Here is a 288,358-nt window from a genome sequence, read left to right as displayed (position 1 = left end):
TTAAGATCTGTTCTTTATTATCAGCGCTAAAATCCTTTTTTTAATGTGAAGATCAAAGGAGAACACAATGCCCTATTAAGTAAGAAAATTACTTTTTAATTTTATGACATAAATGATAATGTTTTTAAAACAATTCCCAAACATTGCTAATCTGTAAGACAGCTAATGTTTTTAAGAGGCAAATATTAAGTGGATTCTTCCCTGTCATCCACAGGCGGGGATTTAATGGAAGGAGAAAGGCCAGTGGCCTACTCATGTTCAGACTACTAACTCAGTGGAACCAGGACACTGTTTCCATCCAGTCTCTCAGCCACTCTCTCTTTCTGGGATAAACCCCCATCATCTCTGACCTGGACCACCTCTGTGACCTTTTCACTGCCATGGGCCATATATTTATATATTCACATCTTGCCCTCTTCAATCTCCATTCTGGACTTTATCTAAGATCTTCTCCAAAGATGACAATAGTTTCTTAGTTAAAACTTCAAAATGACTTCCAATGCCACAAATATGTGACATATAGGCCAGATCCTACTTGGTTTCCTTTAAGTGTGCCTTAAAACATGCCATTATATTATTTTATATTATATTGTATTTATTATGTTATTTTATATTGATTTATAATTTATATTTATTACATATTATATAGAATATCTCAGTATTATATAATAATATATATTATCATGCATATTAGCACATACAGAGATAGTAACAGAGTCCTTTATTTTAAACTAAACATGAGTTTGTCCCAAATCTCCAACCTTAATTTCTTCGTTCTCTATACCTTCACTTGTTCATCTAAACCTGCCACTTGAACAGTGAAAAACCCGGCTCCCCTATCCATCTTCCATACTGAACGGTTCAATCACAGTAAGCTTGGATCAACAACATCAAATAACTGGCTCACCCTTTATCAGCTGCAGTGCAGTGCTGTGCTAATGTGTAGTTCTTTTTGCCTTTAGACCACTGACTTCCACTCACTTGCAGTGTTACTTAACTCATCCCTTTTCCCCTTCATTTTTGTAGTGAGGCTGTTTTATGTACTGTAGTGGAGCTAGATTCCCCACTCCATCCTAGGTTCCTCTCTTTCCTCAAGGGACTCCTCGGAGATTTGCAGTGAACTGTGATTTACGGTCGCATCTTCCCAGTGTCCACCCAGTAAGCAAACCTCAGCACAGCTGTCCACATCTATCTTGCATTCTAGAACTGAGCGCCATGATCAGCGGCAATAAGGAAAGTCCTGGACGGTCAGTGTGTTTCACCGCTTGTTGTGGAGCTAGGAATGACACCTAAGTTCTTTCTTTACATGGTAGTACTAAAATACATATTTATTTTTAATAGTTATTGTTATCTCTTAAACACTAAGATACTTAAGGAAAAGATTATATGTCAGTTTTGCTCATGCTACTGTAGTCAAGCATTGAACACAGGACCTGTCCCCTCAAAAGTATTTTATGAACGTCTGTTAAAATGAGTAGACAAATGAATAAAGGCCAGACAGAAATCCAGTGATTCTTTCCATCGCACGTGTACTCCTCCTCTCCTCTGCCTCACCCTCCTTTTCTGTTTGCAGGCTTTTCTTCAGTCCTGAATGGTTGTTTCCTAGTGACCTTTCAGGCATACATATACCCACTCTCTTAGTAATTGTTTGATACCTTTTAAAGGAAAGGAATGACGTGTCCTTTCTTGATATCCTATTTTTCATTGTCATTGCTATACATTTTCCATGCAAAAACTAATTATTGAGCTGGGTAGGAACATGTATATTGGCTCCATAATAAATTTGTATGAAAATATACGCACAAGATATTCATTACTGGTCAATGCGCCGAGAATGACTGACTGTGAGTGCTCAGCCCTAGATGGGTTAGTGACATCAGTCTCCCCGAATCAAGGCTTTTGGAAGCCTTGTGGGACAGAAGGCGGGAAGGATGTAAGATTCAGAGCATTGCGTTGAGGGCTGTGAAATTCAGACTCCTGGACATCACAAGGACAGTGCACACACAATTCGTAGCAGTTGTGGTTACAGTCAAAGTTACAGCACGGATGGGGAGGAGCCCAACCCAGCTATCAAGCTATTGTCAGCTGACAGCTGCTAAGGAAGGAACAGTCAGTTTTACTTGGGGATGTATTTGCTGGTAGGTTTTCCATGCCCCAGTGGATATTCTACAATTATTTGCATATGGGCAGCATTAACTGGACTCACAGGACTTATAATTATAACAAAAAGAAGACATGCAGTTTGGAGGGGTTTCACAGGTCTGGGAGAAGATGATGGAGGCAGTGTGGGAGGTGGACAAAAGCAAAAAATATTGTATGCGTATATGAAATTTTCAAAGAATAAATAAATATTATCTAAGTTTTAACTAATTAATTTTTAAAGGAAACACTAAAAGCTAAAACATATACTTCTAAAATTATCAACTTTTTAGACATTCACAATATTCATAAATGAAAGAACCACTTTATTTTTGCTGAAGTGGTGTACCTTACTAACATAAAGTTGTTACAAACATATGTGTGTGTGTTTAAATATATGTGTGTGTGTCTATATATTTTAAGTAGTGAGAATATTTTTCTACACAAAATTTTTGCAGCCATAGTAGAAAGTGCATTCTACATAAATAATATTTTATGTAACTTATCTTAGGTTTTCATTTAGTATTCATTATTCAGTAGGATCATTAAAGTATATCAAACAAGATCTTAAAATATTTATTTTAATTATATGCTGCTTTATTATGTAAAGTGATTAATATTTTCTATATCCTATATAGGTAACACATTTATCAATATAAACTTATTTATATAGATAAAGATAAAATAAAATTATAGCAAAAGTAAAATTATAATAAGCAGCTATACAATAGTTCCCAGGACAGCTTAGGAATTGAAACATTTTTCTTCCATAAAATCTAGAGAAAACTTTACCTTGTCAAAGCTTTGATAGAGTATTGAATATCTATATATGACATTTTAGAGTTGCAGCACTAAAGGCAGCTCATTGCATGCCCACAAACCCATTTAGAAAAGGCAGCTATGTTTACTGTATCCTCTATTCATATCTATTTATAGTAGCTATCCATTAAATTGAATGTTATACTTAATAATGTTATTAAAAAGTAGCCATCATGATAGCGTGAGTTATTGGCTTATAATTTATATAAAGCAGCTTGTTGGTTACTTCTGATGCTACAGCATCTTAAATGAGAACTGACCATTTGGGGAATCTATCACACAAGATGCATTCATAATTGGTTTTCTAGTAGTTGTTGAAGCATGTGTTAAGGCATTGCTCAAAATAAAAAACAAAGCTACATTTCTTCCCACCAAAATGAGAACTTGTTTGGTACAAGCTTTTCTAATTAAAAAATAAACAGAATTCATATTTTCTGTTCTTTTAATGAAGACCCTAAAGCCCGAAGTTCCAACAAAATGTATTTAAAACATATAAAATAGGCGAGATGTAGAATTTTGTAAAACTATTCTAGCAAATTTATTGTAAACTTATTCCTGGTTCAAGTATCACTTCTTTCTTAGTGTACTGCAGCAAACTATATGATTCTAAGGGCAAAAATAACAGAAATAATTAATAGCAACTTGAAGGGCACTGGGAAAGTATTTTTGGCATCTGAGGAAATAAATGACTCCAGTAATGGCTAGGAAATTTTCGCAATAAATTGATTTTCAATTTTGGCTCTCGCCTAATGTGAAGATTGACCTAATAGAAGAGGTTAGCTCATAGATCATTAAAGCTGGCTTTTGCTGCCAAACCACTTCCAGATGCTTGGCTTATCACTCAGAAAATATTCAAATAATTAAATTAGTTCCACTCCTCTCTGCTTATCACCAGAATAAAATCCATTTTATTCAAGAATTCCAACCTATATATATTGGTGCTGAGACTTCTGTGGTAAGTATGTATATTTATCCAGCATTTCATTGTATTAGTCAGTGTTCTCTAGAATATCAGAACGTGTAAAGTGAATCTCACTCTGTAAACAGAAAGAATATTTGTTAGAATGACTTACAGGCTGCAGTCCTGCTAATACAACAGTAGTTGGCAGCTAAGGAAGAACCCAGGAATCCAGTAGCTGCTCAGTCCACAAAGCTGGATGCCTCAGCTGGTCTTCAGTATGTGCTGGAATCCCAAAGATGTAGGATGTAATGCCAGTGGATGGAATCACTAGTGAGGCAAGAGAAAGCAGGCAAAGAGCAAAAGCTTCCAGAAGCATGTGTGGTCCAGACTAAAGGTGTTTCTTCCCTCCTCAAGATCTCTACTAAAGACATGCATGAGTCTTCTACCTCAGTGACCCAGATTACAAGTGTGTCTACTTACTGCAAAATAAGCAAATATCCTTCACAAGTGTGACCTCCATTTTTGGATTTTAGTTCATTCCAGTTGTAACCAAGTTGACAATCAAGAATAGTCATCACATGTGCTAACTAAATGGAAAAAGTCTCATGGCCTCAGTAAGTGCTGATATAACTCCCACCTCTCTGTATCTCTATCTCTTTCTGTTATTTGGTTTATTGTATGTGTGTTGGTGTTGTGTGTGCATGTGTCTGTGCATTGCATGCACTTGCAGTGCCCATGGAAATCAAAAAAAGGGTGTCAAACCCCCCTGAGATTGGAGTTAAGAAATGTTGTAAACTGTGATATGGATGCTGGGAACTGAACTCAGATACTCTGGAAGAACAACCAATGATCATCACTACTAAGCCACCTCTAAGTAGTGACTTTTGTTGATGTCAGACTAGCCTTTAACTTGTAGCATTTCTTCTGTCTGTTCCAGATTCACAGTTTTTGAGCTTGTAGTAATGAACCAACATGCCTGGGTGTCTTTCTTTAATAATTAGCAAAGAAACTGTACTGGGTCTGCTGGAAGATGGACAATGATGCTACAGGTCCCAGATACATATGGAAGGGCATGGACCCTGATGGGTTCCAGGAGTGGGTAGAGATTTATATGAAAACAGGCTTAGAAGATAAAGCACATGAACAAAAAATTAACATTATTGACCATGTGCTTTGAGACCTTCATCCTCCACAAAACTATAGATGCTGCATAGTGCCAAGACTAAGGAATGATGGGCTCTTTAATTTTTTAAACAATTAAAATATAATTTTGACATCAATAAAAGAAGCCTTACAGGACAGTTCAGTGAATATTGCAATACCAACACATATGATCCTACCAGAATTTGAAGAACTCCAATAGCAGACATCAAATCAAGTAAAATAATTGAGTAAAGAAGAAATCAAGACACTGATATAGAAATGATGGAATTTTTGAAAAGGACCATAAATAAAAACAGCAATGCCCAGAACCTTAGTGCAGAGGGGTGACCAACAGTTTAAAGACATTTTACCTTTGGCCACTGAAGAGAACAAGAACAAAGAAAACCTAGTCTTTATTTAGATGTTGCCTCTTATGAGAAAATGAAACTACAAGTGGATGGGCAGGAAGATGCTGAGATCCCAGATTTATTTACTCCTGGTAATTCTTGGGTACCACTGGCATGCTGGGTGAATTCTGCTGAAGGATTTCTTGAGAAAGCTCTTTGAGACAACAGTCGTAAGTACATTGTTCTGGTCCAACATGGAACAAGATGATGTTAAAGGCATGTGATATGCATTTGGGAAGAAAACTCTTAGTGAAGGAGAGACTTGGGTTCTCTCCTGTTGTCAAGGACGAAGCTGGGGACACAGCAGAGGAGGTGTGCTCATGACCCTCATAACCTGAGACAGGAGTGTGAGGGCTTTCTGCCTATGAAATACACGATAAAAAGAAAAGAAAAGAGAAGAGAAGAGCCCGGAAAGTTTTCTTCTCACAGTGGGAAGAGAGACAGAATATGGATCATTGTGATGGACACAGGCTTATATTGTGCACAGTGGACTTTTCTTTCCATTTCAAAGTTATAGCTTCTAGATTTGCATAATACTGGGCCCAAGCTATATAAACACCCTAATGTTTATTGGTCTAAACCATATGATTGATAAAAAAAAAAAGTCTGTCATAGTCATAGAGATATCAGCAGCACTAGGAACAACTGAGAATTTAGTTTTCTCTCCATTGATCACACTGCTTTTAGAACATGACAATGTAATTTCTGTTCTGTAGCTGGTCTTTGCTACCTTGTGGGTTTTTTCCCTACTTTTATCTCCCTGGCTTCATCCCCTATCACTAGATAGGACATAAAAAAGGAGAGTGAAGAGAGGAGAGAGAGATTCTTGATCTAATTTCTTATTTCTTTGCTTGTAGCTAGTCTTTGCTTCTTTGTGGGTTCTTCTTTTCCCCACCCTTTATCCCTCTGGTTTCACCCGTTGTCCCTAGATAGGAGAGAAAGAAGGATAGAGGGATGGAGGGAGAGGTAGGTAGGTAGGTAGGGAGGGAGGGAGAGAGAGAGAGAGAGAGAGAGAGAGAGAGAGAGAGAGATACTTTGTGGAAGGAATGTGCCCTTGCCTTAGACTGGGCCCAAGATGAAAGCAGTCTTGGGTGGCTTGACCCCATTGAGTCCCCACTGGTACCTCACTGATATAAACATTTGCGATAGACTGAGAGGAGCCATTTGGGCCAAGGATTTAGGACAAGGACCAAGGACTCTAGCCAGGCTATTGTATTGCAAAATGACCATCAATGGGAGGTTCTGGCCCAGTGGTGTGACGGGTTGGAGAGGAGATGAGCAAGCACCAGACAGAAGGCTGTAAGTTCGGGCCACAAGCAGTGCTGCTTTCTTCTGTCAGGTAGAGGATCTATGAGATTCCCAGAGAGTTACCCCCAAGGGATTCGCCCTGTGGAACTGATACCCAGAAGCCCAGGAGGTTTCATTCTTGTTCTCCTTTATCTCTTTTCCCTCCTGTTTAGGATAGTTTGGTTGTAAGGAAGATACCTTTGTTTAATAAATTCATAATAAAGTTTAATTGTTAAGGAACCAGAGCCAACAAGTGGTGCTCAACGTGGGGCACGATGGCTTCTGTAATTTCTAATAGTATGAGGGCAGATTCAAATTTCAAAGATATAGAAATGCTGTTTCTGTATATCAGCAAAATTGCAACTGCCATTGCAAAACTCTTTCTGCTTTACGCTTAGAGGGAAATTTCTGTTTTTTCTTTATCCTTTTATTGTATTTCATTCTTAGAGGGATTAGAATAAAGGCTAATTAGATAGGAAAACCAAACGATTCAATAAGTTCTATCCTTTTGGAAAGAATTATAGACCTGACTGAACAGATGGGTAAAGTGCAGAAAAACATGAAGGGCTAGAAAGGTAGAAAGTACCTTTTTCAAAAAAACAAAAAGAAAAGAAAAAAAGGATGAAGAAAGACAGAAACTAGAAGAATAGGAAAGCAGACAAACAAAAAGGTCTTTGTAGAAAAATTTCTCATGGACGAACCCTCCAGAGAAAATTGACCAATTATTAATAGGGAATGTGCTTGAAGTCTCAATTTTTCAAAAAAAAAAAAAAAAGAACATCATGTTAATGGTAAGAGTTTGCAGAAAAGATTCCTATCATTTGACAACAAGCCAGAGAAATAATTAATAGGTGTCCTACATGTCCCTTGTATAATAAAATCCAATTACCTGCTTGAATTAAGCCTAGAGGTACTAAAAGGAATGAAATCTCACAGATGGATGTGTTTCATTTTGCAGAATTTGGAAGGCTGAGGTATGTGCATCATACCATTGATATATGTTCAGGTTTTTTATAGTCAATTGCCTTAAGTTCTGAAAGGGCTGGTTGTATAATTACTCATTTATTGGAAATAATGGCAATTATGGGAATACCTGCACAAATTAAGACTGACAATGTGCCTGTATATGTGTTCCTTAAGAAGAAAAAATTCTTTATATATTATAATAGAAAGCACGTTCCTGGTATACCTCACAATCCCACAGGGCAAAAAACTGTAGAAAAAACTAATTGTACCTTAAAAGAAATACTTATTAAACAAAAGGGAAGGGTAAAGACCCCCAGGGACTGATTAAATAATGCTGTGCTGACTTTAAATTTTCTTAATGTGGTGATGAAGGGACAACAGCAGCTGAGAGACATTGGGTTATAGAAAAAAATTGAGAAACTAGGACAACCAATATTCTATAAAGATCTATCATCGATGGATTGGAAACCTGCAATAGTTTTGAGATGGGGACGTGGTCATGTTTATGTTTCTACAGGGTGTGAAAAAAATATAGTTGCCAACAAAACTTGTAAAGATTAGATCTGTCCAGGAAAGATCTCTTAGCACCTAAAATATGAATGAGTCCATATAGCAAGGGAATCTTTATGGATCCCTGATCCTTATAACATTCTTTCATACAGCTTGGAGATCTAATACCCTCTTCTTGCCTGCCGGTGTATGTGCATGCAGAGCACTGTATAATTTGTACACCTTGTATGTCCCATATATATGTACAAACATTCCTAACCTAATAATTTCAAAAGTTTGCTTATTTTCAGAGCAAAAAAAAAAAAAACAGGATAATAGTAAAGACAAAGCAGGCAGCTTGGGTGATTCAACCTCAAAGACTGCCTCTGCCACAGGGAGCAGGGTGTCTCAGCTACTGTTTCCTCAAGAAATTGCATGCATATCAACATTAAAAGTGCTAGCCCAAAGGATTGATCCCAAAAAGACTGGACAGAAACAGATACAGCTAGCTTTTCTAGTGCTTGGCCAATATCCCGATTTTTTAAAAGGGTACCAAAAAGATGTTTTTACCCCCAAACAGCAAAAAGTAATTTTGAGGACACAATTCCTCCATTCCCAGTAGGTGGGGTATGTGCTTTTGGTGGGTTACCAAAGTTTATTTTTGTTTAAGGGGGTCAGCTATAAGTTAATAAAAATTTCATTTAGGAACTTCTTTCTTCTATCCTTTCTTTCTTATCTTTCTACCCCATCTAACATTAGGGGAAAGGGGGAAAGGAGGATATAGATTTATAAAATAAAAGGTAAATTATTGAATCTACTAGCCTCAAATATTTTACATTGGTATTGTAGATTGATGGAAATGTAAGTCTACTTTATTCAACTTTTGCTTTATGTATATTGTATGTTGATAAAAATTTAAATTGCATATTGTAGGTTAGTAGAAACTTAAGATCATTTTGTTCATTTACTTAATGAATTATTCATGTGCAACTCATTTGAAAAGGTGATGTCTTATGAAAGCTAACTGTTATAACCTGTTCAGGGTGATCAGAGATAAAAGTTGATAGTTACCTATAAATCTTACTAGATACTAAATTACTTAATTACAGAATAAACCATATTTACTTTCTTGTATATGTTTTCAAAGGACTTGATTGATAATTGTAAGAATACAGAGAGATGGTCTTCAAACACTTCAGAGATCCACAGAATATGGCATTTAATAATAAAGACCTTTTCTGACAGAGAGACACATTCACTCCTGCCAGCATGTCTACTTCAGTGAAGATGAGGGCATCAAGAGACAGGGGTAGCAGAATAGCCACTGGACTGAGGAACTGCTCTTATCTCTACTGCTAATAGACTGACTGTCTACTATGATCAAGGTTGATACTGAGAAATTGGCTGTCCAGCTATGCAGAGACTAGGTGGGCCAGTTTGTCAGGATTCCTGCTTCACAGAGCAGTCTGTTGGCTATTTGGGGCCGGTAAGCTGAAGACCAGATGGCTCAACAATGGAGAGGAACCTGTGACTGTCCAGGCGGTTAGCTCTCTCTGTCCTGTCTATATGTATGGAAGTTGTTTGCCTGTACTTCCTTCACATTAGATGGTATTTCCCTCTTGGATCTCTGATGAGATTGAAGAGTAGATAGCTTTAGTTTAAGAATTAAAAACACATTTATAGATTGATAGTTGTAATTTCTAATGAAGAGACTTTAAAAAACTTTAGACAATAGGAAAGGACTCACTTTGAGAGCATAGTGGAATATTTTCTCCAAGATTATCAAATACAAAAGGACTTGGTTATGTACCTGATGCTTGATGATTCTGTATATATGTATGTTTATGTATATAGTTCTTTTTTTGCCTATTTTTATTTATTTATTTTTTAATAGAAAAGGGGGGATTGTGGAAGTAATGTGACCTTGCCTTAGACCAGGCCCAAGGTGAAGGCAGTCTTGGGTGACTTGACCCCATTGACACCCCATTGACATCCCACTGAGATAAACATTTGTGACAGACTGAGAGGAGCCATATGGGATTAAAGACAAGGTCAGAGACTGTAGCCAGACTATGTATTGCAAAATGAGCATCGATGGGAGGAAGGAACTGGAGGAGAGATGGGTGGTTTCGTTCCAATGGTGGGGGGTGGGGGGTGGAGAGGAGGTAAGCAAGCAGAGCACGAACAGAGGGCTATAATTTCGGGCCAGGAGCAGTGCTGCTTTCTTCTGTCGGATAGAGAATCTGCAAGATTCCCAGAGAATTACACACCAAGGGATTCACCCCCACAGAACTGATACCCAGAAGGTTTTGTTCTTATCCTCCTGTTTAGGATAGTCAGGTTGTAAGGAAGATACCCTTGTATCTTCATAATAAAGTTTAATTGTTAAAGAACCAGAGCCAACAGTTCTTTGTGACTGTGAGACTTCCTATGACCTCCCCAGCTCTGAGTAATGACATGGAATCATTATTAGGCACTACAGCTGGTCAGATTCTCAGTTATTCTAGCCTGACTATACGGGCCTGGTCTACGTCCCACCACAATCATTCTGGCACCTGTTTCTTACTCAGTGTCTGGCTGGTGACTCCTCTTATCCTCACCTCAGACTCACTCTCTCTCTCTTCCCCAGATTCTGCCTTAACTCTCCAGCATAGCTATTAGCCAGTCAGCTCTTTATTCCACCAATCAGAAAGTGAAGGAGAATAATATTTACAAAATACTAAAACAGGAGATGCTTCATAAAAATCACAGTGCCAAAGGCTGGCCTGTACTCAACTCTCTGGATACAGAAATCAGCATTTGAATACACAATGCAAAAAAAAATCATTGCAGCAATCCTTGAATCTAATGTCTTGTTTCTTCTTTGAGCACTACTACAACTACTAACAAACTGCAACCTATCCCCCTGAATGACCATCAGCAACCAAACCCCCTCTTGGGGCCCTAGCATTTATATATACCCTCTGAAAAGTTCCCAGATTTCCAAACAACACACAAAGGCAGAAACTGTTTGCAACTGGCCAGTCCATGCCTCTGCTAAATCAGAAGCAAATCCTAGCTGCTGCAGACAGTCTGAAGCAGCCCCATACTCCCACACCTGGCATTAAAAAAAAAAACAAAAAACAAAAAACATTATTCTTAAAATACTTCTGTGTTTTTAAGGACACTAAAATTCCAGACTTCTCACCATGCTGCTCTTTTTCAGAATCATGAAAATCGGGGTAGAGAGGGCAAAAGAAGCTCGGAGACTCTGCGGGTGGCGGGATGCGTTTGGAAGTTAGAACTCTTGCAAGCACTTCATGGTTTGTTGTTGTTGTGGTGGTTGTTGTTTCTTGTTGGGTTTGTTGTTGTTGTGTATTTTTGACACATCATTTTCCACTTTCTCTTTCTCCCTCCACTCCTGCTATGTACCCCTCCCTCTTGCTCTCTCTCAAAATCATGGTCTCTGGCCTCCTTGTTGTTACATAGATAGATAGATAGATAGATAGATTGATATAGATAGATAGATAGATAGATAGATAGATAGATAGATATAGATGATAGATAAATAGATTGGTATAGATAGATAGATAGATAGATAGATGATAGATAGATAGATAGATAGATAGATAGATAGATAGATAGATATAGATGATAGATAAATAGATTGATATAGATAGATAGATAGATAGATAGATATAGATGATAGATAAATAGATTGATGTAGATAGATAGATAGATATAAATGATAGATAAATAGATTGGTATAGATAGATAGATAAATAGATAGATATAGATGATAGATAAATAGATTGGTATAGATAGATAGATAGATGATAGATAGATAGATATAGATGATAGATAAATAGATTGGTATAGATAGATAGATATAGATAATAGATAAATAGATTGATATAGATAGATAGATAGATAGATAGATATAGATGATAGATAAATAGATTGGTATAGATAGATAGATGATAGATAGATAGATAGATGATAGATAGATAGATAGATAGATAGATAGATGATAGATAATAGATTATTCCTAAAGTTGCAGACACAGCCTGGTCAGTCCATATGTTACTTGTATGAATATGACTTCATGGCTGACCACTGGTATTGAAAAACCAATTGGGGACTCTTCCCTAGTGAGGACTATTTCTCCTGTTCTCAGCATTCCTTAGTTGCTTATAGTTCTCTGTCTTAAACTGGGAGTTCCATGAGATTTCCCCACTCCATGTTAGCATGTCTATTGGTATCACCCTTGTGTAAGTCTTTTTTGTAGGCAGCCAAGTTGGTGAGACTTCATGAATGTCACTTCCTGAACATTTCCAGGAGATGCAACACATGCATCCTCTTGCTATGACTTTTACAAGATTTCCTCTTCCATGAATCTTTGCATCCATAGGTAAGTGTTACTCTTTCCTCTCAACAGGGAAACTCTTCTTTGCAACAAATAGAGACTGTTTCAGAAAGCGACAAGCAATCAAAACAGGCGAGCAAGTGATCATGTAGTAATCAGCCCCAAATGTCCATCTATTAGCACTTGTTTCATATTTACATGCTATAAAAGGACACACGTATTAAATGGCATGCTGGCTTTACTTGTCAATATTTCACAACTGAGAATCATCTGATTAGAGTCTTAATAGGGAATTCTCCAAACCAGGTTGGCTTATGGGCATATATCTGTGGAGGATTATCTTGGTTGTTAATCAATGTAGAATGACTCATCCTACTGTGGGCTGCCTTGGGCCTTGAAGTGCAGCCCTATTCTCTCCCCTTCTCAGGGGAGAGACTGGCCGTAAGCTGCTTTATTGGCATATCAGGAGACAATTGGGCAGTGTTTATACAACACTGAGACAGGAGATTCCGAGAACAAGGATTGTAACCAGATATTGGTGGGTACAGAAATCAGCATTTGAGTTATATAATAACCTTATGCCAGCAAAAAGAGGAAAGGAAAGGAGACGAGAGGAGGGGAAAAGAGAAGAGGGGGCAAGAAGAAGAGAGGAGGGGAGTGGGAAAGAAGAAGAGAGGAGGAATCTTAAGTTTAAAATGCAAGTAACATTTGTTCGTAAGTGAGAATTTGTTATTAATCACTATGTCCAGCCAAGCTTTTAACAATAGATTGTAAGTGATAGTTTCTTTGTTTTCTAGGGAAATAAAATAAATTCAATCTTTCGATCAAGAAGTGTAAATCAATAGCCTTACAAATTTTATCTAGATTTTCAAGCCAATATTGTTAGTGCACTATTTATCAAAGACTTGAGGTTTAATTTGTGGCATTGCTTCACTTTTTAATGAAATGTCACAAATAATAAAATATACTTGTTAGAAATATATGTACATACATATAAAATGTTATATATAAACATGATTTATGTATCACAGAGTAGTTTTACTTAAATAGTTATTTATTTATTTATTTATTTGTTTATTTATTTATGCACATATGCACCTACTTTCTATTTCTTTAATGATTTGGTTATTTTAAAGAATTTCATGTAAAGTTATTTGGAGAAACATTTGAAAAAATAATTGCTTCCTGAGTCATGCTTTGTGAAGAAAAAAAAATTTTAATTTTTAAAGTTTTTCTACAGAAATTTCATGTGTATATACAATGTATCTTGGAAATATCCACCCCTTACTCTCCATAGGACTACACATCACATCTCATTTCCAACTTCATGCCCTCCTGTTTTCTTTGTTTGAATTTTTATATTTTTGAGAATGCCAAACATAAGTACTACAGTTATATAATTTCCAAGCCTCTCTCTCCCTCCCTACCAACTTTCCCTGTGACCTCCACGCCACCAAATCCTTTTTACACTCATGACCATTGTCTCTCCTAGTGTTGCTAAAATATACTCAACAGCACTAACCTGGAGATTAGAATTCAAATTGCAGGCTCCAGTGAGTATATCATGCTTTCATAACACTGTGAAATCAAAGAACAAAACCAACCACAAAATCAGAAAGAAAACCTGCCAACACCCACCCACCGCAACCAATCAAACAGAAGGCAAGCCATTGTATCTTCAGTAGGAGACCATTTGTACACAGTTCCCAGCAAACCAAGAACTGAGTTTTTTGAAAGAGAAATTGGAAAATGAGCTCAGGATTGAGAAGAATGAATGTTTTCTGCAGCCAAAGAGCCTATTACCTTACCTTGCCTCACAATTCATAAATTATAGCTTTTTCTTTCCCTGAGAGGCCTTCTTTAGACCTACATTCTCTATGCTCTAGTCTTGATTTTACTTATATCTTGCTTATCTACCTCCCACTTCTAACTCTATGGGTCTCCTATATCCAACTTCTTTCTTTAGAACATATTGTTTCCTGAGATTATGATTATTATGTACATCTTTAATATTCAAATCAGAATATAAATAATTCTAAAGAGTAGGGTGCCAGAGATGGGGAAAGAAACAATGCCTGTCACATCTATGCAATAATAAAGACTAAAGAAATTTCAAAAGTGGTTTTAACTAAGATTACACAGGCACAGCATGATGGTCTTGGTGTCCATGTCCATCAAAAGGGCTCAGACATTAATAAATAGGTTCTGCTAGAGCTGACTTTAGTCCGCAAAAACCTAGAAGAGTCTTTCTAAGTATATTTAACTGGCTATGTAGGCTTGAATTGTCTTTTCATGAGTAAGTGTATGTCTTCATGAATGGGTAACTAACTTTCTTAGACTTGTCTTATATACCACAGCAGAGTGGCTGCATATTCTAGATACTAATGTATACAAATATTTCCTTCTCTTTATGTTTTAATACTGGACATAGCACTGTAACACTTTGTAAACATAGCATACCCCAGGAGAAATCTTGATCTGATATTATTATCCTGAAATTTTCTCCCATTTCAATTAATGGTGCCATGGTTCATTCATCACTGGTTGACTAGGGACCAGCAACAATCCCTTCTTATATGCTTCAACTCATCCCTAATGAGTCAGCAAGTCCTGTCAGTTCTTACTTCATGGATTTCTTAAATCTATTTTACAATTCCTCCATTGCTTCTCAAATTAGAACAAGGCATCATCCCTTCTAAAAAAACAACAACAACAACAATAACCCAAGTTAAGGGCAGGACCACAGAGGGAGAGGTCTTTAGGTCAATAGGAACCCAATGCTCTTGAAAAGAACAATCAATAATTATGATGTATACAGGCCAGCCAAACTTAAAAACATATCAAATATGCTCCTAAATTACATTACCAAGCACAATAGAAATGTCATGGTGAATGACAAAGGGCTCAGTTATTTTTTAATTAGATCTCTTATAGCAAGCCCTACTCCTTAAAAACTTGGAAGGGACTTCTTTGATAGAACTTGCTAGGTTCAGTTGCCTCCTCATTGGTCACTTTGTTCCCTTCTTGCTTCTCTGGATCCCACATGTGTAGGCGTTACCTTTTCTGAACCTAATATATTTGGGATTCTTTAAAGCTTATACCTCCCTTCCAACCCACCTACCCTAGACAGGAGACAAAAGAGGTTAATGGGAACAGGAAAAGTAGACCTTGTTGAATTCAGTTCCTGGGAATGATTTCCCTGACATAGTCAGCAGGATTTCAGCAGACCATCAATTCCACCAAAGTTGCTTCTGGAACATGGAAGAGCAGCCAGAACCCAGATCAGCCTCCAAAGCCTGAATCCTCAAAGCCTTCACTGGAGAGTTCTCTTGAAGTGGAGGGATGACAAGACCCAAATATATATATTCTCTTAGAGTCTGTACTGAAATATGTTTCAGCCGGCAAAAGCCAAGCCCCACCACGAGGTGGTTCAACCTGTTCTCTCATAAGTCTGTTTCCCATCCCATACTTGAGATCAAAACATGTTTACATCCACTTCACAGATGTAGTCAAATGGATCTCCTAAAGTTTAAATCAGATCAGATCTATGAGCATATACAGGGAGAGGAGGTCCCCCTCAGTCACAGTCATAGGGGAAGGGAGTAGGGGGGAAGCAGGAGGGAGGGAGATATAGGAGGATACAAGGGATGGGATAACAATTTAGATTTAATATGAATAAATTAATACAATATTTTAAGTAAATAAATCAGACCAGATAATTCCCTTGCTAAAATCTTTCCAGTATCTTCCCAATAATAATGTACAATCCTTGTCATGCCACACAATAAGTCCTCTGCCACTTGCCCTTTGATCTTCTATCTCAACACCCACATCAGACTTAGATCTCTCCAGTCACAGTGACTTTCTTTAATAAGGCTCATCAGTATATCAGGACCTTTATGCTCCATTCAGGTCTATACTCAAGTGTCCCCTTTAGAAACTAATCTATGACCATGTGTCATCAAAATTATTTCTCTTCTTGTCCCCATCAATAATATCTAACCTTTTAACTTGCTTTGTGTTTTTCACAGGATTTAATTTCACTTAGAATCATTTGTTTATGTGTTCAACTGTCTTCTCATTTCCCTCAAGAGATTATAAACTAACAGCCTCATTCATTACTGTACCTCCAATAACTAGAAAAATGCATTATATACCAACTAGTCAAAAATTAATGTTGAATAGGAGAAGAAATGAAGGTTTTTTATTTTGTATATCCAACTGGTATAAAAAAAAAAGCATCACTTACTTAATGTTACAGCATTTTGCCTTTACTTTTACCTTAGCCTCTGGGGTTCTTTTTATTATCCAAATGAGTTGATGGCAGATACAAAAGAATGACATTCCAGGGAGATTCTTGGTGCCAAAAAAACTGGTTGAAGATCTATCCAGAAACTCTTCATTTCTCTAGACCAGTGTTACCAGCTACAAGATTTCAAATCATTACACACAAATAAAAGTTGAAACATCCCCAAAGCCAAATTAAAGGTGAAAGCTAGCTCTCTTACACTTTGACAATGTATCTATTTTTATATTTAGTTCTTTCAGTCAGTGAAGTAGTGAGGAATTACGTGTTGCAACAGGAAACAAGGTTTTGTAAGATTAAAGCCTTAGCCATGTCAATACCCAAAGGCCACAGGAACAGTACTCGGACAAAGTGGAGCTCATTCATTTGCTCTGAAGAGGGAGTTGATACACCACAGAGACCCATCGGGTTTCTCAGTGAGGTCTCAGAGAATCTGATCTCCCTTTTTTTTTTTTTTTTTTTTTTTTTTTTTTTTTTTTTGGTTCAAGCAGGGATGGGAGCTTGTGCTGGGAATGCCCAAGTTGGCAGGGCGCTATTCTGAATTGGAAGCTATCCACAGGTAGAAGTAGTTTTATGAAGTTGTCTTAGTAAATTATATCTATTATTTGGAATGTATGAAACAAGGATATATATGGGATGGACAGCAAACGCAGAGTATTTGGTCATTTTGTTCAGACATGTAGCCTGGTTTTGTCATGAATGTCCTGAGGAGCGAGTGGCTTTTCTAACATATTCCTGTTCCTCATCACCTCAGAGTTCACATACTTGAGCCCAAGTCATTCTTCAACCACAGTGATGACAAAATGAATGTCTGTGTGCCAAACCTGATATAAAACAGGTTTTATCTGTATCTCCCCGTATCTTTCCAAGATTAAATTAGTTGTTAGCCTCTAAAGTTGGGGATTTTTATGTAAGATAAATGCACGCTGGCTTGTCTGGAAAAACACATACCCTTCATAACGCTCACTCTGATTGCCTCCCTGGCAACACTTTGGGGCTGAGGAAGAAGTTGGCATGTGGCTTGTTTCCCTCGCGCATATGGGCTTGGCAGATGTCTCAGGTTCACTTCCTTCCCTTCAGTGCTTACTCTGCCACCATTCACAGTTGTTTCAATAACTTCTGGGAATCCATCTAGGTCTGCGTGTCCAAATTTCATAACTTTCCTTCAAAATGATCCTTGCTCTTACTTTATTTCATTTTCATAGTTCTATATTGCCGTAGTAGTTTCAACCAATAAAGACATCAATGTCAGCCTTCTCTGACAATAGCTAATAACCTCTAGTCATCATTTTTGTCTCCTACTGGGACTTTCACTTACTTCATATAGACCTCATTTCTTCCCCACTCCCTTTCCAACACTTCCTTTTATTATCACTGCTGCCAACCACAGTAGCTTGTGTGGATCATCTAACTTGTCTTTGAGATTAACTATCTACCTTGAGTTTTCATGCCAGAATAAATGAATGTTGCCAGATAAACCATAAAACTAGAGGAAATTATATATATATATATACATACATATTTACAAAAACCTATATCAGCATTATTAGAGCAGTCACTTTTCCTATTTTACTCTGAATCATCCTCATCTCCTCCTTCATACACTTGTCTCAGCTGTATCACCTCAAATCCTTTAGAAGACAGTTATAGGATGAAAGAAAATTTATTGTTTGGGATAGCAAGCTGTTTGGGATTACTGTTTAAGCTGGGGACACCTGGTGTAGTGATACATAGTGAGAACCTAATAAATATTGTTGTTCAGGGTAACTATTTTTTCTACCACAAGATCCACAAGCCTACTTGTACACATATCGATTCTTTTCTACCTTCTCTCCTAGTCAGTAAAAGAAGCCCCGTTCACGTCTGTGTATTCTGCAATTTTAGTCTTCTACCTTATTTTTAAATACTTGCTAACAGTTTAATTGAATTTGAAAAGCAATCTAGGTTATCACAAGATACTGAAACACAACATTTGTCCAAGAGTACTCATGAATATCCCTCACATAGAATATTTTATTATGATGATTATAATCACAGATAACAATTATTTGAGTGCCCTCCTTTGCTAAGCACTCATTGTACCCAAGGGCCCATTGTGTAGCAACCCATTTAATCTTCTCAACAGCATGAGATAGGCACTATGTTTCTACCTCTATTTAGTTGATATATAGCAAGTGTAGCTACCCACATTCTCACGGCCTAAAGATAGTAGAACAATACTCTTAATCGCTACACTCTTCTACCTCTTTTAGAAAGTAAAAATGAAAAGGAGAAAGCATTGATACAAACAGTCATATTAATGTATAGGATAGTACAAAGATAGAAAAATGAAAGTAAGGGGGTAAAAGAATAAAAACATTAATGCTTTTGTCTCAAAATTCTGGCATGCCTTCATCTTTATTTCTTTCCTGGTCTAAAATATTAGTATTCTTCACCCAGGCTATTATACTAGCATTCCCACTGCCCTCTGTTGTTCGCATAAATTAGGAAATCAGATGATGTGCAATTTCTCTGACTCTTTACCCCAAGGACCCATAGCAGTCCTTTGAGTTGTGTTGATACTCAGTATATACACACTGAATGAATAAGTGAAATAAATATTGTGTAGAGAATGTACCACAAAGGCCAGTGACTAGAAGATGACTTTCTAAATTAAGGTAGAATACTTATTAATATACTTTAGAATCTCAATGATGTCACAAAGATGGACATTACTTGAGAGTAAAGGCCTGAAAGACAGTCTTCCAAGCAAATGGACACAAGAAGCAAGCTGGAGTAGCCATTATATCTAATAAAATAGACTTTCAATGAAAATTAGTCAAAAGAGATGAGGAAGGAAACTTCAAACTCATCAAAGGAAAACTCTCATGATGGCATCACAATTCTGAACATCTATGTCCCAAATACAAGGGCACCCACATTTGTAAAAGAAACATTAATAAAGCTTAAACCACAAATTGATCCCCATATATTACTAGTGGGAAACTTAAACACCCCCTCCCACAAAATGATAGGGCAAAGAAACAGAAGCTAAACGGAGAAATAATGACACTAACAGATGTCCTGAATCACATGGACCTAACAGAGATCTACAGAAGTTTTTACCCAAACACAAAGATGATACCTTCTTCTCAGCACCTCATGGAATCGTCTACAAAATTGACCATGAGGTAGATCTGAAAGCAAGCCTCAACAGATATAAGAAGATTGAAATAATACTTTATATCCTATCAGACCACCATGGAACAAAGCGGGACCTTAACAACAACAGAAATAACAAAAAAACCTACACATACTTGGAAACTGAATGACTCTCTTCTCAACAATAACTGGGTCAGAGAAGAAATAAACAAATTAGGGACTTGCTAAAATTCAATGAAAATGAAGGTACAACATATCCAAATTTATGGGATACAAGGAAAGCAGTGACAAGAGGAAAGTTCATAGCACTAAGTACCTTCATAAATAGATTGGAAACATCTCATACAAACAACTTAAGAATACATCTGGAATCCATAGGAAAAAAAGCAGACACACCAAAGAGGAGTAGTTAGCTGGAAATAATCAAGAATGAAATCAATAAATTAGCAACAAAGAGAACAATTCAAAGAATCAATGAAACCAAGAGCTGGAACTTTGAGAAAATCAACAAGATAGACAAACCCTTAATCAAACTCACTAAAAGGCAGAGTGACACTAGCCAAATCAACAAGATCAGAAGTTAAAAAGGAGACATAATGACAGACACCAAGGAAATCCTAAGATTTATTAGGTCTTACTTCAAAAGCCTATATGCCACAAAGTGTGAAACTCTAAATGAAATGGACAATTTTCTGTATAGATTCCACTTACCATAATTGAAGCAAGATAAATTAAAATAGTCCTATATATTCTAAGGAAATAGAAGCAGTCACCAAAACTCATCCTCCCCAAAACAATGGGCAGATGGTTTCAGCACAGAATTCTATCAGATCTTTAAAGAAGAGTTAATACCAATTCTCCAAATTATTCCATAAAAATGAAATGAAAAACACATTACCAAATTCATTCTATGAGGCCACAGACACCTTGACACCAAAACCACACAAAGACACAACAAAGAGAATTTCAGACCAAGTTGTCTTATGAAGATGGATGCAAAAATATTCAATAAAATACTCGCAAACCAAATCCAAGAACACATCAAAGATATATTCACCATGATCAAGTAGGCTTCATCTCTGGTATGCAGAGATGGTTCAATATGTAGAAATCCATCGTAATCCACAATATAAACAAACTGAAAGATAAAAAACATACATGATTGAGGAGATCCAAGCAGTGTGGACAGTGTTTGGAAGCTCCAGTAAACAATTCAGGGAACTGCACAGATTTCTGAGCCAGGAACACCGAGGTCCCCACACCACGGCAGCAGGAGTGCTCCACAGTTCAGAGGGACCAGGGTGCGGAGGTCCTGTGTGCCCCTGCACACGGAAGGAGCACAGATTTTCTCGGATCAGAGCAGCAGCGGCAGAGGCAGCAGCAGCAGCAGCAGCACCAGTGGCACCAGCAGCAGCAATGGCGGTGGCTGACATTTACAGCTCACAGCCTTCCAGTGGAGGCGATTGGTGTGGTGGCCAGTGGGAGTTGCTGCAGGAGGGGACTCTGGGCAGGATTTGGGTCACGTGGTGCCTTGAGACCCAAACTGGACTCGGTGGACAGTTCAGCCCCAGAGTCCCAGGTTCAGCTCAGTGCACAGTGCCATGCTGTGACACAGGCTGGCAGAGCACTCACTTCCACCAAAGGCACTAGCTCAGCACAGCCGCAGTTCTCCTGCTGTAACGCATGCTGGGCGGAGTGCTCAGTTCCACCATAGGTGCTACCTGAGCTCAGCAGTTCTGCTGCTGTGACGCAGGGTGGGCTGAGCTCTCTGTTCCACGGGAGCACTAGCTCAGCACAGCCGCAGTTCTGCTGCTGTGACGCAGGCTGGGCAGAGCGTTCACTTCCACAGGAAGCGCTAGCTCAGAGCACCCACATTTCTGCTGCTGTGACGCAGGCTGGGCGGAGCTCTCAGTTCCATGGGAGGTGTGATCTCAGCGCAGCTGCAGTTCCCCTGCTGTGACGCAGGCTGGGCAGAGTGCTCATTTCCCCCGGAGGTGCTACCTCCACTCAGCAAGCAGTTCTGCCCTAGACACTAGCTCAGCTCAGCGGGCAGATCTGGGGAGCTGATGCGGGCTGAGGGCAGCACGCAAATTCATCCCAGAGACTCTAGCTAAGCTTTGCGCACAGGTTCGGCGGCCATAAGACTCTGACTGGACTCTCCACGCAGTTTAGGCCCAGAGTCCCGGGCTGAACTCAGTGCACAATTCCACCCAGGAAACTTGGGTGGAGCTCGGTGTGCAGTTTGGGGCCAGAGTCCCTAACTGTGCTTGGCAGACAATTGGGCCCAGAGACTCTAGCTGAGCCTTTGGCATAGTTCTGGCTCTAAGACTATGGTTAGACACAGTGCACATTTTGAATCCAGAAGTCCTGGCTGAGCTTGGTGGACATTTCGGGTCCTGAGTCAATAACTGACCACAGCATGCACTTTGGGCCAAAAGCCTCTAGCTGAGCTTGGTGCACAATTCCAGCCCAAAAATTCTGGCTGGACCCTGTGTGCATTTTGGGCCCAGAATCCCTAACTGAGCTCAGCAGACGGTTCAGGCCCTGAGACTTTAGCTGAGCTCAGCGCATGGTTCAGGCCCAGTGTCCCTGGTTAGACGTGGCAGGGGACCAAGAAGGCTGTGGATACCATGGCCTGACCCAACGCTCATTCAGAGACCCAGAACAATTGCAGGACCCACAGTACAGGGGAGTTGAGGATCACTGGCTGTGAGAGTCCAAAACGACAATCCACACCAGTGAAGCATCAGAGCGTCCAGCCTACAGAAATCATGAGAAAACAAGTGAATCTATCATCAGACTCCCACCATGCAACTCTGGAAGCTAGCCAACAAAAACAGAGACGGCAAAATGTCTAAAGGACAGCGTAAAAGCATACGCAAAAAAACCTAAAACAATATGGCATCTCCAGTTTCCAGCTATCCCAAAGAAAACAACCCAGAGAATGCAAATACAACGGAAATACAAGAAAATGACCTCAAATCCTTAGTAATGAGGATGATAATGGAGGAAACGAATAAAATTCATAATCAAATGCAGGAAGATGCAGCCAAACAGGGGAGACACATAAAAGAAGCACATAGACTGGAGCTGGAAATATTTACGGAAAATGCAAACAACCAGATGAAAGAAATAAATAAAATGGTTCAATCTCTGAAGACCTATAAAGAGGCAATGGAGGAAACTCAGGAATATAAAAACAATCAGATGAAAGAAATAAAAAAAATCAGTTCAAGATCTGAAGATGAAAATGAATTCAATGATAAACACACAGACAGAAGAAAAATGAAAATGTGAGACCTCAGAGAAGAAGTCAAGCAACACAGAGGTGAGCTTTTCTAACAGAATCCAAGAGAAGGAAGAATGAATCTCAGGTCTAGAAGATACATCACAGATCTTAAAGCAACCATGAAAGAAAATGCCAAATCTGGAAAACTCCTGACACAAAACATCCAAGAAATTAAGGACACCATGAAAAGCAGAAATCTGAGGATAATAGGCATTGAAGAAAGAAAAGATATCAGACTCCAAGGCCCAGAAATTCTTCTCAGCAAAATCATAGAAGAATATTTCCTCAATCTAAAGAAAGAGTTGCCTATAAACATACAAAAGGCATACAGAACACCAAATAGAATTCACCAGAAAAGAAAAACTGCCCATCACATAATAATCAAAACACAAAACATACAGAACAAAGAAAAAATATTAAAAACTGCAAGGGAAAAGGGCCAAATAACATTTAATGGCAAACCTATCAGAATTACACCCGACTTCTCAGCAGAGACCATCAAAGCCAGAAGGGCCTGGACAGAGATCCTGCAAACCCTGAGAGACCACAGATGCCAGGCCAGACTACTTTACCCAGCAAAACTATCAATAACCATTGATGGAGAAAACAAAATATTCCATGAAAAAACCAAATTTAAACAGTACCTATACACAAATCCAGCTTTACAGAAGGTACTAAAAGGAAAACTCCATTCCAAAGGGTCAAGCTACAATCAAAACTATTCAAGAAATAGATAACTATACCATGGCAAAAACACAAATACACAAACGCTCGACTGGAAACAACATCAAAATTAAGACTCTTAACAGTTACTGGTCATTAATATCTCTCAACATCAATGGTCTCAATTCTCCAATAAAAAGACACAGATTAACTGAATGTGTGCATAAATAAGATCCAACATTCTTCTGCATTCAAGAAACACATCTCACGGATAACGATAGGATTACCTCAGGGTAAAAGGTTGGAAAAAATATTCCAAGCAAATGGTCACAAGAAGCAAGCAGGCATAGCCATTTTAATATCGAACAAAATAGACTTTCAACCCAAAGTTATGAAAAGGATGCAGAAGGACACTTCTTACTCATCAAAGGTAAAGTCAACCAAGATGACATCACAATTCTGAACATCTATGCTCCCAATACAAGGGCACCCACATTTGTAAAAGATCTGCTAAAAAAAAGCCACCCACACAATAATAGTGGGAGACTTCAACACCCCACTCTCACTGAAGGATAAGTCTTTGAAACAGAAACTAAGCCGAGAAATAACATCATTAACCAATGCCATGGGTCAAATGGATCTAACAGATATCTATAGAACCTTTCACCCAAACAAGAAAGAATATACTTTCTTCTCTGCACCCCATGGAACCTTCTCTAAAATTGATCACATCGTAGTTCACAAAGAAAGCCTCAACAGATACAAGAGGATTGAAATAATACCTTGTATCCTATCAGATCACCATGCTCTTAGGCTGCAATTCAACAACAACAGAAATAACAAAAAGCCTACACATATGTGGAAACTAAACAACTCTCTGCTAAATGACACCTGGGTCAGGGAAGAAATAAAGAAAGAAATCAAGGAGTTTCTGAAAGTCAATGAAAATGAAGGAACAACATACCCAAATTTGTGGGATACATTGAAAGCAGTGCTAAGAGGAAAATTCATAGCACTAAGTGCCTTTGAAAAGAAATTGGAAGCATCACACATAAACATCTTAATGACACAACTGGAAGCCCTAGAAAAAAAGAAGCAGAAACACCCAAAAGGAATAGATGTTTGGAAATAATCAAACTCAGGGCTGAAATTAACAAATTAGAAGCTAAGAAAACAGTCCAAAGAATCAACAACACCAAGAGCTGGTTCTTTGTGAAAATCAACAAGATAGACAGACCGTAACCCAAACTAACTAAAAGGCAGAGAGACAGTATTGAAATCAACAAAATCAGAAATGAAAAGGGAGACATAACAACAGACACTGAAGAAATACAAAGAATCATAAGATCCTACTTTGAAGGCATATATGCCACAAAATTTGAAAATCTAAGGGAAATGGACGATTTTCTTGATCAATTTCACTTGCCAAAGTTAAGGTGAAGAACAGATAAACAAGCTAAATAGTCCCATTTCCCCTAAGGAAATTGAAGTAATCATTGATAGTCTCCCAACCAAAAAAAGCCCAGGGCCAGATGGCTTCAGTGCAGAATGCTACCAGACCTTCAAGGGCGAGCTAATACTGATACTCTTCAAGCTACTCCAAAAGATAGAAAGGGATGGAACATTACCAAACTCATTCTATGAGGCCATAGTCTCATTGATACCTAAACCTCACAAAGACTCAACAAAGAAAGAGAATTTCAGACCAATTTCTCTGATGAACATCGATGCAAAAATACTAAATAAAATACTTGCAAAACGAATACAAGAGCACATCAGAGATATCATTCATCATGACCAAGTAGGCTTCATTCCAGGCATGCAGGGATGGTTTAATATATGGAAATCCATCAATGTAATCCACCACATAAACAAAATGAAAATAAAAAACCACATGATCATCTCTTTGGATGCAGAGAAAGCATTTGATAAAATCCAACACCCATTCATGTTTAAAGTTTTAGAGAGATCGGGAATACAAGGCACTTTCCTCAACATAGTAAAGGCTATATATAGGAAGCCAATAGCCAAAATCAAAGTAAATGGTGAGATACTCAAGGAAATTCCTCTAAAATCAGGAACAAGGCAATGCTGCCCACTCTCTCCAGAGCTCTTCAATATAGTACTCGAAGTTCTAGCCAGAGCAATAAGACAACATAAGGAGATCAAGGGTATTCAAATGGGAAAGGAGGAAGTCAAATTACCCTATTTGCAGATGATATGATAGTCTACATAAGTGACCCTCAAAATCCCACCAGAGAACTCCTACAGCTGATAAACACCTTCAGCAAATTGGCTGGATACAAAATTAACTCAAAAAAGTCTATAGCCTTCCTATACACAAATGATAAGCTTACAGAGGAAGAAATTAGGAAAACTACACCCTTCACATTAGCCACAAGCAATATAAAGTACTTAGGAGTTACTCTTACTAGGCAAGTGAAGGACCTGTTTGAAAAAAATTTCAAAACCCTAAAGAAAGAGATTGAAGATGACATGAGAAGATGGAAGGATCTACCTTGCTCATGGATAGGGAGAATTAACATAATAAAAATGGCCATCCTACCAAAAGCAATCTACAGATTCAATGCAATCCCTATCAAAATACCTACACAATTTTTTAAAGACATTGAAAGTTCAATTCTGAACTTCATATGGAAAAACAAAAAACCCAGAATAGCTAAAACAATCTTGTACAATAAAAGGTGCTCTGGAGGAGTCTCCATACCTGATCTCAAACTGTACTATAAAGCAATAGTAATTAAAACAGCATGGTACTGGCACAGCAACAGGCTGGTTGATCAGTGGAATCGAATCGAAGACCCAGATATGAATCCACACACATATGGTCATTTGATTTTTGACAAAGAAGCCAAATCCATTCGATGGAAAAGGGATAGCATCTTCAACAAATGGTGCTGGTCTAACTGGATGTCTATGTGTAAAAAAATGCAACTGGACCCATATTTGTCACCTTGTACAAAACTCAAATCCAAGTGGATTAAAGACCTCAACATAAAACCAGAGACACTAAATCACTTAGAAGAAAAAATGGGAAAGAGCCTGGAACATATTGGCACAGGAGACAACTTCCTGAACAGAACACCAACAGCCCAGGCATTAATGTCAACAATTAATAAATGGGACCTCATGAGGCTGAGAAGCTTCTGTAAGGCAGGTGACACGGTAAAGAGAACAAAGCGACAGTCTACAGACTGGGAAAAGATCTTCACCAACCCCACATCTGACAAAGGTCTAATATCCAAAATATATAAAGAACTCAAGAAATTAAATACCACCAAACCAAATAACCCCATCGAGAAATGGGGCTTGGAACTAAACAGAGAATTCTCAACAGAGGAATATCAAATGGCTGAGAAACACTTAAAGAAATGCTCAACCTCCTTAATCATCAGGGAAATGCAAATCAAAACAACGCTGAGATTCCATCTTACACCCATCAGGATGGCTAAGATCAAAAATTCAAGCGACACCACATGCTGGCGAGGATGTGGGGAGAGAGGAACACTCCTTCATTGCTGGTGGGATTGCAAACTAGTACAACCACTTTGGAAATCTATCTGGTGCTATCTCAGAAAAATGGGAATAGGGCTTCCTCAAGACCCAGCTATTCCACTCCTTGGAATATACCCAGAAGATGCTCCAGCACACAGCAAGAAAATTTGCTCAACCATGTTCATAGCAGCCTTATTCATAATAGCCAGAACATGGAAACAGCCTAAGTGTCCCTCAATAGAAGAATGGATAAAGAAACTGTGGTACATATACCCTATGGAATACTATTCAGCTATTAAAAACAAGGAATTCCCAAAATTTGTGGATAAATGGATTGAGCTAGAAATGATCATAATGAGTGAGTTAACCCAGAAGTAGAAAGACTCAAATGGTATATACTCACTTATATCTGCATATTAGCCCAATGGGCATGTCCCACGAAAGCCTTCACTTACCAGGAAACTGCGACAGAGGAGAGGACATTCTAGTGGGACTCTAGATGAGAGAAGCATGGGAGAAAGGCAAAGTAGAAGGACCCAGAGGGTCCTAGAAACCTATAAGTAGAACATTATGATAGGCAGATTTGGGCACAGGGGTCTCGCTCAAACTAAGGCACCAGCCAAGGACAATACAGGCGGTAAACCTTAAGCCCCTACCCAGATCTAGCCAATGGACAGAACACCCTCCACAGTAGAGTGGAGAGTGGGATAGTACTTTCTCACATACTCTGGTGCCTCACCTTTGACCATGCCCCCTGGACGGGGAGACCTTGTGGCAATCAGAGGAAGGACAGCAGGTTACCAAGAAGAGACTTGATACCCTATGATCATATAGAGGGGGAGGTAATCCCCCTCAGGAACAGTCATAGGGGAGGGGAATAAGGGGAAATTGAGAGGGAGGGAAGAATGGGAGGATACAAGGGATGGGATAACCATTGAGATATAACAAGAATAAATTAATAAAGGAGGGGAAAAAAAGAACTCAAGAAATTAAACACCACCAAACCAAATAACCCAATTGAGAAATGGGGCTTGGAACTAAACAGAGAATTCTCAACAGAGGAATACCAAATGGCTGAGAAACACTTAAAGAAATGCTGAACCTCCTTAGTCATCAGGAAAATGCAAATCAAAACAACTCTGAGATTCCATCTTACACCCATCAGAATAGCTAAGATCAAAAATTCAATTGACATCACATGTTGGTGAGGATGTGGGGAGAGAGGAACACTTTTTAATTGCTGATGGGAATGCAAACTAGTACAGCCACTTTGGAAATCTATCTGGTGCTATCTCAGAAAACTGGGAATAGGGCTTCCTCAAGACCCAGCTATTCCACTCCTTGGAATATACCCAGAAGATGCTCCAGCACACAACAAGAACATTTGCTCAACCATGTTTATAGCAGCCTTATTCATAATAGCCAGAACATGGAAACAGCCTAAGTGTCCCTCAGTAGAAGAATGGATAAAGAAACTGTGGTACATATACACTATGGAATATTACTCAGCTATTAAAAACAAGGAATTCCCAAAATTTGTGGATAAATGGATTGAGCTAGAAATGATCATAATGAGTGAGTTAACCCAGAAGTAGAAAGACTCAAATGGTATATACTCACTTATATCTGCATATTAGCCCAAGGGGCAAGTCTCATGAAAGCCTTCACTTACCAGGAAACTGAGACAGAGGGGAGGACATTCTACTGGGACTCTAGATGAGAGAAGCATGGGAGAATAGCAAAGTAGAAGGACCCAGACGGTCCTAGAAACCTATAAGTAGAACATTATGATAGACAGATTTGGGCCCAGGGGTCCCACTCAAACTAAGGCACCAGCCAAGGACAATACAGGCGGTAAACTTTAAACCCCTACCCAGATCTAGCCAATGGGCAGAACATTCTCCACAGTTGAGTGGAGAGTAGGATATGACTTTCTCCAAAAAGAGACTTGATACCCTATGAGCATATACAGGGGGAAGAAATCCCCCTCAGGAATAGTCATAGAGGAGGGGAATAAGGGGAAATGGGAGGGAGGGAAGAATGGGAGGATACAAGGGATGGGATAACCATTGAGATGTAACAAGAATAAATTAATAATAAAAAAAGAATGAAAGAAAAAAAACATACATGATCATCTCCTTAGATGCCAAAAAAACATTTAACAAAATCTAACACCCATTCATGTTTAAAGTGTTGGAGAGATCTGGGATACAAGGCACATACCTAAACATTTAAAAAAAAAAAGCTATATAAAGCAAGCCTATAGCCAACATCAAATTAAGTGGCGAGAATCTCAAATAAATTCCACTAAAATCAGGGACTAGATAAGGCTGCCCACTCTCTCCATATCTCTTCAATGTAGTACTTGAAGTTCTAACTTCAGCAATAAGGCAACAAAAGGCGATCCACATTCAGAATGGGGAAGTCAAAGTATCGCTATTTGCAGATGACATGATAGAGTATATAAATGACCCGCAAAATTCCACCAGAGAATTCCTACAGCTGATAAACACCTTCGGCAAAGTGGCCAGATACAAGATTAATTTTTTTAAAAAAAAGTATCCCTCCTATATATAAATGACAAATGGGCTGAGGAAGAAATTAGGGAAAGTACACAATTCAGAATAGCCACAAATAATATAAAGTATCTTGGTGGTACACTAACCAAGAAAGTGAAAGACTTGTATGAAAAACACTTCAAGTCTCTAAAGAAAGAAATTGAAGAAGAGATCAGAAGATGGAAAGATATTCTATGCTCATGGATCAGGAGACTCAACCTAGTCAAAATGGACATCTTAACCAAAAGCAATCCACAGATTCCATCCAATCCCTATCAAAATACCTACACAATTATTTATAGACCTTGAAAGATCAATTCTCAACTTATATAGAAAAACAAAAAACCCAGATTAGCTAAAACAATCCTGTAAAATATAAGAACTTCTGGAAGAATCTCCATCCTTGATCTCAAGCTGTACTGTAGATCAAGAATAATGAAAACTGCATGGCACTGGCATAGAAATAGTCTGGTTGATCAATGTAATCTAATTGAAGACCCAGAAATAAACCCACACACAGATGAACATTTGATTTTTGGCAAAGAAATCAAATCCATAAAATGATAAAATGATAGCATCTTCAGTAAGTGGTGCTGGTCTAACTGGATGTCCACATGGAGAGAAATGCAAATAGATCCATATTAATCACCCTGCACAAAACTAAGGTCCAAGTAGATTAAAGACATCAACATAAAACCAGGCACAGTAAATGTGTTAGAAGAAAAAGTGGGGAAGAGCCTTGAACTCATTAGTGTAAGAGACAACTTCCTAAACAGAATACCAATTGCTCAGGCTCTGAGATCATCAAGTAATAAATGGAACTTCATGAAATGAAAAGCTTCTGTAAGGCAAAGGACACTGTCAACCGAACAAAATGGCATCCCACAGACTGAGATTAGATCTTCACCAACCCTACATCTGACTAAGGGCTAATATCTAAAATATATAAAGAACTCAAGAAATTAAACACCAAATCAAATATTCCAATTAAAAATAGGGTACAGAGCTAAACAGAGAAATCTCATTAGAAGAATCTCAAATGAGAAACACTTAAAGAAATGTCTAATGTCCTTAGTCATCCTTGAAATGCAAATCAAAATGAATCTGAGATTCCATCTTATCCTTCCTGAATGGCTAAGATTAAAAATTCAAGTGACATCACATACTGGCAAGGATGTGGAGAAAGGGGCACTTACTTCCATTGCTGGTGGGAGTGCAAACTTGTACAACCACTTTGGAAATCAACCTGGTGCTTTTTCCAAAAATTGGAAGCAATGCTACCACAAGTCCCACCCATATCGCTCGTGGGTATATACCCTAAAGATGCTCCACCATACAACAAGGACATTTTGTCAACTACATTTATAGCAATTTTACTCACAATAGCCAGAATCTGGAAACAACATAGATGTCCCTCAACTGAAGAATGGATAAAGAAACTGTGGTACATTTACATAATGGAGTACTACTCAGCTATTAAAAGCAAGATATCTTGAAATTTGCAGGCAAATGAATAGAACTAGAAAATATCCTAAGTGAGGTCACCCAGACCCAGAAAGACACAACTGGGATATACTCACCTACACGTGAATATTAGCTCAGCATAGATGTTCTCTGAGAGACTCTACCCAATGGGGGACCTCGACAGATGCCTGGACTTGTTGCTGTACTCGAGGTGGAGGGCTGAGAGTGATATGGAAGAATGGGGGAATGGAACAACCCAGTGGGTTCAGGAGCCCCATAAGAAGCCCATCACTGCTAGCTGATCTAGACAGGGGGTATGCAGGGAGAGTGCAGGGCTGCACAAACTTTTGCAGGGACAGTGCATGCAAGAAACCTAGACCCTCTGTTCAGATATAGATCATTCTCCATGTTGTGAGGAGAGTGGTATTGCCTCTGACATGAACTTTAGTGCCCCCAATTTGATCGCTTTCTCTTGGTAGGGAGGCCTGGTGGCACACAGAAGAAGGGGGAGCAGGCTATCTGGATGAGATCTGATAATCTGGTCATATGGTGGGGGAGGAGGTCGCCTCCTGTCAGAGGTCTAGGGGAGGGGAATAGGGCAGAAGAGGGAGGGAGGGTGGAAACAGGAAGATGCAAGGGAGTGGATAACAATCCGGATGTAATCTGAATAAGTTATAATACATTTTTAAAAAATGTTTAAAGTGTATAAAAACGTACACCATTTTGTATGCTTATATATTAATTTTAAAAGGGAAAAATAATTCCTATGCCCCTCAACAAACATCCTATGCCACCTCACCTTCTCTTGTTCATCGAGTGTCAATAAACACTAACCAAACTTCCTCATACACACTAGAGGACATGGGCAGTTTTTAGTGTTTCCTGCTAGTTTGCCCTTCATGCTAACTGCCATATTTACTCCTCCCAATCTTCTAATGAAACATTAACAAGAAGACCACAGAATAATGTACACTTTTATTCTGTCTATATTTATCACTTGGAATTATTATATAAAAAATAAATATTCTTCCTCATTATTCATTATTAAGATGTACATATTCATACCAGCATAAAGTCATGGAATTTATTGTATTCACTGTATACTAATCTTGTAACTATCATAATTTTTGTTGTTCAGATTGTTTTTTTTTTAGTTATTGAGACCCCTTCGGACTGGTTCAGTGCTTTTACAGTGTAACGCTCTCCTGTTTATTTTATTTACTTTAGTGTTTTATCATTGACTGATTGATTCATTGATTGATTCATTGATTGATTGCACGGTACTGAGCCCAATGCCTTACAATTGTTAAGGTAACATTCCATCACACTACTGAAATATGCTCCCAATTCACATATCTGTCCATAACTTTGTAATGATTTTTTTTTTACTTTCTGGCACTAAAAGCTACTCCATGTTCATCTTGTAGTTTGCATGTTTTAATGCTAGAGTTAACCAACTCTTCAGACTGCCCAAGTTCATTTGATCTTTGTGCATTATTCTTTATCCACTCTGTGGGTTATAATATGCTTCTTCAGATACTTCAATTACTTTGGTGAAATGTAAAGAACTTAAAACCTCATTATTTCATGTATTTCCAACCTTACTCCCTAGGACTATTTGTCCATTGAGTATATATGTGCATATATATTATATATTATATATATATTCTATCTATTTATCATACATCTGTGAATGTAGATATATACAGAAGACATCAATGTGGATATCAACCCAAATAGATATGATTGAATATAAAACCTATAGTACAGTATTATAACATTTTTTCTTTTTTCCTTTTATTGAAAATAGATTTTTTCTCACATAATAAATCATAATTATGGTTTCCACCCACTTTATTCCTTTCAGTTTCTCCCCACCTCCCTTCTTTTACAGGTCTACCCATTTCTGTTTCTTCTTAGAAAACAAACAGGTTTCTAAGGAATAAAAAAAATAAAATAAGTGTAATAAGATAAGGCAAGTCTAACACACTGGAATAGGACAAAAGCAAACAAACAAACAGAAGGAAATGAGCCCAAGGGGGAGGGTATTAAGAAACAGATAACCTGCAGAGGCCCAACCACTCACACACTGTGGATCCCCTAAAAACACTAAACTGGAAGTCATAAGGACCTGTTGGGTGAAAAAAGAGAAAGATATAAATAAAATAAAAATAAAACATAATTTTAAAGGAAAAGGAACAGCCCTGGCAGGACATTTTGAGACAAAGAACCTCCAAGTTGCTGTTGACTTTGTTTTCTTTTGGCCGTCTACTGCTGGCCACGCAGCCTGCCATTAAGAGGAGTTTGTTTCTCCAGTGAAACTCCCTTGGAAGAAACTAGGTTTTCAATTGCAAGTAAGTATCAGTTGAAGATGGGGTCTGGATTAAGGATGGGGCAAGTGTCCACTTCTTTCAGATCTGTGGTCTCATCTGGCACAGCCCTGTGCACAGTTTCAGTCCCTGTGAGTTCAGATGAGCTTGGATGGTGTTCATTTAGAGGCCCTTGCTTCCTTGGCCTTCTCCACCTCCTCTGGCCCTTACACTCTTTCTGCCTCCTCTTCTGCAGGGTTCCCTAAGCCCTGAGGGAAGAGATTTAATAAAGACATCCTATTTAGAGCTGAGCATTTCAAGGTCTCTCACTCTCTGCATAATGTCTGACTGTGAGTCTCTGTATTTGTTCCAATCTGTTTCTCTGGTGATGGCTGAACCAAGCATTGATCTGGTTCCCTGGCCAGAGTTAGCATCATAACTTTTGTTTTCAAATATCATATGTCATTGAGGAAATTAAGATTTATAAGAATACAAATAGATTTACAAGAATATATGTCTGATATAAGTAGATATACAGATATACTTATATATTATGTGTATCATATATAATATATATGAATATGCTAGTATATAAGTATGTTATATATAATATATTGATATATAATATACACTATGATGTATTATATATAATGTACTTGTGTTATATATAAATACATATAAACATATATGCATAAGTATATATAAATATACATATATAAGTGTATATATGTATCAGTTTATTATTCATGATGTCTTCCATTCCTTGTTATATTGCTTGAATTGCCATCTGGAAAGATTTCATTTACCTGAAGAACTTTCTATAGTATAATTTAGTATAGTGTTATGTACTATACTCTAAATTCAGTGATAACTACTTCTTTTGGTTTTAAATTGAATGTGTCTATATTTTAATCTTCATTATTAAGGTTACACAAGATATTATTTGTTCCTTGTAACTAATATAACATGTTTTCTGTTTATAAAAGTGTCACCTTTTCTGGTTACCACCAAGATTAATTTTTATATTTGGTACTTACTACTTTAACCCTGACGTAGTTTAATTTTATACGCCAGATTCGTAGTGGTTATGGTTGAGATTTTTATTCTCATACCTTTGATCCTTCTTCTGGGACCTCACTTACACTTGTATTGAACTTCCTGTTTGTTCCAATAGTATTTTTTCAGGCTGTATTAATGTATCTATAAAATACGAAGTGCTGCTATATGCTATAGCTTAGATAAGCCTTGAAAAATTTAGTAAGTAAGAGAAACCAATAGATCTATTTATTTGAAATGCTTTCGTGGTCGATGGTGAATAGCAGTAGGGAATATAGTTATGACTAGGAGTACAAGTGTCCTTGAGGGATGATGAAATATGATGGGGTGAGATAGTGTTGCCTGTACAATGCTGTGATTTGAGTATTTGTTTCTCAGAATGCATGTATGCCAATCCTTATTCTCACAAGAATATATAAATGGCATTGAGAGGTAGTAGTAGCTCTGAGAAGTAGTTAGTTCATCCCACAGTCCATGCGCAGGAGCTCTTAGGCGGTGGTCATCAGTATGGTGCTCTCAAATCTTCTGTCCTTTCCATATATAATCGCCTGGAAAAAAAAAAGATGCAGGAAATAAACTCTTGGCTTCCCAGTCTCCAAAGCTGTGAGCTAGGTAAATTTCTATTCTTTTGAATGAATAGTATGTGATATTCATATTTAGCAACAGAAGATGGACAAAAATACACAACCTCTTGAGTACTTAAAAGCTATTGAAGCTTTAAAATGGCAAAACACGTGCTTTGTGAATTATATATCTATTTTGGAAATGATAAGGAATTTTGCATAGGAAAATATTGGAACCAAGAAGAGCAGAAATAAACATCCGCAGAAGTGGAAAAGAGTAGGAGATAATGGTGTTACAGAAAGTAAGACAAAAATATGTTCGTGGAGTGCTGTGCTAAAGTACCAGGCATCATGGTGAGCAGAGGCTGAAAACTAACTACTGAGTTGAGGACTAGGATATAACTGATATCTTACTAAGCGGTCCTTTGGCAGGTTGCTAAGAGAAACCAGGGAGCAATGTAGGAGGAGATTAATGGAAAGTAAGAAAGCAATTATTATTTACTTCTTCTGGAAGTTTTACTGGGTAAAAAAGAGCAGACAAGCAGAACATAAATGGAGTATTAGGCTTCATTGAAAACTAATTTTGTTGGCCTTAATTGCTTTTATGTATTATCTAACCAATACGACTACAAAAATGACAATGACTATAATTGAGATAATTTAGGTTTTTTTAAAAAGAATATGTAATTTTCCCTAGCATCATGCAATCCCTTATCTATCATTACTTAGTATCAATTTGAAATTTGTAGTGCTTTCCTTATAATTAATGGGCTTTAGCAATAGTTCCTAAATTATATTTGATTTCCTACTGACATTTTGTATTGCTTTATATTAACTTAATATTTTGATAACATGGCAATGCCATGGAAATCACTTCTCAAGTGTAAAGCATTAGATAATGCACCACATGGAGGAAATATGTGATTTCTCCTTTTCTTTCCCTTTAAAATACCTATTCATTATTACCAATTTGTAATGAAAATGAAAGAAGCAATTTCAAAGATAAGTGTCTATAGGACATAGCTATTGGTTATTTAATGCCCAAGTTAGACTTGCCATTTTCAATAAGAACTTTTATCATTTTTTTTATATTTTTAAGTCTAATTATTTGCTTTTCTAATAAAGCTTTAATATTCTTGGGAACACTAACTCTTGTCAAATAATATAAACTTATATTTCCATACACAACTCATTCAAAGAGAAGATTATTTTTAAATCTTTCAGATACTCGATTGTTTTCCTAATGACAAATATAAAATCTTGACACATGTGAAACAAATGTAAACAAAGGTCTGAGGCATCTAAGACAAGTGTAAATAACCCTTCAAAATCTTACATGTAAATTACAGAGAGAGAGAGAGAGAGAGAGAGAGAGAGAGAGAGAGAGAGAGAGAGTATTAGTCACAGTGGGTACTCATTTTCATGCAATCGTGAGTGAAGATCAAAGGATCTTACAATTTTGAGACTAAGAATTGTGCACTCGTAGGATGTTTAAGAAGTTATAGTACAACAGCATGAATCAAAATAATCTCGTGTTCTAAGGACTAACCTTTAAACTCGGTGGGCACATCTAGAACTTGGACAGTGTGTGACAGATGTAGGACACTTTCCACCATGCCAGATGTCCCTTCTGTCTCTTAGAAAGACTCCATCTCTGTTTATTCAAACGCTTTTGAGATAAGTATTGCAATAATCTTTTATCCATGATGACAATCCCTGCCACCCGTAAGCTCTTTAGTATGATCCTGACATGTAGAACCAGGAAGTAGAGTCTCTGTACCTTGCATTGAGGAACGTCTATGGCTATTTCAATTATAGTAGGATATAGAAGAAGAGCACTTGACTTCAAAACTGACCCATAAGGGGTTGCGCATCTGCCAGATCCACAGATACAGTTGAGGTTGGAGAACTGTAGCAGTATGGAAGAATTCGGTGATTCAAGACATAAGCTAGGATCAGTGTTCTACACAGAACCCAGGCCATGTGGGGAAGCCATTTTCAGACACTACGGTCTGGACCACAGCCTTTGATCAAACCAACTGAGGAGCCAGATACGTACCTCCAGATGCTGTTAAGAGTCCAACCGCTTAGTTCCCCCTCGCCTTTGTGTCCTTCCTGGTGAGGTCCCAGACACTGAAGGTGAAACAAGTTATCTCTCCTACGAACTTGTCGGGGGCCATGTTTCTGTGCTGAGCGGAAGCCATGCCTTCTGCTGACCTTTGAGGTGCCGACCCCTGCTAGGAGAATCCTTTGTGTTGTTTAAGATGCTGGAGAAACTTTGCTGCACCTCGCTATTTGGATTACTGAGACACAAAGGATTTTGGGTGGAGAGTTTTTCCGGGCAATGATTTCTTTTCAGCCTGCCTCAGGGACTTGTAACAAGAGACTTACTGACTCATGTATACATAAACTGTACTCCCGAACACACTTCCTTTCCTTGCTGCCCAAGACACCGCTCTGCCGGGGTCGGTGAAGGATCCCAAGATGGCTGGGCGTAAACTCGCTCTAAAAACCATTGACTGGGTAGCTTTTGGGGAGATCATACCCTGAAACCAAAAGGCAATTGCAAACTCCCTAAAGTCCTGGAGCGAGACCCTCCACACCAGGTTGGGTAATCTGTCTGACCACCACCAGCGACCGACTGGGCTTACTACAAGGCCAATGTGGCCAAGGCGGGCTTGGTGGATGATTGTGGAAAGAAGTGTACCCTGAAGATCCCGGTGCCTGAGGATAAGTACACGGCCCTGGTGAACCATGAGGAAAAGGAGGATGTGAAGGACTGTGCTGAGTTCGTGTCTGGATCCCAGGCCAGGATCCAGGAATATGAGAAGCAGCTGGAGAAAATGAAGAACATAATTCCCTTTGACTAGATGGCCATTGATGACTTGAATGAAGTGCTCCCAGAAACCAAGCTAGACAAGAAGAAGTACCCATACTGGCCCCACCAGCCCATCGAGAACCTGTGAGGCAGGCCAGGAGGGAGCCCCGGCCGCATTGAAATAAAATATTTACATAGTGAAAAAAATAAAATTAACTGTACTCCCTTGCATTAAACAGAAGCCTTGATCGGACATTCCGTCTTGGCTCTCGTCTTCACGTGTCTCTGCCCTGTCTCTCCATTCTCACCCCCTCTTTCAGGTGTACCCTGGTTTGACATGTTCCACAGGCCGGGTCACAAAGTGACTGAAAAAATCCTCAGACTTTATGAGAGTAATACAGCAGTCATTGTTTTGAGCCACCAAGTGTTAAGGGGTATATTATATGTCAATAGAAACCGGACAAACCAAAGAACAGAGTCACAGAAATCTGTGGAGTGTAATGTTTACCAGTGCTGAGTTGCTCGTCGCACCTGTGCAGATCAGCAGCAACAATAGCCTGTCCTTGTACGTTAGATGTAGCTCTCCAGGCGATGACTTAACTATGAGGTGCCCCACAAGGATTCAGACTGAATTCTGCATGTGCCACATATGCTGTATTTCTGGTCAGGTTGTACCAACATGTGATTTTTTTTTCTTTTCCTTTCAGTTTTCTTCTTAGTGCTGTTGAGTTTGAATCCAGGGCTGTGTGCATGCGCCCCACCACTGAGCTACAGCCCTAGCCCTACATTTGCTTTTGAAAATCAGTCAACATATCCTTCCCCACTTGAGCTGCTGCTACTTCAGAGGCAGCAGTTGAGCTCATCGCTGAAATCTTTTGGAACTACCAGAATTGACCTGACCTTACTATCGACCCTCGGAGACAGCAACAGCTGCTGATCTTGAAGGTCCCCTTTTTAACTTTGATCATCACTGTGAGGCCAGCAAGTACTTGAGCTCTGAGCTACAAGGTAACTCCAACTTGACTCCATTTTTTTTTTTTTTTTGCAGCCTTTCAGGATAATGACTACAGTTTCTTCTGGGAGACAATATCCCTCAACTTAGGTCAGACCATCTCTGGTTGCACTTATACTTCCTATTGTAACTGTTCCCCTGTTGAAAATCCTCTTACTTGAAATATCTATTGTACATTGTATTCTAAACTATCTACACCTATTAGAGTGATAATGACTATAATTTTGACATAAACCAAGCAATAGAGCTACCAGGAGCCTGAGATTTTTTTTTCATTCCACAGAGTTTAATCAAACATCTACAAATATAAAAGCATTTACTTGGGTCTAGAAATAAAAGGTACATACTCCACAGTACTTTTCTTTGGGCAATAAAGAACTATACAAATACAACTATAAAAATACAACTGCTTGCAATGCAGTGTATCACTTGGCAACCCACTGATCAACACCAAGAGGTGTCTTGCATTGGATTTATCTTACTAACTTTAATTGCTTTGGGCATGTTTACTCTTCTTTTTAAGTTTGGCTTTTAAAATGAAAACACATGCATTGTGACTCACACACTTTTATCCTTATTAAAAGATGTAAATAACTCTGACTTATAGACTCCAAATTATTAGCCAGAGTAAGGAAGGGTTAGTAAACATCATTTCTTCATTTAAACATCTTTGTTATCATTTGAAAATGTATATGCCAGATATTTTTAATAAAATGATTGAAGAGTAAGAGAAAATTTTGGAGGCAGTTATGATAAATGTAAAAACAATTTTATAAAAGCATTGAATGATTTAGGTCTCTGGGTATTTTCTCTGCTTTCTGTATTTGTGTCATCTTTTCTCTCTTTATTGGTCATTGGTGCCACTAACTGATAGCAAGTGAAACAGAATTTTATGTGAATGACACTAAATTTGATTGATAGAATTGAGGCCCCATTGATATTGTGCTCCTTGCCAGCAATATGAGGATTGATAATCAGTCAGAATGAAAATTAGATATGACTTGGTTACATATAATATTCTGCTCAGAAATGTGGTAAACAAAACCCTAAAGTAGGATACTCCTAGGTGCCCTTTTCAGAGATATGATACATCATACTGTCTCAATACATTGACGGATTCTCAAAAGAATAATGGTGTGTATTTGGAAATAAAATGCACTTCAATGAAAACATATGTGCCAAAAATAAATTGTGAGCATATTCCAGGAGACAAGGGAGGGTTTTAAATATGAACATGAGGAAGGTTATATAAAATAATTTTTAAAAATGGTACTTGGCTACAAAGATTCATAGCAAAGGTGGCACCAGTGTAAGGCTGAACAGGCAGCTGCTGGGTAGACATCTTTGCAGATGTATGAGTGCGTGCATGTGTGCCTGCATGTGTGCATGCATGCCTGAGTGCGTGTGCGTGCGTGCGTGTGTGCGTGCGTGCGTGCGTGCGTGCGTGCGTGCGTGCGTGCGCGTGTGTGTGTGTGTGTGTGTGTGTGTGTTAAGGTTGTGATAGCTTTTGAACAACAAAGGTGTTCCTCTAGGAGAGTCTTTTCTGGTAGTTGCTGTTAGACAATCATTAGCAAAAAATCATTCTTTACAACCTCCTGGCCTTTATATTTTTGCTGGTGTTAATACAAAGGACTCCATTTTTATTCTGGAAAATTACATGGTTAATAAATATTAACAAAAAAGAATGCTTAGATTCTTTCTGCCCTCCTTGTAGTTATTGCTTTTTTGTGTCCACTTTCAATAAAATAAGGCATAAAAACATTTTATCAGCATAAGACTTCTTTTCAGGTTGGTTTTTGGTTTTTTGGGGGGTTTTTTGTTTTTTGGTTTTTTTTTTTTTTGAGACAGTTTCTCTGTGTAGCCTTGGCTGTCTGTGGGTCACTTTGTAGACCAGGCTGGCCTCAAACCCACAGCAATCCATCTGCCTCTGCCTCCCTGAGCCCTGGAATTAGAGGCATGCACCACCACACATGGCAGCATGAGACTTTTTAAGAACACATATGACTCCTTTCTATTTATTGCTTAACTGTCCTCAAGTATTGGCACATGTTCTCCTTCAGAAAGCTTTCTCCAGTCTTCTCTGAGCCCTCTAAGCTTTGACATTGACATCCATTGTCAGCAGGCTTAAAGTACATTGTTGGAACAGGATCCCTCTAAGTTCTTTTAGAGAAAAGCCCATCATCTTTAATGTTTGGTCACGTTGCTTCATCCTTCACTCTTGTTGCCTGGTTACACTACCACCTTCACCCTGACGCTCCTGCTTGGTAGCTTTCCATCGAGTACTGACTCTCCCTCCCCAACCCTAGTCTTCTCTAGGCTATAAATCACTATTTGCCTCTGCTGTATTGAGAAGTGATCCCAGTCATATACTGGGGTCTATTTTCCTCTATTGCTATAGTTCCTGGATATGATTTCTTTTAAATTGTTTTTTCTTACATTTTTTTATTATTTAAAACAAATTTTATATCCATATGTATTTTGGCCATATTTTTCCCCTCCCCGGGTCCTTCCAGATGGTCTCCCATCCCTACACATGGGATGGGAGTTTTTTTTTAATCTATCTTTAAGTTTTTTCCTCAAAAAAAAATCCTCCAAAACAATACAGCAACAAAATACCCAAAACCAAGAAAATAAAAGAAAAGCACACCCCCAAAACAAACAAAAAACCTGATAAACTATAACCAATAAAAACACCAAAAAAAAATTGTAGAGTCCATTATATGTCAATTAACTACTCTTGAACTTGAGGTTTGTCTGGAGTGGTTGGTAGACTTGGCTGTCTACTAGAGAAAAGTGATTATTTTTCCCTCCCAGCAGGTATAAGTGACAGATCAGTTGTTAACCTTTACTCTACTGATGTGGTTTTCATTCACTTGTTCATTCGTCCACTCATTCATTCATTCATTATTTGCTTTCTTAAATATAGCAAATAGGATATAATAAGAAAAAAAAAACCTATCACATTAAAGTTGAACAAGACAAAGCAACAGAAGGAAGGAAAAGAGCCCAAGACAAGGCACAAGAATCAGAGACCCACTCGTCCACACTCTCAGAAATCCCACAAAAACACGAGGCTGGAAGTCATGATGCATACACGGAGGACCTGGCACAGACCCGTGCACACCCCGAGCCTGCTGCTTCAACCTCGGTGAGTCCACATGAGCTTTGATCATGGTGACATAGAGGACCTTGTTTTCTTGGTGCCCTCCGTCCCTTCTGGATTTTCCACTCTTTTCGCCACCTCTTCCTAGGGGTTCCGTGAGCTCTGAAGGGAGGGGTCTGATAAAAATGTCCCATTTAGGTCTGAGTGTTCCAAGGTCTCTTGCTCCCTGCGTAATTATTGTCTGGCTGTGGATCTCTATTTTTTTTTTCTTCCCATGCGCTGCTGGAGGAAGCTTCTCTGATGATAGCTGAACAGAGAGCATTGGTCTGTGTATACAACAGAATATCCTCAGGAGTCATTTTATTACTACATCTTTTTTTCCTTTTTAGACCAGTCTTATTTGATTTTATCCTAGGTGTCTGGGTTTTCTAGTGTCTGGTTCTTGGTCACCCAAATAGTGCCGGATATGGGTTCTACCTCGTGGAGTGGACCTTAAGTTTTATTAGTTATTGATTTACCATGCTTCCACAAGCTTTGTGCCACCGTTGCCTTTTCCTATCTTGCAGGTGGCAAGCCATTGCAGATAGTGGTTATGTGGCTGGCTTGGTGTTTATGTTTTTCTTTCTTTCTTTCTTTCTTTCTTTCTTTCTTTTTTTTTTTTTTTTTTTTTTGAGAGCAAGAAGAGTATGTTTCTGTACCACATACATTGAACCATAGGGATGAAGGCTGTATGTAGGTGCCAGTTTGCCATCTCCATCTTTATTGAGTTAAGTAGGAGTTGTCTTCAGCAATGGAGCCTTGCTTTCAGTTTGTGGAGAACAGCCTATAGTCCTGGCAACAGCCTCAGTTGTTTGGGGATTCGTATGGGGCCTCTTTGGCCAGCAATTCAATTAGATGCAACCTAATGAAGCTTTGTTTGGTGACACCAAAGGTAATACCCACACATAAGCAAATATATACCATTTTTGCATTTCTGGATCTGGGATACCACATTCAGGATTTTTTTTTTTTTTTTTAGTTCAACCATTTGCCTGAAAATTTCATGATGGTATCTTTTTTTTTTAATGGCTGAGCATACCTCCATTGTGTAAATGTATCACATTTCTTTACTCATTCTTCTGTTGAGGGACATCTAGGTTGTTTCTAATTTCTGGCTATTATGAATATAGCAGCAATGAACATTGAGCAGCTGTCTCTGTGATAGAAGGAAGCATCCTTTTGACTATATGCCCAAGAGGGCACTACCCCCAGCAAAGCATGAGTGTTTCCATTACTCCACATCCTCACCAGTACAAGCTGTCTGAAGTGGAAGCTTCTGCTTTCTTTGAAGACTCAGTTATGCCACGTGGTGTTTTGCAGAGAGCTGTCTTGTGAGAGGGCACTGTGTTTTTCTAGAAGAGAGGACTTGTGATGCTTTGCTGGAAGCAGACATGTGAGAGAGAGAGTGTGAGGGTGGGAATGAGTATAAAAAGAACCACAGACAGTGGGATGAGCTTCCGGGTCAGAGTGCCTGTGCTTCCCGGGGAGTGCTTCCTAGAGTCAGAGGCTGGGACAAAGCAAGGAGTAGGGGAAAGAGTGTGGATGGGGACATCAGTGTGTTCCACTGGAGGTGGGCGCAGGAGGGGAAGGGAGGCTGCAGCATGTGTTCTGCTGCTGAGCCGAGGGTGAGGCTGGGGGGTTAATTTGGAAGAGCAGAGGGCGGGGTGAAGGTCTGCAATTAGCCTACATGCTTCCCTGCCCGGTGGTCATCGTTGTTGGGTTCTCAGGGTGTGCCTGCTGGGGTTTGGGCTGGGATAATGCAACACATAGGGAGAGGGGATTAGGAGGATAATATCCATGTGGTCTACTGGAGAAAGGGGCTGGCGCATGAGATCTCCTGGGGATAAGACTAGGGGATCAGACTTAGACAGGGAGACGCGGTGAGGGTCTGCAGGTAGCCTACCTGTTTCCCTGACTGGAATGTTCTGTGTGTTAGCAGGGAGTTCCTGTTGGCGTTGGAACGTGGGGGACATTACAAGGTATGATCTGAGTGGTACACTGGAGATGTGGGCGGGGAGGGGGGAGGGGGAAGGGGGGCCCGGGGTGGTGGGCAGGGGCCGGGGTGGTGGGAGGGCCGAGGAGGGAGGAGAAGAGATCTCAGTAGTTCCTGAGTTCTCTGCTGCAGATTTAGGAATGAGACCGGGAGATTGGGTTTGGAGGACCAGAGAAAGAGGTGAGTATCTGGTGTGTTAGCCTGCCTGTTTCCCTGACTGGGAGTGGCCTTGTGGGGTTTCCCGGGAATGCCCACTGCGGTTGGGGGTTGTGACAAGGCGATGAGTGGGGAGTGGAGGTTAGGAGGGGAAGATCTGTAGGATCCCTTGGAGATGAGGGCATAGGAGGCTACAGCAGGCGTTCTGTTGCCGAGCTGGGGATGAGACTGGGGGTTCTGATTCGGAGCAGCAGCAGCAGCAGCAGCAGCAGCAGCAGCAGCAGCAGCAGCAGCAGCAGCAGCAGCAGCAGTGAAAGTCTGCAATTAGCTTACCTGCCTCCCTTGCCAGAGTGCTTGGTAGGTTCTCAGCGAGGGCCTGCTGGAGTTGGAATAAAGCAACGAGTAGGGTGTGGGAGGTTAGAAGAAGATCTGTGGGACCCACTAGAGATGAAGTGGGGTGTGCGAGGTTAGGAGATCAGTGAGACTCACTGGAGATGAAGTCGGGGGAGGTTGTCACAGTGCAGAGGCTGCAGGGTTTGAGACTGTCTGATTGGACTTAGAGGGATTGGTAGGGTCATCTGGTGTTACCCTAGCTGTTTTTCTGACCAGATTCAATGTAAATGCTTTTCAATATCTGCCATAGATGTTATACCACCCTAAGTATGAGTTTTAGCAATCTTGTAAAGTAACACACATGCATCCATACCAGGTGGTGTTAACTCCGCTAAGTGGTTGCATTGTACAGGGACTGACCAGGAAACAAAGTCACCTGAGCATTTAAAACAGATTTGGCATCAGAAAAACTTCATCCAGGGTCTATTCTGGCCCAAACTCTGTTTTCTCAGAAAAGCTTTATAGCATCATAGCTGGCCTTTCAGCTTCTAAATCCCACAGAACAATTTTAAAGACGACTATCATCCTTCTAAGAAATAAATAGGCAAATAGTCTTAAGTCACAAAGATAATGGTCCAACGCACAGTTACACTAAGAACCTGGCTGCAGACCATGAGCCTTTCTATTAAACAAAACAAAAAATTTTATTCCATCTTTTTACATAAATCATTATTGTTCTGCTTAATGGGGCTGCTATAAACTCAATAACCTGAAGGATTTGCAAACACTTTAATGAAAAATACACTGGCATTTTAGAGGAAAGTAATTTGGCCCAGAGAGAGCTAGTTAGGATACAGGAGAGATTTATCCTAGGTAATCAACCATGAGCTCTGTTACCTGGGCGATATAACACATTAGCAAAGATGAGTTTATGTGATAAGTTGCTGCAAGCCAAATGCGGAGCCTGAAGATAAGGAGCAGGGCTCAGGAGAAGTATCCGTTTTACAGGATGCTAAGAGGAGAGGAGGGAGATGAGCTGCACTGGGAGGCAGAGTCCACCTTGAGAACAACGGATTGCTGGGGAGAGGGCAGGTTTTCCTTGGTTTGCTGTTGGAAGCCTGCTAACATCACTAACTTGTACAAGTGTAAGGCATGGTTGAGTAATGACCAAAATTCTCCTTCTTGGGCGCTTGAAAAGCAGGTGGTCACATATTCTGATATCTATAATAAAGCCTGTGTACTTGATCATTACACTTATTTTCTGCCAAGAGCCGCCCTGTTGAGGGGGCTCACTAGGCATGTGGGCTGTCTAGGAGGTGATCTGGTGTTTGCAAGGTCTTATACCATGATGTACCCCAAAACTGCTTCCAGCCTCTAACATGCTGTCAGGAGCCATTGATTTGGGAAAGTCCAGGAGGCATGAGAGATCTCTGGAGGTGATCCGATATTTGCAAGGTCTGTATCGTGATGTGCCCCAGAATTGCTTCCAACCTCTGACTACCCTGTCAATTGTGCACTGCTGCATCTCTCTGAAATCTGGCATTAGAGCTGGGCATGGTGGCGCATGCCTTTAATCCCAGCACCCAGGGAGGCAGAGGCAGGTGAATCACTGTGAGTCTAAGTGTAGCTTAGTCTACAAAGTGAGTCCAGGATAGCCAAGATTACACAGAGAAACCCTGTCTCGAAAAACCAAAAATAAATACATCTGGCATTGGTGTGAATTGTTATTTTCTGGGTACTGACCAGCTCTGATTGAGCAAACTTCCTAGAGGTTCTTATTGAAGATGTACTTTTTGTTATCCAGATGAATTAATCCCTGATTATGGAATTCCTGATTTGGCTCACATAGTTTTAAAAGTTAAAGTTAGTTTTTGGCTGCAATAAATACCTTTGTGGACCTCCAGATGCCTCACTAGGATAGCCTACCAGCAGATTTGTGGCTTCAGATAAGCCTCCACCGCAGATGGCACCATGAATCCTGGTATTTGACCATAAATATAGCCAACTTTGTTTAAACTCCATGTGAACCTATGTGGAATGAAGTTACCTAGAGATGTCTGAATTTACTCTGTTTCTTAGAATGAAAGACAGATAAAATTATTGTCCTGAGCTCATAACGAACTAAGAGATAGCTGGATAATGTATAGTCAGGTCCATCCTAACTGATAAGTTGTATACTCTTGTAAGTTTCTGACCCTATTAACCTTAGACCCTGCCAACCTTCGTCATTTTGAACTCACCATGAACTTATGTAATGGATACATAGATAAGAAATGTTTAGATTTAAAACATGTAACCTGTTGTATTTTAGAATTCATCTGTTTTGTGATTAGTGGTACTGTTTTGACTATGAGGTCATTCCCTGTTCTCAGAAGTATAAGTATGGTCTTCTACAATAAACTTGAGAGAGAAAGGAGAGAGCGGGAGAACAGAGAAGAAAAAATGAAGCAGCTCAACTTCAGTTGAAGTTAAGATGCCTGACTTCATCCACCTTTTCTCCTGATCCTCTTCTCTTGAATGTATGTGTGTGAGTGGTTTATTTTTTATCTCTCTTACTTATTTCTCTGTAGATTCACAAATAAGTTAGCCTTCTACAGCTAATAAGCCTACATTTACACCAACTTATTGGAGATCTCCGTAAAGAGGCCTATCTACAGATCAAAGAGCCTCCTTTTACGACCCCGTGCAGTTTCCCTTTTACAGCCTCAGCCATAGAAAAAAAGGTGGTCAGTTTTCCTCAGCTGCAGTACAGCCAGTCCCTAGAGAAGAAACCTTGGGCTCCTTTTCCCTTTCCTTCCCTTTTCTTCTTTCAATTCTGATCGGTTGCCTGAGCCATCAGCTCTGGCCACCCAAGAGATAAAGTGAACAAGAAGGGCACCCACAATCCTACCCCAGAGAGGATTTACCCTGGACCCTCACCAGAGCACTAGCCGGGCATTAACAATTTTCCTTGGAGTAAAGTGAGAGTTTGATTTATGAGTGTGTGTGTGTGTGTGTGTGTGTGTGTGTGTGTGTGTGTGTGTGTTAGCATTGGGATTTTTGTTGCTTGCTTATTGTATTGTGGAAACAAGCTAGGGTCAGATTTCTTCTACAAGCTTTGCCTGGCCTCCTAACATCAAGCAACAGAGGAATTCCCAATCCACCGCTGAGCTGCTGGATAGCTATGTTCCTTTTACCAAAATAATTGGAAAGAGACCGATTCACAGACTGAGATCACCTGAAGACCAAAACTGGGATTTTTTTTTAAAAAACTAGCATATTATAAATTATTAGTGTGGGATACTGTAATCTGCGACAAGTCAAATTTTCAGTAAATGGAGAAAATCTTGGAGGCCGCAGGATAGGGTGAAGGTGATGTGCTAAGGAAAAGAACCCAGAGAGGATGTGTGCCCATGGTATAGAGCTCTGGTTTAGTTTGTGAAGTCCCACATAGTTCCTGGTCCATAAAGCTCAGACCCTTCCAACAAGTGCTTCCATTAGAACCAAAGTCCTTGCTTGACATAGCTGCTGCAGGCATGATACCAGTGATTCCAATGCATATAAGATTTCTTTAAAACCATCTCTTTATTCAGGAAACTCTCACCTCCCTGCCCCATTCAGACTTCTCCATTGCTTTCAAAGATAGTGGCTAATTCCTGGGAAGTTTATGTTCTTCCTCCAGTCTGAGTAAGAGGACCCAGCTTCTTGTATGTAAATTACCTGTACCCAAACATGAGTTGGAAACACCACAATCTCTTATGTGAACCTCCTCATAAAATTCACCCATTCCACAAATTGTACAATGATTCCGTGGCACCTGTGAAATAGCCACACAACATATCTCATGTCTTTTTGTTTTCTACATTCATTTTATTACTTACTTGTATTTGTGTATACACACTCACTCACGTTTCTGTATGTGCTCACATATGGGCGTGCCAAGGCACACCTATATAGATCAGATGATAACTTGTAGGAGTTGTTTTTCTCCTTCTGCTGTGTGGGTACCAAGGTTGAACTCAGGTCATCAGGGTTAGCCCTGAGTACCTTTACCCACTGAGCCACCTCGCCAGCCTTTTAAATACCACATTCTATTCTGTACCCTACCTCTTCCTCCCTCATATATATGTTTGTATCTGTGTTACTTGATGGTTGGAAATGCATTTCCCCCACTGGACTGGGGGCTCACTAGTCTACTTGCAGAGCTGCCTGCTGAGACCCTTCATATCACTTCACTTCCTGTCTCTAGTGTTTCTTGTTCTTTCTCTTGGTTCCTTCTTTCATTTACTTGACAAAGTCTTACTTAGTAAAGAATGTATTCACCATTCTGAGAGCTTACACGCAGGGAATACATCTAATCTAAACTTACAGTAAACTGATGATTTGAAGGATAAAAACTTCTACATTGGAAATGACAGAATTTTCATTTTACTATTCCATTATTTTTCTCTGTCAGTATAACTGGGTGGGGAGTTGGGTGAATCTGTTTTTTCTTTGAGGTACATAGGATGATTTTGTGGTGTCATTGTGAAAGTTCATGGCACTAACCGGATATGAGTTTTTCTGTGAAAATTGTGTTCTTTTAGCCTGAAGACTCTTTTTTGTTTTGCTAATATTCACAATTGTCATTACCAATCACCATCCAATTTTGTTTAAAATAAATGTCATAGTACCACTGATAATATTCTCTGATATTTGGAATCTTGATTTCTTTTCTGATTAGACCATTGTATAGGGAGGAAAACCAGATCCTGTTTAAACTAGGAAATGTAGTGAGGAATCCAGTATCTGTTCATTAGTGCAGCACACCCTACTGTGAGCCAACAGAGAGCCATCTGTGAAGCTACAAATTTGCCCGAACTCTTACATGAGAAAGACTTTTCTCAGAAATGCTAACATCTCTACCAAGAACCTTTAGTGGGTTTCAGAGAATTGGTTCTGGTTTTTCACTTAAGCAGAAAAGGCCACAGATGCTCTGCCTTGAAGAATGATGTCTTGTTGTGAACTCAAGCAGAAAGAGGCTCAGCAAAGACCCACAGGTACATTTGGTCATACAGAGGCATATAGAGGTGTTTAAGTAGTACTTCTGAGTGTGGCTCACTCATGTTGCCAGGTGGTTGAATCTGGATCCAGGGTTACCATAGAGCGCCATCTTGGTGAGCTGCTTCCAGTCCCCTCACTAGCCCTCTCAGAGTGTGCATTCCTCGACCCATTTCATCATCAGCCAACCTCAAATTTCTGTCTCCCAGAAATTGTTTTGAAAGGGGCTCAATCTGATAGTTACCTGTTTATTGGAAGGTCATTGACATTTTTTTACTACCCTTTTATATGAGTATTTCATTTATGAAATTTTTTTTGTCATAGCAAATATTTCTACTTGTATTTCCTTGTATATTGTTTTATTTCTAACAGGAGTTGAAGTAGACTGTTTGCAATCTGTCTGTAGACAGGTAGATAAGAGATGCATGTATACAATTTAATATCTTATTTGTTTGTTTGTTTGTTTGTTTTTTGAGACAGGGTTTCTCTGTGTTAGCCTTGGCTGTCCTAGACTCACTTTGTAGACCAGGCTGGCCTTGAACTCACAGCGATCCGCCCGCCTCTGCCTCCCGAGTGCTGGGATTAAAGGCGTGCGCCACCACGCCCGGCTTACAATTTAATATCTTAATCATGATATAAATCTTAGAGATTCCTTTTTTTTTTTTTCTGGTTTTTCGAGACAGGGTTTCTCCATGTAGCCTCAGCTGTCCCTGACTCACTTTGGTATATTTTTTAAAACGTTTTTACAACAAATCACAAACATAGCAAATTACTGTAAACATAATTACTATACACAGAACGAACTATTTTGTACTTTGATGGTAAAATGTCCCACATAGGTTTTGTTTTGTTTTTTGTTTGTTTTGCATAAAAGCTCAAGTTGTGCTGTGGTTTAACACCACAGTAAAGATAGGCTTATGAGTTTGAACACTTGGATCCTACTTATTTTGGAAAATTCTAGACCTTTAAGAAGTGGGGTCTCATTGGAGGAAGTCGGTCACTGGGGCGGGGCTTGAGTTTTTAAATATTGGCCTCTTTTCTATCTGTTCTCTGCCTCCTGGCTACCGACACAATGTGAGCAGCTGCTCTATGCTCATGCCGCCAGGCCCTCCTGCCCCTATGGACTGCCTCTTCTTCAAACCACCAATCAAAACGCAGACTTCCTGAAGTCCCCCTGTATCAGATATTTGGTTTCAGAAAGAAGAAAACAAATACAAACTGCTAAGAGTTCTGGAGGTCAGAAGTCCGAAGCAAGTCTAACAGTGCCAAAGTCAAGCAATTGGCAAGGGGGGCTATGGGGGACACTCCTTTTCTTTGTCACAGCAGCTCCCACAGGCTCCAGGCATTCATCACTCACAGCCTTTTTCCATGAGGAAGGCAGCATTGGCTGAGTTTTCTCCATGCTATACAATACTTCTATCCCTCAGTGCCTTTAGGTTACATGAAGATTTCCAGACAATCTTTCTGCTTTAAGGTTAACACGTTAATAACTATAGTTTCCTCTCCAGTCTGGTTTATTGTATTTTATTTTATTTTTTTGTCGCTGTAGATATTTATTTTATTAGAGCCATAGTACAACAATGAATGTCCCAAACTAAAGACTCTCTGGGTTTCTTGCTATGATTACTTTTTGATATGTAGAATGAGAAGATAAGCTAAGTAACATAATTTAAAGACTGTTCTCTCTCAAAACATTACTTCTCTATTGGTCAAACAAACTCATGATATAAAGATAATCTATTTTAATGTGGTTTTAAATACAATTCTTTAAGATAATTAAGGAACGCGATTCTCAAAACTTCCATCCAACCAGCCATAAGTATATATATGGCAAAATTGAATTTCCCTGTTTATTAAAATCAGAATTTTTTACCAAACCCATTATTATGTTTGGTGCTTTATTATCCTAAATCAACCAGATTGCTAAGTCTACAGCAGCAGTCTGGAATTTTGGTGTTCTGTTTTCATGCGGTTGTTAGACCTCAGATCAATACTTACTAGCACCAAATGAACACATTTCTTAAGGGACAGATGGTTGCCCCACTCATCGCCCTCTCTTCAGTGAGTCAACCCTTATGAATCATGCTTTCAAAGTCCTGCCCGGCAGGCAAGGAAGCTACTCGCTATATCTCTATCAGAGACCTTCACTCACCTCAAAGAAATCTGTCATTGCATCTGTCTGCACAGCAGGCAGACTTGGCAAACAGGTCCCAGGCTACCCTCCTCTGTAAATGACTCATGAACACTGGGCTTGTTGGGTAGTTTAAATGACTGTTCTCTTTGGAAAAGAAGGTGTACAGGGAAGTAAACAAGCACTTTTAGGCCAAGATTAAACAAAGATTGAAATAATACCTTAAGGAAAATACATCCAGAGAACCTTTTTTTTTTTTTAAAGAAAGAGGAATAAAGGGTTCCACAAAGTTCATCCTTACTGAGGAGCTATTGCCAACGGTTGTTGGGAGGAGGAGAGTGAGCATCCTTCACCAATACGGTCATCGAAAGTTTATACTTGCTCCAGTAGATGGTCCTACACTCTGGCACATACATACAATGCTAAGTGGACTCAATGGCTTAAAGAAAGAAAGAAAGAAAGAAAGAAAGAAAGAAAGAAAGAAAGAAAGAAAGAAAGAAAGAAAGAAAGGAAGAGAAAAGAGCACATGAAGGTGAAAGGGAAAACAGTGGTGGTGATGGGCAGACATAGGAGGGATTGGAAGGGAGGGGAAAGTAAGAAGATCTGATCAAGGTACGTTGTGTGCATGTATGAAATTGTCAATAAAAACGGAGCCAAGAGTCAAAACACTACTGGTAAAATGTATGAGCTGTTGCATAGGCTGTTGTGCCAAACCAGAGAACTTCAGTGTGATCCTCTAACTCACACGGTAGAGAGAACTGACTCCCACTAACCTACACAAGACACTCATGTGCTCCCTTTCTGCAGGAAATGTTTAAACAAGTGAAAAACAAAGCAAACAAGCAGACTTAAGCCAGCAAATGAACTATTATCTGAAAGAAAGCTAGTCAGGAACAGCTGAAGGACAGCTTTCCCTCTCAGGGTTCCAAGCTATAAACCTTTCGAAGCCTAATTAGGAACTATCCCACAGCTGGAGTCAGTGGCTCCTTCAGAGCACAGGGGAAGTCATAAAAAGGAATTCATTTAGAAGCAATTCAAAAAGCAGTGTTCTTGAAAATCACAGTGGATATTACCTTCTCCTATGATGTATGAGATAAAACGTGACCTTCTAAAATTAGAAATCAAGTTTTTGCATTGGCTTGAGAACTTTTACCCACTTTCCCAAAGCCATTGTCCTTGGAGATACTGCATTTTAACAACTGCAACTAAAGTCCCAAACACCAAAAGAGAAGCAGTAGTTGAGACTGTGCCCCATGCTCTCTATTACGGTGGAGTCATGGAACAGCAATGAAGTCATCACCATCAGAATCACGAAAACGTGGACATGAACTGAAGACACGCTCAGTGCTACACACTGGCTTCAAGCACCAGGGACGTCTAGTTGTCAGCACTGAAGGGAAAACATTTGTTAAGTGGCTGTTTGCACAGAGCCGACCAGAAAAGTGGCGGAGTCCATCAGAGTCTAGATTACCTTGGTTCAAATCAAGGCTTCACCACTCACTGGCTGTGTTAACTCAGACAAGCAACTTAATTTCTCTTTAAGATTGGCATCAAAATAGGATTCATATTCAAAGTGTCCCAAGTGGCAGCTTCAAAGAGATGCTTAGATGTATTAGTGTCAGTAGCCATTTAAGACACAGATTCCAGCCTGTTGCTAAATGTGTAAGTTTTAGGTGTGCAAATTCATCTTGTTTCCAGATCTCAACAGATTTTGCTATTGCTTCTGAAAAGAGAATTCTGTCTTTAAGTGTGAGGTTTTTCAAATTTAAGACTGGCATTTTCAATAGAGAATGACTAAGCCTAAAAGCAGAATTAAAAGGAAATGTACTATAAGTCATCTCATTTCTTTTCTTTGCCACTCTTGTCTAATATTGTCCATCTCCCTCTGCTTGCACGGCCTCTGCCACACCACTGGAGCTCTTGCACGGCCTCTGCCACACCACTGGAGCTCTTGCACGGCCTCTGCCACACCACTGGAGCTCTTGCACGGCCTCTGCCACACCACTGGAGCTCTTGCACGGCCTCTGCCACACCACTGGAGCTCTTGCACAGACCTAGATCCTCGTCTTCAGGCTGAATGCATACCTCCAATTTCTCTGTTGTCCACATACTTATACAAAATAAATTTTATAAATTTAAACTTTTAAAACTGATTTGTTTGTTTGTTTACTTGTTTATTTATTGGCAATGATGGAGAACACACCCAGGCCCTTGAGGCTGTTAAACAACCAGCACTGTATTGCTGAAGTACACTAACCGGTGATGAATACTTTCGAGTGTCAATTTACTCTCTGTATTTCTTAGTCCCCAAGTCCCTTCAGTTCCATCTTCGAAACCTAGTATTTAAGGCCCTATCCAATTTGGCCATAATGTTCCAAAGTTATCTTTCTGTACTCTCCCCTCTCACAAGCTAAGCCCTCTATCACAGTAGCTTCGCATGAACACTTTTGTTCCCACACAACTTTGACCACCTTCATCGTCAAAGACTAGATTCAGAATCACCCAGGAGACACGCCTTTGGGGCTTTCCAAAGAGGACTGACTGAAGAGAGGCAAAATTCACATTTAAATGTGCAACATCATGCCATGAGGGGCCCAGGCTGAAGGAAAGTGGAAAAGCAGAAAGATGAGTGCCAGCCAGGGTTCCCATCTGTTTGCTGGTCCACCTCGATGTGAGCACCCTTCTGTTCCGGTGAAGAGCTGCCCCTGCAGCTGCAGCTCTCTGCAGTAACCGTCCACATCCCCTAATCCACGCACAAAACCTGTCCTCCCTCAGTTGCTTCCTGTTCCAGTGAGGCAAAAAGTAACTCTAAGCAAAATTGTTTTTTAGAAGAAAAGACATTGCTGTGATGAACATCAGTCCTTGGTTTGTGGGATTCATGTTTAAGGCTTTGGAGCTGTGGGCTAGAAAGGCTGTAGAATGTTGTTAAGATAGGGAAGCAGAGATTACAGCCAGTTTGTGGGAGTGAAGACTGCAATAGCAACTCAAATGCAGGGAATTATGGCGTGAGAAGGGAACAAATTCTGATAGAGGCTCATCATGGTATTTCATGGTATTCTGTGTTCTAGAGGAACAGCATCAAGGTGTGTGTGCATGCATGTGTGTGTGTGTGTTTGCGTGTGCACATATACAAGAGTCAAGATGAATATATGTAACAGAATTTATTAAGTGAGCTTTCAAATAGTTATGACAGCCAGGTGACATCTCAGATGCCAAGAACATGGCATTCAGTCCTTGAGGCTGGGTACAACATGCAGACTAGTCCCAGAATAGCTCTCTCACTAGGAGACGGTTGGAGACTAGTAGTTTCTCAATCTACAAAGCAGACTGCCTCAGTAGTCCCAGACTGGTGCTGGAAGCCTGGGAAGTTTCTGGAGAGCCACTGGTCTCCAGCCTAGGACGAAAGTTTGGCAATACTGACTCTGCTATCAGCAACAGAGTAAGGAGTAGGACCAACAGAGCAAGTCAACTTGGCCAGCAAGAGGGAAGGCCAAGTGACAACCTTCCTTCTGGAATGTCCTTTCTTATATGGTTTGCTACCTGAAGGTGATCCAGTTTCCAACATGATATCAGCTCTTCAGTTGGGCCTCTCTACAGAGATGGTTCTACATTGTGATAAGCTAACACTAAAACCAACCATTAAAGAAACTGTTTCACTTGTGTACCAGAGAGTGTATTGAGGCTAAATGCACAAGCAATGGACTAAATTGTTTGGCAGAAGGTATTTCAAAGCCCCACAGCATCCAGGCAGTGGCCTGGTTACTGCTTACTACATCATGAATTTATAGGGAGAGAGGGAAGCAGAGCAGGAATGTGGGAATGTTCCAAGGAGAGCAATGTGAACCTGGATGAAACCATGGCCATAGATGTGTGATTCATCCAGGAAGGGAGCGTGAGCCTGGTTAACGTTGATGACAAGTTCAGAAGTTACCTAAAGGTAACTAGCCATCCACTAAGTATTACAAAAATATACTTTATCTCTTTGTAGATTAAAGGAGCCCCAACATGAGCATGTGGAGAGCTTTGTAACAGATGAGCATGTTTTGTCTTCAACAAAAATACATCTATAGATTTAGAAATTATATGGCAGGAAATGGAGTGTTAGATCAACATATATTAATACCTCAATTTAATTCTGCAGCTTATTATCGTATTTTAATCTGTTCAAATGATAACACACACACACTAAGGACTTCCTTTGGGGAGAACAAGGAGCCTTAGGAATTGAAATTCAGAAGATGTATTCAAGTAGTTGTCAATCAGTATTCTAAGAAAGACAGACAAAGTGGAGGGCTTACGTGGGCCACTGAAGGCTGAGAAAGAGCAAGAAACAAAGGACACAACAGAAAGAGACCATGAACGGAATGGTAAAATTGGTAAGTCAAGACTGGAGAGGACATCTCAGCCTCTGAGCACAGTGCATTGGAAGGTCCCGATGTCTGTGGCTGGTATGAAGTTAGCATATTCCAGGCAGCAGCTAAGATTGTGCCCAAATGCTGTTTAATAGCTTCCATTTTGAAAGGCTTTGGGGTTTTTTGTGTGTGTGGTGGTGGTGGTGTTTTTTCAAGACAGGGTTTCTCCTCTGCTTCGTGCTTCATGTTGAACGCTGTCTCTCCCTGCCCCCCCCCCCCGTCTCGTGTGTGTGTGTGTGTGTGTGTGTGTGTGTGTGTGTGTGTGTGTGTGTGTGTGTGTGTGTAGCCCTGGCTGTCCTGAACTAACTCTGTAGACTAGGCTGGCCTTGAACTCAGAGATCCCGTTGCCTCTGCCTCCCCTGTGCCGGAATTGAAGGCGTGCACGACCCCCGTCCATCAAAAAGCGTTGTTCCTTGCACTGCATTTCCCTTTGGAGTTTCAGTCAGTCCTTTAGTAACACTGCTAAATGTTTTAAATTAGGTATTAAATTTTATCAAAATTCTCTATATAATCTTATTTTGGTAAATTTCCACTTTTACTAGTAACTTTTCTTCTAATGTAATGTGTACTCTTCTTTACATTGGAAGCCACACTATCATTTCTAATTCCATGTACTTGTATGTTACTGGATCTATTCTTGGCATCAGCATGCAGACCGTCTCTGAGGATAAGCCAGTGGGTACTCTGCAAATGCAAAGTCGTTGATGACCATGATTTGCCCAAGTAGGCACTTGACCCATTTAGGTTCACAATAAGTGCTTGCTGTGATTTTTGGCAACAGACATTTATCAGAAGGACAATGATGGGGTTTAGACTTGTATTTGTCTCTGCAGTAAGGCAAAAACTTGTCAAACTATATAGCCAACTGAGAGATGGAGCTTAGGAAGAGACAATGGGCCGTGATGAGATCATCTAGTACTATCTATTGATGCTCAGCCCTAGTTTTGGACGTCAGGTAATGTGAATCTCTATGCTTCTTTTGCCCAAGGCAGCAGAGGTCAGATTTTCCTATGTGTACCAAGAAGTCGCCTGCTTCATGCTTCATGTTGAGCGCTGTCTCCCCCCACCCCTCGTGTCTGTGTATGTGAGTGTGCGCGCGTGCGTGTATACTTTCTATACTTTATTCTATTTCCATCTGGGTTTATGAATAAGATTTAATTCATTGCCAGTTTAGTGACTCCTCAAAGATTTATTTTTAAAAAAATTTTTTAATGAAAAATTTTTGATACCAAGAGAGGAAGATAAAAGTTGCAGAGCCATTTAATCCTGGAATTGTTCACAATTTCCCTATATCCAAGCTATACATCTTTATTCTAAATGGGGAGGGATTGTTCCACAATACTTTTAGGCCATTTGAATTTCTCTCTGAAAAACTGTGCTCTGACAGAGCTGAGTTTCTTACTCACTTTACAGTGTGGGATACCAACACACAGTGTTACCAGGGTCTCTTCTGGTTGCCCCAGTCTTCGGGATCTCTGCTGAAGGAACTCAGATGAGACATAGGAAACTCAGTGTAGAAGACAGGAAGAGTTGATTACAAGGCAGAAAGGGCCGCTCTCAAGGGTGAGAAGAGAACCAGCCAAAGCAGCCACCAGGGGCGGGGAGGAGTTGAAAGTTCTAGATGGGCAACGTTCTCTGTAGACTGTCATATTGACCTAATTTTTTAGGGATGCTTTATGCTTCTTGTGTCCCCAGAACAGAGGGTTTCCTGGATCCCACCCTGCCCCACCCACCCCACTGACTGACAGGTTCATCTGGGTTAACTCTGAAGGGAAGACATTATGGCATCTTTTTCTTTATTAAAAAGCCTCACTAGATGGTAAACTTGGGATCTTTTCAGGAGTTCCACCGAGCTCTCCGATCCCATTCTTTTGGCTTCTACTCAGACTTGTATATATAGTTTATGTTCCTCGTTTTACAGGCTGATTACAAAAGGGATCATGCTCAGCAATCTTTAAGAGCTGTGTAGACTTCAGATGTGTAACTGCTCTTTCGATTACTCTTTTGTCTCTAAAGACTGTCTGCCTTCCTTGCCTCCCTCCACCCTGTCATATTCCCACTCCCTGTGCCGGGGAACGAACGCAAGAACTTACACATACTACAATTAATAACCAGTCAAAATTAAGTGGGTGTTCTGGTTCATGCTGTTTAAAAGGCTGCAGTAAGAAAAAGATGACCAGGAGCTCCAGGCCAGCCTGGGCCACAGAGTGAGAACTGTCTCAAAAAATGAACCTTGCTAGAACAGCAACAACAAAGTTCAATTTAAAATCAGTCAGATCTAACTAAAATCGACCAGTCAAATACTGTGCATGTACACACACACACATGCACACACACACACACACATGCATACATGTTTATGAGTCCGTGTGCACATGGGCATCCATGCATACAGAGGCCAAATACTGACATCAAGTGTGCTCATTCTGCACCTTCCTTGTTGAGATGGGGTCTCACAGGACCTGGAGCTTATGGATCCAGTTAGACTGTGTGGCCAGCCATGATCCTCCTGTCTCTGCATTCCAAGCGCTGGGATTAGTGATGTATACAGCTATGCCTGCCTGTTTTTCTTTTCTGTATGTTGTATGTTATATGTATGGATGTTGTATGTATGCATGTATGTATGTTGTGTGTATGTATATGCATGTTGAATGTGTATATGTTGTGTGTGTGTTGTATGTATGTATGCATGCATGCATGTGGGTAATAGGGATCTAATGCTAGGTCTTTAAGCTTATGTGGCTAGTACTTTACTGACAGAGCCTTCTCCCCAGACAAAATATTGTTTCCATTTAATACAGTCAAGTATTTGTTCCACATAGTAAAACATACATTAAGACACATATTTCCCATCATATGATTCTTTACCTTTACTTTCTGTCTCTTCAATTAAGCTCTTAAGAACTTTACTAAAATAGGAACTTAACAATAGTGTGAAAATAAAAACAAGACAAATCCACATTAAATACAAATTGAAAGAATTTTGGAGAATAAGCTGAACCACAAATATTTATTGAGAAAAAGCTGATGTGTAAAATAGAGTAAACTGTCAGAGAAGTGAGGCGATCTTAGTGAGACAAATGTACTCAAATCTGTCCTGAGTGACTGTCCATGAGTGACCCCATGTACCACAGCTCTGCCGTCTGTTTAGACTTGGCCATGGGGCTCACTCCGTCCATGGTTTTAGCAGACATGAGAAGCGAAGCTTGGCAAACTCCTGCAGCATGCTTTGGTCTAGCATGTGTTCTCGCTCATGCAGGAAGCACAGCTCACACTACTAGAGGACAAGAGACAGGTCCCAGAACCATGAAAAATCACACACCTTAAGCTGCTTTTGTTTGGAGGCAAGGTCTTGCTGTGTGGCCCAGGCTGGCCTTGAACTGGGAATTCTGCAGCCTTAGCCTCCTACTAGAATAAACTCTTAAACACCTGAATTTTTTTTGGAACTTTGTTATATAATAATGGAAAATGCTTCACTTTCTCTGATGTGGGAGCACAAATACACATATAAATCTATGCTTACTGTGAGAACAATTAAGGTTTACAAGCAAACACTGGCAAAACTGCTGCACTCTCGGGCTCTAGGCGGACTCCTAACAATTCTTCATAACACTCAGTATTTCCCTACTGCCCAAACACCCTACAGGATGGCTGTACCAATCTAAACAGTGAACTAAGTACATGATAAATACTTTTATTTTTAAACAATGAATTGTACATGTTTCATATAAAAGGTGAGAATCAGTTCTCAGGTTTTAAAAAATATCTGTATTTGTCAATAGCTTTGTATTTTTTACAGAAGCCAATGATCTCTTAATCCATAGCCTCATTTATCCAATAGCTTTTACAGATTCATAATCTTTTGAATACATTTCTAATATCCTTTAAAAATAAAACTTCATAAAAGATATTTTTATTTAACACAATGAAACTTATCAAGTTGCAGCACAACTGTTTAGCCCTCCAGGTACCACTGGATACTTTTCAGACAAGTATTGGAGGATTAATTCTCTGTATTTACTTTTATTAAAAACAGGTCTTTGGTAGTGAGAACAAATAACCTCTCATTTGTTGCCTGAAAGCCTAAAATAGGATCATTGGTTTCTAAGCTTGCTACTTGCTGCTTAGCAACCTGCCCCACATGCCTGCCTTCTTTTCTGTTGTACAGCACAGTGGACATGGGAGTAGGCTGCCGATAGATGAACACTCGGCGAAGGCACTCACAAAGCGCTGCATAGGAGTAATTTGGAGCACAGGCAAAAAATTTCTTGTCTCTCTTTGATGCTTGGACGTAACCTGCCAAGAAAAAAAAAAGAAAAGAAAAAAAGAGAACTATATGTTAAAGTGAAGAGAGAGAAATCATGATTTAACAATTACTATTTCATTGCATCCGTTACAAATCTAAATACTTAAGTAACACATATACCATTAATAGCCAACAATGGATGAATTCAGCACCATTAACAATGAGCTGCAGTTTCTTCTAAAAAGTGTGAACATATAGCTTTAATTCCTAAGATACAAAACAGGGCTTCTGAATCTCTTCAACAAAGGCACAACATAGTTCTATTTAATTTCCATGAAATAAATTAGTTACAATTAGAAATCTTAAATACCAAACATGCAAAAACTTAAACCCGTAGCTAAAATGAAAAACAAACAAACAAAATCCCTAGGAATACAATGACAACTTAAATTTTTCTTTTAAACAAACGAAGAAGGCACTAGATCATAGAAAGACCTCCCATGCCCATGGATGGGCAGAACCAGTATTGTGAAAATAGCTATATTAGTGAAAGTAGCTTATAGTTTCAAAAAGATCCACATCTTTATGGCATTCTGTAGAAAAACAGATAAAGCAACCCTGAAATGTATACGGAAGCACAGAAGACCCTACGTAACCAAGGAAGTAATGGCTAGCAATGGCTAGAGATTATTATTGTAGTTATTGATCTCAAGCCACACTATAGAGCCACAAGAACAAGAGCAGCATAGTTCAGACATGAAAACAGACACATAGAAAGTGAAATGTGTGGAGTGGCAGTTCTCAACCTGTGGTTAGACACCTTTGGCGGTGGAATGACCTTTTCACAGGGGCTGCCTGAGACCGTGGGACAATACAGATAACTTTTGTCTCTAACAAACAAGAGAAATCCTCTATCCTTTGTAACAGGACACATTACAGATACTTTGTCTCTAACAAACCTGAGAAATCCTCTATCCTTTGTAACAGGACACATTACAGATACTTTGTCTCTAACAAACAAGAGAAATCCTCTATCCTTTGTAACAGGACCCACTGGGCAACAGGGTATCCACATGGAGAAGAATGAAACTAGACTCACTTTGAGGAACCAATTCAAAGTGTATCAAAAACCTTTACGACATGAAATTCTGAAACTAGTAGAGAAAAACAAGTGAGTAACATTGATAAGCAGAAGAACAGCTTTCTGGGAATGACTTCAATAGCTCAAGAAATGAAATCAAAAGTTGGCATATTGGATCATGTGGAAGTAAAAAGGTAATGCACAGCAAGGAAACAAGTAACTGTGGGAAGACACAGCCTCCAGAATGGGAGACTTTCCTGTCTCTATATCTGAGAGACAATTCGGATCCGGAATATATAAAGCACTCATAAAACTACCCCCAAAGCAAACCAATCCAGCATATAAATGTGTGATGAAATAAAGATAGTTCTCAAAAGTTGAAGCACAAATGTCCAGTTGACATATAAAATATGTTCAGCATCTTTAATGTGGAAATGTAAATGAGATCTTCATTGAGATTCTACCTGCGTGTACTCAGGATGACTATTACTAAAACATATAGGACAATAAGTGTTGAGGAGAACGTGAGGAAAGAAGGCCACTCACTTCACTGCTGACGGGAATATACACTGGTCCAGACGCTACGGAAATCAGTACAACCAACAAAACAGAACTACCACATGATCCAGTGTTACCTGCTTATATAATAGAAGAAACCAGAGATGCGTGCACACACTTGCACTATTTACAGAAATGTAGATACAGAATTAGTTTAGATACCCATCAATAGATGAATACATAGAAAATGTGCTACACACAAAAATATGGTATTTTATCCACCTATAAAGAACAAATTATATTATCTATATAAGAGAATGGGTGTAATGGACATTACCACACTGAATGAAGTCAGCCAGACTCAGAAAGACAAATACAGCATTTTTTCTTTCACATACAGACTCTAGATTTAAACGCGCACGCACACACACACACACACACACATATATGTAAATACAAAGAGAGAGAGAGAGAGAGAGATAAAGATGACTAAACAGATAGATGATAATGGAGGGAGAGGAAGGAAGAATAAGGGAGGAGACAAAAATATCACATTTTTCTCATATGCAACCTCTGGATTTAAACACAAACATGAATATTTACATATATTTACGTATATGTTCACATATGCACTATAAAGTGTGCAAAGCCACGAGGCACAAACAGGTCAACACTGCTTTTAAAATACTAGAAGGATGTGGAGAGGGAAAAGTGAAGATGGAGGGGTCTATGAGTATTAACTGTACAGCAGCTCTGACAGTAAGGTACACAACTCAAGAGAACTATCTAATATAAAATTGATTTCACTCGGGATCAAGATAATTCATTTGCAAGAGGGTCTTGACATCCACCTGAAGACCCTGAGCATCTAAAAGCAACCTCCTTAAGGAGAGAAGATAATTACAAAATAGGAATTCCAGGAGAGGCCAGAAGTGGTGTGGTTAATCAACCCATCAGCCCTGAGTAACTCACATCACAGAGACCCACGTGGGCCTGAGCGAAGCAGTTCAGCTTGAAGTGCTAATGACAATTTCCCCATCAACTAGAGCTGTACACACACAGCCTGTAAGACTTTCAAGTTTACAGTTTTGCTGCCAGTTTAAAATAAACGTTCAAGAAAGCAGCAACTGTAGCTAATCCTATAACACAACTCCCACACAATATAGATGTACTTTGACATAAAACCAATACTAGCATAGTCTACATTATATACTTTAAATTTCTCAAGGAGTACTTTTGGAACAAATATTTTCTCCTTTAGCAAATAAATTCAGTTATGTTCTTCCTCTTCATAACTGTTTTCATTACATGGCCTCTGTTTTCACTGTGGTTCTAAGTTTGAGTCAGACTCTTGCTGTATAGCACTGGCTAGCCCCTGCTTTATCCACCCGGGTAGTGGAAATGTAGGTGTGCACCTCCAGGCCTAGCTTCCTTTGCACTTAAGTTCAACGAAGTATGTCTTCTGAAGAAAAACGTACATTCCTGCACAGCAGCTGTATGATGTTGAAGATTACTCTAAAGAGAATTCAATACAAGTTGCACGTATGGCAATGTCAAAGCACCTGCTCATACCGACTTAACAAACAGCTCCCCATCCCGTGTTATCTTCTGTGCAACTGTAGCAGTTTAACAGAACCCAGACAACCAAAGCATAGCATGAAGCAGTAAATGTAACTAGGAGGGCTCAAGTGAAGATGCCGCCTAGATGAGTGGACTAGAAATGCCACTGAAGAAGAGAATGCCTTCTACCTAGGGCATTGAAGGTCGCAATGTGCTCCCACATGTCATCCTGCTTGCTGCAGTGCGGTTGCCAGAGGAGAGCATCGACGTCATGGCGGAGACAGAAGCAGGGCATCTCCTGAGGGTCCACAGTGACTGAGAACAGGTACTGGTTGCTGCCGAGATTCACCTCAAGTGACAAAAAGTTATTCAAAAAGTTAGTAATAAACAACAAACACTGACATACAACATCATCACCAGTTATTTATAGTAGCCTTTTCTCCCTCCATCTTCCTAAGAATGAAGTCTGAGGCTGGCCTTGGGTCTTCAGGCTGGCCTTGTACATGGCAATTCTCCTGTCTCAACCTAGGATGTCACACATGAACCAGCCGCCATGCTTTGCTTGTTCAAAACTTCCAGGGCCTGCTTGGACTATTTTCATAGAACTCCTGAAAGGAATGTGTTTCTGTTACATTCATTTTAAAGCTGAGGAAAACAACACTGCACAGGGACATAGCCAGGCACGTGCTAAGTACTGCCTCTACAGCTCATGAGGAGCTGCTATCTTCACAGGATAGCTGAAAGAGCCTTGAGAGTTTGAGTAATTGGTTCTAGGCTTCAAGGAAAAAAATCACAATATTGGATAAAACCCTAGATCTATTTACCGGTTGCTCCACTGTGTTCCTGAATTAGAGTATTAGTATCAATAATGCTGTTAGCAGCTACTATGGCAATACTGATGCTTGAGAAAGTCATTTCTCTACAGAAATCATCATCTGAGACTCACGGTTGGATTCCACTTAGAGGGCAGGTGCTTTAGTACATCGGCTGCAGCCACACTCTTCATCAGCCACCTAACTATTAGAGCTTTAAATATCGACAGAAATAACATCTTATTTAGGGCTACGGCTGGGGTACCCAGCGTGTGAGAAATGCTGACTTAATCCTATAAATTTGCAGTACAACAGAGAACAAAAGTGTTGGCTGAAAAGCTGAGACTGGACTCGCACTCTAAGGAAAGCTGGGAAAGGCTACAGCATGAGGATTTATTAGTTCACAGGAGCAACCTAGGCTCTTAGGAAAGCGGCCCACCTCATGAGAAAAACTCGCAGAAGCCAGGCTTTTAGGTAGGCCCAGAGTGCGCTCTCTGCAGCAATGATGGGCTGGCATGATCTCAGCACTGTTTTTCTTCCTTCCATTTGCTCTGGACTGTCAGTGGCTAAGTAAGACTTACTTTCAAAATACTGCTAGCAAGTGGGCCTGCTGAGAACACCTCTGTGCACCCAGCCTTGCTGCAGCTCTCTCCTCACCTCCGCTGTTTCCTCAGGATTACAGAGGGCTTCCCCAGAAGAACCGACCTAACTGAGGCAATGCACAGGTGGACTGCAGTACTTTTATAAAATGTCCTATTTTCACGAGCGAAGTGAGAATTAACATTACTAATGCCGAAACTAACTCATCCATTAGCCTCCTATGCATGATGGGATGAGCCACGAGAAGGGAATAGATCAGCTAAACCATCAGCTGAAAGGTTAACCAAGAGAGATCAAGCACGCAAACAAGAGCGTGAGGGTGGAGGGTTCTCAACATAAAACCCTCACTCCAATTAGATGTTTTCTCGTATGCCACTTTCTTATCCATACTTGTGTTACACAGTATGTCACAGGCCCGGAAGTTCCATAGATTGCCTTCACTGACTCATCCTGCCCTCTTTCCCAGCCTACTTCTGGCCCAAGACAGACCAGTCATCACCTGGGCCTGGAATTCTTATTGTCATGATCCTAGGAGATGCTGAACCTTTAAAATTCCTTATTACATGACTATTAGTCCTAACAAAATATACTATTATATTAGATTGTTGTTAAGGACGCAGAACACCTATGGTGGGCCAAATGTTTCCATGCCAGGGTACCCACACCATAGGCCTCTGGAATTCTTGACTATTTCTGGAGATAATAAAAAGGGACGTTTAGGATTCCCGAGGGACAGATTGCCCTGTACTGTCTGGTGAACTCAATGTATGACTAAGATTCCCTGTAGGAGGGAGGAGAGAAGACCATCAAGTACAATCGGAGAACAAAGCAAAGAGAAAGAGGGTGACAGCAATACACTATACTAGTGGCGATGTGTCTAAGGGATGGGGCTGAGAGTGAAGTAAAGTAAGCACCCTCTAGGAGTGACACAGGCAAGGAACGAATTCTCCCCAGAACTCCACAAGCATACAGACAGACCTGCCAACCTGCTTAGGACATCTGACACTCAGTTAGACCAGACTGAATTAACATTTTTAACCACTAATTCATGCAATTTTTCACAGTAACAGTAACCCAAGATAGTGGCCATGTTAGTAAATATCTTGAGAACTAAAAGTTTGTCTTGTCTCCATATTATGTGTTTATTCTCTGTACTTAGATGTGAGAACACTCTAGTGCTTTTTACAGAGAGAAACACTAGACAATCTGAAGTGAAGTAGGACAACAGATTCTGGAAAACTGCTGTTCCAACCTCTAAATCCTGCTACACCAACACACACACACACACACACACACACACACACACCAGGGTGGCTTTCACTGTTGGGACAGAGCCCGTGCATCCTTCCTAAAGTACCCACATCAAGCTCTTTAAAGGACCCGCCTCCAGCAGCCCAGCTCCAGGTCATCCATTTTCTCTGTACCCTCAGCACTGCATTCCATGGGTTATTTTAACTCGGCTCATAATTTACTTCCTTCTTCCACTATAGTTTTGCCCTTCTCTTCACATGGAAACCTAAGTAATGTAACATGTGAGGGTGGAAATTTCCGTTTCTGAAGCATCTAGCATGCTGCCTGTGCCAAGTGATATAAAATGCAAATGATAGAAATAAACTTTTAAAAAAATTTATAAAACTCCCAAAGAGAATTATTTCAGGTTAGAAATATATTAAAAAGACTGACAATTTTTCCAGTTTCAAAACTGATTAATTTGATGTTTAGTGATATAAACAATAATTTTCATCAAATTTCACCAAATTATTCTAATAGAAACATATGACTGTACTGAATCAATGGCACAAAATGAATTTAGTGTCAAAATGATTTATAATTGGCTGCTCCAAGGTAAAGGAAAATAAAACCACACAGCCACTCTTGGCCTTGAGGGCACGGCTTCCGTTTGCAGTGCATTGCTACCATCCACACTACAGTCTGTATCTTGTTTAAATTCTCTCAATGGAGAGCACAGGGACCTGCGGGTCAGGACAGTCTAGAGTGAGCACTCAGTGACAACAAGAATCAAAAATCAGGTGTCTGGCTGGGCAGTGGTGGCGCACACCTTTCATGCCAGCACTCGGGAGGCAGAGGAAGGTGGACCTCTGTGTTCATGGCCAGCCTGGTCTACAGACTGAATTTCACAGAGAAACCCTGTCTCAAAAAACAAAAAACAAACAAACAAAAAACCCCACTTACCTAACCTCCTAAGATTAAAAAGACAAATTAAATAGACAAATAAAATACAAACTATAAGAAGAAAAGTGGACAAAATTGGCAAAAAAAAAAAAAAAAAAAAAGAAACTAGACTGTTTTATTAATTAAGGTGATCAATCTCTAGCTACAATGACTAAGAAATATAATACCACATGTAAAAGAGAGACTCTTACTACAGATTCTGTAAGCATCAAAATGATTTTTTAAAAAGAACAATTCAAAAGAATTTCCTCCCAAATACTAAAAAATAAAAATAAAACAGCTGGATGGGATGAATAAGTGGCAATCATGGTGTTCTCATTTAAGCCACAATTACTGAGAGGCCACTTCTGCATGGAAGCCATTTTACTTGAAACAACTGGCGGGCTGTAGTTACTAGGAATTGGCTCTGACACGTACACAGAGGGTGCAGGGAAAACAGTGAGGCCAGCAATGAAGGACAACACAGCCATGAGACTGAGCAGTAGAAGCCAGTTTTCAAGAGCCTTAGCCTACGACTAATTTGCCTTCTGTAGCTCTTCATTAAAGATCTCTGAATATAAAAAGGCTTCATGAACGAACCATACTTAAAAATTACCATACAATGAATAGTAGTTTAGTTATTAAAGGGTACTAAGCCATCGCTCAGCACTTAAAGAGCACTTGCTGTACAATCGTAAGGACCAGAGTTTGGATTTCAGCACCACATAACAAGGAAGGCATCCTGCAAATGCCTGTAACTTCAACTTTCAGGGATCCAGCCCCCTCTACTAGCCTGTCTGCACACTCATGCATACATGTGGGCACTCATGAACCAGCGCATACACACACACATATGTGAACACACATATACACACACACATGTGAACACACGTGTGTGCACACACACATCATTTTTAAAGTTATTAATAACAAGAGAAAATGCTTACTGTTCAGTGTCAAAAACAGATATGAAGGAAGTTACTATATATAAAATATGGTCACAACTGTATAAAAAAAGTAGTCAGAGGAAAAAGCCTGAAAAACGTCAATATAGACTAGACCTCACACAAACGGCCTTTATTTTACTGCTTTGGTAGTATGGAAATGAGGCTACTTTGTGGAGTGATAAAATTTATCACACCCAGTAACTTTCCATCAAACTAGTTTTGCAAAACACGTAAGTCATTCAATTTTCATTTGCCAAATCTCTACTTATTATTCACAACATTTTCAAACTCCTACTAATAAGAACTTACCACATGAGTTGTTTTTAATGTGTTGCCATCAAATCTGCATAAACTGGAGCTCTCTTCAAAGAAAATATCGCATTCTTCTAATTCCTGAGCATTACAAGGAGGTTTTTCTTTATCTGGGTTTGGGTTCTTAAGCCAAAAAAAAAAAGCAAATAACACATCAAACAATAAGAAATCATTTATTCATCCTTAAAATTTTTATCAAAATGACAGATTTGGTCAGAAAGGACATTATAACAGTTGGACATAGTGTTCCAAGCCTATGAACCCAAAACTCAAATCTTTGAGGCCTGCCTGGGGTACATAATGAGACTGTGTCCTGTCTAGGCTAGACTCTATCTCAAAAAAAACTAAAACCAACCAAACCAACCAATCAACTGGACAACCAGCAGCAACAACAACAAAACAAAACCCTTAGCTATTATTATAAATATATTCTATATACTCAAAGATGAAAAAATTGAACATGGTGAGATATGGAAGACAGAAAGAAGAACCTAAGTGAACATCTAGATATGAAAATGCAAAGTTCAAATAGAAAACAGAACGTGAGATAGCTGGGAATTAGCCAACACACAGAGTGTAACGGGAGAAGAACTAAACACTACAGAGCACCAGAACTTGGTGCATGTTTTAAAAAGTCATAGAGTAGAGCAAGCCACAGTACTGATATTGCTAAAAAGCAGCAATAAAGAGAAAATACTAAAAGCAGTCGGGAGAAAATATTAAAGTTACAAATAACTAATTTTTCATACAAACTACGCAAGCCAATTAAAATACAGCATTTCTGAAACAAAAGCATAAGCTGCTGCTATCACTGAATTATATTCCTGACAAAAGTAACTGAAAAAAGGAAAATAAGAAAAAACTCTCACCAACAAAAGCTGGGAGAATTAATCACCAGCAAACCTACGCTCCTGTGAGGGACACTCCAAACCTACGCTCCTGTGAGGGACACTCCAAACCTACGCTCCTGTGAGGGACACTCCAGGAAATGTTTCACAGAGGGAAAACATGAAAGAGACAACTAAGTCAGCACAAATGTAAGCTAGAGGAAAGGGTGAATGTGTACATAGGTGAAAAGACTTGTTTTCTCTTACTTCTGCTCTTCTTCAAAAAAGTGACTAAGACTAAAATAATAATAATAATAATAATAATAATAATAATAATAATAATAATGTACCAGGAGACATAGAAAACAGAAATAAAATATATGGCAAAAATGCAAAAGAGAAAGAAATAGGTATATTATATAATTCTTAAGCTGTAAAATGAAATAATACTGTAAAAAAGAGAAATGATATTAGAAATAGTTACTTAATATATATACACAAATATTCACCCAAACAAAAGTAAGAGCACACATTAAACAAGTGATTATTTTACAATTTAATTGTGGAAGCTACCTCTAAAGGCAGAAAAGACAGAATACTGTATATGTAATAAAGTTAATTAAAAGTAAACAAAGGGGAGAGAAAAATGCAATAATTAAGAAAGTGAAAAAAAACTGAAGTCAACAGAAACTGATACTTAATATAACATTCCACGTATTAAATCAGGTAGTTAAAAACTTCAAAAAAAAAGGGGGGGGGGGGACTTGAAGCAAAGATGGCTAAAACGTAAGGCAATACTATAGAATAAGGTATAAGGCAATAATGTATAATCTCTTTTATGATGATATCAAAAGTGGACAGACATTTCCAAAAGTTGAGAAGTAGAGCAATTTACCATTCCCCAAGTTCACTGTCATCATCAGGTGTGGATGACAAGGCTGTATCTCTATTTTTCATAAAACACTGGAAAATGAGTAACTGTCTCATAAATATCAGTGCTCCATTGAAACCATCAAGAGTAAAAGGAATTTAGCTTACTTGTCAACCTCTTAAGTTATTATCAATTGGACTGGAGAGATGGCTCATCAGTTAAGAGCACTGTCTGCTCTTCTAGAGGTCCAGAGTTCAATTCTTAGCAACCACATGGTGGCTCACAACCATCTATAATCTGGTGCCCTCTTCTGGTGTGCAGGCAAGTATGTAGACAGAATACTGTATATGTAATAAATAAGTAAATCTTTTAAAAACTTAATTGACAATCTAGGGGATGTGGCTCCCTTTTCTTATAAAAGGGCTATGAAATCATGCTTTCTGGCCTGCCACATGAATTCTAATAATTCTTGAAATTGTTAATAACTGTGGGCAAAGATGAAATTTGTGTTCTCTATTTGAGCCATACTTCTCTTTGTGAAAAACATTCATTTTCAATATATTAATCTCTCTTTTCTAGCCTACAATGCATCTAACCCTGCAGGGTAAATAATTTTTCTGAATCTTCTTTATCACTATAATTCAACACGGCAATAAGTTAGACAATTAAACATGCTCCTACCAGTGTTCTACAGCATTGCTGAATGCTTTCAATTTTTCAATAAGCTACAGCGAGTCATTAATATACTAATATTTTCTACCACATAGCCAGGCAATTATTGTCAGGACATTGTAATCATCTCAAAGAAATATTTCATTTATTAAAAATAATTACTGTACTAAAAGATGGTGGAGTGGGACCCAACAGCAATCTTCTTCCACATTATCACAAATCTTAACTCAAGACCTGACTTGAGAAAGAAATGGGCGGCACGGAAAGGCAAAGGGCAGCAATAACACGGACGTGGAACGATGAAGAAAAGAACACTGAATGTTAAGACTTATAAAGCAACAAACTGTACATCCATGAGACAACAAAGGAAATGGAGGGACACTCAGTGACACTGTAAACAAAGGACAAGTTTACCAATGCGGTTGTTTTATTGTATTTTTATCTCTTTCTTTTAAAAAAATATTCTCATTTACATAATAAGTAGGTTTTCTATTGGTTAGGTTTTGACTGCTCCATTCATGACTCTGTGCTCATGAAGACACAGGAAAAGAGGACTTTATATACTTGCCCAGGAGTGTTATGTGGTACAGCTCAGATTTACTTTTTAAAAATTTACTTTTGAAGGCCAGGTGGTGGTGGTGCATGCCTTTAATCCCAACACTGGAGAAATAGAGGCAGATGGATCTCTGTGAGTTCCAGGCCATCCTGGTCTACAAATTGAGTCCAGGACAGCCAGGGCTACAAACACACACACACACACACACACACACACACACACACACACACTGTTTCAAAAAATAAAAAATAAAACAAAAACAAACAACCAAAGTTTGCTTCTGAAAGGAGTTTTAGTTTTATGAGGAAAAGCCATAGCAATTTGTACACTATATGTACTGCAGTGACCTCTACAATTTGTATACTAGTGAGGTATTTACTGCAGTGACATCTACATTTATGTTTATTGTTTCATTATTTATAATAGTTAAATAATAGAATCAGACTAGGTTATTAGCATATAAATGGCATAATTTTAAATTGTTTCTATCAACATTGGCTGATTCTCTTTAAAAATGTTAATATACATATCTACATATACACACCATGAAAAAATATACCTTCACACTTCTGTACATATTCAGAGTAAAATATGTAAATATTAGAACTTTAATCCATATTAAAACATTAATTAGGTGGATAATTACTGATCTGTGTCATTTCTATTAGGAAAGGCAAACTGATGCTTGACATGGCCTACTCTTCATATCAGACACTGTAGACTCTTGGGCGGGGCAGTACTGCTGTAACTGCGTACCAGTTCGTCAGAGGTCAGGTGCAGCAGGCGCTCTGCTATGGCAGCACACTGCGCAGGATCCCTTACAAGCTCCCCTTGTTCATCACCCACCACCAGCTCTGGCCATGTCAGCCCTTCGTTCTTCTTAATCAAGGAAATCTCCAAGCTAAAAGAGTAAATGAGAAATAAGAAGTTACATTACACATTGTACATTTAAACCAGTGTGGTACTTTATTCCAGTATCTCAGCACTTAGTAGGCTCAAACACGAAAGATCAAGGCCACTCAAAGCTACGCAATGAGAGCACATACCAAAATCAGAGAGATGGGAAAAGAAGGGAGCAGAAGATGAGATAAAAAGAGGGATGGGGAGAGGGAGAGAAGTATTATTACGTATTTAGTATCTAGAGAATGTTTTACCAAAAATTGTATTCATTTGGCTTTATATGTGATGAAAAAATCTGTAATCCAATGATAAGTAAGGTAAACTTCATGAGTAAACATGAAAGTAGCACTGGAAATGGACCATCAGATGGCTTGAAGAGAGAATGGCAGGACGAGTGGAAAGACGGCATGTAGAAAATGCTGCTGGGATGCAGGTACTCAGTGTGTCACTAAGACTAAGTAATGCAAGTACAAGCAGCATGGGTCTGTGGGACACCAAGGATATGCATGGAGCACATTCAGCAGGAAAATGGACTACAACTAGGATACAGACTCAACAATTTACTCTTATAAACTAATAGCCTTACTATGTAATTTTAATCAAAGACGGGCAAGTTAAGCTAGTATCAATGTTAATTTTTAAAACATGGACTTTTAAAGAACTGAAAACAAATATAAAAATTGAAAAAAAACACGTGATAATACAGGAAAAATGTTAATGTAGTCTATATAACTTGTTTTAAATCTAATTCTATACATTCAAGTTGTTGAACAGAAACTTCAAATGCACTAAGCAGGGCCTAGAGAGACCCGAAGATCAAGAACGTATGTTGCAGGAAAAGGAAGCACTGAGTCAGGGCAGGCCACAGATGGCAGAGGAGGCAGCTGGCCCACACTCCTTGGTCAGGAGACAAAACTCAGGTGGTAGGCCTTGTGTGTTACAGCCACAGGAAGGAATCTTTTCCATGAGTCATCTCTGATAAATATATACCAAACTAACCCACACCACAGAACACAAAGTCAAGCAAATAATTCCAAGAGTACAATAAAGCCCATTATTGAAATTATCAAATAGAACATGCAAACTTATCAACTATTCTTTAACAAGGTTGTTATTATTATAAATTCATAACATAATTATTGCATTTAAATTTTTTCTGCAGCTATCTAAGAGACATACAAAATAATATCACTTATATAATAGAAGTCTTTATCATTAACACTGAAAATTATCACCACAATAATGCCTAGACTCAGTTACATTCTCTAAGGGACACAATAATCTGATGACTTTTACATACACATAAACATGAAGCACACACATGGAAAGATAGAGTATTTTTAAAAGAACTTTGAAGATAATAGCTTTTCATGTTACAAACATACACATACACACATGCACACACACACGGGCACACACGCAAGCATGCACGCATGCACACATCTACCATCTATCTTTTTATTTATTTTTACTACAGCTCTGTAGTAGAGCTTGACATCAAGGATGGAGATGCCTCCAGAAGTTCTTTTATTGTGCAGGATTGTTTTTAGCTATTCTGGGCTTTTTGTATTTCCATATGAAGTTGAGTATGTTCTTTAAAGTCTGTAAAGAATTGTGTTGAAATTTTAGTTAGAATTGCATTAAATCTGTAGATTGCTTTTGGTAAAATGGACATTTTTACTATGTTAATCCTACTGATCCTTGAGCAATGGAGATTTTTTTCAGCTTCTGACATATTTTCTTACTTTTTAAAAAAAATACATTTTTAGATTAGCAAAACATTTCAATTTTTAAAAACTGATTATGGATTTTGGAGGCAGGGTCTCTTATAACCCAGACTGACCTCAGACTCAAAAAAAACTGAGGCTGACCTTCAATTCCTGGTTCTCCTGTCTTAGCTGCCCTGGGATATAATGTATGCACCACCACACTTGACTTTTCAATTCTGAAAAGCAGAAACATTTTAAATGAAGTTAACTATTATGTATTTCTTTTACACTTTAATTTTGTATGTGTATGTGTTCCAAACACAGAATACAGAAAAGGATAAATGATCAATTTATACTGAAGCAATATTTGTTTCTCAAAACTCTGAAAGAAATATTCATCCTTCGAATGCAAGAATCTATCTTCCTACCTATGCAAAAACATAGGTGATTATTCACTGGAGCAAAAGACTGGAAACATTGTAAATGTTCAAGAACAGAAGAGTAATTGTTTCAAATGATGATCTACTCAACAGACTTAACTTTATAAAGTCACAAGGAAGTACTGAAAATAATCACGTATCCTTAGTGGGAAAATATCTAAAATTTACTGTTGCAAATGTAAAAAACAAGATGTATAGTCATATATACAGTATATGACAGAAAATTCTTCCTTGAAAACAAACTAAAGTGTTTAGTAGAGTAAACAGAAAATGCCAGAAGGAAGCTAAGAGCAGTAGCTAGAGGGCAGGGTGCACCTCTGACTGGTGAGACTGGTTGGAGGGAAACCTCACGGTATTACCTTTTATACGCTTTAAATACACATTTAAAAGCAGGCTTGTATTATTTCATAACAAAATGAAACTTGAACATATTTCTACCACGAAAATTTAAGAGTACAGATTAAAACAAGCAAATAGTTTCACCTTTTGTCATTGCTGTATCTACAGCTGGTAATGAAAAACAGGCAAGTACAGTAGCATCTTTGATCTTAACTACAATTGTATCTGTTCTGTAGTTTCAGCATTTTTAATCTATCTGAAAAATCATCCATATGGAAAGAACTATTATATTCATATTCAATGTACCTACTGTAGAGAGAAAATATTAAAAGGTAGAGTCGTAAAAAATAAAATTTCAAATATAAAACCACAAAAATACCTATCGTTCTCTTTGATTGTCCACGTACTGCTTTCGTGATCAATAGATGAGTGGAGAGTTCCTTCCAAAACCTGGACATCCTTCAGCACGATGTTGATGCTATCAGGCAGAAACTGTATTTGAATATCTTCCTTAGAACTGTTTTCTGGAAGCTTTATTGTTACTGTCAAATCATCCTCAGTTTGTTGCCAGTAATATAGAGGTTCTACCAGAAATAGAAAAATGCATTATGTAATAAAAATTAGAGACAACATACAAAATCAGATCTTAGACCTCTAAGAGAACAACTATCTAAATCAATCAGTATATTTTTTAGTGATCATCTCTCTCACACATACAAACTATAAACACACACTTCAAGGAGTTTGACAAAAAGTTGTAACAAATAAATGTACACGATATATTCCTTTTCCAGGCTCAACCAATTCATTAAAAGACTGGAACTCATAAATACTACTAACAACAATCCTTTACTTTGTTACTGCACTTTCTGCCTCTCTTACTCCTCCCCTTCTTCTCGCTCTTATTTAAAACACACAAAAACACACACACACACACACACACACACACACACACACACACACACACACACCCTAGTCTCCCTGAAATATAAATACAATATAATTATACAATGAATAACCTCTGATAAACAGTGATGATGAGAGGAACCTATAAAATTATATTTGTTTTAGTAGAAAGAAATTAAAGAAAATCCAGAATATCTTAATTCCCTCATCCTAGGGAGTATATTAACAATTACATTTCCCCCTGTGTTTAGCACATGCTAGGCAAGCCTTCCACCACTAGGCTGTGTCAGACTTTTTTGACTGTGGGTGTTTTGAAGTGCATCCTGTGCCCTTAGAGATTATGTTTACAATTTTAAAAGAAAATATAATATTGTATATTATGATGATGATATGAAATACCAAAAAGTCCATGGATACCACTTTTCATAAGACTTACAGAAAAATGAAAGCAGTCTCTATTCCCAAAGTGTTAGGAGTGCTAATATGAAGCATGTACAATTTTAAACACATGCCTCTTCTCCTTTGTCACTGTGAAAATATCACGAATAATTAATGTGTGCCAGAGGAATTCAAGATGTAACATGAGTCATCAACAAGAAAACCAGCAGCTGGACTAGAGTGACATAAGCACATGCTGGGCTCTGCTGGGACTCTGATTTGCCCTGGAACTGCGTGGTCCCAAGACGGAGGCAGAGACGTGGCAGTGACCAAGCTCTCATCCATCCCTCCATCCCTCCATCCCTCCATCCCTCCATCCCTCCATCCCTCTATCCCTCCATCCCTCCATCCTTCCATCCCTCCATCCCTCCATCCTTCCATCCCTCCATCCCTCTATCCCTCCATCCCTCCATCCTTCCATCCCTCCATCCCTCCATCTCTCCATCCCTCCATCCCTCCATCCCTCCATCCTTCCATCCCTCCATCCCTCCATCCTTCCATCCCTCCATCCCTCCATCCTTCCATCCCTCTATCCCTGCATCCCTCCATCCTTCCATCCCTCCATCCTTCCATCCCTCCATCCTTCCATCCCTCCATCCTTCCATCCCTCTATCCTTCCATCCCTCCATCCCTCCATCCCTCCATCCTTCCATCCCTCTATCCCTGCATCCCTCCATCCTTCCATCCCTCTATCCCTGCATCCCTCCATCCTTCCATCCCTCTATCCCTGCATCCCTCCATCCTTCCATCCCTCTATCCCTGCATCCCTCCATCCTTCCATCCCTCTATCCCTGCATCCCTCCATCCTTCCATCCCTCCATCCCTGCATCCCTCCCATCCTTCCATCCCTCTATCCCTGCATCCCTCCATCCTTCCATCCCTCTATCCCTGCATCCCTCCATCCTTCCATCCCTCCATCCCTGCATCCCTCCCATCCTTCCATCCCTCTATCCCTCCATCCCTCCATCCCTCCATCCTTCCATCCCTCTATCCCTGCATCCCTCCATCCCTCTATCCCTCTATCCTTCCATCCCTCCCATCCTTCCATCCCTCTATCCCTGCATCCCTTCCTTCCCAACCGCTAAGTGAATTAAGTTCTAAAGGGCATGTAGGCTTAATATAAGAACACAAATTCAGGAAAGGATTTAGCAAATTTATACTGAAATATGGTCAGTGAATTTATTTCACTAAGAACTTCAACTCTAACAAAAATGTATGTGAAGAAACAAAGTGACAAAAGAGGACATGAAAAAGCCTAAAGGCCCTTTTTTTTTTTTTTTTGTATCTAGAGACACATATATTTATAAATCTGGGGGAAATAGCTTCAAATATTGATTGCATTAGTATCTTTAAAAACTGAGGCCAATTTTATTTTAAAGCTTTGTTTATTTCTAAGTAATATGTGTGAGGGCTTGCATGTATGTGTGTATGTATAAATGTATGCCTGGTGTCCTCACAGGCCAGAATAGGTTGTCAGATCCCCTGAAACTGAAGATAAGGATGGTTGTGAGTCACCATGTGGTTGCTGGGTACCACACCCATGTCAGCAAGATCAGCAAATGCTCTTAACTTCTGAATCATCTCTGCAGCCCCTAATATTATTTCAAATAATTATCAAATGCTATATAATTGTTAAATATACTGTTCTCTAATATAAACAAAATTATCCTTAATAAATACAATTTTCTTCCAGAAGACCTTTTCATTTTAAAGCATAGCCTTTTCTCATTCACTCAACATCGAGAAACAGTGATTCTGCCCTCAAGAACTGTCAGTTTAGTACGAAGGTAAAAATATGCATATTAGACCTTATTTTGGAAGAATAGTATCATACTGCCTTTCCCAGTGTTAATATAAACATTATTTAGTAAGTATTAAACAGAGAATCTTGTAAGCCAACTGCCAATTTCTAAAATACCAGATAATTACAAAATTATGAAGGTAAACCAGTCCACATCACCCAGGGAGTGTTCTCCAGAGAATGTGTGTATGGTGGGGGCTGGGGGAGATGAAAAAATTTCAGAGAAAGAATCTATTCTGCCCTATTGGAACCCATAGCATTCCTTGGAGGACAAAGCAGACAGATGTGTGTATATACACAAGTACATATGAGCTCCCTGACAGGTTAAATAAATTACCTTTGCTTTTCTCTGACCTGTCTTCATCCATACTTTCTTCAGGATCCTGACCTACCGCAAGGCCCTGGAAGGACTTGTAGGATACAATCATTAGACCATTTCCATTAGGCTCAATAGCAGCATAATGTGGCACTGACTTTCCACGGAGAACATGATGCTTCGTAATTTCATACTTTTTACTATCTGTAGGAAAATAAATATTATAAAAAGCTACATTTTAAAGAATCTTTTGGTAAGGGTAAAAGATTGACAATTTAGGTCCACCAAGGCAGCTCAGTGGGTAAAGCCCTTGCCATCAAGTCTGAGGACAAGAGTCCAATGCCCAAGACCAACATGGTAGAAAGAGAGAAATGACTCCCTATGCATGTATGCATTTGCACCTGAGAACTTTATGGTCCTCAAACAAGTACCTACTTTAGAATACTGATTTTGATGAATTTTGCTCTAAATTGTACTGTCCAATGCAGTAGTCACTACTACAAATGGCTATTTAAATAAAATTAAGTAAAGTTTAAAATTCACTACCTTAGCTACTTAGGCACCTTTCAAGTTCTCAATAGCCACACGTACCTCCTGGCTAATCCCAGTGAATATCGCACAAATAAAGCATGTCCAGCCTGCAATAAGTTTCCACTGGAGAACAAAGTCTAGGCCTTAACAGTGACTGACTACTTTCCCAGCAGGTATGTGATAGGTACCTCTTTAAAAAGAGACACTGAAAATGAGGGGGAAAGTAAAGAATGAACTATTTTTCTCTTGTGATAAAAAGGGTTTCTTAAAAAGAAAAACATTCATAGTAGCTGTGTTTAATATGCCAAAACATGGATATTATAATCAATAATGAAATAACAAGGGCTTACAACTCTGCTGTAAATAACAATTTAACTGGATTTTAAGGTTCTAGGAAATGTATTCTCTTATGAAGACAGATTGTTGCAGCATACTCAAAACACTGCAGATAAAAGAACTACTCTTTACCAAGAACCACACAGCTACCGCAGTTAGCTGGGCCCCAGATCACTGCACTGCCCAATCCTCGTCAGAAAAGCTCCTTCTTGCAGCAGAAGGGAATTACCCAGAAGCCCACAGCCGCACAACGTGCAGACAGTTAAGAGATCGCTGTGGAAGAAATCTCGTATGTTGGTATGGAATCATCACCTGTCAATAAAAAGTTAGTGGCCTATAGCTGAGCCAGAAAATAGAAGGCGGGACATCCTGCAGGCAGAAGGGATTCTGGGATAGAGCCAGGTGCATAAGAAACTACTGGGAAGATGTGAGGAAGAGATACCCATAGTGCCTGAGCAGAGGTAACCAGCCACATGGCGAAATGTAGATTCGTAAAATGGGCTATTTTAAGTTATGAGCTAGTCAGAGAAGAGCCTAGCTATATGTCCTAGGTATCTGTAAATATATTTTGAGTCTCATGAGTCTTTTTCTGGGAGATTGGGATAGGAGAAAAACACACACACACACACACACACACACACACACACACACACACAATAGATCTTGGAGAACTCAGCCCTAAATGGAATGTTTATATCAAACTCTTCTTCTGGTGGAAAGATTGCAAAGGTCAGAGATACAGCATGACATTAAGGAAGCAGTATTATCTAGACATAACAGGGCTAATACACCTATGAACTCACAGTGACTGTGACAGTACATACAGTACCTGTACAAGTTTGTGTCACAAAAAAATTCCAGCAAAACTAAGTGGAAGTGAAAGTGTATGCAAAGTCCCACTCCTAACTTAGAAGTAATTTGCAACTGATAGCAGCTGATTTTTCTCCAGTGCGTTATGACTGATATACCAAACACACTCCAGAGCAGACAGCATGCTTAGGAATAACGGACCAACACTTTGTCCCCAGAACACACATTGAAAATGCCAAGCATGTGTTGTGTGTGTGTGTTTGTTGTGTGCGTGTATGCACACACTTTGTTTTTGTTTTGCTATGGTTAGTGTTTCTGTCTTGTTTTTTGTTTGTTTGGTTTGGTTTTGGTGATATTTTTTGAGAGAGAGTGAAGGAACATAAAGTTGAGCAGAATGGATCTGGGAGGACTTGAGTGGGGAAGAAAGAATATGATCAAAGTATACTACACATGAAAATAAAAAATAAAAATAATAAAGAATGCAAACAAACAAAATATCACTTCAGGCAAGTGCATACTTTTATGTTACTAGGACATTAGATGTATTGTAAATTTAATACTAAGTAGCTAAAAAAAAAATCAACTTAGTGTGTTTTGGAGATAATAAATTGTCATTTTCCAATTTAACTGACCACAAAATACAATTTATCCTATGTTTTCTTCAACATGGTTGAGGAAAAAAAACTGCTCTACTGTGTTAGAGTCAAACATCAAAAGGACTGGTGGCATGCATCAGCCAGTTAAGTGCTTGCTTTGCAAACACATGAACTTGACTTTGGCCCCAGGAGGACATTTAAATATAAGCCAAGACAGTGCATGTGTTTGTACTCTCAGCACTGGAAAAGCAGAACAAACGGGCACTTGTGTTCATTTGTTAGCCTACTTGGTGAGCTCCAGACTAGAGCAAGGCACAGCCTCAGAGCCTACAGTGGACTGCGTCCAATGAAGCAGTGAACATGAAGGGACATGCGAAGCAAAGTAGACCTCTGGCCTCCACATACACCTGAACAAAATAAAGGCAACCACTTATTTTTCCTGGTCTTATGTATATTTAAATATATTTAAATTACATTAAAATTTACTTCCACAGTTAAGTAGCTAGTTCCTGTAAGTTGACACCTCGGAATTTTGTTTACTTTACCTTCTTTCTTCTTACTGACAGTGACCCACTCCAAAGAAACATAGAAACCACTTCCTTTCATGTCCGATTCCTCCTTCTCTATGCGGAGAAGCAGGATAGCCACTGCATGTTCTTCAGCCTTCAGCAACGAGACGCTGTGAATTATAACAAACGGATTCCCAAGCTCTTCATTAAACATAATCTATAGGAAAAAAACACATATTTAAAAATGCATGGTTTATAAAACAGGAATGTGACCAGCATTCTTTTTTTTTAATGTATACATTTATATTATTACACATGAATAAAATAAACTACATACAGCAGGAAGAACCATGAGACAATCAGGAATTATATAAATGTTACATTCATAGTGATCTGGCTATTTGTATTTGGCAAACTTGAAGTCAACATCTTTCCTCTCTTGTTGGGTGTAAATTTCTGAATGAAGTTCAGGGTCTTATCTATCTCATCTCTGTTAACTTAAAACATCTATCTTGATCTAAAAGCATCTTAACTCCTAACCTACTAAGCTTAATTAAAAGACTAAACTATCTGGTCTTCAACCCCATCAGAGATTTGAGAAGGAATAAAACTTAAATATCTGAGTGAACCAGAAGTGCAGGTTAGCAGCTTCCAAAATGATTGAGACAGATTACTGCCTGAAGAGTCAGCCAAAACTCTCTATAACATTGGAGCATCATCTTCAGCCTTCTGGTCCAATATATTTGACAGACATATTTATGAGACAGGAACTATTGAGGACTTTCTTATCCTGTCTTGTCAGAGTTTGGCCGTCAACTCTGCCTGTATCTAAACTTGCCCATTTTTAGGGAGAATTCTGTCTGTGGCAGAAACGAGATTTTTTCCCAGTGGCTTGTTTGCCACATTTGAAGCCATCTCCATAAAGAGGCATCTTCTATGAGGCAAGGTGGGTGTTGCCAGGAATTAGCTTGTCTTGTTGTCAAAGAATCTTTATAATAATAGAAACATCTTTAAATGCTATATTCTGTAGGTCTCTGAGGCTTTTGAAGACCTTATTTAACTATTTACCTCATATATCTATAGAATCATATCTATCTATTAAACCTAGAATATATATTCTTGTGATAAAATTAGCCTAGTTTTTGATATGACCATGATTTGCATCAATATACAAAATTCACTACCATTGAATTTAAAAAATAACCTTATTTGTGAGTAACAATTAAGGCCTTGAGAGGAGTAGATTCAATAATCTACCTTTTGTTCTATCCTCCCTCTATATTTCTATATCCTCCTTTCTTTCTTTTCAGCTGCAAAAGAAAGATAAAGGAAAAGAGAGACATCCCTGAGTCAAACCTAGTTTCCTCTCTGGAAAAGACCAATAATATTTATAATCAACTCCCAATGAACATAAGCATCTGTAGACCAAGAGAGTAAACAGAAACCTATCCAACCCCGCCTTAGAGGAAACGGAACGTTATTCTCTTAAGGTTTCTTCAGGCTGATTTAGGGCAAATAATACCTTTGAAGGGACCAAAAAAAATTGGGAAAAATACTTAAGTAAGCCAGGGATAGCATTTGTGATCCACTTTCTAAATGTTGCAAAAGTCCGGTCTTAATAGGAGCCCTGTGAAGGACAGTCTGAAATGCTGGGCGATCAGCACTCTTAACAAAACAAACAAACAAAACAAAACAAAACAAAACAAAAAACAGGACATTGGAACAGAAGGTAAAAAAGGATGAAAAGAGAGAGAGAGAACTAAAGCAAAGCCCTAGACTCATACAGGGAAAAGGGGGTGCTTCCCAAAGCACATAATGCAGGCAGGTAAATGGCTCTTCCGTCTCATTTACATATGCCCTCTGGAAGCCCCACAAGTCTTACAAAGAACAAAAACCAACTCACTTCCCATTTTTCAGGACTATTTCCACGGTCACCTGTTCCAATGACATACAATCTTCCAGTTCCATCTGACAGGGTAACCCAGGTAGGGGATGTGAAATGGATAGATGCACAAAGACGATTGTCATATGCTGTCACATCTGTAGGAAGTCGGAACACCTCTCGAGGTTTTCCTAAGGCAGTGTCCTAAGAAGAAACCAAGGATTATAAACAAATCTCTTCCTAGCCCTGATCCACACACACACAACATAAATACCTACAGTACATCAGATTCTTTCTTAGTCAAAAACTGGCTGGATTTCCCCTCCTTTTAGTATAAAAGGGACAAGTGGTATGTGACCTGGGTCACATGCTGTGAGAGGCTAGCTGCCAGGCTGCGGTGATGATAAGGAAGTAATGTAAAGACCCATAAAGGGGGGAACTGAGGCGCCCAACAGCAGCGGCACTCTGAGTGAACCAGGCTGAAACTACATTCCTTAGCTGTAGTCAACTTTCCCATGAGAAGCCATCAGGGAGACTGCCACTTACACCACCTTGTGACTCCTGACTGGAGACTGTACGGTGGTGATGGTCACTGATTATTGTTTCAAGTCACTAAGTTCTGCAGCTGTTATAGCAAAAGAGATCTAGTACAATGCAGTACTCTAAATTCTTTCTCTTGATGTCAGGGTTAATGATCTGTATTCTTAATTTACTAACTAGAAATATCACCTTGTATTTCAAATGCTTACTTAAATATCTTTCTTCACCAGAGATTTTCAACCTTCCTAATGCTGCAACTCTTTAATGTAGTTGTTCATGTTGTGGTAACCCACAACCACAAAATTATTTTTTTATTTTATTTAATTAATGTATTCAGATTACAACACAATTGTTATCCCCTCATTTATACCCTTCCTTCCTTCCTCCCTCCCTCCCACTTTCACCCTATTCCCCTCCCCTAGGTCTGTGACCAAGGGGGACCTCCTCCCCCACTATATGGCCAAAGGCTATCTATCAAGTCTCATCTTGGTAGCCTGCCTATCCTTTCTCTTGAGTGCCACTAGGCCTCCTTACCAAGGGGAAGTGATCAAATATGAGGCACCAGAGTTCATGTCAGAGTCAGTCCCTGCTCTCCACACAACTGTGGAGAATGTCCAGTCCATTGACTAGATAAGAGCAAGGGTTCAATGTTTACTGCATGTATTGTCCTTGTTGGTACAGTAGTTTGAGAAGACCCCCCCTGGGTCCAGATCCGCCTGTTATGATATTCTTCTTGTAGGTTTCTAAGACCCTCTGGATCCTTCTATTTCCTCATTCCCCCATACTTCTCTCACCTAGAATCCCAATAGCAAGTCCTCGCATCTATCCCAATCTCCTGGTAAGTGAAGACTTTCATGGGACATCCCTTTTGGGCTAGTGTCCAATTATAAGTGAGTATATACCATGTGAGTCTTTCTGGGTCTGGGTTAACTCACTCAGTATGATCATTTCTAGTTCCATCCATTTGCCCGCAAATTTCAGGATTTCCTTGTTTTTAATAGCTGAGTAGTATTCCATAGTGTAAATGTACCACGGTTTCTTTATCCATTCTTCGACTGAGGGACATTTAGGTTATTTCCAGGCTCTGACTATTATGAATAAGGCTGCTATGAACATGGTTGAGCATATGTCCTTGTTGTGTGGTGGAGCATTTTCTGGGTATATTCCAAGGAGTGGAATAGCTGGATCTTGAGGAAGTCCTATTCCCAGTTTTCTGAGAAAGCACCAGATTGATTTCCAAAGCGGTTGTACAAGTTTGCATTCCCACCAGCAATGAAGGAGTGTTCCCCTTTCTTCACACTCGCCAGCATGTGCTATCACTTGAGTTTTTGATCTTAGCCATTCTGATGGGTGTAAGATGGAATCTCAGAGTCGTTTTGATTTGCATTTCTCTAATGACTAAGAACGTTGAGCATTTCTTTACATGTTTCTCAGCCATTCGATATTCCTCTGTTGAGAATTCTCTGTTTAACTCTGAGCCCCACTTCTTAATTGGGCTACTTGGTTTGGTGTTTATATATTTTGGATATTAGACCTTTGTCAGATGTAGAGTTGGTGAAGATCTTTTCCCAGTCTGTAGGCTGTCTCTTTGTTCTGTTGACAGTGTCTTCTGCCTTACAGAAGGGTCTCAGCCTCATGAGGTCCTATTTATTGTTGTCCTTAAGGCCTGGGCTGTTCAGGAAGTTGTATCCTGTGCCAATGTGTTCCAAGCTCTTCCCTACCTTTTCTTCTAACCAATTTAATGTCTCTGGTTTTATGTTGAGGTCTTTAATCCATTTGGAATTGAGTTTTGTGAATGGTGATAAATATGGGTCAACTTGCTTTTTTTTTTCAACTTGTATTTTTCTACATGTAGACATCTAGTTAGAACAGCACCATTTGTTGAAGATGCTATCCTTTTTCCATCTAATAGATTTGGCTTCTTTGTCAAAAATCAATTGTCCATATGTGTGTGGCTTTATTTCTGGGTCTTCAATTCAATTCCATTGATCAACCAGCCTATTGCTATGCCAATACCATGCTGTTTTGATTACTGTTGCTCTATAGTACAGCTTGAGATCGGGTATGGAGATTCCTCCAGAGGATCTTTTATTGTACAGGATTGTTTTAGCTATTCTGGGTTTTTTGTTTTTCCATATGAAGTTGAGAATTGGTCTTTCAATGTCTTTTAAAAATTGTGTATATATTTTGATAGGGATTGCATTGAATCTGTAAATTGTTTTTTCTAAGATGGCCATTTTTGCTATGTTAAATCTCCCGATTTACAAACAAGGGAGATCTTTTCATCTTCTGATGTCATCTTCAATCTCCTTCTTCAGAGATTATGAAATTATTTTCATTGCTGCTGCTTAGCTAATTTTGCCACTGTTAATAAATCCTAATGTGAATATCTGTGTTTTCCTATGGTTTTAAGCAAAATCCGTGAAAGAGTCATTAAACTTCAAAGGGGTCACAACCCACAGATTGAGAACTGCTGTTTTGTAGCAAAAAGCACTAGATTTAGACTACTACCAACTTAGATTTTTGTTAACAAATTTCTAGTTGTGTATGTCTTTATTACAAAAAAGAGCTACAATATGAAGAATCACCAAAATGTTTTATGATAAAATACTCAAAATTTTCCATTTAAGAAACAGATGGTCATAAACAATCAGCCTATATTTAATTGCACATTTTTTTAAAAAGTCAGATTTCCCTACAGAAGGAAATTCATCTTTAATTCATATATTTCATTCTTTTGATTCTACAATTGTCTTAATCTATACTCTTTTAATTACAAAGTTCTCACTAGCCACAATGTTTTGAAAAACAAAAACAAAAAACAATTCTATTATGTATACTCATAGCATTCATGTTTTTACACACATCTTATAAATTTGGTAATGTTGAATTACAAAAGAAATAGTGTTTTCAGAAACACCAAATCTGAGTATTAGCAATGTAAAACAGGACTGTATCATGACAGTATTGATATGCATCATATAAAGTGCAGTACAGACATCATCAGTAAACACTTAGCTTTCTGTAGTCTCCAGTACTGATGTTTTATGGAGGAAGCAGTCAACATCCAAGCAGTTAGATGGAGGTCAGTTAAGACAAAGTTTGCCATAGGCTGATGTCCATGTATGCATTTACAACAGGGCTTGGTACTTCCACTAAATGAAAACAGACTCATCAACCAATGATCCTGACACACCAGAGCACTTCTGGGAAAAAGCTCATCTCTCACACATGCACACAAAAACTCCATATTCCAGACTGACTATTTACCTGGATGCTTTAGAGGAAGCATTAAATGACTGATAGAGGACTGTTTTAATAATTTTAGGGTAGTTAATGATTTCCTTTGCAAGAATGAAAGTTATAAAACACAGAGTACAGATACAGGAATAACATTCATATAAACATCAGCTTGCCTTAAACTCTCCTCAAGAGTCCTTAAAGCCTATTAAGAAATCCATATCTAAAATGTTTAAGTGGAGAAAGAATGTGAACAGGAAAATTATGGTTATTTAATAAAAATGTTTTTAAAGGTAAAATAATATTCTACCATTAGCAATGAGAAAAAAATTAGACTTGCAATGCCTATCCCTGGCTGAGGTGCCTTGTGAAATAAGTACAGGCTTAATAAAAATGATAAGAATTCTAATTTAAGCAAGCTACCAAGAAGAGACTTGATACCCTATGAGCATATACAGGGGGAAGAGGTCCCCCTCAGTCACAGTTATAGGGGAGGGGAGTTAGGGGGAAATGGGAGAGAAGAATGGGAGGATACAAGGGATGGGACAACAATTGAGATGTAATATGAATAAATTAATAAAATATATTTTTAAAATTCTAATTTAATGATATATACCCTTTGGTATAATTCAGCTTATAGAATGTGTATAATATTTCCATTAATATAAAGCTGCAAGTATAAATAATAAGAAAACTGAAGCCGGTAAAAATGGAGGTAGTGTAGCAGATGGCCCTGTCGCCAAGGAGCTGGCCTAGGGGCCTCAGGCAGATCTTGGTTTGGCTACAAAAGTTCAATATGTAGAGCATTCCTCTATGAGCATAAATATCAGACAAACACATCGTAACAAAGCAAAATGACGTCATTCCATGAGAACTCACATACACAGAAGAACACTGTGATCATACAGCACACTAGAATTAGCCACTGCATCTCCCTGACTAGCCGCAGCCAGAGTCCCATTCTAGTCTTTCCGAGATGAGACTTACCACACCTCACCCTCACCCACTTCCTTAAACCTTCCCCTCTAAGTCCCCTAAACAAGTCCGATCCCTTAATATCATCAGTGTTAACTCTTCCCAGACACCCTGGGGCTCCCCTTCACTTAAGTTCTGCCTTGCTGCAAGAAGTAATAAATCCAACCTGTTCAAACAGCGTGACTGCTTTGTCTAGGAAGTGCTGACAATGAAACAGAATCCCCATCCTAGGGAATCCCAAATACCTGTTAAATGTACTGAGGTAAGTGAGTATTGCTGACAAAAAAAAATAATAGTAAAAGCAATGAGATACTAACAGCAACAACAACAAAGACAAAATGGTATACTGTGTTCAACATTCAATGGAAATTCATATATGCTGTAACAAAGGTGAGGCATCAACTCACAGTAAATTACAGGCACAGAATAGCGCTAAGTATAAGAAAGAGGAATAAGACCGGAGTACGGGGAGGGCAGGGAGACTGAGGTAACGGCAATTTTTCCCCTTTTGCTTCAAGTATGTTGCTATATTTGGTCCATGCCAAATAATTTGTGCGACATATATAAACTGAAAGTATTAGTAAGGCAAAATAAAATTCCACAAAGCAGGTGTTTCAAGGCAAAGATCATCGGTGTTTCTCTACATGGCCCTCTGGGCTTCCTCTAGTGCGCCATCATTAAGAAAGAAGGCTAAACTAGGCAATTGCTGTTCAATCACACACAAGTAAGTGTTTTAGGCCATTTTCTTTTAAGTACATGGCTACACATGACTGAAGTTAATAGAAATATAATTATCAGATAAATTAGTGCAATATCTAATAGAATAATTAAGATGCTCAGTTATATATATGTGAAACCAAAATTAACTAAATTAAAACACACTGGGTCTCTCATTTGGGTTAAATAATAAAATAAAATGAAAACCCAAACATTCCTGATTTGGAATTTGGTTCAGTTTTAAAGTATCCTCAAAGTAACACCTTATGAAAGTGACATCTCCAGTCCCAGGTTCCACCCATTTTCCATTTCTTCACAAAAATTCAGGCAATCAACTTTGTTCAAGGATACTGGAAAATTACTGTGAGGCAATAATTCACTGTTGGTTTGCAGGATTGAAGCTGTCCTGGCAAAGTGACTCCTCACTGAGGGCCTACAGTATGAATGAAGTATGTTCACTTGTAGCCACTTCACAGAGACGTCACCAAACCCGTGACGCTGCACTCATTAACCTCAGGGTAAGGAGAGAGGTTCAGATGGGTAAATCTCACTCGAACTCCACTGCTATAGGGCCAAAATTCCAAACCGTCTCAATCTCTTGCATGGTTAATATTTCTTCCCCTTACAGTGTCTCCTAGAAAAGAAACTATTTTCTGCATTTTTCTAAACAAATAATACTTCACATCTCCATGCAACTTTCAAATACCACCCCTAAAACATTCTCTTTGATTACAGTTACTACATTTAGTTTTTCATTAGCCAAACATATGATACTTTAAATTAAGCCTCCCATACCAATAAGATATAATACAGTGCATAATGTTCATATATTACAGCTGGTTGACATTATAAAGAAATAACCAATAACCACTTAAATGGCATATATATTTATTAAATTAGAGTTTGGGGTTCTTGCAGTTGCAGATGGAAACAGAGAAGCTTTGAATGAATAAAGCTTTGTTGTTGCTGTTTCACTACATACACACCTATGGGAAAACTCAAGGGCAAAAACATGCTCAAGCAAAACCTAGAAGGGATGCCGTCCATCAGTATTGTAAGACTGGCAATTATAATTTTACTCCATAAAAAGGAAGCAAAAAAAAAGCATCTGTTGCTAAGCATCAACATCATCTCTTAATCTCTTTTCATTTCTATTATTATATGGCTTTATGAATAGATGTTTATAATCAATTTAACTTGATCAATGTCTAAGTAAAATGAAGCTTTTAGTACTGTACTAAAACATTTGTATTTTCAAATTTCACCCCTTTCTTTTATCTTCTTATTTCACCTTAAATAACTAGGTTCCTATTACCTAACTGAACCGTTATAGATAAGCTGAGCTTCCAGCCAAGTGGCAGTCTGCTTGCACACAGGGTCTGGACTAGAAAGCAGCTACAACTTGCTTCTCTAAGGCATGGCAAACAATGCATGCTTATAAATGAAATCCAAGAACTACTGACCAGATTTTAAAGACACTACAGAGAACAGTGCTCTTGTTATTGAGGAAAACAAAATAGCTTTTCAAGTAAATGCAAGTGTGTTAGGACGGAAATGTTTGGAAATGTTCTAAATACTGAGAAACAAGTTTCTGTACATTGAGCAGCAGCAGCAAAGAAAACATTTCTCCCCTCGAGGCATTTTTCTACATCCTCAACATGTTTTCTCCTCATTGACATTTCTCAAAGCTTAAATACTGCACACCTATAGTTAAATCTGCTTGAAGTGGACAGCCTATGTGTGGCACCACTGAGCTGCTGCCATCTGCTGGCTCCTAACTGTTAGAGAAAGGAACAGTGTGTGGACTTCAAACCTAATTTTGCAGATTTAACAAGGTACTCATTTGCACCAGCCACGGGGAAAAAAGCTGGTGTCTAATTAGTGGCCGGCATTCTTCACATGCTCTCAACATAGCAGGTTGAAGAACTGGCTGATTTATTTTGCAGATGCTGAGAAAAATAGTAAGTATTGTATTCTACTCCCCAGCACTGACTGGGCTTCTCAAGATTTAGTCATCATTACGGCCCCAGGAAAGCACCTTCAGTGCCGGATAAAATTTTAAATATCCAAACCACTGTCAGCCATAACATCTTTGGAAATGGAATCCTAAAACTAGTTCTTGTGTTGACCAATTACTCTATGAGATTATACGATAAAATGGAGTTTGAAAGTGAAAGAAATAAGTTGAATTAATGGAATCTTTTTTTAAAAAAGACAAAAGACAAAACTTGGCTCTTTATATCTTTCTAAAACCTGAGTAAAAGGAGGAAAAATTACAGAAAAAAGGCAATAACTAAACTAAAAAAGTAGAAATACTTTCTCTAACTTGCCCATAGAGAAGATAAATTATTTTTAAAAATGAATTTTAAAAGTGTTGGTATTTGCCCCAATTACATGTCAAATACTCTGTTTGGGTATAGCTACAGTAACTAAGTTCCTGTCGAAGTCTCCCAACAGAGGAAAATACACGGACCAGTCTACAACGTTTATGTAGATTCCCAGTACAATGAAGATTTTACTTCGGATTTCTAATCAAGTGTTTGTGATTTATGTTGGACATGGTACTCCAAATCCTGGTCATCAGTGATGACAACTGGTCACAACCAGTGGCACTGTCTATGTACCTCGCCAAGCCCACATAGCATCTAAGGGAGTCATTATGCCTCAGTTTTGTCACACGTGCTTGGATGTTTCCAGAATACCCACCACCCTGTCTAAAAGGCAAGCTCTTTTCTTTCTCCCCTTTGTTTACAGTTTTGCTATGTATCTCAGTTTGCCTCTGACTTGTGATTATCCTGCTTCCATCTTCTGGGGGACAGTCAGGTGTGCATCAACATATGTCGCTCCTGCACGGCAAGTTCTAAGCCATCCTTCCACACTCGCTTGACATGGCCATAGACGCGGAAGCTCCGGAAGCCGGGCCACTGCACTGCATGCCTGTCATTACTTCCTCTGTGCTGCTCTGCATCTTCCGCCGTCCTTCTCTTCTCCGTGCTATCCACTTATTTTTTACTACTAACCTTATAGAGGCATTCAAAACAACGTTTGAAGAAATACACTTCTTTCGTCAGGAAATGAAGTTATCTAAAAAACCAAAAGATGACTAAGAATATGTATTCGTTTGGGCTTTTTTTCATACTGAATGGTGAAAAATTAGTAAAAAAGAATAAAAAGGGTTATAAATGCCTTTTAGAAAGTGCTAATAAAGTATTCCCTTTCAGGGAGAACCACTGGAGTTTACTGAAAATATTCCCCCTTCTATTTCACTAAGAAATTTTTGAGAGAAAAGGAACAAAGAAATATGATTTTACGGATGAATAATGGTGGAAAATTTTTAAGCATATACACATGGCAAAAGTAGGCCGAACTGATCCTGAACATATAATACAAGTAGCTTAGAGACAGTATTCAGAAGACTAAGACCAAAAGAGGCAGTTTGACTTAAGTAGTCTGAGTCAGCTTCCTACAGAAGAAAAAGGGTATAAGAATGACAAGGAAAGGCCAAAGCCACACTAAGCACCCACTCCCTTCCTTTAGATTGTTGAAGAGGCTCACTCTCCTCTCCTCACTCACTGAACCAAAGTCAATAGTCATACTCTAAAAACCAGGACATAAAACCCTTAAGAAATCATCTGATGAGAGTTTAAAATGCACACAGTGTACGTGATTTCTTTAGAAGCACAGTCTCATCTGTAGACCCAACAGGCCTGTGTCCCTTCCCACAGATCCAAAGGCTGGAACTAAGGGACTGGCTACTGTACCCGGAATTCAAACAGTGCATTCTAAGGGATGAAGCACTGAGAGTTCTGTAAAAACAATTAAATTCTAGACTTGGTTTCATATATCATCATAGCTGATTGCTGCTCTATATGCTGGATTGGACAGGAACTTCCACAGAAAAAATTATGTGAAGTAGATGAAAACACAAAGCTGCACACTGTGACAGTGCAGGGCTTCCCAAAACACTAACCATAGGATTAACATGTACGTGAGCCAGCTAACACCACATCTGGACATATACACAAAACCCAGAGACACTTGCATATGCATTGTTAACACTGTTCTAGTCACATTAGCAAGGAAATGGTGTCAGGCTAGATGTCCATCATCAGATGAGCGGATAATGAAAATGTAGAACGCATACACAAGGATATTTGTGGAACTGTGGGTAGATACAACTGGGTTGTATCATGAGATGACAACCCAGGCACAGATAAACAGACCCTAGACTCCAAGTGTTAAATATGTGTTTCCAGATAGGAGTAACTATCGGCAAGGAACTAGAAAGAAGTCCATGTGACTGGAAGGAAAAAAATGAGGCTTTAAGGAAGTGGAGAGTGCGGAAGACAATACAACAAAATGGATGGAGAAGTACCAGCGGTGAAAAGGTACAGCAGGGTTAGGGGCGCAGAGAGAAAAGGGGGAGTAAGAAAGGGGAATCAGTAAACACAAAACATATGTCAAGCTATTGCCCTTTAAGTTATTTAAAAACTAGAAATCAGTAGCAGCAAATGTAGTGATGTAATGAAGACAGTGTTTCACAGAAATGTATTAAAGACCCACAGTCTAGACCACAGGTTAGCTAACAACAGTTTATCAGCCATTTCTGGCTCATTCTCTGCATTTGTACACCAAGTTTTATTGGGAGGCAGCCATGCTTGTATTTTACCCAATTACTGCAATTTCCCCACAGTGAGCAGCTGTAGCAAAAGCCCAGATGGTTAGACTGAACTAACTAGCCCTGCGCAGAAAGTCTGCCAGCCCCTGAAGGAGTTCATGGTCCATGCACATCTGAGCGTCGATGGTGTGAGTATTCCTGGGCAGCAGAGGAATGGTACAGGGCTTCTTAAATGAAGCAGTGATTTGCTGAGACTTATGAGAAGACTTGGATGCAGCCTGACAGAGGATTAAGAAGATGGGCCAAACGGATGGGACCAGATGGAAAACAGCCCCTATGGTAGATAATGGACGGTCAGGACCGCAGCAGTTTAGTATTGCTGGAGTATCGTGCACAAAGTGGTAGAAGGGGTGAGGGGCTTATTCCATGATCAAAGCTTCATTTTTTAAGAAAATATGTGTGCATGCTTACCTCACTTTAAATAAATGAAGAAATTTAGGCAAGATATGAGTACTTGCAAGGACAGAGCAACAATGTGACTAAGACATTGCTTAATACCTTTGCAGTTTGCAGTTTTTAAATCACATGAACACTTTGCCTATTGTAAAGTTACTCTGTGCCCTACCATGAAGTAACTACTAAACAAATTTAGATGAGACAGCCAATGAACCAGGCAACACTGTAGGGGCACTGCTCAGAAAGACAAGCAAAAAAGAGAGCAGTTAACATACTATGTGGTGGCTGTTTAACTAAAACAATAACATGAAACATGCATATGAAGAAATAAAATATATGACACAAATTGCTCAAAAGATGAGCGAAGCAAATATACAGTTTTTATAACACAAGCAGAATCACCTAGGAAGCGTGTGCACCATGATCTCTATGCTGACCAATATAAACAATAGCGCCACCATGGTTGGACATAAGACAGGAAATTTCAAATAAAAGTTGAGGAAAGAGTAGGGACTGAGCGGATGTGCTCAGCTCATTCAGATCTTCAGTGCCTATGGAAACTCCTGCACAGGGGTGCCTCTAATCCCAGCACTGGGAAACAGAACAGGCAGATGGGCGCCTCTCTGGCCATTCAGTCTAGCCAAAATGTCAAACATTCAATTCACTACGAGACCTGTCTCAAAGGTAAGGTGGGAGAGTGATGGAGGAGCATCATTTTCTTCTTTTTGAGTCAGCATTTCTCTATATTTCTCTATACAGCCTCGGCTGACCTTGAACTCACAAAGACCCACCACCTGCCTCTGCCTCCCAAGTTCTGACATTAAAAGGCGTGTGCCACCAAGCCTGGTGGAGGAGCACCATTCTGACATCAAACTCCAGTTTGAACATGTGCCTGCAAAGAGGAGCCCACCTTTACCCATATGTGTACACACACACACACACACACACACACACACACACACACACACAAACTGTTTAAGAAATAAAATGAAAAACACTCACTAAGCTTCTCAGGCTTGCTTACCTCCTAGACCTTAGAAGAGAAACACACTAAAGAACAAGAAATCAGAGTACAAATTGTGGGGAGGACAACATAAAACTCACGATAATTAAATATGAATATACTAAACCACCTAATTAAAATATTGTCCAACTGGGTAAAAAGACTCAAGAACTATTTATTATTTTAATATTCATTTTTTCCTTATTAGAAACATTTTTTTTCACATAATATATCCTGATTATGGTTTCCACGCCCCATTCTCCTCCTACTTCCTCCTCACCGTCCCTCCCATCCAGATCTACTCCCTTACTGTCTCTCATTAGAAGGCAAACAGGCTTCTAAGGGATAATAATAAAATAAATGTATGATTTTTTTTTTAAAGCTAACATTGGAATTAGACAAATCAAACAAACAAAAGGAAAAGAGCCCGAAGGAAGGCACAAGAAACAGAAACCCTGTCATTTGGAGGATTCCATAAAAACACTAAACTAGAAGCCATATATACAGAGAGAGAGAGAGAGAGAGAGAGAGAGAGAGAGAGAGAGAGAGAGAACACGCACACCTGGTACAGCCCAGTGCAACCCTGTGTCGCCCCTGTGCATACTGTCTCCATCTCTGAGTCAGATGAGTTTTGCTCATGTTGATTTAGATGGCCTTGTCCTCTCAGTGTCCTGCACGCCCTCTGGCTCTCACACTCACTCAGCCTCCTCTTCCACAGGGTTCCCTGAGCACTGAGGGAAGGATACTGTGGGAAGGAGTGTGGGCATTGTCACAGGTGAAAGCAGTCTTGGTGGGCTTCGCCCTTGGACACACCACGGATACTGCCTGATATTAACCTTGAGATAGACTGGGTGGAGCCATCCTGGGCCTGGAATTCAGGAAGTGGACCTGGGGACTCCACCTGGACTATTGTGTTTCTCATTGACCCTCAATGGGAGAGGGAGACCGCCCCTTGCAGACAGGCAGGCGCAGAGGAGAGAGCAGCAGCAGCTTAAGACCCGGCTTGAGCGCATGTGGATCGGAAGGAGGATCAGCAAACAGGCCGGACCAGCGCGCAGGCCAGAGACACCTAGGGACCTGTCCTGTGGAATGGATACCGGAAGGTTCACTCTTTTTTCCCTTTAACCTTTTTTCCCTCTTGTGTAAGCTCGTTGGGTTGTATAATAAAGTTTAATTGTTAAGAAACAGCCAACAGGATATGATGGAGACATCCCTTTTAGGGCTGTGTTCCAGGGCTTCTCTGTGTGTGATACCTGGCTGTGGTCTCTGTGTTTCCACCCATCTGCTGCAGGAGGAAGCTTCTGTGATGATGGCTGAACAAGGCACTGAACTATGAGTAGAGCAGAGTGTCATTTCATGATTACATTTTTTTTTTTAAGGACAACAGCATTTGGTTTTATCCTAGGTCCCTGGCCTAAGGCTATCCAGCCTCACGTTCTTGGTCACTCAAGCAGTACCAGGTATGGGGTCAATCTCGTGAAGGAAGCGTTAAGTCAAATCAGACATTGGTTGGTTACTCCCACAAGCTTGTGCCACCACTGTCCCATTGTACAGGCAGAACATCACTATAGATCAAAGGGTTTGTTGCTAGCTTGATGTTTATGTCTCTTTTGGCAGGATGCAAAGTACACTCCTGTACAAAAGACATGTGCACAAAGAGGTGAAGACTGTAGTTGGGCATCAGCGCAACTTCTCCACGTTCAGTGAGTTCTGTAGGTGTTGTCTGAAGGAGAGACAAACATGTTTTTCTTTAGATCCTAAGTGTGGGATGAGGAACAGACTTGTGAGAGAGCAGGTGATGTTTATCCCCTCAGTCGTCAGACCACCTTGTGGGGGAGCTTGGTTGTTCCCAGGTGAAAAACATCCTTGAACAGATTCTGAGAGGAGATATAAATGTAAGCCAAAAACAGGAGGCGGGGCGTCTTTGGAGACTTGGGATAATTTTGCTGTTCATCGCTCCTTTTCGAGACGCTCCTGGAAGCGAAGGCTTCGGGGCTCTAGGCTTCAGCTGCTGCTCCGGGTTCCTCCGGGTGCCAGTTGCTCCAGGTTCCAGCAGAAGAAATCCTGCTGACTACGCCAGCTGAATCTTTCCTCAGAACTGATAACCAGAGGTTTCCTTTTTGTGTTCTTTAATATCCTTTTCCTATTGTTTAGGTTAGTCTGGTTATAAGTGAGGTACGCTCAGTTAATAAGTTCATAATAAAATATAATTGTTTAAAAAACTGAGCCTACAGTTGTCTTCAGCAATGGGGGCTTTCTGTCAGTTTATGGAGAGTAATCTATAGTGTTGGCAACAGCCTGGGTTGTTTGGGGATTCCCATGGGAGCCTTATGACTAACAACTCAATTAGATATAACACAATTGCAGTACTAAAGCATCATTTGGTGACAGGAGATAGACAGTTGGGGCTTTGTCTCCCCATTATTTGGTGATTTCAGTTAGACCACCTCTGTATACATATCTATTTTAAGAAGCTTCTACTGTATTAGTTTTCCATACCACCCCTCAAATGCCCCTTGAGTTTAGCTGTCTCTCCCACTATTTCCTCCCGCATCCCCTTCCCTCCTCCTAGATTGCTCCTCCCATTCCAGCCTCCACCATCTATCCATAACTATTTATTCTATTACCCATTCCAAAGAAAATCGATCTGTCCCTCCTAGTGCCTTATTATATACCTAACCTCTGTGGTTATATGGATTATAGTTTGATTATAACAGCTACTATCTACACATAAGCAAATACACACCATATTTGTCTTTCTTAGTTTGAGATACCTGATTCAGGATGATTTTTTTCCCAGTTCTATCCTTTTACCTGCAAAAACTAATGATTTCATTTTTTAACAGCTGAGTAATATTCCATTGTGTAAATTGATGGCATTTTCTTTATCCATTATGTTGAGAGATATCTAAACTGTTTCCAATTTATGGCTATTATGAATAGAACAGCAATGATAATGGTTGAGTGAGTATCCTTGAGGTAGGTAAGATAAAACATCCTTTGGGTATATGCTCAAGAGGAAGATAGATTTCCAGCTTCCTAAGGAACTGCCACACTGATTTTCACAGTGGCTGTACAAGTTTGCACTCCTACCAGCAATGGATGAGTGTTTCCCTCCCTCCACATCCTCGCCAGCATGAGCTGTCATTGTTTCATCTTGGCCATGCTGATGGTTGTTATGATGAAATCTCAAGTTGCTTTTGATTTGCAGTTCCTTGATGGTGAAGGATGCTGAACATTTCTTTAAATGTTTCTCAGCCATTTGAGTTTCCACTTTTAAGAATTCCATTTAGATTTGCATCCCATTTATAACTGGGTATTTGTTTTCTTGGTATCTAGTTTTTTTAGTTCTTTCTATATTTTGAAATATTACTCCTTTTCCTAGTTGGGGTTACTATTGATAAGATAAAACGCCATAACCAAAGCAACTTGGTGAGGAAAAGATTTGGCTTATGCTTCCATATCACAGTTTATCATGAAAGGAAATCAGGACAAGAACAGGGCAGGGTCCCAGAGGCAGGAGCCAAAGTAGACCAAAAAAGAATGCTGCCTATTGGCTTGCTAATTATGACTTCTTATAAAGTTCAGGACCACCAGCCCAGGGATGAGACCACACTCAATGAGCTGGGCCCTCTCCCATCAAATACTAACTAAGAAAATACCCCACAGGCTTGCTACAGCTCAGTCTTACCAAGGCATTTTCTTAATTGAGGTTCCCTCTTCTATGAAGACTTAATATTTTGTGTCAAGTTGACAAAATCTATGTGGCACAGCACTCTATCAACTGTGTAGTTGGCAAAATGTTTTCCCATTCTATATCCTGCCACTTCATTCTGAAGGACAGTGTCCTTTAGACTGCAGAAGCTTTTCAGTTTCATGAGGTCCCGTATATTTACTATTGATCTTAGTACCTATGCTAACTGTGTTCCATTTAGAAAGTCTTTTCCTGCCCCAATAAGTTCAAGACTATCCCCCCACTTTCTCTTCGATCAGATCTAGTATATTTGGTATTACGTTGAGGTCTTTTGAGTTTTGTACATGGTGACAAATATGGACCTATTTGGATCCTTCTACATGCAGCCGTCCAGCTTAACTAGCATCATTTGTTGAAGATGCAGTCTGTTTCCCAGTGTGCATTTGTGGCTTCTTTATATATTTTTAAAAAAAAATCAGTATCCGTGTGTGTGTGTGTGTGTGTGTGTGTGTGTGTGTGTGTGTTTATAAGTCTTCAATTCACTTCTATTGACTACATCAGTTTTTGCTCCAGTGCCATGCTGTTTTTATTACTAAAGCCCTGTAGGACAATTTGAACTCAGGGATAGTGATACCTTTGCATTTCTTTTATTGTTCAGGGTTGTTTTAGCTTTCCTGAGTGTGTGTGTGTGTGTGTGTGTGTGTGTGTGTGTGTGTGTGTGTGTGTGTGTGTGTTTCCATGTGAAGCTGAAAACCGTCCTTTCAAGATCTATGAAGAATCTTGTGTTGAAGTTTGATATGAATTGCATCAAATCTATAGCTTGCTTTTGAAAGGATGCCTATTTTAACTATGCTAATTCTACTGATACATGGGCATGGAAGATCTTTCCATTTTCTGATATCTTCTTCAATTTCTTCAAAAACTTGAAGGTTTTGTCATACAAGTCTTTTACTTGCTTAGTTACAGTTACCGCCAAGATATTTCATATTATTTGAGGATACTACGAAAGGTATTTCCCTGATTTCTTCCTTACTCTCTTTGTCATTTGTAAGTAGGAGGGCTACTGATTTTTGTGATTTAATTTTGTACTTAACTACCTTGCTGAGAGAGTTTATCAGCTATAGGAGTTTCCTTGTGGAATTTTTAGGGTCACTTATGTATAATATACTGCAAATAAAGATATTTGGCTTTTCCCCTTCCTATTTTTACCCCTTTGAGCTCCTTCAGTTGTCTTATTGCTCTAGCTAAGACTTCAGGTACCTTGTCTTGTTCCCGATTTTACTGAAATTCTTTGAGTTTCTCTCCACTCAAGTTGATGTTGGCTATGGGCTTGCTACAAACTACCTTTCTTCTTCTTCTTCTTTTTTTTTTTTTTTTTTTAATTTCATCACCTTACAGCCTGATACCAGCCCCCACCCCCTCTCCTCTCAGTCCTTCCCTCAAGCCCCTTTTTCCCACTTCCCCCTCCTTTTTCTCATCAAAGAGGGGTCCCCTAAGGGGCACCAGCCCACTCTGGCACTTCAAGTCACAGCAGAACCAAGCTCATCCTCTCCCACTGAGGCCAGACAAGGCAGCCCAGCTAGGAGGAAGGGATCCACAGGCAGGAGCAGAGTCAGAGACAGCCCTCACTGCCATTGTTAGGGGACCCAGATGATGACTGACTATGCTGCACATCTGTTACATAGGTGTAGGGGGGTTAGGTCTGGCCCGTGCCAGTTCTTTGGTTGGTGGTTCAGTCTGTGTGAGCCCCCATGGGCCCAGGTTAGTTTACTCTGTAGGCCTTCTTATAGTACCCTTGACCCTTCAGGCTTCCTCGGTGCTTCCTCCCACTCTTCCACAAGACTCCCTGAGCCTGTTGTTTGGCTGTGAGCCTCTGCACCTGTTTCCACCAGCTGCTAGATGAAGCCTCTCAGAAGACAGTTATGCTAGGCTCCTGTCTGCAAGTATAGCAAAGCATTTTTAATAGTATCAGGGGCTGGCTCTCTCCCATGCGGTGGGTCTCAGGTTGGGCCAGTCATTGGTTTGCCATTTCCTCCATCTTTATTCCACCTTTATCACTATACCTCTTATAGGCGGGATGAAGTTTGGGTCAAAGGTTTTAGGGATGAGTTGGTATCCCCCTCCCTCCATTGGAAATCACACCTGGCTATAGGAGGTGGCAACTTTAGGTTCCAAACCCCCACTGTTAGGAATCTCAGCTAGGGTCACCTCTTAGCCTCCCAGTGGCCTCACTTGTCCCAGAGATGCCCCTCACCTATTTCTGCTCTCTCGCGCAGCCCTCCCCTCCATTACCCATCCCCCAATCTCCTGCTCGCCTGATCTCTACCCCTGTTGTTCTCCCCACCCCCTTTGCCACACAACTCCCTCAGCCTACTTCACATGTCTATTTTACTTCCTTTTCTGAGTGAGATCTAAGCATCCTCTCTTGGGCCCTCCTTGGCGTCTTTGGGTCTGTGGGTTGTAGCATATTTATCTTGTACATTACGGCTAATGTCCACTTGTAAGTGAGAACACACCCTATGTGTCTTTCTGAATCTGGGTTACCACACTCAGGATGATCTTTTCTAGTTCCATCCGTTTGTCTGCAAATTGCATGATGTCTTTATTTTTAAAATGTGTAAATGTACCACATTTTTTTCTATCCATTCTTCGGTTAAAGGCCATCTAGGTTGTTTCCAGTTTCTGGCTATTACAAATAAAGCTGCTATGGACATGTAAACTACCTTTCTTATGTTGAGGTATGTCCCTAGTACCCCTAATCTCTTCAGAACTTTTATCATGAAGAGGTGTATAATTTTGTCCAAGACTTTTTCTGCATATAATGAGATTATTAATAGTTTTTACCTTTCAGTTTCTTTATCTGGAAGATTACATTTATCAATTTATATATGTTCAATCATCCCTGCATCTTGGGAGGACGCCTACTTGATGATGGTGATGATCTTTTTGGTGTGTTCTTGGATTCAGCTTGAAATTATTTTATTGAGAATTTCTATATTTATGTTCATAAGGAAAATTGGTCTGTAATTCTCTTTTTTGTTGGATCTTTATTTGGTTTGGGTATCAGGATACCTGTGGCCTCATAAAATGAACTGGGCAATAATCCTTCTGTTTCTATGCTGTGGAATACTTTGAGGAGTATTGGAATTAATTCTTCTTTGAAAGAGTGTGTTAAACCCATCTAGTACTAGGCTTTGTTGTTGTTGTTGTTGTTGTTGTTGTTGTTGTTGTTGTTGGGAGTGTTTAGTCACTGCTTCTATTTCACTAGGGGTTGCAGGTCTGTTTAAATTCTTCATCTGGTCTTGATTAACTTTGGTAATTGGTATGTACTGAAAAAATTATCCATTTCTTCTAGATTTTCCAATTTGGTGGAGTATGTCCTTATAATTCTCTGGATTGCCTTGATATCTGTTGTTTTGTTCCTCATTTCATTTCTAATTTTAGCGAATACACAACATATCCAAACTTATGGGACCCAATGAAGGCAGGTCTAAGAGGCAAATTCATAGCATTAAATTCCTACATTGAAAAAAAAAATTACTCATACTAGGAACTTAACAGTACACCTGAAAGTTCACCCAAATGAGTAAACTGCAGGAAATAATTACAGAACTTGGTATCAATAATCACTTACTTAAGTCAGTAAAACAGAAACAATGAGCAAAAACGAAACAAAAAAACAACAACAACAAAAACAGTAACAAGAGTCAATGAAACAAAGAGTTAGTTTTTGAGAATAATCAATAAGATCAACAAACTCTTACCAAATTAAATTTGTTAGAGAGACCCTTTAACTCTTTGAAATAAGAACGCTGATAAATTCAAAGAAAACATAAAACTATGAACACTGTGTGTGTGCCTGCGTGTGCTTGTGCAGCACACAAGTTTGTGCGCACATGGAGGCTAGAGGTCAACCTCTGGTGCTGTTTTTTAAGACTGATGAAAGTTTTGAGTTCTCTTTATTAACACAAAGGGGAGAAGGAAAAATTAACATAATGACATTTTCTGTCCAGTATGGTATTTCCTTACCTTTTCTGGCTTAAACTGCTTTCACAATCATTACAATTCTCTGCATGGTATGTGTGAAGTCAGACAGACCAAAGAATGAAAAGCCGAGTTGATTATCTGTCTATCTGTCTTTCTATCTATACATCTATCCACCCATCTATTTTTAAATTATTTTTATTTTTTAATTAATTTATTTAAATTACATCTCAATTGTTATCCCATCCCTTGTATTCACCCATTCCTCCCTCCCTCCCGCTTTCACCCTATTCCCCTCCCCTATGTCAGTGACTGAAGGGAACCTCCTCCCCCACCATATGGTCATAGGCTATCAAGTCTCATCTTGGTAGCCTGTCTATCCTTTCTCTGAATGCCACCAGGGCTCCCCACCCAGGGGAAAGGTGCTATTTTTCAGACACTATTTACTCTTGCAAGTTCTAGGGTAATGCTTATCTCTGACTTCTCAGGGCTGAGACTAAAAGTGCTACCACACCAGGACTGTTAACATAGGCTTTAGATAGAGAACTCGGATTCTCAAGAGGCACATTTACTGACTGAGATTCCTCCCTAGCCAGAATATTAGTTTTTAAGTCAGCTATGACTATATTAATATTAGACAAACAAGATTTCAAGGCAAAATTTATTCCCAAGACCTACAAAAAAAAAAAAAGATTAATTCATAATGCTAAAAGGATCAACTCAAACAACCAAACCTGAATGTTAACACAGTTTAAATTACATAATGAAAACTCTAAACAGGGAAGAAAGAAATCCATGACTACATTGAGGCTATACCACACACAGGTAGAAATGGTTGGGTACAAGGAATTACAAAAAACAAGAACAAGAGTAAAAGCTACAATGACCTAAGCAGAAAGGGAGCTTTCCACAGCTTGATAACAGGTCCCCACATTCCAAAGGTATGTGTCCCTTGACTGTCTGGACATCAGATGCAAAGAGATTAAAGAGCAAACAGAACGAGATGAGCTCTGTCTTTGTACTCTGCATGCGTCTTACCAGCATCACTGTTAAATTCATAATTCTTCCAAGGTTATCAATGTAGTAGACACTGTCTTGATACCAGGAATCACAGTGCAGATAATTATACATTCCAAAAGCATGCATGTGTTCCAATGTATACTGTTCATCCCGAAGTTTTACTTCTGCCACAGCTGAAAGACAAAAATATATAAATATATGAAGGAGAGATAAACATGTTTTTTGTTTAGATCACAAGTGGGGGATGAGAAAAGACTTGTGAGAGAGCAGGTGATGTTTATCCCCTCAGAAATTGAACCACTATGTGGGGGAGATTGGTTATTAACCAGCTGAAAAACATTATTGAACAAATTCTGAGAGGAGGTATAAATGTGAGCCAAAAACAAAAGGCGGGGCCTTTAGAGACTTGGAATAGTTTTGGCTGTTCGTGCTCCACTTTGAGATGCTCCTAGAGAGAACCGCTCAAGGGGAGGCTTCCAGGCTTCGGGCTCTGCTGAGGTTCTGGGTTCTGGTTGCTCCAGGTTCCAGCAGAAGAAATCTTGCTGACTACACCAGGAGAATCATTCCTCGGAACTGATATCCTTATGGTTTCGTTATTGTATTCTTTAATCTCCTTTCCCTATTGTTAGGTTAGTTCGGTTATAAGTGAGGTACTCTCGGTTACTAAATTCGTAATAAATTTGCCAAGAAAATTAAGCCTACAAATATATACATATATCTATATGTATACATAAGTATAAACATAATTACCAAAACTTGCATGTCATTTCATTCCTTTCTTCAGAATGCCTGCCCTATGGCACAGAAACTAGACAACGCCAGCTACAAAAGCTACAACAGGCAGGACTTTCATAGCACAATCTTTTTCTTTTATGTACCTCTATAATTTTGAACTACAAGAATAGAAATGCCAGGCAGTGGTGCACGCCTTTAATCCCAGCACTCAGGAGGCAGAGGCAGGCTGATTGCTATGAGTTCAAGGCCAGCCTGGTCTACAAAGCCAAGTCCAGGGCAGCTACACAGAGAAAGCAGGAGTGCCTCTTTTAAAAAAAGGAAAAAGAAAGAAAGAAATTCTAAAAACAAAGATGTAGGCAAAAGGTTATTGTGTAATTCAAATGCACAGCTACCAAAAACTGTTTTCAGGAACACCAAATCTGAGTATTAGCAATGTAAAACAGGATTGTACCATGACAGTATTGATATGCATCATATAAAGTGCAGTACAGACATCATCAGTAAACACTTAGCTTTCTGTAGTCTCCAGTACTGATGTTTTATGGAGGAAGCAATCAGCATCAGTTATCTAAGCAGTTAGATGGAGGTCAGTTAAGACAAAGTTTGCCATAGGCTGATGTCCATGTATGCGTTTACAACAGGACTTGGTACTTCCACTAAATAAAAACAGACTCATCAACCAATGATCCTGACACACCAGAGCACTTCTGGGAAAAAGCTCATCTCTGACACATGCACACAAAGACTCCATATTCCAGACTGACTATTTACCTGGATGCTTTAGAGGAAGCATTAAATGACTGATAGAGGACTGTTTTAATAATTTTAGGGTAGTTAATGATTTCCTATGAAAAAATGAAAGTTATAAAACACAGAGTACAAATATAGGAATAATGTCCATATAAACATCAGCTTGCCTTAAAATTCTTCAAGAGTCCTTAAAGCCTACTAAGAAATCTATGTCTAAAATGTTTAAGTGGAGAAAGAATGTGAACAGGAAAATCATGGTTATTTAATAAAGTTTTTAATGTAAAGGTCAATTGTATAAAGATGTTTTTAAAGGTAAAATATTCTACCATTAGCAATGAGAAAAAAAAATTAGACTTGCAATGCCTATCCCTGGCTGAGGTAACTTTGTTGGCATATAAGCGGCCTGCCTCTAGGTTGCATAGCAACCTCTGACATCATCTGCCACCATGGCCAGGGGCCCAGGGTAAAAGGGACAAACCTGCTAAAGTTTATATAACATTAAGACACATTAAGATACTCAGAACAAGGCTGGCGACCAGATATGGGGGTGTACAGAAATCAGCATTTGAATTACACAGCAACTTTATGTCTACATCTTCCCCTTTCAGTCTAATAAAAGGCTCTTTTACAATAGCAAACTATATGTAAATAATAACAGTTATGAAAATTATTAGGTAAGATTTACACTTGTATATTTGGAACCCCTGGATAAAGTATTCTACTATCAATTTCTTTTATTATGAGAATCTCCTGTCTCAATGTTATATAAACTTTAATCCCCAATTGTCTCCATGTATGTCAATAAAGCAGCTTATAGCCAATTACTGAAGAGGAGAGAAAATAGGGCTGGACTTCCTGCTAGTCAGAGGAAGAGGAGTTAGAAGAGGAAGTAGGAGATTCAGCAGGGGGTTCAGCCACAGGCAGAGGTGCAGGAGGGATAAAGAAGATTCAGCTGGAGCAAAGAGAGAACTAAAAGGCAAGTAACTTTGGGATTTTGGCAAAGATGGAGCAAGGATAGCATAGAGAGTTAAGAACAGATTTAAGCTGCTCAAGATTGAGTTGTAAAGCCTTATAAGCAAATATAAAGCAGTCTCTATTTTTGTGATAGCCAGGTTTAGAAATAAACTAAGAGAAACAAACACAATTTGATAAAAATAACATTAACATAAAGGACTTCTAATCTTAAACAAGCCCAGGTGATAAAGCATTTTTTTGCTTTTAAAAAATTCTTACTCCAATGTATCATTTATTTTTATCATAAAGAGACAGTGTCTGTATTATATGATTATACAGTTAGAAAATTATGTGTGAGCCGGGCACGATGGTGCAGACCTGGAATTCCAGCACTCAGGGAGGCAGAGGCAGGTAGATATCTAACTTCAAGGCCAGCCTGGTCTATAAAACTACAATAAAGAAACCCTGTCTCAAAAAGCAAACAAACAAAAGAAAAAGAAAATTATGTGTTAACACAAATAGTGACCTCAACATTATTTTCATCTTCCCCAATTCTATAGAATAAAACAATATCATAGGGCATATACAGGCATTCTATGCAAAGAACAGGGCTCTCTCAACAACAACATTAGCTGTTCCCTAGTCTTTCTTAAGAACTCCTGCAGCTCAGCACTACTCACGTCTTACAATTTACTTCTGATGCAACAAGAAACATTCAGTTAACTGCACTGAGCCTACACGCTACCCGATTATAAAATCCACTTTATTCTCATTGCAACTGTTTTCTTCCTTACAAACTGTTTTTGTTTGGTTTCTCTTGCTGTGATAAACTCCATGGACAAAAGCCACCTCAGAGCGGAAGGGGTTAATTCCAGCTTTGGCATCCAGGTCACAGCTCATCACTGCGGGAGGTCAGCACAGAAACTCAAGCAGGAACTCAAGTAGAAACCAGGGAGAAATGCTGCTGCTTGGTGGCTGGCTCCTTCTGACTGTACTCAGCCAGCTTTCTCATACTTCAGCTATAAGCCATCAAGACGGCACTGCCCATAGCGGGCTGGGCCTTCCCACATCAATCCACAATAAAAATCGTTCTTCACGTGCAGAGCCACAGGCCAGTCTGATTTGGGCAATATCTCAACTGAGATGTCTCTTCTGGGTAATTCTTAACTATGTCAAAATGACAATAAAAACCACCCAGGCTATCACACCACTTTGTTATTTTCACTTCTATTTTGTGTATGTGTTTATGTGTATAAATGTATGTGCAGCTCTTGCATGCCTGGAGCCCGTGGCAGCTGAAAAGGCATCAAGTCTTTGGACTAGGACTACCGATGCCTGTGAACATCTGTAATCAGTTCTGGGCGCTGATCCTCTGCGAGAACAACTGCCGGGCTGCCTTTCCAATCCCACTTTTCCTTTTGTTCTTTTTTCTTTCTAGGAGAGGGTCACAGATTGGTTTTTAATTTTTTTTCCAAGACAGGGTTTCTTTTTATAGGCTTGGCTGTCCTGGACTCACAAAGATCCGCCTGCCTCTGTCTCCCAGAGTGCTGGGATTACAGGGTGCACCACCACACCCGGCTCACTATTTTCAATGCCTGCACTGAGTCCTGGCTTAAATATTTATTCACTCACTTATTTAGCAAGTCTTTTAATAAGCACCAACGACACCACTGATACACAAAAAGAAAACACTCATATTTTCTAAGAACTTAGGATCTGGGAAGAAAAAGAATAGTGGGACAGGTGTGCTGGTACACACATTGAATCCCAGTGTTTGGGAGACAGAGGCACATGGATCTCTATGAGTTGGAAGCCAGCGAATTCCAAGCCAGCTAGGGCCATGCAGTAAGACCATGTCTCAAAATAATAAATGAATAACCCCCAACAAAACAAAGGGACACTCGTCAAACAATCCCATGTTATATAATCAATTTTATAAAATTAAACTGTTATATATAAAAAATACAAGTACCAGTAGGATATACCTACTTCGGGAGATTAACAAAAGCTTTCCAAGGTTAAGACAAGAGACAAAAGGAAGAATTAATTCAAGAACTACACCTTTAAATAACATTCCTTCTAAGCAAAAACAAGAGGAAAAAAAAAAGCATTCATACTGTCTGTCCTAGTTTTCTTTCCTGTGGCTGTGATAAAACCCTGACAAAAGCAAGTTAGGGAACAAAGGGTACTTATGTGAGTCACAATCCCAGGTGACCAGGTCACTGCTGGGAAGTCACAGCAGAAACTCGAAGCAGCTATTCACAATCTGTGGTCAAGAACCGAGAGAAAAAATGCACAGAGTGCTAACCTCTCTATCCCTGTCCCTCAGGCCAGGGCCCAGCCCATTAAATGCTGCCACTGCACTCAAGGTGCCCGGCTCAATTAACCAAGAAAGAAAACGCATCCCGCCCCCATCACACCCACAAGCAAACCTAACCAATCTACTCCTTGCTGTGACTTCCTCTCAGATGGTTCCAGATTGTGTCAAATTGACAATTAGACCTAACTAGCATACCGTGGGCTTCGTAAGGTACAAGAATAGCACTGCCACTGGAGAAGGAGCGCAGACGGCAGATTATCAGAGGGGCTTTTCTTTTTCTTTCTTCTTTGTTTTGGTTTGGTTTGGTCTGTTGGCATTTAAAGATGTTTTGTTAATTATTTATTCACTTTACATCCCAGGCATAGCCCCCTCCCTCCTCTCCTCCCAGTCCCATCCTCCTTTCCTTACTCCTCAGAAAAGGGGAGCCCCCCTACGCACCCACCCCAGCTCATCAAGTCGCATCAGGACTGAGCTTGTCCTCTTCCCCCACAGCCTATTGAGGCAGCCCCATCAGGGAGAAGTGATGAAAAAGCAGGCAACAGAGCCCATGTCAGAGACAGCTCCCCCGCTCCGCTTACTAGTGGAACACTTGAAGCCTGAGCTGCCCATCAGCTACATCTGTGTAAAGTGTATGTAAAAGCTTTTTTCTTTCTCGGTTAATTGAGCCGGGCACCTTGAGTGCAGTGGCAGCATTTAATGGGCTGGGCCCTGGCCTGAGTGACAGACAGGGATAGAGAGGTTAGCACTTTGTGCATTTTTCTCTCTGTTCCTGACCACAGATTGTGAATAGCTGCTTCGAGTTTCTGCCATGACTCTCCCAGCAGTGACCTGGTCACCTGGGATTGTGACTCACATAAGTACCTTTCTTCCCTAACTTGCTTTTGTCAGGGTTTTATCATAATACCAGGACAGAAAACTAGGACAGACAGTATGAATGCTTGGGGTTTTTTCCTCCAGTTTTTTCCTGTTTTTGCTTAGAAGGAATGTTATTTAAAGGTGTAGTTCTCCAATTAATTCTTCCTTTTGTCTCTTGTCTTAATCTTGGAAAGCTTTTGTTAATCTCCTGAAGTAGGTCAGTTCTCTTTTATGTATCCTTGTGGGATTTGTACTTTTGAGACACGGTCTCACTATGTGGCCCTAGCTGGCTTGGAATTCAGTGGCCTCTAACTCACAGAGATCCATGTGCCTCTGCCTCCCAAACACTGGGATTCAGTGTGTGCACACACCATCACCCCTGGCCCCTTATCCCAAGGCAGTACTTAAATGTGTGATGTGGAGAACAGATTGTGGCAAAGGGTGAAAGCATTCGCAAGCTCCTGAGGTCACTCAGTGAGGGTTACTGAAGCCTGCAGACATTTCAGACTCCACAGGCAAACCCTTCAGTGTATAAGAATGCTGATGGGGGCTGTGGAAGTTTCCCCTTAGTTTAAAGACTATCTATTTTATAAGGAATGGTTAAAAATATGTATTCTAAATAAGAAAGAAACAGTAACAGTGTTGATGCTCTAGCACCACTGTGTGGATGAAACGTAACAATGCAGGAAGCCATGTATGAGCATAATAGCCCTAAGCCATGATATTAGACAATAATGAACCAAATATGGTTTTTGTCACCTTTGGAGAAATAGCCCTAGGTAACCCTAAGCAAAGCAGACATTTCTTAACCTTTGCCTCATTAGAACACCACCCCAAACATATGTAGGTGTGGGCTTGTTTGATGGATTTCTCACATGTCACTACAATACAATACAAATGACAAATACCAGTATTGGTCATATAAGATGGTGACTATATTATAAACCTGTTAATTTCCAGGAAAAACGGCTGCTTTTCTGGCCCCAAATGAGCAATGAATAGTTGAAGCTGCATTTGCCATCATCTTAAGTACAAGATACAGAGCACCCTAGGAAGAGAGCAGTCCTCAGCTCAAGGTTGCCCTTAGCACCAGGAGAACGCTTCCAAAAAGCCCGCCCTTCCCAAGATGAGGGGCCCAGGATGATCTACTCTCTCTTGAATCTTTGAAACTGGTGAGGACCACTTTTACAGTGAAGCCAGCAATTCATGTTTTATTATTTCAAGTCACCATGCATTCTAAACATTACTTCATTAGTCGTTAGTCTTTTATAGCAAGAACTCAGGATCCAAGAAGCTCTCTCCTAACCCCTGTGAAAAAGCTTTATGACTCCTGCGCACAGCAGGCCCTGAGAAGTCACTGCGGCGATACGCTGACTGTCTAGTACAGGCCAGGCACAACTACTGCACTTGGTTTGGGGCACATCTTGATGAAAAAAGCAGGCCTCGCTCCTGTGTTAACAGTGTCACTCACTACTGTTTCTTGGCCTTTTGAAACATACTATTATGCTGAAATTCCCTATGTTTAATTATTGGCCAAAGAAGTGATAAACAAAACAATCTAATATGTATGTAAGTACATTCATTTACAACGGAGGGGGCACAAAGAACATTGTTTGCAAAGTTGACTTTAAGACCATGAGCAAAATAACTCTTTTCCTTTAAGTTAAGACACTAATGAATAACTAACACAGTCTCCTTGCACTTCTCAAACTTCTTTACAAAGCTGTGTCCTCCACTCCACACATCCTTAACAGACACTTCCAACTGCTTCCAGTTCACTTAAAATATATCTTGAACAATTTTTATTCCCAACCAAGACAGAATAACAGAACAAGTTTATCTATCATCAGAACAACCAGTAAGATAAATCAAACAAAATTAAATAAAACAATAGTTTTCCATATACAGGGGGAGGAGGTCCCCCTCAGTCACAGACATAGGGGAGGGGAGTAGGGGAAAAGCGGGAGGGAGGGAGGAATGGGAAGATACAAGGGATGGGCTAACAATGAAGATGTAATATGAATAAATTTATTTAAAAAACAAGTTTCCAAGAACTATACACAGGCAACTAAGGATAGAGACCCTTGAGACATGGGATACACAGAGAGCCAGCCCACCATGCCTCACGTTACAGTCTTGAAAAGCGTCCAGACCATAGGACAAGGTACCTGAGATAGAAGACAGCAAAGTCCTTGACATGAAGACACTGCCCTGAAATTCTGAGAAACCCAAAATGGCCATAGTTCCTTGCACAGAGTCGCAGAGAAGGGAAGAACTACAAGATACAATCCAAGAGATGGACAAAGGTCTCCCTCAAGCACTCAGCACAGCAAAGCCTGCATGAGTCTGATGACAGGAACTCTGGCCAGAGTGGGACCAAGTGAAAACCACAGCCAGGCTCAGAAGGAACGGCACTGAACCAACCTAGAAATAAACCATACGAAGAAAGTGAAAGACCTCTAAAAAAAAACTTAAGATTAATAATAATAATAATTATCAAAAAGATAATTAGATGATGGGCTGGATGAATTAGTGTTGTAAAAATGGCTATATTATCAAAACTGCCAGCTCACACAAGGCTGGGAAATGACTACGGCCTACGGTAAACATGGGAAAATGTCCTAACTTTGGCCTAGTGTCTGGAATACATGGGGAAGTCTTGCCTAGTTTGAATAGTTTGTTCTAGCCTGAGCACTATTTCAAACCAGCTTAACAAATCATAAAATAAGGCTCAGTGGTGTTAATGTTTTCAAGTAACTGAACTCTATCCTAGGAGAAAAAGTGAAGAAGACTGTAAGAGTAAAGGAGTATTCCACATCCACATACTCAATCAATATTATGTAATACACTGTATAAGTAAGCATAAGGAAGTGGTCTATGATCATCTTGATAGGCTCAGAAAAGGCACTAGACTAAGTTCATAATGTCTTCATGACAAAAGTCCTAGAGAAATTAGGAACAGATGAACTGTACCTCATAATAATAAGTAACAAACCTCTAAGCAACATTATAAACTAACTGGAAAGAAACTGAGCATTTCTTCTAAAACTGAGATGAGACACTCTTTCCATCTTATTTAATATGGTGTTTGAAGCCTGAAGTAGAGCAATAAGAAAATAAAATAAAAAGTAAACAAATAGGAAAGAAAAAATTCAAATTCTCTCTACTCACAGGTGACGTGATTCTATACTTAAAGACCCTACAGACTCTACCAGAAAGCTCTCAGATCAAATAAAACCTTTCGGTAAAGTTGTGGGATACAAAATCAATATTCAAAAATCAACAGCTTTCATATATACTAATAATGAACTTGCTGAGAAATAAATAAGACATTCCATTCACATTGTTTTGAAAGACAGAAAAAAAAGAAAAAGAAGAACCAACCAACCTAGAACTAAACCTTACCAAGAAAGTGAATGACCTCCTCAATGAAAACTTTAAGATAACTAAAAAATAATAATATAATAGAACAGTAGTAGGAGTAGTAGGAGTAGTAAATCAAAGACGCTGTAAGATGATGGAAAGGCCTTCCATGATCATGGGCTGGATGAGTTAATACTGTAAGATGGTGGAAAGGCCTTCCATGATCGTGGGCTGGATGAGTTAATACTGTAAGATGGTGGAAAGGCCTTCCGTGATCGTGGGCTGGATGAGTTAATACTGTAAGATGGTGGAAAGGCCTTCCGTGATCGTGGGCTGGATGAGTTAATACTGTAAGATGGTGGAAAGGCCTTCCATGATCATGGGCTGGATGGGTTAATACTGTAAGATGGTGGAAAGGCCTTCCATGATCGTGGGCTGGATGAGTTAATACTGTAAGATGGTGGAAAGGCCTTCCGTGATCGTGGGCTGGATGAGTTAATACTGTAAGATGGTGGAAAGGCCTTCCGTGATCATGGGCTGGATGAGTTAATACTGTAAGATGGTGGAAAGGCCTTCCATGATCATGGGCTGGATGAGTTAATACTGTAAGATGGTGGAAAGGCCTTCCATGATCGTGGGCTGGATGAGTTCATACTGTAAGATGGTGGAAAGGCCTTCCATGATCGTGGGCTGAATGGGTTAATACTGTAAGAATGGCTATACTATGAAAATTATTCTATAGATTCAATGCAACTCTCTTCAAGTTTCCCACGGCAATCTTCAGAGAAGTAAACGAAAGAACCCAAAAGTTCACATGGAAATGCATAAGACCACAAATAATCAAAGCAATTCTAAGCAGCAACACTACTGGAGGCATCAAATAGCTGACCTAATTCTACAGACATAATAATAAAGACAGCATGACAGCAGCACGAAAGCAGACACATGCACCAAATGAACCGGTGAAAGACCAAACCCAATCCACACAGCTAGGACCACCTAATTTTTCACACAGATGTCAAAAAGATAACTAGAAAAAGAGACAGCGTATTTAACACATCATGCTGACAAACTTTCTACCTACTTGCAGAATGAAATCAAATCCATATCTCTTAACTTTCATTTCAAATCCCATCAAAGGTCTTAATTTAAAATCTGAAATATTGAAATGGCTACAAGAAATTAAAAGGAATACATTTCAAGATCAGCTATAGACCAAAACTTTGGAACAAGACTTCATCAGCACAGGAAACAGCCACAGGAATTTAATAGAACAATGTAACATTAAACTATTTCTGAACAGCAAGGAAACTATTAGCAGAATGAAACAGACAACAGAATGAGACAAAATCACTACCACCTTTACTTCAGACAAAAGGTTAATAACTATACAAAAGAACTATAAAAATAAAAACACACACACAACTAAATCAAACAAAAATTGCTAATCAGCAAATAGGCTAATGTAATGAACACACAGCCCTCAAAAGACAGACAGACAGACACACACACACACACACACACACACTACTACATAAGTTTTTAAAGTGTTTCACATCCTTAGCAATCAGGAAAAAGCAAATTAAAACTACTTTGAGATTCAGTGTCATCCCAGTGAGAATGGCCATGAGAAGAAATGAGAAGTCAGCAAATACTGATGAGCCCTTATTCACTCTCTACTGGTGGAAATTTAAGCTATTTATAGCCATTCTGGAGATCAATATGGAAGTTTTTCCAAAACTTAAACAAAACCACCATATGACCCATTTCAGGGCATATACCCAAAGGATTCTGTATCCTACCACTGAGATCCCTGAACACACATGTTCATTGCTGTTCTGTTCACAATAACTAGGAAACAATATAAGTATTCATCAACAGATGCATAAATAATGGAAAATCCCACAGCACACATACATATACACACACAATGAATTTTATTCAGCTGTAAAGAAAATGAAATTTGCAGGAAATTGGATTGATCTACTCTTCATTGTCAAATCACCTAGTAACTGGTAAGCCTCTGAGCAAACCCATGAGTGATTATCTAGATTAGGTTAACTGAAGTGACAAGCCTCACCCAAACAGGGGCGGCAGCATTAAGTGGGCTGGGGCTGAATAAAGACGTGAAAGCTAGCTGAGCATAAGCATTCTCACTTCCTGGCTGTGGGGGTGATGGACCAACCTGGCAGGTAACGTCATTCACAGGCATTGGTTTTAAAGACATAAATGTGCAAACAGAGGAGTCACCGCATCCTCCTCTGCAGTTTGTGAGGGCTAGTCTGAATAGGCGATTCTAAAATACATTAGATGTCTGTATCTTTATTGATTGTAAAAGCAGCTTAGATAATACTGCCGTAATAATTATAAACCTAGTAACAAACATTTAGTAGCCTTTACCATTAAACTAACAGCAACATAACACTGAACAAGAAAAGATAAATGATATTATGGATGGGAGTAGTGTGGGAGGAGCTGAGAGAGGGCTACATAAGGGCACAAGGAAACTTGGTAATTATACCTGTTACATGCTTTCATTTCATAAAAATAATCAACAACTTCCTAGACTTGTACTGTCCCAACTTTCAGCACTCTGGATCTATACCCTCTGCTAGCGCCTTCCAATAGGGACTCTTGATTTAATTATTTAATTTGCTCTAGCCAATAAAAGAACTGGAAACTTGTTGAAAACCCACTGAAATAGCACTTGTGCGCTGTGACTTAGGCCTCTGCTAGTCGGCTGAAGGATGACCAGCAATAGAGAGGGCTCAAATCAAGGTCAGCTGACAAATTCGGAAATGAGTAAAGTCAAGCAAGGTGACTGGAGCTGCCCCTGCCAGCCCATAACTGAGCATAGATGCACGCACGTATGAGCACTGCGAAGAGGAGCTGCTGACCAGCACATTTGAGAGCAACAGTACCTTGTTTTGAGCCATTAAGCCTTGCTCCTTTGTATTTTGTTTCCAATGAATGTGGCAGCATCATTTATTGATGCGGAGACAAAGACAACAGAAGCGTCCCAGAGAAAGAGGAAAAGAAGGAAGCTCCTCTCCTCTCATAGCAGCTGACAGCTACCTGCCTATCCTTCACAGCTCAACTCATCAAGCCCTCCAGGAAGGTTTCCTGGATCTCTGGAGGGGTTGAGAAAACATTACTCAGTCCTACCATTATATTTTGTTCTCATGCCTCTCACTACGTGCCCAAACTGTAATTAAATGTTTATTCCTGAATGAATTATGATTGGTTAGACACTTATAAACTGTTTCATACCAAGCATATAATCGTCATAATGCAACACCAAACAGGCCCACAACAATTACTTCTAAATTAAATAAACAAACTAAAAGAACCAGGCATCTGTTGGGCTGTTTGATGGCACTAGCCTTTAATCCCAGCACTAGTATGGCAGAGGCAGCTGGATAGCTATGAGTCGGGGCTAGCCTGGTCTACCAAGCAAGTGCCAGGGCAGGGCAGTCAAGGATACACAAGAGAGAGAGAGAGAAGGAGAGAGAGAGAGAGAGAGAGAGAGAGAGAGAGAGAGAGAGAGAGAGAGAGAGACAGACAGACAGACAGACAGACAGACAGACAGACAGACGATGGCCTGACATGTAGACTCAAATGTCTACTGATACCTCTGGGTCCTTATTTCTCAAAGTGCTACCCACGGAAAATGTGTATCAATATCAGAAGAGGCATGTATTTAAAAACACAAGTCTCTGGGCGCTTTCCTTAACAAAACTGTAAAAAAGAGCCTCAAGCAAGTTACAAATAAAATACGTTGTAGCAATAGGCAGTAGTAAACCGCGGTAAATCACTTTCCCTCAGCAAAGTGTAGCGTGGTTTAGAGTCAGGATCTGAGTACTTGAAACTGCTAACTGGATGTAGGAAATTTTCTTTCCTTAGAAATGATTCTGCGTCAGAAGAAAAGGGGATTTTCCCAAGGAGGTGTGGCTTCTCGGCGAGCACGTTTACAGAAGGTGCTTCGGGAAAGAAGGACGTCCCTAACTAACCTTCACTACAGTAGGGGGACAGACATGCTCGGGCGGGGGACACTTGAGCCTGAGCTGCCGACGCCTGGATCGGCCCAGGCCCACAGTCCCGAGCCTAAGGCGCGGGGGAAAGGGGGTGACGTCCCCGGGTCCCCGCGTGGGCACCGTTCGGCCTGGACGGCCGCTCTAGGTGCAGCCCAACAGGAGGCGCCCAGAGAAAGGCCACGGTGCCAGAGGGTCGCGCCAGGGGCCATCGAAACGAAAAGGAACCGGGTGCGAGAGGGCGCCGCCGATCCCACCTGCATCGAGCTCCAGTTGGTAGCAGGGCAGCGGCTCGAGAGACAGCTTGTAGCCCTCGAAGCGGGGATCCAGTAGGGGTCTCTTCACCCGCAGGGAGCAATTGGCCGCCTCCATCGCGTTCCCAGATCCCAGCGAGAGGATCAATAAAGCTCTTGTTGAAAGGTCCGCGCTTCACTACTGGAAATGAGGCTGGGAAGCGGCGTGGTTCCCATCCCAGAGGACGCTGCGGCGCCAACTCTCCTCTGGGAAATGTAGTGTCCATGAAAAAGCCGTCTCTGTCGCATGCTGGGGAGTGTAGTTTTATGACAACCGAACCCCCCTTCCGGATAACAAGCTCTGGACTTCACTACCCAGAGCGCCGAGCGACCAGAAGGCGGCCCGCGCTAGTTGAATTCTCACATTTATAGGCAAGGGTGGCCAGATCCCGCCCCGGAAATGCGTGTTCTAGCTTTCTGTGTGCTTAGGTGCCCGAGCCTACTGAGGGTCTAAGTCCGGGCAGCCGAAGAGTGTGGTAGGTAACGGTCGTCAGCGCAAAGGGTCATTTCGTCGCTGGGAAAGGGACGGCCCTCGCCCGCGGTGATGGTGGTGAGCTATGCCCGTGGTCCTCAGGGCCGGGACCCGGGCCCAGCCCAGGCTCCTTCCTTTCGATGTGCTGTCTTTTTCGTTAGCGTCCCCGACCCGCGCTCGCGGGCCTGTAGGGCTCTCCCGACAGGGCGTGCTGCTGGAGTTGGCCTGGAGCCGGTGCTCGCTTTGTTTTTCTGGCTCCTCCCCTCCCGCCGCTCCAGCTGCCTGCGCCCTGGTACAGCCTCCCAAAGAATGTCAGAGCTGGGAGGGAGTCCCTTAGCGCCCTGCTTTTACCAGTGAGAAAACTGAGGCCTTTAGGAACTAAGTCACTTGCCCAAGGTCACTCCTCCGTGATTTGTTTTCAGGGGCCGAGACGAGGGTGAAGTTTGCCTGTGCTCGGTATGGTACTGGCTAAACTTTTGCAGTTCGTTTTGAAAACGTTCAAGCCCCGACTACAGAAGTAGAGCCTTACCTAGTTGTTAACCCCCTGTTCTCCTGCACCTTGCCCCATCCCAACTCTGAAAAATTGTTTTCATATAGACACGATGGTAAATCATAAAGTAGTCTCAAGTTAGTGACATTGAATGGGAAAACAGTAACTTAGATCTGATTTTTATTTTAAACTTTTAAGTGGCAAAAATGCTCTCAAAACTTAACTTTGCCCTTCTCCTCCCCCCCACCACACACACACACCGATTTTGGAATTGGTTTCCCTGTTTTTAGTGGAAATGGGGAATTTTCTCAATTAAGGACTAGCTTGGGATTTGTTTTAATAAGTGTATGTATGGGCACCGAAACCCGCAGCTGAGGCGGCAGTTGTAATTCTTGGTAAACCTCAGTGGAGTAAAGCACGTAGTCTTATTTCATTTTTCATAATAGTGTCTTGTCAGCATGCATACTATGTGCCTTTCCCAAAATTCGAGTGCAGTTAAAAATGCAGGAATAAACAATAGTTATTAATGTATAATTAAATAGGGTGGGGCTCCTGGTGTCCAAGTACCTGACTTCCAATTGTCTCTATGCCTCAGTGTTCTCATCTGTAAAATAAAATTGTGTTAAAATAGAGCAAGTTTGGGGGTTAAATAACCTCAGTATTAGGTACATAAGTGTTTAATAATATTAAAATAGTAGTTACTCCCGGGGGGGGGGGGGAACCATTAATAAAGAGCTTATGAGAGAAGGGAATAGCATAGCGAATATGAATTGGAATACAGTAAATAATACTAAAAATAATGATACCACTTAGTATACTTGAAATTATCATCCTTTCCTTGCTAGAATGTTCAATGTGTTAGGATAATTGTCTAGAGAGACTTAGAAGGAAACACTTTTCTAAATTTATGTATCTCAAAATGCATGTTGATGTCCAGGTTAGCAAGATGAACAAAGATGCGCAGATGAGAGCAGCGATTAACCAAAAGTTAATAGAAACTGGAGAAAGAGAACGGTGAGTAAGAAATCATATTAATAAATTAGGTTTTTACCATCTTTAATAATTATCTTATGTTGGAAGAATTTCAAGTGTTAAGGGGCAAAACCTATTTACAGAAAGGTAAAGATGACCAGAGTTTCTATTCTTAATATCAACAATGTTTGAGCAGTGCATGATTTTGAAGAGTCATACACAAAGATGAGCAATAAATGACACTGTTAAAGCATGTTTAAAAACATGGACACAAAGAGCTGCAGCTGGAGAATATCGCCCAGGTTTTATATGCAACCACTTTTAGTTTCCTCGTGCTCTTAACTCTGGAGCAGCGTGTGCTGTTAATGTTTTCTGAAGGGCTTTCTTCCTCTTATTTTAATATTCAGTTATGTATCTTCGAATTCCAGCTCTTGTATCTACTACCTGCTCCATTTTCATTCTTCAGTGTGATCCAAGTTCCACGACAAAAAATACCTTTTTTTTTTTACCCACTATATAATGATAAGCTTAAAATCTAATTTAAGGAGCAAATGTTTAAAGAAAGGACTAATTTGGAAATATAAAGAAAGGGCTAAGAGTCCTGAAGAGATGGCTCGGCAGTTAAGAGCACTATCTACTCTTCGGAGGTCCTGAATTCAATTCCCAGCAACCACATGGTGGCTCATAACCATCTATACTGGGATCTGATGCCCTCTTCTGATACGCAGGTATACGTGCAGATAGAGCACTCATATACATAAAAAATTAATAAGTACGTCTTTTTAAAAAATGAAAGGGCTGAGAAAGATAGCATGACTCCCAGAGCAGGGTAATAAAGTTTACAAAAGGAATGTGTGTATACAGGAGCAGAGCAGTCGCTTCCATTTTAACCTGGAGGTGATGGGCTTCCGTAATAAAAGAATTTCATCTAGGGTAGGAAAAGAGTAAGCAGTTCTAGGTCAAAGGGAAAGAATGGTCTAGGCATGGAAAAGAGTATGCAGTCAGAGCTTTGGCACCTCTTAAGTGCTGGGAGAACCACAGAATACAGGAGAAGTATGAGAGCTTGTGGCTAGAGCAGGATAGCAGTGTGGATTCTTCTGGAAGAATTCTGTCCATTGAAAACATGCTGAATTTCAAAATTGCTGTAAACAATGGAAGTATTTAAGCCCATTTAAAATATTGACGAATTTAATTTTTTTTTAACATCATTGAGTCCAGGCACTTAGAAATTGTTGAAGATTTATCTTTTCCTCTCTCAGCTCTGCTTTCCTCTTTGTTGTCTTTATTCTCGAACAGGCCCTACCCACAGGTGGCAGAGATTAGCAGTTCCAAATTTACATTCCACCAGCTCAGAGTACCTTTCTCAGCAAAGAGCCTCACTTGGTTACCATCTTGCTTAGGTAATAGGCAAGTTATGATCAGCCTTGCCCAGGTCGTATTTCACATTACAAGAACCCTGTCCAGATTTGTGTAGGGAGAGTGACATGCTCGTGTTGTTTGCTGGTTTTTTTTCTGTTGCAGAGCAGAAAAATGAGTGCCTTGGTTTGCAAAAGCATATGGTGCTGTCTTTATCTTTGGATAATGGGAATAAGTAAGGATTTTTGGAAGGGGGGCGACTGGGTTACGTTTTTATTGTAGGGATATTATTCTGGCATTGTGAATGTAGATTTGTAGGAGCCAGGATAGATGGTTAAAAAGATTAATTAGAAAGTGGGAGGGGGAGGAGGTGAAAAGAAGCAAAGATGGAAGGGAGGGCATACTTGAGTACTTTTTCAAAATGAAAAAGAGAAACAGACCTCCATATGAAGAGAGCTATCAGCTGCTGGGGTGTATGCAAATAGTGTTTAGAGGATAGTTTTCTTTTTTATTCATGCATGCAGTGTATGTCTTGTGCAGTTCTTTGTTAGGTGTGCAGGATACAGTAGTAAAGCGTACTTTCATGGGACTTACATGTTGATGGCCTGAAACACATAACTAATGTGCCACATGGTGATGAGTGCCAGGGAAAGCATAAAGCATGGGATATGTAGGGAGGGTGATGTTTTGACCGGAAAAGTAAAGTATCTGACCAGAGATCAGATGAGTATGAAGAACTGGCCGCTCCAATAACCGTAGTCCTAAGATAAACTTGCCTGAATAGTCATATGCTACCCAGGAGAAACGTGGGTGGAAAGAGGGAGACAGAGGCAGAAGCTCAGCAGAGGAGCAGGAGCTCTCGTTTGGTCTATAGTAGAGTTAGGATGTTATCCCGAGTAAAACGGGAAGGCACTGGAAGATTTTGAGGAGAACGTTATGCTAAGGGAAGAGGCAGGGAGTGGATGTAGGAAATTAGGTGTAAGTTCAGACAAGGAAAGATGGTGGCTGGAACTAGGGTACTCTTGGCAGAAAAACATTTGAATCCTAGGTAAGCATTTTAAAACTGAAACTGGAAGAGTTGCTCATACGTTGGATATGTAGCTAGGTGAAGGATATTCCCAGAGTCTAACCTAACAAACCGAAAGAGTGACATTGTCATTTCCAGGACAAGGAGAGAATATGATGTCAGGTTGGCTCTGGAAATTGGGAAAGACCTATTTAGGTAGCAAGATAGGCATCATGTTTCTCTGGGGATGTTGAAAGTGGTAGTTTACAGGGAAAGAAAATCTGCGTAAGATGTGACACATTTCAATGATTTCTGTTAAGGATTTTGAGTTTACAAAGATGGGTGTTGCAAAAGGGAAGCAAACTATTGTATTGGTATCACTAGTTGGTACAGGATTTTCCACATTAAGGAAAGAAGTCCTGCTGTAGTGTGGGAGACGTAAGGCAGGAGCCACTGAGTGGGTTTGGAGCCTGAAGATACCTGAGGCTGAGATTGGACTTGAGTAACATCGGAAAACTAAGCGATGACTCAGGCTCAGACACTGTTAAAGGCTGGGGGCAGACAGCTGGGTCACAGCTCACAGTTTGTCTGGTACATTGCTGCAGACATTCCTGTCTACGGTGTCTTACATCGAGTAATTTGAAAACATTTCCTTTTTAAACAGCCTCAAAGAGTTGCTGAGAGCTAAATTAATTGAGTGCGGCTGGAAGGATCAGTTGAAGGCACACTGCAAAGGTAATCAGTTTCACTTAGCTAAGCTCTTTCTGTATCTGTTGCTCGGAACTGGGTTGATCTGGGAGTCTGTAAGAAAGTATGGTTCGTTTCCTACAGTGTAAATCCTCCAGCAGCATTTTAAGGAAATGCAAACTGAGTCCTATGGTGAGTGGTTTTTTTTTTTTTAAGACTTAATTCCTGAGTTTTTAGAAATTTTCCATGTATTTTGCAAAAGTGACACATGAGTACTGAAGACGCTCTGGGATAAAATGCGGACTCCTGTGCTTTTAAGTAGCTTTAGTAAGTACTTTTAATAGCGTTAGTAAGTACTTTTTCTTGATATGATGAGCACGTGGTGGTTGATAACTGTATTGTCACGGGATTAAATTTAATATAGAAAATGTACAATTAAAAGATTTATTTTTTTTTTTTTACATTTTTTGGTAACTACTGTTGATACTGCACATGCTCTTAAAATGAGCCCTTTTCTGGCTCAACTTTTGGTATAGTGAACTTCTAGATACTTTTAATGAGTTGTCCTTGTGGTGTTTTCTACAAGTAAAAATAATAGACTGTGTCTATATTAAATATAAGAAGACTTTGTGACAAATTAATTAAAGAGGGAAGCTGAAATCGGGCAAAACTGGAGTTCATTTTCCACGAGGTATAAATGAGTAATCTTTATGCCTCAGTTATCTCACCTCTGACACAGAACTTTTTGTAGATAGCAAAGCTGTAAAGCAGCTAGCAGGGTTCCCACAAATATTGATTGTATTCTCTCTTTATTTCCTTTAGTCCAGGTTAGAGAAGAGAAAAGAGCACAGGAGCTCTACATCTTAGTTTTGGCTATGAAGTTATAAAGTAGATTCAAATAATAAATTTTGTTTCCTTGATACAGTTAAACATAATGTGATTATAGTAAACTCTATTCAGCCCCAGCTTGTCACAAAAGTTAGATTTGACAGTGCCCAGTTCTAACTTACCCTAATATTACATCTGTTTGTTTGCTTAAGCTACTTAGCTGAAGTATGAACATACTGTCTATAATCTGGAGATTAATATGTCCATGAGGCTATAAATTTTCATTAAAAAAGAAAAAGTGTCCTCTTTTTATTTAAAGACCAGTATATACTCTGAAAACATGATTTTAACCCTTCCTCTATGAAAATCTTTCTTACAGATAATAATTTTAAATGATATGATTTGTTTTTTGCTTTTGCATAAGAGGTAATTAAAGAAAAAGGACTAGAACACGTTACTGTTGATGACTTGGTGGCTGAAATCACTCCAAAAGGCAGAGGTAAGGAGCACAAATTGTGTCCGGAGGAAACATAGGATTTTTGTAGGGAAAACAAACTTTCCAAAATTGTAGAGTTGTTCTGCATGTGGGAAAAGTTTAGGAGTACAGTTGCCTGGCTGACTGGTGTGCAGTCTTGAGTAACAACTGATATAATAGGTATACGTTGGCACTCACCGTATGCAGTGTTGGATTGATGTTTGGAAAGGCAGATCATGTTTCACATGAGATTTTATATGGGGAAATGTCACTGACAGCTCGGATTTATAAACTTTATTAGATATGGCCCGATTCCACTTATATATTCAATAATTCAACATTTTATTCCAGTCCTGAGTCACTGTCCTACTATCTCTTTCCTTATTAAAAATAAATGAACATCTCGCTTCTTGAATGTCTAATTAAGAATTTGGTAATTCAGGGTGATACATATTTAAGACTTAGAAGTGAAAGCATCTAAATTAGATGAGTTATAGGATGTCTTTACACATAGCCACAATCAAAATCATTTGAGTATAAAATAACTGTCTGAAAAGTATTACAGAATATGAATTTCCTGTTGAGAAGGAGCTATAAAACCCCATGGTCCTTTTTCTTAAAGCTTGTTTACAACTGAGAAACTTTTTTTTTTTTCAAGTATGGCTCTGAAAAATATTTGTTCCTTTTATGAGTTTATACTTCAAGTTAGTTTTCTCTGATTTCTTTTTCTATTTTTTTCTTAGTCTGTTAACATTGTTTAGACATCATTTATTTATGCAAGAAATTATCCCATTTCTCCCTCAACATTTCTGTTTTCAATATGTTCATATCTTGCAACTTTCCTATAGATATCCAGTAAAATTGACCTTTTGAGATTATAATATAATTACATTTCTTTCCATTCCTTTCCTCTCTCTTAACCTTCCCATGTGCCCTTCCAACCACCCTCCCACCTTTCAAATTCATGAACTCTGTTTCAAACAAAAGGTCCTTCAGTTTTGTACACATGTGTAGATTCACTTAACTACCACCTCTAGAAGGCTGGCTATAATTCTCAATACCCCCACCCCAAATAAAAATTCTCTCCAACTCTGTTGATCCCTTTGCCTTTGGACTATTCCAGCGTGACTTGCTTGATTAGTCAGTGTGTCTGTGCATTTTCAAATGAACTTGTGTATATAAAGACTTTCCCCATGTGTGCTTCTCATTGATACGCTGTGTGCTTAAGTATTAGATGCTAAGTCTGGTATCTTTATCTTTTTGTTTTTTAATTGACCCAGGAGAGTTCTATGAAATCCCTGTATTGGTAATCTTTACTAAAACGTCAAGTCAAATTGACATGTGGTCATTGGAGTCTTCTGACTTTAACATTTGATTTTTATGTTTCAGCGCTGGTACCTGACAGTGTAAAGAAGGAACTCCTACAAAGAATAAGAACATTCCTTGCTCAGCATGCCAGTCTTTAAGGGTGAACTAGATTGTGTTGTTCTTTGGATTTATTTCTGAAAGTAAAACTTGCCATAAATTAGAAATTGATTTCCCAAAATAAAGTCCTTTTTTGTATGATGGTATACAGTTTTCAGTAATGATGTATACATTGTATTGATTTTTTTCCCTAAATGTGTTATTTTAATAAATATCTCATGAATGAGTTTCAATTTTTTTTATTTTGGAATAAATGGGGCTCTGTGTTTATTCCCGATTGACTAGAAATGTTGAGAGAAAATGCCAGCAATTACTATAATCCAGTATTTATATGTGATTCTCTGTGCTAACATCTGAGAAGCCTTTCCGTGTTGTCTGCATATGATTTGTCGTCCCCCCCCCCTTGATAACTGTGATGCCCCATCTTGTATTGTAGATTGTCTTATTTCTTACTTGTTAGAAATCCTGAGGGTTAGGCCTGGGTCTTACCTATCTGTATGTGCCTTCCTTATGCTTGAAAGAATTTGCCATCTAGTGGAAGACAGGACATTTACAAGCTGGCTGCACACTACATTCTCTACTCATCTGAACTTTGGAAGCAGAATCTCTAAATTGCATCCCCATATACTGAGCTTGAGAAAGAACTCTAATGGGGAATAACCTCTTCCCATTAGCTTTACTCTGACATCAGGATTGCCAAATCTAACGGACTCTTGTCTGTTAATACGACCGTGGATGCAGAGTGATAATGTTGATCATCCTCCCACTCGGAACTTTGCATCCCACTCCTCACACTGCTTCCTACCATTGGAAGTCCTTCCTGGTTTTTTTGTGAAGTACTTTTGCTGTGTGTAATTTTTAGGTAATGTTTTATAGAACTTTCTCCTGAGTCCTCTGATTAACAATATGTTTTCGCTGGCTGAATCCCAGATACCCACATACTGATAAATGCTAAACATTCTCACAGCCAACTTAATTCTAGCCTCACTAACCGTATATCCATAGTGGGTGTACTTCTTTTTGACAGACACCTTAAAATGACTTTAAATAGTAATTATTTCCCCTATATTTTTTAATATTTCCCCTATTAACTACCCTTGTTTTATTCCTTACTCGTGGGGCCACTCAGATACAAATGACTCAAGATGGTTGTTAATGCTGTTTCTTTAGGTAAGAGATAAGAGACGTGATTGTTTCTGAAGCACCATGAGGTGTGTCCCTGCTGCTGATTTGTTGAGGACTGCTGCAAGAACATCAGCTGTAAGCTTGGCTTACCCTTTATGGCCCTTCTAAGCCCACCTTGTCACCGTACTGTCCGTGTGGCCTTATAGCATTCAAGTCTGAGTATTTCATTCCCCTACTTGAAATGTTTTGGTACTGGATGAGATTCAAACTCGGCTTACTAACTAGACCTCGATCTAGTGTGTACTGTTCTCCAGTCTGCAGACTCCCCCAACGTTAAAGTGTTCCATCCCTTAGTACCTCTTACAGTCAGTCCATCGCCTAGGAAGACCTTGACGTCATCGTATTATCACTACTTTGCCTTCAGAGTTCAGCTTGAGTTTTTAAATGTTCTGACAGCCCTATGATTTAAACTCCTTATCAGTGATTTGGTTTTTTTGGTTGTTTTTTTTTTTTTCTTTTTGATTCTTGAGCTAGGCTGTGGCTGTATCGGTTAGCTGGCCTCAAACATGAATCCTCGGAGCTGGGATTACAGGCTTGTTGGCAATAGAGGGGAGGAAACATAACTGCATTGTATGCTCTTCCTTTTTAAGTGAATGGAGTGACAAAATGGGTACAATTTTTGGTTCGTGGTCCACACTTAACGTCATGAGTATAAATGTCATTAAGTCATTTACATAACTGTAAACTATGTGTTTGGGTTTTGAGATAATGTACACACACAATCTTAACCCAAAGTGATGTTTCAATTTCATAATCTTCTAAAACATTGATAGGGATGTTTGTTTTGTTACCCATTATCAAAAAGGAAATAATCTTACATGGTACACAGAAAGTATTAGAAACAAGGGGTAGTTCTTCATAATTCTGTACATAGAAACAAACTGAAAGGGCTTATAAAGATACTGTTTTAATATCCCAAAAGATTAAAAATGACAAGATTTGGAAATTATCTTGAAATATTAAATAGCTGAATTGAAAGAACTTTGTAGAAATTTAAGGTAATAGAATAGATTTGGTTTTGTTTTTTGTTATATTTTGGTTTTGCAGCTTGTTTTGAGACAGGGTCACATGTAGTCCAGGCTTTCCCTGTGTTTGCTGTGTAGCCTAGGTGAGCCTTGAATACCTGATCCTCCTACCTCTACCTCCCAAGTGCTGGGATTACAGGTGTGTGCCACCACTGGGGCCCATAACTAAGCCTAGATTTAAAGTACTGCTAAGGTTCCCATACCACTTTTTTCTTTGGCATCTTATAAATGTCTTGTAGATTGAATCTAGAATCACTGGTATTTGTAAATAAACCGACTTTGTGAACATTTTCGGCTCTCATTGATTTATGTAAAGTAGTAATACACTGAAACCTTTTCACCCTTTCACACTCAGTGTTGGAAATGCAATACAATTGTTCCATGCCTGCGCTGCATCTGTATAATCTTTTATAGTGTGAAAGAAGACCCAACTAAATTATTTATACAATCACTTTAGGCATTACAAGTGTATCATTTGGTTAAACAGTGCCAAGCCAGGGACCGGCTGGTAATTAGATACAGTACTTTACATGACTTGATAGAAAGTTCCACCCAACACGAGGCTGTGACAGCTGCTCAATAGCTAGTGTTAGAGTTGATCGTGTGTGTGTGTGTGTGTGTGTGTGTGTGTGTGTGTGTGTGTGTGACACAAGAACCTGCACGTGTCTAACTCTTGCAGAAGCCTAGAAACAAACATACATTAGATGAACCTACCAAGAAAACCTAAGTACAATCAAATCATTCAGGTTCTGAACTTATAAATTTATGATACTGGATTATCAAATAAGAATGACTCTTGCCTTGTGTTCTGTATTTGGATAGTGTCCTGGCAACAATTAATAGAGACTTGAATACTAATAGGGAAGTGAAAGTATATGAATTTGTTAGTTTATCAAGAAATTTAGAAATAATGGAATCGTGTAATGTAATGTGTTTTCTACCATGTAAATACATGAAAAAATACATGTCAGGAATTTCTATTAGCTGCTATGAAATTTACACAAGAATAATGTCCTTGGGGCAGGAGAATAGTCCATTTATAGGTGCATACTTTCAAAGGATTCAAATTCAATTCCTCGAATTAATGTCACTCTATAGCACTTAGCAAGAAAGGTTGAAATGTAGCAATTTTTACCTTCTTAACTCCTCTATGGCTTGGACTGTATCCCATTTATCTTTTTGTCTTCATTAATCAACATAGAATTCTTAAAACGGTCTTTTAACTGAATTGACAGCAAGAAAAATAACAATAAATTGATGACAAGTAAATTCAATATCTGCCTATTTATTCCAGACGTCAAATGATATTTGGTTACTCTACTTACCAGCCACAAGGGGGCCTCTGGCACCTGTACTTTAAACCTCTCTGGGACTCACTTTAATTGAACTGAGTATCACATTTTACCAGGCTGCATTCCAATGTAGAGGCCAACAAGCTTGTTGAAGATGAAAGTGTTGTTGGATTAAAACTTAATGTGAGAACGTCAGAATGGGCTGATAATAAATAAGAGGCCACTATCATAAGGTGTAGATGTCAGACTGGGATCATTTTCAGATGCCAATTCCATAATTTAGGAAGTTGATTTAAATGGCTTATATGATTCCCCAAATGGTTTGATATGACTGATTTGTAAAAGGAAAGGGAATAGCTTTTAATTCATGAACTTGTGCATTTATTGCAGTGAAGGGGATAAACATGGGTCCTTGTGCATTCTAGGTAAAGGCTTACTGCTGAGCTGCATTCCAAGCTCAAGACAGTCTACAAATGAAATAAATATGCCATATATTATATGCCAAATAAATGAAATAAAAATGCCATATTCTGTATGCCTCTGAGGTTTTTGAAGACCTTATCTATTTTACCTTTTCTATGTGTAGAATCATATCTATCTATTACACCTAGGATGTATATCCTTGTGATAAAAATAGACTCGTAAATGACCTGACCATGAGTTGATCAACTAACAATTAACTTGTATTGCTTAATTATCTTAAACAACCTGCAATAGCACTTTCAAAGTATTGGAAGTAAGCCTTGTATTATACTTAAATTTTATGGATACAATACCTCATATTAGAGTAGAAATTTGCATCAATATACAAATTATATACCAATGAATTAGAAATAACCATGTGAGTAACAAGACCTTAAGGTAAGGAGTAGCTTCAATGATCTACCTTTTGGCCTATCATCCCTATATATTTCTATATTCCCCCTTCTTTCTTTTCAACCCCTATCTCCATACCTAAGAAAGATAAAGGAAAAGAGAGACATCCCTGAATCCAATGTCGTTTTCTGTCTGAATAAGACCAATAAGAACTTATAACCAACTGCCAGTGAAAATAAACATCTAGCTGGGTGTGGTGGCACACACCTGTAATCCCAGCACTCAGGAGGCAGAGGCAGGCAGATCGCTGTGAGTTTGAGGCCAGCCTGGTCTACAAAGGGAGTCCAGGACAGCCAAGGCTAACACAGAGAGACACTGTTTTGAAAAACCAAAAGAAAGAAGGAAGGAAGGAAGGAGGGAGGGAAGCAAACATTTATAGCCCACGAAAGCAACCAAAAACCTACCCAACCCCCCCTTAAGGGAAATGGAGAGTCATTCTCTTAAGGTTTCTTCCAGTTGATTTGGACTGAATAATGCCTTTGTAGGGACCCAAATAAAATTGGAAAAAAAATGATTAAACAAACTAGGAATAGCATTTGTGGTCTAGTTTCTAAATGTTGAGAAATTCCAGGCTTACTAAAAAGTCCTGTGTGGCACAGTCTGAAATGCTGAACCAATTGGAATTGGAAGCTTTCTTCAAAGCTGTCCTAGGAGCTGTCTTGTTCTGATGAGGAACAGCAATGGAAACACTTGGTGCTGCAACATGACGGGCGCAAGATGTCAGCGTCCAGCATGCTGAGAGGAATGAGTCCTGTCAGGTCTGATCCAGTGTCAGTGTCTTGTTCTTTTGTTCTGAAAACATATAAATTCTCACAAGCATTATACAGTCCTAAAATTATAAATGTATGAGGTGTGCGTGATGCACAGAACTATTAAGGCTTGTTCTCTGCTCTTTGTATGAGCAGAAGAAAGACATCTGTAAATCTCCATTCATGCCATAAGAAGAATGGCATCTAATGATAAGTCACGGGGATTCTGTAGCCAACAAGAAGCCTTGTCGCTGCATAGACATTCATGTCTCAGCCAGTCGCCTTGCCAGGGGGAAGTGATCAACATTGGTGGGCCAGAGACCATGTCAGAAGTCGTCCCTACTCCCCGTATTGTGGGACCCACAAGGAGACTATGCTGCCTATATACTACATCTGGGAAGCCAATGATGTGTTTTATAGTGACAAGAGTAATCAAAAAGAAATCAAAGAACTGAGGCTTGTCGGATCTACCTTCATGTTGCAGTGTTGCTCTACAGTAGTTCTAAGTATAGGAGCTGGCACCGTTTTTATTGCATGCATAGATGTTTTTGGCATTGTGCCTAGAAGCACCAGAATTAAGTGATAATAAAGGACTTACAGTTGCCCTCATTCTGTCGTTGTTGAGGACATAGCCTTCAAATTTTATTTATTCTAGACAATTACCTATATCAAAGTTGGGCTTTGACAAGAGAAGAGTCACAAAACAGGATTCACAGAAATGCTCATGGTGCCATAGCTTGGCTGCTGTGCAGGTGATGTAAGTAGTGACGCACACTGTATGACTTGAGGTGTGCTCAGCCTGGTGAAGATACACCATGGCCAAGATACCAAGATACAAACAACATGGGAGTGTTGTCTCTACCATTAATACGCTTAAGGACGTCTTCAGTTACGTAAGAGTTCCACTTGGCAGTGCCTATCAATACCATAGCTCCTGTTTTGCTAGGGACATTCACAGTGTACAGAAGTATGAGGCTACGGGCATGCCTCTCAGGAAAGGTGCTGGAAAGCCAAAGTCATGGCTAAAACCTTGGCACATATATTCTAACAATCAGTACTCACAAAACAGTTCTGTGCATAAGGTTTGCCTTTCTGACCCACCCATAAAGGCAGGCTTTGCACAGAGACATTCAGCCACAGTCAGTGAAAATGAAGACATATTTATCTTCTGCAATTTCTGTTCATCCTCCAATTCCGCCACTGTGTAGTGACAATACAGACTTTAGTACACACTTTATTTTTATATTTTTACTTTTAATTAGTTCATATAATATTAATATAATAGAATATTGATTTATGCTTTATAGTAACTTCACAGAGCTGCAGGCACATCACTTGAGTCCATGGTTTGACATTAGGACTCTCTTGCCTGCTTCCCCACTTTTCTAGTGACACGCAGTCCCCATTAAATAACTGAAAAATGAGTGCCCCAGACTCACTCTGTGTAGGCACCTGATCATTTGAACATCTGAAAAACATGTCCTAGTCCTCCTAAGCTTTGTTTTGAAAATGGTGCATCCTGAGTATCACTGGCCTTGGGTTTGTTGTGGCATTGTTGTGGCGCCAAGGGACTCTGCTCATGGTGGCTTGGCCTTACACACTTGAACAAAACTTTATGGTGGCAGAACCCTGTGGTGGATTATGGCCACCATTTCAGATAGAAAGGGGGCAGGGACCTATCTCCTCTAGGGAGGCTCCCCATTCAGAATTTTCCAACATTCTGAATTTTGGAATCCAAAATAGAAACTTTTTCCACTTAGCATAATGTTGACTATAGGCCTGTTATATGTAGTATTTATTTTACGGAGATATGGTCTGGGAAACCGAGTCTCTCTGGGGCCTTTAACATGAAGGGGTATTGGATTTTATTGAATGTCTTTCCTGGAGCCACTGAAATGATCATCTGTAAAAGTAAATTTTGTTCTCCTGGCTCACTCGTTGTCGGGAAGCTCACTGCCTCCTTTTGCTAACCTAGGCCTAGTGCTAGAAGCTTCTAGCCTCTGTATAATCTAACCTAGGCCTAGAATGTCTTCAGGCTCTGAGACTTATAGCTTAATAAAATCACCCTTACTTGTTCTTTCTTAGCTCTAGGTTGGTTCAACTCAGCTGTTCTGGATCAAACTCTTCTCCCAGCTGACTTATTCAAGCTGGCTTCTTTCTTGGCCTGGAATTGCTCTGTTTAGCCTCAAACTAACTCAGCAATCTGTTCTAATCTTCTGGCTTCTTCTCAATTTTCTGGCCTGTTCCATCTTCACCTGAGTTCCCTCTCTCTCTCTCTCTCTCTCTATTTCTCTCTCTCTCTCTCTCTATTTCTCTCTCTCTCTGTCTCTCTCTGTCTCTCTCTCTGTCTCTCTCTGTCTCTCTGACTCTCTCTCTCTCTCTCTCTCTCTCTCTCTCTCTCTCTCTCTCTCTCTCTCTCTCTCAGTGCAACCCTCTCTCTATTACTATTCTGGTAAAAACTGCCTCCTCTCTCTGTAAAACTGTAAAGCTTCCTTTTCCTCTCTTCTCATGAGAGTTGGGCATATGCTAATCTGTCAGATCTTCTCTGATTCATCACCTTTTCCACCACTCAATTAGACATCACTTTCAAACATGGGTGCCTTCCTTCTACAAACTAACTTTACCTTCGTTTGGGATTAAAGGCATGTGTCACCATGCTTGGATCTAAGCTTTTGTTTACCTGATACTTCTCTATACCAGGCTGGCCTTGAACTCAGATCTGTTTGCCTCTGTCTTCTGGATTAAAGGCCTGTTTGTATTACAGCTGGAACACTAACCTAGAAGAGCTTTGCATATGATCTCTTGCCAGTACAGCCGTGTTCTGAATTAACATAATCTACAATTATGTGATTTCTTTTTTTAATCTTAAAAAAGAAATACACAATATCATGACTAGCATCTTTTTTCCATGTTTACCCATGCCCATGATGGCTCTAAATTACCAATGCCTCAAGATTTTAAGAGTGAAAATTTAAGATTTTGTTTTGTTTTGGTTTGGTTTTTGTTTTTTGTTTTTTTGAGACAGGGTTTCTCTGTGTGTAGCCCTGGATGTCCTGGACTTGCTTTGTAGACCAGGCTGGCCTCGAACTCAATGTGATCCACCTGCCTCTGCCTCCCAAGTGCAGGGATTAAAGGTGTGCGCCACCACACCCAGCAAGTTTAGGATTTTTAAGAATGCAATATTAGTCATAAGCTACATAGCCAATTTTTTTGGACCCAATAAGACCTTTGTTACATGAATTTTCATTGGGTTATAATTACTTATTGCCACATTATCCCTCAAATTATTTTAATGATCAGGATTAAAGCTCTCATTAGTGTGATCTTATCTCAGGGAACTTATTTATCATATAAATAAATACCTTTACATAAGGGTACTTATATATCATATAATTAAATATTATATTAAATATGAAATTACTATAATTATATAAAATATGTTATCAGAATAAATAAAGGCAGTAATTATGAATGCAAATATGATTATAAATATAAAATAAATATATTATATTAAATATATTTAACATAGATATAGTCAATATAATATAATAATATGATATAACAGGAATAATTATATTAAATATAATATTACTATATTAAATATAACAAACGCTTATAAATATTTACATATGCCAAGTATAGTGCTTGCCACTTTAAGAAAGCAAGCATTATAAGAAAACTCACTAATTTCCTTTAAAAATTAATTTTCTTAAGTTTAATTAGTCGAGTAATCTAAATAATCTATTTATTTAGTAAGCAATTTGTCAATTTAGCCAAAAAATAATGATTGTAGAAATGTTTGTCTGCATCTGGATGTGGTGACACACACCTGTAATCTCAGCATTTGGGAGACAGAGACAGGCAGATCTCAATGAGTTGGAGGTCAGCCTGGTCTGCAAAGTGAGTCCAAGAAAAATCAAGGCTACAAACTGCTACAACCACTTTGGAAATCTATCTAGCACTTTCTCAGAAAAATGTGAATAGGGCTTCCTCAAGACCCAGCTATTCCATTCCTTGGAATATACCCAGAAAATGTTCCACCACACAACAGGGACATATGCTCAACCATGTTCATAGCGGGCTTATTCATATTAGCCAGAACATGGAAACAGCCTAAGTGTCCCTCATTAGAAGACTGGATAAAGAAACTGTGGTACATTTACACTATGGAATACTACCCAGCTATTAAAAACATGGAATTCCCAAAATTTGTGGACAAATGGATTGAACTAGAAATGATCATAATGAGTGAGTTCACCCAGAAGCAGAAAGACTCAAATGGTAGATACTCACTTATATCTGGACACTAGCCCAAGGGGCATCTCCCATGAAAGTCTTCACTTACCTGGAAAGTGGGTCAGAGGGGAGGACAGCCTATTGGGACTTTAGGTGAGAGAAGCATGGGAGAATGGGGAAATAGAAGGATCCAGAGGGTCCTAGAAACCTACAAAAAGAACATTATGATGGGCAGATCTGGGCCCAGCGATCCTGCTCAAACTATGGCACCAGCCAAGGACAATACGTGCAGCAAACTTTGAACCCCTACCCAGATCTAGCCAATGGATAGGACATTCTCCAAGTTGAGTGGAGAGCGGGGACTGACTTTTACATAAACTCTGTTGTCCCATATTTGACCACATCCCCTGGATGGGGAGGCCTGGTGGCACTCAGAAGAAGGATAGCAGGCTACCAAGAAGAGACTTGATACCCTATGATTATATACAGGGGGAGGAGGTCCCCCTCAGTCACAGACATAGAGGAGGGGAGTAAGGGGAAAATGGGAGGGAGGGAGGGAGGGAGGAATGAGAGGATACAAGGGAGGGGATAACCATTGAGATGTAATATGAATAAATTAATAAAATAGTTTAAAAAAGAAAAATCAAGGCTACACAGAGAAACCATTTCTTGAAAAAATTTTTGCTTTTAACAGGATTTTTAAATTTGGGATACCAATTATTATATATAAAATATATTAAATGAATAAATGGTGTTGAATATCACATATTCGTATGCACTATCTCCATACGTAGCAGTATACATACAAGCATATAGAGATAGAGATAGATAGATAGATAGATAGACAGACAGACATGCACATACATGCATAATTGTGTAAACAACTTTAACCTGGTTAAAAAGCCTAACGGAGGGGAGGCCTGGTGGGAAGGACCAGGCAATTACTCTTGGTTAAGCAGAGATGTAGAACAGGACACAATAAGGACAGAAAAATAGCTCAGAGAGTAAAGGCAGTTTGAGCCCTGCGTCTTATAAAGTAGAAAAGCAGAACTGACCGCCTCAAGTTGCCCTCTGATTGGCAAATACTCACTGTGGCACAGGCACCCACACCCACACATGAACATTCATGCACATAAACAAATAAATACATAAATAAATAAATAAATGTAAATTTTAAGATGTTAAAAAATAGAATATAATGGAGATAATCAATATTATATATTAAGTAGTGATTATTGTACGTCACTTTCTGGCTGACGCATTGTCTGAAAAATTTTAGAAGACTCTTGAAAGCTGGCCTTGGTGATGTAGGCCTGTAATTCCAGCTATTCATGGGGCTGAGGCAGGAGCATCATCAGCATCAAAGATCTATCCAGGCTACAGAGTGAATTCTAGACCAGTCTGGGCAACTTAGCAGACTCTCAGCTGTAGAAACAAGCAAACAAACAAAACTCAGGGCTAAGTATATAGCTTAGTGGTAAAACACAAGCCACCATGTGCTTGCTGAGTCCTGGATTCAGTTCTCAGTACTGTCTCTCTCACCCCCACCCCACCACCCACCCCCACCCACTGGGGGGAGGGGAAGAAAAGGGAATCTTAAAACCATTAAATATTAATGTTAAATGAATTCAGTGAAAATAAATTTCTAATCACTCTATGATTAGATGTGTTCAGAATGCAACATAGTTCTCCTCTTTGTTGTAAATAGTAACTTTGTACAGGAAAGCTTGCCTCACCCAAGGGTCCCTTATTAAAAAATCATAGCTTTAATAAGGACCAGATCTCTCAACTGTTTCCAATCTTTTTATAATCTGTTCCAGCATCATTTTCAGTACTAAAAGCATTTTAATACCCATTCAATATCACTTAACCTAGTCCCCAACTCCATTTTAATTTGTAAACTCAGGAGCATCTAGTGAGCTGGAGATTTATCTCAGAGGTAAAGTATTTATATAGCATGAATGGGGCTCCTGGGCTTAATTCCACAGAGTAAGCTTTTTAACTTTAATTCAGGTTAATTTTAATACCAAACCATCCAAAGGATTCCAAATCAGCAAACCTTTCCATGTAAAAATTTCCATATTAAGTTCCATTTTGGCCACTACTACTTTTGTATACACTTAGGTTTTACACAGATAATAATCCAAATGAAATATTCTTGTTGCTGTTTCTTCACTGCTCCCAGTGAATTTGTTAAATATTACCACTCAACATGACAGTTTGAAATTCAGTAAATCTGGCAAATGATTAAGAGGCTCATTTGAATTCAGCCATTTAGTTTCCTGCTCACTTGCCCGCATCTATAAAAGAGTGGGACGGGTAAGCTGAACCCGATTTTCAGAGAGAAGATGGGAGAGAGAGAGAGATGGACGGAAATCTGAGAGTGCTCAGAGAATGTGTTTTCCGGTGCCAGAGCTCTTGTGTGAAGATCCCTGCTCCGTCTACACCAACTAATTGCTCCAAATAGTACCACAGCTGAGGGTCAGTCTGAAGCCACTGTCAGATGTGCAGAATGGCCTTGATGATGGGTGTTTAAAAGTGCCTCAGACTCTCAACTGCTACTGATTTTGGAATTTTTTTCCTTTCTTTCAATTAGAATTGTCATTGGTAAATAATAATACAAAAAAATGAAGTTAAATTGAATATCACTTAAGATGATATGAAAAAAATAGTGTAGGTTATATCCTAAACATTGCATTTCATCAGACACACATATGTGGAGGAGGAGAAAGGGAGGGTGGTTATTCGTTTTGAATTCAAATTATACGTCTCTCTCTCTCTCTCTCTCTCTCTCTCTCTCTCTGTGTGTGTGTGTGTGTGTGTGTGTGTGTGTGTGTGTGTGTGTGTGTAAGATTAACTAAATGGCTGCTTTGTCTGTCAAGTGTACGCCAATCCCACCCTTCCCCCATCCTTCAAGCAATTGTGACAGCTTGGAACGTGGGGTAGATGAATAGTGTGAGCACTGGCTTTGAAGAAAGAGTTTGTTCCAGTATGAAGGTGTTTTGAGAAGTGTAAAGACAAGCAACTTTGGGATTTTGCCATAATTTTACAATAAAAGATAAAGGTCTAACTGGGTGTGGTGGCACAGGCCTGTCATTCCAACACAGAAAGGCTGACAGGAGGATTCAGAGTTTGAGGCTAACCTGGGCTGTGTTGTAGACCCTGTCTCAAACAAAACACCTGTCTCTGTCTCTCTGTCTCTCTGTGTCTCTGTCTCTGTCCCTCCCTCCCTCTCCCCTCCCCCCCCCCCCGTCTGTGTCTCTCTGTCTCTGTCTCTGTCTCTGTCTCTCTCTTCCCCCCCCCCCCGCCGCCGCCGCCGCGCGCGCGCGCGCGTGTATGTGTGTGTGTGTGTGCACGCGTGTGTGTGTGTGTCTGTGAGATCCCAGAGGCACAGCGGACGAGCTGGGGGCGGGGCGGAACTCTGGTAGCTAGTTCGCCCTGGCTTCTGGGGAGCGTCCCGCGTGCGCGCGCGCAGGAGCAGAGTCCCGAGCCAAGCTTCAGCGCAGGAGGCTGGTGCAGACTCTGCAGCACCAGCTTTGCGATGGGACACCTGTGGCCCTCGGGGACCTGGTTTCTACTGGGACTGCTTAGGTGTGCCGCAGATTCCCACGCAGGTAACGCAGTCGGTAAGGTAGGGAGCCAATCCAGACACCCTTCTCCACGGGTCACAGAGAGGTGACACCACCTGCTGTCTGCCTCGGCCAGAGGTCCTCCAGGAAACCTGGGGTCCTGGAAGGAAGGCCTAACACGGGTCTTTTTCAGGCACGTACAGAGCCGGCCCCGAGAGAGACCCAAAGAAAGGCAAGGGTAGGGCTAGGGCTAGCTGGAGAAAACGCCCTTATAAAAGTTGACCAGGGCTAGTGGTTGGACTGAGGACGTTCCTCAAGTCCCTTCAAAGTGACACTATTGAGAAAGGACTGGAAAAGCGGCCGGGTGATGGGTGAGGGGCAGTGGGTACCACCTGGGGTCCCTCCCCTTGATCTTCTTGAGTCTCTTTCTCTACTGAAGGGAAGACTGGTCCCTGGAGGCTAGGAATGGGTCTTCGTGGCGGCACGTGTCAGTCACTTCCAGGGTAAGCTGCCCAGTGTCTTCAAAGCAATCCCCAGGAGAGGGCTGAGGAGAAAGCGATAAGAAATCGGAGTTGTGTGCTGAGCTAAGGGAAGACTGAACCTGAGATAGGTGAGGCTGCGATGTCTGGAGATAGGATCCAGCTCCCTGCAGATCGGCTCTCAGCTCCCTGGGGCAGGCACTGGAAATAGGAACATATCACAACACGTAGCAAACTCAAGATCTGTGCTAACCTGAAGCTCACAGGCGTTGGGTCTGGACGCTCGAGGAGTCTCCTTTCTGCTGACGAGCTTTGGCTGTCATAAGTCAAGTCCATGCTACACATATCCAGGGCTCTTGTTTTGGTTGTTTGGTTGTTTGGTTTGGTTTTTTTTTTTTCTCAAACATCCATTTCAAACAATAATCTCTGTGGTTGTTCTTTGTGCTTTAATATTTTCTACATATTTTGAAAATTTGTTTTTGATTCTAGTTAAATTGCCTCTATACACTCTAAGCAGAAAATAAAACACTTCCAGCTACTGCACATTGTATATCCTAGCCATCTTAAAGAGTTATGGGCAGCACAGGGGAGGGGAGCAAAGGGAAAATGGGAGGGAGGGAGGGATGGGAGGATACAAGGAATGGGATAACCACTGAGATGTAATATGAATAAATTAATAAAATATTTTTTAAAAACAAAAAATGAAGTTAAAAAGAAAACTAGATATTAAAACGGAAAAAAAAAATTATGGGCAGTACTCCAGAGAAGCAGCTGGCTTACCCTGCTGGTTCAGCAACTCCTTCTATCAGAACTGTCTGTCCTTCTACTTCTGGATGGTAGATCGAGGCTAAACTAGTGCCCTTCAAATTGTAGCAGGGGAAACCCATACTACAAACCACTGTGGGCCCAGCAATAGGAGGAAAATGGTTTTTGCCAAGCCCTCCAGAACCCTGAGCTCTTTCTGTCATTTTGTCCTAAGCTAGACTTCCGGGGAACTGTGTACGAATATGCAGAAAACTAGCCTAGTTTGATGAGTGCATGGGGTTGGGGGCTCCCTGCACTGTGCCCTCAGCATCATTAGGACACTGGAAAGCTGTCAGGAACTCTCTATCCTTCCCGAAGAGGCTGGCAAGACTTTCTTCTTAAAACGCAGCATTTGTCTTAGTAGCTCCTAGCACTGCACTGACATGCTAGTGCTAGGTGATCATCAGTTTCTCCGGGCAGGTGACACCCGTGCTGTGTAAGCTGCTGTGTGCGGTTCCGCATCTGTAGCTAGAGGAACATGACACACATTCAAGGGTTATAATAATATGTCTTATCATAATATGGTAGATATGAATATTGAAAACAGTTATGTTATTCTTACTCTTTGTAAACCGAAGAAACTTCTTTCCACAAGGCCAGTGAGTGTTTTATTTTAAGTGCTTAGATCCCTGTTTGGGGCATTAGTCACAGCTTATTTACACCTTACACTAGCAATGTGAAATGTGGTGTTTGAAATGAAGGTCTGGATTATTTCATCACCACCATCCTTGTGTGTGCTTCAGGTGGCTCTGACACGAGTCCCAAAGTGACGGAAGTTATACCCAAATATGGCAGCATAAATGGAGCGACAAGACTGACTATCAAAGGACAAGGTATGCTTGCCCTGCGTGTGTGACATGCAAGCACCGAGAGTGAGGTATTTTCCTCTTTTAATTTTGCGATACTGGGGTTCCACATTGCTAATCCACAGAACTCAAAAGAATACAAAACACACACCGCTGGAAAAGTCTTGGCCACTTGGCCAAAGTGGTTGAATTCTTCCTCCTTGATAGCAATTAATTAATTAAATTCAAGAAGTAATTTTAACTAAAAAATAAGCCTAATTGATTAATTATTAACTTAAAAAGAAAAGCCTAACAACATTCTTATCAACTTGATCCCTTGGACTCTAATTGCAACGCCTCGTTTGACACTGAGAAATCCGGATTCAGAGGCTAAAATGAAGAGAAAGCAATTTAAGTCTTCAGTTTTACTCCTTCGTAGCTGGAATGTAGTATGCTAGGGGAGTGGAGAGGCCGGATGTTGGGAGAGAAATAGAATATTAGTGATGTAAGATAACAGAAAGCAGAACGTGGGCTCCCTCCTGCCGCCGCATAAACCCTATCTCATGCCGCATCAAGACGTGAGTTACATATGATGCTTTCTCCTCGCCTGGTGGAGAAGGCAGATAGATCGATTTAAAGTGCGCCTCCTCCCAGGAGGAGATAAATACGCGGTTCCGTTAGCCACCGGGCTTTACATCTTACACTACAGGCAGTAGTACTCAGACACCTAAGAATTGTTGAAGAACATGAAAGAAACGCTTTTTTTTTTTAAAGAAACTTTATCAAAATCTCCTATTTGGTCTTTAAAATAACAAATAACTTCTGACTTTGGAGCATGTGGAAATAGTTACTCTGTCGTACATATTTAAAATGTATTTTACTACTTCTAACATTTCTATAAAATTTAATGTCTCGGTGGTGTGCGGCAAACAGATTAGGTTCCCGAATGGTGAGTAATAGACGCTAGTGCCGCTTTTGTAGGCAGATAGGAGTGGGAGACTATGTTTTTGTTAAAGTTTTTAAAGACATCTTAATCGCATCTGTTTTATGTTGTAAAAAAGGGGTTAAGACAATGTGCTGGGAAGCTGTGAGGTTTTCATCAGAAACTGAACCTCCACAAGAGGAAAGTTCTGGTTAAAAGAGTAGCAATCCAAGGCACCCAAACACTTCCTGCTGCCTTCAAAGGGGAGCTTCCGGCACAGGGACCACGACTGCAGTCTAGCTACACAGAGCAGACCAAACCTGCTTAGGAGGGTTCAGAGGGCACCGTTCCTTAGCTGTAAGCTTTGCCCTTTTGGGACCCTTAAAACAATTAGGCTCAGACTTCTCAGACTTCAGTGATGAAACATGAAGTGTTAAGGAAAAAATAATTTTTTTTTTCGTTTTTCCTCCCAACCCCTACTTTCTGATTGCTTTTGCCACAGTTTAGAGAAGAGTTAGATTCCATTTGAATCTGAAACACCTGCAGACTCACATTTGCGTCTCTGCCCCCGCCCCCCCCCACACACACACACTCTGTGCTTTAATCACACTCAAACTGTGCTGGTGTAATTCTCTTTTTACGCTGAGGCCAAATATTGTTTTTTTCTACTTTATAGATGCAGAGTTTAGCACGGTGGGTGTAAGGGGCTGGGAGCAGGTGGCATGGTGAGCATTGGCTGGCTGCACTGCACTGAGTTTCAGTTATGAGAAATGCGTGTGGCCTAAGCATGGCATAGTATGTTGTACATCATAGTATCTTACTGGGGTTATGACTTGCATACTTAAATTTTGCTAAGGAAAAGGTTATATGCTAAGTGTTATTATTACAGTTTTTTAAAAATTAAGTGAAAGGGCCTAGAAAGAAATATGTAGAGATGCTGGATAAGTTTGTAGAACTGCTTGATATGATGATTTTATAGGTATGTTATTTTAGGTATTTAAAGCTGACTAAATTGTATATAGTATATTAGGTTTGTATAGATTTTCTATGTTAATTTCAATAATATAGTTTTAAACCAAAAAGTAAATTTAATATAGGTTTTTTTGATGTCTTGATGAATCTGGAATTTATGTGATACAGTGACGATTAATTTACACATGAAAGCTCAGGAGTGAATATTTTCTTCTATAAAACTTTTTAGGTAAAAGCAAGATATTGGAGAAAGTGTGGATTTGGAGGTTGAGTTCTCTATGTTTCCACCCTCTAGAAAATTGACTCCTGGCCCGTCACAGAATCTGAATGACCCTTAGCTCTTAGAAGGCAAAAGGTTTCTATGGATTATTTTGCTCAAAAGGCTAGGCTTAGTGTTGGAGGATTGTGTAGCTCAGTGGTGGTTTGCTTGCATAGCTCAGATCCTGGCTTCTACCCCAAGCACTGAAGGAAAAAAAACAAAACAAAAAAGAAAAAAATAATAACTGGGTTGTTTTTGAGGAGCAAAGATCTGTGCTATTACAATTATAGTGTTGAGCCAATGTGTTTTAAACAGTGGTATTGTAGAAGTAACTTCCCTATGGTGAGTGACGTGATAACAAGGATGGTCCTTTAGGCAGTCCTGGTACATCCACGACCTCATTAGCTATGCTGCTTTCAAGCTATACTTTATATTATCTGACTGTCTGTCTTCCCAGCTTGGTTTTCATGTCTCTGTTTTAGAAGGTTAGGGGAGGGGAGGCATTGGTCAGTTCTGTTTCTCTATGACAATAGCTGGCACACACATTGTGTTGAAGTGTTCGGTCACATTACACTTCATAGTTTGGAAATGACATGGGTGTTGGTTCAGTCCAACTGGCTTCTAATCTGACTTTACCTGGAGCTGATGACCATTGGCTTGCTCATCAGTGAAATGGGTACCATTTCCCAGCTGCTGGTCCTTAATACTGTGGAACAGGGTAACATAGCCAGGATGCCTGTTACACAGGCTTTGCTCTATCCACTGAGCTTTCATTTTTGTTCTTTGGAGTTCACATTGAGTTTGTGACATGCAGAAGGGCTGCTGGAAACTAAAGAATGGAAAGTTTTACTTGTGACACGCTTGAGGATGTGACACATGTGTTTATTTTTATAGCAGGTACATGCTACAGTACACAGGTCTCCACTTTGGCATCTGAAGACAAATCCGGTGTCCAACAATCATCCTAACAAATGATGACAGTTTTACCTTAGAAGTAGCTGAACTATTGAATGGAAATACGTCAAGATGTCCAAATAAAACCACAGAGAAAATATAAAGAAAATCATATTCTCCCAATCATTCCTCTGTATCCTTCCTCCCCATGGTTTTACAACATTTGAGGACATCTCACTTTCGTGACAGCTTTGTAAACCTGAGAAACCAAAACAGCCTACACAGCCCATGACAACGGCCAGCTTAAACAACACTGCCATTTTCCATGATAACAGCATGGGCGTTACTGCTGGGCTGCTGCTATCAGTAGACCCAGCACTATGTGCCTGGCGATTCCTGTCTCCAGCTTTCCTTCAAAAGAACAGGAACGCATCAACATGTAAGGAGTTTCCATCTGAAGCCTCATCCTTTCTGTTTCCAGGATACACCCAACCCTTCCTGTAATCATGTGGTTTGGAAAACTTCCAGAGGTGTCAGCTTTTTGCCCAGTGACTTATCTAGAATTAAACTTAGAATTAATTTTACCAAGTAACCAGTTTTCACTCCCTTTTCTTCCTTAAGATTAGGTTAACGTCAAACCTATATGTCTTTTCAGCATTTTGTGGTTTTTTTTCTTCTTTTTGTCTTGTCTACTTAACCTGTTTGCATCACATGAATGCCTGGTACTCATGGGAGCCAGAGAGGGTGTCAGATGCAATGGACTTGGACTTACAAGTTGTTGTGAGCTACCATGTGGATGCTGGGACCCAAACCCAGGTCCAGTGAAAGAGGAGCCAGTGTTTTTTAGCTACCAAGCCATCTCTCCAGCCTCATTTATCCAGTTTTGAGGCAAAAACGAGTAATTAAAATGTCTAAAAATCGTGCTGATTTTCTTCATATTTTCTCTGTGGCTTTACTTGGACATCTTCACATATTTGCATCTGATGATATAGTTACTTCTAAGGTAAAACCGTGATCATTTGTTAGGATGACTGCTGGACACCACATTTCTCTTCAGATGCCAAAAGGAAGACCTATGTTAACGCATCATCGTTACAGCATGTACCTGCTATAAAAATAAACACATGTGTCACATCCTCAAGCGTGTCACGAGCAAAACTTTCTATTCTTTAGTTTCCAGCAGCCCTCCTGCATGTCACAAACTCAATGTGAACTCCAAAGATAAGCAGAAGTTGGCAGAAGAAAAGATGTGGGTTTTCAAGTGCTGGCCTTGTGCCTTCCATGTGTTTTTTCACAATTCTATTTTATTAGTAACTGCCTTTATAGCTTTAAAAATCCTCATCAAGCGGTAGTGTCTGTTTTGTTTTGTTTTGGGTTCTTTTTGTTGTTGGTTTTTTTGGTTTTTTGGATTTTTTGTTTGTTTGTTTGTTTGTTTGTTTTGTTTGTTTGAGTTTTTTTTGTTTTTGTTTTTTTGAGATAGGGTCTCTCTGTGTAGCCTTGGCTGTCCTGAACTTGCTTTATAGACTAGGCTGGCCTTGAACTCACAGTGATTCCCCTGCCTCTGCCTCCTGAGTGCTGGGATCAAAGGCATGCGCCGCCACTCCTGGCTGGGACAGTGTCTTTCATATGCAATGTTAATAGTTAATCTATGCTGAATAAGTTGTCTAGTCAAGGTTTTTGTTTTGAAGAATAAGGTCTCTTCTTTGCTGAGTTTGTTTGTTTCTTTCTTTTTTTCCTTCCTTTCTTTCATTTCACATGCAAGAAAGAATAAGAGAAAAATTGAAAAGTAGGGGGTGGTAGAAGTTAATTTGTGTTATTTTTAAAAGGGATATTAATGCTGGACCTAAACGTTAGTGCTTTTATGGCTGACAGCAGGTAATGGATGAACTGCGAGGTGAGATCTACTGAGCTGGTACCAAACTGAACATTATATACACTACTTAGCATTTCAGGCTCCAGCAGCAGAGACGATGGGGATGTTTCTGGTGAGGAGAAAAAGAATCTATAGGTTTACTTAAAGCCAACCTGGCAAGAAATGCTGGCCCTGAGACTCCAGTCAGGAGTTGACAGTCTGAAGCCTGGACTCTTTTTTACCTGAGCTGGAGGCCAGAGTCTTTGGGGATATGGCAAGTATCTGTCACAATGAAGTCTTGCATCAAGTCTGATGTCAAACTAGGCAGTATTGCATGTGTGTGATCTAGTGGACTTTGTAAGACAATGAAAATGTACAGTAGTTTAACAGTGAGTCACACCATACCTTTCTGGAGTTATTTACCTTTCCCTAACATTAATTAGCATAATAAACAGGATATTTATGTCACAGTGTCATTTATATTATTATAAATAGGATTATTCACAGGAAATAAAGTTTATTGACCTTTCAGAGTTCACCATTTTTTCTGTTTATTGGTATTAAATTATTGTTCTGGGGATATAGTCTGAATGTAATTATGGTATGACATTTAAACAACTTAATAAATATGCATTAATGACAGAGTAGAAAATATTTCAATATAAAATAATTTTTAATAATTTCAAAGTCAACATAAAACAAAATTTTACCATGCTGGTATTTTTAAACTAAGTGCTTTGATATTTTTAAGAAAATATTTTTAAATTTATATAATATTCAAAGTATAATAATTTTAGATTTTAAGTAATCTGGACAAAATTGTTAGAAATTTATTCTATAAAACAATTGCACCTTAGCTAATTCCATAAATGTTTATGATTTACCTTTATAGTAAAATAACAGAAAGTGCCTCTTTAATATTATTTGAAGAACATTTAAAAATGTATTTTAATTAATCAACTATTATCTAGTTACTTATTCATTGGTTTCATTTCTTAGATTTATTTCCGATCTTAATATTATTTAATATCATAAAATATTTCATATATCATAATTACTCCTATGTATAGTTTTTCATCTTTATATGCCTATATAAGGATTAAACTAACTTTTTAGCTATTTTGCATTAGCTATTTGTTGTGTTCTGTTTCGTTATCTCCGTCAGTCTGACAATACACTTTTATTTTGCCTACCTAAAAATACTTTTAAAGGTCCATCACTTTTTCCTCTATACTTATTGCCTTCAGTGTTCTCTGGAACAAACTACTAACCCTAACCTGTTTTCATCATTTGCTGAGCAGTTCACTATCAGAACAGCAGTGTGTCTAGAAAGGACACTCCTGTGTCAAAGCCTTGACTGTTTCTCAATTGTTTTGTTTTGTTATTTGAGACACTGCTTTCTGTGTAACCCTGGCTGTCCTGAACTTGCTTCGTAGACCAGGATGACCTCAAACTCACAGATATCCGCCTGCCTCTAACTCCCCAAGGTCTGGGGTTACAGGCATGTGCCGTCGCACCCAGCTGAGTGTTTCTCTACATAAAGAAACAATCCGTTTTTTTTTTTTTTCACATGTAGCCCTCCAGTCAGACTAGCACCATTTGTTAAAGATGCTAACTTTTTTTCCCCATTGTATGGTTTTGGCTTCTTTGTCAAAAAATCAAGTGTCCATAAGTATGTGGGTTTATTTCTAGGTCTTCGGTTGGATTACATTGATCCACCTGTCTGTTTCTGCGCCAGTGCCATGCAGTTTTTATTACTGTTGTTCTATAGTACAGCTTGAGATTAGGGATAGATGTTCCTCCAGAAGATCTTTTATTGTATAGAATTCTCTTAGCTCTTCAGGGTCTTTTGTTTTTCCATATGAAGTGGAAAATTGGTCTTTCAATGTCAGTAAAGAACTGTGTAGGTATTTTGATGGCAATTGCATTGAATCTGTAGACTGCTTTTGGTAAGATGGCCATTTTTACTATGTTGATTCTCATGATCCATGGACATGGGAGATCTTTCCATCTACATGTGGGAAAATGCAAATAGATCCATATTTATCACCCTGCACAAAACTCAAGTCCAAGTCAACATAAAACCAGACATACTAAATCATTTAGAAGAAAAAGTGGGGAAGAGTCTTGAACTCATTGACACAAAAGACAACTTCCTGAACAAAACACCAACAGCTCAGGCTCTAAGGTTAACAATTAATAAATGGAACCTCATGAAACTGAAAAACTTCTGTAAGGCAAAGAACACTGTCAACAAAGCAAAGCGACAGCTACAGACTGGGAAAAGATCTCCACCAACCCGATATCTAACAAAGGACTAATATCCAAACTATAGAAAGAACCCAAGAAATTAAACACCATCAAACCAAATAGCCCAATTAAAATACAAAGAATTATCAACAGAGGAAAATTGAATGGCCAAAAAACACCTAAAGACATGCTCAATGCCCTTAGTTATCAGGAAAATGCAAATTAAAATGACTCTGAGATGCCACCTTATACCCCACAGAAAGGCTAAGATTAAAAACTCAAGTGACAGCACATGCTGGTGAGGATGTGGAGAAAGGGGAACACTCCTCCATGGCTGGTGGGAGTGCAAACTTGTACAATTACTTTGGAAATCAATCTGGCGCTTTCTCAGAAAATTGGGAATTTCTCAAGACCCAGCTATACCACTCCTGGGCATATACCAGAAAGATGTTCTACCATACAGCAAAGACATTTGCTCAACTATGTTCATAGCAACTTTATTCATATTAGCCAGAACCTGGAAACAACCTAGATGTCCCTCAACCAAAGGATAAAGAGATTGTGGTACATTTACACAATGGATACTATTCAACTTATCAAAAATAAGGAGATCTAGAAATTTGCAGGCAAATGGATGGAACTAGAAAAGCTCATCCTGAGTGAGGTAACCCGGACCCAGAAAGACACACATGGTATATAATCACTTATAAGTGCATATTAGCCTAACACAGATGTCCTCTGAGAGACTCTACCCAGTGGGGGATCGGGACAGATACTGGGACTCACAGCCGGATTCTGTGTGAAGCGCTGCAAGTTGTATGGAAGAATTGGGGATAGAAGGACTGGAGGTGGATTGTCAGGAGCCCCACAAGGAGATTCCCAAGGCTGGGTGGATCTGGACCCGGGGAGGAGGGCACTGCACAAACTGTTACACCAACCAATGACATTGCAAGCAAGGAACCTAGACCCCCTGTTCAGACCAATGGACAGCTCATTCTCCACGTGAGGAAGGGGAGGGGGAGTGGGGGACTGTCTCTGACAGGAACTCTGATGGCGATTTGATGATTTCCCCTTGTCGGAGAGGCCCTGTGGGCACACAGAGGAAGGGGATGCAGGCTATCCAGATGAGACCTGATAGGCTGTGGTCAGACAGTGGGGGAGGAGGTCCCCACCTGTCAGAAGTCTAGGGTGGAGGAATAGGGCAGAAGAGGGAGAGTGGGTGGGAACAGGAAGATAAGAATGAGGGGATTACAATAGGGATGTAATGTGAATAAATTACAATAAAATTAAATTTAAAAAAGAAACCATCCAAATCCCTACACATCTCTGTCTCTCTGTCTCTGTCTCTGTCTCTGTCTCTGTCTCTGTCTCTCTCTCTCTCTCTCTCTCTCTCTCTCTCACACACACACACACACACACACACACACACACACACACACACACATTACTTCTTACTAAGACTGCTCTAAACATAGTTTCTATCATTTGGTTCTACAAATGTGGTCCCCCCTCTGCCTTAGTGCATTCTCTTCCCTCTCCCAAAAATGCATTTCTTTTCAATATTTCTAGGCCTTCCACCCTCTGAAAAGTTCCCATGCCCATCTTTATCGCTTGTGTCCCGTGTCTCTGTCACATCATGCCATCACCTCTGATTATAGTCACCGATGCTACAACGTCACTGTGAACACGTGCCTCACTTTCCACTGACAGGCTCCCTAGTAGTTTGAGCTGTAAAAACCCTACGGTCAGTGTCTTCACATGGCAACCATAGTGGTTCAAGATGCAGTGATGTCTGCGTATGGCTGCAGGGTGGTAGCAAGTGATTGATTATTCAGGGCCCGAAAGAAAAAAAAAAAGCACTGAAATGAGCGAGGACTCACAGCAGTGAGAACAAAGTACACAAATCTATGTCTCAAGCTACCTGCCAGAGGGGTGGAAATGAAGATTAATTCCACCACTCAGCTCACCAGCTTCCCTCCTTGGCCAGGTCCAAGGCTTGTGCCATAGGTCTGTGCAGCGTAGCCCTGTGATAGAGGTTACACAAGGTAAAGATTATGTACTGTTTTCACTAAAGCATCACTGAATGCCTTGTCTGCCCAGTGGTAGAGAAATAATTATGTTATACTGGACTTGAACTTGCTGTCCAAGTTCCTAGGTGGGAAATGCTTCTCCAGTGGATTGCAACATGAGTTTTAAATGGAATTGAGTGGAAATTACCAACACTGCTTTATTAGCTTGACTTCACCAGGCATTTTGAGTGCATGGCTAGAGATTATTCATTCTGTTTATCATGGAGAAGTAATGCTGTTCTGCTTAGTGGCAGCAAGGAGGAGTGTATCTGGAATTCATGGTATTTGGGGAGCGTAATCTCTTGGATGCTCTATCCAGGGATAACTGTGAAAAGTAACCTGCAGCAACAGAACGCATCAAAAAGAAAGCAACTAAGATTTCTGGCCACCGAGAGGTGAAGGTTGCTGTTGCCCTGTTAGCTTCAGCACTGCATAAGGATGAGTGACATCTATAGTTAGTGATGAGGGAGAAACATGACAGGTATTAACTACAGACTCAAGACTAGCAAATCGCGGTGGGCCTGTAGCTGACCTTTCTAACCCTCTTGTAATGGATGTTTAGTAGCTATTAGCGCGGCCTTTTTCAGCACTTAGGTGTGAACTGTGCTTAAAATGTAGAGCATAAAGCAAGGCATGGTGGTGCACACTTGCAAGTTCAAGCTTTCATTAAGAAAATAAAGGAAAAACAGAGAAAGAGAGAAAGGAGGGAGGATGAAGGAAGGGAGGGAGGGAGGGAAGAAGAAAGAAGGAAGAAAAATGGAGAGCATAGCAGTTTTATGAGGTGTATAGTCTCTATTTGGTCCTTTGAAAAAAAGGTTAGCTTTTCATACTCTTGTTCTTACTTTTGTTTCTAATCACAGCTTCACCAAATAGGTTCCTCTGTCCTTTGGCTCAATCTGTGTGTCTGTTTTCTTTTTCAAAGTTCCCACGTCTTTGTTGCCTCAAAGGACTTCTCTGATAAAAGTAAATAGAATTTTGGAGTCTGCATTGCACATGCCCACAGGCAGCTTCCGTATACAGGACTGTAGACTATATACGTGAAAGTGCGATCTCTCCGTCCTCCCAAATCTCTCTCCACCTTATGTGTATTTGTGTGTGTGTGGTTTTCAAGACAGGGTTTCTCTGTGTAGCCTTGGCTGTCCTGGACTCACTTTGCAGACCGGACTGGCCTCGAACTCACAGCGATCCGCCTGCCTCTACCTCCCGAGTGCTGGGATTAAAGGCGTGCACCACCACCGCCCGGCCTTATGTGTATTAAAAAAAAAAACTTTTCATGAATAAGTTAATTCAAGGCCAATGTTTATGTTCTCAAAGAATTTGAACAGAGGGAATTTATGAAATAAGTTGACTTTGCTTTAATACTATTATTACATTGTGAATGGTTCATTGCTGGGTTACAACTGTGAGAGCTCAAGAAATAGAATGTTATTAATAATAGTTTTTTTTTTACAGGTTTTTCTCAAGCAAATCAGTTCAACTATGGAGCTGAAAGAACTGAATTGGGAAACCATGTGCAATTAGTTTCTTCTTTCCAGTCAATTACTTGTGATGTGGAAAAAGATTCAAGTCATTCAACTCAAATTACATGCTATACTAGGTCTGTCTATTTAAATGTACATTTAATAACATTATCATCATCATGTCAGAAATCAGTTATGTATATTGGTATTTTAACAGATTGATCACACTGCCTATTACAGGAAATAGTTCTGGTTACCAGCCATTATATTTGATTTCATAATGTTGATATTAGTTTGTCCCTTTGTTATGGTCAATTATAATACTCTTTATACATGATGACATCATAAATATATACTCTGCAGCCATCTTACTATTATTGGAACTATTATTTTTTATAATTATTGGACCCTTCTAAAATATAAATGGCTAATATTAATCAGTAATGATGTGCCCCAACATAGCCAAATCATGCTTTCCTGTTATTAATGTTTGACTAACCTTATTCAAACCTTCATATTCTTCTTATAATTAAAAATGATTGTTTTGTATGATGACATTTCACGTTGTTTGCTCTCAGCTCAATTTGATCTGTGTAAGTAATTGATCTGCATTTAACCATTTTAAAATGTGACTCCTGATTCTGACTTAATCACGTAGTCCCCAAAATTTTATCTGCATTAGACTTGCTGCCTGTTTGGGGGCTGAAGAAGCTTTTACTTAAAGGGAGGCCTAAGTAACAGTTTTTAAAAAGCACAGCACAGGACAACTGAGGGCACCAGAGTGGGCATACTGTGCATGATGATCATTGTTTGTTGTGGTACCATTTAGTTTGCATTTTAATAAAAACCCATATGCATACTCACAATAAACACTTGTTACATGATATGATATTATAATTTGCAGTGCTAGGTAGTTTAGTGTAAAGAATAATATAAAAGTGGGGCTTAAAATAGATCACTCAGGATTTGGGACTTTATTGAAACGGTGATATAGACTCGGGCAGTAGTTCTCGTTATTGCTGTATGCTGAATAGCAGTTGCTGTGTGATTCCTGTGTTCTTCCCCCATTTTCCAGGGCAATGCCGGAAGACACCTACACCGTTAGAGTCAGTGTGGATGGGGTGCCAGTGGCAGAAAATAACACGTGCAAAGGGCTCACCAGCAGCTGGGCGTGCAGCTTCAGCGTATGTGGGATCTTTTCATTACCAATACATGAGTTTATGTCCTTCTCACAAAACTGGACTTTCATTTTTTTAGTTTTATAGCCCGTTATCCACTTCCACATTCAAAAATAAGGTAGCAAGGATTTCCAGCTTTAATTGTGCCTACGAGGGGTGGCGTTCTTTCCGGAGATTCTGTGGGGAGAGTGTGTTTCCTTGACATTTCTTGCTCTAGATGCTGTTCACATCACTTGGCTCCTGGTCATCTTCCATTGTTTCAAATCCATCAACAGTGGTCTAGTGGTCCCTAAGTTACGTCACTCTCACTTTGCTTCGGATGTCATTTCAAGGCCAGATCCTTAGCAATCTATAGCCATATAGATATATATATATAAATAGCCATGTATAGATCCTGATAGCCTCACAGATTGGACCGTAGGCAACTTTGCAGGGCTGTTGTCACAGACATTAGACTTTCTGTCACACTGATGATCCCCTTGGAATTCTTTAGAACTACACCTTATTGCTCTAGAGGATTGTCATTCTCATGGTGACAGAGCCTTGCTGACATTTTTCTGCTTGTTCTTTTTATGTTTTAAAATAGACTTTGTTACTTTTCTTGAGAGTATTAATCAAAAGCAGGTCTTTAAAATGAATTTTGATGCATCCCCAAGCATCTTAACTGGAGGCCTATTGCTGTCATGTGGCGTACACTGCTTATACAGGGGTGACTAGTGGAGGCCTATTGCCGTGATGTGTTGTACACTGCTTGCACGGGAGTGATTACTGGAGGCCTATTGCTGTGATGTGATGTGGCACACACCTGCTTACACGGGGGTGACTGAGTTTTAAAATTCCAGACTACCAATATCATGAAATGCAAGACAGTTTTTAGGAAATAAAGAAAATGTCTTGAAAAAAAAATAGAATGTCCTCAATTTCATTTCTTATATAAAAAACAATTTTGGCAGTCAGATTATGGGTAATGTTGAAATGTAAATAATACAATAAGCAGATTTTGTCATAAAATTAGAATGTGAATAGAGAGGGAAATGCTCATTGAAATGATTGTTACTATCTTACAGACAAAAAGCTTTAGAACCCCAACAATAAGGAGCATCACACCTCTATCTGGGACTCCAGGTCTGTTCTATGGCGGTTGAAATGCGTTGGGTTTCTGTGGCAATTAATTTATTTTTAGCATAAGAAGTATATTTAATTTATAAATATTATTTTTCTGATTATAAAAATAATGACAAATTTAAATTTTATTTTATTTTATTTTTAATTTTAGTTTTATTTTATGTGCATTGGTATGTAAGTGTCAAATCCCTTGGATCTGGAGTTAGAAACAATTGGGAGCTGCCATGTGGATGCTGGGAATTGAACCCGGGTCCTTTGGAAGAGCAGACAGTGCTCTTAACCACTGAGCCATCTCTCCAGACCCTAAATTTTATTTTCAAAAGCTGAATCTTAGTCACTTATAATGTGTTTTTGCTCATCCAAGAGTTAGTTAGTATCTAGTGTTCATTATGATAACGTGATCTTATTAGTTTACAGCTTTATAGACACATGTGAGAATGTCCTTTTCTGGAGCCTGAACTAATAGAAGTCCTAATTGTTGTCAATCATTTTGTATCAGGCATGGTTGCATAGACTTATAAGTCCAGAACTCAGGGGGTGAAGGTAGGAGTTATCGGATACACAGTGACAGTCTGTTTTTTAAAAAGGAAGGAAAGAAAGAAAAAAAAGACAGATAGATAGAATGGGTTGGGTTTTTGTTTTTGTGGGTCTTTGGGGTTTTTTTGTTTTGTTTTTTGGGTTTTTTTTCTTTTTTTTTTTTTCTTTTTTTTTTTTTTTTTTCTGGTTTTTTGAGACAGGATTTCTCTATGTAGCCTTCACTATCCTGGACTTGCTTTGTAGACCAGGCTGGCCTCGAACTCACAGCTATCTGCCTGCTTCTGCCTCCCAAGTGCTGGGATTAAACGCGTGCGCCACCACTGCCTGGCTGATAGAGTGGCTTTAAATCTTCCTCTTTTCTTTATGTCATCAAATTTACCTACGGTTTAATTTTCATTGTCTCCTTTTAAGCATCATTTATTTATTTATTTACCTATTTGGCTTTTAAAAAACTGAAACAATATCTTACTAAGCACCCCTGGTTATTCCGAAACTCATTTTGTAGAAACAGGCTGGGCCTGAAATTACAGCAATCTTCCTGTTTCTGCCGGAACCCCGGGTGTGAATCATCATGCCAGCTTCTTGGCTGTATTTGAAGGCCGTCATAGTTTCATACTAAGAATTTTTTGTTTCAATTATATAAAAGTTCATATTTGTCACATATGTGGAAAATACATTTTGAATGTATAATTTGCCTTAAATTTTCACTAATGTTTACTCTGTTAAGTAATTTTAATTTTTAAATCCAATTTATAGACTTTAATATCTCTTTTTACTTCCTTTTATGCTGGACCATAACACCTGGATTATATAAATATTACATAAAAATAACATAAAATTTTTATCTAGTTTTCAGAAGTTTTTTTATTTTTATATTGACTTTATTTAAGTTATTTTTTTAACCTTTGGAATAAAGTGGAATATTGTTCTTTCAAGTAAGTTAAGCATTGACTCAAGTAGTATTTATTAAGAAATTCATCCTGTTATTCATTTTATAGTACATTAATCTATGACTACTTAATGATGTTCATTCATGTTTTACTATATTTTTAAATATTTCAAATCAGTTCTGACAATAGTGTTGGACATCACATATAGGCGTCTAGATTCTGGTTTTATTGGGAAAATCTGTTTTGGAATGATACGTGCAGAACCAATTTGAGGATTTGGTTTGTTTTGCTTTTAGGTACATTAATAACAATCCGAGGCAGGCTCTTCACCGATGTCTATGGCAGTAATACTGCATTAAGCTCAAATGGAAGGAATGTTAGGATCTTAAGGTAATTTTTATTGTGGGATTATCACAATATTCTTATAACTTATAGATGAAATGTCCTATCCTAAAACTAATAAAGCCTAAGTGGCATAAAAAGCCTCCTACAATTGAATGGGACTTGTCAGGGTCATAGGAAGAAAACCATATATAGTTGTTTCCTTCTCTTCTGGCCTGATACACCCCTTTTTCTCTGAAGGCAATGTCGGTCATAACTGCAGTGTAGCCATGGGCTGTCATTAACCAGAATCTCATGACCTAACCAGCCACATTTTACATGTGAACATGCCCAGGGCTTACAATGCATAGCGCAGTCAAGGTCAGGAATATAGCCCAAGGCTTCTAACACAAATCTGCCTATTTCTACTGCACTTTGACATAGGAGAGGGTATTGAAAGTGAGCACAGGCAACAGCACATGAGCAGCCAGGGCTTTAGTGGTCTTTACTCTATTTGGCAGCTGTGGCTATTCCAAAATTAACTGTTACGTTTTGGCCTGGAGCTGTTTGCTGTCACTGGAGCGTTCTCCTGTAGCGTGTGTGGGATTATCTCAGCCCTTTCTGAAAAGACTGAAAGGTGTCCATTTCCTGCCTAAGGATGGGTGGACTCCATACGCTGGCTCTCAGGGGCCTTTATCCATACTGAATATTTATTTTAAAGAGATGAATGGATAAATTGAATTTACAATTTGAAAGATTGAAAGATTTGTTAAATACACTTTTACATATATGGTTTTCTAGACAAGCAATGTAAATTTTTTATTAAATGGAATGAAAATGATTTATCTGGTGTACCGTGAGCTGGAACTCACAATTAAATCATGGTAGCATACAATGTTTACAACCGTTTATAATGAATAAGTGTATGTAGGAAAATAGTAACAAGAGAAACATTTTATGAGGGCAATTCATTGTGAGCACAGCGTGTGCTTCAGAATAGCTGCGTATTGTGAGTGGCTTGTGTCACTGCTGTTAGCTATGACTGTCTCACCTCCCTTCTCCTGTAAGGATTCCAGAAGTGACTAGAAGCCGTAATTTTCAGTATAAGATTCTGCACCAGCAAAACGGCTCAGCATGACAGAGTGTTTGCGAGCAAACACATTCATCCGAGTTTGATCCTCAGAGCTCATGGTGAAAGAGCAGAACCAACTCCTGGAAGTTAAAGTCGGACCTCTACATGCAAGCATGTAATCCCGTCATGTGTGAAGGCTCATATATGCACGCGCGCACACACACACGCACGCGCGCGTGCGCGCGCATACCAGTAATAAATAAAACTAAATTTTAGAAAAGAGATCCCTCTCCCTACCATTAGAATTTATTTCTTGGCCATACCAGGAAATCAGTGAAACCTTTTCTATGAAATCAAAAAACGTACCCAGAAGGGGCCTCAGAGGGATGTCAGGCTACTTACCCCATAGTCTGGAAATCTTGAGATGCTACAGGCAAATGCAGGAACCTTCCACCTACTGAGAGGATAAGAGTTCCGAAACACTGATCTCGCCTGCACCTTGCTGATGATGACACTGGGGCTCCCGGGACACCTGACTGTACCAGAGCTGCAAAGGACCCGGGCACTAGGAACAAAGCCAGAAGGCCTTCTACCCATCAGGCCTTATCTGTTCAGATGAAATTCCCAAACTGGTCTAAGTACAAATCATGACAAACGTACATTCAAATGAGTCAAGGAACTGGTACCTGTCCCCAAGTTTTTTTTAATCTCAAATTTTTCAACAACAAAAATTCTAAGACATGTATGTTTAAGGTCAGATGGGGAACTATTTTTAGATATAGAGTTTTTCTACCAGGTGAGTTAGCAGAAATATTTGGCTTTGAATTCTTACTGGACCCCTCACTGGCTAGAGGTGGGCAAGCCACATAACTTCTCTGCCTCATACTCTTCATCTGAAAATAGAAGACAGTGGAAGGGTAATAATCATTAAATTATAACATGATCACAATGATTAAATTTATCTAATAAGAGCTGATGTTAACTAAATAGTTAACTAATAGCTAAATATATTATTTAGTTGAAATAAGAATGTTAAAAGGAGAACTTGACTTGACAGATCTCTATAATGAGAATAATGATCTAGCTGACTTGGTTTTCTTTTTATTTTATTTAGAAACCTAATATAATGATTACATTAAATATATTTATGCACTTATACATATATGTAACAATAACAAAGTGGTCATGAATTTAAAGGGAGAAGGGGGTTTGAGGGAGAAAAGAGAATGGAAGAAAATGATGGAACCATATCTTGATTTAAGAAAATGAAAAAAGAACTGTGTACAAAAGTACATTTAAAATGTCAGTAATTTTGTCTAATAGGAGTGATTAATTTTTTATAGTTCAAATCTGGATGTAGCTTGGAATTCAGCTCACAGAAGCTAGGCGATGTGTTCTGATGCTACAAATAATAAGTTATGTATTACAAAATAATTGCCAACTGTGAGCTTTCTATAGCATTTGGTGATAACATCAGGTGCTCTGATGATTAATTCCTGCATACTAAACTTACACAAATATATTTTACTTGACTTGTTAATTTTTCAGTTCACTAGTTCCCACCTAGTTTCTCGTTAATTTATACCAAAATATGTTATGATCGTCTTACTTAGTAATCTTTCCCAGAAAAATTGCCAGTCTTCTAAGTGTAGGTAAGTTCCCCTTTTCCAGATGTGACCCAGTGCCAAGAGCAGAAACTGACACATAGTGCTGACAAATAGTTGCTTAAGGAGTGAATGACGGGTAATAAGCGACTGAGGAAAAAATAAGGTAGCGCCTGAGTTTGGTAAAAAAAATAAATAAATAAAAAAGTAGACTTTTAAATAAATTATTAAACCTGACCTAATCTTTTCTAATAAAAATATTTATACAGAATTTATATCGGAGGAATGCCCTGTGAACTCCTCATACCACATTCTGATGATTTGTAAGTAATTAAAATGATTTTTAAATAAAATTTATATGAATATAATAAATTTAAGTAGTAATCGTTATCAATAATACATAGCTATATGTGTTATAATGATAATCTTGTATGTAGCAAACTAGCATTTACTTATATAACTGGCTTCTTTCTTGTATATATCTATTTCTTCACTGTAGTGTTATACTGTTCAGATTCCTATGTACAAGGATGAACTGAAAAAGCTTTGTCAAACCATTGTTTTGCTTGATAACATTTTAAACTTCTTAAAGGCAGCATTGACAGTAATACAAAATCAATCACAAGCTATTTCACCGGTAAACAAATGTGATTGAAATATCTTCACCGCAGCCTGAGAAATGATTTGTTTTGCTGAAGTTTTAGTTGCAGCCAATGGCCGCTTGTCTGGACACCTGCTGTGAGGTCCTGAGGCGCTTTAGGGAGTAACAGCATCCAAGTGGTCAATATGAACTTTGATGGGAGCATATTTGCTTTGCTAGGTATGGTCTGAGACTGGATCACCCCAGTGGAGATATGGGGTCTGTGACGTGTAAGACCACTGGGACTTATGTTGGTAAGTGCTGACCTTCCTCCTGCCAAGCACGGTTCTTCCGTGCTTAACTTCATCTCGACATCTCCAGCTTCCTTCCCCTCAAATCTATAACTCTGCTTTCTCCTAAGGTTTTCATATAAATGTAGGGCTCTTTCCCTTTTTCTTTCTTTTTTCTTTCTTTCTTTCTTTCTTTCACTTTCTTTTTTTTTAATTTATTTATTTATGTTCTGTCTTCCTGTACATCTGCATTACAGAAGAGGGCATCAGATCACATTATAGACAGGTGTGAGCCACCATGTGGTTGCTGGGAATTGAACTCGGGACCTCTGGAAAAGCAACCAGTGCTCTTAACCACTGAGCCATCTCTCCTCCATCAAAGGACTTATGACTCATTCCACTACTGTACTTATTCTTTCATTTAGCATCCTTTTCTTCTTACTCTGTTTACCCCCCCCCCAATATATAGATCTTTTGATTCTTTAAAGTTCTATTCACATGTATTAGTTATACATAACAGTTCACTATGACATTTCAAACATGTATACAATGTACTTTTCAAATTCACCCCATCACTCTCTCCAGACGCTCTCCAGCTCCCACTGCACAGCCTTTAAATTCCTGAGCGAGCTTCCTCCCTTGTGTCTCAGGCCCTGCGCAAACATTCTAGCCTGCATGTTTCAGATGAGACTGCTGGTTAGGAACTCCATCTCGGAATCCTGTTCTTCACTCTCAGAGCTCCGTTCTCTTTTCGCTGACAGCCTTATCACAAAGATTAGATCTGGCTACAGTCTCCCCTAGATAATGTGTTGCCTTCGGTGAAGGGGACTGTGCTGTGTTTTCACAGTATCTCCTTCTGCTGGCTAAAGCTCCAAGCAATTCAGTAGCTTTTAAAGGAATGGATGGGTTTCAAGGTAGCACACAGTTGCATCTTTTATCCTTCATCATTTTGTCAGATTTTCCAGTTATAACATCAAAATCCCCACTTAAATATATTTTTATTGTCCATACTTTTTTTAAAAGTTCCATTTTCACTTCTTTAAGGCTAAGAATATTTTTTATAAACATCTCTAAGTTTTAATCAGACTTTTAATGTAGAGTAATTGTTCTCTTTTGATTGAGAATTTAATTGATTGTGTATTTTAATTAATTACAGGTCATCACAATGTCAGCTTCATCTTAGATAGTGATTATGGAAGGTAGGCCATTTTGTAAATAATTATTTTCATAACTTATTCAAATGGGTAAATACAGTGTATATTTACTTTGTTCTGTTGATGAAGAGATTAAAAGATTACTCATTATCCTCACCAAAATTTACATTTAAAAAGTCTGTAACTCCTCTTCACTTATAACCTGTGCCCCACAAAACAACAACAATAAAAACAAAAAATCTTTCTATTATTGGAAATCAAGCTTATAAAAATAATAAAAAGGAGCCTTTTATCTGTGATATAGAAAAATGTTATTTTATGTCTTTTTCCTCTTCTATTTTAATTGCAATTCTTTTGAAAACAAAAATAAAATTTGCAGGGACTGGAGAGATGGCTCAGTGGTCAAGAGCCCTGACTGCTCTTCCAGAGGTCCTGAGTTCAATTCCCAGCAACCACATGATGGTTCATACCCATCTATAATGAGATCTGATGCCCTCTTGTGGTATGCATGCAGATAGAGCATTAATATACATACATAAATAATTTTTTAAATACTAAAATAAAATTTGCTTTGAATGATTATAACAATAAATAAAAGCTCATGATTAATATTACCTGATAAATATTTTCCTTTAATATACCCAGACTCAGAATGTTGAAAAGGTGGTATAGTTTTTCCAGTCTCTATCTTAAGTACTATTAATAATAACATAGAGCTATGTTTTTTACTAAAAGCAGAATTTATTTTCAAATTTCTTATACTCGTATTTCAATAAAAAGATTTCCATGAATCCACAGAAAAATAAGAATGTGCACATCTCATCGTGTTGCAAATCCAGATTATATATAATAATGAGACAGTAGCAGGCAGAGTTTTAGGCTCTTTAACCTATGTTATCAGCTGCATCTCCCAAAGAATTTACAATGTAAACTACCTCCCACCCTGTTTCCCACTGGAAAAACAAAATGAATATTAAATAGTTCATCAGAAATATCTAGTGAGTAGAACCAGCTAATTCATGCTGTTTAAATCCTTGTCCTGGCATGACTGATGGAGGGTTTCAGCCTTCAGTACTACATCTCATAACAATCTAAAATTCTGATCTAGGATTTTTACCAACAGGACTACTGCACTCTTGGGACAGCTGAAGATGTGTGTTGGGGCAGCACTTCCTGTCAGTAGAACAGCGTGTGCTGACTCTTATGAGCAGGACCATGATGAAGCAAATATGAGTGAATTGTTCTGACCCAAATGTCATAATGTCCTTCATTGAGAAAACGAGCTAGCTGACCTACATCCGAATGAGTACCATTTAGCATCTGATACTAATAAAGCTGTAGTGAATCAATAGCAAATAGGAGTATCAACTTCTTTTTGTGACTGAAGAAAGGCTCGGTGATGACAAGTGTGAAATGAATGACAGTGACAATTGTACAATAAAAGTAGACCTTTCTCTCATCTGTTTCTGCTATCACACAAGGCAGGGGGCTGTCTAGGGATACCATGCAGTTCCCAGTTGGGAGCTGGGCTCTGGATTCAAGGGACCTGGGCTGTGGTTCTGCCACTTACTGGCTTTGTGTCCTTGACCAAGCTGATTCTTTGATCTTCGTCTCCCTTACATCGATTGTGTGAAGGTCAGATGACAAAATATATTGAGCACTCTTAACTCAGTGTTATTGGGGAGACGCCAGGCAAAGGGACAGTGTGTAGCTCATCGATATACAATGGAGTTTTCCTGTTGGATTCCGTTTTAATACATTTTCAAAAAACATCCTAAGGTCAACTTTATTTTTTTTTAATTTGATATTATAAAAGGTTGATATTTGGAGTACACAGTTTAGCAAGTTCTCAGAAAATGTATACTCCTGCATAACCTACAAGCAATGAGAGTGTGGAATGTTCTATTGTCTTCCTCCAATGGTTCTGTCCTGCTACCTGCAGGCTGTACCATCCTTTCTCTCACTGTAGTAACCAAAGTAAATAACCAAGCACTTCAGTAAAGGTCATTTTTAAAACAAAGAACTTTTACTTTTTTCTCAACAGGAGTTTTCCAGAGAAAATGACATATTTCGTTTCATCTCTCAATAAAATTTCAATGTTTCAAACATATGCAGGTATGTGACATTTTCCTCACCTTTGTGTGAGAGAGATGTTGTAAACTTTGTTTCATCCAACCACATATAGGGGTGACAGTAAGGCGCATACACTCTTAGGTACCGCTAGGAAATGAACAATACCACAAGGGGGCGTGTAACTGAAGGCCTGACAAAGAACCAGAGCCCCTCAAAGATATTCTTTGCATAAGGTCGAAAACTAAAGTCATCACACTAGCGGAGAAAGCACTGAAACACACTGCCTGCCTTCAACCTTAACTGTTGGTTCAGGGATGCAAATCTCTCAATTTCAACCACATGCCACTATCTCAAGGTTTGTGTTCTCACTGTGGTCCACAAAAACCCTTAGCAGACTTTAATTTGATTTAATTATTTTGAAGTAAGCTCAGGTTAAACTACTCCCAAGAGAGTGTCAGAAGCAAATATCAAGTCTTCTGGAAAAACTGTCATTATCCCCAGGTCTGGAGTACCTGAAGGACAGGCTAAGATTTCAAGGACATTAAAAATGTAGGGGGGCAGTGTAAGCATTCAAATCAATAGGCTGTGAAAATCTTGACTTGTCCTTCAAATGTATTTTCTGCAAAATTCACATGTAATAATAATATATAGAATAATGAGATAATAATATGATACGATAATAACAATAATTAAGAATGGAATACTTCATCCACCTACTGATTTGATCATGTTAAATATTACAGATTATATGTAAATACAAGAAGAACAGTGTTTATGAAAACAATTAATAATATGGCTTGGACTGTGCTGTCTCAACAATATAGCTAAACCTTTTCTGTACAAAAAAATTACAACCATAATCAAATGTATTTATCTTTTGAGAAAAATATCGGATATTGGTCCAAAGCTAAACACAGCTCCTCTTGTCATCCTGGCACTCAGAAGGCTGAGGCAGGAGCTTTATGGTGAGCTCAAGGTCAGCCGTGGCTAATACTGAGCACCACCCCACACGGTTACATAGTAACATCCGCCAACCAACGTGTTGCTCTATAAATAAGTGTTCTTTGCCATCCTGTGGGAAGAAATGTGCCTTTACTTTAATTCTGCCTGTATTCGTTGGGAGCTGTTTGTCCTCAGCTCAGGCTTTCTCTGCCTACTCAACCTCCTGAGTGCCAGTACCTCTTTAGTCCCGGTCTCTATCCATGCCTAATAGAGGACTCTGTGAAAGCTGAGCTGTCAGCCTTTTAGCCGGACAGCATCAGTGAAAGCCTGAGTTCATTCATTTGCAATCCACTTCAGGCGCTCTGAGACGTTCTCGTGTTCGCTACGCTGACTAGGGTACGCGGAGATCTTTGCGAAATGAAGCAGGTTAGATTAATGTGTGATATTTACAACATTTTACACAACGTGCTTTCCTTCCTCAGAGATCACAATGGTTTCGCCTTCAAAAGGCAGCACTCAAGGTGGCACCGTGTTGACAATAGACGGGCGGTTCTTTGATCAGACCGACCTGCCACTGAGGGTTCTCGTTGGAGGTATTGTACGACTTTCTAAGGACAAATCCTGCCTGCTCTTCAGTAATTTGTATAGAAAGTTGCCTTCTCACTGTTGTTGTCATCTGTTTAAAGCTGGATATTTTCACTAAATGTTTGGCCCTGGAGCTTAATATTCTTCTCAATCCCCACAACCCTGAGTGACTGGAATTTGAGCTCCAAGTGTGGCACCAGAGAGCATCCTGGTTGCCATCTCCCATTCCTTACCACAGCTGAGAACGTCCAACGGGTTCTTCTCTCAAAAGCCCTTCTCGGACTGCAGCTGCCTTTCAGTGCGTGTGCTAATAGTGGGGAGGTTTTAGTTGTTATTTGGTGATAGGATAATCTTACATTTTTTCTTGTACCCTTCAGGCACTACCAATGTCTACTGGTGGTATTGGCCGTTGAAACGGCTTTAATTAACATGCTACCTGCTTATAAGGGCAAATGGGGCTTGATTCTCTGCTAGTACATGTCTGTCATTTGTCTTGTCTGGATCTCTCTTGGGAGAAGGAACCACCCAGCTATCAAGGAGGCTTAGATTGATGTAATAGTGAGGTCCTCCTACTGAGTCACAGTGACATCGCATTTCTTGATAGGCAAGGGAGAGATGCCTGCCCATCTACTGGGCACATATATTCCCGGCTCTAACCCTCTCTCCCAGCTGTTTGCTGCCTCTTAAGAAGAAATAAGTGTGTGAGTCTGCCAAATGGTGATTCCAAAATTTAAATAGTCCAGGCTACCAAATGAAACTTGGCAAACACAAACCTCCCTATTCTCACTGTCCGCACTTTTTATAGGCTGTGGCTGCTGTTTCAAAAACGTTCAGCATGGCCTGGCCTTATGTGAAGCGCGTGTCAGGGTCTGAAATGCAGACTCGTCTGCCAAGTGCAAGTGTATTTACAAAGAAGTGCTCACGCGCCTCTTGGGACCCTTGCCTGTTTTGCTCTCAGTCTACCTGTTAAAATACCATTTATACATTGCTGAAGAATTTGAACTAAGGCACTGAGTTTTCACCTAAGAAGGCTGGGTACAATCTGAGCCTCTTTCATGTTTACGTCTCAGTAAAAAGCACAACTGAAGGCTTTCCTTTGGACCCAAAAGTGACACATGCTATACTTAGGTGTGATTTTATCTTTTTTCATTTTTTTTCTCAGACATAAAGAATTATTTTTACCTCAGATTTATGATATTTTTTTCCCGGAAGCACATTTCTTTTGTGGAAGTATAAAAGCTAGTTACTTACTAGCCTGATGGAAAGCATCTGAAGGACTTAATAGCTCTAGCTTTGCCATTTGATTATCACCCTTTTTATTTTTAAAAAAAAAAAGGCATTTCAAAGGCTAGTGAGATGGTTCGGGGATTAAGAGCACTGGATGCTCTCACAGTGGTCCCAGGTTAAATTTCTAGCACCTGAATGGTGGCTTACGGCCACTCATAACTCCAGTTCCAAGGGTTCTGGTGCCCTTTCCTGACCTTTCCAGGCACCAAGCATGCATGTGGTGGACAGACATAGACACTCAGGCAAAACAAACCTAAAATATTAATAAATCTAATTTTAAAGCATTTCAAGACAGGCTGGTGTGTTTTAAAGCCTGTTTGTAAAAGTTCTACATTTTTCTTTTGTGTAGGTCAAGTCTGTGATATCTTGAATGTCACAGAAAATAACATATACTGCAAGACTCCTCCCAAACCACCTCTCCTCAAAGGCACATATCCAGGTAAGCTGCCGGAACCGATAATGGCAATTTCTGTACCGGCAGGAAAAAAATTATTACTGACATAGATTCTTAGCTTAAAAATACTAGTTTAACTTTAGGAATTTTAATAAATTTCCTGAAAGCTACCCAGTTCACATTTTCTAGGTTTCTAGATGTATTCGTAACAGGTACATTATCAACTGAGTCATCTCTGTAGCCCAAAGAAAATAATTTGTGTTAAAATAGTTGCATGGAAGCTGAACCAGTGGAGAAAAACTGATCCCAAATTCTAACATCTTTTTGTAAAATATCATGACCTTATTGAAAAAAAAAATGAAATGGCACACTTGTTTAAATTCCATTGTTGTTGCTAAATATAGGCACAGTTGATGTGAATGTTAGCAGCCCTTGAGGACTCAATCTTACACAAAGAGCTACAGGCAACTAAGGAATGCTGAAAGTGGGATAAATTGTCTTCATCAGGGAAGAGCATACCAAATAGTTATCTAATACTAAAAAGTCAGCCCTGAAAACATGCATACAAGTAACTTTATATAGACTGAGCAGGGTCTAATTAGGAATATACATGTTACATGCAAGTAATAACAACTAATGAAAAGGAGGCCATGAATTCGAAAGAGAGTGGTAAGGGAATATAGGAGGGTTTTTGAGGGAAGAGGAGGGAGAGATGTTGTAAATTAATTTTAGTGTCAAAAATTTTATTTATTGTTTTAAATTTTTTATTAATTTATTCTTATTACATCTCAATGGTTATCCCATCCTTTGTATCCTCCCATTCTTCCCTCCCTCCCATTTTCCCCTTATTCCCCTCCCCTATGACTGTTCCTGAGGGGGATTTCCTCCCCCTGTATATGCTCATAGGGTATCAAGTCTCTTCTTGGTAACCTGCTGTCCTTCCTCTGAGTGCCACCAGGTCTCCCCCTCCAGGGGACGTGGGCAAATGTGAGGCACCAGAGTATGTGAGAAAGTAATATCCCACTCTCCACTCTACTGTGGAGAATGTTCTGACCATTGGCTAGATCTGGGTAGGGGTTTAAAGTTTACCGCCTGTATTGTCCTTGGCTGGTGCCTTAGTTTGAGCAGGACCCCTGTGCCCAAATCTGCCTATCATAATGTTCTTCTTGTAGGTTTCTAGACACAGTTGATGTGAATGTTAGCAGCCCTCGAGGACTGCTCTGGATCCTTCTGTAAGGACCCTCTGGATCCTTCTACTTTGCTATTCTCCCATGCTTCTCTCATCTAGAGTCCCAATAAAAAAGCTGAAAATACTTTTGTGTGTATAAAACTATAAATTAAATCTTACTGGTCTAGGAGAATCTGGTCATAAAAGTTGAGGAAAAATACAACTGAAAATTCTTTTCAGACTTTCTCATTACAGCACTATGAAGCTGCTATGCAGGGCCACTCTTTGTATTGCATCTTTGAAAGGCTGTGTGTAGCAGCCATTGCATATCTTGTGAACACACTGACTTTTATTCTTTATTGTGTCATTAGTGTTTGTGGTATAAAAAGTTATCATTTGTAACCTCCTAGATTCCTTCGCTTTGAATATTAAGAAAAAGTTTTTAATTTGCTAAACAATTTCTATATTAATGATTACCGATTCAGGAAACATTGAGTATCAGTATTGAACACTTGACATCATAGAAGGCTGGTTTTGTCGTGCTCAAGTTTTTCCCCCAGCAAATTCAAATGTAGAGGATTAGCTATTCTTCCACAGAGGCAAACAAACTGAAGGCTGCTGAAGGAAGTCATTGGCCTGATGGTGCTACATTTTTAGGGAAAAAAAAGAAAAAAGGAATTTGACAGATCCTTTCTGATTGGGAAAGGGTTAAGCCAGAGCTTATCTCACAGTTGGAGTTACATCCAATGGAGAGTATTTCCTCTCTGATTCCATCCAAGAAGCAAATGACATCTTGGCTCAGAATCAATGTTTTTGTTTTGTTTTGGTCTGGTTTGGGTTTGGGTTTTTTGTTTGTTTGTTTGTTGTTGTTGTTGTTTTGTACTGTAATCATCTGAATTTTGAAGCTCTGGGACTTTGATATGAAAAGCATCAGTCACATAGTTAGGCGTCACAGTGGGATTTTGATATGAAAAGCATATATAGTTAGGCATCACAGTAGACCACACGTTGTCATCTCACCTACCGAAATTAAGCATGAAATATTTAAAATTCACAATGCACATCATCCAAACTATTATTTCTATGTCTAGTATGGGTAAAAATGTCAACTCAGAGTAATCAAGTGATAATTAAATAAAGAGTAGATGGCTGTAGCAGCACTCTGTCTCTAGGATCAGGCACATGTGGGGTTTATGTAAACTGTTTACATACTTCCTCTAAAAAATGTGAACTGACGCAGAGCCTCAATAACTATCACCAGATGGGCCAGAGAGACGTTGCATCATGATCCTGATGAGTAATTTCGTTATTCCTGTTATCTTTAGGTGGAAGAGGCCTAAAGATGGAGGTTTGGAATAATAGCCGGCCAGCACATCTTGAAGAGATACTTGAATACGATGAACATACCCCAGGGTACATGGGTGCCGGTTGGATAGATTCAGCTTCCTATGTTTGGCCCATGGAGCAAGACACATTTGTTGCACGTATCAGTGGATTTTTGGTGCCTCCAGATTCTGATGTTTACAGATTTTATATCAGAGGTGATGACCGCTATGCTATTTATTTCAGCCAGACTGGACATACAGAGGACAAGGTAAGGAACCTGTTAGATGCTATTGGGTAGTATATAAACACTGTGATAATCTCCTTAATGTGTTTCTCTTATTCTAATCAAAATCAGTGAATATATTAAAGATTTCATGAGATTGGGTCTTTGTTATTTTAACAAAAATGTGAAGTTTTAGTAGGAATTTGACAGAGACAGAGACAGAGAGAGAGACAGATAGACAGAGACAGACAGAGAGACAGACAGAGACAGAGATACAGAAAGACATACACACCAAAATTGGAGGTTTTCTCTATTATAAAGAAATATAACTTAAATAAGAGAAATTTAAGAATTTTTAAATCGTATTACATTTGCTCAGTTATGAGATGAAGTTCTGTCCTAGTGCTATCATCTATATTTGAGTTTTTGCATAGCTGGAATCCTAAATCCAATTCCATAGTCATCTTTTGTTTTGTATCAGTATTATGTGGTGAGTACAGTTGCTGTTTATTGTCATTTAAAATTACCAACCATGCTACTCCATCACGTGTCTCACTACCAGTGAATTTTAAACTTACTTCTGTTTTTTATTACGTGAATAAATCCTCTACTGAGTACCGGTATTCATTTGAAGTTTTATGTTTTAAGCCATTCTCTAAAGACAGTTCTAAGAATGTGAAAATAAACCAGCCATGCTGGTGCATGCCTATGATGCCAGCTTCAGGAGGCAGAGTTTGAGGTCAGCTTGGTCTACTAAGCGAGTTCTAGGACAGCCAGGACTACAAAGAGAAACCCTGTCTAGAAAGACAAGAAAATAACAAAGTAAAAATAATAAACATTTAAAAATCACACTTTAGTACTCAATTTATTTGGCAAGATATTTTCCTATACTGGCTACATAGGCTTAAACTGTTATTTGCAGTTGGTGAAATGCTCTGTAGCTGGTCCACACGCTTACTCAAGGGAATATAGAAAGCCTAAGGTCCTCCAACTTTCCTATGCATTTAACACTTTCAAGTGTACATACAATTAAGTAACTTAAAAGACATTCAAAGTTCAATTCTGAACTTCATATGGAAAAACAAAAGGCCCAGAATAGCTAAAACAATCTTGTACAATAAAAGGTGCTCCAGAGGAGTCTCCATACCTGATCTCAAACTGTACTATAAAGCAATAGTAATTAAAACAGCATGGTACTGGCACAGCAACAGGCTGGTTGATCAGTGGAATCGAATCGAAGACCCAGATATGAATCCACACACATATGGTCACTTGATTTTCGACAAAGAAGCCAAATCCATTCGATGGAAAAGGGATAGCATCTTCAACAAATGGTGCTGGTCTAACTGGATGTCTATGTGTAAAAACATGCAACTGGACCCATATTTGTCACCTTGTACAAAACTCAAATCCAAGTGGATTAAAGACCTCGACATAAAACCGGAGACACTAAGTCACTTAGAAGAAAAAGTGGGGAAGAGCCTGGAACATATTGGCACAGGAGACAACTTCCTGAACAGAACACCAACAGCCCAGGCATTAATGTCAACAATTAATAAATGGGACCTCATGAGGCTGAGAAGCTTCTGTAAGGCAGGAGACACTGTCAAGAGAACAAAGCGACAGCCTACAAACTGGGAAAAGATCTTCACCAACCCTACATCTGACAAAGGTCTAATATCCAAAATATATAAAGAACTCAAGAAATTAAACACCACCAAACCAAATAACCCAATTGAGAAATGGGGCTTGGAACTAAACAGAGAATTCTCGACAGAGGAATATCAAATGGCTGAGAAACACTTAAAGAAATGCTCAACCTCCTTAATCATCAGGGAAATGCAAATCAAAACAACTCTGAGATTCCATCTTACACCCATCAGAATGGCTAAGATAAAAAATTCAAGCGACACCACATGCTGGCGAGGATGTGGGGAGAGAGGAACACTCCTTCATTGCTGGTGGGAATGCAAACTAGTACAACCACTTTGGAAATCTATCTGGTGCTATCTCAGAAAAATGGGAATAGGGCTTCCTCAAGACCCAGCTATTCCACTCCTTGGAATATACCCAAAAGATGTTCCAGCACACAACAAGAAAATTTGCTCAACTATGTTCATAGCAGCCTTATTCATAATAGCCAGAACATGGAAACAGCCTAAGTGTCCCTCAATAGAAGAATGGATAAAGAAACTGTGGTACATATACACTATGGAATACTATTCAGCTATTAAAAACAAGGAATTCCCGAAATTTGTGGATAAACGGATTGAGCTAGAAATGATCATAATGAGTGAGTTAACCCAGAAGTAGAAAGACTCAAATGGTATATACTCACTTATATCTGCATATTAGCCCAAGGAGCATGTCCCATGAAAGCCTTCATTTACCAAGAAACTGAGACAGAGGGGAGGACATTCTAGTGGGACTCTAGATGAGAGAATCATGGGAGAATGGCAAAGTAGAAGGATCCAGAGGGTCCTAGAAGCCTACAAGTAGAACATTATGATAGGCAGATTTGGGCCAGGGGTCCCGCTCAAACTAAGGCACCAGCCAAGGACAATACAGGCGGTAAACCTTAAACCCCTACCCAGATCTAGACAATGGACAGAACACTCTCCACAGTTGAGTGGAGAGTGGGATATGACTTTCTCACATACTCTGGTGCCTCACCTTTGACCATGTTTCCTGGAGGGGGAGACCTGGTGGCACTCAGAGGAAGGACAGCAGGTTACCAAGAAGAGACTTGATACCCTATGAGCATATACAGGGGGAGGAAATCACCCTCAGGAACAGTCATAGGGGAGGGGAATGAGGGGAAAATGGGAGGGAGAGAAGAATGGGAGGATACAAGGGATGGGATAACCATTGAGATGTAATAAGAATAAATTAATAAAGGAGAAAAAAACAATTAAGTAACTTAAACTTTAAGAGTTTTGTTTTTATAACAAAAGTCCATTCATTTAATATTAACAATAATAACTCCACCTTTACTTTGTATCTTTGCTATTTTCTCCTGTAGTTCTATCACTGGAAAGGCTGAAACTGTGCTGAGACTTGGGTGGTGATATTGGCATCAGTAAAGGATGGAACAAATATAGATTTGACACTTTTTTTAAGCTCAGGTTACTATGAATAACAGATCTTAGAAGGAAAATACAGATTTTTCACATTTTCCTGTTGATAAAGTTTCTAAAATTGAAGTAGTGATAAATGATGATTATTGAAGAATTTATTTTAAAACTTTCTTCTCTCTTTCTGGGATAAGGTGAGGATCGCATATTACTCTGCAAATGCCAACAGTTATTTTTCAAATTCAACACAAAGGTCAGAGGAAATTCATCTTCAGAAAGGAAAAGAGTAAGAATGTTTTTTTCTTATATTTAAGTTACTATGTGTCATTTAAAATGTAACCCTATTTTAAATCATTTATTTATTTATCTGTTTATTTATTTGTTTACTTACTTACTTACTTATTTTGCTCTACACAATGGTCTGTTGGCTTAATTTAGAGAATGAATCATTCTCAGAAGCTTGGGGGCGTTGTTCTCTGTAGCAAGTTTAGCCTCATGCACACAAAACCCTAAGTTAGGTGTCCTGTATTTATAATCTTTTATTTTTTTATAATTTTTGTTAAATTCTGTTCTGTGTTTTTGAGAATACTGACATTAAACTAAGGCGGTTAATTTTAAATTAGAAGGACGTTTGATATGGTCTTATGGTTTCAGGTGTCTTAGCTCATGACTCCTAGGCCCTGTTGCTGGCCCAGCAGCATATCATGGCAGGACGTGTGCAGTGGGTGGAGGAAGCCTGGTCACCTCGCTGTAGCCAGGAACAAAAGGAAAAGCTGGAGATGGAAATAGAAGAAAAGAGCCTCAGTGTATCTTTCTCTAGCATATGTCCTCAAAGACTTCTTTCTACTTGGCTCCCCTTGTTAAGGTTTCATTGCCCTAAGGGAGCCCTAGGCTCTCCACCAAACCTTTATCATTTGACCTTTTTGGGGAATGCTTACGATCCAAACCACATCAAGAACTTTCTACCTCCAACTCATATATCCACTGAGCAGTGACGTATAATAAGTGTAACCTAGTAGCTGTTCTCGCTGGAGCTCTAAGCTTCTTCGTTTACCCTCCTCCCGCCCTCAGTGTTGTGTTCCAAGAAGGTGTTGTGTCGGTCTGCGCCATCCTTTTGTTTCAGCTCCTTAAGGCCTGGGGCCAGTACCTTCTGTGGTAAATACCCATTGGCTAATCTGAACGGGAACACCCTTTTGATAATGTATACATACCTTGCATAGCTAATTTTGTCTAACAAAATACTATGATAAAACCTAGTGTTAATTGTGTCTATACAAGCTGGGCGTGGTGGCGCATGCCTTTAATCCCAGCACTCGGGAGGCAGAGGCAGGTGGATCGCTGTGAGTTCGAGGCCAGCCTGGTCTACAAGTTGAGTCCAGGACAGCCAAGGCTACACAGAGAAACCCTGTCTCAAAAAAACAAAAACAAAAAAAAATTGTGTCTATACACTATTTTAGTTTAATAACTTTTATTCACGTTATTGGTTTTTATTCCTTTTTTTGTTTGTTTGTTTTTAAGATTTGATGGCAAACGTTTTGGGGAAAATATTTACCTTCCTTGCTCTATTTCTCAGATATTACATTGAGATCTTGCTTCAAGAGTACAGACTGAGTGCTTTTGTTGATGTTGGGCTGTACCAGTATAAAAATGCCTTTACTGAACAGCAGTCAGGAGATGCCATAAACGAAGAACAAATCATCAAATCTCAGTCAACAGTCATCCCAGAAGTGCAGGTTTGCCATGATGATAGATCCACTTTACTGAAAATCAGTGTCTAGTATTGAGGATTGTTCTTAGACTATTTGCCTGCCATCTGTGAGATCCTGGCCTCACTCCTTATCCCTTATAGGAGTAAATGTATGAGGACCAGGTCCGCTTGGTTATCACATTGAGTGAGTTAGGGAAATGTAATTTTGTACTTTTTGGGTTTCATATCTGTTATAACCTTCAGGCTTTTATTTCATAAAACTCATATAAGCGTCTTGTAAAATATCATTTACATTAACATAGAACACTGGAGAGGCACTGAGTTACAAATATTTAGATTTCGTTTATGGCTGTACATTAAGTTGTATTTATTTGGAAACTAGGTTATAACATTGGAAAACTGGGAGACAATTGGTGCGACTCATGAAGTGCAGCAGGTCATAGTAACCGGCCCGTGTGTGGGGGCTAACTCATGTCCCCTTGCCCAATACAGATTCAACTACAACATGGAAAAGACTGGTAAGCAACAGGAGCAAGAGAAATATCTGCCTTTATGTATAAACATAGGTATAAAGTCTTCACTCTAGCACAATGGTAATTTAGAAACTATAGCTTTAGTTGCATGTAGACAAAGGAGAAAGAGCCCTACTGAGATTAGAAACCAGCAAACAATTCTCTGGCTTATACCATTGCATTTATTTATAATTTAATAAAACATTTACACGTAAAGCATATGCATACTTACATGCATATGACTCTCGGATATAAATTCAGAAACTAGGAATCAAATTTATCATAACAGAGAATAAATATTCCCTTCAGTTTGTCTTGGTAATACATTTACAAAATACTAATTTGTCAGTCGATAACACATTTCTGTATTAATAAATCCTAAACAATGAATAATCCCGGACAATTATTTTTGTTGTCCTAAGTAAGAAATATCAATTAGTGCATGCAGTACTTACTATAATGGAATATTTAAATACAATATGGTTCCCTACTGTCAAAGAAATTACTAACCAATCAGTTAACATTACTATCCTGGATCAGTTTTCTGCTTGTTAACTTTAATGTGACCAAGAATAAATTTAAGTATAAGACATCAGTTTGGGCTGCAATAGCCTAGGAAGATTTCAATTCTTCTGTTTTCCTTTTTTTTTTTTTTTTTTTTAAATTTCGTCCCAAGTCTGGCTGCCAGCTGATGCATCTGACTTCATGTTGCAGTCGGCTCTAAATGATCTTTGGTCTATAAAACCAGATTCAGTTCGAGTGACCAGCAGGAAGGATCTCCAGAGCTTTATCTACACAATAACCTTTGTGTCAGCTAGAGGTAAGCTTGTGTTTCGCTTGTATTATAGATCACAGAGAAACTTTGAAGCTTCCGCAGAGGCCTTAACAAATCCATGGTAAATCCTAACAGGGTGTACAACGAGACTGTAGCACACAGAGTGAGGCAGTGGAGTTCAAGGCCTGGGAATTGACTTTATACTCTATTGATAGACAACAGAAATAGCAGGTGTCTGCAGTAAATACTTACATCTAAAAAGGACTAAATTAGTCCCCTTACTGCCTGATTTAATTGTAACCTGCTTTTCTTATAATGTTTCCTCTTTACCGGTAAATAGCATTTAAATGAGTCAAATATTTTTTGGCTGTTTCTGCCGTGAATAAATCTGCTCTGCCGAAACACTCTGCATCTTTCCCATTCCTGCTTCTTTTATGTTAATGGAACTCCAAATACAATCAGTTTGGTTACAAGCGAATGGCTTTTTTAGATGCCTAAGTGTCATGTTGTCATTTTAAATTTCTATTTGATACCTCGTGCAGGGGACTTTGATCTGCTTGGTTATGAAGTATTTGAAGGGAGCAACATCACGGTGAATATTACAGAACAAACCAGAGGACAGCCCAGTTTGGAGACGTTCACGTTAAATTGGGATGGCATTGCTTCTAAGCCCCTTGCCGCAGAGTCATCGGAAGCTGAGGTATGCTCCAGGAACATTCCACAGTGTGTTTCTTCCGGATCCTTTCCCTGTTCCCACTGGCTGCTTATAGACAGATGTGAAAGGACATTGCTTCAGGACATCAGTGAAAATCACTTTGCTTAACTTAATGAGATGTGTATCATAAGTGCCTCTGTCTCACACACGCGCAGAGACAATCTAGTGTGATCTCCCATTTCTCTGGACAAAGCATCTCAAATCTGTCACCACCATTCTGTGCTTTGGTGGGGAGCATTTATACTCTTACTCACCCCAGTGTTCTCTCTCCCCACCCCCAAATCCAAATTTCTGTTGTGTGCAATAAAAAAAAAATAAAGGGAGTATAGCAAAGACTTTGTTATAAAACTTAAATCCTTCATTATTTTATTAAAAAGAAACCTATCTTATATAAATAATACTTCAAGTAGATGTGATACATTCTGTTACTGTCTTGTCCAATTAATTGTAAGCAAAGAAGGGGAAAATGTGACAAAGACTGAGAAAATCAGGAAGGAATTCTTTGATCCATGTCAACATGACCGATTATGCTGCGTAGGGGTGGAGTGGGGGTTGTTTTTAAACAAAGCATGCTTGTGGGTTCCTTAGTCTTAGAAACTATTTGTACAGTGACTTTCAATTAATATTTGTTTGACAATTAAATATTATGCATTGCCTTAAGCTTTTATTTCCCAAGAAATAATCATTTCCTTGCTTTGCTAGACAAACAGGAGTGAAAGTTTTAGGGCTCATGAGTGCATAATCATTCCTATATAATCCAAAGTTTAGGCAGTGTTTGATCTGTTCTTTTGAAAAATAGAATACATCTGAGCATATAGTTTTTTCCTAGTTAATTTTTTTATTTATTGGGAAAACAATTTATTTGGAATATATCTAATTGGATAATTGCTTATTTCATTTTTTTTTGTTCTTCTTAAAACACTACTTAACAAAATGCCTGCATTATATAAAAACTAAGATGATAATAATAGCCAATTGGACATACTTATCCTAAAAATTTTTTTCTTGATAATATCAGTGGACACTAAAACAATCACATATTAACTTGAAAATTCCTACAAAATTATATATAAAAGTATCCTAATTACAGCTCAAATGGAGTTTATCTCATGAACATAATCTGATAGAGAAGTAACTACTCAAATCAATACCCTAAGCTCATTAAGAGGAAGCCACTAAAGCAATATTGTTCATTTAGTTTCAGGTAGCTGTGGAAGAGATGGTGAGCGCCAAGTGTCCACCAGAAATCGCGCATCTGGAAGAAGGATTTCTAGTGAAATACTTCAGAGACTACGAAACTGATTTTGAACTGGTGTGTAGTGTTTAGTGAACCTTGAAAGAAACTTCCCATAAGTGTTTTGAGATTTTTTTTTTCTTCTCTTGAACTAGCATAAGTTGTTAGTGCTAATTCTAAGTCGAACTGCAAACGTTAATTTTCTTATAGATTTGCTGGCAAGGCTCGGTCTAGCATCTTCTCTGACCCTAAGATGAGTCATCTGTGAAAACAGTGCTTCCGTCATGCAGGAATTTACCTGATAAGTAGACAGTGAACAAAACAGATAGAGATAAGAACTTCGGGAATGTGTTAACATGTATTCTTCACATGACTGAAGAATACGTCCCCTTCATCACTTGCTTCAGACCATATAATTTGTATGCGAACAAGTTGTCAAGTAAACTTTTTCTTGCTTTTTGTTATGCCTACTTAGTTCTTATTTGTTTCTTGATGAGATATAAAATTTGTGTTTACTATACAGAGGAAAATATATTCTAATTTTTATTCTGAATACTGGAGTCAGCTAGATGTGCGCTCTTTCCAAGTGGCCCTCCAAGTATATGAAACACAGGCATGGGGAGAGGGGTCAGCGAACAAAACATGTGTACAGATGTGAGGGCTGGAGGTCGTATGCCCAGACCCCAGGGAAAGCCAGACGTGGGAGTTTCCTATAATCCCAGTGCTTGTATGGTGAGATTGGAGGTAGGGTATGAGAATCCGCAGAAACTCACAGCCAGCTAGCCTGCGTAGGCAACATCAAACAAGAGACCCTGGCCCAAAGAAGGTGGAAGGTTTGGACTGACCTCTAAATAGATGCCGTGGCACATGTATACCTCACACATAAACATGCGTGTACACAAATCATTCGTGCAGGAAAACACACACACACACAGATAAAACATAGGGTCTAGGTGTTTTTCATGCACACACACACACACACACACACACACACACACACACATACACAAAGATAAAGCATGGGGTCTAGGTAGTTAAATTAGATCAATACTCTAGAAATAACCACGAATCACTTTGCATTAGTGAATTTATTAGAGATAAAATGGAAAATTTTTCAGCTTAACTGCAGCCTTCTCAATTTAATGCATGTATATGTATCTGAATGTAGTCCTATGACAGTGAGAATTAGACTCCACTCCTTTCCTCCTCAATGGCATCTCCCATCTCCATCCTAAGGAGAGCTTTTCTGTGCTTTGCTTAATGCCAACTGTTTGCATTTTCCAACACCACACTCTTGTCTTTGATGTTTCACGCTGATTAATTTACCCTCTGAAGTCTGTTGATCCTTTCTCTGATTTGAACAATTCCTGTTTATCTTTAAAGGCAACTCATCTGTTCTTCAGGTGGAGTTGCTTTTACATGAGTTAGATTCCTTTCGTGGAGATTAACATAATCCTTAGCTCTTTTGTCCCAAAGTGTTACCCTATTCATATAAGGATAGTGTCTTTCATCATTTGAATTATGAAAAATAAAATTAAAATAAATAAAAACCTGGTACAGGGTAATTATGAAACAAGCATTCATGGAAAATGAATTAATATTTTTAGTGAGCTTGTAGTATCAGAAAAGATGGTAGGATTTGGGAAGCAGTCACACATCAGCAGAATGAATTGTATGATTAGGGATTGTAATGAATGTATAAAGATTTATTTAGATCTAGCCAATGGACAGCACGTTCTCCACAGTTGTGTGGAGAGCAGGGGACTGACTCTGACATGAACTCTGGTGCCCCCTGTTTGACCACTTCCCCTTGGTGGGGAGACCTGGTGGCACTCAGAGGAAGGGTAAGCAGGCTACCAGGATGAGACCTGATAGGCTGTGATCATATGGTGGGGGAGGAGGTTCCCCTTATGTCATGGACCTAGGGGAGGGGAATAGGGTGAAAGAGGGAGAGAGGGGGGAATGGGAAGATACAAGTGAGGGAATAACAATTTAGATGTAATTAAATTTTTTAAAAAAATTTTTAATTTCAGAGATGGGAGAGATCGTTATAAGTTAAAGTACAGAAGAAACAATGGGATTAGAGTGGGACATTAAATAACTTAGCTGGAAATGTTGGGAGAAAGTCACGACAATAAATCATGTTTTCATCTGAAGTATTGTTATTTCTACAGGAGCATATTAACAGAGGGCAGAAGACGGCTGAGACGGATGCTTACTGTGGCCGTTACTCCCTGAAAAACGCAGCTGTTCTTTTTGACTCAGCAGATGTTAAGGCAAACAAATTACCATATGGAGACATTTTATTATTTCCTTATAACCAGGTGAGCCTGCGAAATCTATATGCTAATTGAATCTGGAAAATGCCCTGCTAATAAAATTTCATGAAAATTTAAGACTAGGAAAACTGCTTGACATTTTGAGTCCTGTCATCTTGGACAGGACTAATGATTCATGTTCTAGTTCTGTGATCTTTCTCCTAGTGATTCCCAGGGGAAAAAAAGAAGAAGGAGAGAGGCAGCGAGAGCAATAGTAATAAGGAAATATACCGTCACATTCATACCTTCTCTTATGATTTCAGAAAAATTATTTTCATAAATGTTTTTTTATTTCGTTAATTTATTCAGATTACATCTCAATTGTTATCCCATTACTTGTATCCTCTCCAGATTACAACTCAATTGTTATCCCATCCCTTGTATCCTCCTTTTCCTCCCTCCCTTCCGCTTTCACACTATTCCCCTCCCCTAGGTCTATGACCGAGGGGGGACCTCCTTTCCCGCTATATGGTCATAGGCTCTCAAGTCTCATCTTGGTAGCCTCCTTACTCTTTCTTTGAGTGCCACCAGGCCTCCCCTCCACAGGGAGGTGGTCAAATATGGGGCACCAGAGTTCACGTTTTCATAAATTTTAATTGGAATTTAGATAACTCACTCTCGTAGAGTGAATTATTATATAATTTTTAAAGAAAATCACATTCAAATGCACAATATTCTGACATCTAACTGGTCAAAGCCTATTTGGTTTTTTTAAGGTTCTGGTATACTTTATGGTATAACAATGTTCAATAAACCTATATAGAGTTGTATTGTATTCATTTGAATTGTTATAATACAAAGTAATTGCGAAATATTGTTAATGACCTCTTTCATATTTTTACATGTAGTTGTGTTTCGCATACAAAGGATCTTTGGCCAACTACATTGGCCTGAAGTTCAAGTATCAAGACAGTGGCAAGATCATTAGAAGTGCCGATATGCAATTTGAATACAACTTTGCTTCTGGAAATATGTAAGACACGTTATGGATTCAAAACAAGTTATACTACAATATTTGTAATATAAACATGGCCCTATTTCTTTTGCTCACCATGGTCAAGTTGGCTTCATTGCAGAGGTAAAAGAAGAACTCAGCATATGAAAATCAGTAAGCACAGTGCACCACATGAATAGATTAAAGAATAGAAATCACAAAAACTTACAATAGATGCAGAAAAGACTTTTGACATAATCCTAAATCTCTTCCTATTAAAACCCCCCAAAGAGTTTAGTAATAGAAGAAACATGTCTCAGCTTAATAAAGTCTATATATGATAAGCCTATAGGCTATATTAGATCCTAGGAGAAAAAAAACTCCTAGTATTTCTACTAAAATTGGAACCAGAACTTTCTGTTCTACTTCCTACATATTTAACATAATAGTTGATTTTACTATAGCATTATTGTGCTCTATACCAATTATGTTTCTTAGCTTCCTACATATCATGGTAGAAAGTTATTTTGCATCCCTATAGACAGTGCCAAGGCTACAAAGAAAACCTCTGCATGTACACAACATTAATTTTTCACTAACAGTGAAATATTTTGTTCTATTAAATTTAGAGGGTGTTGTTTCTCCATATATGTATGTACCTATGCATGTATGTAAACAGAAAAGGTTAACATTGTGCGCCATTGTTAGTACCTTCTCGCCTTATTATTATTTTATTTATTTATTTATTTATTTATTTATTTATTTATTTATTTTAGGGATGGAGTATAGGATGGAGAGGAGGAAAAATCTAAAAACAAAGACAAGGGTGTAGATTTCTTTGGAGGTTTTTGTTGTATTTTAATTAATTAAAAATTTTTTATTTTTTACATATACATTTATATATTTACACATATATACAATAAACTACCTATAGCAAGAAAAACCATGACATAATCAGGAACTAAAAAAATGTTACATTCTTAGCGTTTTGGCTATTTGTATTTGACAGCCTTGAAGAAAACATCTTTCCTATTTTGGTGATTCCAAAATTCTAAATGCAAATCAGTCTCCATCACATCTTGTCATTTCTGAGATAGAGTCTTAAAGTGAGCTTGGAGCTCTCCAACTGGGCTAGACATTATTATAGGCACGAGTTCCAGAGTGTCTCCTGTCTCAGCTCTCTGAGTTCTGATCCCTTTGCACTTTCTAGATAGAACCATCTCTCCAGCCCACTGTTCTTTAAATTGTAATGCCATCTATGTTTTATGTTATATATTATATTATATTATATTATATTATATTATATTATATTAGTTACAACATGAAAATTAAATTATTAAACATATTTCAGGTGGACCTACACTTGCATAGATCTTCTAGATTTTTTACAAGCCAAATATACTGGGGTAAGTTTTTCTCTACAAAGGATTAGCTTACAAAAATCATCAGGATCCCAGCCCATCTATGTGGATGCAGTGTACATTGGACAGACACCTACAATCTCAGCCCTGGATGGTATGTTGAGTCATTTTATATATACTTCAAGCTTCTTAATCTAACCTGTAAAATCTTGCCATGGAAAATTTTCTTATATCTAGTGGTAGACACAAAATATGAATCCTGAATTATTCATGATTTGTTCTTTCACTTCAGTAATATAATGAATTAACTATTTGTAATGAATAGAGCTATGTGGTTATTTTAAGGATTAATGAATTCTTAATGTAGACCTCTTACTATAATAGCAATAATTAATATTATGATTCTGGATTTTGCCTGGCAAACATTTTCACTTGTCTTTGAGAAATCAATTATGAAGGAGAATTGTTCCTCAAATGTAACTATTCAACAGTGACAACTTTCTAATAAGGTTGACCTGAGAGCTTTTGTAGACTTAAGTGATAACAATGCTATAAGTGAAAGTTTTATTTCCATGTCTTAGCATCATTTATCACGTCCTGCTCATAGATTCATATCCAAACAAATTCTGTCAATAACATAGCAAAAACATACACTGTAATCTTACCTCCCACTTACTTTTTCAGAAACGCCAAAGAGAAGACCCCCAGCATTAGCAGACAAAGGAATATTTGTAAAGCATTTTCAAGTTAATCAGACCAAATTAAGTGGATCAAATATGACAATTCAGTATTCAGTTACCATGACTTTGTATAACTGCAGTCACAATATACCCATGATGGCTGTGAGCTTTGGGCAGGTAAGCCTAGAACTTTATGGTTACTACTTTCAACTTCATGACCACCAGAATTTGATATCATGCATTTCCTTAATTTAAAAAATCTGGTATAAAATTGAATATTATTTATTATGCTGAAGCAATGAACAAAACTTAGAGACTTATTGAGATTGAAGATGAAAATGCTTTGAGAATTCTCTTTAAAATATGTTTATGTGGGAAAACAGGGGAAATATCTGTAAATATGAAGACTGGGGTCCTATGATATGATTCATTGAGTAAGGTGCCTGGTGGCCTGAGTGTGATTACTGGGACTAAGAGACAACCAAGTCCTTCAAGCTGTCCTGTGGCCTTCATAGCACATCATGACACATGGTACACACACACATACACACACACACACACACACACACACACACACACACACACACGAGGGGGGGAGAATAAGTTAAAATGTAATAAAGAGGAAGAATGTCAGATCAAGTAGAATTTACCTTGTATGTGTAAAAATTTATGAGTTCTTCCATTAGAGATTCATTTTGAAGTTTATTTAGTTTAGTTTAGTTTAGTTTACTTTAGTTTAGTTTAGTTTAGTTTAGTTTAGTTTAGTTTAGTTTATGTGTATGGGAGTTTTGTGTGTATATATACATAATCTGTCACCACATGTGTGCAGTGCCTACAGAGGCCAAAAGAGGGCATCCTCGGTTAACTGGGCCTGCAGTTACAGATGATTGTGAGCTGCCATATAGTTGCTGAGGATTAAACCTACACCCTTTGAAGGGCAGCCAGTGTTCTTCACCTCTGAGCCCTCAAAAGAGATTCATGAATATACATTACTGAAGAAAAAGATGGTGCTGCAATGTTCTAAAATTACTTCTATTATGAGCAGCATTTCGTTTGCTAACATCAATCTATACAGAGAAGGAGGATATGGTTAGTTTTCTATGGATCCAAAGGAATTTGAGCAGTTTATATACTACTTGAGTTATCTAAAGTTCAATCAGAATTCGATGCTAAAAGTATAACAAACATTAAAAACTTAATTACCTATAAAAATACACAATTTTATTAGTTTCATTTCCACAACAAATTAAAAACAAATATATAAAAGCTCAAAATTAAAGTTTATTTTAGCCCTTGTAATTAGAGACTTACAGAGAACCACTCACCAAGTAAACAACTTCATAACTGGAGATAATGAAGAAATAAATATTCTCCAAAACACTGTCTTTACCTCGTCCTGGCTCAGTATTTATTCTTACTGTCTTCAACATCTTCACTATGGACATATTCACTGTAAATGCTTCACTTAACAACAGTATAAAATTTGCTCACTTGGGGCTTTGTGTTTTTGTTTTGGGTGCTGTATGCGTAACAGCTACAATTATGGGTCAATTTGGTAAATACAGCTACCATTTTATAAAGACACTGTATATTGTTTTCCAAAATGGCCACACTACTCTATATTCCTCCCAACAGTATTTGAAAGAATCAGGTTCCACACAATTTTTCTAGCATTTTGATGTTCTCACTATTTTTCATTTTAGCCATCAGGATAGGTGATATTAATCTCATTAGGATTTCATTTACATTTTCTAATGGCTAGTGTAGTGTTGAACATCACTCTTTGAGATTTTTCACCACCAGTGTATTTTCTATGGAGTGTCCATTTTTAATCGATTTGCTTATTGCTCTTTTTTTTTTTTAAGCTTTCTCACCAAGCATTTTCTTCTAGACCACAACTTGCCTCTCCACCTTCATTGTAAAGTCTCCCAGAGAGGGCTTAATGTTGTTTGTTTGTTTCCTTTGATGGATAGTGCTCCTGATCCAAAATATGAGAATATTAACTAAGATTTTGTCTCTAAAGACTTTATATTTCATGTGCAGTGGCCCATTCCGAGCTGAGCTTTAGTAAAATTTTGTCATAGGATAGTACATATTTCCTTATGACTCCAGCTACTCTGACATCTGCTATTGGAGATACTTCATTACTCTACTGGATTATTCCTATGCACTTGGGAATGCGATCCTTCAGCACATTTTGTGCTTATATTTATGGATTTGTGTTCTTCTCCATTCTCTCTGTGTATATTCTTCATCTCTTGCCTACTGTGATTACATAGTATGCCCAAACACTGAACACAGTGGGTTCTTTTTGCTTTATTCTTCTTGTGTTGAAGTGGTTTATTTTAGGTCTGTCTTCATATAAATTATTTTACAATATTTTACAATTTTTTGTGTCTACAGAATGTCTTGCTGATATATTTTTATCATTATTTTTATTTGTATATTTATTCACTTTCCATCCCAGTCATAGCCTCCTCCCTCCTCTCCTCCCAGCCACACCCTCCCCCCTCTCCCCTCTGTTCTCCATCCTCAGCTGTGAGGCCAGTGTGTGGCCTCACTGGCATTTATTTGTGGATATGTCTATCCTTTTATAGGGATATTGGGATAAAATCTCAGATCCCATGCTTGCTGGGCAAGTGCTCTCACCAGCTGAGCCATCTCACCAGTCCCCAGAATATGGTTTGCTAGACTTGTATAGTTATTTCAATTTTGAAGCAATTACAAATTGTCTTGTATTTTAGTTGAAAATACATTTTCCTCTCATACAGCACACCAGAACCACAGTTTCTCCTCCCTCCGCTCCTCCCAGCCCCCTTCAATCTCTCATTCCTCCAGGTCCTCTTTTGTTTCTGTTCAGAAAGGAACAGGCCTCCAAGAGACCCCAACCAAGCACAATAAAACAAGTTACAATTAGATAAGGCAAAAGCCCTCATACTGAGGCTGGACAAACTAGGAGGGGAAAAAAATGTTCCAAGAGATGGCAAAAGAGTCAGATACACCTGCTTCCACGGTCACGAGTTCCACAAAACCACCAAGCTACCAGCCCCAACATATACACGGATGACTGGTGCAAACCCACGCATGCCCAGAGCTTGCTGCTTCAGACTCTGTGAGCCCATATGAGCTCTGCTTAGTTGATTCAGTGGTCCCTCTTCTCCTGGCATCCTCCATCCTCTCTGACTCTTATAATCTTTCCTCCCCCTCTTCTACGGGGGTACCACAAACTCTGAGGGAGGGACGTGATGGAGACCTCCAATTAGACTCCCTATTCCCATAATATCTACCTATGGGTTTGATGTACCCACTTTCATCTCTGTCAGAGGAAGCCCCACTGACAATCACTGGACAAAGTACTGATCTAGTGAGCATACTCTCACTAGGAGTCATCTCACTGATTTTTGGGAGGTAGGAGGTTTACTCCTGCTTGGGTCTACCCTGAGTTTCTGGACTATCCAGTCTCCAGTTCCTGACCATCCAGGCAGTGCTGGGCATGGGCTCCTTCTCATGATATGGACCTCAAGTGAAACCAGACATTGGTTGCCCACTTCCTTTATTGGCCAGAACATCATACAGACAGCAAAGGTTGTAGGTTGAAAGTTTTTTTGGCTGGGTTAGTGTCCATGGTTCTCTTTCAGTCGCCTGGAAAGTACCTTCTGGCACCAAAGAGATGAGAATGTAGGGGTGAAGGTGCCGTGTAGGCATCAACTAGACCTCTTTACATTCCCTGAGGTATGTGGGTGTTGTCCTTGGCAATAGGGCCCCACTGTCAGTTTTCAGGGAGAGACCCTCTGTTGTAGCATCAGCCTGAGTTGTTTGGGCATCTCCATGGAACCCCCCAAAAAACCCCAAAACACTCCTGGCTTCGCCAATTGAAAGCCTTGTCTGGCTACAAAAGATGGCCACTTCAGACTCTGTATCACATCCTCCACTACTGGAAGTCCTCACAAATGTCGTCCCCAAAGAGTCCAGAAATTTTCCACTGCACTTGGTTTCCACACCATCCCCTAATTCCAGCTCTCTCTCTCTCTCTCTCTCTCTCTCTCTCTCTCTCTCTCTCTCTCTCTCTCTCTCTCTCTCTCTCCCTCCTTCCATCCCTCCTCCCTAGCCTGATCCCTCCTCCTCCAGTTCCCACCTTCCACATTCCACCAACAAATCTATTTCCATTTCCCAGGGAGATCCATGTGCCCCTTCCGAGCCCTCCCCCTTTTCCTAGCACCTGTGGGTCTGTGGACTGTAGCTTGATTATTATTCACTTACCAGCTAACATCCACTTATAAGTGAGTACATAAATGGTCTTGTACTTTAACTTATGGTTTCCATCTGTTCGTTATTTGTACTTTAAAATATTGTTGCATTTTTGTTGTCCATGATGTATCCCTGAACCTTGATGAACTCGTTGAGGTTTTAAGAAGTAGCTGTGGCTATGGAGATCACTTTAGATCAAGGAAAAGAAAATTATTTGTTCCTGGGAACTTTCCCCATGACTACAATTTTGCCTTCTATCATCAATAAAGTTTTCCCTATCACTCTTGCAAGATTCACTTTGTTATCTTTAGTGATAGTTCAATCTTTTGAATTGCTGCATATTATAATACAAAAGGAACACATTTCTTTCTTCTATTCATGGAGGTTTGTATTATTTCTAATCTCTGGCATGGATAAAGCTGGCACACACGCATTTTTTTCTATCATGTATCTTACTTATTTCTATATGAATTTTCAGATCCACAAGAGTGACAGAAAACTCTGAATCGGAGGACATCATATTCCTTATTACACATACAAGTTATGAATATCAATAGTACATATTGCTTCTATCAGTTGACTGGTGTTAAAATTACTTAGTGAGGCTGAAACCATCACTCTACTGACCATACCGCTCCCTATATTGTTGGCTATGTGTCTACAGTTATTCTCCAAAAGGTGTTTTAGTTGTTTGATAGTGATGATTCCATCTCATGCTTCTTTGCCTCCACACAGTGGTGTGCTTTGTACCTTGAACAGGGCGCTTGCTTGCTTGATAAATATTTGTTCGTTGAGTGACGGAGGGTGTGTTCTGAGTTGACAAGGTATTACTGTCATTCCAGCTGATGGCTGCACAGATGACTGCAGTGACTTTGCCCTCTTTATTGCAGCTGTACAGGCATGGCCTGTGTTGAGTTATGGAACTCTTCCTTAATGTCCTGAAGAATCCTGAATATATGAGGTTCCTTTATGTCATGTCACAGGATCCTACATGATGAAATGGAAATTGTGTTAGCCATTGTGAGGTTTAATCATTCTATCAATATTTATTTTGGAAATTAGATAATCACAAATGAGACAAGGAATGAGTCGGTTTACAGAGGAACTAATTGGCCAGGGGAGTCAAAGATCCGTATTCAAAAAATTCAAGAAGCTTCTCCACCTATAAGTGGCAGCTTTGACATTCAAGCTTATGGACATATCCTGAAAGGTATATTTAAAATGTTCAGAGGCATTCCAAAGCTGTTCAAATACACAAGTATGTGTTGCTCTTAGTAATTACTGTGTTTCGTTATCTTACATTCAAATATCTAAATAAAATATGGATAATAATAATATGCATCATATTAAAGTCAGTAATATCATTTTTATCTTAGAATTGCTCTTCTGGTAGTTGAGGAAGGAACTCACCACTTTAAAGCCAATGTTATCCGTTGTAGCCATTTTTTTTAAACTAATATACAAAATGTCAGTAAAGGTATAACAAACTCTTAAGAGTTCTTTTTATGAAGGTGCTTGAAATTATGGTCTTATGTAAAGTTACAGCCTTATATGACATATACTTTGAGAAAAATCATTACTATGGTATCCAGAAATGTTATAATATTAAAATAATGTAAAATGGGGTTGACACACTATATTAAATAAACCTTAACTAAATAATGTAAATATATGCTGTCCTGTCTAAAATGGTACCTATTACCATGTGTCCACTGAACAGTTGGGCTGTAATAAGCACCATATATTAAAATAATAACATTTGTGATTTGTTTCATACTTATTTAGTATTAGTTTTAGGACCTACTGTGTTTTGCTTTGTAAAATATTACAGCTAGTACTAGAAAGTATTAATTTATGCATATGCTTTACAGTGTTTATCATAGTTACACTGAGTGCTAAGTAAACAATAATGATATATTTTTGGCACACTTTTTTTTCAATACAGCATTTCTCTGTGTAACCTTGGCTGTCCTGGGCTCACTTTGTAGACCAGGCTGGCCTCAAACTCACAGAGATCCACCTGCCTCTGCCCCCTTAAGTGCTGGGATTACAGATATGTGCAACCGCTGGGATTACAGACATGTGCAACCACACCCAGAAGTACATTTATTTTTAGTGACACTTTCTACATGATTTATATAGTTAAAATTGTCAGTAACAAGAAACAAGATTATTCATAGGTGACCTTTGAGGTTTTTTTTTCAGTCTTACCAAATATAACTGTTTAATTCCCCAGAGTTTCTCTTACATTCATGACTTCTAGATTGTCCATAAATTGACAGTCAAATAAAAATATTTAAATCAAGACATATAATTTTGTTTCTCATCAATAAATAAATTCTTGGGATAAAAATCTCTAAATGTCCCTTTGACAGAGAGGAAGTAGATATGGTTGGCAAGTGATGCTTTACATACACAATACCTTGAAGAGTGCTGGGTTTGTGAATTTTTGTTCCTTTCTGTGATTCAGGCATCCCTGCTGCTGTGCCAGCCGCAGACTTGCAGTTCGCCCTGCAGAGCCTGGAAGAAGTAGGACAGGTCTCAGTCAGCAGAGAGGGCACCTGTGCTGGGCACTCATGGAGCATCAAGTGGAAAAGCCCCTCCGGAAAGCAGCCCCTTCTACAGGTCCCTTCCTGCGTCCAGCCCCTCTTTCCTTCTCTGCTCTTTGCTAATTTTGCACTCTTCCTTGTCCTAAACAGAAGTGGAGACTGTGGGTTTTTCAAAGGCAAACTATGAACTAATTATATTTTGCTTCTGGTTTATTTTGTTTTTTACATAGGACCTCACTATGTAGCATTCGCTGGCCTGGTACGTGCTCTATAGGCCAGGCTAGGATTGCATGGATAGAAAAGTGGAGAGAAATCCACATGCCTTGGCCTCCCAAGAGCTGGGATTCATGGTTTTCTTTAATTGTTTTTTTTTCAATTATTTGAACAGAAGAAAAATGTTCTGCATTATAATGACCAGGCAAGCATGTTTTTCCATAGAGAATCACTGTTGGTACTTTAAATCCTAGTGTTATTGGAAAAAGCCAAGCAGTATTGTGGGATTGTTGATGGTATACAGGCAAGGACCAGTCTCACAAATAAATCCAGTTGTAATTTGGACAGGGCACATGAATAAATAGCCTCATCACCTATAATTCTTTTGAGACTGTAAAAATTCTTTTTGTTTGTTTTTTGAGACAGCCTTGGCTGTCCTGGACTCCCTTTGTAGACCAGACTGGCTTCAAACTCACAGAGATCTGCCTACATCTCCCTCCCTGAGTGCTAGAGTTAAAGGCATGTGCCACCACACCCGGATTGAAAAAGCTCTTGTTATTGGAAAGATGACCTGTTCAAGTAAAATCTAAAATTGTCAGCAGGGCATGGAGGCACACGCCTTTAATCCCAGCCCTAGGCAGGCAGAGGCAGGCAGATTTCTTTGAGTTCAAGGCCAGCCTGGTCTGCAAAGTGAGTTCCAGGACAGCCAAGGCTATACAGGGAAACCCTGTCTCAAACAAAACAAAACAAAACAAAAAGTCTAAAGTTGTCATCAACTGTTACATTTTGCACATCAGACCGGAAGAACAGTGAATGCCAGAGTGTGTGAAGAAGAGCTAGGGGTGCACAGAATCAAAAACTAAAACAAGGCTTCTACAAATAGTGATAGAGCAGGACACTCTGGGACTTGTGCCTTATGAACACCTTCACACACACGCAGGGACAATGATGGTTTAGTGATGAAAGTGTGAGAAAGCACTTAATGTATAGCTACCTGTGATTTAGCAACCTGCTATGTAATTCCACCCTATTGAAACAGTAATACAAATATAGAAAGATGTAAGCAAAAAGGTAGTCACCAAGGCATCATTTCTCCCTGTAAAACTGTAAAAAGCTAAAAAAAATTTGTTCGATGGGAGAATGATTGTTGAAATGACAGAGCCCTCTAATGACTGTCATGTAGCTGTAATATGCCATGAGGATGCAGAAGGTGAAGAACTCTACTCAGGAATTGTCTTGAATGGAGGTACAGGAAAGTAGGAGGCAAAAAAACACATGAAAGTATATAGACATAAAATTCATTGTACAAAATGTAACAGTTATAAAAACACAGAGGTTCTTTACAGGCACGTGCTTGGAACTAGAATTCTAAAATTCTCTAATTGAGTGTGGTCCCCTCTGGCTAGCTCCGCCCCTTCTCTTGCCAGCTCCGCCCTTTCTCCTCCCCACCAGTCTCCGCTGCTTATTCATCACTGCTGTTCATCATCACACACTCATGCATAGCCTGTCATGGGGGCACCTGTGTCCTTCCTATTGTCCTTACTTCATCACTGCTGTTCGCCATCACACGCTCATGCAAAGTCCATCGTGAGGGCTCCTGTGTCCTTGCTAGAGCCCTGACATATCCAAAGGTTGCCAACTGGAATAAGGACTTTAAAATGACCAGATTTATATATATATATATATATATAAAATTTGGCTTTGTTTTTATGACTAGAAGAAAATATAATTCCAGAAGGACACACCAAGATAGCCAGAGATGAAAAATGCTAAAGGGAAAAGTAACTCAACTTTTAAATTATTTATTAATAATTTACCAAAGAATATTGAAAAAGAACAGAGAACATTTTCAAATATAAAGTTAATGTGTTTTATTTAGATTCATTCTTTCTTATTTTAATTAATATAGTAGAGTAAAATGCAATGCTCTTTCTATTTTTCCTTTGAATTATTGTTACTCTAGAAGTTTTTTCAAATAAATATGACTAAGTTAAATTTTTTTCTCTACATCCGTAAGTTTTATTTAGTTTCAGCCATGTTTAAATTGGTTATATTCCCCATTGCTATTCTAGTAAATTCATTTTCTGTAAAATAGATTAATGATTCCAACATTATTGGAGAAAAGGCTAATGTGACAGTTACCACAATGACGGAAGGTGGCTTATTTAGACAACGCATCCCTGGAGACATGCTTCGCACACCTAATCAGCAACCACAGGTATCTCTCCAGCTTTTTTCATAGCACTTATAATTCCAAATGTGTAACTAACTTGAACCAATATACCGAAGGCCTTGTAAAGCAGGAATGTTTTCGGGTATAGTTTCATGAGAATATTTTTTATTACAGTTGGCCAATTCATGATTATTTTCCCACTTTGGGGAAAACTATCTTCCTAGTGGTTTCAGAAAGTTTTTTAAATCTAACACTGACAGAATTAGTAACTATATTATTTTATTTAATATTTACAGCATTTGTGTCAGATAATTGCCGCTTTAGTGATGAGAATAATAAAAATATATTAAGTATAGGTGACATTCCTTAAAGCAACCTCTCCGTTTATTCATATCACTAATTAAAACAATGCTATCATGATTTAATTTATGTAAGTTTTCATCTTACATTTACTTTATATTGGATGACAGACAGGATGCCATCTGTTTTCTTTTTTTTTTTTTTTTTTTTTTGGTTTTGGTTTTTTGAGACAGGGTTTCTCTGTGTAGCCTGTGTAGCCTTGGCTGTCCTGGACTCGCTTTGTAGACCAGGCTGGCCTTGAACTCACATCAATCTGCCTGCCTCTGCCTCCCGAGTGCTATGCCATCTGTTTTCTTTGATGCATTTCTTATATTCCTACTTACAACCACATCAGAAGCCTAATGGCACATTTGCTATGCAAATGCACAGACGAATGAATGGCGGGATACATGGGAGAATAAGATGCCAAAGCAGAAAGCATAAGCACATTTATGTACACAAACAATATCCTATTTGTTCCAAATCCTGTGTATAAACACTATACTTCCAGGGATTATTGCTATATTTTGTTACTGAGTTCTGTTGTCTCTTTAGCCTTGTTCACTTCTGGATCTGTGTTTCTTGACTTGAAGGTTGAAGTCTATGTCAATGGAATTCCAGCTAAATGTTCGGGTGACTGTGGGTTTACGTGGGATGCCAGGACCACTCCCCTGATCCTGACAACAACACCTTCTGAAGGTAGCACTCTGCTTTGCAACTTCAAATACATGGTGGAAGATAGACAAAAGGAAAAAAAGTAATCTCTGATAATAATCTTTTTGGGGGGTGGTTCCAAGATGAGGTTTCTCTGTGTAGCCTTGGCTATCCTGGACTCACTTTGTAGACCAGGCTGGCCTCAAACTCACAGATAATCTGCTGTCTCTGCCTCCGTGAGGGTTGGGATTACAGGCATGCACCATGGAGCCTGGCTAATAATAATCTTTAATATATATATTACAGTCATTAAGGTAAGCAAACAGCTCAATATAGTGAAAACTGTTTATCAGCTGAAACTATGGGAAGAAGCGCTTGTTACTTATGTGGAAAAAAATACGTCTGTGAAGCTAAAGTACGTCATTAATCTCTCTTTTCTCTACTTTTGTGAGTTAGAATCAGTCTCTATACCTCCCCTGTGGCTTTGAACCTTGTCCTGGCACTCGACTATTGTATGTACTAACACTCACCCTGTGAGAACGCTTACAGCAGAGCTAGCAGCTAGGCAGGCAATAGGGTAGCTGTGGCTCAACAGAAGAAGAGAAAACAGGACAAATAATGCCAAGAACTCATCCCAACCTACGGGATGCATTATTGCTGGGGGAAATGTGACTGAGGGTGTTGTGTGAGCTCCTAAAAACTTAAATAAGTGTCAAGGAGAAGGACCGAAAAGGGTGAGTTTTTACCTATAGTGATGAATTCAGAAGTCATAATCTTATATTTCCTCTCAGTAGCTGAAAGTAAACCTTATCTGGTTTGTGCCCTTGTATTTGCTAGTGATTTTCTACTTTTCTATGAAGTTCCTAAAAATTCTTTTGGGCTCAAAATAATCAGCCCCCTGAATTGCCTTTTATCATGTTTAATCAACTTAAGAATAATGGGAAAATATGATGAGTAAAATAAAAACTAGCCATCTTTTTCTTCTTCACTGGCAATGTCTGCCTATATTCCAACCACTAGTCAAAAAATATCATGAGAAGCTAAACTTCTCTTTCAGTATCGTCTCTGTCCTAGCCCTCACAGCTCCCTGAGGTACCCACAGTAATTAATTTTGTGTGTTTTCTTCCATGATGTTTTAATGCCTCTTGTATTTGACATACATATATAGTTTTGTGGTGGTGGTGGTTGTGTGTGTGTGTGTGTGTGTGTGTGTGTGTGTGTGTGTGTGTCTGTGTGTCTGTCTGTGTGTCTGTGTGTTAGGAGTGAAAGGTCAACGTTAGGTGTCATTTCTCAGGGGCTATCTACTTTATTTTTATGTGTAATTAGAATATATTAATAATACATCATTAGTTCTGTTGTGACGTTTTCATGTGTTTTGATCATATTCATCCTTCAGCACTTCCTCTCCTCTCCCTTCTTCCTCCCACTGATCACTGTCCTCTTTCTACTTCCTCCTTCCACTTCCCCTCTTCCGCCTTTCAGGTGCTTCTCCTTTCCTCCATGTTCTTTGCAAATGAGAAGTGTCACTTGTCGCTCATTCTTTTCTCCATGGTTTCATGGTGGGTTGCTGCCTTTTCAATTTGTTTGTCAAAAGGATACTTTTCTTTTCTTACCTAATTCCATATTTCAATGAAATAATATTCTGATACATATTAACACATAGATCAAAAATATGAATCAATACAGAATAATTTTATAGAAAAAATGTCATTGCCAAATATATGTGTCTCTCCTCCTGCTTAATTTCAGGATTATTGTTTGGATCTTATAGAAGATAGGCATATTCTTACCTAAGAAATATCTGATTTTATAATAATAGACTTTAAGTGTGTTCATCTAAAATGTAGTGACTTAAGTATATCACTTCCAGGGTCCTATGCAGAAAGCACGATACTAACCATAGCAGGCTCTGGATTTTCTCCCACCTCAGCTGTAGCCGTCTCTGTTGGGTCGACCAGTTGCTCTCTTCTTTCTGTGAATGGTAGGTTCTTTCAAGTGTCATGAAGTGTGGTTATTTTTCTCCAAAAGGAATTGAAAGAAAAAACTATTACAAATGTAGTTGTCCTCCAGTATATATTATGAAATCACAAAACTAGCAACCTGGTATGGTCTAGAAAATTGTATATATATATATATATATATATATATATATATATATATATACATATATATGTATATATATATTTGATTATGAACAGACTGAATATTATACAGTGTCTTTATCCCGCCAAGAGTGATCCACCATACCTCCATTCATATGTACATTACACACTGGTTGCACAAGAGTTTCCATGTGTTGATGTATCTCGATGACACAAATATGTTCAAAGTATGACACTCTTCTCCTATGGCTTCTGGCCATGTGTGTTGTTGTTGCTATTTGTTTTTGTATGTACTGGGGATTGAACCCAGGACCTACATGTTAGGTAAGTGTCCTACCACTAAAATACTGCACCTACCCTCTGTCTATGCCATGACAATGCAATAGTAGTCACTATGAGGTAAGAGGACATGACTCTATTCTTTGACTTCTATTTCAACACAACCTCTCCAGTTATGCAGAATTTAAAAATCATTTATAATTTTAATTTCTTGACATTAGTGGAAACACATTTACTTAATTTCACTGAAAGTTATTCCCAATCCTAGATACTTTCCTTAATTTAATCAGATAGAAATGACATGAATAAGACCACTGACCAAATCATTTCAGGTTTTTTTATTTAAATGTGTTAATGAGGTCAAATAGCCAATATTATAACAGTATTACCTAAACTGCGGTAAAGTGAAGATGTTTTCATTTAATTTTATCCCTTTTATTGATAGAACAAGTTGTTTTTCTCAATTTTGGACATAAAAAGTTGAATCAAATTTTTAATAGAAAATATAATTAAAATTAGAATTATAAAAATTTTAGTGTGGATCTTCTTTGGGCAAGATTTCCAGATTTTTTTTTCATTGTTGCTTTACTGTCTCATAGAAGGAAATAATTCATAGCACCTAGTAGCTTGCAAAGATTCCTCCTCTCCACTAAGATTTCCCTGTCCCCATCAGAATGTGAGTCGTTGACCTTGAATATACTTCTTAGAGTCTAAAAACTAAGGCCAATGTAAATATTTACATATTAATTCTAGTGAGTTCTTTTTTTTTTAATCTCAAAACACCACCACATTTGTTTTATTATTTTTTCTTCTTTTTTTTTTTTTAATCAAAAGAAAATGAGATCAAGTGCCGGGTTCTGAGTGGAAGTGCTGGGCGCGCTCCCGTCGCTGTGTCCATTGCTGGTGTTGGACTAGCACAGAGTCTAGAGGGTGAGGGATCCCACTTCGTATATCGGAGTCAGATCTCACATGTCTGGCCTGATTCTGGAAGCCTGGCAGGTAACAGCTAACAGTTCTCAATGGAGGTGACTGCGTACATTTTCCCACCTGGCTTTCCAGTGCTTTGTTTCTGGTGCCAAGAAGAAGGCGAGGAACCCAAGGTTCCCGCATAGAACAAAAGAGAATGTCCCTTTTGAAAGGCACAGAGACTGAATGGCTGGATAATTCTTTTCTTCCTTAAGAAGCACAAGCCAGGCAACTGTTTATGCTTACGTCATAGGGTATTGAATTAATATCATCAATTATTACATGTTTCTATAGCAGCCTCATTAATTATGTCAAGATAAGATTTATTAGTTATTATCCTGCTTACCAGCTGCTCCATTTGTAACCAGAGTCTCAATGGAGTTCCTCCACCTAGAAAAGTTCTGAGACAAACAGGACAAAGAAAGACTGACAAAGAGAATGCACACACAATAACACATTTTTTTTCTTGTGCTGTTTCACTTAATTTGTGGTTTGTTTTTTTTTTTTAAACCATGATTAATATTGGAACTTGTGCTTTGGCGTTGATTTGGGGTGTGTTTTTAAAAACTACATTACCTTTGCTTTATTTTGTTTCTTCTTTCATATTTTCTCCTTTCTTACAGATATTAAAATTTAAATCTCAGTTCACCCTCATTCCTCACACGTGGGATAAATAGACATCTTCTTGCAGGATGAAGTAGTAGTTGCTGCTGATCTACCCCAAAGCCAATATGGGCAAGCCTGTGCAATTGAGGGCTTCGCTGGGCTTGTGGTGGTAACTGCATGGCTACTTCTCCATCTGCCGGGACTGGATGACTCAGGAACGATGCGCTAGGGAGCGGGAAAGTTTCATCCTGTTGTAGTCGGTCTGACCATTGGTTTTCTTTTCTGTGTTCTTCTTATAAAGGTGGCACTCTACTGACAGTGTCTGGATTTGGTTTTAGTGAAAATTCAACTGTTTTAGTTGGAAATGAAACGTGCAATGTGATTGAGGCCGATTTGAATAGGATCAGCTGCAGAACGTCAAAAGTAAGGGCCTCTGGCTTCACTCCTCGCTCACCTCCAGTAGAACTAACCTTATCAACTGGGAAACATCTAGGAGGGTGGGTAGACAGAGCGACATGTCTCTCCAAAGTTCACGGTTTTCATTATTGTCTGTAAAAAAAAAAAAAAAATGACGTCATCATCTTTTAACTAAAAGCCAAAGCCAAAATATTTTTTGCACATCTGAGACATTAAAAAATCATGATGAAGATAGCCACCCAAAACAACGCCAAGTAAACAATGCATATCACTTGAAATAACAGACAGAGGTACAAAGATGAAGGACAGTGGAGTGGACGGTGGGGAGTGGACGGTGGGGAGTGGACAGTGGGGAGTGGACAGTGGCAGTGGGGAGTGGATGGTGGGGAGTGGACAGTGGGGAGTGGACGGTGGAGAATGGACAGTGGGGAGTGGACAGTGGCAGTGGGGAGTGAACAGTGGGGAATGGACAGTGGAGAGTGGACCGTGGGCAGTCAGGAGTCTCATAAAAGAAGTCATATCCTATCAGCACTTGAGAGTCATCAGAGAATTAACAGATAAACTAAAATTTGAAAAGGACTCAGTATTAATACTCTGTTAACTTCAGAGAAACAAATCTAGACATGTTTTTTAAATAAATTTTTTATGTGTATTTTTGTGTTGAATTTTACACTTATTTACTTTCTGTGTACATGCACAAGTGTGACGTGTCACTGCATATCTGTGGAGGGAAGAGGACAGCCTGCAGAGTCAGATCTCTTCCTGGGACCTTCCCAGGATCCACTAGATCATCGGAGTTGGTTAGCAAGCATGTTCACCCCTGGGCCATCTAGCTGACCTAGAAAATTATGTTTAAAGTGCTGAAATTTCCATTTTTTGGCAAAAAGAATTGGCCATAGGATATGTTTGCCATAGGATATAAGACCTCAGAATCAATGATCATTCCTTATTATTTAAAAATCCTCCTTAAATTTAAATCAGGTCTGTGGCTCACTAATTATGTGCAAAGTGATGATAAGTGTAGATGCAGGCACTGATGCCAAATCTCAAAACATAGCAGACTAACTATGGACATAGTAAGATGTGCAGGGAAAAAATCAATGAGTGTGTGTTGGTCCAATAATAGAAAAAGGGTTTAGGGGATATGACAGTATGAAAAACATTTTGTTTAAATCATTCAGTGAAACACAACATGTGCATTAATGAAATGCCAGCTGATAAAGACTGCCTTACTGACAATTGCCCAGATGCCATGAGTGGAAATATAAAATGGTTTTCAATGTTTGGGCTTAGAGTACATAACTAGATTAGCTAAATATGCAACCTGGTTTGTGAATGAAGGAGACGTATTAGATTTGAGACTATGGCAAGGGAGCAAGAGTAAAATGTTCGTATCTTGTCCTCTGCCAGGCAGAGAGCCATTTGCCAGAGCATCTCAGCTACATCATGGAGCCCTTAAGTAATATAAATGCAGTAAAATGGACCATAAACCCTGCAGGGCCATTAGATGGCTGTCTTGGGAATTTAGATCCATAACCTACACTAAATACAACAACTTTAAATATCTGAAAAGTAATTCTGATTCATAACTGAAGTGAAACAATTTCAGAAGTTTATAGTAATTCTATCTTCACTCGTTGGCATTTTGTTTTTGTTGTGTGTCGGGGGGGGGGTGTGGGTGTGCATGTGTGTGCATGCACACGCACATGCGTGCACATAGCCTTGGATGTAGTTCCCCAGGAATTGTCAGAATTCAGATATGATGCCTCAGTGGCTAGATCTTGCCAACAAGGCTAGGATGGGAGGTCAAGGCACCACATCTGGCTTCTTTCCACTTTCTTTCTGTCTCTGTCCTTTATTAATGTGCACTCTAGGGATCAAGTTCAGGGCCTCATGCTTGTAACACAAACATTTACTGACTGAGTTAGTGCCCCAGCTTAGTGACTGGACTTAAATACTTCACCACTTAAACTTTTCTATTTTTTTTTCATTTATTTCAGAGAATTGAGGGTACAGTTGATATTTCTGTTATTACCAATGGAATTGAAGCCACAGCAAAGGAAAGTTTTAGTTACAGCTGCTTACAAACACCACTTATCATTGATTTCAGTCCCAAAGAACGGACAGTTCTGGGTAAGAAATTCTTCAGTGAGATCAATCATTTGTCTTTCTGGATCTGAGTTAGCTCACTCAATATGGTTATTTCAGGTTCCATCAATTTACATGCAAATTCCATATTATCCCTTTATTAACAGCAAAATAAAATTCTATCATGCATATTTACATTTTCATTGCCCACTCATCTGTTGATAGACACCCAGGACAGTGAAGGCTTCATACGTAGCGGTAGATTTTGGTGTAATCTCAAGCTAGACTCCATTCTGTCTTTTTAATAGTCCCTATCACACTACTGAGTTTTGAGCCTGCAATTGACTTTTCCCACTTTTTCTTGGGACCAAATAGACAAAAAAAAAAAAGCCCAACCATTTGATGAAAAACTGGAAACTACTTCCAGAAAGACTTTGAAAGCATAGTTCCGCACTGACGTTTTGCTCCTTATGTGGAAACGTGCTCTTTACTTTCCCTTTGCTTTGAAATACAAAGAAGTCAACTTAAAATTTTACTCATAACATGTACAATGGTGAGAAAAAATATTATATATTTTAAAAATACTTCAGTGCTTTTTTTTTTCCTTTGTGAAACAAACATGCATTTTATGTGTCCACAGAAGCATTAACTTATTCTTTTCAATTTTTCCTCTGGAAATTTTTCTAAATCCAAAGAAAGATAAACATGTTCATTTGGTTAATATGCAAATTTTATGCTGGATAAGAACTTAAATTTTTATGTGACAAGTTGTATTTTTATTTTTAAAAAATAGGAAATGTCAATTTAACAATTAAGGGTTATAACTTTGGAAATGAACTCGCAGAAAACATTGTGTATGTTGGAGAAAAACCCTGCCGGGTTCTTCACTCAAACTTCACAGACATTCGGTGCCTTTTGCCCAAGTTGCCTCCAGGAAGACACGACATCTACGTCAAAATCAGAAACTGGGGTTTGGCATCAACAGGGTATGATGAAGATTATAAATGATATGACTGGGAAATGGTTGGGGCTAATAAAATTGGGAGAGGGAAAAATATTAATCATCAAATATGTTGATTGTTTTCTCTACCCATTTATATCTCCACGTAGAAAAGATTCTTAAATACTCTCATAAAGAGATTTTGATTTTTGACCGAACTATTTAGAAGAGATTATAAAAATTGTCTGTGCAATTGGGTTTTTGTATTGGCCATGTGATTTGCATTCCTGCAGGAAATGTTTTTCAAGCAGTTTTGGCAATGGGATGAGAGTATTTGTTTAATTCTGAATTTAGAATAATTTCCTGCACTAGCACTACTCACAGTTTTGTTGGAGGGGTTTTTATCAATGATTAACCGAGTTCTGTAACAATTATAAATGTGGAAAGTTTATTAATATTAGATCACAAGTGTAATAAGAATGTACAATGGAGGGAACTAGCATTCCATGGAGTAAGGCAGGGTTCCCTGACGTGGTGACAGTTAAGCCAGGATCTGGCCATCTAAAGGAAAGAGCAGAGACAATCCCTCGCTGGTTCTATTTCCTATAGGAATTTTGAATTTTCTTTCCCGAAGCTGTTAACAGCAAACTTTTAGTTCTTCTCTGATATAATTGCTAGCTTGGAATACTTGGAAGAACAGCAAGCTAAATTAATGGCTTAAAATAAAGGCAGAGAAAAAGCAGGCGTCAGAATAGAAAGGCACGTGATGAGTGCCAAAATCAGTGACCAGTAAACAAGGAATATAGGGCAGCACTTCCTGCTGGAGTTAATGGGAGGAGCTCACAGAGTTCTTGAAAAGCTACTGGCTTCTGCTCGATGGTATTATGTGCAGCATCAAACCCAAACTGTATTTAGACGGTAGGTGGAGAAATGCCAACCCAGCATGCTAAAGGAGTTAAATAAAGCAACAGGAAACCTCTTTGGAATCTATAGATTGTGCTGTTGTGGTCGGACTTAGGATATAGAAGTTGGACCGTACGTATCAGGTCAAAGGACCGTGGCACAATTTCATGGCACCCTAGTAGACAAATTATCTGTAATTGAAAAATAAATAAATTAAGTCATGACCAGTTTTCAACAACTAGGAAACATTAAATGAATTGCATAAAATTAATTACTTCTATAACATATGGAATTTTGTTGCTACTTTTCTATACATGTAAATCTGCCTCAACATCTTACAATAGTAAAAATGTAACATACTTTAAAGTATTTCACTTTTTTCTTGTGATCTCTTTTCTTATAATCATATTTTCTATACTGCTTTAAGACTTTCCATCTCACATATTTCTGCTATTTTGTTTTTTCAAAATTCTAGTTTTCAAAATTAATATATATGTTTAACCAAAGTAAAGATGATTACCAGATTATCCAAATTAATGTCTAATTATATATGTATTCATATGTATTTCCTATTCCCCAAACACTGTGGGCCTGAGTAAGAAAGCTCATTGGGAATATATTCTTTTTTTTCTTTTCAGGAACAAGTTAAATGCTTCAATACTGTACATTTTGAAAGTCACCCACATGTTTCCTCAGAGAGGCTCTTTGTATGGTGGCACTGACATCACTATAATGGGGCTTGGATTCAGCACAATCCCAACTGAGAATTCTGTCCTCTTAGGTAAACTCTTGTCCTGAGGGGGTAAGGGAGGCCTGTTAAGGTATTTCTTGACTAAATGGATCTGCTGGAGGAACTGGGTTGTTACACAAATATGTTCAATGGCTTTTCAATATTTTAAGAAAGATTACACTAATACTCTCAATTGCATTTTTTATATCCTTAATGGAAGGGGGGGATTCATACAAATTGGTATTCATATGAGGCCAGAGGAAGACATTGAGTACCCTGGAGCTGGGGTTATAGGCAGTTGTGAGCCACTGGGCGTGGCTGCTGGGACCTAAACTGGGCGTGGCTGCTGAGACTTGAACTGGAAGTGGCTGCTGAGACCTGAACTGGGCGTGGCTGCTGGGACCTGAACTCCCCGCTTCTGCAAAGGAATAAGAGCTCTTAACTGCTGATCCCTCTCTCCAGTTTGTTCCTCTGTTACTATAGAAAAGGTCAAGGGTTTGTGGTTGAAGGGATGATGAGAAAGCGAACAACTCTGTTTTTTTACTCTTTCATTTCTAACCAATTGTCATTGTGTATTTAACGTATATAAAACACGTCCGTGACCGTGAAAATACTTAGTCAACTGAATTGGCCATCAGAAGCAAACCCCAAAGACCTGTCCATACACCGCAGAGCTATGTTAAGCTTTGGGTCTCTACTACTGATACTCTGTCTCTTCGTTCACAAAAACGGGAAATGTTTCTCTTACCTTTATATTTTTAGGTTCCTTCCCATGTGACATTACATCATCATCAGAAAATGTCATCCGATGCACTCTCCATTCAACAGGGACTGTGTTCAGGATTACCAACAATGGATCACATTTAGGTACCAACCAACATTTATATATTGAAAAAAAAGAGAGACTTTATACTGAAATTAAGATGACTTTTAGTTTGCATTTCAAGTTGTTCATAGAAACAATGTTGATTCTTTTATACTTTTGCAGTGTTCTCCATATGAGATGAAAAATCATATCCTTAATACATATGTAGTAACATATGTCATGAGCTTGAGTTAAGTTCAGACTACATACTACATATTTAGTCATAGGAGATACTCTTTTTGAGTTGAGAAGGCCAAGCTCTATAATTTCCTACTCAGAGATTTCTAGTGATTTCATGGCAATCTAGGACCTCCTGGGTAACTGCGCCCTGAGCTACTGCGGTTGATCAGTCATGAATTTCAGAATGATTATTCAAGCTGAAATTGTTAGCATAACCAGTTCCTTCCAAAACTTCTTCTGTAAAGTCTGGATAAGGGCATTGGCAGCCTTCCGTGAAATATTTCTGAGCAACTTATTTATTGGGCACCCACCTCTTTTCAGTGTCTTCTGATGGTCACTTCTGGAGTCATTAGTTACCGTTTATTTCTTCCTGCATATTCTGTGATCTCGCTTTCTAGTAATTCTGGTTTTATTTTGGTTGAGTGTTTAAATTATGTGCAATACTAACTAGGAAGTTGTTCTCACTTTATAGAAATGACTGTTTGCATGGTTAATTATTAGGACATTTGCTTTGTTCCCTTGTAAAAATCTGCCTCCATTCTTACTCCCAGTGCATGGACTAGGTTATTCTTGGTCTCCACAAGCCTTGAATGTGACCGTGGGCGATACTGTGGTGTGGTACTGGCAAGCACACCCCTTTCTTAGAGGTATCGGCTACCGGGTTTTCTCAGTCTCGCATCCTGGAAGTGTGACTTATGATGGCAAAGGATTTACAAGTGGAAGGGAAAAATCCGCATCAGGTATGCTCCTGTTTTGTTGACATTTTCAGTATCATGCCCCTTTTTCTTAGTTATAGTAAATGTGTTTACGTACATTAACCATACAAATAAAGTCACAAATTCATTTACCTGGCAGTTTATGTCTATTGAAATATATTATAAATAAATGCAAACAGTTATCTTAAACATACTATACTGAATCCTTGCCTTTGTTGTCTTCATTGATTGCATGATAATTGACCAGCTGAAACATACGTTGTTCAACAAAGTGCAATGAAAACAGGACTGTGTGTTTTAGTCACACTGATCTGTTATCAAATAATGAAACTTTGATGACTGTTATCAGCACTTCTTGTTGGATGGCTAAGTGTTAGTATGCCTTTCAGAATAACTAGTTTGTTCTAAGCTTGTAACAGTATATTTATATTTTCATTGTATTTCAGTTTTCTTTAAAATTTGATAAATTAGGCCAGACTTTCCATAGTTTTCTTTTTAAAGTAAAGCTGGATCTTGCCAGATTGTGATCTTATTATTACTAAAAAAAAAAAAATTTTATAGCCAGTGACTCATTCTCTACTATTTCCTATTGAGCCATAAGACACATAAAAATAAGAAAAATGTCATCTACATATGCTTGAAATGATAATTTCCAATTTCCTCACCTAGTTTTTGAAGAGTCACTAATTGCTCGGATCACTTGTGAACAATCTTATTTTATGGCAGGTTCATTTTCTTACCAGTTTACATCCCCTGGAATCCATTACTACAGCAGCGGGTATGTTGATGAGATGCAGTCCATAGCTCTCCAAGGATTCATTAACGTTTTACCTGCTGAAACCAGGCACATTCCCCTGCGCCTGTTCGTGGGAAACACAGAAGCAACATATGCTCCAGGTAAGATGCTTAAACATGGAAACTGTAGCAGGTGACCCGGAGTTAAAGTGACCTTTGTACAGTAGATGTCAGATGGCTGGATCTAACTGCATTTGTCTCTTCCTAAGGCTAAAATTAATTACATAAAATTACTCTGCTTTAAAAAAAAATTATCAGATCTCGAGAATGTAAAACCACCTAATCCCCTAGTTTAAACAAACAGTAATGGAGTCTGAACCCAGTTCTTGTCTTAGGCTCATGTGCGTGGCTTACAGATGCTCTTTTTGTCTAAAACAGACCCCGAGAACTTGGACTTGGCAAGTACGGCAGCCGGCTGCCTAGCAACAGAACCCCCGTGTGGCCTGAGTGATACAAGGGTTAAAAATTCAAGTAAATTGCTCTTTGAGCTTTCCGATTGCATTTCGCCATCTATAAGCACCATTACTCCCTCTGCTGGGACAGTGAATGAGCTCCTAACCATCACTGGACACGGCTTCAGCAGTCGTCAGTGTGCTAATAAGGTAAGGAAGTAAAATCTTTTCTTCTCGGTGTCCACATACCCAACAAAACAACGACATTTTGACCACACTCTCCGAGTGTAATTTCATCAGACTTATTGCCTATAACTCACTTAAAGCTTATAATTACACATGTGTGTATATTTAATAGTATTAGCGGAGCTGTACACCTGTGACTGGGTAAGTTTGAGAACATGTTATGATCATAACAGAAACATTCTGGTACATCACCCACCTCCTTCATCCAGTTCAGCACACTAGTAACTGCTAATCGGTTTCTCTTCCATGTAGATTTGCCTATCCTATTTTTCTACAATATAAGGTTCTTTGTGCAAATCCATTTTCCTTTGGCATAATATTCTGGACGCTCGTTCATGTTTCAGTACTTCATTTCTTTTTATGGCTGAATAAAGACTTTGTTGTACGGCAAGTCACAGCAAGTGTATTCACTGACCCAGCTGATGGTTACTCAGTTTTTATACTTTTTGACTAATGTGCATTACTTAGTTATTAACACACTTGTACAACCATGATATTGATTTTATGGTCAATTTAAGGTATGTTTTCGTTCATCAATTTCCCAAATTAATTTTATTAATACAAATTTTTCACAGAATTAACTTTTTAAGATATAATTGATACTAATATAAACATAAAGCGTATATGAGGATAATATATCAACGTTTTTATTTCATATTCATTTTTTCTTCCAGGTTACAATTGGCAGCTACCCTTGTGTTGTAGAAGAAAGCAGTGAAAATTCTATTACGTGTCATATTGACCCTCAAAACTCAATGGATGTTGGGGTCAGAGAAACTGTTACTTTGATTGTCTACAACCTGGGCACTGCTATCAACACACTGCCCAGTGAATTTGACAGGCGGTTTGTACTTTTGCCAAACATAGATATGGTGTTGCCAAAGGCAGGGTCAACTACAGGCATGACAAGGGTGACAATACACGGCTCTGGATTCATGGCTTCTTCTGCAGGTGTAGAAGTCTTTATGGGTGAATTCCCATGTAGAGTTCTAACTGTGACCTACACCGCCATTGAATGTGAAACATCTCCTGCTCCCCAGCAGCTTGTTCTTGTAGACCTCCTAATACATGGAGTACGTGCCCGATGTCAGGGAAACTGTAGCTTTTCCTATTTAGAAAACATTGCTCCCTATGTAACCGGAGTTTTCCCGAACTCCATCGAAGGATCTATAAATGTTCTTATTGAAGGAGAGGGTTTTGGGACAGTGTTGGAAGAGATTTCTATATTTATTGGAAGTCAACAGTTCAGAGCAATAGATGTTAATGAAAATAATATTACTGTTCTTATGACCCCACTAGCAGCTGGATTTCATTCTCTCGGTGTTGTGGTTGGGTCTAAGGGCTTGGCTCTGGGAAACCTGACTGTCGGTAGCCCTGCCATAGCTTCTGTCTCACCGACCTCTGGAAGCATTGCTGGTGGGACGACACTGACGATCACAGGCAATGGCTTTTCTCCTGGCAACACCACACTTACTGTTGGGGATAACCCTTGTCAAATTACGTCCATCAACTCCAGTGAGGTCTACTGCACCACCCCAGCTGGGAAAGCTGGCACAGCCAACCTCAAGATCTCTGTTAATGCAGTCATTTACCCACCTTTGTCATATACGTATGCCGTGGAGGACACGCCATCCCTCAAAAGAATCACTCCAAATAGAGGTATTCCAGTGTCTCTATGCCTTTTTATTGTATGGATGTCATATTACAGTAATATTCATTGTTACGGCATTGTGACATTAAAGAACATATTCCACATAGTTCTACTTAAGCCAGTTAATATACTACATGGGATTCAAGTTCTGTGCAGACTCTATTTTGTCCTTTTTTTATACATTCTCAGCATAAAACCCCAACTTTGATATAGGAACATATTGTTCATCAACTTGATCTAAATTACAAATGGGAAAGAAATAGATGACTGTCTTAGGAGCAAAATGAGTAGTTTCTGTCATTAATACTGATGTGGCACAAGAAACGACTGGTAACTTCATGAGTGAGTTATTAACTCTGATATTTGTGCAGAGTATTTTATTTCTATAAACTCCAACTGATGATCGTTGGTATACGACAGGATTCTTTCCAAGGAAGTGGCATGTTCAGAGGGAGATGGCATCTTATCTCTTGCCATGTGCCACAGTTTCTAGTTTTCATGCTATTTGAATGGTAATAATCTGTGTGAAGGACCCTAGAAGAGCAGCTGCAGCATAACAGTCAAGAGCATCACTGTTTCGGGTTGCTTTCTATTGCTGACTCAAAGCACATCATGACCCAGAGCAACTTGTGTAGAAATGGGTTTGTTTGGCTTACACATCCTTATCATAGTCCATCACACAAGGAGGCCAAGGTAGGCACTAAGGGCAGGAACCTGAGGCAGACTCTGAAACAAAGGCCGTGGAGGAGCACTGCTTAATGACGTAATGTCCACGGCTTGTTCTACCTGATTTCTTATACCACCGAGGACTACTTGCACAGCTGTGGCACTTGCCCAGAGCTGGTACTGACCCCATCATCAATGGCATTTGTTTCTTGCTTTCATGACCATTCTTTTTTGTTTTCTTAAATATTTTTTACATATGCATTTATATTATTACACATATATAACAAGAAACTACCTACAGCAAGAAGAATCATAAAACATTTAGGAATTTTGTGTGTGTGTGTGTGTGTGTGTGTGTCTCTATGTGTGTGTGTGTGTGTGTGTGTGTAATGCGCGCGCATTACATTCATACATCTTGGCTGTTTGTATTTGGCAGACTTAAAGAAACATCTTTCCCACACCAACCAAGGACCATATATGATGTGGACCTAGACCCTCTGCTCAGATGTAGTAGACAGTCTGCACAGTCTCCTTATGGGTCCCACCTATGGGGAGTAGGGACTATTTCTGACATTGACTCTGGTCACCCAACTTTGATCACTTCCCCCTGACAGGGCAGCCTTGCCAGGCCACAGAGGAAGATGGTGCTGGTAGCACATATGAGACTTGATAGATAGAGGCGGGATGTTTGGGGAAGAGGACTCCTCTTTCTGAGGACTAGGGGAGGGAGGGAGAGCATCTGAGAGAGGGATGAGGGAGGGAGATACATACAATCAGGATTGAAGAATTCAAACTGCAGAACAAACAGGTAACTTATATTGCTAATCCCACTACATGGGAATAGCTCTGAGACTGGCTGGGACATGGATGTCTATGCATAGACAATGCTTCTTGTTGGCTACAGAATCCCTATGAATTATTATTAGATGCCATTCTTCGTGTGGTATGAATAAAGATTTACAGAGGTCTTTTTTCTGCACGTATAAAGAGCAGAGAACCAGCCTTAATTGTTCTCGTGACCAATTTCCATCACTGTCTTTGAATGTGCCCTCCAGACAACATCTATGATGAATAAGACACTTGTGTAGAAAGTGAGACCAGGACTGCTTTATTTAGTGATGAGGCAGGCAATAGATTACACTAAAACAATGCAGCACTTGAAATGGCAAACAAAATTTTAACCTTTATAAAACAATTTTAGCTTGTATTTCAAAATATTACTAGCATGAACTACTCATTAGTATATATAAATTTATGGTAATGACTCATAACACTTATGTTGTCATAATGCTTACTTTATCAGACCATCACATAGTAATTTTTATTATAAGAATTAAATATAACTGCTTCTTGTAGACTTTTAATTTCGAATACTTTATACATATTGATATCTATTGATGCAAAATTTAGGAATTTGGGTACCTATTTTAATGCCCTATGGGATTTCCATGTTTAGTGCCCACAATGTACATTTGTTTAAAAAGAAAGAATTAGCTAATTATCTGAAGCTGAGATTGAAGAGATAAGCACAGATCTGAACACGTAAATTCCTGCTGGCCTTGCTTAGAAAGTAATGAACTTTGCTCAATAAACATGAGATTTTGTTAAATAACTTCAACAGAAACAGACTGTGAGTGAACTAATGTAATTAAAGACGTCTATGACATGATGGCATAACATTGGAAAGCAGGAAGAAAGCTCATGTACAGTACTTGGTCTTACAGAGGATGGTAATATGATATAAAATAATAGTGCATGTGAAAAAGGAAGGGCTCTATAAGGAAGGTAATACTCTTCGTTATCTTGGAGTCTCTGTTTTCTTGATAATTAAATCAATATAATATTGACAGGAAAATAGAAAGTATGTTATATGTATACAGTGATTTTATAATAAAATGAAAACCCAAAGGCAGTTATAAATTTTTATTTTACTGTTATGCGTATAACTGTTTTGCTTACAAGTGTGGGTGTCTGTCACTTGTGGGGCCATTATGAGTCATCGTGTGGGTGCTGGGAGTCAAATCCATGAATTCGGGAAGAGCATCTGTGCTCTTAGTCACTAAACCACCACTCCAGACCTGCAAAGAAAGTAAGAGGTGTTTAGAACTTACCAAAATACGTGGAGAGATTAAAAAAAAATAAAAGTATTGTTTTATCAAAAAATAAAATAAAAGAACAGATAAGATGAAAATTTTGGTTTTGTGTATAGCTAATTTAAGGCCTTAACATCAATATTTACTTTTTTTAATCTTTAAGTTAGTTCATTTTCCTCTACTGTTATACCTAATTATTTGCATATCATGACTTTTTTTCTCAAAGTGTAGAGACTGAAAATATTTGAGTAACAGAAAGTATAGCTCATTCTCAAGAACTGCTGTGATCAAAGGAGGAAAGAGCACAAAATACTAAATCTCAGGGTCAGAAATCCACAGTTGCCAATGTTCCTTTTTTTCTGCTTTCTCTACAAGTCTAAAGTGATAATATACAAGTTATCAGGGAGGTAATCCCCCTCAGGCACAGTCATAGGGGAGGGGAATAAGGGGAAAAGAGGAGGGAGGGAAGAATGGGAGGATACAAGGGATGGGATAACCATTGAGATGTAACAAGAATAAATTAATAAAGGAAAAAAAAGAAAAAATGGAAAAAAGTTATCGTGAACATAAGAGCTAGAAAACAGTGAATATTAAGATAAGTCACTTGTAATGAATATACGATAAGCTGGTATATATTGTAGTAAAAAATTGTCTATAACACATCATATTGCTATTATTTAAATAGCTTTAAAATGCTGAATATTATTTTGGTTTTGGTTTTTCAAGAAGGGGTTTCTCCGTGTATCCTTGGCTGTCCTGTACCTTGCTGTATACACACCAGGCTGGTCTCGAACTCAGAGATCCACCTGCCTCTGTCTCTTGAGTACTGAGATTAAAGGAATGCCTGGCTCAACTGGATATTATTTTATTCACAACAGTAAAGCTACATATCTTGAAGTGCATATAGAAAAAGTAGCATGTACTATGTATTTATGTCATTTCCTTTTTTTTTTTTTAAGGTCCACCGGGAACTGAAGTTGAAATAATGGGGTCTAACCTTGGATTTGCTATCTCGGATGTTTCAGTGATGATAAAAGACAGTGCATGTAATGTGACCACCGTCAATGACAGCGTGTTACAGTGCACTGTGGGACAGCATGCAGGGGGCATCTTTCCTGTGATGATGCTTCATAAGACAAAAGGCTTTGCCCTCTCCTCTGTTGTATTTGAGTACCCACTTCATATTCAGAATATTTATCCAAGACAAGGTGATCAGATAAATAATTTATATTATTTCAGCACTCATTTAGAAACAATATTTTCGTTTGTTTGTTTGTTTGTTTGTTTTTTGAGACAAGGTTTCTCTGTGTAGCATTGACTGTCTTAGACTTGCTTTGTAAACCAGGCTGGCCTCGAACTCACAGTGATCCACCTGCCTTTGCCCCCCAAGTGCTGGGATTAAGCTGTATCATTTAGTTAAAATTTTTCCAATTTTAAATTGTCAAGTTACATGTGGAAATTTTAAAATCATATTTAGAATAACTTGAATATAATTTTTCTGTAGAAAACACTGTTTCTAGTTGAAAATTAACGGTTAAAAAACTCTAAAAAGTATGATGAAAATACTCAAATAGTAATGTTACATGTATGTTTTGAGTACTCTGAAATCCTTTGTGACATCTGTTTTAAATTAAATTTCAGTTTCTAAAAATTTTTGCTTAAGTTACCAGAAGAAACGTTTACTCATTGAAGATTTAAAACACAATTTTAAAAAATATCTGGTTTTATTAATAATATGATAAACTTCAGATCTAAGAAAGTTATGCAAAGTAACTTCCCTTTCCCGTTTTTAACTAAAGCAAATATGTACAGAGGGGAAGTTTTCTGCATATTCAGTCAGTTTTCTCCTCTCATTTGTCTTCTTCAGGAAGCTTTGGTGGTGGCCAAACCTTGACTGTGACAGGCACTGGGTTTGATCCACAGAATTCAACTATATTGGTCTGCGACTCTGAATGTGCAGTGGACAGACTTGTATCTGACTCTACAACACTGGTCTGTGAGGTTCCTCCTAATAAGGGTAAGTACTCGAGAAAAAAAGAACACCAGCCTGGGAGAAATGTTGATTGTCAGAAGCTTACGGTCTTTGTTTTCTCAAGTTGTTGAATTCTTTGGAAGTGATCACTTGACTTCAAGCAACTTGGTCAGAACTCTACTTTCTACCTCTGTAACTCGGAGGACATTAGTTCATGACATCAGTTGGTGACTCTTAGTTGGGTATCCAAGTGGAGACCATGTCTTTCGTTCTCGTCAGTTAAGTCAGTTAAAGGATACTGAAGAGGGAGAAATAGTCATCTTCATGGAGGAGCTGGTTGTCTAACACTGGATGGTCAACATGGGAAACATATGCTTCAGTAACATCACACAGACCAATGTTGTATTTAGAAATATGCAATATACATATATGATTATAACAACAATTAATGGAAAAATGATGCCATAAACCTGAAAGAAAGCCAAAAAAAAAAAAAAGAAGAAGACATATAGGATGGTTTGGAGGGAAGGGGGGGGAGGAAAGGAGGAAATAATGTGTTTATGCTATAGTCTCAAAAAAATAAAAGTTATAAAAATTAAAAATAAAAAAATAAAAGTTATTTTAAAAGATGAATTGGCACAATGCTTTTGTGTACAAACCTTGGCAGTCAGCAACAGGATTTGGGCCCTAAGCATTTCTTTGGTAAAGCTTTTGAGCCTCTCTCTCCCTCAGAGAAGTCATCTGTCAAATAACGTTTAGCATAGTGGCATTCTTCATAGACTTATTGCGAGGTTAGCGTGTAGAAGGACGGATACCTGGAACATGATATATGATTGGTATTATTATAATTCCTGTTTCTTTTATCTGGTTGAAAAATAAAACCTGAACTCCAGGTAATCCTAAATTTCACATTTTGCCACTCCTTTTTTATCCCCAACTAAGTAGCTAAACTTCTCCCTATTTCAGTTTTTCTGTTAAATGGAGACATTATTCACCCTAGTTTGGTCTGTTGTGAATCTCAACTATCTAGTACTGTGTAAAGATCTTTCATTATAATTTAACAATTTGGACAGGCGTGGTGGCGCACTCCTTTAATCCCAGCACTCAGGAGGCAGAGGCAGGTGGATTACTGTTGAGTTCAAGGCCAGCCTGGTCTACAAAGTGAGTCCAGAATAGCCAAGACTACACAGAGAAACCCTGTTTCAAAAAATAATAAATTATTATTATTATTATTATTATTATTATTATTATTATTATTATTTAACAATTTGGAGGGGCTGTTTGTTTTATTTTTGTTTGTGGGGGTCTTCTTTTTATTTTAATTTATTATAATTTATTCAGATTACAATCCGATTCTTATCCCCTCACTTGTATCTTCCTGTTCCCACCCTCCTTCCCTCTTCCCCCCTACTCCCCTCCCCTTGACCTCTGACAGAAGGGGACCTCCTCCCCCACCATATGACCACAGCCTATCAGGTCTCATCCAGATAGCCTGCTTCCCCTTCCTCTGTGTGCCTGCAGGACCTCCCCACCAAGGGGAAGTGATCAAATTGGGGGTCACCAGAATTTATGTCAGAAGCAGTCTCCTCCGCTCACCCCACAACCATGAAGAATGAGCTGTCCATTGGCTAGATCTGAACAGGGGGTCTAGGCAGTATTTCTTTTAGCCTCAGCTGTCCTAGAACTCACTCTGTAGACCAGACTGGCCTTGAACTCAGAGATCCACCTGCCTCTCCCCAGTGTACCACCACCACCTGGTAACAAAATTTAAGAAGGTATTTAAATGACATTTAATATATATATATATATATATATATATGCTTTATGTGTAAAATTTTAATAAATGATTTTAAAGTTTTGTGAACTTTTTGTTTACTTGATATTTTGATGATGAGTTTTATTTGCCATTTCAACACTAGAGTGTTTATTTTGATTTAAAAAATATGCAGCAGTACTGTTGAAAATTGGCAGGTTGTGAGCCTCAACACTGGCTCCTCTTCTGTTATTTTATGTGGGTTCCTTGTCCTGTTCCAGCTCCTCCCCCGCCTCCTCTGCTGCCTTGCGTCTCTCTCCTTTTCCAGCTCAAATTTTTAATGTTGGACCTCGTAGGACTGGAAACCTAAGCTGGCAAGTTTGCAGAATTGTCCACAAGAGAAGTCTGGCTTTCCCCCCTCGCCCTTCCTTTGTTAAAAGTGTATATAGTAATGTATATGGGCTCTGTGGTATTTTTACCTGTTGCCAAAGGATTTGGTAGTTCATTTGGTACAACCTGTGTGCACTATGAAGTGCTCACCAGAAAAATCAAGAAAATAATGCAAGTATTTAGGGGGCGTTGACAGTGAATCTGGGCCTGAAGGCAGAACTCGACGCCATTTGACTCCCCTCTCCTCATAGGCAGGGGACCTGATCAAGCCTGTGAAGTGAGTGTGGTCAATGGGAAAGACTCATCGCGGTCCACGACGGTGTTCACATACGTCTTGTCCCTGACTCCACTCATCACTGAAATATCTCCCAGAAGAGGCAGCACTGCTGGGGGCACCAGACTTACAGTCACAGGATCTATATTCAGGTACCGTCTTCACCCGAGTGCACACCCACATGCTGCTAGGTGCAAGTCATCACACACCGTCTTCACCCGAGTGCACACCCACATGCTGCTAGATGCAAGCCATCACACACCATCTTCACCCGAGTGCACACCCACATGCTGCTAGGTGCAAGCCATCACACACCGTCTTCACCCAAGTGCACACCCACATGCTGCTAGGTGCAAGCCATCACACACCATCTTCACCCAAGTGCACACCCACATGCTGCTAGGTGCAAGCCATCACACACCGTCTTCACCCGAGTGCACACCCACATGCTGCTAGGTGCAAGCCATCACACACGGTCTACACCCGAGTGCACACCCACATGCTGCTAGGTGAAAGCCATCACTTGCTTTCTCCTATGCCTCCAAGTCATCAAGAGCAGTATTGTATGTCTTCTTCAAGGCTGTCAAATACAGAGAGCCAAAACACTAAGAATGTAACATTTATATAATTCCTGATTGTGTCATGGCTCTTCTTGCTATAGATAATCTATTGTGTATATATATATATGTAATAATATAAATGTATATGTAAAAAATTATTTTAAAGAACAGTCTTATAGCGTGGGCCTTTCTGTTTGTAAGGCATGATTGAGGTACAGCACAGCACTAACAGCAGCATTCACTGAACACGGACTCTGTGCTAGGGAACTTCCAACCCACAGAAGGTTCCTTATTTGCCATATAAGGTGTTTTTAGCCCACTTTGTGTTCAGGAGGTTAAAGTGCAAGAGATGCAATGGCTTGCCCTAAATCTTACAATAAGTTCACAAAAGTAAATCATTTGTTATGCTTTTCTCATCAACGCATCTCCAGTCACATGTTTCACTGGTTCAAAAGAAGCATCCTTTCCCTCATCAAATCCATTCCTTTGCAACCAGCCAGGCTCTCTCTCAGCTGCACTGTTGCAACCAGCCAGGCTTTCTCTCAGCTGCACTGCCATCCTGCAGTAGACAGAGCTGACTCCAAAGCATGGAAGGCTAGTTTAGTTTCTTAAGTGCTGACAATTAGTTACTCTGAGTGTGCATTTCAAGTAGAGATGAAATTCTAAGACTTCTGACTGTGCTCAAACTACTGCAAAGGGAAAAGATTATGGGTAATTTGTACAATTTGTAAAATGCAACTATTTGGAAACTATAAAGAGTCTTGATCCCTTGAACCCAGGCAGCGTTTCCTTTAACACTGGAACACTTGCTGGTTTGTACATTGCTATACCCTGACTTATTTTTCCTCAACAAATAGTTTTTTTAAGATTTATTTATTTACTATTATTATGTATACAGTGTTCTGTCTGCATGTACACCTGCAGTCTAGAAGAGGGCATCAGATCACATTATAGATGGTTGTGAGCTACCATGTGGTTGCTGGGAATCGAACTCAGGACCTCCGGAAGAGCAGTCAGTGCTCTTAACCTCTGAGCCATCTCTCCAGCCCTAAATAGTTTTGAATCTTAATGTGGTGTCAGCCTGCACTTTGAAAGACCGTAGAGCATCCATTACCACTACTTTTACTGTAACACATGAACGCAAGGCTTTTAATAAGTGAAGCAGAAGTTTAAGGTAAGCACATGTGGTTAACATTTTCTTCCTTTACAGTGAAAACACACAGGATGTTAATGTCTCCATAGCCAATGAAAAGTGTGATGTCCAGTATTCCAACAAGACACATATCATCTGCGTGACAAGTGCCCATGCTCCTTCAGGCTGGGCTCCAGTCCACGTCACCATCAAAAACATCGGCAAGGCCAAACTGGTAATGACGGCTGGGTATAATAACCATGGCAATGAAAAATCTAGCACCCTGGAGGTGGGCTTGTTGCTAGTGGGTATCTTATTTGAATGTCTCCAACAGATAATTGAACTGTGTCTGTTTTGAAACCTAAGCAGTGTGTACATTTTGTTATTTATTGTTTGTGTTTTATTTGATATTTTAATTATTCTGTCTGGAATAATTAATAATGGAATTTAACTGTTATTGCCATGAAATAATTGGTTCATCTGTAACATCTTAAGTTGAGTTCCATTTCATTACTTAGATAAATGTATCCTGTTTCAGATTTTTTTTTCTTTTGATAAATTCTCTGAATGTTATGGTTTCTCACACTCTGTGGCAGGAGAATGCTGTCTTCCTATATGTTGATGTTTGGTCTTCCAACTCTTCATGGGGAGGAAACCCCCCACCAGAGGAAGGGTCACTTGCAGTTATTACAAAAGGACAGACAGTTCTGCTGGACCAAAGTACCCCTATTCTGAAGATGCTGCTTATTCAAGGTAAGTTTGTGAAACTCTGCTGGTTGTTTCTATGAAGTTAATTTAACCAAAAGTCATGATTAGGAGACTTCCTCTTTGCACTATGCTTTTAGAATCTGTGATTTTGATATTATTTAGGGTTATGCCTGTAGAATTCTTTAAACTTTGGCTCATGAAACTTTTTTCCAGTGATAGTAGTGGAGGGTGGTGACCATCTAGATGTACTCAGACCTAATTGATTAAAATAACAGCATTACCCATGTCAAAAATAGTGAGGTAGTTGGTCCCAGGGGCTACAAAATTATAGCAGTTTGCTCAAGTCCATCCTAAACAACCCCAGACTGCCCTAGACACTGACTTCAAGTCTCTCCTTTGCCTGTGAAGCTGCTTCTAACCTGTGTTCTCTCTGCTTCTTCATAGTCTGTATCTGTTATAAAAAAGAAATAACCACAGCGATTACAATTGTGCATACAAAACATTACCCAGTAATAAGAAAATGCTTGGAGCTTTTGTGCAAAAACTTTGGCAAAATGGTCTTAAGTGCTTGAAGTCTTCTGTAATTTTATGATTTATTTTTTAGCTTCTGTAGTTATAAATATGTTTATTATTTGATGTCATTAGATAATTGGACCATAGGGAAAGTTGCTATCTTCAAATTGACATCAATCTTATAAAAAGGCATCTTAGTATATTTTTAATGATGCTAGTCAAGCTATTGCTGTGGCACAAAATAGTAAAAATTTCAGAGCTAAATATTTTTTAAGGTGAGAGTAAATGTTGATGTTATAATTGTTTCTACAAAGATAACTATGTCTTTGTCCTTAATTTATATTTTGAGGCTCTGATTTATAAAATTAACTTGTGTCATTGCACTGTTTATTGATAATTAAAATAATAAGTGGTTATTGGAAAGCAGTTTGCCCTAGAATTTCTTTTGTCATCAACTCTTCAGGTCTTGTAACATTTTAACATTATGTGGTTTATAGGTGGGATGCTGATATTTGATGAAGCTGATATTGAACTCCAGGCAGAAAATATCCTAATCACAGATGGGGGTGTTCTTCAGGTACAGAAAACAGTATCTTTAGTTGATTTATTGTTTAAAATATTATGTGTAAAAAAATAGTTAATTCTACCAAATTTTCGTGAGGTTGTCTTTATTTAGATTGGTTTAATTACTGTAACAACATTGCAGGAGGTTTATTCTCAGAATATTCCTGCATCTTAAATAGGAAAAGAAAAACTGCCATGGGTCAAAGAGTGTGTTGCCTGAAGGTGAGTTGTTGTATATTGACTTATTAGAAAAGTCAAATTTTAGCGCTTGAGAGAACTAACAAGATGACACAAGAAAAAATGAACAGTATCTGAGGAACACTTGGAGGTCTTCCTCTAGTTTCCTCATATAGAACCATCTGCTTTAATACATGACTGCATCCTTTTTATATTGATGTTTTCCATGTGACAATAGCACACACATGAACCTACACACATATGAAAACACAAACACACAAAAAATTAAGGCTTACATTGTGAAAGAAAGATATGAATGCCTGGATAATTCTCAAATGGGAAAGAAAACAAAAAAAATTTTTGCATAATTAGAACTGTGAACTGAGAGGCTTAGTGTTCTATGAATTCTTTCAGATTGGGACAGAAGCGTCCCCATTTCAACACCAGGCTGTCATTACTCTGCATGGGCATCTTAGATCTCCTGAGCTCCCTGTATATGGAGCTAAAACATTGGCTGTAAGAGAGGGTACACTGGATCTGCACGGTAAGCCACTCTGTAATAGGCTTGCCAGGCTTCTAGCTTTGGATAGTGTCTGTTCCCCATTTCTTTCTGAGTCCACCCATTAATCTAGAAAGCTACACCTATAAGCAAGACTCAGAACCAAGGGCATGCCTTCCCTCTAGGCCATCCCATAGCCTTCTTATAGCCATTTCTATGGATGGTCAAACACTCTTACCTTATGGACTTTATGTGCTCACTACTCTGTCTGAGAAGGCACTAATTTTGGAATTAGAAGATGGTAATGTTCTGATTTTTACTTTGGAAACCAGGATATTTCTAAAATATAAAAAAAATGTATATTTGTACTTTCCTACAGTATTAGTTCAGGAAATTGTCATCAAGCGATGTGGATTGATCATTTTTGAGGTACCAGGATGACATTGCTTAAACATGAACTGAGTCATTTTTACACTGATGTCTTCCATATGGTGATAACCATAGTCTTTTATGTCTTTTGTGAATGTAGAATACTATAAACAGAAATACTGTGACCATAGATGTCCCACATGGTATTAAATATACACTTACTATGATCTCTTAGAAATTTAAGTACATGATTTATCTGTAGATTATCAGTTTAAGCAGTTTATACCAACAGTGATAATATGATCACAAATTATACTCAGTTTCTATAAAGAAGATCTTCACAATCAGAACACATTGTTGCAGAAGCACAATTTACTAATTTCATAGATGCATAATTATTATACTGGCATGTTGTTATAAACCTAGCTGTTAATTTTCCGAAGCAAGAATTTCTCATCTTTCTTTTTTGAGATAAGTGGTGAAATCCTAAGACAAAATAAGTCTTCATCAAGTTGACTTGACTTAACTCAAATGCAGAAAGCACTTAGTAACCCAGAAAACATATCTGAAGAAATGTTCAATTTGTATGTGGCTTCCAGGTCTGCCTGTTCCTGTGGTCTGGACTCGCTTGGCTCACACTGCAAATACAGGAGAATGGACCATAACTGTACAAGAAACAGTGACATGGAAGGCAGGAGACACCATTGTGATTGCTAGCACAGGACACCGGTATCTAACGATGATTTATTTGGGATACAAAAAAAAATCTTTTTTTAATCTATGTAAAAGAAGAATGGTGGCAATTCCTCAAACTATTTTATTATAACTCAATGCATATGGTAAAGAATGATAAACGAGCTAGGTGGAGGTGGTACACACATTATTTAATGCCATCACTCATAACTCAGAGGCAGAGGCACGAAGATCTCTGGGAGCTCATGGCCAGCCTGTAGCCTGTGGCTAGAGCTGCAGAGAAAAACTCTGTCTCAACAAACAAAGGAAACAAACAAACAAAAACATAAACAGCCAAATACATGTGGGTCAGATGTTAGCCTCTGTCTGGCCACCAGTGTGTTGAGCTTTCAGTGACTGAATTTGTTATAAGAACAGGAATAAATCTGAACCATAGTTAAGCAACAGGTAGCAATAAAACCCTTTATTTCACATGGTTAGGCAATCTTAGGTAAGATTTCACTGGAAAATAGCATTCTGTTGCTGAAAGTCATTTGAAGAACATCTGACTTGGTGCTAAACACATTTATGAAACCAAAACGGTAAATGAGCTTCTTTGTCTGGGGTCACCAGAGGATGTGGCTCAGCAGCAGGTGGAACTCCATTATTTTCCAGATTTGGCAGTGTTTCCTAGGGAGCAAAACTGGAGGAAGTGATAAAGAAGAGAAGACATCCCGTACGCAATGAGAGAGCTGGCAGAAGCTTCCAAATGCCTGACACGTCACAGCTGTGCCCCCCTAACGTCCATTTAGTTACATATCCAAGCAATTATAAAGTGAAAATATAGCAGAGCCGCCCCGAGAATATGAGGGAGCAGGGACGAGAGGAGCTTTGGTGGAGCTCAATATTCAGATTACAGACACTAAGATTGCATCCGACTATATTTATCAGGAAATGAAGAGTAATTATGACAAGAAACAGATCTTCCAAGCCCGTGACTGAGTTTAAAAATTAAATTGCAAGATGCCACTTTTCAAGTTAAAGATAGGCCTGCAGATGTTAGGAAGAGATAAATATATACTTACAAATGTATCTTTGTAAGCGTCTATTTATTATTCCCCCTGCCCTGAGAAGGAAACTTAAATTATAGAATGACAAAAATAAACAAAAAAGGAGGGCAACCATAGGGCCCATGAATAGAATAGGAAATCCTTATTTCTATCCTTTCTATGTGGGATAAAAGAGCAACTTTTACAATTTAGAATAGAGCTGGTTTTAGGTAACATGAATTAGGGCTAGAGAGATAGCTTAGCTCTTAAAAACTAGGATTACAATCAAAACATCAAGACATATGAACTAAGGGGTTTCCCATCAAATCTAATTTGCTATTCATAGGTGAATCCAATCTGAGAATTTTCAAACCAAGGTTAAGAGAAAGACTTTTCTGTAACAACACTGGTTAAAGAAGAGGAGGTAGTGAATTTGGGAAGTGGCAGGGAGAGGTCGTAACCAGATATGGGAGGGATATAAGAGAAAGAAGGGATAGGAATTATGTAATTATTTCTAAGTAAATATTTAAAAATTAAAATTTTAACGCTAGAAAAAGAAAATGTCTTTTGGTGGGGGTTGGCCTGTGTCCACTCCTAGCAGTACCACTTACCATGGCCGTGACTCGGTCTGTCTTGGCTCCAGCAGATTTTCAAACGCTATCCCTTCCTACCTCACATACCTACTGTGAAGATGCAGTGAGACGATTGGCCCAATAACGAACTGTGCTTCCAGGAAAGTGCCTTGTAGGCAGGACATGTCACTAAAGGAGTAGGGGGAATGTGTTTAGGTTCCTGTGACATTAAAAATACCATCTAGAACGTCCTGGGGGCGCAGCAGCTGGGCTGGTAGGGTGCTTGCCCTGGCATGCATTGGAGCCCCAGTCGGCTTCTGGCTAGAGCACTACATAAGCTGGGGCATGGTGGTGCATGCCTGTAAAGCCAGCACTCAATAGGTAGACACAGGAGGAACAGATGTTTAAGAGCATCCTCAGCTGCATAGTGAGTTTGAGATAAAGCTGGGATATATAACCACCTTAAAAAAAACCTATTTTCTTCTAAAGAAGTTTCTATAGCCTCTTGATCTAAGACAGTGCAAGCACAGCCTAAACTGCTTCCACATACCACCTGTGAGATCTTGGCTTACTCTCCCTTATACATCTTGACCTCTCTACCTCTCCCAGGCCCTTTCCAGCAGCTCCTCCCATGGCCCCTCAGGGATTCTAGGTTCTGTGCCACCTACTATCGTGGAATGTAAGTTTGTTTTGTATCCTCTAGTTTCCTTTATCATTATCCTTTTTTTTTTTAAGGCCTTAAGCTGTTCAAAACTTCCATGTCCATTTCATGCCAAGTGTCCATCTTCCCCTTGTAACACTCCAGAGTCTAATATTTTACTTCAACAAAGCATTGACACTGACCTGCCACTGTCCTGACAGTGACCTGCCACTGGCCTAACAGTGACCTGCCACTGACCTGACAGTGACCTGCCACTGACCTCTCAGTGACCTGCCACTGACCTGACAGTGACCTGCTACTGACCTCTCAGTGACCTGACACTGACCTCTCAGTGACCTAACAGTGACCTGTCAGTGACCTAACGGTGACCTGACACTGACCTGACAGTGGCCAACAGTGACTTGACAGTGACCTGCCACTGACCTGTCAGTGACCCAACAGTGACCTGCCACTGACCTGACAGTGGCCAACAGTGACCTGCCACTGACCTGTCAGTGACCTGACAGTGACCTGCCACTAACCTGAAAGTGACCTGACAGTGGCCTGACAGTGACCTGCCACTGACCTGACAGTAACCTGACAGTGACCTGACAGTGGCCTGACAGTGACTTGTCAGGGACCTGACAGTGACCTGCCACTAACCTGACAGTGACATGACAGTGACCTGACACTGACCTGACAGTGACCTGCTTTCAGTTTCACTTAGATTCTCCTATCTGGATACTTTTGGCATCTTTCTGCTTTTGCTAAGTGCTCAGCAGGCAAAATAACTCAACGAGCCCCTTCCTGCAGAGGACAGGACAGAGAAATAAGTACGACAGAGGCCTGCAGTCTGGTTGCTCTGAGTCCAGCTGGGAAGTATGCAGGTTGTAGCAAAGTCTAGAATGGTGGAGGAAAAAGATGAGGCAGTTCACTTTTAATCTTGTTTGTATATGACACTAGAGTTTTATCCAGTTTTTAAAAATAAGAAAATACAGGAGAACAAAGAACTAAAGAAAACAGAATCATCTCTCTAGGCGTACCTGTTGGCAGGACCAATCACTTTGTAGAAACTATAAAATATTGTCAGCACACTAGAAAGTGAGATAGACCCTACATTTTTTAAAGGGCTAAATATATGAATGTGTACATCATATTGTGTACATCAGACTCAGGGCCCAAGTAAAATTAGAAAAACTCACTTTCTGTGGCTAGAATTTTGAATATATTAGAGAATATAATAATAACAGCAGTTGAATAATTTCTCTACTTAGAAACTTCTTGTGACTTTCCTTTGTAATACTCTTTACTTTGCCATGATTGATACATTACTGCAGGAAGCCATCATATATGTCTTACAGGATGCTTAGAAACTTCTCTGGCCTCTCTTCACTGGATGCCAGTAGCACAGCCTTTCCCACCAATTCTATTTTTAGTCATTGCTAGAACATGAAGTCACCGTCATTTATTGATTTACATTCAGAATTTTAGACACGCCAAGACAGGAAAAATGTTTTCTTCAAGGCTGTCAAATACAAATAGCCAAAACACTAAGAATGTAACATTTATATAATTCCTGGTTGTATCATGGTTCTTCTTCCTATAAGTAGGCTATTATATATATGTGTAATAATAGAAATGTATATGTAAAGATAATTAATTAATTAATTTTAAAAGAACCTCTGAGGGAGAAAAAGAACCTCTGAGGATGGTACTTAAAGCTACAGATTATTATTTTTCACACTCTGAACAAATCAACCACTCAGGTTTGAAATGAATCATAAAACTTACTCTAAGTAGAAAACACTTTTTTCAAATATCTATTCAGCATATGCCATGACATTTTTTTCTAAAGCACCTAATTTTATGACTGAAGCATTCAGATGTGTAAAATGTGTAATTTCGTAAATACAGCAAATGTATACATTAACTTTTAATATATTTTTCTTAAATTTTTACAGACACAGCCAAGGAGAGAATGAAAAACGGACCATTGCATCAGTGTCAGCTGATGGATTGAACATTACACTAACCAGGCCACTAAACTACACGCACCTAGGAATTACCGTCACACTCCCCGATGGAACTGTGTTTGAAGCAAGGGCAGAGGTTGGAATTCTTACAAGAAATATCTTAATAAGAGGCTCTAATAATGTGGAATGGAATGACAAAATTCCAGCATGCCCCGACGGATTTGACACAGGTACTCTTAGCAGCCGCCATGTGCCTGACGGCGGCCATGCTAGCTTTTTAAACAATGTTGGCTTATTTGAAGTGTATTGTTTTATTTTCAACTTTAAAATGTATGTACATAGTAAGCATGGGGATTTGGAAACACTGACGGCTTGGCATCATTTGCAATATAATGAGAAAAGTGATCAGAGCTGACACCAAAGTGGAAGAAATTAGCATGCTTGGAACCCATTGATAAAATCCTTTTCCTAGTCTTCTGATTTCTTATTCTGTGTTTCTATTCTTTAGGGTCATTTAGTATGCAACCTTGATAACTATGGTTTCACATGTCACCCAGAAGCTGCATCACTTAGATTTACCAAGGAAGTGTAGAATACAGTATCTGATGTTTTATTTAGCAAATCTTTAATAATGCTTTTCATCTTTTTCAGGGATTTTTCAACCATGTGAGAATAGCTTCATTGTAGCTAGACACTGTAGGGAATAGTTCAGTGGTGGCGGGATAGAAAGTGGGTTTATGAGAAGATGAAGAGATATGTATGTAGATATATAGATCTGTAACTTTTAAGATAGACTAGGGCAGCTTCAGTGCCTTTGAAATTTTGGTTCAAAGCATTCTTTATAAGAGGTTCTGTTCTATGCACTGCAGGGCATTTTGGAACATGCCTGACCTGTAATAATTAGATATTAGTAGCATTCCTATTACTGTGCCAATCAAAAATGGTTTCCAGGTGCTGTAGAAGTATTTTTCTGGATGCAAAACTGTCCCTAGTTACAAGCCACAGAACTGTATATACTATGCGCTGTTAGCAACAAGCCTAAAGTATCTATGATTTTCAATGACAAAGGATGCTTCGTATTCGTGCTCCATCTGTCTAGTCTAATATGGGTCAACAGGAGGTCCTATTCGTTATAATCATTTCAGAATTCAGACTCATGTAGGCTTTGTCTCGATATGGGCTTTCATAATGTGAACCAAAGATGAGATGGCTCAAGAGTCAAGTCACCAGCTAACTGCTTAGGTTCTGAAGTGACATCTATTGTTTTATGTGCCATTGGCCAGAAATAAGTCGCCAGCTTTGGGGATGTTCAAGGGACCTGTACAAACAGAATAAAATTACTGGATATTGACGCACCTTAATGACTTGTTTATGCTATAAAGCAGAATGTCTTTTGACACGTTATCTCAGTAGTTTTGTAAACATTAGTACCTAAATAATAACGCACAAGTTGGTTAATAGCTTTTTCTTCAAAGATAAGCATAAGTTCTTCATATTTTATATTAAATGACCTATTTTCTAATGTCATTTTATCTACATCAAGTCTCACAGTGCTTATGAAAACAAGTCTCAAGCTGTTTAAAATGAGAATAGTTCCTTTTATGGAAATTAGGCTGTCAGAATCTATTACTACAGAAGCATAATTTTGCATTATGTTAATTCCTCATTTGAAGAGGAATCTTCAAAAATTATAAACAAAATACCATTATCATTGTTCACTCAACCATTCAAATATTATTTAATACTATCTTTTAAAAATGCTTTAGGATATGCAAAGACAACAAGACAGATCACTTACCTTTTTATTATCTAGAAAAAAGATGATATGAATACATAATATTTGTGTTCCAGAATGACACTGAAAGTATTTGTAAATAAAGAGATATGGAATGAATATAAGAAAAATTTTACAAGAATATTGCTGTAAGGTCTTGAATTATTTATTTATTTATTTATTTATTATTTATTTTTGAGACAAGGTTTCTCTGTGTAGCCTTGGCTGTCCCGGACTCACTTTGTAGAACAGGATGTCCTTGAACTCACAGTGATCCGTCTGCCTCTGCCTCCCTAAGTGATGGGATTAAGGACATATGCCACCATACCCCGCTATAATTTAAATATTTTTAAATATTTTTAAAGGAGAATTTGCTACACAGACATGCCTCCAAGGAAAGTTTGGAGAAGAAATAGGAAGTGACCAATTTGGAGGCTGTATTATGTTGCATGCTCCTTTACCTGGGGCTAACATGGTAACTGGAAGAATAGAATACGTAGAGGTAAGGAACATCACTGTTAAATCGTGTTCTTTCATGCCATACAGTGAATATGTATTGAGCCCCTGCTGTTTGCCATACTCCACTTCCAATCTGATAGTAAGCTGATAAATGAACAGTGTTAACACTCATTTGATCATTCCAAATGTTCACTTCTTTATTTCTAAAAAAAAAAAAAAAAGCATAAATCAGATCCAGGCACACCCATAATTCAAAACCTAATAATGGCTTCATATTACATTTAAAACAGAAAATTCAAGTCCTTTTCACTGGACCAAGGACCTGAAATCCTAGTTGTTCACGATTTTGTCACCTGTGGCTTGTTCATGTCAGGTTAGCCACAAGAGCATCCTTATGTAACCATGTCAGGCACATTTCTGATGTGTGTTCATCACACTTGTTCTCCACTCAGTTTGAAGTGCTGCTCCGTCAAAGCCTGCACACCGCACGTTACTGTTATTTCTATTGGGCTTCTTACGTTATCTCTTCCTAAGAGAGCCCTTCCCTTACCATGTTTACTTTCTACTTGTTGAAATTGCTACCCAAACTCCTGCTTTCCTTTATTTACTCAAACATGTAATGTTTTATAGATTTCGAAATCTTCTCTGTGGCTTTTTCATAATCAGATTTAATAACCAGGACTAATCAGTCATTACCGGGTACTCACTGAAGAGAGAAATAGGGAAGGGATTAGATACCCACTATCAAAGTCCATAAACCCAATCTGCCACTTATAGAAAGCGTTGATAGTAACAGAGTCCACACTTCCATCTGCCATGACCTTTTCTTCAGATAAATTACGTGTGTGGCATCTGAGATGTAAACTGGTTAAGATTTCCAGAATCAGTTTGTCTATTAAATAATAGTGATAATTCTGTATAGACAATAAAAGCAAAAAGCTGGGGGCTGTGGTTAAGAGCACTGGCTACTCTTCTAAAGGACATGGGTTCAATTCCCAGCACCCACATGGCAGTGCACAGCTGTCTGTAACTCCAGTTCCAAGGGATCTGACAATCCTCCGAGAAATACAGGCAGGCAAAACATCAGTGCACACAAAAATAAATAAATCTAAAAGAAAACTCAAACCAATCAATAAGTAAATAGCTGTTCTAATAGTTTATTTCCTTAGACAACTAGGTTATGTTGAGTCATACAGGTCAGCATCTTGTATATTGGATATTTAGATCATAGACTTAAAAGAACACAGACCAGAATGGCTAGTAACAGCACCTAACCTGGAGCCACACCCACTTGCATTGACATGGAGCTTTGCAAGTATGAACGAGGCCATTGGACTGTTTACAGTTTCTTCATCTGTGAGATGAAGCCAGTGGCGAGCTCCTAAGATTATGGTAAAGACTGTGACCTTGCATATAAAACACTACAGTGTCTGACACCTGGTAAATATCCCACAGGGGTTATTATATACAGGAATCAAAGGATCAAGAAAAAGAAGGCATGGACCTTCATTTTGTTAAATAGAAAAGATCAGCTGTAGCACCAATTTCATTTTAGTTGTGGGGAGGAGGTAAAACACAAAAGAGTCAAAGATAGGTTTGAGCATATGGTAGTGGGCAAAGCTGCCTGGCAACAGCAGGTTTGCCTTTTTACTTCCTTACTCCACATATGTGCTCACTCTTTCGTTCACACCCTAACAAGTGTTGTCTTATTGTATTGCATTATGTAAAAGATTGGATTTAGAATAAAGTGCTATTTCCAAATGGTAACATGAATAGTGTGGAGGACATTAATGTAATTATATTCCTATCTTAATATGAAATTGGAGATTACTTTGAAACAGGAAGTCACTGAACAGCTTTTATTTCTGGCCTGACAGGTGTTCCATGCTGGCCAGTCTTTCCGTTTAGGACGATATCCAATACATTGGCACCTACTTGGAGATTTACAGTTCAAGTCTTATGTGCGAGGCTGTGCAATTCATCAGGCTTACAACAGAGCTGTTACAATCCACAACACACACCATCTTATTGTTGAGAGGAATATCATATACGATATAAAGGGAGGAGCATTTTTCATAGAAGATGGTATTGAACATGGCAACGTCCTACAGTATAATTTGGCAGTGTTTGTACAGCAAAGCACTAGTCTCCTGAATGATGATGTGACCCCCGCTGCATTTTGGGTAACCAACCCTAACAACACCATCCGGCACAACGTGGCTGCTGGTGGCACTCACTTTGGCTTTTGGTACAGAATGAACGACCACCCCGACGGCCCATCCTATGACCGAAACATTTGCCAAAAGAGAATCCCGCTTGGAGAATTCTTTAACAACACTGTCCATTCTCAGGGCTGGTTTGGACTGTGGATTTTTGAGGAGTATTTCCCTATGCAAACAGGCTCTTGTACGTCCACAGCGCCCGTGCCTGCTGTCTTTAATTCACTCACTGTCTGGAATTGTCAAAAGGGAGCTGAATGGGTCAACGGAGGGGCCCTGCAGTTCCACAACTTTGTGGTGGTGAATAACTACGAGGCTGGAATAGAGACCAAGAGGATCCTGGCTCCTTATGTCGGGGGATGGGGGGAAGCCAACGGAGCTGTGATTAAAAACGCCAAAGTTGTTGGTCATCTTGATGAGCTGGGAATGGGCTCTGCGTTTTGCACCTCGAAAGGCCTGGTTCTCCCCTTTAGTCAAGGCCTGACTGTATCATCTGTACACTTTATGAATTTTGACCGTCATGACTGTGTGGCTTTGGGGGTGACATCAATCACTGGGGTTTGCAATGACAGATGTGGAGGCTGGAGCGCCAAGTTTGTCGACATCCGGTATTTCCACGCACCAAATAAGGCCGGCTTTCGATGGGAGCATGAGGCAGTACTGATTGATGTGGACGGTTCACTTACAGGTAATACAGTTCTTCAGTCCGTGGTCAGAAGTATGTTTCGGTTTACATGACATTGAACGGCTAAGGCGGATTCACCAGTATTACAGATGGTAGCCCAGCAGTAAGCTTTACTGACTTGAAAGTTACAGGAAAGCCCCAGACACCAATGAGACGTTCTTTTTTGACAGAGCTCCAAACTGTCCGAAGCAGCCTCTGAACGCGTCCCTTTTTTCTCCTCCACTCGCAATTTGATTTTGAATTAATGGTAGTTTGTGGAGCATCAGTGGAGACACTGCTGTCTTCCATTTCGATGCTAGAACTCCACCATTCTGCTTTCATTTTTCATCAACATAAAAATTATTTTCATGATTCCAAAGTTCTGGACTCAGTGACCTTCCATACTAATAGATATAAGTTCTATCTCTATTTCTAAATCATGCAGTCAAAATATACCTTTACCAGAACACTTTCAGAAGCAATGACAAGCCTGCTGTCAACTCCTTTGTAATTTAAGTTCTAAATTTGTATTTGTTTTAAAAGGTGTTCAATGGGCAGAAATTATGAAAGAGGATATAGTATAGTTGTTTGTTTGTTTTTTCTAGTTCTAACTCTGACATGAATTTTTCAGTTGGGTGGTGAGTAAGGGAATTTAATAATGACCACTAAAATTTAGCTTCAGAGTGGCTATTATAACTGTAGCAACGTACGTTGAGGTATGGACTTTGGATCTGGTTAAATTCAGTATATGATCATTTGTGCAGGATTTTTATAATAATGTTTATTAAATTTTTAAATAAAATGTTAAACCTAGAAAAAAACATATTAGGGTTTTTTTAAAAATCATTTTAAGTCACCTAAGTCATTTTAGTCAAAATATGTCACATTTTCTATAAACATCTATAATTTCTAAAGGATTTTATCTTTACAAAACATTAATGATGGACTTATCTAAATAGGTAGGCCGCATATGTGGAGGTGTTACTTAATACTTTTTAAGTCAATTGCTAGGTGAACCTAGAGATCTCAGTGGCTGGGTTCTGGAAGTCTCCTTGAAAGGTGAAATAACATTCACTCCTTCAGTCTTCACATGGTCCGAGTCCAGAGAAAGCTGATGGTTTCTGCCTCCCATCCTAACTGAGGTTTTCAGGAGGGAGACTGTAGTGGTTCTGACAACAGTTCTGGATAACTGTTCTTCACTAACTCGGTGTGGGTTTTAAAGATTGCTTCTACCCCATTTGCCCAGGGAGGACACTTTTCTTGCTTAGTATCTAGGAGGCAAAGTTCCCAGCTCCCTAAGCCCTTCCTAAGGACTTGTTCTCTCTCCAATAATGATAGAGCCAGTGTGAGACTTTCTCTAGTAACTAAGCCTGTATTTGTTTAAAACCGCGTGATCTATGAGCAGATTTGAATCTTGTTGTGAATCCTGAATCAAGTTCCCTGCGCTATTTTTTGTCTCTTACTTTGACTCTGGTGGATGCTTCAGGCCTTGTGTTCCGATACATTTGTCCTAAGTCCCTTGGCAGAAAAGTCTACTATAAAACCTATGTATCCTTGTTGCTTGCAAACAGAAACATCTACCAAGGTTTCTTGTTCGTAATACTGTAGCCACAGGAACAATACATTGTAAGTTAGTTTTTGCTGATTTTCTTATATCGGGCTGCTTCTGTTTCTTTCCCAGGGCACAGAGGGCACACTGTTGTTCCACACAGCTCCTTACTAGACCCTTCACACTGCACTCAAGAGGCTGCGTGGAGCATTGGTTTTCCTGGCTCTGTCTGTGACGCCTCTGTGAGTTTCCACCGTTTAGCATTCAACAAGCCTTCTCCGGTATCTTTACTTGAAAAAGATGTGGTACTCTCAGACTCTTTCGGTAAGTGAATTCGGACAGTTTAGGCACTTCGCTTCTGTGTTTTCCTAAACTCTTGTTATCATCACCTTGAGTCACTACACGATATTCTGAACGTTGCACAAAGCACATTTATACTTGCCGTATTCCAGGCGGAAGACTCGCAGCTCAACGTGAGTGCTTGAGGGACTTTAAATAGATGTGGATATTCCGTTGATTGAGGCCCCACCAGGATATTATGACAAAGAACAGGAGAGTTGTCTCAAAGACAAATGTTTGTCATTCTCACTGAAGGAGTGGGATGTGTTGAGCATATCCTAGGTCAACAGATGCATATGAAGTGCCAGGGACTGTTGATTCATAACAGTACTAAAGTTGTCCTTAGTACAGCAGCTGTACCTGGCATTATTACTGGACTATGTTTTATTAATTTATTATTATTCACAATCCATATGCAACTTTTAGCCAAAAGGAAAGTTAAACAGGGATGCGGTCATAACTTTGCTCTTCATGTGCCATAAATCTTTGGTTGTTGCATTGACCTCTACAGTTGCTCACAGTGTGTTATGATGTCACTCATCTTTCTGATACTACAACAAAAGCCTGGGATAAATAACTTGTACCTGGAAAGAGTTATCATGGCTCAGGTTTGGAAGTTTCATTTGCAATTAGCAGGCCTGGTTGTTTTTGAACCGCTGGCCAAAAAGTGCATCTTGGTGAGGACCACATAAGGGAACAAAACTATAGAATCATCATCGCACAGTCCCCTTTTGAGGGCCTATGCTTAATGACCCAAGCCCCTCACACAAGACTGCATCTTTTAAAAGTTCTATTGCTTTCCGGTAACATGACCCTGGGGGCTATATCTTCAACTCATTGGCCTATGGAGGACAATTAGTATGTTTAGTGTCTGGGGGCAGATAATTTTTAGTTCCCTTAGTCATTGCTAAGAATTTGTTCTCTCCAATACTCACAGAGCCAGTGTGGGACTTTCTCTGGTAATTAAACATGTTTTCTTACTTACACTTCAGCTAGGCGACGTTGAGTGCCTCATGTCTGCACATCTGTCTGTCACTTATTACACCTATGCACGTATTTTTCTATTTACAAATTAGTAGTATTCTTTGACTTCCAATAAATTGTATTCTGATAAACCTTACTAGTTGAAAATGTAGTAAAGTTGAAAATGCATCTATTTGCACATAATAGTGTTAAACAAGATGTCTCAGTCTAGCTTACTTTACCTATGTTCAGACACTTACATTAGCTCCTAGTTCAGAAAAGTCACCGAACACAACACCTATTTTATAATAATGGCTTGAATATCTAATGTAACTAATTGGAAAATGAACTATTGTTATTTTTATGACATACCAATGTATATTCTAAAACTCATTAAGTCCAAAACATCATAAATTATATATTATCTGTATAAAGTGAATAGCTGTCTATAGTGAATCAAACTCCCACAGATTATTTTGGTAGATGAAGGATTCTGAAAATGAGTGAAAGCATGGGTAAATCAAGGGTTTTTTCCAAACAAAATATTTCTAGCATTTACAAATGATATTGTTTACATTTTCTGGGTAAAGCCAAATGATGCAGCTTCTTGATAGCAAAGTGTATACCTGTGAACATCTAATGCAAACACATAATAAGTGATTACAACTATAGGAAGGGACATTGTCGACATAACCAAGTGCACTTGCCTGTCCTTCTCTGGTTTCAATACTTAACTTTCTCCTTCAGTGCACTTCAAATAATTATAAGGCAGTCTTTTAATATGCTATTGGCATTTCCAAGTACCACAGCCCCCACTTACCTATATTTATAAGTGACTGAATATTTAAAATAAATGTCAGGTATTTCAATAGAAGTTACAAAATATTATAGCATAAATATTCCTGTAATATGCTAACGGCTAAAAGTACCTATGTCTTGTCTAATCCAGACTGGCATATTGGGATTTTGTTATTCTTTTCACATCAGAGCCTCTCAAGAATTTTCTTATAAAAATTCAAAATGATTCTCATGTTTCAAACAGAACTCTACCCCATATTTTACTGTGGGGGTTGGTTTTTTTAAAGACGTATTTATTATTATATATACAGTATATATATACTGCAACCACATCATGATTCACAGCCATCTGTAATGTAATCTGATGCCCTCTTCTGGCCTGCAGGTGTACATGCAGGCAGAGTACTGTATACATAATAAAATCTTTATTAGAAAGAAAGAAAGAAGAAAAGAAAGAAAGAAAGAAAGAAAGAAAGAAAGAAAGAAAGAAAGAAAGAAAACTGTAGTGCGCATTTTTATCATAATTAAACGTAATGGTAAACATTAGGGGCTTTTAGTTAAAGGCATTTTAAATATAAGAGAACACTCCCCTAGCAATGTCATGGACTGTGTTTTCTCTTGTTCAGAAACTGAGGCATTACGTGGAGGTGCAGCTTATGGCTGCTGCCTGTTTTCTGTTCTCTAACAGGCACCAGCATCGTTCCCTTTCAGAAGAAGCGGCTGACCCACATGTCAGGGTGGATGGCTCTGATTCCAAATGCAAATCACATTAACTGGTATTTTAGAGGTGCGGAACACTTAAGCAACATATCATACACCTCCACATTCTACGGATTTAAGGTAAAGGAAGAGCTACAAAGGGCAAAACAGTAGCCTACACTGTCATCCTCACAAACCCAGTTGTTTTTTCTTTTCTGAGTGTGTAAGTATACATGAGCATGGATGTGTCTGTGTACGTGTGGTATACCTACATATGTGTGTACAGATATGAGCAGCTGTGTCTTTATCAGTGTCCACCTTAGTCTCTTGAGATAGGCTATCTCCCTTGAGTTGGGCTCCCCCACTTTACCTGGAGCTAGGATGAAGGCCAGAAAGTCTTAGCAATCTCCCAGTCTCTGCACGCTCTACACTGAAGTTACAGGTATTATGAGCCATGCCTGGCCTTGGGATTTGGATTCAGGTCACTGTGCTTCCACACCAGGGACTGCTATCCGCTGAACCATTTCCTTAGCCCATTAGTCAGCCATTTCCAAACTCAGAATGCTCACACTTCACAAATCAATCTTTTAAAGGCCTTTGATGCACCTTGTGTGACCCACTTTCTCTTTTTTTAATTTTTAATTAATTTATTCAGATTATATCTCAATTGTTTTCCCTTCACTTGTATCCACCCATTCCTCCCTCCCTCCCTCCTGCTTTCACCCTATTCCCCTCCCCTAGGTCTGTGACTGAGGGGGACCTCCTCCCCGACTATATGGTTGTAGGCTATCTATCAAGTCTCATCTTGGTAGCCTGATTATCCTTTCTCTGAGTGCCACCAGGCCTCCCCACCGCAGGGAAGGAGACCCACTCACTTTAAATCTAAAGAAGCTTTTTTGTGCCGTGTTTTCTGTCTGCCTTTGTCCTTGTTACCATGGTAATAGCTTCAACTTAATCAAGTCCCAAGTATTAGTTAAGTGTTTATTTGTGCTGTGAACTAAATAGAGAAAATTATTTACAGAATACAATACCTGTATACACACCACATGTATCTAGCTACATATTTGCAAATGTTTACTATCTTTAAAAAGTTCGTAGAGAGCTGGGAAGTGGTGGCACACACATCACAGCACTCAGGAGGCAAAGGTAGGCAGATCGCTGTGAGTTCAAGGCCAGCCTGGTCTACAAAGTGAGTCCAGGACAGCCAAGGCTACACAGAGAGTCCCTGTCTCAAAAAGCCAAAAAAAAAAAAAAAAAGGTTTGTAGAAGCTCCATCCACTGATCTCAGCTCCCCAGTGCCTAGCGATTGTAATCAGCATTTTAATGAGGTGTTTTCTCTTAATTTATTCTTGTTACATCTCAATGGTTATCCCATCCCTTGGATCTTCCCATTCTTCCCTCCCTCTCATTTTCCCCTTATTCCCCTCCCCTATGACTGTTCCTGAGGGGGATTACCTCCCCCTGTATATGCTCATAGGGTATCAAGTCTCTTCTTGGTAATCGGCTGTCCTTCCTCTGAGTGCCACCAGGTCTCCCCCTCCAGGGACATGGTCAAAGGTGAGGCACCAGAGTATGTGAGAAAGTCATATCCCACTCTCCACTCTACTGTGGAGAACGTTCTGTCCATTGTCTAGATCTGGGTAGGGGTTTAAAGTTTTACGGCCTGTATTGTCCTTGGCTGGTGCCTTAGTTTGAGCAGGACCACTGGGCCCAAATCTGCCTATCATAATGTTCTACTTGTAGGTTTCTAGGACCCTCTGGATCCTTCTACTTTGCTATTCTCCCATGCTTCTCTCATCTAGAGTCCCACTAGAATGTCTTCCCCTCTGTCTCAGTTTCCTGGTAAGTGAAGGCTTTCGTGGGACTTGCCCCTTGGGCTAATATGCAGATATAAGTGAGTATATACCATTTGAGTCTTTCTGCTTCTGGGTTAACTCACTCATTATGATCATTTCTAGCTCAATCCATTTATCCACAAATTTCGGGAATTCCTTGTTTTTAATAGCTGAATAGTATTCCATAGTGTATATGTACCACAGTTTCTTTATCCATTCTTCTATTGAGGGACACTTAGGCTGTTTCCATGTTCTAGCTATTATGAATAAGGCTGCTATGAGCATGGTTGAGCAAATTTTCTTGTTGTGTGCTGGAGCATCTTCTGGGTATATTCCAAGGAGTGGAATAGCTGGGTCTTGAGGAAGCCCTATTCCCATTTTTCTGAAATAGCACCAGATAGATTTCCAAAGTGGCTGTACTAGTTTGCATTCCCACCAGCAATGCGACACCACATGCTGGCGAGGATGTGGGGAATGAGATGTTTTCTCAACGTTCTTCTTGTGGCGCTGCATGTTTGTGTGGCCCAGAAGCCCTAGCTGGCACTATTTTCAACGTTTAAGATGCCATAGAAAAGGTTCACTTTGAAAAAACATGAACCACTACTGCTACTTTTGCATTCGTATGTGCATGTGAGCAGAGAACCTGCACGTGTAAAAGAAAAAGGAAGAGAAAGAGTGAGAAAGAGAAAGGAGAGAGCTCCTTTTCTCTCTCTTGATGATGGAGCTAGCATTGTTGATCTAGACCTGAAAAACCTCAAACAAGACATAAATTTCAGCCAAAAGGGAAACTGGAACCAAACTGTGATTGTAACACACTACACGGGCTAATTACGTGGCATTGAAACTAGGTCATAATACGCAACATATTTTTATTTAAATCAAGCCACATTTTCTGCAAATATTTTAGGAAGAAGACTATGTAATTATATCACATAACTTCACTCAAAACCCTGATGTGTTTAATGTTATTGATATGAGGAATGGCTCCTCAAACCCGTTAAATTGGAACACCAGCAAGAATGGGGACTGGCATCTTGAGGCAAACACCAGTACTCTCTATTACCTGGGTATGTATTCACTACACATTATTTAACCTAATAATTTACCTAAAGATGAGAACAATTTCTTAATACAAATATGTGACATAAGGAAGCTTGTGTTATTAGAACTTGATAAATATTTGTTGAAAAAATTCTGGACATACAGTTTATTCTGGAAACGACCTTTAATTTTAAAAACTTGTGTTTTATTTTTTAATATAACCCTAATATGATTACACAAGGTTCTGATTGCTTTATTTCATAGAATTAGGAAATGAATATAGTAGCAGCTGATATACATTCCGTTTATATTTTTAAAATTGTTTTTAGAAAATAAAAGTATTTAAGAATTAATTTTTTAATTTTTTATTATGTTTCTTTTTAACATATACATTTATATTATTACACATGAGTAAAATAAACTACATACAGCAGGAAGGACCACGAGACTATCAGGAATTATATAAATGTTACATTCATAGTGATTTGGCCATTTGTATTTGGAAAACTTGACGTAAACGTCTTTTCTATCTTGGTCTAAATTTCTGAATGGAGATTAATATCTATCATATCTCATCTCTATTAACTTAAAACATGTATCTTGATCTAAAAACATCTTAACCCCTAACCTACTAAGCTTAATTGAAAGACTAAACTATCTGGTCTTCAACCCCATCAGAGACTTGAAAAGTGATAAAATTTAAATACCTAAGTGAACCCGGAGGGCAGGTTAGCAGCTTCCAAAATGAAAAAAAAAATGACTGAGACAGCTTACTGCCTGAGCAGTCACCCAACACTCTCTATAACATTGGAGCATCATCTTCAGCCTTCTGGCTCAGGATATCTGAGAGACATATTTGTGAGGCAGGAACTATTGAGAAATTGCTTACCCTGTATTGGCAGAGTTTCGCCGTTGACTCTGCCTGCATCTAAACTTGCCCGTTTTTAGGCAGAATTCTGTCTGTGGCAGAAATAAGGACATTTTGCCCAGTGGCTGATTTGCCACATTTGAAGCCATCTCCATAAGGAGGTTCTTTGGTGCTCATCATCTTCTTTGAGGCAGGGTGGGTGTTGCCAGGAGTTAACCTGTCTTGTTGTCAAAGAATCTTTAGAATAATAAAAACATCTTTCAATGCCATATTCTGTAGGTCTCTGAGGCTTTTGAAGACCTTATTTAACTATTTTACCTCATATATCTTTAGGATCATGTCCATCTATTAGACCTAGAGTACAGAATAAATTTAAACTAAATTTTAAGGCACTCTTATTTTATGTGCAGGTGTGTATGTTAAGTTTATATTTTTCTTGCACACTGGGCCATGTACTTTTTTTGTACTCACAGATGCAAGAAGAGAGTGTCATATCCCTATAACAAGAGCTATAGACAGTTGTGAGATGACATGTGGGAATAAAATCAGGTCCTCTGGAAGAGTAACCTGTGCACTTAACTACTGAGCCATCTCTCAGTCCCTTAAGGCATTCATTTTTGTCAAGATACTTTTCATTCTCCTTAATGCTTCATATTCTAACATGATGTCTAGCTTGTTGAAGTTTCTCAATGTGTACTTTCTATTTCTGAGTATATGATATTTCCAAAGTGCTATGACTTTGTATAGATTCAAGTACCTTAACCGTCATGTTAATATGTTAACTTGGACCATGTTGACTTTGCTTCAGTGTCAGGGAGAAGTGACCTTCCTCAGAGCCAGCCCGTCCCTGGGACCCTAGATCCTGATGCCAAAGATGTGATTATTAATTTCCAAGCTTACTGCTGTGTTCTCCAAGACTGCTTCCCCGTTCACCCACCATCAAGGAAACCAATTCCCAGGAAACGACCAGCCACTTACAAGTATGTAGGCCTTCTTCGGCTAATATCTTGGGTGCCTCTTGCATAATCTTCTTCATAAATATCTCCTGGGTGGAGATAAAACTGCCTTCATCCTGCACAATGACTTTGGTTCACAAAATACATCCATACTCACACTTTTCGCTTTTATAATCCACTCCCCATGGGGAATAAATGAAGAAATCTCATAAAAACTTGGGTGCAAACGTTCCTGACAGTCTTGTATTTGTGAGAAGTTGGTTTGGATTATGAGACTTTCCGCCAAGTTCTTTACTACGTCGGTGAGAACAATGAAACCTGGTGACATAGTGAGTTGTAGGAGCCCTGAACTTACTCACGACATAGCCAGCCTAGCACCAAAACCTAAGTTCCCTCATTACTACAAAGGTGTCTTAGGTGGTGTCAGTTTCACTGCCTATCATGTCAAATTCATAAGAGAACTTTTAATAATCTTCAAATACTTGATCTCAAATTTTAATTTTTAGTTAAAATCTTTTCCTTCTACTTATCCGTTTTTATAGCTCTCTACTTTTTTTTTTAACCATGTGACTAATCACTTTTTTTAACTAGTGTATAAATGTCTCTCTTACATTTCAGTACTAATCATTTCCAGCAAGAAGATATCAATTTTATAATTACATCCCTTCGGAAATGTTTCATTACAAGTAGTTTCTGGAAGGCCTGATTACAAACAGGATAAGGCCTTCTCTTTCCAATGAGATCTCCACATGTATTTCAAGTTAATATGGCCTTCATTCTGGGTGCAGACCCATCACTCCAAGCCACTGCCCTGCTGCCGTCAAGGACATAACTTCTTTGTATCCTTGACAAGTCAGACATCATTTTTCCTGCTCCTCCATCCACAGAATCTACCAACTATTACCTCAGAGTGTTGTTTGTGAATTAGAGCAAATTGCCAGACATGTAAATAGATACAGGATGTATCTATTTTTTTAAATTTTCTATGGCCAAATCTTATAAGAAAACAGAATTAATTGACATATCTCAAATTATATTAAATTGTTTTAATTAAACTGGTATATGTCAAAATAAAGATTTGGTGAGGATAAATTTGCTCAAAATTTTTAAAGTAATATTGCTCAATAAGAAAGGCACAGTGTACGTTTTATACTACTAATTGTACATATTAACTTGCCTAGTTGATGAAATTATTAAATATCTAATTCACATTTTACCATTCCTAAGACATCTTATGAAACACTGTGCCTTAAGGAAGTGCTCATTAAATACATAGAGATGATGATTAATGAAAATATTACCTTTTTTCAGTTTATGGTCCAATGAGTCTTTTTGGCAATCATCCCCAGAAAACAATTACACCGTACCTCACCCAGGAGCAAATGTGGTTATTCCTGAAGGTAAGCACACAAAAATAAATAAGATGTTAGGGTCTAGGTCACCAATTCTGCAGTGGAGCAGATGTGCCTGTGGTTAGGAGGCTGTCTTTGAGCATCCCATACTGGGGAAGAGTAAGTGTAAAGAGATGGGCTCTATTGCTGTGCCTCAGGTATGAAACACACTCTCCCAGTTTCCTGTATGTTTAAATCTATCAATGATAACATTAGCTGGGTGTGGTGGCCTGCGCCTGTTTATCCAAGGACTCAGAAGGGCAGGAAAGGAGGGTTGCTTCAGCACAGGGGTCCAAGGCCAGTTTCAGAAGCACAGTAACACTGTTTCAAAATAATACATTAATAGTAACAGCAACAAGACCACAATAGAATACTTTCTGTGAGATAGAGGAATCATTAAATGGAAAAGAACCATGAACTTCAAAACCAAGACTAGCTGTTAAGCTTGTCCTGAGCCTCAGTGTGCCAATTGCATTGTATTTCTTATAATTATTTAGGAACATGGATTGTAGCTGACACGGATATACCCCCAATGGAAAAGCTCATTATTTGGGGAGTTCTAGAAATGGAAGATAAATCTAAGGTGGGAGCCACAGCCTCTGCGTATAGAAGGGTGGTTTTGAATGCTACCTACATATCAGTGCAGGTAAGAGTGAGGCCTTATAATTTATATTATTAATCCTGTTCATTTCTGACATGAAAGTTTGTGGAATTAGTAACAAGATAACAAAGTCAGTCAGTGCATAGATACAGTTGCACAATACACAGACACACACAAACACACACACCTGCTGTAGCCCAGAAAAGTCAAACATCATATATGCCCAATGTGTTTCTGCTCTTTTTTAATAGATTTTATTAATTTATTCATATTATATCTCAATTGTTATCCCATCCCTTCTATCCTCCCATTCCTCCCTCCCTCCCATTTTTCCCTTACTCCCCTCCCCTATGACTGTGACTGAGGGGGGGCCTCCTCCCCTGTATATGCTCATAGGGTATCAAGTCTCTTCTTGGTAGCCTGCTATCCTTCCTCTGAGTGCCACTAGGCCTTTCTGCTCTTTTTAAATTGCAGCTTCATCTTCCTTACTGGGATACTTGGCAGCATACTTTAGCAAATGTAGTGTTTCCTATCTTAGTTATACTTAGGATATTTTTATTGTTATTATGTAAAGCTTAACTATGCATTTACACCAACAAATACAAAATCCTTAGGTGTTGGGAGCAGAAAAACTTAAAATATTTTAACTATTTTTATCATAAAAAAAATAGTATTTCTTGGGTCTGGAGAGATGGCTCAGTGGATAAAAGCACCGTCTGTTCTTCCAGAAACTCTGAGCTCAATCCCCAGCAACCACATGGTGGCTCACAACCATCTATACAGGGATCTGATGCCCTCTTCTGGCCTGCAGGTGTCTATTCAGATGGAGCACTCACACATAAAATAAATAACAAACAATAGTATTTCTTAAAATGAATGGACATAGATGGGATTATGGAAGCAAGATTAACCAAGGGAATGCCTCGGATGTGTGGAATGCTCACCCCATTCTTCTGTAAAGCTCAGGTGGTCTTCAGCTTGTAACAGACTAATCACATTGATTGTTCTGTCCCATTAATACAATTTTTGAGAAGAGAATGGCTAAAGAAAAAGGCTATTAGGGGGTTTTTTAAGAGAGCATTTATTGCACAAATAAACCTCCCTGATGAGATCTGAGAGCTACACTAGTATTCCATGGGAGGAGAGATAAATGTACATAGAAGTTTTTACTGTGTCCATTTAGCAGCACAACAGTAGCAGGTTCAGCGCTGAGGTCTGAGCTGCCCACACACGGGTTCTAGACTAACATGCTCCAGCAGATGGCCCCAGATGCATGAGCACATGGGCAGCACAAATTGCTCTGGGTGGGTTATTTACAAAAAATGAAAAAATAAAAGGCATGAAGTTGGGAGAAGTGGGGAGGGAGGAGTGAATCTAGAAGGGCAGGAGTTAGAGACAGGGAGGTGAATAGAATCCAAATGCGTGGTGTGAAATTCTCAAGGATTAATAAATACGTTATAATAAAAATGTATTGGCCTTTCAAATGAAAGCACAAAGTGCAAAAGCTACTTTTAATGTGTTATAGGGCGCAAGATTTTGGACAGATGTATGGGTTTAGAGTAAAGTAAAACTACATGGGAATCTTCACTGTTTATTCACTGGGTAATGTTGGATAAGTTATCTGACTGCTTTCCTTTCAGCATCAGTTTTCTCACCTAAGAAATAAAAATAAAAATATCCACTCATGAATAATAGGCAGACTGCCAAGATGAGACTAGTTAGCCTGCGACCAGAAAGTGGGGGAGGAGATCCCCCTCGGACATGGACCTAAGGGAGGGTAACAGGGTGGGGGTGGGAGGGTAGGAGGAACAGAAGGATACGAGTGATGGAGGAACAATTGAGTTGTAATCTGAATAAATTAATAAAAAAATATGCATTCAGGGGTATAGTATAAAGGCTAAAGTTTACAAGTCTATAATTAACATAGATGAGTCCTACATTAGGTTTCCTTTACTCACCAAGCATTTAATGGCAGCCACCGTTGTCTGCTGTGGTGGCCTGTAATTTGCATGGCTTAGGTAGAAGTGTTAGGGTACAGCCTATTTTGTATGTGACCACTATGTCCTAATACAGTGTAGTATGTTCAAACATTGCTAGCTTAGGTCTTAGGAGAGCTTAGTTCCAGCTCTAATTCTGACAGTGAATAGACACTGTGTTTGACCTTGGGAAAAGCGTTCAGACCATCTATGCTAAGGCTGGTGGGTTGAAGTCCCTTCCAGTTACAAGACTGATCCAACAAAACGCCTTCGTTTTTACTACGTAGGCTTCCAGTGACTCCTTTGTCCTTTTTTTTTTTTTTTTTTTTTTTATGGGTGAATTTTTTTTCTGCTCAGTTTTTTTTTTTTAAGTACTAACAATTTTCTGCTTCACTGCAGGGTGGTAGATTAATTGGTGGCTGGGAAGATAACCCTTTTAAAGGAGAATTACATATTGTACTTCGAGGAAATCACTCTACCCCAGAATGGGCTTTGCCAGAAGGACCAAATCAAGGGGCAAAGGTCTTAGGTATGTGTTGTCACACACTAAATGTCCTTTCTCTTAGTCTATTTCAAACAGCACAGCACTTAATTCACGACAGGTTGGCGTTGCAATGTTTTGTGTCCACTTATTTATACTAAACACACAAGGAGTTGAGACTTAAAAAAATATTAAATAATATCACATGACAACTTAGTAACTGATATGGATGTGTGCACTTCAAATCAAACCATAAGTTATAAAACTAAATTTAGTAAGGTCCTACATGTGAATATCATTCCTCAAGTCAGTCTGGTGCCTCCGTCATATTTTCTTGATATGAATAAGCAGCAATACTTTTTCATATTTTGTGCCTTCCCCCTAACAGACCATTTCCTTCACATAATTCCATTTTCAGTATCCATAAACAGTTTTGAGGCTCAGTTGACTCTCCTGTCAGTAACCTGCTTACAACGACAGTTGAGCTGAATTTCCCTGAGGCACTGGTGCAGTCTACATAGTCCTATTTAAATCTGGAAGGCAAATGTCTTAATGAACAGCTGCTGTTATTAATGCTGTTGCATGTTTGTTTAGGAGATGCATAAGATTACAATACAGAGGCAGACAAACTCCTTCTTAAAAATATTTGGTTTTGGGTTGGAGAGATGGCTCAGTGGTTAAGAGCACTGCCTGTTCTTCCAAAGGTCCTGAGTTCAATTCCTGACACCCACATGGTGGTTCCCAACCATCTATAATGTGATCTAATGCCCTCTTCTAGTGTACAGGTGTACATACATAATAATAAATAAATCTTTAAAATTTTTTTGGCTTTCTATGTTCATTTTTTTCACAAATTATATCAATTGTTACAACTATTACAAGCAATATCAAGGAAAACGCTATTTAAAGCACATATGTTTCTAGCTCTAACCTTGAAGGGAATTAGAATTAGATAACAACTTTGTGTGTTTCCACTTTAATCTATTTCTCTTGCAATATACTGTTTATAATTATCTATTGTGTTTCAGTTCTGTTGAAGCATGATTAAAATAAGTGTTTTTGGGGTTGGAGATTTAGCTCAGTGGTGGAGCGCTTGCCTAGCAAGCACAAGGCCCTGGGTTCAGTCCTCAGCTCTGGGGAGAAAAAATAAAATAAGTACATTGTTTTTAGCATCTTTCTCTTTCTTTGCTAACATATTATTGGGTATATGATCCAGATGAATCAGCGTCAGCAGACAAAACTCTCCTTTAGTTAGAATACTGCTCCCTACTATGGATACAATGAAAACATGGTAAATCGTTTATGTGAACCTGCATTAAATCCATTTTTATTCTTTCCAAAATAAGGTTGTGGTAAGCCTCCTGATTTCTGTTTCCTTTCAAGCTGGATTTGCGATGGTCTAGATTCCCGAAAGTGGGTTAAAGTGCCACACTTTTGCACGGCCAACCTCAGTCCACTTCATTCATTCTCACATGTTTAGTAGCTTGCTAAAACACGCCAGTGAGTAGTCTCACTCCCCACTAGCCCCTGACCCAGGGTTATGTGGTAAGCAGGAAACGCTTCTCTCCTTCAGGCGTGTTTGGTGAGCTGGACCTGCATGGACTGCCACACTCGGTCTATAAAACTAAACTGTCAGAAACAGCAGAGGCGGGCTCCAAAATCTTATCTCTGGTGGAGGCTGTGGATTGGCAGGTACAAAACAAATCATGCTTTGTAAAAATCAGTCTACTTGAAACAGTTTCTTCTCTGTTTTCTCTTTACTTCCTATAATTAACAGTGGGAGAAATGTATATCTTACAGTCGGCTTACAAGCGATGACCTGACACCAATTAGTTTAAAATCACAATGTCAAAAGTTCCTCAACCTATACAAAGAGCATCGTGGGCAAGGTAGTTATGATAGAAAAATGTGGAAACTGTTAGTTATAAATATTTGTACATTGTAAATTCTTGCAAAAGAGACAATAGAATTATTGTAAGTTTTGATGTTAAGTGTTAAGCATTTGGGGCTGGAGAGATGGCTCAGCAGTTAAGAGCACTGGCTGCTCTTCCAGAGGTCCTGAGTTCAATTCCCAGCAACCACATGGTGGCTTAGAACCATCTATAATGAGATCTGGTGCCCTCTTCTGGCCTGCAGGGGTACGGGCAGGCAGAAACTGTATACATAATAATAAATAAATAAATCTTTTTTTTAAAAAGTGTTAAGCACTTAGGAAAAACAAACAAACTTTGAGGCACAATGACATTCGGGTAACATCTACGCTAAGTGAGAGAACGGTAGAATAGAAATAGCAATGTCATAAGTTAAACTTCTTACACTGCACGTGCTCATGTGTATTTGTTTCTGTGTGGAGGTGGTTGAAGGTGGCAGAAATGACATATGGCACACATGTGTTTGTGGGCACACATGGGGTTGTGTGCATCTGCCATGGTACATAAATGAGGTCATACTCCAAAATTCTTAATATTAACAAAGCATAGTTATTGTTAGAGAGATGTAACTTTATTATTTCGGGTAGTACCCTGATTGCTAATAAGATATAAACTTAGAATTGTTTAATGATTGTTACTAAAAAAAAAAAAAAAAGCATAAACCTATTTTTTGAATTGCTCTTCCATTTTGGAACTTGAATTTTCTAAGGAGGGAGAAGACATTGTGATAACTACCACAAGCTATGATTTACAACAGACAGAGATTAGAAGGATTGCTAAAATCCTACATGGGCACAGAATTCTCATCCTCAATGACAGCCTTTCCTACACGCACCGTGGTAAGTGGCTGCTCTTTAATCAAATGGATATATAATTAAAATGTCTGGAAATGTTCACGGTTTAGTTAAGTACCCTGTAGTTATAATTCTTTGATTAAACTTCATGAAGATGTTGATGGAGTAGTTGGCTTTGGTATCGGTAGATACTACTGTTTATGTCTTGGCTTCCAGTATGCTTTGTTATATTTATTCTTTATTCATTCAGCAAATGTTCAACAAAGACCTACTATGTAACATTCTATGCAGTAAAATCCTGCCTTTTTTCTAAGTTTCCTCATGATTCTTTTTTTAATTTTGGATATATACATATATATTAATAATTTGAGTTATTTAATCACTTTACAGCTCGATCCCAACTTCCTCCCTCCCCTCCTCCCAATCCCGGCATCACACTTCCCCTCCTCTCTTTCCATCCTTTCTTTCTTCTCACAGAAGGGGAGGCCCCTAAGGGGGACCAACCGGCCCTGGCACCTTAAGTCACAGCAGAACTAAGCGCATCCTCTCCCACTGAGGCCAGACAAGGCAGCCCAGCTAGGGGAAAGGGATCCAAAGGCAGGCAGCAGAGTCAGAGATAGTCCCTACGCCCATTGTTAGGGGACCGACATGATGGCCATGCTGCACACCTGCTACATATGTGGGGGGGGGGTCTAGGTCCAGCCCATGCCAGCTCTTTGGTTGGTGGTTCAGTCTCTGTGAGCCCCCATTGGCCCAGGTTAATTTATTCTGTAGGTCTTCTTGTGATGTCCTTGACCCTTCCAGCTCCCTCTATCCTTCCTCCCACTCTTCCACAAAACTCGGGCTTGGGGGATGTGAAAGGGTGAGAAAGAGAGGACCGGGAGAGAGAAGAGGAACCAGAGGGGGAACATTTCTGGGACAGGGCAGACTCCGGTAGTCTATGGGGCCACCTAGCTGAGATCCCTAAAGTTGGGGATATGGAGCCTGAACTGGACACCCCCTGTACCCAGGTGGGACTTCCTATGGAGGGAGAGTGACACTACTCACCTATAAAGCTTTCAACCCAAAATTTGTTTTGCCTAAAAGTGTAGGGATAAAGATAGAGCAGAGATTGGGGAAATGGCAAACCAATGTCTGGCCCAACTCAAGACCCACCCCACAGTAAAGAGCCAACCCCTGACACTATTAATGGTACTCTTCTATGCCTGCAGACAGGAGCCTAGCAGGGTTTCTCTGTGTAATCTTGGCTGTCCTGGACTCGCTTTGTAGACCAGGCTGGTCTTGAACTTACAGAGATCCTCCTGCCTCTGGCTCCTGAGTGCTGGGATGAAAGTCGTGCACCACCATGCCCGGCTGCAAATAATTCTTGATAAGTAATGGAACTTTAAAACTTTTACCCAGAGGTTGGAGAGATGGCTTAACAGCTAAGAGCTCTGGCTGCTCTTCCAGAAGTCTGAGTTTGGATTCTCAGGGCCTCATCACCATCTACAAGTCCAATTTCAGTGGATCTAACACTCTCTACTGACCCTTGAATGCACAGAGACATGCATATGGTGCTCAAACACACATGCAAGCAAAAGACCTATAAGCACAACATAAATGAAACGCAAAAAGACATAAATTATGTCTTAAACACTACTAGATATTTATACAGAACTCATATGCAACATTCATATGAAAGTAGAGCAATTCAAGGTTTAGGAGACAGGAAAAAAATAGTTGTCAATTCTACTCAGGGGACAACATTCTTTAAATAACTGTTTCCTCACTGGTTAAAATTAAAACAAGTTTTTTAAATTGCATTGCAGTGTATTTTTCCACATATAAGTTGATATGATTGCAAACTACCTTCAATGTGTATTAAATGGTAACTCATTTAAAAGAATCTTAAGTACTATATGTACCTATCAATTCTTATCTTCATTAACATGTATTTGTTGTACATGGTACTGTGTTATATAAGGAGATTTTCATCCAAATATATAATATATTTTTAATCTATTTCTTTCATACTATTTTCCTTTCCCCTTTTCATTATTCTTAATAATTAAGACCTGGAACTAGCCTAGGTATTCATCAACAGAAGAATGGATAAGGAAAATATTATATATATAATATTTATGTATATATATATATATGTTATATATATGGCAAAAAGTTTTTCAACCATAAAGAAGAACAAAGTTATATTGTTTTCAGGAACACTGATGCAATTGGAAATAGACATAATAAGTGAATTAAGTTATCTTAGGAAAACTAATATTAGATTTTTTTATATTTATACTTCATAGAGTTTACAAAAGTATAAAACTGTCTAGAAAAACAAAGGGGAAAGAAAGGAAAGCAATAACTCCTTAATTTCTTAATTTCTATTTGTAATAACCTTTTATTATAAAAGATGATGTATTGTGGCTGCATTAGTATGTAAATAAGACAGAATCTTAATTTCAGTTTGCCTTTTATCTCTGTTTAAGCAGTATATCTAATCAATGTATATGTTTGTGTCAATATTTGTCATGTTAAACATCGCTTACCTTAGGAATTGTAAAGGAGCTAATATACAAATAATTCTTAGTGTTGACAATGACCCATCTGTCTGGCTGCAGCTGAAAGACAGCAGATCCCTGGAACCAGTCAGAGTTACACTTTATCAGCTGACGTTGCGATACTGAGTAGGAACATCAAAATAATTGGTGAAGATTACCCGGTTTGGTCCAAGGACTCCTTTGGTGCACGGGTCCTGGTTGGCTCATTCACTGGAAACATGATGACATTTAAAGGTTGGTATAAGTTCAGTCCACTTTTTTCTGAGTGAAGTATATAACATAGCACTCTGTGCTTATAATTCTCACTTTTTCAATAAAGCTCCAAGAGTGATTTATTCTGTGTGTTGCTCTCTGAGTAAATTGTCTATTACTAACTATTTACATCTCCATAGACAGACAGACAGTAAGAATTATCAAGCCAAGAATGGAATCAATTGTTAGCTTGGCCTCTAGCCAAAGAGAAATTATTTCATAACATCTCTTATCTTTATTTTAAGGAATACTTCAAATGTAGCAATCAGTGTAGTGAGTTCCAGCGTCGTCACTGTCTCCGGTGATCATCAGCATACCGATATTAGCCAATCTTGTTTTATCTGGTAATATTTAACTCTGTCGTTTTCTCCTCATTTGTAATCTAGAAAATTTTCTTAATAATCTTTATTAAACCACAGGCCTTGAAGAAGAGTTCTTACAATAAATACAGGAAAAAAAATCCTTGATGGTCATCTCATGTAGACCGTTGAATTGATTCTCCAGTATACTTCAAAGATGATCTCCCGTGTGTGTGTGTGTGTGTGTGTGTGTGTGTGTGTGTGTGTGTGTGTGTGTGTGTGACTGGCTAGTGAGCCACAGGGATCCTCTTATCTAACCTCCCCAGCTGGAATTATCAAGACACGATCACCACACATGGCTTTTTATGTGGGTTCCGGGAGACAGAAATCAGGACTTCTTGCTGTGTGCCAAGATCTTTACTGACAGCCATTCGCAGCCTGACAAGAAGTTTGTTTTGTTATTGGTAGCTATATAAGCCATGCACGTAAACATATTTGTTTAGCTCTAATCCACTGTGATTGCTTGTTGTACTGATACTCAAATGCCCCATAACTTATCTTAGTCACCTTTCCACATTGGCTCCTGAACCCCTTACAAATGACTCATTATTTCCAAGTCTTCATTTTACAATACCCAGACATTCATTGTAGGGTTTTTTTTTCTGGAATTAAGGATCAGTCCTTTCTATAAATAAGCCTGGTTATATAACCTTGGGTCCAGAGGGATAATGCATCTGGTCAGATTCAGGGACTTCCTGAAGATTCAGAACTTAGCACAGAGTCATCTCCTGTAGATTGTTCCTGCTGTTGTTACTGATCCACGGTATCATCTCTTGCACCTCAATGCTACTGTGACAAGCTGACTGGCAGATGGCTGGTAATACACATTCCAGAAGAGCCTCTGAAATAGAATTCTCTTAATAAAAGCTCCTTACAGCAACAGGATTGGAACATCAAGTAAATTATATCCATGCCTTATGTGTGCTTTCTTAGCAAGGCAACATTACCCTCGAGTAGAAGAAAATTGGTTCCTTAGACATGATCATAAATAAGCAATACATACCAACAAAATAAATAAATAACATCTTATATATTACACTGGTTTGTGATCTTCCAAAGGGTCACTATATATTTAAGATAAATGTGATATCTATACAATTTAAATTTCATGACTTTATGGGGAAAGGAGGCTATAGGAGGTAAAATCTAAGAAGAAAAACAGTGAGGAAAAGATAAAGAAATATTGTTTCATTTGGAAAAAGGAACAAAGAACAATAAGGTTTCCATGAAGAACTTAAGTAGTTTTATATAACTTTTCAGTATTTTTTTATTTATTCAATTTTGGAAATTTTCTTTTAATCATCTACTCCCTTAGGAAATGCAAGAATAAGTAATGTGGAATTTTATCACAGTGGTCAAGAAGGCTACAGGGACAGCACGGATCCAAGATATGCTGTGACATTTCTTAACCTGGGACAGGTTTGTGCTTTAATTTTTGTGTATGTTCAAAATCAAATAGCTTTCTGCATAGAATATCTTTATTCTAAATAACCTACCAATAAAGCACATCACGCTGGTAGACTGACAGTCACATAAGCAAACATTTGCCCAGATCCATAGTCTCTATGTCTTTTTACCCCTTCACCATCAATTACAATTTTATACTCTTCCCACAAAAAAGTTAAAATCCATGACAGAGTTAAACTAGAAAGACAATTTGTTTTGTAGCCTTTTCGTTGCTCATATATCCTCTGCCTGCATTGTTTAACCTAGAACCAGTTTGTGCCTTACTTTTTATATATGTTCAAATTAAAATATCTGTATCTTAATCTGAGTTGGCTAAGTAGCTGTATCTTCAGATAGATGAACATGTCTCCTAATGGAAGGAAAGTTCCTTGGCTATGTAGCATATGAACGTGAAGACTAACAGTGGCATTTGTTTCCATCATTTTGTGCTTATTTAAGGTCAATAGGGCCATAGGGAAAGCAATAGAATTGAATGAGTCTATGTATGCACATGCAATGACGGCATGAAGGTCAGAGGACAGCTTTTGGGAGTCAGTTCTGTCCTTCCACCGTGTAGGTCCTGGGACTGAACCCAGGCTGTCAGTCTTGGTAGACAGCATCTGTACCTGCTGAGCTGTGTCATGGGCCCACATTACTTTTTAGTGACAAAGAATAACATTTTTAAAATGAGTGTTGCTTATGTTTATCCGAAGACAAAGAGATCTAAATATCTACATCTCCAGGGGAAAAAAGAGGAAAAATAATTATTCTAAGAAGAAGGCTGATGCCTGTAATCCCAATACTTGGGAGGCAGAGGCAGGTGTATATCTGTGAGTTTGAGGCCAGCCTGGTCTACAAAGTGAGTCCAGGATAGCCAGGGCTACACAGAGAAACCCTATCTCAGAGGGGAAAAAGGAGATTGGAAAGTTAAGAGAAATAGAAAAGAACATATTTCATAGGAGAAATAAAACTAATGTTTTTGGGGTTAAAGTTAAAACCTTTTGACCTTTGATATGGCTCAGCAGATATAGGTGCTTTCCACCAAGTCTGGCAACCTGAGTTCAATTTCCAGACCTACATAGTGAAAGGAGAGAACTGACCTCCAAAAGTTGTCTTCTGAGTTTCATTTATGTGATATAGTACAGAGAGAGAGAGAGAGAGAGAGAGAGAGAGAGAGAGAGAGAGAGAGAGAAGGGGGAAGGGAGAGAGAGATTAAATAAACAAGCAAATAAGTACAAAAATTTTATTAAATATGAAACCTCTGACATATTCACTGACTCATTCCTATCAACATTTGGATAATGATCCTTGCCTGCAGTGTTATTATTTAGTTGTTTCTTTAGGGTTTTGTTTTTTTTTAAGATAATGAAGTTTGTTTGTTTGTTTGTTTGTTTGGTGCAGCCTTGGCTGTTGTGGTTGTCCTAAAACTTTCTCTGAAGACCAGGCTGGCCTCAAACTCACAGAGATGGGCCTGCCTCTACCTCCAGAGTGTTGTGATTAAAGGCATATGCCACCACTGCCCAGCTAATTATTTAATTTTTAAAAATCACTACTAACAATTTAACTGTTCTGTAAAAACAATTTTATCACATTAGCATGTATTTCCGATAACAGAAATATAAGCACACATTAAAAAATCTTTAGAAATTTTTAATCTCAATTTAAAGTGGCTGTATGTTTTTTCATTTATTTAATCATAAATGCAAGACTTGGAATTTTTCCATGACTAAAAGACTATAGGGAATCATCTCTTTTAAGAAAGAGCATGTGTTTGTGATGAAAGCTTGTTTACTAAAAATTATTTACTTAAAATCTTTCTTTAAGTGTATTTAAATTTTATCATTAAAAATGTTCAGTTGGGCGATGGTGACACACACCTTTAATCCCAGCACTCGGGAGGCAGAAGCAGGTGGATCTCTGTGGTTCGAGGCTATCCTGGTCTACAAAGAGAGTTCTAGGACAGCCAGGACTACATGGAGAAACCCTGTCTTTTAAAAAAAAAAAAAAAAAGGAGCCGGTGAGGGGAGGGGAGGGAAGGGAAGGGGAGGGAGAGAGAAAGAGAGAATGTTCATCTGTTCCAAATATTCCCTAGATCCAAGAACGTGGCTCATCTTATGTTCGAGGCTGTGCATTTCATCATGGCTTCTCCCCAGCAATTGGTGTGTTTGGGACTGATGGATTGGACATAGATGACAACACCATCTACTTTACAGTAGGAGAAGGTAAGAGAATAATATTTTGGTTCACATAATGTGTCCTCTGAGGCAATCTCACTGTAAAATCTGTGGCAAGGTTGTTTAGTTGATCTTTCTGTGAAGGTGGAAGTGATCAGCCTGTGCTGTCCAGTAAGATGATCACTTGGCTACGTGTGTCTAATGAGCCTCTGAATTGTGCTAATGCAACTGTGGAGCTGCATCTGTGTTTTAATTTTATTTAATTAAATTTAATTTACTGCCAAATACCCACCTGTGACTGCACTGTCAAACAGCAGAAACTCGAACCTAAAGTAAGTTATCTGGTCGCTATTACTTTCAAATACCATGACTTAGGCTGGAAAGATGCCTCAGTGGTAAAAGCATTAGTTTCTCTTTCAGAGGACCCAGCTTAGACTCCTAGCACCAAGAAGGTGCCTCACAACCATCCTAATCCAGGAGCTCTGATACCTTCTTCTGACTTCTGCAGGCACCAGGCAAACACTCATAAACATAAAATAAATTAATCTAAAAATCTAATTATTATGACTTTATGATACATTTCAAATGTGGTTTTTATTATTCTGTGTATCTGTGATATGAATGGGAAGAAGGCATCCACACCATAGCATGCATGTGGAGGTCAGAGGACAACTTCACAAAGTCTGTTTAATCTCTCCACCACTGTGTGGGTTCCAAGGATGGAACTTGGGTACCCAGGCTTTGAAGCAAGCATATTTACCCACTGAACTACAGAGCCTGTTGAATTACTGTGACTTTTAGGCTACTCCTCACATGCTAATCATAAAGATTATCCACAAGTAAGGTCATTTTAAATAAGTTATACACAATACGAATATGTCTCTTTCATTTCTATCACATGAAGTAAATTATACAGTTATTTAATGTACATAAACATTATGCATCACTTACCAGGAAACTGAGACAGAGGGGAGGACGTTCTAGTGGGACTCTAGATGAGAGAAGCATGGGAGAATAGCAAAGTAGAAGGATCCAGAGGGTCCTAGAAGCCTACAAGTAGAACATTATGATAGGCAGATTTGGGCCCAGTGGTCCCTCTCAAACTAAGGCACCAGCCAAGGACAATACAGGTGGTAAACCTTAAACCCCTACCCAGATCTAGCCAATGGACAGAACACTCTCCACAGTAGACTGGAGAGTGGGATATGACTTTCTCACATACTCTGGTGCCTCACCTTTGACCATGTCCCCTGGAGGGGGAGACCTGGTGGCACTCAGAGGAAGGACAGCAGGTTACCAAGAAGAGACTTGATACCCTATGAGCATATACAGGGGGAGGTAATCCCCCTCAGGAACAGTCATAGGGGAGGGGAATAAGGGGAAAATGGGTGGGAGGGAAAAATGGAAGGATACAAGGGATGGGATAACCATTGAGATGTAACAAGAATAAATTAATAAAGGAGAAAAAATAAAATAAATAAATAAATTTTAAAAAATAAACATTATGCATATATTTATTAAAATCTGAGGCCAAGCCCACCAGGCAATTAATTTAACAAGTATCCAGAAGAGTCTAATTCAGTTAGCTCTTTATAATAGAAAGTTCACTACCAAAGAAATCATGGAACCCTTTCTAGTCTCAAACTAGAAAATTATAACTTTGCAGAAACAATGAAAGGCATCATCCATAGGATCAATTGCAACATGAACATGTCCTTTCTTGTCTTTTTTTTCTTTTTTTTTTTTCTTTTTTTTCTTTTTCTCTTTTTTTTTTTTTCCCTTGTCTTTTTTTAACACAGGTATAAGAATATGGGGGGATGCCAACAGAGTACGTGGAAATTTGGTTGCACTTTCTGTTTGGCCAGGAACCTACCAGAACAGAAAAGACTTCAGTTCAACACTTTGGCATGCAGCAATTGAGGTAGGGAGGACACCTGCATCACTTTGAACAAGTGTACCATGAACATCAATTCTGTGAAAGTTCTAACTCTCCACCTTGAATAGGAAGGACTTCTTCCTTGGGTGTTAATGATCTAATAAAGCAAATTAGTTGAGGAAGTGAATGAACATTTTTAATTGTCTTTTTCTTTGAGGATTTCATGTGTGTATACAATTTATTTTGATCATACCCACCCTCATTCCTCACCTTCTACTTTTACCAGAACATTCTCTCTCTCTCTCTCTCTCTCTCTCTCTCTTTACACCTTTATGTCCTCTTCCTATTTTACTCTATAGCCCACTGAGTCGGGTTAGTGCACCCGCTAGGCTCATGGCCATCTGCTGGGCTGTGGACAGTATTTTTGGGGACCACACTCTTGAAAAAAAAAAAACATGGCCTTCCTACCCTAACAGTCATCCACTGTCAATATCTCCTAACTAGGGGTGGCTCCTCATAAGCCCTTCTCCCACCCCTACTGGAATGTTGACCACCCTGATCTTGTGCAGGACTTATGCAAGTAGCCACAGATTTTGTGGGTTTGTGGGTGCAATGTCCCTGTCATATCCACAAGACACTATTTTACAGCAATCGCCTTGGCTGTTACAATCATTCCACCCCCTCTTGCATAATATTCTCTGAATCTTGAGGTCTTGAGGACTTGTGATGTGGTACCCAATTGATGATGGTGTGAGGGGTGGGGCTTTAATGTTAATGTTTGTTAGTTTAAATAATTCTCTTTCTTCCTTTCTTCTCCAGTGTTATTCGCCATTTTTAAGATCCAGGACAGACCTCTCTGCTGCTTTTAGATTGAGCATCTTGTGTACATTCTAGATGCAAGATTTCTTATATTTATTAATAAGTAATCATCTTACCCTTATTTCCCATGATGTTCTTTATTATTCCTGCAGTAGTTTGAGGGTATAAAGTAAGGCTTCCAAGAGGAAAATGGAGATTACAGAAGGGTTTAGATAAAAGTCAGCCTCCTCTTTAATAGTAATAGTAATGAAAAGGAATTTTAAAACAGCTCTTTTTCAAAGATGGTATAAGATTTAGTTTTGCTGTTGTGCTACTACTGATGGCTACCTTAAAGAAAAACCTAAAAGCAGGAATACAGCATGAGGTAACAATGATCTCTTTTTATCTATTTATAGATGGTAAAGTACAACCAAACATCAATTCCAAATCTATAAAGTTATCCATAGGATTTTTTTAAAGCTATCACAGTTTTTAAAAGTAACTGCTTAATATGCTTCAAAGGGAGAAAGTTTGCTTTTATTTTTGTTTTTTACTGCTTTGTTGAGACAACAAATAGAAACCAAATCTTCTATGATCCACACCTTAATTTTCTTGACTTTTTCATATAGTGAGATGGTAAGCTAATTGATATCATTTAAATTAACCTTGTCTTTGATGAAAGCAGATTTTACTAAATAATCAATATCACTGCTGAACCTCACAGTCCTTTGTAATGGCCTCAGATCTGTGTCTTCTAACGAATCAGTTAAATTGATGAGATCTGTTTTTGTTTTTGTTTTTGTTTTTTGAGACAGGGTTTTTCTATGTAGCTTTGGCTGTCCTGGACTCACTTTGTAGACTAGGGTGGCCTTGAACTCACAGTGACCTGCCTCCCTGAGTGCTAGGATTAAAGGCTTGTGCCATCACACCCAGCTGACAAGAAATCTTAACAAAAAAAAACCTTCCCATAATATTAGACTTTGGCCTAATGCTTATAAAATTTTAACCACGTCTTATGACTAAATAAGATGTAACCTCTGTGATGCACTTTCCTAGTGAAGAACTTAAGGACTTAACATGAGACTAGAGTTTTAACTCAGTGGTACAGAATTAGAATATGAAGCACACAGTGTAGCCTGCGACACCACAAAAGGGAAAACATAATGTGGCTTCATTTGTAATATGTATTTGAATGGGGTGAGTTACTATAATTCAAGCAAAACAATGAATAAGGTTTTTTTTTCCCCACATGTTGTTGAATGCTTAGATTGTTTCCATAATAGTGTACTAGACTAACCCTAAGCATTTTATCTGTTACTCTGCCAGATAAACAGAGGGACCAATACAGTCTTACAGAATAACGTAGCTGCTGGATTTGGAAGAGTAGGATACCGCATAGATGGTGAACTGTGTTCAAGTGAGTCCTTTAACATGGAATTGCCAAGACTATTATAAAAACGTATCCAAGTTATGAAAATGAACGATTAGCATTTGTCACTTTGATGTGTAGTATCTGCTTTTGAAGACTGATGCAAGGTACATGGCTTCAGAAGCATCCAGTCTAACAGATAGGTCTACTTGTTTTGTGTGTGTGTGTGTGTGTGTGTGTGTGTGTGTGTGTGTGTGTGTGTGTGTGTGTGTAGGGGTGACTGCAGGGGCCTTGCGAGTCCTAGACAAGGGCTCTGTGGCTGCGTTAATACCCAGATGCACTTCTAAGAAATATTTTTTCTTTCTAATGTTATAATCCTCAAATTCCAAGGGCTACTCCAGTTCTTGACTCAGTGGGTGTTGGAAGAGTGAGGACCTTGTTCCAATGCCACTTTATCCAAACCGCATCTCTACACATAAAGATGCGTGCCCCCAGGGCCGCGACACTGGGCTTTCCACCTGGTCTAGAGCAATGAATGCCCAGTACTTATGTACCAAAGGCTGCATGCGTGAAGAAGTCAACAGACAGAAGCAGTCTGCAGATACATCGCTCCACTGCATCCATGAGAAACCAAGAGCCAATCAAATACCGACTCTCTTGATGAGGTGGGAAGGACACAGGAAGGAAAGTTTGCACATTTCTGACTGGAAGCAAGGGAGCAAGGGGACTTGACATTCATTATTGCATAGTTTCTTTATGTTTTAAACATGTACATAAATTACCGCAAGATCATAAAGGAAAATTTTACTCAAGCCAATTTTATTCTTTCCCAAAATATATTTTGGAAAAATAAAGCAACTTTATCAGTAGATTTAACTGATTCTCTCATGTATGGTCTTATTAGATATTTAAGTCTGCAACAGCTTCAACTAGCTTTTCTTTGACAGGCAAAACACTTAAATCTATCATTTTCATAAACTTCTATAGAGTTGTTCTAATGGTTTTTTCATAAAATCAAAATATAACCCTTGGATATAAATATTTACTAGTAAGGTACAATAATACATAAATACATTTTTACTGATTGCTGATATCACTAAATGAAAATGCTTATAAATAAGTTTAAGGTCTGGAGAGTTGGCTCAGCACTGAAGAGCACCGCTTGCTCTTCCAGAGGGCTCAGGTTCAATTCCCAGCACCCACATGGCAGCTCACAGCTGTCTGTAACTCCAGTTCCAGGGGATCTGACACCTTCTTCTGGCTTCTGTGGACGCCAGGCACACAAGTGATATACAGACATACATTCAGGGAAAACACCCACTTACATAAAGCAAAACAAATTATTCAGATGAATGAAACAAAACCAGGAATCTTCAAAACTTAAAAAAGGTTGTATTTATAGCAATGGAAATATAAAACATCGAGGAGAAAAAGGGTCTTTAAGTTCCTGCAAAACTTGTCATTTTATGCAGTTCATCCCAGAAATGGTCTGAAGTTCCAGCAAGGGCACAGTGGCCTACTTGGGTCCAGAGATAGGGCTGTCTCTTCCAAGGGCCATCACTATGCAGAAACGGTGAATGTGAGCACATTCTTCCGGGGAAACAAACTCAAGCCAAGGCCAGAAATAGAAGGCAAAATTCAAAAGACTAGGAAAAGGGAAAGCGAATGGAAGATAGGAGGGATCAGGTATCACTGGACCTTAGTGAGCCAGCATCTTAGCACAACTTAGGAAGGATGCTGCTTGGTGAGTATAGTGTTTTTCAGTGTATTTGGATCATTGATCCAATTTTGACTTGAGCAAAACTTTCACTAAAATCTTCTTCCATATCAGTAATAAGTATAGTGTTTTTGTTATAGAGAGAATTTGTAAGCTACCTTGTTTTGGTTTGTTTGATTCGATTTTAAGATTAACACTGAATTCGAGATTAAAACTGTTTACGTACATGGAAACTGGGGTTCCAAGAGATTAAACAGCTTTTATAAGGTCAACCCAAAACACAATAACCCAAAAATACATTTAGTGAATTCTATCTCTGAATTTGGCGATGGTAAAAATCTATTTGCAATGGAGTGGACTGAAGTGTTATTTTGAATCAGGTGTTCAATAATTGCCTTTTAGGAAAATGACTCTTGAAAATGGTGTGTCCAGAAAAGGGCAGTAGCAAAGAGATGTGGATGGAGATGAATTTTTACATATGCATGTCATATTTCAAGCTTATACTTGTTTTGATCTAAACACCATGCTCTTTCAAATAAAACCCATGCTTGTATTAAATTGATACAGTAATTAGGGAAGTTCATAGTATCCGTTGTTTTACAATTTGCAAGTGAATGCATAATTATTCTGGGAAATAAAAGGAAAATTAGACAAAAGTAATGCCAAGAAAATGAACCATGAATAATAGCTCCATTAAGTCATCATCACATTAAAAATTTTACATCATAAAATATACACATATATAATAGTATATATAACCAATAATGATGATTCAAATTGTAAAACATCCCTTGTACTGTTGTCTTTGGTTTCATATTGTCTTCCAAGGCCAGGCTAATCCCATGGAAAACTGGTTTAACAATGAAGCCCATGGGGGCTTGTATGGCCTCTACATGAACCAGGATGGGCTTCCTGGCTGTTCCCTGATACAAGGATTTACCATTTGGAACTGCTGGGATTATGGAATTTATTTTCAGGTAAATATTGAAGACAGCGGTGGCCTGTTTTCTCTTACGCTCATTCTTAGCACTATATAACTGCAGCTTCTCTTACAGACCACAGAGAGCGTGCACATCCGTAATGTCACCCTGGTGAACAACGGGATGGCCATTTTTCCAATGATCTACTTGCCACCTTCCGTGTCTCACAAAATTTCCAGTAAAACAGTAAAAATTAAGGTAAGAAATCGGTAAGAGGAAAGAGTAACACGGAGGGAAGTGAAGTTCTTAGGTTTCTGATGAGAACGATGTCCTCGGTGTCTCCTGCAGATGCCCTTTCTTCCTAACCACTCTGCCTTCCATCCCCCCCACCACCATCACCACCTCCGCTTCTTCTTGGCAGAATCTGTGGCAGTTCGCCGCAATTTCATCCTCTCCACTGAGGCTTTTCAGAACCAGCAGAGATGTTAATAACACTCCTCCACTTTGTGTTTCTTTTCTTTATTTATTTAATTAATTTACTCAGATTACATCTCAGTGGTGATCACTTCGTGTCTCTTATATATTGCTGGAAAGGTCTGTACTTCTATCATCCCAGAAATTGAACGTTTCATTTGATATAATCATTCGCGTGGTCACCTTCCTGTTTTCGTCTGAATCTCAATCCTGTTGGTGTCGTCAGTCTCAACTTTTTCTTCTTTGATCTTTATTTGATAAACAGTCTACTTCTGATATTTTTAGTTTTGTGTTGTTGTTGTTGTTGTTGTTGTTGTTGTTGTTGTTACCATACAGTTCAGTATTGTTGTGTTTTCTTTTAGGAAGAGTGAGTACTAATACTATATTAATTGTCTATTTTTGATAGAACTCATTAATTGTTGGAAGTAGCCCTGAGTTTAACTGCTCTGATGTCTTAACTAATGACAGTCCTGATGTGGAACTTACCTCTGCACACCGAAGCTCGAGACCCCCATCAGGTAAAAATTTGGAATTTTGTTGTTGGTTTTAATATATGTACATATGCAATTTCTGTTAACTTCTTTCTTTTTACTAAAAGGTGGGAGAAGTGGGATTTGTTGGCCGACATTTGCTTCAACTCATAACATGGCCCCTCGAAAGCCCCATGCTGGGATCATGAGCTACAATGCTATCAGTGGCCTTATGGATGTCTCAGGCAAGTTTAAATATAGTCTTTCACAAAGCTACTTAATTTTATAGAAATATGTGAAGCACCTATGGATCAATAATGCTACATAGTCAGGGAGGTATTCAAGTTGATTTCTATAGTAGTCTGCTAAATGTGTTTTAGCATGACAGTACAAGAAATCACATTTCAAAATCAATTTCAAGGATGGCTCCTTAGTGAAATTAATATGTGGATGTATGTTGTGTATATGTGTAAGGTGAATGCGCATTACCCACATGTGGCTATGCATGAGGCCACATGTGAAGGCCAGAGCAGGATGTTTCTCATCCTCTATCATTCACTGTGTTGTTTCCTTGAGATAAGAAAGCCCATTGCTTCGGCTGAGCTGGCTGCCTAGCAGGTTCACAACCCACTCATCTCTGACCCCCTCAAGCCATGCTTGGCCATTTACGTGGCTCCTAAGAATTCAAACTGAGGTCTTCATACTTGTAGACCAACCACTTTTACCCACAGAGCCATTTTCATAGACCCTTAGTTGTTACATATTGAAGAATGATATTTAATATTTCTCCTAGAATGACGGAAAAGCATTGGCATAGTGATTGAATATTAATTTGTACAAATAGCAAAAGGCTCTTTCTGTTGCTTCTAGGCCCCCTAACCAACCAGCTAAGTCACTTCACGCTGCCTGGGAGTCCATATGTGCGCTTCTCTCCCAGAGCACTATAATAATGCATTAGAGACAACAATACTTCGCCACCCACAGAAGTCATCCAAATTCATTAGTTTATCACAATAGATCTCAGGGCCACTTCCTGTGCCCACTGTTTAGATCAGGCTCCCTATAAATAGAATAAGAAGTGAAATTTTTGCCAAGTGGTTTGTTGAAAGCGTGCTTTCAGAAAAAAAGGGCATAGAAGAGGAAAAACTAGGACAGAGGAAGGAACTACGTGAGGATTTGGGTTCGCTGTAGTGTGGCTTTCACCTGAGTATTCAGAGAGCTGTGGAAGCCAAACTTCACCCCATACTTTTCCTAGGGGATTTTCCTATCTCCTTTTGGTCAGGCCTGGCTATACCTCTATCAGCAATGATGAGGAGTATCTAATTTTTAAGACAAGTGAGGCCATATATGATCAGGAGACATTTTTTAGAAATGATAAAGCTAGGCCGGGCGTGGTGGCGCACGCCTTTAATCCCAGCACTCGGGAGGCAGAGGCAGGCGGATCGCTGTGAGTTCGAGGCCAGCCTGGTCTACAAAGCGAGTCTAGGATAGCCAAGGCTACACAGAGAAACCTTGTCTCAAAAAACCAAAAAAAAAAAAAAAAAAAAAAAAAAAAGAAATGATAAAGCTGTAAATGGTTTTCAGTCCACACTTACAAGAGGAGCTAGAGTTGACCTCACTAGTCTAATAAAAATCTAGGAAAGATACAAATAGCACCTACCATTGCATTTAATTTCTGTACATCTGTTATTATTCATGCAAAGAATTTCTTAAGAAAAAATATATTTAATAAGGGTAGTAGAAAACATTTAAGAATTTTGGAAATGGCCTTTTTGTTGAAGTTATTTTTATAAAACTGTCTTTGTTTCTCTTAGCTTATTTCTTAACCCAGCTATCACACAAATATTTGAGACTCTTTTTGTAACACAAGGCTTCACAACACAATCTGAGCAGTTTAACTCTGTTCTTAACCTTCTGTGCTATTTTTGTCTCGCTCCCAGCAAACATCCCAGTGATTCTCGAACTTTGTAGCTTGCTTCGGCTCCAGCTCCTTCCTCCTGATCTTCCTTGGACCTCTGCCCATGGATGAACGTCTTGGCTGAGTCCCCTGCTTCTTCTTCTAACTCCTCCTCCCCTGGCTAGCAGAAGTCCAGCCCTATTCTCTCCCCTGCTCACCTACTGGCTGTAAGCTGCTTTGTTGACATATCAGGGGGATAATTGGGAAGCAGAGTTTACATAACATTTAGACTGGAACCAGAATTTAAACTATACAATAACCTTATGCATACACCTTTGAGTTATTGGATTTTTGGCTTTTTGTTTGTTTGTTTGTTTTTCGAGACAGGGTTTCTCTGTGTAGCCTTGGCTGTCCTGGATTTGCTTTGTAGACCAGATTGGCCTCAAACTCACAGTGATCCACTTGCTTCTGCCTCCCGAGTGCTGAGATTAAAAGCATGTGCCACCACTGCCCGGCCGAGTTATTGGATTTTAAGTATGATTTTAAAACTGTCTTATTTAATCCATGGGGCACATAATATGTACAAAGAGGCCAAAATAAAAACAATGTATCAGTTAATTCTTGTTTCATAAAAACTAGCCTGAAAACTTAGAGCTTAGAGCAATCAATTAGCTCACAATCAGTGGGTTTGCAATCGGGATTTTCTTAAGCCAAGTCATTCTTTAGCAATTGTCGCCTGGACTTTTTCACTGAATGTCTAATAGTTTACAGGATATATCCAGGCTGGCTAGTTAGAAATAGCCTTACTTCCTGCTATAGATTGCGATTGCTATGTGCTATTGCTGGCCACTAGCTTTGGTACTAGGAATGACTGAGCCATGTGCATCCTTGGCTTACTTACACATTGAACATTATGAAGTTCCAAGAAGCATCAAGACTTCTAGCCCCGATATGAAAGCATTCTCTAGATGTCTTCTTATGACACAATTAATACTGTCCTATTATATAAGCAAAGTGTCACTGCCAACTGAGAGAAAGTGTGGGAGAGGATTGCCCAGGTGCTGAGTTGCCATCCGCCATAAATTCTGGAACTCCATGTTCAAGGCAGTGCTGGGCAATATAATTCCGGTCTTAAATCTTTCTCCAGGAAGAATTATTACTTTTCTATTATTTATGTTTTAGGTTCAACATTTGTTGGATTTAAGGATGTTTGTTCAGGAGAAACTAATGTGATATTCATTACTAATCCTTTAAATGAAGATTTACAGCATCCAATCCATGTGAAGAATGTACAGCTGGTCGATACTATTGAGCAATCCAAAGTGTTTATACATAGACCTGACATAAGGTATCATTATGAATTATGAAACCTCATTATTTTCCTTATTAACTGTCTGCTCTATGTCCCCTGTTAAACATTTGAAAAGGTTACTACATTAAAATCACTGATACATCTAGAAGCCAGTAGCACTGATGTATATGAGACTTTAAGCATGTTCAGTTGTTTTCAAAACTAAGCTTTACTGTATGTGTTCTCACATTATGTTTCATGCAGCATCAGTGACATCATTGTTAAATCAGCATCAGTGACATCATTGTTAAATGGAAACACAGAGATGCAGGTTTCATCTGCTCTCCATGTTACTGTTTGTCCATCAGTCATCATAAAGGGATAAGAGACATCTCTGTATCACTTCTTTTTATTACATTTTGTTACCTGTTGTTTATCACAGGCCTTCTGAAATAGTGCTTGGGAACTACACATCAGTTACTCTAATCACGAAGATTATAATTATATAGAAACTCAGAACTTACATTTTTCTGATTATATAATATCAAGACATCTCTAGAAAATGATTCCATAGATTTGACATCATAGAATAATCTAGTCAACTCCTGATTTTTTTTTATATAACATAAAGAACAGGAATTTAGGTGTAAGACAACATTTGAGAAAAGAAATTTTCTGTCAGAAGTACTTGGCCAGCTTATGGAGACTAAAAGGAACAATGCTCTGTAACTGGATAGGCATCCTTTGCCCTGAGAGAGAGTGTTCCGTAAGTAGCTTGACTTCATACGATTTGATGCTGATGACAGCCCAACATTTATTTGTTTAATTAATATTGAACCATGGTAGTTTATTCAACAGAGCCACTTCCCATTTTAAAATTAACATGGGCTAATCTAGTAGTCATTGAAGTCTTCAGGTTTCATGTCTAATTTTAATGTCATGCATAATTTTATTTCTATCTATTCATGTATAGTTTTAAAGTCTAGTATACTGTGATTATTATACTGTGATTTTAGTTACCATTTCTTTTAGTTTTATTTCTAGCAGATATTGTTGGTAAACTCCAGGTCTCCCTTGCCAAATAGTGTACTCTGCCTTCAAAAGCTATAAATGTTGGTGATTAACAAACAAGGGCACCCTTTTTTACATTTGTGGTTACAGAAATCCCTGCATTAAAAATTGTTATCATCACCCTTGCGTTCTAGGGAAATGACTCACTCATTCTGGAGAATAAGGCTGCCCCACCCTAACTCATGCTGAGGTAGCAACATCTCTGCAATGCAATTAACTTTCCAAGACACTTCATAGGATCAGAATGAAGCTTGTCTGAAGAGCACAGTCAGGCATGCTCTATGTTGCTTCTCCGCCTCCATTTTGAAAGGCACCCTTTGATAACTCACACAAAAATCTATTTTTGAGGCTCCTGGTCACCTGAATGAAGACAGAGCCCACAGCCACACAGTTTGAGGGTCCCTCAGCACTTTCATTACAGATTTGTTTACAAAAGCTCACTATACGTACTTAAATGTAAAGAACACAAGAAGTACTAAAATATTTGTTAAAATTCTCCCAAGCATTTGTATTATGGAAAGAGATATACTATGTTTCACATGACAGAACAAGCTTTCCACTACTACATTGTTGCTAGGACTCTGACATGAAACATATTTCTTCACTGTATACGTCATATCAACCCTAAGTATACAATATATGACCTATATGTGCGATACGGAGCAGCCTTTCATTATATCTGCAGACAATCAAGTAACTGGGCAGGTAACTGAAAACGAAGCCAATATATCATTTTAGGTTGAACTGTGTGAGACATTTAGGATATTTTACTTAAAGAATTGTTACCAGTATATAACAGAAGGCTCACAATCCAACTTTATCTGTGCATACATAAACAAGAGGCTATAACAACTCATAGCAGGCTTCAACCAGCAAAGAGTCTAAGACAACAGGTAGGAGGTAAAATAGGCAACTATTGTTAAATATTTATATTATTTTATGGTAAATAGTAGTTTATCATTTGTGGAGACAATAAAGATTAAGAAAGTTAAAAAAAAAAAAAAAGGGCTGGAGAGATAGCTCAGAGGTTAAGAGTACTGGCTGTTATTCCAGAGGTCCTGAGTTCAATTCCCAGCAACCACATAGTGGCTCACGACCATCTATAAAGAGATGTGGTGCCCTCTTCTGGCATGGAGGCAGAATACTGCATAAATAATAAATAAATCTTTAAAAAAAAAAAAACAAAAAAAAAACAGAAATTTAACAAAGACCACCTGGCCAACATAGAGATTCCTTTCCTGTTACAACAGTGTAATCTGCTGCATAGAAAAATGTTAGTATATTGTGAACAACACACAAAAATCAAGCATATTATTAAACAAAATATGGAACTCCAACACGGAGTTCTAAGCATATATCCCATATATACAACTTATCATTCTGAAATGCTAATAACTTCATAGTAGAGATCTAAATAAACACCATGAAAAAGAATCCTCCTCCTTGCAATGCTAACTGTGTAGGCCACTTTGTTCCACTAGAATTTTTTTTTTTTTAGAAATTCTTTTTGAAATAAGACTCAATCACTGGCCTCAGTCATTTATTTTGGCTTCTCTCCGCAGTAAAGTGAACCCATCTGATTGTGTGGACATGGTTTGTGATGCCAAAAGAAAGTCTTTCCTTAGAGACCTGGATGGTTCCTTTCTGGGGAATTCTGGGTCAGTGATCCCACAGGCAGAATATGAGTGGGATGGAAACAGGCAACTGGGAATCGGGGACTACAGAATTCCGAAGGCGATGCTCACGTTCTTGAATGGAAGCAGGATTCCTGTCACTGAGAAAGCACCTTATAAAGGTTGGTGGATCTTACTCTGTTATGAAACCTCAAGCTTATGAAACAAAATGCTTTTTCCCCCCAAGAATCGAGTGTTGAACCAATAACTTGTAGGTTCCACTTATTGACCTTATATACATGGTAAAGATAATAGGCAGAAATTTTGCGGAGATAGCCTGTCATTTCTAAACCATGAATATGCGTGTTTCTAGGCATTATTAGAGATGCCACCTGTAAATACATCCCAGAGTGGCAGAGCTATCAGTGTTCTGGAATGGAGTACGCCATGATGGTTATAGAGAGCCTGGATTCTGACTCAGAGACTCGAAGACTTTCCCCAGTGGCTCTCATGAGCAACGGCTATGTTGATCTCCTTAATGGTAAGTGCTCAGTGTAAATGAACCTGAGTTAGTCAAAGCATTTATTCGATACATAGAGCAATCTGCAAAATTATTTACATACAAATACAAAGACTTCTTTGCTTTCCGTATGTAAGAATTATCTATGTGGAAAGGGGAGATTTGACTTTTTAGCAGTTCCCCATTCACAAAAGCCAGGGCATTTGTTTCATATTGAATATTTGAAGGAAAAGGAAGAAGAAGAGAAGAAGGAAGAGCCAAAGACAGTAAAAAATGAATAGAAAATGTATTCCTATAATGATTGTCACTCTTTTATTGATAAGGATGCATAAATATTTTTGAAGAAAAAGATTGGCCTAAACATGTTCAAAAATATCCTTTGCCTTATATAAAGTATAAGAGTGCTTGATAATGTGACTTTCAGAATACTTAAAAAGGGTATTGTGATCCTCTGATCTTTATTCTATAAATCTTTGGACCTGCTTTGCAGTTTTGTTGCTGTTGTTTGTTTGTTTTTGTATAACATAAACAGAGCTTTTTTTCTCTGACGTCTGAGAATAAAGGTTCAGAGTCTAGGTTTCTCCTATTCTGGTCTTCGACAGCTTGAATAAAAATAGGAGGAAATGGGTTCCATAGAGATTCAGATTGACTTTGGAGACCAAGAATTTTTCAATTATTAAGATTAATTTCTAAAAGGTACCAAAGGCACAGGACAGGGATTCATTGTACATCCCCAAATCAGTGCTAGGATTCAAATGTTACTCTCTCAGCAAGCTTAGCACTGAAGAGGCACAGACCCTGGACCACACAGATTCCCATGCGCTGCTGTGCCATAACGTGGTGTCAGAAACAGTCAGCCAAATGGCCATTCTCTCACAGAATCTGCTTTTACAAAACCTGTGGAGAGACCAAATGTACTAAATAGAGAAATTTGAAAGTTCCATGATTTTCTGGCTTTTGTCACTTAGTTTCTGTAGCCAGCGATCAAGGTCAAATACTGCCTTTTAGGTTTGCACAGCGGAGGCTCTGGGGGATAATTTCAGAGAACTCAGTGAATAATGACGGCGAGAAAAGTGAAAGAGAAGTTTTCAAATCGCTCTGGTTTTGTGATGGAGAGATGTGATTATATTTATTTTTACACTTACCTCTTCTGAAAGGATATGAGCTTTCCATTCACCACAGTGACACATTGTTTCTCTTATCAATAAGTCAATAGTATCGATCCATTTTAAAAAGTGTTAAGTAGATGGATGATACTACTGGGGGAAAAAATCATGAAGGTGCTGTGAAATTGTGTAAAATAATGGAGAAGAAAATACTCACAATAAAAGTTACTGAATACTACTAAAATTTCCTTTCAAATCTTTTTTGTTTTGTTTTGTTTTTCTACACAGTGTTTTTCAGTGTAGCCTTGGCTGTCCTGGACTCTCTTTGTAGACCAGGCTGGCCTCGAACTCATACTGATTTGCCTGCCTCTGCCTCCCAAGTGCTGGGATTAAAGGCATGCCCGGCTCTCCTTTCAAATCTTAATGCCAAATTTTATTTTTAATATATGGCCTTTTGGCTTTAAATTTTTTATTTTATATACAGACATTTACATATGGTTGTTTTTAAAACACCCATAGAAGATATTTTTAAAGCAGGATTTATAGTTTGTGTGCTAAGGGATAAGGTTATAGTCTCCTTGATATTTAGAAGTTTATATTGATTTAAAATTTGATTGAAATCCGGGTATAAATATTAATAAGGTTCTAAGCGAGCCAGACATTTCAGCAAGCTTAGTGAAGAAATCCCTCAGGAGAGTCTTGTCAGTCAGATCTCATATTGTTTTTATTAAAATAAAATAGAGAAGTTTGCTGTGAAATAGAAAGCCATGCTGTACTGATTCTGAACATGGCTAGACTCGAGGGGGAAAAAAAGCTATCTGCTATGTCTCAGCTGTTTCGAGTATCTGCTTGAAGATAGAGTGCACTCACGTGGTTTTAGCTCATTAATCACATTAACTCTCCAGAGGTGCCTATGCAACTGCCTAACAAAAATTTACTGTTACTATTACTGAAAAAAAAAAAGAATAAAGGCTTGACTCAAACAAGCCTGCTAGCTGGCCATTACATGGCAGGCCCAGTGAGCGTCTTGTTGTAGAGCAAGTGCAAGGATACACTGGACAGCTTAGTGAAATACTGCTTCAAAGTAAAAACCTATATCAACGGTCAAGGAAGCAGTTCAGAGGGAAGGTTTGTGCCTAGCGTGCATGGGCCCTTAGGTTCAATCCCTGCAGCTCCCCCAAGTCAAATGTGTTGCGGAATTTATGGATTGGCTAATAAGCAAATGAGCAACGGCCAAAACCATTGACGAGTCTTGTTCGGGAATACAGATGTCCACTCTTTGTTGGTAGGCTCCATCTTAACAAGTGTGCCATTGTGCACTGCCTAGAAACAACTTCAGAAAACTGGGGGATCTTGAACATACTGCGTTAGTGACGAATGTGAATCAGTAAAACAAATCTTAGGTAAACAAATTATTATCCCTTTAGCCCCAGTCAGTATGAAAGTAAGGGTAACAGGAGCAAGTTGCTTGTCTGCTTTCCATTTTAAGTCAGAGTTGGAGAGCCAGCTTAGAATGATAGGTTTACATGCCGAGCTTATATCTGAACTAAACCCTGGCAATTTACTTTCAATATAATGATTCTTCATATTTTGTGGGAGAAAAAAAACATTCTTCAAATAGGAACATGGACTTAAATTATGCGTGGATTTAGGCCCACAGGACCATGGCTGGTGTGTAGGGTATACATGCCAAAGAAGGCTGTCCCTGTTCCATGGCATCGTGGCTCTGAACAAAACGTACGAGGTTTACTTCACTGGGACCAGCCCTCAGAATCTTCGGCTGATGTTGCTTAATGTTGAACATAACAAGGTGAGCCTAGATCAAAACAGTACCTGAAAGGTTGTTGGTATTGCTAGCGACTGACTGTCATTCCTGCTTTCTCTAATATTGTCATCCTTCCGGCTCATTTAAAAAGATCAATTGATGTGTAGTGGTGAGGGTGGTATTGACCTGGAGAGGTTTTCTCTGTGTGAAAGATTGCCCCGGCCTGCCGGGGTTCGACTAATGCTCGGGAGGAAAATTTTCCTGTATAGAGACAGAACACTAGACACAAAGAAGGGGGCAAGTCTACATTCTGATCAAACCCCGTTTATTGAAAACGTTGACAGAGTTTATATAGGCACAGAGGCATGGGTATTTGCGTAAGCAAGGGTTGCTACGGATACCTAACTCTGGAATGCTCCAGCAGGTAGGTATCTATCTTTACAGCTGCTAATTGCAGGAGAGAAAGTCCAGGAAAGTCGTGAAGGATCTGGTTAGTCAGGAAAAAGCTCCCAGAACTGCTGCTCACAGGCAGCTGGCCCTTAATCTGATCTTATCAGTAGTCCCCACCGGAAAAGGAGTAGCTCGCGGGTCTGGAATGACCAGCCCCCACAATAAACCACAACAGGTGTCTAACTGCCGACCTACGACAAGGTCAGCTAGTTTCTGGTGAATGGCAGACTTCTGGAGAAATAGGAACCTAGGTTCTGACAAGATGGCTGAACATTGGCCATGTAGCCCGTCCCCAACAAAAGAGCAAGCATGTGCCAGCACTTCCTCCCAACGTGTACTGCTGCCAGCACTCAGGGTATGAGGGCTGACGGTGGTCTCTACGACAGTGTGACTGGCAGGCAAGTCTGAGGCTTTATACTAAAATCATGGCATGCTTAACGTTATAGCTTCACTTTCTTATCCTTACATGTTGCTATTAGGCATAGACACGCCAGAGGAATTTATTGCAGTGTTTTCAGCCTGTGATTTGAAATATCTTTGACAGTGTCAAATCTTTGCTGTAAGTGGAACCCAGCTGGGAGCGTTACATTTATTCAGACTCTCGGTGGGGAAAAGTATAGTGTTGCACATAGTAGCCCCATAATTCGGACTTTCTTTCCTGCATAAGAGGAGGCTTCAAAGTCCTAGAATGTTAGACACAGGAAAACCTTTGAGCTGGTGAAGCAGGGAGCACAGGGGGCAGTGGGAGACATCCTTCCCAGGCGACAGTCCATCCTTCAATTGCTCAAGATAAAACATGGGCAGGAGTAGTGTGTGTGTGTGTGTGTGTGTGTGTGTGTGTGTGTGTGTGTGTGTGTGTGTGTTTTTACCTCTCACTCTGTTACATTCCTTACCCAATCTAACCATGAATCCTGCTGAGCTGTCAAACATCCAGAGTCAGTGGACCTCTTCCTGCCACTCAGGGCAGTTTGTTTTACCTGCATCTACCTTTGCCCGCCAGTGGTCTGCTTTCGCCTCAGCCGGGCAGGAAGGGATAGGATTCTCCTCTATAGGAAAGGCCAGATCGATCGGGTCCTGCCTCTGCCTTGCATTATCCCCACGCTCATCTGTGTGAATCAAAGCCTTCACGGTGACCTGCGAGACCCCGTGGGAATCTCCCATGTTTCGACTGATTTTTAGGAGTCTTCCTACTGAAGTTTTATGCATTTTCAACACTGCAAATTTAATTTTGTGTATCTGTAAAGCAGAATGCTGCTAAGTATCTCCCAGCCCCTGGATTCAAAAGTCTCTTTTGTACTTTATTATCTTTGAAAGGGACCCTTTCTTCAGCCTGGTGTGTTGCTCCTGTAATAACTTCTTACTTACATTACACTCTTCTAGTGGGACTTGTCACTTGGGGACTAATTTATCATATTTGCATGAATGGTTAAATGCAAGCAGATTTTTAATCTTTGTCCTATATTTGCCCTAAGTTCACAAAAACTTGGTTTCAGTATTTTATAAAAGGTGTACATAGTTGGAATACATTCTAAATATTCTGTCTTATTGCTCTAATAAAAACACAAAAATGTTTGTTTTTAACAGGCGGTTCTAGTAGGGATTTTTTTTTCCACACTTCAGCGTTTGGATGTCTATGTGAACAATTCCTTGGTCTGTCCCAAAAATACAGCTTGGAATGCCCAGAAGAAACACTGTGAATTTGACAGGCATCTGAATGCAGGTATTTCTTCAGAACAGTGTACATAGCTGGTTACTTGTAAATGTTTCATTTTTACATTATTTCTTTTGATATTGGTGAATAAAGAAGAAAGTAAGTTTTTAGCCCCACTCAGCAAGAACTAGGATGTGATTCTTCCTAAGTGCATTGAACGCTCACTGCTGGTGGAAACCTGGACCTCCCTAACTTTGCTTATTACTTCCTACCCAAGTTTTCCTTTCCTGTGTATGGAGCTTACCTATTCATATGTTCAAAAGAGATTTAGGTCAGATTTTTTTTTACTTCCTCTCTGTTTTATTTCTGTTGTATAGAGAGGCCAATGCATGAATTAATTCTAGATATGGTAAGTATTAAGAAAGCTCATAGGGCTGGAGATATGGCTCAGAGGTTAAGAGCATTGACTGTTCTTCTAAAGGTCCTGAGTTCAATTCCCAGAAACCACATGGTGGCTCACAACCATCTATAATGAGATCTGGTGCCCTCTTCTGGCCGAATATTGTATAAATAAATAAAAAAAAATAAAAAAAAAAAAACCTAGAATATTAAAGCCGAGCGTGGTGGCGCATGCCTATAACCCCAGCACTCAGGAGGCAGAAGCAGGTGGATCGCTTCTCGTTCGAGGCCAGCCTGGACTACAAAGCAGGTCCAGGACAGCCGAGGCTACACAGAGAGACCCTGTCTCAAAAAACTAAAAAAAAAAAAAAAAAAAGAAAGAAAAGAAAAAAAAGCTCATATAATATCAGCATTATTACTTAAATATGACACAATGAACTTGATTTAAATGTAATAAATTTTAAAAGCTACATTTATCTACATAGTGATATTTATAAACCAAGAGTTATCCCTGTTCATTTAGGGCTTTTTACTCAGCCGACACTGTGTTCCCTGAGTGCACCTGGCTCAGCGATCTGTGTGCTCTGTGATCTGGGCGCACCATTGCAGAAACGCTAACAGCAAAATATAAGCTAGACCTGGAAGTATGAATGAGTGGCCAATACTCTTTTCCATTTATAAAACAAGTCTTGTTTTAACTACTAATAAAATAGTTAAAATTCCCAGAAACATCCTCTCATGTCTGACACCGGGCTCTCGGTCCCTTATAATATATTAGTCATTGTTAACTTACCCGAAAGTAACAAACAGCGGAGTGAAGGGAGGTAGGGGAGGTGATGTCATTTGCAAGTCTCCTCAGACTACTATAGCAAGCCCCCACAGACTTAAGCAGTACATGTTATTTTCTTTTTGCTTTAACAGCACAAACCATCGACTCACTCATTCATTCATCCATTATTGACAGGGTTTCTCTGGGTAGCCTTGGCTGTCCTGGAACTTGCCTTGCACACCAGGCTTGCCTTGAATTCAGAGATCGCTGTCTCTGCCTCCCAAGTGCTAGAGTTAAAGGCATGAGGCCCCATGCTGGCGTTTTTATTTTTCTGCACAGTTCTGGAAGGAGCCCATGGTCAGATTCTGGACCAGAGACTTTTTGTTGAACTGCAGAGGCTTCTTTCTTGCTGTGTTCTCACTCTGCATGAAAGCTCTCTGGTCTCTTTTCTTTTTTTTTTAATATTTTATTAATTTATTCCTATTACGTCTCAATTGTTAGCCCATCCCTTGTATCCTCCCATTCCTCCCTCCCTCCCAGTGGTCTCTTTTCTTTAAAAGTCCCAGTTCTAAAATGAAGTCTTCGCTCTCAGCCTCATGTTAGGATATTTTTCCTCCAAGGAGCTCTGCTTACAAATAGCACCAGGGAAGGAAGGCTTCCACACAGCAGTCTGGAGAGGAGGCCATTAAATTTGTACTTTTAAATTACCAAATTCCTTCACCTATGTCTTTAAAACTCAGAATATACAGGATAAGTTCCTGGGCTTACAGCTAGTTTGGTTTCTCATTTATATTGTGAGTATAGCTAATCGTTTTTAGAAATAAACTTTATATATAATGACTATTAGTGGCATTATTTAAAAGACTATAACACTGCCAGTTATTTCTATAAGTATTTTGTTTTTAATATGTTTCATTATGACAATGATGACATTGAACTTTTTATATTTCAAACAAATGTTAAATACTGTGTGGCTATTACGCCAATAGAAATATATTTAAATGAGCTATTTTGGCCTTTTTCCTTCACAGAGCAAGTCCTTCCCAAGTTGGGTTCCACTATCCAGGGTGAAAACTACTTTGATAGAACCTTCCAGATGCTGTACATTTTGCTTAAAGGATCTACACCTGTGGAGGTCCACAGCACCTCAGTCATCTTTGTGTCGTTCCACCTGCCTGCTGTGACACAAGATGAGTTTTTTAGTTCACACAGTCTGGTTAGAAATCTTGCCTTGTTCCTAAAAATACCAAGTGACAAAATCCGGGTCAGCAGAACAAGAGGAGGGAGTCTTCGGAGGAAGAGAGCCACGGGACGCGTAATGGAATTTGAGATTGGGACTGCTCCCACCCAGTTCTTAAGCAATTCCACCACAGGTATGGGTGTCATTTGAGATAAAGGAATGTCACTGTCAAGTCTAAAGCCATAAAGAAACCTGCCGTGACCTGTTTAGCCAGGCTCAGGAACTCCTACTACCTCTATGTCTTGAACCCTAAGGGCCTACAAACCATTTTACTGATATACTCTTATCATAATAATTTGTTGAGAAATTATGAAGGAATTGCACGTTAGTAAACTAAAGAAAATGATCCAATTTAATAGGAAGTGACTTCGTAGATGAGTGATAAAGGGTGAAAATAGGTTCAAATAGCCAATTAGAAGAGGAAGTTGTCATTGGAACGCTCTTGCTTAGAAGAACATAGAAAGCGTAGGCTTATGCTGCAGCAGTAAATTCTATGCCCTATCTGCTGGGAGTCACAGCTGACTTCCTGTCTTCAGCTCAGTACTTCCTTTGAGTTATGTGATCAGTGCTCCAGTCTCAATGTGACTTAGCCTGTGGATTAAATCTAGGAGTTGCGGTAGGGCTATGATACACAAGCAAATTATTCACCCTCTTGTAGCACTGTCAGATAAACCCTGAAAAATACAAGATACAAGGATCAGATCACAGAGCATAGGAACATAGGGGGAAGCAAGCTAATGGTGTATTTTCAAAGCCCAGATGGCGGTAGGGTCTCAAGTCTCAAGAAAAGCCCTAGGACTTGGCCTGGAATGGATGAATCACACAAAAACATGGAGAAGCAAAAAGAAAGATGTACACAGAGTCACACAGCTTTCGTATAACATCAGGGTAGCCAGCCTATACACAGTCATATGGCACTCACACAGTGGCAGGCACCCTAGGAAGAGAAAGCGTAAGTGCTGAGGAGACCTCTGTGTTGGCAGAGTTCTCGGGTCAGGAATAAGAACCTTTCACGGTAAGGCCTTCACTATTGAGATAGCAGTCAGCATCTCAGATAATGGAAGAAGCCATTAGCAGTACCGCAGTGATTGGACCTGCCACTGTGCTGAGAACCTGTGAGCATAAAATAGCAAGGGACTGGGATGACGCACATTGGTGCTTCCAGTGTAAACCACAGAAACACTTACACTCAGGAGATTTTTCTTGGAGAAGGTATCTGGAAGGAGTCAGGAAATATGGAGGAGTCTGTAAGACTTAGCCATTCTCCCAGAGTTCGAGTCCTTCCAGCAAGCTTCCAAACTGACCTGAAAATTCTGAGTGTGGCCTCCAATACGTCATGTAGGCTTATTGGCCAATGCTGCAGAACGTTGTGCAGAATAAAGTAGAAAGTGGCAAGCCAGATTCCGATCTATTTCAGTAACCACTAATTTTGCCAGATGTCCAAAGAAGGTAATGGGTTGTTAGAAACCTGATAGCTTTAGCAAGTTATTAATGGGTGGGTGCTTCTTAGACTTCTGTTCTAAACATATTCTCTTCTGGAAAAGTAATGTGCGGTGACAGAAAAGGCTGACAGTGCTTCACTGCTGACAATGAGTGATATGGGGAAGTTTAAACCACGAGGCACACTCTCTCATTGTACTTTCAGTCTGTGTGTGTGTGTGTGTGTGTGTGTGTGTGTGTGTGTGTGTGTGTGTTTCTCTGCCTTTGTTTCTTTTTTTCAGTATTTAATATTTTATTAATTTATTCATATTACATCTCAATTGTTATCCCATCCCTTGTATCCTCCCATTCCTCCCTCCCTCCCTCCTGCTTTCCCCCCTACTCCTCTCCCCTATGACTGTGACTGAGGGGGATTTCCTCCCCCTGTATATGCTCATAGGGTATCAAGTCTCTTCTTAGTAACCTGCTATCCTTCCTCTGAGTGCCACCAGGTCTCCCCCTCCAGGGGACGTGGTCAAATATGGGGCAACAGAGTTCGTGTGAAAATCAGTCCCCACTCTCCACTCAACTGTGGAGAGTGTCCTGTCCATTCTGCCTTTGTTTCCTATTTCTTCCTTAGATTCTATTTTACAACTTTCTCTTGAGTTCTTCATTCCCTCTAGTATATTAATATGACTATCTCTTCTCTTCAGGTACTAAAGTATTAGTAGTCTATAATGTGATGAAGAATACAAACAAAACTGAAGCCAAATTTTTTCTCATGTTCTCTATATTCTTGCAATCCAAATGACCTAATGCTTTTTCCTCATAGGTCAAATGCAGTTGTCTGAGCTCCAGGAAATTACTGGCTCTCTTGGGCAAGCTGTCGTACTAGGGAAAATTAGTACTATCCTTGGGCTCAATATTTCTTCCATGTCTATTACCAGTCCCATTCCCCAAACAACTGATTCTGGCTGGCTTAAGGTAAGAGCACACAAATAGAATAAAAATGTATTTTATCTTTTTTTTTTAAATGGTGGTGATTTTAAAAAGAATTAGGACCCTCTTTATATTTCAAAACAGAAATTTAGATAGCCTGTCTTTCTAATTCATCTTATGGGCTAACTAAAACGGTAATAATGTAGTTTAAGAAAAAACTTAAGAAGGTTGGTCTATGGCTCAATGAGTCAGACAGAGTGCTTACAGTGCAGGCATGTTTCTTAGGGTTTTTATTGCTGTGATAAAACACTACAGCCAAAAGCAACTTGGGGGGGAAATGAGTTTATTTCAGTTTACAGTTGTAGTCTATCATGAAAGGGAGTCGGGACAGGATCTGAAGGCAGAAACCTGGAGGCAAGCACTGTAACAGAGGCTGTTGAGGCATGCTGCTTACTGGCTCACTTCTTCTGAGCTTCCCAGCCTGCTTCCTTATCCCACTCAAGGCCGACGCCCAGGGTTGGCGCTACCCACAGTGGGCTGAGCCCTCCACACCAATCATTAATCAAGAAAACGCTCAACAGACTTTCTCTTTTTTTAAGATTTATTTATTTATTACGTATACAATTTTTTGCCTGCCCACCAGAAGAGGTGGCCAGATCTCATTATAGATGGTTGTGAGCCATCATGTGGTTGCTGGGAATTGAACTCAGGATCTCTGGAAGAACAACCAGTACTCTTCTTTTTTTTAATTTTTTTTTTTTAATTTATATGCATTGGTGTGAGGGTGTCAGATCTTGGAGTTACAGACAGTTGTGAGCTGCCATGTGGGTACTGGGAATCAAACCCGGGAACTTTGGAAGAACAGACGGTGCTCTTAACCACTGAGCCAATCTCCAGCCCTTGACTAACATTCTTATAGGCCCATTTTATGGAGGCACTTTCTCAACGGAGACTCCCACTTCACAAAGGACTCCAGCTTCTGTCAAGCTGACATACAGCCAATGAGCACACATGAGGATCTGAACTTGTGTGAATCATCCACATTTAAAGCTAGGCCTGGCCAGGCCTGCCTGTAGCCCCACGCTGGTCTGAGGGGCGGGGGTGGGGGAGTGGCAGTGCGACAGGGAGATTATTAATGGTTTTCTGACCAGGTTTCAAAACAGCAGTTCCAGGTTAAGTGAGAGGCCCAGTCCCAAGCAAGTAAGGTAGAACACGGTAGAAAAGGCCATCCTCCTACTCTACGGTCTGCATCCTCCACCCTCCTCTGGCCTTTAGAGATACATGTGCATGCAGGAACACACACACACATACACATACAAACACACACGCGCACGCGCACGCACGTGCAAGAGAGAGAGAGAGAGAGAGAGAGAACACTGAACATGATCTTATCTCCTAAAACTTAGTTTTCCACATGTATTTTGCTTTGAGTATTTTTAAAAATATCATAGCTTTGATCTAAAGGCAAACTTACAGTCATGTCAATTTCACATGTTGAAACTTCAGTTTCCAATAGACCAAATACTGTGCTCAGCCTGTCCGAGTTTGCTGTAAGATGCAGTTTGTCCTGGAAACCACTGCTTCCCTCTGTCATGCCAGGTGACTGCCCAGCCAGTTGAAAGATCTGCGTTTCCTGTCCACTACTTGGCCTTTGTGTCTTCACTCCGAGTGGTTGCTCAGCCAATGGCAACACAGCCAGGACAGCCCTTTCCTCAGCAGCCATCAGTAAAGGCAGTAGACCCTGAGGTGAGTTGTAGCTCACATTCTCCCCGAGTGGAAACCTTTGGCTCTCTGGCAGCGTGACCGTGGATGCTGAACCAATACCTGTGGTTAGCCTCTTCGACTTACGGTTTCTAAAACATTTCCCTGAAATGAATGTGATTTTCTCTTCATGCTCAAGATCTCTTTCTGTGAGGTTGGGCACTTGTGTCAAAATATAAACTTGTAATAAGCATTAAAAATAATTTGTGGGTTTTTTTTTTTAAGAGCTAGGACGGGGCATTTGTTGTAATTCTCCGCTGTTCTTTTTTCTTGAGGGTAACTGCGTTTCAGTTGGAATTACATCCCTTACTTTGAAGGCCATCCTAAAGGACTCCAGTAACAACCAGGTTGGTGGCCTCAGTGGAAATACAACAATTCCATTTAGCACCTGCTGGGCCAACTATACAGACCTCACTCCTCACAGAACAGGTAAGTGGACCGAATTAGAACTTCATATATCCCTGCAGTAAAAAAGATGTATATTTTCTTTGAATGAACAAAATATTCTACAATACTTTGGTCAGTAAATTATAGAAATCAGATCATTCTGCTTTTTCTGAATATAATTGTCTCTTATAAAATACATTTAATATACAAAAAGTAAATTAAAATAGTGGTTAGAGAAGTTAAAACATAATTTGAAATCATATATAAAAAGTGTATCATTATTTATATTCTTTTTTTGTCTGTTATTGCTCCATTTTTTTCTGACTTAATGTGTAACATTTAGTCAGAAAAATTAACATATGCACTTTTCATTTAAGAAGAGGTAGGCTTGTGGTACTGTACTTGAATAATCTATACATGAGCTCAAAGATTATTGGATTTGCCCCCTAAGGCGTTTTCCTTCAGCCTTCTGATGTCCATGAGAAGCTAGGCAGGCAAGCGTGCCTCCCCTTCTGAGCTCTGGGAAAGCTGGCTGGAAGGGCTGAGAATCGAACAGGGGTAAATGTGGGCGCCGGTGTGTTCTTGGGGGTAGGAAAGTCAGGTTCTTACACTCGCTCTCCGAGGGAGGATCTTCTACTGCTGTGGGGGAAGGAAGCCCAAGTTCTCCCCCCCCCCCCCCCCCCCCGCTCCTCTGCAGGAATGAGCCTCAGCTTCAGCAGCTGTTGGGGGGGGGGGCCAGTGAGGGCAAGACTTGAAAGCATGCTAGGTAGCCAAGAGTGCTAGGTAGTCAAATGAGCTTTGTCAAGGTGAGACAGCCAAGAAACAAAGAACTAGGTTTTAATCCATGTACTAAGTCTCATACATTTAGTCTAGAGGTGAGAGTCCAAGCTAGCTGACAAAAAGAGATTTAAAAGAAAAATGCCTGGGAGAACTGAAGAAAGGACAAAAGGCTTGGGGTCAAGAGGACAGATTAAGGGGATTTTAAAGCCCTGGGCTGTGAAAAGGGACAGCCTCAGGATATCTCCCCTGCCTGTCTCTCGGGCCTCTTGTTAATTTAGAGGCAGCTTTGGAATAGCTTACTAACCAGGTTAGTCACACCTTTTTGCCAAATGGTATTTAAAGGTCACTTTCTAGAGACAGGAGGGAGTGCTTCCTCTTATCTGTACACAGATAAACTGGCTTCTGTGGAGAGGAGATAACTCAGACCTCTGCCCAGTGAAGTCCCACAAGCAATGAGTTAGGAAGTTGGCTGTAGGCATTCTGCAAGCTAATGAAAAGGAGAAAATATGTACATGTGAGGATTTGTGGTGCCTTGAGCTCCACAAACCAGTTGCTATAAAGAATCATAAGGTTTTTTTGTTTGGTTGGTTTTGTTTTTTGTTTCTGGAATAAATATACTACTCTCAAAGGCATCTTAGGGGAGGAAGTTTCTTTTCAGTGCAGAGAATAGCTCATCTTTTAAGGAAGTCCGAACAGGAACTTAAAGCAGGAACCTGCCACAGGCCACAGAAACCATGGAGGATGGCTACTTACTGGTTTACCCTGTGGCTTGCTGAGGTAGCCCTTTGCACATCCCAGATCTACCTGCCTAGGGACAATACTGCTTCCCAGGCCTGTGGTTATTCACAGACTGAATTCCTGAAAACTTTTTTTTAATATTTTATTTTATTTTAATTTATGTGCATTGGTGTGAGGGTGTCAGATCTTGGAGTTACAGACAGTTGTGAGCTGCCATGTGGATGCTGGGAATTGAACCAGGGTCCTTTAAAAGAGCAGACGGTGCTCTTAACCACTGAGCCATCTCTCCAGCCCCCTGAAAACATTTTTATTTCTCTCTGCACTCTGTGCCATTTGGCTCCATTTACAAAAAAATACTTCATTAGAAATTAGTCACGATTTTGAAGCCAATAAAAACTAAATGGGAACTGATTGAAAACAAGCTACTACAATGTTTTCCCACCCTAGGAAAAAATTATAAAATTGAGTTTATCCTGGATAATACTGTTCGAGTGGAATCTAGAACCTTCAGCCTGTCAGCACAGACGATCCCTAGTGGAGGTGGAAGCAGCAGCAGCAGTGGCGGCGGCAGCAGTGGCCACAGCCAAGCGTCCTCTGTGGGTACACCTGTCAGGATCCTGGCTGTAGTAACATGCTGTCTTGTGGGAAGACTATTGATCTTGGAAGTGTTTGTGGCTGCAGCTTTCATTTTGAACACAGCCACAGGTAAGTCCAGTTCATTGCATATGTATGTAATCTTATGTCTCCAGATCCCAGGAGCCAGCAGGTGCTTCCTAAGCAAAAAAAAACCTGTTGGCACGGCAGCTGTGTCTAACACACAGGGACCTGCAAAGAGAAGTCCAAGTTTAATGGCAGACAAAGTAACTCTATAGAGATGGTGCTGCCATTATATGTTGGGATACAGGAGAAGTGCAGATGACCTCAGAACCCTTCAGACGTTACGAAGGGCTGAGGAATGGCTTACACGGCTAACCAGTTGATGAAGAAACCCAGAAGTGCTCTGGTTTCTGCCACAGCAGAGTGAAGAACTCTGGTAGTGCTCCTCACTTCTTGGCTCTGCTCTACTTAGTGGTAGCGCTCTTCCACCTGGCTCTTTTTCCCAGTCTTTCACACACACCTGTGCTGATGTTATATAATCCAGCAGCCAACACGATGCACCAGACAGCCTCCTCTGCAGACCCAACAGCCCAGTCCCACAGCCATCTCACTGATCTCAATTGGGGACATATGTGTATCAGTGAACCAGGAACCATGGCCACGGGGCTCTAGTTGGCTTGGCTTGGCTTGAGTAATATCAGGTATGACCTCCTGAAAATAAGGCTAGGAGCAGATGTAACAGGTGGCCGGAGTGAATTTGAAGATACTAAAAGAGAGGAAGATGTTTGAGCTAAAATGATTCTAGGTGATATTAAATATCACTCATGAGCCGGACGTGAAACTGCTGTACCCAGATCATGAGAACCCAAAAAAAAAGGCCACCAGGACTCTATACCAGTGCAATACACACGAAGACCTTTAATTTTTCGACTCAAGCTGGGTTCTGACGGTCACCAACACAGTGGTATCCAGAAAGAGCCCTGAACTCTGAGCTGAGGGTAAATTTATAGGTTCCTATCCCTCCCAGCACCCCAAAGCAGGGGAGTTCCAGCCTGGCAAGCACCTATTGATTAACATACGGAGGTCTAATGTCTAAAGGTGACAGGCTTCAGAAAAAGGCGTTAATACCGCCCATGGCTTAGCTTTCTTTGTTCTCTTTGTTCACTACCTTGTCCAGGTTTCTACAAGAAACCAGGTGTCTGGTTTCTTAGTAACCCTGTCTCTGATGGGCAGAAAGGAATGTGGCCATAAAACTGGGTCTCTTAGCAACTCTACCTCCAGTAAGACCCTTCAGGTCAGTCGCTAGGCAACGCTACCTCTGGTGGGGCTCTTCTTGGTAGCTGTGCTCCTACCTGTTAAGTCTATTCAAGTGACTTTATAACCCTGAGATAGGCACCAAGGCCATACCTGGTTCTGGCAGCCTACTGGCTATGTGGCCTTTGGCCATAGTTTCAGTGACCATCCGGGTGGGTTGCTAGGGAACAACATCATGTTACCTCCGAAGGGAATGCAGCCCCCGATACTCCCTGGATCTGCCTAAGTGTGTGTCTCTTATACTGAGGGTTTAGCCATTTTTTCAAAAATCTTTTAGGCCTCTCAAAATCTGGGAGTGTTGCATAAAATGTCTACAATTCTAAGGAAAATTCGGAGCAAAGAGAGATGTGGGAGTAGGAAAAGGCATATTTTTAACTGAATACTGTCAGTGCCAAGCCCTCATTTACTTCCTGCACACACTACTTCATCTTGGTCAACGACAGCATGCTTTCCTGACCCCTCCGCTTCATACTTAGACTTTGTTCTTTTCTCTGAACTCTACACCCATCATGAGCTCTTCACCATCTTCACAGACAGACCATAGTGTCCCATATCTGTCCCTGTTTAAAGTGTCCTTGCTGTGTACTCCTCCCTGCATCCACTGCATTAACCTCCAAAGCCTTTCCTCATGAATCCATTCACCTTTACCTTCTAAACTGTTATTAGATTTCACTTTTGGCAAGACGGGGGCGGAATCTGAGACAGGGCTTTTCTGTGTAGTCCTGACTGTCTTAGAATCACTTTGTAGACCAAGCTGACCTTGAAACTCAGAGATTGCCTGCCTCTGTCTCCCAAGTGCTGTGATTAAAGGCATGTGGCTAGATTTCGCTTTTTAAAGCTCAAGAACATATGGTGATTAACAGTAACTGCCAAGCCTAGCTACACACAAAATGTAATTAAGAAGAAAAAAAAAACTGATTTAAAGATTCCTTCCCCCAGACAACTGTATAGCTCAATGGTAGGCTTATTAGCATATGTAAGGCCTTGAGTTCAACCTCAGCACTGAAAATAAACAATATGTAAATACATTCATCCTTTCAACTCCACTACTCCCTCCATCCAGGCCGCGTTCATCTACTTCTCAAGTCTCTCTATCTCTCTCAGCATTTTTCTGGGTTTGGCTCAAACTTTCTATCTCTAGTCAGCTTCCCTTTTTCCTTTCCATTCCGTGAAATGCTTTCCCCTCTTCCTGGATTTCTTCATTCCTATAACTACCAGAGTCCTTTATGTACTTAAATTGAATTTATATTCAAAATATATTTTTCATTAAACTTGGAACACCTAGAAGAGTATATAGTTTATATAGTATAGGTACAGAAAGTGCATTTGAATTGATTTTAACTCTTCAAAGGAGAATAAGTCTCTGACTAAATCCTAATTAAGTTGGAGCTTAAAGGGCCAGCAGATAGTAATCAGTTTATGAATGATTTAAAAGATAAAAACTTCTGACTTGGGGCAAATTAATAAAGAGGAAGTATTGCATAGGGAACATTAATAGGACTGCAGAACAATCTGAAGTGAGACAGTAATTTAGGCTACTGAAATACTTAAACAAAGACTCCAGGACTGGATTTTAAAAGAGGTGTAAAGGAAACATCATTGTGATGCTGGCTCTAGGAGTAATAACAGCAGCACAGGGAGGCTAACGTCAATAGCTGGGGTGTAGGGAGCCACGACTGGCTTACCTTCTGGTGGGGAGCCATGACTGGTTACCTTCTAGTGGGGAGCCATGATTGGCTTACCTTCTGGTGCGGAGCCACGACTGGCTTACCTTCTAGTGGCAGAGACCAATCAGGGTCCAGAAGAAAGGAAGAAGCTCAGTTCCTGTAGACCACTATTGTCTACTTGCAGCTAGAGACATATGGTGAAGAGGGAGAAGGATTGGGACTTGAAGCTAAGGGACAATAGGTGAACAAGCAACACACAAGTTGTACAAGTCCATGGTATGTCTGACGTTGTGTCTCCAGAATTGTAATAATAATAATAATAATAATAATAATAATAATAATAATAACAATAATAATTTGTTTCAAAAATTGTTAATAGTACAATAAATACTACTTAAAAGGCCATTGACTAAGTACACTTTGTGACTGATTCATTAAATGGCTTGATTTTCCATTATCTTCCACAGTCATTCTGACTGTCCCTCTTTTGATATTTCACCAATTCTAGCCAGGCGTGGTGGCACATGCCTTTAGTCCCAGCACTCAGGAGGCAGAGGCAAGTAGATGTTGTGAGTTCAAGGCCAGCCTGGTCTACAAAGAGAGTCCAGGACAGCCAAGGCTACACAGAAAAACCCTGTCTCAAAAGCCGAAAGAAAAAAAAAAGAAAGAAAATTCTATTTTCAAATCATTAGTAAAGTATATGGTTATTGAGTCTTTTCCATGACTTTCACCATACACAAGAAAGTGTCAGTGGCTTCCACTTTGCTATTAAATAAATATTTACAATTCACACAAACTTGTTCCCATATGTTCATTGAAACACTAATTTTCTATGACTTTCCATTGTGATTTAATACTTTGTTTTTAACAGTATCATCACAGTCTTCTAAATAAAATTGTGAACTTATCTACAAAGACCACAAAAAACTATACATGCATCCTAACTCTGTATACATTTTGACTAAGAAAGTATTATGTAAAATCTGTAAATTTCAAAATCATTTTATGTTACTTTTACCTTGTTATCTAAACCCTGAAATATTTTTAAAGTTAAAATTAATAACACATATGTTAATATATACCATATGTTATTACTTCTCTTTTAAAATAATGGGTTTTTGTTTTGTTTTGTTTTGTTTTTTTAGGAACCATCTAAAATGGCCTACTGAGGAACAGGTAGAAAACGAAACTGTAAGAACTGCTTATGCATCAACTATTTTACTGCACAACAAGAAAAAGCCTACAGCATTTTCAAGGAAATATACTAAACTATTTTTTATAATATTTGACATGTAATCATTACCTTTAGTAAAAAAAATTCAGGTTTCTTCAAAATATAAGTTTCTGTTGATTCCTTATACTTGCATGTTCTTATTTCATTAAAAGTTACAGGAGTCCCAGATTTGCCAACAGACAGTCCACCTCAAGGAACCATCAAAGCATAGAATCCTTTCCTTTAAGGAGTTGTGAAGGAGCCAGGCATGGTGGCTCATGCCTTTAATCCTAGTGTTGAGGAGGCAGAGGCAGAAGCATCACAGTGACTCTGAGGCAAGCTGGGCTACATGGTGAGCCAGTCTCAGCAACAAAACAGGCACACAAAATAAGCCAGCCTCTTCTGGTGTTCTCCATCCTCCACGAAGCTCTAGTTTCCAACAGGCCGTCACTGAACTCTCTGGAAGTCTTGGTGGCAAACTTATCCCAGACCTTCATCAGACTGAATGCTTGCCTTTCAGATCCAAAGGTATTGTAGGAATCCCTGAAGCAGGAAGAGTTTTCTTGGTGTCCCTGAAATGAGCTACTGCAACATGTCCAAATTTACTTTCAGCTTTGCTCTCCTTCCTGTTCAAAAACCTTCTCTATTGGGCCTGAGTTCTGACTATAGAGATAACAGAACAGTGACAATTTAAAAAAAAAAAAAAACTTTATTTTCCAAGGTGATAATCAGAGGATGCCAAAAGCCACAGATTAATAAAGCTACCCCAAAATCTCTCATACTACTAAAATGTAACTTCTACTCAGAAAAATTTTAAAGGGAATCATTAACTTGATAGAATGCCCAATAATGCCATGGCAGCGGTATTTGTAGCAGGTGCTGATGGAGCTGGAAAGCTCCTGTTTGGGACAGGTGATAGAATGTGTCTCCTGCATATCAGCTCCTTTGTGCCATCCCCCGGTATATTCATCTTTCATCACTATTAGCCATCCATGGAAGTGGAAGAGAAGAGAGACAAGGCTGAGGGAGGGAGGCAGCCCTCTGTCAAAGCGCCACTGGAGAGTTTTCTTTCTTCTGCTAGTCATGGAATGCACCTTTAACCAGACACAAAAACATAAGTTTTGGCTAAGACAGTACAAAGGGGGATCCCCACACAAATATGTAACATATTTCAAAATAAGTACCTTAAAAGCATAATGATTAAAGGAAGATTTTTTTTTCCAAAAGCAGACCTTTGGAGGTGGGGCTAGGCTTAGAAGCCACATTTCAAAACAGAAGGGGTAAGATCAGCTTCTAGTTCCAAGCAAAGAGAAAAGGACTTGATATGTGTCCCTGAAGTTCAAGGTATGCAGTGGAAGGGGGTGTGGCCCAAATTTTCATCAGAGAGCAGGTGACGGTAGCAGGCTTTGGCAAAGAAAGCAAAAACTTCTCAGGACAGCATCTTCAAGGTGCACAGGGATGAGTTCTTTCCCTCTCTCTCTCTCTCTCTCTCTCTCTCTCTCTCTCTCTGTGTGTGTGTGTGTGTGTGTGTGTGTGTGTGTGTGTGTGTGCCTGTCTGTCTGTCTCTGTCTGTGTGTCTGTCTGCCTGTCTCTCTCTCTCTCTCTCTCTCTCTCTCTCTCTCTCTCTCTCTCTCTCTCTCTCTCTCTCTCTCTCCCATCATAGTCTATGCGATGATTAGAGAATAGGAAGGGATATTATCTGCCTGTATTTCCTATAATAAGTAGAATATTTATATCTTATGATATTATGTCTAATCTCTCTAAACACTTTCTTTATCTGATCTCTGTAATAATGTCCACATGGCTCAGAGGCTAAGAGCACTGCCTGTTCTTCCAAAGGTTCTGAGTTAATTCCCAGCAACCACATGGTGGCTCACACCATCTATAATGAGATCTGGTGTCCTCTTCTGACCTTCAGGCACACATTTGGGCAGAATACTGTATAAATAATAAATAAATAAACCTTTAAAAAAAAGAAAAAGAAAAAGAAAGAAAAGACCAGGCAGTGGTAGCACACGCCTTTGATCCCAGCACTCTGGAGGCTGAGGCAGGTGGATCTCTGAGTTCCAAGACAGCCTGGTCTACAAAGAGAGTCCCGGAAAGTCAGGGCTACACATAGAAACCCTGTCTCAAACAAAACAAAACAAATAACAACAACAACACACACAGAGCAAAAAAGACTCACTATGACAGGTCAAAAAAGAGGATGGGAGGCCTGTCAGACCCTCGGGACCTCGCCCACTCTTTGGCACCACACGGTGGCGAGAAAGTCTCTGCGTTTGACCAAGAGCCCTTTTTCTACAATAACAGACGAGAAGTGGCATCTGTGACCACTCCTTTATTACCCTCGCTGATTCATTCAACCATTCCCTTATTACTGCATCCCACCTTCAGCCAGCACTGGGAGAAGTAAAGCCAAGGATACGGCAGGCCAGGCAACAACAGCAAGACAGAGAGGAAGACGGAAGGAGCCTGGGTCAGGAAAGGCCTGGTAGGAGTTTCCTGTCCTTAGCAAGGACAGCAAAACAGACAGCAAATACGATGTGTCTAACCCCACTCTCCCTCGCCATGCCTCAGTCTCCTCAAGAGAAAACTAACTGCAGCCAGGAAGCTCAAGCTCCCCTCACTTTGCTCAGATCTCTTCCTTCAGCAGAAGATGATATCATGCCCCCTAGAGGATGTCAGGGAAATGGCCGAACTAGGCTCCAGCCCTGTTTCTCTGTCTTCTCCCTGGGGCTGATGGGAGCTTCACTGCTAAAGCCTCTGCCTCGAGGGGGATACCACACACATATGTACGTATGTAGGAAACAGCAGAGGAGACACGTGGAGAAGGCTGCCAGTAAATAAATAAACCACGGAATCATAGAGGCGAAGAAAGTTCCAGGCTAGCCTGATCTACACAGTGAGAAACAGACTAGACCAGGCTACACTGGAAGATCCATTCTGTCTCAAAATGGCCCAGGGGTAAAGATGATTGTGGCCAAACATAAAGATCTGAGTTCAATCCTCAGATCTCACATGGTAGAAAATTACTAACAGCCCTTGGAAAGTTCTTCTCTGACTGCTGCACAAACACAGTGGGTTGGGCTTTCCCCCAAATAAATAAAGAAAGAAAATGTAATTTTAAAACGTTGATCAGGACGCAGAGGCAAGCAGATTCCAAGCAAGTCAGCTTGGGGGCTGAAGGGATGGCCCAGCGGTTAAGAGCAGATTGCTCTTCCATCGGACACGGGTTCAATTCCCAGCACCCATATGACTGCTTGCAATTGTCTGTAACTCCCGTTCTGTGGGTTCCAACATCCTCACAGAGACATCAAGGCACATAAAATAACAAAGAGGGGAAAAAAGTCAGCCTGGTTTATATAGTGAGGTCCAGATCAGCCATAAATAAGACCACATCTTTATGCATTAAATAATTTGCATTAAATTTTTAATTAAAAAATAAAAAAAATAAAGTGATAAATGTGGTGATGGGTGCATGGAATCCCAGTGCTTGCGAGATGAAGGCTGGAGGATCAAGAGTTCAAGGTTATCCTTAGTTATATAGTGAGTTCAAAGCAGCCTGAGCTATACTCAAACACAGACACCCCCTCACACATACTGTCCTGCAAACTCGCATTCACACACTCACATATACACTCACACATACTCTTTTTTTAAAAGATTTTATTTACTTATTATTATGTATACAGTGCTCTGTCTGAATGTACACCTCCATGCCAGAAGAGGACATCAGATCACATGACAGATGGCTGTGAGCCACCATGTGGTTGCTGGGAGTTGAACTCATGACCTCTGGAAGAGCAGCTGGTGCCCTTAACCACTGAGCCATCTCTCTAACCCTACACACACTGTTATACATTCTCTCTCTCACACACACACACACAAACACACACACTCACAGTGTGTACCACCCACAAGCACCAGGCTGTTCTGTGATGTGTTACCATTGTTAACTGGTAACAGTGTGGAGAGGCACGCAGAGCTGTGAAATTTGGTTGCTCTACGGGTACAGTGAAGCCCCTGTCTGAATTCTGGTGACTTTCTTCCAGATACTGATAGAGACTGAAGTTCATAGGAAACAGAAAAACCCTGAAAGAAAAGAAGAAGTAGACAAAGAGGAAGAAGAGGAGGAGGAGGAGGAGGAAGAGCAAATTGGGGGATTTAGGGCTGGAGAGGTAGCCCAGTAGTTAAGAGCACTTACTGCTCTTGCAGAGGACCTAGGTTCTGTTCCCAGCCCCGTCATGACAGGCACCTGCAACTCTAATTCCAGGACATCTGACACCTGACTGACCGCTACAAGCTCCTGCACACACACGGTACACGTACCTACATCACATACACATTTTAAAAAATTGTTTTTGAAATGTTTTTAAAATTGTAGATTTCACACTTCCTTATTTGTAAATTGACTGCATGGCTTAGGGAGATGGCTCAATCAGTAAAACACCTGCTGAGTCAGCAGCTGCCCATCACCTGTGTGAACAGCTGAGTGTGGAACATGCCTGTAAAGCTCAGCTCTGGGGCCAGGGGTGGACACAGGCAGATCTCTGGAGTTCACTGGCCAGACAGTCTAGATGAACCAGTGATCTCTAGGTTTGGAGGGGGACTCCATCTCAAAAATGAACACCGGTGGGGAAGACTAAAGACACCCAATAGCCACCTCTGGCCTCCACACATTTACAGAGCAATAAAGAGAAAATAACTACCAAGCCACAGTAACCAGACTGAACGGTAAATAAAAAGATTGATGGATGGCATAGAATTCTAAGTCAGAATTCTAAGTCAGCTGTGATAGCACAAGCCTTTGATGCTGCTGCTCAGGAGGCAGAGGCCAGAGGATCTCTGTGTATTTAAGACCAGCATAAGCCGGGCAGTGGTGGCGCACACCTCTAATCCCAGCACTCAGGAGGCAGAAGCAGGTGGGTCTCTGTGAGTTCGAGAATAGCCTGATATAGAGTTCCAGTACAGCCATAGCTACACAGAGAAATCCTGTCTCGAAAAACCAAAAAAAAAAAGGAAAAGATCAGCATAGTCTACATATGAGTTCCAGTCCAGTCAAGGCTACACATTGAGACTTTGTCTCAGAAAAAAAAAAAACATCAAAAGAACTTTAAGTCAGAATTACATTCTTACGGTTGTAGGTGAGCCCATTGATCTTCAACAAGAGTACCAATGGGGGAAGCAGTCTCTTCAACAACTGATACCCAGACAACTGGATACGAGAATGGATGAAGCTGAACTCCTCCTATTTCACACCCTGTACCAAATGAACAAGAATCTCAAAATAGATTGAACACAAACATAAAAGCAAAACCCAGGAGATGCTAAGAGGAAAAAAAGAGTGAATCGTTGTGGCCTACGCTTTGGCAATGGCTTCTTGGAAATTATACCAGAAGCTCAGGCAACTAAAATGGAACAAATTAGGAGAGCTGGGTTTCATTAGGAATAGAAGCTGTGCCATGGGCTGTCAGGAGGATGTGCACACATCACCTGTCACCACCTGTCAGGAGGGCATGTGCACATCACCTGAGAGGAGGGCATGCATACATCACCTGACAGAAAACAGCACACACAGGAGGAGATGGATTTACCAAGGAAATGTAAACCCCAGTTTGAAGACAGCCACTTTAGCAGGAAAAACATATATGCCATGCCATCATGAAGAGGAGGAAGATTGCTGGGATGCAGCTCTTATGCACAGGACACCACAGGACACCTTAGTGTTGGTCTTTCACTGCCGTGCAACAAACTTAACCCAACTCACACTTAGGTAGTTAAAAACAGCACACGCGTATTATCTCTCAGACTCTGGGCCACAGTCATTATTAATTTGTGTGTTTTGATATTTGTTTGTTGCTGTTTGTTTTAAGATTTAAAGACAATTTTATTTGTGTACATTGGTATGAGAGTGTCCAAGCCAGAAGAGAGTTTCAGATTTCCTGGAACTGGAGTTACAGGGAGTTATGAGCTGTCCGTTTGTGGTGCTGAGACCCAAATTCTGGCCCTTTGCAAGAATAGCCAGCGCTCTTAACTGTTGAACCATACCTCCAGCATAAGTTGCAGTTTTTTCCATGTTTGCACACAGCTTCCTGGATTCTCTACTTCTGAGTGCCTCTATGGCTGACATGAATGCGTCAGCTGGGGCTCGGCTCTCCTCTGAAGGCTCATCTAGTGGGGAAGCTGCTCAGAGGTCACTCACACAGGGCAAAGATGAGTCTTCATCAAAGCAAACGTATGAAAGAGGAATAGTTTCAGAGGGCCAAAGCCAGTATTTTATAACCTTATTGTGGAAATAACACCCTATTACTTAATATGTTTTATTGTTTGGAAGCAAAACAATTGACCCAGCCCACACAGGAAGGGAAAAGCTACATAAGGGCAGAAACTAAGAGGCAGGAGATCACTGGAGATAATTTGGAAGTAGTCTGCACAACTGATTTAATAACCACCTGTTGGGGAAAACAATTTTAATTATTCCTATTTCCCAGTGAGGAGAATATGATTTCAATCACACTTCCACTTCTATAGTCTTTTAATTTTTTTAAAGATTTATTTCTTTATTTATTTATTTATTTATTTATTTATTTATTTATTATGTATACAGTGTTCTGTCTGCATGTAAAAACTGCACTCCAGAAGAGGGCACCAGATTTCATTATAGATGGTTGTGAGCCATCATGTGGTTGCTGGGAATTGAACTCAGGACCTTTGGAAGAACAGCCAGTGCTCTTAACCTCTGAGGCATCTCTCCAGCCCCAAGTCTTTTAATTATTGATACAATAATTTAAATATGTAGGAAAGGTAAATGATAGATAGATAGATAGATAGATAGATAGATAGATAGATAGATAGATAGACAGGGAGGGAGGGAGGGAGGGAGGGAGGGAGGGAGGGTAGGTTGCTAGCTAGCTGCTGGCCTAGGGTTGTAACATTATCATGGATTCCTGAAGCTAAGGGAACACCCCAAAGTTTAATGACAAAGCCAGCTGCCCCAGAGGACAGTGAGGTCTGTCATCCCAACCTTGTCAACCCAGGACCTTCAGCACTCAATGCACACACTCCACTCATCCCTACACACCCAGTCTAGATGCACTATTCTTTTATATTGTTTTGGTTTGTTGAGACAGGATCTCGCTCTACAGCTCAGGCTAGTCTGCAACTCACTATGTAGCCCAGGCTGGCCTTCAACTCATGACTCCCTGACTCAGCACTCTCTGAGTTCTGGCCTTATGTTCCTTCCTGGCCAGATGGAGAATTCTTGCATCTGGGCATTGAGATAGGTTCCTTTCACTATATAACAAACTATATTTCTGAGTCAAGAGAGTCCGTGCCCACTAGTTTCCTTATCCTCTTAAAAATT

General features: G+C 39.3%; 3 protein-coding genes and 1 pseudogene across 6 annotated transcripts; 3 read left to right on the top strand and 1 right to left on the bottom strand.

The window, feature by feature from the left end:
• Positions 1-37,788: 37,788 nt before the first annotated feature.
• Positions 37,789-38,391, top strand: LOC311578349 (ATP synthase subunit d, mitochondrial-like; annotated as a pseudogene). The gene has a single exon. The product of its transcript is annotated as an ATP synthase subunit d, mitochondrial-like (transcript).
• A 20,967-nt stretch (positions 38,392-59,358) lies between these two features.
• NUDCD1 (NudC domain containing 1) lies at positions 59,359-116,689 on the bottom strand. Its single transcript, XM_084747923.1, has 10 exons — positions 116,557-116,689; positions 103,310-103,464; positions 83,066-83,248; positions 81,199-81,379; positions 78,402-78,584; positions 75,299-75,503; positions 72,288-72,432; positions 68,603-68,728; positions 63,952-64,111; positions 59,359-60,673 (listed from the first exon to the last, which is right to left on the bottom strand). The coding sequence occupies exons 1-10, from the start codon at positions 116,669-116,671 to the stop codon at positions 60,381-60,383; spliced, it is 1,746 nt and encodes a 581-aa protein (XP_084604049.1). The 5' UTR covers positions 116,672-116,689; the 3' UTR covers positions 59,359-60,380.
• On the top strand, positions 116,581-124,536 carry ENY2 (ENY2 transcription and export complex 2 subunit). 3 transcript variants are annotated; one of them, XM_084747926.1, is made up of 5 exons: positions 116,581-116,719; positions 118,492-118,568; positions 121,553-121,623; positions 122,828-122,902; positions 124,268-124,536. In XM_084747926.1, exons 2-5 carry the CDS (start codon positions 118,501-118,503, stop codon positions 124,342-124,344), a joined length of 291 nt encoding a protein of 96 aa, XP_084604052.1. In that variant the 5' UTR covers positions 116,581-116,719; positions 118,492-118,500; the 3' UTR covers positions 124,345-124,536. The 3 variants fall into 3 exon arrangements, with proteins under 3 accessions (XP_084604052.1, XP_084604051.1, XP_084604050.1); XM_084747925.1 differs by lacking the exon at positions 116,581-116,719 and adding an exon at positions 116,921-117,068; XM_084747924.1 differs by lacking the exon at positions 116,581-116,719 and adding an exon at positions 116,983-117,142.
• A 12,578-nt stretch (positions 124,537-137,114) lies between these two features.
• On the top strand, positions 137,115-281,122 carry PKHD1L1 (PKHD1 like 1). Its single transcript, XM_084803031.1, has 78 exons — positions 137,115-137,280; positions 139,262-139,351; positions 149,974-150,118; positions 151,057-151,165; positions 152,227-152,284; positions 154,008-154,101; positions 156,978-157,031; positions 157,529-157,602; positions 158,735-158,777; positions 160,777-160,847; positions 162,230-162,340; positions 163,969-164,058; positions 166,507-166,775; positions 169,999-170,090; positions 171,378-171,537; positions 171,895-172,030; positions 172,701-172,844; positions 173,342-173,499; positions 174,713-174,826; positions 176,923-177,072; positions 177,915-178,039; positions 179,352-179,515; positions 180,046-180,218; positions 185,352-185,499; positions 186,760-186,914; positions 189,147-189,269; positions 190,157-190,262; positions 192,088-192,198; positions 193,433-193,597; positions 194,472-194,593; positions 196,588-196,720; positions 197,469-197,661; positions 199,157-199,299; positions 200,011-200,115; positions 200,845-201,033; positions 201,736-201,906; positions 202,183-202,406; positions 203,117-204,101; positions 207,812-208,060; positions 208,720-208,869; positions 211,219-211,393; positions 213,012-213,168; positions 213,530-213,686; positions 214,652-214,731; positions 215,310-215,439; positions 216,363-216,492; positions 220,658-220,899; positions 222,809-222,945; positions 224,780-225,809; positions 227,467-227,658; positions 230,123-230,274; positions 232,876-233,035; positions 234,686-234,857; positions 236,145-236,233; positions 236,722-236,870; positions 239,201-239,330; positions 240,856-240,974; positions 241,923-242,052; positions 244,614-244,787; positions 246,480-246,583; positions 248,703-248,832; positions 250,584-250,705; positions 252,785-252,875; positions 255,373-255,521; positions 255,600-255,722; positions 256,345-256,456; positions 256,537-256,653; positions 259,488-259,653; positions 262,230-262,462; positions 262,654-262,821; positions 265,559-265,716; positions 267,706-267,841; positions 269,972-270,313; positions 272,432-272,583; positions 274,138-274,284; positions 274,575-274,728; positions 276,652-276,909; positions 280,928-281,122. Exons 1-78 carry the CDS (start codon positions 137,208-137,210, stop codon positions 280,936-280,938), a joined length of 12,747 nt encoding a protein of 4,248 aa, XP_084659157.1. The 5' UTR covers positions 137,115-137,207; the 3' UTR covers positions 280,939-281,122.
• Positions 281,123-288,358: the final 7,236 nt, after the last annotated feature.

The sequence above is a fragment of the Acomys minous genome (assembly GCF_964271855.1).
Source record: "Acomys minous genome assembly, chromosome: 12".
In the NCBI taxonomy this organism is placed as follows: Eukaryota; Metazoa; Chordata; class Mammalia; order Rodentia; family Muridae; genus Acomys; species Acomys minous.
This window is presented reverse-complemented; position numbering and strand designations above follow the sequence as displayed.

Coding starts and splice junctions, on each gene's coding strand:
- NUDCD1 (XM_084747923.1), bottom strand. CDS start 116,671: ATGGAGGCGGCCAATTGCTCCCTGCGGGTGAAGAGACCCCTACTGGAT. Junction 103,465..116,556: donor CCAACTGGAGCTCGATGCAG/GTGGGATCGGCG, acceptor TTTGTCTTTCAG/CTGTGGCAGAAGTAAAACTT. Junction 75,504..78,401: donor CAGGTCAGAGAAAAGCAAAG/GTAATTTATTTA, acceptor TATTTCTGGTAG/AACCTCTATATTACTGGCAA.
- ENY2 (XM_084747924.1), top strand. Junction 118,569..121,552: donor GAAACTGGAGAAAGAGAACG/GTGAGTAAGAAA, acceptor CTTTTTAAACAG/CCTCAAAGAGTTGCTGAGAG. Junction 121,624..122,827: donor GTTGAAGGCACACTGCAAAG/GTAATCAGTTTC, acceptor CTTTTGCATAAG/AGGTAATTAAAGAAAAAGGA.
- PKHD1L1 (XM_084803031.1), top strand. CDS start 137,208: ATGGGACACCTGTGGCCCTCGGGGACCTGGTTTCTACTGGGACTGCTT. Junction 186,915..189,146: donor GAAAGCAGCCCCTTCTACAG/GTCCCTTCCTGC, acceptor TCTGTAAAATAG/ATTAATGATTCCAACATTAT. Junction 270,314..272,431: donor CTTAAGCAATTCCACCACAG/GTATGGGTGTCA, acceptor TTTTCCTCATAG/GTCAAATGCAGTTGTCTGAG.